General features: G+C 47.9%; 3 protein-coding genes across 18 annotated transcripts; 1 reads left to right on the top strand and 2 right to left on the bottom strand.

The window, feature by feature from the left end:
* Window positions 1-83,506: 83,506 nt before the first annotated feature.
* Window positions 83,507-104,853, bottom strand: ATP12A (ATPase H+/K+ transporting non-gastric alpha2 subunit). The gene is made up of 23 exons (XM_039722126.1): window positions 104,618-104,853; window positions 102,831-102,977; window positions 101,426-101,485; window positions 100,129-100,332; window positions 99,414-99,527; window positions 98,758-98,892; window positions 98,117-98,234; window positions 97,318-97,586; window positions 96,443-96,641; window positions 95,915-96,024; window positions 95,089-95,223; window positions 94,642-94,834; window positions 94,265-94,440; window positions 93,073-93,209; window positions 92,288-92,438; window positions 90,185-90,353; window positions 89,390-89,544; window positions 88,472-88,595; window positions 87,848-87,993; window positions 87,157-87,290; window positions 84,822-84,923; window positions 84,195-84,286; window positions 83,507-83,988 (listed from the first exon to the last, which is right to left on the bottom strand). Exons 1-23 carry the CDS (start codon window positions 104,624-104,626, stop codon window positions 83,960-83,962), a joined length of 3,108 nt encoding a protein of 1,035 aa, XP_039578060.1. The 5' UTR covers window positions 104,627-104,853; the 3' UTR covers window positions 83,507-83,959.
* Window positions 104,854-130,637: 25,784 nt separating this feature from the next.
* SCN3B (sodium voltage-gated channel beta subunit 3) lies at window positions 130,638-140,214 on the top strand. 3 transcript variants are annotated; one of them, XM_039721788.1, is made up of 6 exons: window positions 130,638-130,737; window positions 132,967-133,130; window positions 134,793-135,018; window positions 136,554-136,692; window positions 137,445-137,541; window positions 137,967-140,214. In XM_039721788.1, exons 1-5 carry the CDS (start codon window positions 130,671-130,673, stop codon window positions 137,506-137,508), a joined length of 660 nt encoding a protein of 219 aa, XP_039577722.1. In that variant the 5' UTR covers window positions 130,638-130,670; the 3' UTR covers window positions 137,509-137,541; window positions 137,967-140,214. The 3 variants fall into 3 exon arrangements, with proteins under 3 accessions (XP_039577722.1, XP_039577723.1, XP_039577724.1); XM_039721789.1 differs by lacking the exon at window positions 137,967-140,214 and adding an exon at window positions 137,787-137,941; XM_039721790.1 differs by lacking the exon at window positions 130,638-130,737 and adding an exon at window positions 131,226-131,599.
* Window positions 140,215-140,216: 2 nt separating this feature from the next.
* On the bottom strand, window positions 140,217-243,737 carry GRAMD1B (GRAM domain containing 1B). Of its 14 annotated transcripts, none has more exons than XM_039721773.1 (21): window positions 243,012-243,736; window positions 229,941-230,018; window positions 181,473-181,683; window positions 173,534-173,554; window positions 165,122-165,206; window positions 162,554-162,657; window positions 161,444-161,539; window positions 161,040-161,120; window positions 157,892-158,007; window positions 156,793-156,949; window positions 156,041-156,230; window positions 155,421-155,564; window positions 154,722-154,840; window positions 153,564-153,706; window positions 152,422-152,525; window positions 151,370-151,573; window positions 151,152-151,242; window positions 148,956-148,967; window positions 148,568-148,675; window positions 147,347-147,464; window positions 140,217-146,376 (listed from the first exon to the last, which is right to left on the bottom strand). In XM_039721773.1, exons 1-21 carry the CDS (start codon window positions 243,371-243,373, stop codon window positions 146,287-146,289), a joined length of 2,634 nt encoding a protein of 877 aa, XP_039577707.1. In that variant the 5' UTR covers window positions 243,374-243,736; the 3' UTR covers window positions 140,217-146,286. The 14 variants fall into 14 exon arrangements, with proteins under 14 accessions (XP_039577707.1, XP_039577708.1, XP_039577715.1 ...); XM_039721774.1 differs by having other exon boundaries at window positions 229,941-230,015; XM_039721781.1 differs by lacking the exon at window positions 243,012-243,736 and adding an exon at window positions 233,089-233,108 and having other exon boundaries at window positions 229,941-230,015.
* Between the last annotated feature and the right edge of the window lie 41,712 nt (window positions 243,738-285,449).

Below are 285,449 nucleotides of genomic sequence, written 5' to 3'. Positions count from 1 at the left end.
GAGTGCCTCTGTCTGTCCATGATTACTCTGTCTGTCTGTTTGTGGTGCCTCTGTCTGTCTGTGCCTTTTCTGCCACACTGCATTTCAGTGCTGGGAGGGTTGGGTGGCACAGCAAATTTTATTTGTTGTGTTTTCCACCACTCTCTGTCAAAGCTGAGTTTAATGTAAATACATCTGACCAGTGTTGTGTCAAGTCTTAGCCCTGTGGAAATCCAGGAATGTTTCGCTGTTGGGTTCTCTGGATCCACAGTTCCCCCCTTGTTTTGTTTGTTTTTTTGCCTCCCCTCCAGCTTTCCATGCTGTGCTGCTAGCTTTCCATGCTGTGCTGCTGGAGATGTCTGGGAAAGCTCTGCTTCATCTTCATCTAAATTCTCCTGAAGCTCAGATTTTCTGCGTTACACCATTCAATTTTTCCTCCACATCCTTTATTGCCTTTGTAAATTCAGTATTTAACTGTGCAAGCTTAGTAAGGATGGAGTTTAACATGAATAATAAAATTGTGCTGTGATTTTACACTGCTGCACTTTATTCCAGAAGGAGAAAAACTTCCAGTTACATCTTGGGTGTGTGTTGGCATCCTGCTCATGCCACCCTCAGGTCAAGGGTTTGGGACCAAATGATCTCTCAGGTCTTTTCCAACCAAAACCATCCCTGATTTAAATTTTTTTTCATGTTAAATTTGCTAATTTTTGTGCTCTTTTCCCAACTTACCCTGGACTGTCCAACAGGAAAATGGCCTCTGTGTCACTATAGCACCTCCCAGTAAATCTGGAGGGTTTTGTATTGGTAAGTAGTATTATTTTGTGATATTTGCTCATATTTTTTTCTCTCCAGGTCATTGGTATGAACATATGGGAAGCACTGGACCTGCCCAAAATCCCACAGTGAATTATCAATGTATTTTATAGGTGTCATTAGCTTGCAGAGTTATTTTTTTTATGAGGGGGTGTGTATTTATACAAATGCCTGCAGGAAAAAGGTAGGCCTGACTTTGCTGCCTTAAGGGGAATTTCAATGTATTAATCCACAGAATTCTGTCTGTGTGATAAAAAGAATGAAAAAAGGAGGAAAAGGGAGAAGGAAACACAGGAGAGGAGGCTCCACCCTCACCCATCACATCAATTCCTCTAATTTTATCAAACAAAGGGGTGGCTTGCAGTTGAAATTCCTTCCTGCTGTCTGGATTCCAAATCACAGATTTTTCCTTTTGTTTTGAAACCCCTGTGAGCAGTTGGTGCTACTGAAATTTCTATGTATACAAATAAATAACAAATAATTCCCAACATGATTTTTTCCAGCTCCTGCTTTTCCCCCAGCCTTGAGCTCTGTCCTTTCCCCACTTCCCCTTTTCACCTCCTCACTCGCTCTGGGTGAAATGAGATGTGCAATTTGGGGCATTTGCATATTTTTCATTTAGGAAAGGGATATTTTATCAGGTTTGATGGCTAAGGAAAATTGCCTGTGTGGAAATGGAAACCAATTTCAGGATGAGTGATTGGAGCTCCCTGTGAGGTTCCAGGTCATTCCTGTCCCTTCCAGTGTGTTCACACCCAAAATTCTTGCTCTGAGGAGCTCCTGCCCTTGTAGTGCTGCTGATTCCACACCTGGGAGGTGCCACTGAGCTGAGCAGAATGAGTTTTTGAGGGTCAAATTGAGAAAAAATGGTGAAGGACTCCAAATATTTCAGGGCTGAGTGGTTTCTTTAGGATTGACCAAAGAGTTCAGAAGTCAGAGCTTTCCAGACACGGCCAGGGCAGCAGGAGCAGTACCAGAGGAGAGATGAGTGTGTCAGTGCTGGAAGCTGAGCTATTTGTATCCCAGAGGGATGAATCTGCTGCATCTTGGTCATCCTCCAACACCTGCATGGAGAGGAAGACATTCCTATTTATTTTCCTTGCTGGAGCCACACTGCCATCACTGATTGATTTAAAATTCAATCCGTGTCCATTTTTTGCTGACAGAAGAGGATGAAACCAGAGCAGCTTTTCTTCATAGGCAGGAAGAGAGAGCTCAGTGTGGAGTGGAGGGGTTTGGGGATGTTTGGGATGAGTGATGCTGCTGCTGCTGCTGTGTGGAAGCAAATCCCAAAATCCTGGAGTGAGTCCTAGGTCGCTGCTGCCTCACAGGGCTTGGAGCTTGTGCTTGAGGAGAAGCAATCAGGGCAGGTTTTCCCTGCTGCTGACTGCAGTGGAAGTGGGAAGGTTCCAAATGGGTGTGGATGAAGCAGATCAGGACCTGCTTTGAGAGGTTTTGTGCTGGGAGTTGGGAATTCTCAGGGGTGCTATCCCAGCTAAGGAGTGACATCCAGTAAGTCAGAGCTCCAGTGGCTGATCAGAGGGAGGACAAATCAGCATTTCATCCCTCAAATGAGACCACAATTAAACAGCTGACCCTTCCCCATGCTCCAGTACGTGCACAGGAGGGAATTTGACGTGTGAATTATCTCTGCATAGATCTGAGAATTCTGCAGTGCAACAGGAGGGAATTTGACCCCTGAGCTATCTCTGCATAAATCTGAGTATTCTGTAGTTAATTGGGGAACTGGAAACCAGACAAAATGAATCAAAGCCTTCCTCTTATCTCTTCTGCCTCCTATTGCATCTTCCATCTCTTCTGAACTTTCTGAAGTACAAGGGACAAGCAGGTCGAAAATGAGAAGAAAATTAGAAGCACTTGGCCTGGTGCCTGCCTTTACACCGTGTTGATTAGGTTTTAATTGGCAATTTTTGCCTGTAATATAGGATAATTGCAGAGATTTTCAGGAATAGTTGTACAATGGGAAGAAAAGACACATCTGAGTTCTACTGGAGGAGTTTAACTGAGGACTTTTGGAAGTGCAAAAGCGCTTTGCTGGGTGGGAAGAGAGGTGTGAGGCCCCTCTGTGGACATGATGTGATGGTCAGAGCTTCTCCTCCCTCCTGCCTGGAAATGTTCTCCATCACCTGCATGAGGGGACTTGGACAATCAAGAATAACGCACAATTCATGTTTTGGTCCAAATCCTAAAGGTCTTTGTTCAGGAAGTGAAGTCAGGCAGCCCTGGAGTGAAATTCCTTCTGTGAGTGTGGCAGGCTGCCCTTCCCAGATGTTTGCTGTCACTGAAGTTGTCTTCAGCTCCCTTCTAGACGTCACAGATGAGGGGAAATAGCTTCAGACAGGAAGGGAGAAGGTTGAGATGGGATATTGGGAAGAAATTCCTCCCTATGAGTGTGGTGAGGGGCTGGGATGGAATTCCCAGAGACGCTGTGGATCCCTGGCAATGTCCAAGGCCAGGCTGGATGGGGCTTGGAGTAGCCTGGGACAGTGGGAGGTGTTCCTGCCCATGGCAGGGGGTGGAACTGATCTTTAATTTCTCTTCCAACCCAAACCATCCTGGTATTCCATGAAACTTGAAGAGCTTCTTCCTCTCCAGTGCCCAGCATCATCGAGGAGTTACCCTGGAAAGGGAAAAACGAGTGGATAGTGAACACTCCAAGGGGGAATCCTGCTTTGATAGGAGCTCATCCAGGCCTTCAGCTTCCAGCAAGAACCTCAAACTGCAGAACAAACAGTTGGAAAACAGGGAATGCTTCACCTGGGATATTTCACCTGCAATGTTTCACCTAGAATGCTTCACCTGGGTGTTGAAGGAAAAGAAGACATTTGTGACCCTGCAGGGCCCTTTCCTTGGGGTGATTTTGGGCAGCCACACAGGTCTGTGAGATGGTGACAAGTGCGCTTGCAATCTTCCTTGTGATGCTCCAAGGGTGTTTGTTATCTCCCATTTAAAGGAGTTTCCTATTTAAAGGAGTTTTCTCACATTTCAGCCTCAGCAGGGCTGCTGGGAGCTCCCCTGGGATGAACTCTTTGTCCAGCTCCTCTTTCTGCAGCTCCATTTCACTCGGGCTGGGCTGGAAAGTGATTGCCTGGAAGGGCTTGGGTTACCCTGAGCCTCAACAAAGGCAGCACCAGGTGCTCAGAAACATTTTCATCAGGAGCTCTGAGCTTTTCTTCGTGTTGGGAACTCACAAGCTCCCATGGCTCAGGCTTTGCGTTGGCTGGTTTTGTTCTGCAGCCTGAGGACCTTCCTCAGAGGTGAGTGGGTGACTTGTACAAGCAAACTTCATTTTGTATTTGTTTTTCTTTTCTTTTTTCTTTTTTTTTTAGGTTTTTGGGTTTGGTGGTTTTTTTTGTTTTTTGGTTTTTTTGTTTGTTTGTTTTTTGAGGTTTTTTGTTTGTTTTTGTGTGTGTGAGTGTGATTTTTTTTGTTGGTTTTTTTAGTATTTTTGGTTTTCTTTTGTCTTTGTTTTTAATTGTTGCTGATGCTGTTTCCTTCTCAAAGCTAGACAGCATTAAAGATGGCAGTTTTTAGCTTGTTTTGGTCATAAAGTGTGGCTGCACAATCTTTTTAGGAATTCATTCAGGAGAGAAGACAAATCAGCTTTCACCAAGGAGCTTCAATTTTCTAAATAGAGAAAAAACCCATGAAAATGTCAGCATGCTGACAAGAATCCCAAGGTTCTTTTTGCAGTATGAAACAAAGGGGGAAAATTTCTGGAACTTTCCTCTCCACTCTGCACACTCAAGTTTGGTTCCTTGTGAGGAACTTCCTCTGAAATCCTCAAGGTGAAACTCACGTTTAAAATCCAAAGTTCATTTGGACAGAGGCATGAGAAAATCTAAATCTGACCATAAGAAATGCAAAAAGGGAGGTATTCAAATGAGTTAGTTATTATTTAAATAATAATATTATGATAATTTTAAAATATTATTCAAATAATAATATTAGTTAGTTAGATATTCAAATTAGATAGTTCAAATTTTTAAATTCAGCTTTCAGACGTCTTCCTCTTTGTGAAGAATTTATCACCTTCCTCTCACAGAACGTGATGTCAGGAGATTTCTTGAAGAGAAATAGGTAAATTTGCCTTTACTGTGTGGACTGAACAGCTGAAATAGAGAAGAAAAGGCAGTATTTGGTTGAAGTGATGAAACTCTGAAATGACAAAACACACAGCACCTCCTTTATCCCTTTGCTCTTTCCATCTGAAAACTGAGGGTTTCAACTTCCTGGCAAACAAAACAAAACCTTTCCTAAAGCTGAGGAAGGCATGGAAAAAGCTTCCCTACTGCCTTTTGCAGAGGTGAATGGTTTAGTTTGATAAACCATCTGAAATTGGGCTTTCCTCCAGGATTTTATGCTTAGAAAATTTACTTAGAAATCTTAAAAGAGCAGATTTGAAACTTTTATTAATTTTAGCCATCAACACTTCAGGCTGAGTGTGATAACATCAGTGATATTGCATCATGGTGTCATAATAAGTGACTGATTAGCTTGGAATCTTGAATATTTGTCCATTGCACCGTAAATTTTTCTGATTTTATTTTTCTTTCAGGGGTTTCTTCCCTCTCAGCTGACTGCAGCCTGGACTGCCACAGCCACTGCCTCATAGACTGCAGGCAGGGCCATTATTACACTGCTGGCAACTGCCTGGAGTGCCCAGCAGGGTTCTAGTAAGTCCCCTCAAAAAAGAGAATTAAACACTCAGGGCATCTGACATTCTGAATATTCTGAGGGTGCGAATGCAGGGTTGGAGGTGAGGCACAAAAACCCCCCACATAATGTCATTTTTTTCATATGTGAATAATCAGCTAAGCAGGAAAACCACTGGTTTTGGGTTAAAATTCATGGTTCTGTAGCCAAAAAACACTTCTTTTTGAGCAATGGGCAAAGGGTAATGTTCCTATATTTACACAAAGGCTGCTTGGGGATGGAATTCCAAAGGAATTAAATAATTCAATTTTATAACTTCATTCTTTTTGATCCAGCTGCCCTGGAGGCCGAGCAGCTCCAAGGAAATGCCCACTGGGAACTGCCAATGAACTGACTGCTCAGGGAAACCTCTCAGCCTGCCAGGTGAGCTGAAGAGAGCAAACAAGTAAAGCTCTTTTTGCCTCTACATCCATGCATATTGAACCATCCAATCTCAGGCTTCTCCTCAGATTTTTGCAGCCTGCTTTGAAGTTTTGTCAGGAAATCCCTGCACTTTTGGGCTCGGAGAAAGCAGGTTGTCCCTGCAGGTAGCCAGCAAGGTGCAGATGGAAAAAGCTCCTGTGGGGCACTCGGGAGTGCACAGAGGCTGAGAGTGATCCAAGATCCTTTCTGGCACCAGGGATCTCTGCAGCTGCTGGTTTGCATTGTTTGTGTGTCTTAGTTTGAAAAGCCAGGTGTCTGCTGAGGACGGCAGGTGCCTCCATTGAAATAGAGAATGCAAACCCTCTCCCTCTGAGTTATTATAATTTTGAAATTAAGGGGCTCTCAGGCAAAGATATAGAAGAAGGAATAACAATTCTTTAGTAGGAAAAAAAAATTAAAAATAAATATAAAAATTAAAATTACAAGAGTCAGAACAGGCCCTGTCCCCCTGTGGGTCAGGGTGGTGGCACAGTCCCATCCCATGGGGGCTCAGCCCTCCTGCAGTGCCAGCTGTGCTTCTGCTGGAGCAGGGATCCTGCACAAGGGGGGAGTTTTCCTCTGCAGCTCCAGGGCTGCTGGAGATGGGCCTGCTCTTCCTCTGGCAATGCAGGGCAGGAGAAAGCTGCTCCTCTGGGAATGCAGTGGGCAAAGGCTGCTGTGCTGTTCCAGGCTCAGATTGTATCCAGGTAGGAATGCTTGGCTCCTGCCCTGGGTGGAGCATCTCCCCATGGGATGCTGGAATTTGATCAGCCATGCAGGGACACTCACTGGCCCATGAACGGAAGATAATTAATAATTAATGGCACATGAACAGCAGAGATCTCCTGGAGGGAGGATTGGCTGTGGGAGAGATAAAGAAACCTGCCCCATGAACAGCAGAGAACTGCCCCAGCTCTGACAGATGGGGATAGAACACACACCCCCTGACACATCTTGTAACCTAAGACATTGTGTATAAAAAATTAGCGTTTCTGTGGCTGTGCTGTGTCCCTGCAGGTTTGTCCCCAGGGCCACCTCAGCCTGGAGAGCCGGGCCGGCTGCCGGCCCTGTCCCCAGGGCTTCTCCTGCGACCCGGGCACAGGCAGCCAGAGGAGCTGTGGGCCCGGCCAGCACTCGCCAGAGGGACAGCTGGGCTGCAGGGACTGCCCCGAGGGCCTCGTCTGCCCCGACGGACGGAGCACACAGGTACAGCAGGACAGACTCCTGCTCCTGGCAGCCGCCCTGGCCCTGCGTGCACAGCAAGGCCTTGTCAGCTTCCCTGGTTTGATGGTAGGATGTGGGTCTTGATTCTCAAAGCAGAGCACTTGGTGCTGGAGATCAGAGAGTCACAGAATATCCTGGGCTGGAATAGATCCTTCAGGATTATCAGTCCAGTTCCTGGCTGTCACAGACACCCAAATCCCTGGGAGCAGGGTCCAGATGCTCCTGGAGCTCTAGGACCCATCAGTTCAACCCTTGGCCCTGCACAGACACCCCAAATCCCACCCCATGCATCCCTGGATGGTGTCCAAAGGGTCCTGGAGCTCTGGGACCCACAGGGATCATCAGTTCAACCCTTGGCCCTGCACAGACACCCCAAATCACAGCCTGAGCATCCCTGGAGCAGTGTTCAAGGGCTCCTGGAGCTCTGGGACCCATCAGGATCATCAAATCCAGCTCCTGGCCCTCATAGACACTCCAATATCCCACCCTGAGCATCCCTGGGAGCACAGTCCAAAGGCTCCTCAAGCTCTGGGACCCACAGGATCATCAGTTCAACCCTTGGCCCTGCACAGACACCACAAATCCCACCCTGTGCATCCCTGAAGTGGTGTTCAACCCCTCCTGCAGCTCTGGGACCCACAGGGATCATCAGTCCAACTCCTAGCACTGTACAGGACACCCCAAATCCCACCCTGGGCATCCCTGGAGCAGTATCGAACCACTCCTGCAGCTCTGGCAGCCTCGGGGGCATGCCCAGCACCCTCTGGAAGAAACTCTTCCTGACAAAAATATCCCTCTATTAAAAGAAATAAGTATTTTCATCTAAACTCTGGCAGTGTTAGAGCTCAGCTTTTCTGCCACCATGAAAACCCTCAGGTGAGCACTCAGACTTGGAGGTTGAGGTACCATTTTTGCATCTAGAAATTGTCATCAGAGAGTAGAGTTGAAGCAGTACAGGGCAGAGAAGAAAGAATGCAGTAATGGGGTTTTTCCTGGCCCAGGCCTCTCTGGGACACTGCTTTTGGGCCCAAATTAGACCTTTTTCTGCTGTGAATTTGTGTTTTTCCCCTCAGCACTGCTCGGCAGGTCAGCAGCCCAACCCCACTCGCACCCTCTGTGTCCCCTGCACTCCTGCTTCCCTCCCAGCTGAGGACACCAGGCCCTGCCAGCCCTGCCCAGCAGGTAAATACATCTCACAGGGTTCTTCTGTGCTCGTTAAAACACAGAATTTAAGGAGGCGGGGTGGCATTTTGCTCTGGTAACACTTCTCTGACTTGGTGGAACAGAGAGAGGCTCCTGGTGTTATGGTAAAATTGGAGGTGAAAATTAATAATAATTTTTAAATATACCATAATAAACATTAATGCTAATTAAAATTATAAAATAATTTTATTAAACTAAATATATTAAATAATAAAATAATAATTCCTGAGATAAAGCAGCTGCTTCTGCAAAGAGCTCATGAAGGCCAGAAATGAAAGTGAGAGGGCACCAAGGGTCACAGCTGGGTTTGGGAGTTTATGGTACAGATGCAGCTGAGGCAGCCCTGGGATGGAAACCAGAGTGTGCAAACGTTGCTGAGCAACGAGGGAAGCCTTTGGGTTCTCTTCTCACACAGAAAGCAGAGCTCCACTCTCTGATTCTTACCTGATCATCTGTAAAATTGATTTACATACAGTCAGAGCTCGCTCCACTCCAGGCCTTGATTCACTGGCTATCACAAGTGCCATTTACTGTGAGAGCTGTAGGCATTAGGAACCAAAGAGGGGAACACTGATTTTCTTACCTAATTTCTCCTTCTGCTTGACACTCTGAAAGAAACCCAAACAAGCCGTGTTTAGGAAATTGCTGTGCATTGTTGAGGGTGTCACTGAGATGCACAATGAGGCAGCAGGGGAATAGGCTGAGACCATTTTATTGCAAAACCATTGCCTTTTGAAATACCGACTCTTCAGTGAGAGGGAGGGAGAAACCTTCCAGCACTGAATGGCCATGGTGTGGTATTCACATTTTCTGAACAGACAGAGACACAATTCTCTCTCCCAGGACTTTTCCTGGGGAATGCAGTGAGAAAGCTCAGAGAAGGGAATAAAAACAACACTTATCTCTATTCACTGCTCCTGTTCTTTGGCACATGTGGAATGTGTTATGGAGATTGTTTACCAAGAGTGATTTGTTAATTGGACACCAGTGATGGTTGTTTGGATTGACTGACTAATTGAGTCAAAACTGTGTCATGACTGTCTGGTAAGGGTCAAGGGTTTTTCTTTAGTATAGTTTAGTATAGAATATAGTATAGTGTAATATAATATAGCTTAATAAAGCTATTGTTCAGCCTTCTGAATCTTGGCGTAATTACACATTATTCCCTGGCTGGGGGTCATCCTGTATCGATACCACACTTTCCCCATAAAAAGAGAATTAAATTCCTGGCATGTCCCAGACAATGAGCATAAGCCCAGAGAGGATTTGCTAGTCCAAGATGAGCTTGTTCTTTGTGCTTGTTTCATGTGAATTATCCCTCCAAGCCCTCCACATAACCCCTGTCCTATCCTTCAATGCAGCCCCTGGCAAGGGCAGCTGGAGCTGAAGGGAGCAGCAGCATCACCAGCCATTCCCTCCACACACCCTCAGCTTCAATCCCCATTTCCCAGCCCACCTGAGCCCTCGGGGACAAGGCCTGGAGGGCAGTGGGGTGCAGCTGTCAGCTTGTGAAAGGCTCAGCAGTTGGCAATCCAAGGCCCTTCTGTGGTTGCCTCTCTCCTCCAAGCCCTGGCTTGACTCCATCAGCAGCTCCAGGTGCCTCCTGCAGAGAAACCAAGCTCAGTAACTCAATTCTGATGTCTGTAATTAGAACCCTCCTATTAAATAATGAATTCCTGTCCTCTGGGTACCTCCCCTGCTGTCCAGGAGAAGGGTGAATGGGAGAGCTAAAGAGATCAGGATCTCAGTAGTTCAGCTATAAAACACAAGGGAGGGAATAGAATCAGGATTTCTATTATTTCCAGTGCCTGGGGTTCAGTACAAGCACAGACTATCCCATGCTGGAATTCAGTGTTCCTAAATCCAAGCCCCCCAGAGCCATCCCAAAGCCCTGAGGTGATAAGGAGTTGGGATTCCATCAGCAGCCTGAGGTTCCCATGTTCTTTTCTGTGCTTTGACTGATTTTAATGACACATAATCTGCGTATTTAGTGTTGCCTGCGTGAGAGAAGTGCACAGCAATGGATTTCAGCATAGCAGTGGCTCAGTTAATCCTGCTTTTTTCTTCTTTCTGCTCTTCAAATCTGCAGTTTAGGAAACCATTTGATGATCGGGTTCTGCAAAGCCTTAATTGGGAAGAGCAGTTAATTCTAGGGGGATGTCAGCTTTTTGTCTCAGTGTACAACTGGCAGCAGGATTTTAAGTGAAGGATCATGTATGGAACTGGGGAGAGGAATGTGGTGCTTGGGAAAATATTAGAAACACCTCAACTGATCTTTAATCTCCATGATCTTGGAGGCAGCAGAAGAATTGGAGTAGAAAGAGAGAACAATTAACTCTAACCATGCTAATAAAACTAATCTAGCCAGAAATGTCATTGTATGTTTTGAATTTAAAAATACCATTTTGTATTAAATGTTTGAATTTCAGCTCAGGAAGAAACATTTTTAGGCAGGTGGAGGCAGAGCAGCCCAGAATGTTGGGATTTTTTTTTTAATTCTCTCCAGGTCACTTCTGTCCTGATGGCCTCGAGGTCCCTCCATGCCCAGCTGGGAGCTTCAAGCCCGAGGAGGGAGTTCCCAGAGCCAGCAGCAGCTCCTTGTGCTTGCCAGGTCTGTGTCCTCAAATTTTAATTTTGGGCCTGCTAAGCTCACCCAGCAGGTCAGTTGTGATGAAAAACTCAGAAACTTTTTGTTTTTAACTTATTCAACAGCAGCTTTGCATAGAAGCATTTTTTAACACTCTTAGAGGACTTTTCCAGCGCAGCCTCCTCACTCAAACTCCTTTCTAAGCTCTCTCCTGAGTGGGAACAGAGGAGGAACACAGTGAAAGCTGAGCATCCCCCTTTCCTTTGGGAAAGGTTTTTAAATTTCTCTTTGAATACTCACAACAGTCCTCATCCCTTTCTTGCATCCAGGTTACAGATCAGGGAAAAAAATATTGTAACAGCCAAAAAAGCAGAGGAATTTCTGCCTTCAGAAGCTGCTGAGGCCCTGCCCTTAAATTTAAAATTGCCAAGCAGATGAAGGAGTCAGAAGTGTTTGTAATGTTCTAAGTGCTGCAAGGCAGCAGCACAAGGCTTCCCCAGATTTCCAGCTGTGCTGCTTCCTTTTAAATATTTTTGTTTGGCTTTGGTTTTGTAAGCCAGTAGAACTTTGTTTTGTACACACAGCACTGAGTCACCCTAATGACTGGGAAATGTGGGGAAAGCAATGAGATTTTAGTATAGTTATGGTGAAATGAGGTTTAAAAGGCAGAATAATAGAGGTTTGTTGGTCTTTTCTGGTATCAAAACTTTGCCTAGGCATGGAAAGGGACCCCTGGCTTTATCACCACATGTGGCTGAGGCTCTCTCTGCCCAGGTTTGAGCATTTCAGAGCATCTCAGTGTCTCTCACAAAGGTATAAATATCCCTTTCTGTCCTCAAAATGCTGTACAAATACAAAAATAGAGGGAGACTCAGGGAATGAGCTCAATCCACCAAAGTAAACCTCGACCCAAGCCTGGAATGTTTTATCCATGGTCACTAATCCCAGCCAGGAGCACAAACCTGGAGTTCAGGTGCTCAGTCTCCCTTTGCATCTCTTGAGTTCTTCCCCTCAAATCCTAAGAAAATGATCTCCCTCAGATCAAGGCATATCTTTGTCTATCTAATAATTTCTTTTCCAGAAAATGACTCAGCTGCTAAAGTGTCTTGACTGTTGAATGATTTTTCTTTGCTCAAAAGGCAAGTCCAGGAAATTGCTGCCTTCCACCCACTCCTGGAATTAAAACCAGGAGTGCATTTCCGTGGTGCAGCAAGGAGCAAACCTCACATCTCATCAGGACAGCCAAATTCAACAGACAGGGCCGGTGGCATCTGAAAGCAAAATCATCATTGTAGGAGCTGCAGAGTAAACCAGAATTTAAAAACTCTTTGGGTTTAATAATGTAAGCTGTTGTGCTGTGCTTTATATAATGATGTTGTCATCTCTCCTATGGAACACTTGGAAACATAGGATAATTCCTGATACCACAGGATGCAGGGATAAACTCTGAGAAGCCTCAGGATATTCCAAATACACTGCCCTGATGGTCTTGCTGTGCTCACCCCCTGCACTGCTGTGTGTCAGCTGTGACAAATTGTTTTCAACTTTAAATGTTTCATTTAAATTTGATGTCACGTTTATTGCACGGCAACAGGTCCAGCCTGGTCCTGCAGAAGAGATAACAGCTGAGATTGTCACAGATAACAGCTTAGGTTGTCAGAGATGACAGCTTAGATTGGCCAGAGGAGCTGTGGCTGCCCTGGGAGTGTCCAGGGTCAGGTTGGAGCAGCCTGGGGTGATGACAGCTTAGATTGGCCAGAGGAGCTGTGGCTGCCCTGGGAGTGTCCAGGGTCAGGCTGGAGCAGCCCGGGGTGGTGGAAGTGTCCCTGCCCATGGCAGGGGTGGGATGGGCTGGGCTTTAGGGTCACAGAATCATAGAATGACCAGGTTGGAAGAGATCCTAAAGATCGAGTCCAACCCAGCCCCAACACCTCAACTGAACCCTGGCACCCAGTGCCACATCCAGGCTTTGTTAAACACCCCCAGGGATGGTGACTGCACCACCTGCCCAGGCAGCCATTCCAGAACTTTATCACCCTTTCTGTAAAACACCTTTTCCTAATATCCAGCCAGTATTTCCCTTGGTGCAGCTTGCTCCTTTCCAGCCCAAAGCTTGCTGGGATTCTCTGCTGTAAATCTGCCCCCTCACTGATCTCATATGAAATGCCCAGGCAGCCACACTGTTCAGTCTTTTCTGAACTCCATCATCTCCAGAAAGTCAGGCGAGAATTGGGAATTTTCTGTCCCTATTCCCACATGGTTCTGTAAAATCCCTGTCCTGCTGGATTTGCTGGGGATGCAGATCCACATCAGGAAGCTTTCATCACTTTAAAGCTGAGTTTTGAGTGGGTCCCACAGCTCCGTGGGTTTGCAGCCCCCTCAGGTGTGTTGGTTCAGGTGTGCTCAGTGCTGGGGAATTTTATAGTCTGGAGAAATTATGATTTCATCCTGATAAGGCTTTCCCACCTGTATGGTGTAAATGTAAGGAGGAAATAATGAGATTTCTCTGAGGGGTGATAGGGTGGAAGGCAGAGGGGGGAGATGACCCCAAAATTCACTTTGCACCCTGAGGAATCCCAGCCTGGCCCTGTGCCTTCAATCTGTGGAGGAGGAACCCTGGATTTTAATGAATCCTGGTATTTTGGGGGGCTGTAAGGCTCTGTTGCAGCCTGCAGAGGCATACACACAGACCAGAGCATGACTGACCCTTGACAAACTCAGGTTTGGAGCAGAGTCCAACCTGACAGTTCTCCATCCTCAGGCAGCATTTTCCCTTCCCTGGAATTGCTGTTTGCTTTAGAAAGGTCTGGCTCAGGAGGAGAGCAGCCACTCCTGGGCTGAATTTGTGTTTCCTTTATTTGGGAAGGTTTTGTAATGAAATGCACTGTCTTAACACGCTAACAGCAGCCAGGGATCATTGTTTTATTATGTATTGATCTTGCTTTAGGTTGCAACACGGGCATCTTTTGTTTAACACGTGGGATTTTAGGGATGATCACAGCTCAGGCTGCTTGCCATCCGAGCAGCTTTGCACTGAGTTTCTCTCCAGCCTGCAAAACCCCTTCATCTCCCTGAACTCAGACTGGAATCTGCCCGGTTTTCCTGGAAACCCCAGGCTCTCTCCCAGCTGAGCCCCAGGCACGGTGATTATTATCTGTACTTGCACCAGAGGCTGTGTTCAGGCTGATGTGTTTTAACACCTTTATTCTTAGCAGAGCAGCACAGAGCACAGGGGTTTAGTGCTTCCAGGACTAAATTCAGCTAATCCAACACCACCACCTCCTGGCTTTGCAAGAACTTTATTCCATGTGTGGATGAACCTCCATCAAATTTCCCTGCTGAGGGTGGAAGCAGAGGTGAAATATTTTGACCTCAGCAGGTCATAATCCCTTTCTGACCTCAAATGTATCTCTCTTTAGGAGCTGGCTTGTGTTTGAAGTGCCCTGCTGGCTTTTTCTGCCCTGCTGGAGCCAGTTTCCCCGTGCCCTGCCAGCCAGGGACACACAACCCTCTGCCAGGACAGGATGAAGCTGCTGACTGCAGAGCCTGCCCCGCAGGGAGGGCTTGCACCCAGGCTGGCCTGGCCCAGCCTGACACCGAGTGCTCACCAGGGTAAGCCTGGATTATCTTCTGCCCACTTCATGTCTGTGCAGGCATTTCACCTCCACAGGAGTTTCTCATACACTTTTCATGTAAATAATGATTGTTTTGCATTCCTTTTTGGAGGGAGAATTGATGGACTGTTGGTTTGACCAGTGTGGTTGGAGAGGTGGCAATTTCATCCTCCAATCCACTGTCACTTTTAGAATTCTATAAATATCGAAGTCCAGAAATAAACATACCTTTTTTGTCTTAGACTGTGGTATTTTCTGGGGTCAATGGGAGGAAATGATGAATTATTTTATGTTACTATATTATATTAAAGAATGCTACACTAAAACTATTCTAATGAATAGAGAAAGGATACAGACAGAAGGCTTAACAAGATACTAATGAAAAACTTGTGACTCTCTCCAGAGCCTCAACACAGCTGGCTGTGATTGGTCATTAAGTTAAAACAATTCATGTGTTGGATAAACAATCTCCAACCACATCCAAATTCCAAAGCAGCAAAACACAGGAGAAGCAAATGAGATGACATTGTTTTCCTTTTCCCCTGAGGATTCTCAGCTTCCCTGGAGAAGAATCCTGGGTAAAGGGATTTTCCCAGAAAATACAACAGTGACGTTAGACATCTCAGTGTGTGAGTGTCATTCTTTTTGTGTCATATCCCAACACCAGGTGCTGTGTTTCAGGTACGTGTGCCCCACAGGCTCTGCCAGCCCCCATGCCCCCAGCAATGCCTGTCCTCCAGGAACTGTTGGCAACCACGTGGACCTCTTTGACAAGTCCCAGTGTCAGCCCTGCCCTGCAGGGTTTGTCTGTGCCAGAGGTATGTGGCTGTGAGAAAAACAATGCTTATTTCCAAGAATTTAAAGGGTTAATTAACCCTTTATTTAAAGGTCTATTCTGAAATTATTATTATTATTACTATTATTGTTATTATTATTATTTTATCTAAAATAGATAAAAGGCTCAAAATGAGGGGGAAATTTAACTCAAGGCTGCTCACAACGAGCTGAAAACTCTGAGAATCGGCTGCTGTGAAGCCACCATGCCGCCCTTTACTGCTCTTCAATTTCCCTTGGTGTTTCCACAGGAACTGGGGGGCAGCAGAAGCCTCCCAGCCCGTGCCCTGTTGGGCACTACTGCCCAGCTGGCACCAGGCACCCGGCCCAGCTCAGGTGTGCCCCGGGCACCTGGAGCAACAGGAGCAGCCTGGCCTCGGCCCAGGAGTGTTCCCCGTGCCCTGAGGGCTGGTTCTGCCTGGGAGGAGCCCCTGGCCCCACCGGGAGATGCAGCTCAGGCCACTACTGCCCCCAAGGTAGGCACCTTCTCCTGGCAATCAGGGAGAGTTCGTTCATTTTTGGGAGATTTCATTCATTTTTGTGAGATTTAGTTTAATTTTTTGCTTTATGAATTTTGATAAAGCCCCATGTTTGATTTACCCACGTATTTTTTGCACCACGGATAGCAGACTGTCCCTTGTGTGTAGTCACTATTTTATATTTTTTGAACAGAGCATGTTTGTCCCATTATTTCCCTCCCCCATTTATTTGCAAATAACTAAAATGCCCAATCAAGCACCTGGTGCAAGCAACCATTCTAAATTTGAATCTTCATGCAAAGATTCTGAAGTTGCTGCTAAATGCTGAATTTTTTTGTTATCAGACAAATTAAACAGACAATCAGAAATGCAGATTTTTTTGTTGTTGTTATCACTTTGAGCAGTGATTTTTTAATATTAATTTACAAGTAAACAATTAATAACCACAAAAAACCCCTTCCTGCCTTCCGTGTACTAAAATTTGGGCTGGTTCTGTGCTCTCTTTCTCCTGGACAGGCAGCTGGAGCAGCACGCAGTTCCCCTGCCCTGCAGGAACCTTCAGCACCAGGCTGGGCAGGGCCAGGCTGGAGGATTGCTCTGCCTGCCCTGCCGGAGCCTTCTGCCCCCCTGGCACCTCCAAACCAGTGCTGTGCCCCCTGTAAGTGCTCTGGGCATGGGAGCTGCAAGGGGAAATGTTTATTTCTGGCATTTCATGGCTCTTCTGGGTTTAATTATTATTTTGATGCTCTTGGAGTGTTAGAGGTGCCTTTTGCCTCGCGTGTTACCGAGGTCCAGGCAAGTTTTGTCAGAATTGGGTGGGGTTTGCTGCAGAAAGAGGACATTTCCTCTAATCAGAACACCAGGAATTCAGGATAGAGGTGCACTGCTGATGCCTTAGCATTTTAGCTTTTCTATTTTTCATGTATTTGTAATCCTGCAGTTCTTTAGTGCAGAACTCTCAACTCCACACACAGTGGGAGCTGCTGCTTCCCCATTTGGGGCAGACACAACAATTCCTCTCCAGGCCTGGCAGTCAAGGACACCTCACTGCCTCAGGCCTCAGAGATGGAAACAAAAGGGAGTTGGGGGAGCAAACTTGGGGTCAATGACTTCATTGGCTGAAGCTGGAATTGGCAGATTCACCCCCAAAATGCAAATGGACCAAACTTATAAAAGTATGAAAACTCGTGACCCATTGTCCATTTTTGGGGGTTTGTCTGCCCAAAACGTACCTGAAAGCCCTTCAATAAATAGAACTGCTTTTTATTCCCTTAATTTTGCCTAGCCTCTGATTTTTAGGTAGCCCGAAAAGGCATCACTGTGTGTCCTTTTATGCCTGGCTGCTGTCTGGAGTGTCTCTGTGTCGTTTTCTCCCCAGAGGATCCTTTCGCTCGGCCCTTGGAGCAGAGCTGGCTGCAGACTGCACCCCCTGTCCTGGGGGGCACCACTGCCCCGAGCCGGGCACAGCCACCCCTCGAGCTTGTGGGGCTGGCACCTTCTCAGTGCGTAGAAATCCTTCTGTCCTGCCCTCCCTTCACACAAGGCTGGATTTTGGCACAAGGGGCGCTCCCAGGGGAGGCTGAGGCTGGGCGTGCCCCCAGGGAGGCGCTGGGATGAGCTCACCTCTTCCCATGATGAGTTTGGGAATTTGGTGTAAGGCTTTGAATACCACTGGCCACCTGTGCTGGCTCTACAGGGGGTTAAACTGCTATTCCAGAGACTGGGAATGTTCCTACAGCAGGTTTGGGGCTGCTCCAGACAGGAAAAGCATCTCCCAGGAGTGCAATCCTGCTCCTGCTGCTGTGCCCACACCAGAGGCCATCCCAGTTCACCTGTCCTGTGTCTGCTGGGTGCAGACCTCAGAGACATTGGCATTGCCATTTTTGTGGCACGTTTGGCCCTGGCAGGGAGCAGACAGCTCCATTTCCTTCCTGCTCAAAAGGAGGTGTTCGATGGCACTGGGATTAAACCCTCAGCTGGTTTGGGGAGGGAAAGCAGCAGGGTGAAGTCACAAAAGGGGACAGTGATGGCACAACTACTCCCACAAACGGGTTTGATTCATATTTATCTGCCCCAAATCTCTAATTAATTGTTGTACTGATAATTGCCACTGTTGGTGACAAACTCCTGTTGAAGGACAAAATGAGTGAAATGAATACGTATGAACCTATTGTGAAATTCCATGCATATGGATTTGAAAGGGAGATAAAAAAGGATCCGGAGTTCCCAGAGGCACCCATGTCATTTTAAGGGGAGCGATCCCCACATGCATCCAGCGCAGTAATAAACACACTGGCTTTACAACTTATAAACACACAGGATGTAGAATTTATAAACACATCGGCTTTAGAACAGTCAAAAAAGTTGTGGAGTTTCTTGCTTCAGCAGATCATGTGTTCCAGGAGCCGGGCTCAGCCTCCTGCTCGCCCTGCAGAGTCGGGCACTTCTGTGCCGGGGAGAACACCAGCCTGGAGGCGATGCTGGCCATGGAGTGCCCAGCAGGGCTCCTGTGCCCGCCAGGACAGGCACGTGCCCCCGATGCCACTGCCAACGCCTGCCCGCAGGGACACTTCTGTCCCCAGGGAGCTGCTGTGAGTGACTTGGCTCTGGGGACTCTGTTCTCTCAGACTGGGATCACTGCTGTGGGAAAACCTTGTCTGATAATATTTTGTTACTGATTTTTGCCCTCTTTGTGTGTTCACAGGCCTTTATATTTGCCCTATATAAAACTGTCAATAATATAATCATATTAGTTAATATAATAATATATAATAAAGCTGAATATAATATAGTGTAATGTAATATAATGCAATAATATAATAATATAACAATTTGTAATAATATAAAATAAAATATGTTAATCATATAATAATATCAATTATTACCATATAATAATATATAGTAATATAATAGATAATATAATAAAACATGTTAATGAAATATTGATTAATTTAATATACTAATATATAATGATATAGAATGTAATTATATATAATAACAATACTTATATAATAATATAATAACTGTCAATAATATAAGAGTAAATAATAATTAATAATAATATCACAGGGATAATACTCTCTGAGAAGTTGTACACAATTATTCTGAGCTGTTTTCACAGCTTTAACTGTTGTGCCTTGGCCTTGTGGGCTGCAGGACTCACTTCAGGGTGTCCAAACCCCTTTTTTTCTGTTTCACTTCCAGGCTCAGCCTTGCCCCAATGGCACCTACAGTGAGCAGAGGGGGCTGAGCAGTGCTGCTGGATGCTCCCCCTGCCCTGCAGGGAAGTTCTGCTACACTGATGGCACAGAGAATTCCTCAGGAATTCCTCACCCTGTAAGTACAGCCCAGCTTCTCCCAATTTTCACCCCAAAACTCTTACCCCAGGCTGCATCTCTTAATGCAGCCAACTTTGTACTTTGTTTTTTGTCTTTGTTTTCTTTCTTTGTCTTTGTGCATGTTTTCTGTCTTTATTTTGCCTTCTGCCTGTCAGTGCAGGCTGGGAAAGAGGGTTCAAAGGTGAGGAATTGCTGCTGCTCCTCATCTGATGAGTTTTGGGATTTTTCATTGCATTGTTGTGTCTCAGAGAAGAATGAACTTGTTAAATATTAATAGCTGTTAAAAAAAAATGTAATAAAAAAATGCAGATGGATTCTCTTCCACACGGATGAATCCATGGGTTTATTGAAGAGTAAGGTGATAAGCTGTAACTGGGACAGAATTTTCTCCAAGTGTGGAAGAGCATCTTCCTCACATCTCTACAAGCAGAACTTGCAGGGCTTGCCTCAATGCCAGGATTTTACCCTAAACCGACCTTCCCTACAGTAATTATCCCACATGGTCAGACTTTTACTGGTAATTTCCCTTTCTTCCCCTCTTCCCTACCCCATCTGCTTGCAGTGAGGAAACACCAGGTTGTTCAAATTGCAGGTGGAGCTGAAGTGTCTCCTCTCCTCTGGACAGAACCAGCCAAGCCTGAGCGTGTGTTTTGTTCCCAGACAGGGGATTGCCCAGCTGGCTACCTGTGCCCTCCAGGGACTGGATTCCCCTTCTCCTTCCCCTGCATGCCAGGCAGCTTCTGGGACAACTCAAGCACGGAGGGACAGGGGGTTTGCAAGCCAAGCCCAGCCGGGCACTTCTGTGACTCCCCTGCCCTGACACAGCCCAAGCTCTGCCCAGCAGTGAGTGTTTTCCTTGCTTTTGAGAGGAATGACAGATTTCTTTTTACAAACAAGCTGGTAGATAAAACTAGCACTGAGAAATTTAAAAAAAATGGGAGAGATTCCACTGATTGATGAATGGAAAAAGATATTTGCTTTTACAAATAAAATGGAGGTTTGCTAATAAATGAAATTGGATATTGAAAGATGAAAGAAACAATGGAGGCAACCCCCTAAATTTCATAAGAATTAAAAATTAAAATACAGGGCTATATGTTAGAGGGGAGTCTTTGGTATCAGGCATTCTGGGAAGTCTGAACCTCTCAAGTGCCTCAGCCAATGGGGAAAGAGAGAGGGAAATGTGGCTGGGAAATTGAGATAAAAAGGAGGCCAAAAATTGGAGAGACCCCAAGGGAATTCCCCATGGCCTCTCCCTTTATTGGAATAAAGTTCCAGGACTCCTCTGTCTCCTTTTTGGCCATCAATCTCTGATGTTTGTGGATTCATTTTCCTGACGCTTTCGTGGAAGAAGCTGCTCTGGGGGATTAATTCATAGAAGAGCCTTGATTGTAGAAATCTGGCTTTGTTTTGTAGGGTTTTTACTGTGCTGAAGGCAGCTCCAAGCCTGAGCCCTGCCCGGAGGGGACATTTGGTGACAGACCGGGGCTGTCGGGACCCTCGGGGTGCAGCCCCTGTGCTCGGGGTTCCTACTGTGCTGCCCCAGGACAGACTGGCCCAAGTGGGCCCTGTGGGGCTGGGTTTTACTGCCAGGGAAGGGCTCTGACTCCAGTAAGTGACACTGATGAGTTTTGCTCCTCTTCTTCTTCCTTTTTGTGTTATTTTCCCCACTGTGGTGCCTTTTTTGAACCCAGTGATTTGGACAGTCACAATTTTGTGCTGCTCACACTCAAGTTCATGGCACAAGGATCCTCAAAGGGAGTGTGGCCTTGTCATATTTTTCCCTTCTCTACAAAGACACCCTCTTAACTAAAAGGTCACCAGATAAAAAGTCCAGTGGGTGTGAATCAGTGTAAAGTTTCATCCCTATTTATTCTCTTTGAATTTCCTTCAGTCAGTGTTTTCTGTTCTCTGCGCAAGAGCATGTATTTTTTTTCTTTATTGTCAACCTCAGCTTATTTTCTCCCCTTTTTAATGATCTTTTTCCCATTTTCAGTGGCCCACAGACGGTGTGACAGGAGCTGTGTGTCCTGCTGGCTCCTACTGCCCACCTGGCTCTGCCTTCCCCATCCCCTGCCCTCCAGGGACTTTCAGCAACACCAGTGGGCTGAGGAGCCTCCAGGAGTGCTTGGATTGCCCGCCTGGGTGAGTGTCCTGCAGCTCTGGAAGCAATCAGGAATCAGGTCTCTAAAATTCCAGGGACTTTTTTTGTATTGGGATTGTGCTATCTAGTGGGGAAAGAAAAAAAATTAGGCATTAAAACCCAAGTTTGTTTTTTTTTTTCCCCAATTTAGCTTGTATTGTGCTGGGACAAACAACCAAGCCCCCTCAGGACCTTGTGAACCTGGTTACTTCTGCACAGGAGGGGCCAAAAGTCCTCTCCAGCATGTGGTGGTGGAGGGACATTATTCCTTAGCAGGAGCTTTCAAACCAGAGCCGTGTCCCCTCAGCACCTTCCAGCCTGTGAGTATTCAGGGTTCCAGCCTGGAGGGTCAGCAGAGCCCTTGGAAACTCTGAAAATGTGTGAGTAGAAATTCCTGAGATGTTTGGAAGCGGCCAGCTTGAAAAAAAAAAGGGGTTTTGGGGGATTTCTGCTAATTTGGGTAATCACCACCTGCTCTGCTTTTACCCTGCAACAGACGAAGAACCAAAAGCCTTTGGGTGAAGACAGCAGATCCATCAGCCCAGGGCTGTTGCCTGCACCTCGTTTGGCACTTTTTGTTAAGTTTTCTTGCACAGTACAAGTTGGGAAGGGCTGCTGAGTCTTTGGCCTGGCAGGGCTGAATTAATTTGTGCATTTCCTTCACTTCTGTGACAATCAGGGCTGTGCCTGCCAATGCTTTAGTGCTGCAGGTACCCCAGATTTGCTGCTTTTGGGCTGCAGGTCATTCCCTCCAGTGTTCATTTTGCAGCAGGGACTCCCTGGCAGTTGGTAGAACATGCAAAGTTTATTTTTTCTCGTGGTAACAGCAATACCCCACCCTGCCAGGCTCTGTGCTCTCTTTCAGGGCCGTGCTCAGTCTCTCTGTAGGGGCTGCCCTGAGGGGACTTTCTGCGGTGAGCCAGGCCTGGCTGCCCCCCAGGATTGTCCCAAAGGCCATTTCTGTCCAGCTGGCAGCTCCGTGCCTCTCCCGTGTCCCATGGTAAGAGTCAAACACGGATTTGTTTCCCAAGCAGTGATTTTCAGGAGGGTTCCATCCCCGGGCAGGGCGTGCAGTGGCTGTCTCTGTGCAGGGAAGTTACTCGGATGTGGAGAGGGCAGGTTCCTGCAAGCCCTGCCCTGCAGGGATGTTCTGCAGCAGGGCTGGGCTGTCTGAGCCAGAGGGGCACTGCCAGCCTGGGTATTACTGCACTCAAGGCTCCAGCACCTCCTCACCCGTGAGTGATGAACATTCCACATTTCTTGGCACCTTCTAGCTCTACCCAAGCTCTCACAAACCATAATAAATTTAATTTCAATTCCCTTCAGGTGGGGCTGCCATTTGGAGATCTTTGCCCACGAGGACATTATTGCCCAGCTGGCACCGGGTACCCCAAAGAGATGCCATGTCCTGCTGGCACCTGGAATGGCCAGAGAGGAGCCCAGGATGTCACTTGGTGCCTGCCCTGTGCCCCTGGGTTTTTCTGCAACGTGTCTGGCCAAGATGCTCCTGGGGGACTTTGTGCACGAGGTGAGACAAAGACAGAATTTACAGAATCAAAGATATCATTCACAGAATGACCAGGTTAGAAGAGACCCTAAAGATCATCGAGTCCAGCCCAGCCCCAATATCTCAACTCTACCCTGGCCCCCAGTGCCACATCCAGGCTTTGTTAAACACACCCAGGGATGGTGACTGCACCACCTCCCCAGGCAGCCATTCCAGAACTTTATCACCTTTCTGGGAAAAACTTCTTCCTAATGTCCAACCTAAATTTCCCTTGGTGCAGCTTGAGACTGAGAACTTGTGCAGCTTCTTAGAAATGGGTTTTGACTTGGGGGATGAGCTCCAGTGTTTTCTGGTTTTAGGCTATTACTGCACGGGGAGGACCAAGACTGCAAAGCCAGAGGATGGTGTCACTGGAGATCTCTGTCCTCGAGGACATTTCTGCCCTGCAGGCTCAGCAGCACCTTCCCCCTGCCCCAGTGGGGAATACAGCAATGCCACAGGTCAGGAACTACATGAATTCAACAGGTCAGGAGCTGCAGCTTTGCAACAGGAGCTGCAGCAGTGCCACGGGTCAGGAGTTGCAGAAATGCCCCAGGTCAGGAGCTGCAGCTTTGCAGCTCCAGCGATGCAAAGAGGAGATAGAAACACTGCTCATAGTTTTTGTCTCTATCCAAGAAGGTCCTGAAAGCTGCTGGCCACTGGGAATATTCAGAATTTCAAGGAGTGGGGTGGAGAAGTGGTTGAGCAGGGATGTTTTGTTATTTTTCCCCTGATGTCACATGAGGAATGTGCTTCCCCCTGAAGCAGCCCATGTTTCAGGTTTGTGGCAGTGGCACTCAGAGCACAAGGGCTGCCAGCAGTTTCCAGCTTTCCCTCTGTCCCTCCTGCCACCTAATGGGGACACGAGGAGGTGACTCGGGCTGCTAGAGTGGAGTTTGCTGAACTAAATGCTCCTAGGAAAAATCCATATTTGAGGTTACTTACTGCAGGAGAACTTAAAAAATAGCTTTATTTAGATTTTTGCTTCTTTAAGTGCACAACCAGGCAGAGGGAAGCTGTGCACGTGGTGGTTTCCTTCCATTTCATCCCATGCTTCCTTTTAATTCCTATTTTTCCCTCACAGGTCAAGACAAATGCCTTCCTTGTCCTGCTGGGTTTCACTGTTCAAAGGGGCTCCGGCGCCGCTGCCCTCCCGGGTTCTACTGCCCTCAGAAAACTGGGATCAGTTTTTATCCCTGTCCTCCTGGGACTTACAACCCCTCCTACGGCCTGAGCCATGCTGAGAGGTGCCAGCAGTGCCCTGCAGGTGAGGGAAGGCTCTCTTGGGACCTGTCTGAGAGGGTGGTGATCCCTCTGCAGCTCTCTCTTCCCCATCCTCTGAGGGGTTTTGGCCTCCAGGAAATGCAAACATAAAAATCCACAGTCAAAGGAGGATCCTGCTCCCACTGGTGGTTTCCCCACAGGTTTTTGGAGGCTCTGCAGAAGGGTTTGGTTCACACTCAGCTTCCCAGAAGAGCATGAGCTAAATTAGGATGGGGTTCTGTCCCAGTTGTGCTGATGCTGGGGGATTTGAGTTCTCAGAGTCTTCCCTTTGCCTTCCAAAAGTCCATGCAGCACAGCAGCTCTCCTGGTTGTTTTGGGGGTTTTTTTGTTTTTATTCTCCCAGTTTGCTCATTCTCTTTTCCTTCTGTGTTCTTCCAGGAATGTTCTGTGGAGAATGGGGATTATCCTCTCCCAGTGGTCCCTGCTGGCCAGGATTCTTCTGCACAGCAGGTACAGAATTTAGAATTCAGAGAGGAGAAAGAGTGAAAAGGTGGGGAGCTGTGGCCCTTATGGCCCTTGCTGTTATTTATTCCATTCCATTATAGATTTCTGGCTTTATTGTCATGAGCTGCCACCAGCTCCTCTCTTCTTTCACCTATGGAAATGATTCTCTGGCCCTTAAGCTCCTTGCTGTTGTTTATTCCATTCCACCTTGGATTTCTGGCTTTATTGTCATGAGTTGCCACCAGCTCCTCTCTTCTTTCACCTCTGGAAATGGCTCTTTAGCCATGGGGAGCAAATTACCTATGAGAAACAACCAAAATAACTCAGGATACTTTTGCTTTATCTTCCTCGTGCAGGAGCAAGTGTCCCAAACCCCAGTGGAGCCACAAACACGAGCAGTGGTGGCCCCTGCCCACCTGGACACTTCTGCCCAGCTGGCACCAGTATCCCCCAGCCATGCCCTGTGGGCACTTACTCAGACAGGTGAAGCTCTGTGGATCTGCTGATGCTAATTTTTATTTTATTTTCATTTTTGTCTATCCATCACTCCTCTAAGCAATGAAGGGCAGCTCAGTGAGGCTCATTAGACACACCCTTGCATTGACCAGGAAAGTTTTGTGGTGGCTTTCCCTTCCCCTGTGCTGAGTTTACCACTCACCAGCTGAAACCCTGCTTCTGTCCCTCTCAGGCTCCACAACGGGCAGGATTCCAGCTGCACAGAGTGCCCACCTGGCCAGTTCTGTGGCTCCCCTGGCCTCACAGCCCCCTCAGGACCCTGCTCACCTGGGTACTTCTGCCAGCCTGGCGCTTCCTCACCGTCACCACCCAGTGAGTGGCGCTGGGTGATCTGGGGTTCTGGCAACAGGCAGCTTTAAAAATGCCACCTTTTCTCTCACTGTTCCACCTCTCCTCCCAGTGTTCCACCTTTTCTGCCAATATTCCTGGCCCTGCTTCCTGTCAGTCTCCAGATCTCTGTGTGAAATGTCTTTGAGAAGTTTGTGCCAAAACTCAGACTCAGGTCTGAGTTTTTCTATTTTTCAGGTTCTGTGCTGCTTTAGTGTGTGGGTCTGGGTTCATATCAGGGGATGGTGAGCTCTCTGCAGAGGAGGGACACAAAACAATTCCTGCTCCTGCTGGGCACCAAGGACAAATGATCCCAATCTCAGCCCCAAGAGCACAAACCCCGTGGGCTGGAGAGAGAAAAACAAGCAGGATGGGACTGCAGGGGCTGCAGCTGGAATTGGACACTGAACTGCAATGTGCACATGGAGCAGAGCTGAGCCCAGGGAGAGACCCCGGCAGCGCTCGTGCATTTTGGGATCATTTGGGTTCATCTTGGGTTCCTTTTGTGACCATTTGGGTTCATCTTGGTTTCATTTTGGGACCCTTTGGGTTCATCTTGGGTGCAGCCCTGGCTGGGCTCTTGTGCTGCCCAAGGTGCATCCATGGAGGAGATCCTTTGAATAAATCCCTGCTTTATTCTGTAGCTCTGTCCAGCCTCTGTTCTAGGCCAGCCTTCCAAGGCATCACCCATATGCCACTGTTACCAAAGGAAATGCCTGCACTGAGCACTGGGGCAGTCATGGGGGTCTGCCTGTAATCAGATTGCCATTTGATTGGCTCAATTAATCATTTCCAGAGGAGATTCCAACCCCTGCTTCTCCTGTGTGTGTCCCAGGTGTGTGGCAGAGAGGAGGTCCTTGCCCTGTGAGCCACTTCTGCCCAGAAGGGACCAGCTCTCCCCTGCCCTGCCGTGCAGGGACCTACAACAACCTCTCCAGACAAGCTGCCTGCTTCCCCTGTGCTGCAGGCTACTTCTGCCCAGAAAACACCACCAGCTACAGCACAAACCCCTGCCCAGCTGGATTTTACTGCCCCAAAGGTGAGATGGGCCCAGGGAACGCAGCAGTCCTTTGGCCAGGCTGAAATGTCCTCCTTAAAGACAAGAAATTATCTTTGTGAATGAAGTATTTAAGTGTCAGCCTGGTTCTTCACAGAAAAATACACCCAAAAATATTTTTTTATATATTTGAGCATCCTGTTTTGCTTAAGTGTATTTTTTTTACATGTTTAAGTGGTTGTTCACAGAAAAACAAAACAAAAACTATTAAAAACCAAAACAATATTTTAAGCTTTAGATGTGGCTGTTGCTTAACAGGTTCACAAATTAAACAGCGCCCAAACACAGTTTTGGTCGTGAAGGGCTGTGGGGATCAGCAGTGGGACAAAGTGGCCAAGAGGACATGAAATGATGCAGCAGAATTCAGCCAAAATGTGTTCATATTCCATGAAAGACTCCTGCTCTCTTTATCCCACAGGCACCAGGTTTGCCACAGAGTTTCCCTGTCCCAGGGGCTACTACAACCCTGACCCCAGGAGCCAGAGCTTGGACAGCTGCCTGCCCTGCCCACCTGGGCACTACTGCGGGCAGGAGGGGCTGACAGCAGCCTCAGGCAGGTGTGACCCAGGTGAGCGTGGGGCTGCTGGGGGACACTGGGGACAGGCTGCTTGGGAGGGTGATGTGGCATCCACATTCTCTGAAAAAATCCCTTCGCCCAGGATTTTTCTCCTGGCAAGCTGAGAAGCCTCAGAGAAAAGGAAAACAATTCTTATCTCACTTGCTTCTCCTGTGTTGTGTTCATGTGTGGAATGTGGTTGGAGATTGTTTCATTGGGTTCTGCTGTGAGTTGTTTTGACTCTTTGGCCAATCAGTGCCAAGCTGTGTTGAGACTCTGGAAAGAGTCACAAATTTTCATTATTATCTTTTTAGTATTGTGTAAGTATCATTTCTGTATTCTTCAGTGTAGTTTAGTATAGTATTCTTTAATATAATATAATAAAATAATAAATTAGCCTTCTGAGAGCATGGAGTCAGATTCATCATTCCTCCCTGCCACGAGGGACCCTGCAAATGCAATAGGGTGATGCTTTCCTTTCACTCTGGAGCCTTTAAGCCCTTCCAGTCTGCTTGCTGCAGTCTCTGAAGGTCTCCAGGATTGAACACATCTCTGCTGGGCCCCAGGCTGTTCCTGGTTAGCCAGGAGCAGTCTCTGCCCTCTGAGCCTGCTCAGGCAGCTGAGACGAGCCCTGTGACCATGCAGCAGAAGTACTGAACTTGATGTTGCAAGATCTCTTTGTTAATGTGGTGTTTATGGTATTAAATTGGATGTGCTGCTGCATGGGAGATTCTGGCCTGGTGGAGTTAAACTTTGGTGGGATGAACCTGTGCATGTGCCCACATCACACCCAAATCCACCCCAGCTGGTTCATTTGTGCTGTTGTTTGGGGCTCTGTCACTGGCAGAGCTCCTCAGCCCTGTTTCCTGTTCCCAGGTTGGTTTTGCATCTCGGCAGCCTGGACCTCGCAGCCCTTTGACCTGGACAACTACACCAGTGCCAATTGCCTGTGCCCAGCCACTGCCACGGGGGGCAAGTGCACAGCTGGCTTCTACTGCCCCCAGGGGAGCCCCGAGCCCCTTCCCTGTCCCCCAGGGCTCTTCTGCAATGCCTCAGGTCGGTGTCTGTGGGGAGGAGGAGTTCTGGGGGGATGTTCCTTGCATTTCCATGGGATGTAGCAGTGCTTGCCAAAAGCCTGCGGTGTCTCCCAGAAGGAGGATGTGAGGAGTTGTTTTCCCTGCTTCTTCCCTTTGTCTCAGTGCTCTGAGTGCCACCATCCTCTCTGTCTTGCAGGGCTGCCTGTCCCCAGTGGGGAATGTGCTGCTGGCTTTTACTGTGCAGGGGGAGCTGCTGGCCCCAAACCCACGGATGGTGTCACCGGGAACGTCTGCCCCGCGGGCTCCTACTGCAGTGGGTATCCAGCACTGAGGATTCCATGGCACAGAACTCCTGAAACACTCACAGCCAACTGGCTGGGCTCTGACCATGCTGCCAAAGCCCCAGATTCTTCCCCTAATTCTTCCCCTTCCTTTCAAAGTGGGACGTGACATCTTTGTCTCAATATCTGTACTTTACTTGGCTTCACCTGGGGGTAAAATGAAGCCAATGCTTTCTGTCCCACCCCACGCAGCACTGTTGGATCTCTGAGTGGCAAAGAAGACATTCCTGCTGCTGTTTTGTGTTCATCCAACCCCTGAGTGCAGCCATCTCACCCATTCTTTCATTTTCCATTTCTCTCTTGCTCCTCTTGCAGCTGCAGCATCAGCAGCGCCCCAGCCCTGCCCAGCGGGCACCTTCTCCAGCCTGCCAGGGAGGAGAGCACTGTCTGAGTGCCAGCCCTGCCCCTCTGGCTTCTACTGTGGGGAACCTGGCCTCAGTGCCCCCTCTGGGGAGTGCTGGGAAGGTGAGTGGGGAATAGATGTCCTGCCAGCTGTCACAGACCCTGGGGAAGTGCCCAAAGGACTGTGGGTGACAAATCCAAAATAAACGTCTTGCTGTGAGTCACTGGAGTGGAAAAGTCATTTCCCTGCTGGGAGATTTGACAGAGGTGCTGCACATCCAGAGAAAAAGGAGTTTGTTTAACAGGATCCAGTTGTTGTTCTGTGCGTCCCTCAGACAAGAGATGACAGCTTGTTGTTGTCTTTTGAGCCTTCCCATGATCAGAGATCTGCTGCCCACGTGGTTTCTTCTCTGTACTGGAGGAGAGCATTTTCTGTCTCTCTGAAAAGCCCATTAGAGGTTAAAGCAGCTCAGATGTAAAAGCAGAAGTAGCAACATCTGCGTATTCTGAGCAATTTGAACACTGACAGGGAAAATTCTGATGTTCAGAGGGAAAACTTTACTTGAAGTAAAGACAGCGGAGAAACAGAGAGATCAATGTTGGATCATTAAATGTTTTCCTGTGTCAGCTGTGAGTCTTGTCCTGGCTTTGGGGACCACTGGGTGTTAATTTTCCTATTAAGAAAATGAAATTTTCCTATTAAGAAAATGAAATTTCCTGTGAAGGGTGCTGTGTTTGTGCAGCAGCAGTGGCTCACATCAATAACTATTTAAGGCCAGCAGCAGGTTTATGCTGGGAGCAGCCAGGAGATGTTTGTGTGCCTGGAGGAGCTGCTCCTCCCTAATGAGCTAAATTCAGCTCTTCCCTCTGTCCCTGCAGGGTTTTACTGTGACAGCCAGCAAGGGCCACTCATCGATGTCACCCTGTACCCCTGCCCACGGGGCTTTTACTGCCCAGCAGGGAGCAGCAGGAGCTCCCAGCACAGCTGCCCTGCAGGCACCTTCGGAGCCAGGCACAAACTGAAATCTCTGCAGGAATGTCAGAGATGCCCAGCAGGAAAATACTGTGAATTGCCTGGCCTGGCTGCCCCAACAGGTACAAAACTGCTCCCTGAGCACCTCCTTCCTCAGAGATCATCAGTGCAGGCTGATAATTAGTGCAGGGGTGGAGCTGGGCTCCAGGGCTCTCACCTCAGCTGAGGTAAAATATTCCATTTTACCTGTCTTGCACTTCTTAAGGAAGGAAAAACTAATCATTTTTCTAAGCAAGGAGTGAGAGAAGAACTGTGAAAACCAGAATTCTATGTGTGATACTTTAAAAAAATTCAGTGTGAATTTTTTCTGTGTAAGAATTAGTTTGGGTCTTTTGCCTGGTTCCCAATGAACTAATCCTTCCATGGAATTGATGTGCACACGATTAGGTTTAGCAGAGAAACAGAGGGCAAAACACCCAGCAATGACATATCTCCATTTTTTTTCAATATTTTTTCCCACATCTGATGATTTTTTATTGATCCTTATCCTGAAAGGCCCTATTTCAGCAAAACACTGACAGAATTCTTAATATTTCAGTCTTCCCTTAAGGATGTGTGGAATATGATTCTGAAGGGGAATGTGTGCTGGAATATTTATTGGAGTGTGGGGTATTTATTGGAGTGTGGGGTATTTATTGGAATGTCGAATATTTATTGGAATATGGAATATTTATTGGAATGTGGAGGCAGTGCCATTATTGAAGGGCTTCTCTGTCTCTGTCACTTGTCACCAGTCCTGCCCTCCTGGCAGGTGCAGCAGCTCCTCTGCTGACCATTCCATCAGGGATTCCCAGGTGGCAAATGCTGGATGTGAAATCTGTATTTATGCAGTTTTATTTCCCCGTTATTCTGTTTTTCCAGGAGATTGTGCTGAGGGGTTTTGGTGCAGAAGTGGTGCCCGAGTGAGGAACCCCCAGGATGGAGAGTCAGGGCTGCCCTGTCCTGCTGGTCACTACTGCCCTCAAGGTAGGGGAGCTTTGGAGTAGCACTTTCCTTCATTCCTAAAATCCTGGAAGGCATTTCCTCACCCTGCTGTGACCTCCCCAGGTGCCCCAGTGCCACTGCAGTGCCCTCCTGGCACGTGGTCCAGCCAGGAGGGCAGGAGGAGTGTGCAGGAGTGCCAGCCCTGTCCTGGGGGACATTTCTGCAGCAGCTCGGGGCAGAGGGCACCCTCGGGGCAGTGCAGCCCTGGGTGAGTAGAGAACAACCCTGAAAAGGTTGGATGTGGCACTGGGTGCCAGGGTTTGCGTGAGGTGTTGGGGCTGGGCTGGACTCGATGATTTTGGAGGTCTCTTCCAACCTGGTCATTCTGTGATTCTGTGAGTTGTGTGATTGTGTGAGTTCTGTGAGTTCCATGCCCTGCCAGGAGCAGGGATGGTCTCCTGGTTTTTTTTTGTTTTTTTTTCCCTGTCTGAAGCCCAGAGGTGTGTCCTGGCTGCAGGTTCTACTGTGCCAGCGGTGCCCAGACCCCGACCCCCAGCGATGGCCTCTCGGGAGCTCCGTGTCCCCTGGGTCACTTCTGTCCCCAGGGCTCCAGCAGCCCAGTCCCGTGCCCCCCTGGCTCCCACGTGCCCCATTCCCAGGCAGAGCAGTGCCAGGCTTGCCCAGAGGGTCAGTACTGTGCCTCTGGTGAGCAGCCACAGCCGTGTCCCCAGGGTGAGTTAAAGTCACACAGAAATGCCTGGTTTGATGTTGACTCTCCAAACTCTGCTGATTCTGACCTGCTGTGTCTTTTGCAGGGTATTTCTGTCCCCAGGGCATAGCTCTTCCCATTGCCTGTCCAGCAGGATCCTACAACCCTTCACTGAGCCAGAGCAGCTGCCTGCCCTGTCCTGAAGGGTGAGACACAGGGAGCTTAGAAATGCTGGAAATGATTGTTTATCCAGGCATCCTGGAGCAGTGTGAGTGGGGAAAATGAGACATTTTACCACTGGAAAGCACTTGAGGAAGTGCTGTGAGGCAGCAGAGCAGCTGCTGAGCTGTTTCACACCACCACAAAGTGATTTTGGGACCAGGAGAAGCCCCAACCCCACACACAGCCCCACTGGAAGGGAATTGAGGCTGTTCAGAGCACAGAAACCATCGGCACCATCAACTTATTCCATGTCTGGACTAAAAGCTGGTTCCCTTGGCAACAGGCTGGCACCAGCCTGCTGAAGTGGAAGAGGATCCTGAAAATCACCTGATGCTGAGCCTGGCTTTTCCTTGGGGGATTTAGCTCCAATTACTGCCTGGGTTTGGACTTGATTAACTTTTACAAGTTGATGAATCACAGCTTGGATGTGTTGTGATTCAAGTTAAGAAAATTACGTCTCTGTGGCTTTTGCAATTATGCCATCAATTTGGCATTTGAGGAATCAACTCAGAGCGCAGTGAAATGCACTTTTCGGTCTCTTTTCTGCACAACCCAGCCCAGGAACCAAAATCCTCTTTTTTTTTTTTTTTTTTTTTTTTTTTTTTTTTTAATCCTCTCTTTTCCCTAGGTTCTTCTGCCCCAAGAATTCCTCTTCCATTTTGGAGAACGAATGTCCCCCTGGCCACTACTGCCCTGTGGGCACAGCCTCTGCAGCTCAGTTCCCATGTCCCAGAGGGACTTACAACTCCCAGCCTGGCAGCAGCCTGAGGTCCCACTGCAGCCCCTGTGAGCCAGGTGAGGCACAGGAGCCTCTCTCAGCAAGGACAGAGTGTCCTTGATGTTCACAGGGTGTTCTGCCCCCTGAAATGCCTCCTGTGGTGCAAAGCAGGTTGAGGGGAACACTGACGGGAGCTGCTTTTCAGGAGAGTTCTGTGTGTCCCTGATTTCCCAATCCCAGCCCCCTTTTCCCCCATTCCAGCCCCATTTTCCCAAATTTTCTCCCATTCTAACCTGTTTTCCCCACATTTTCCCCCTCCCAGCCCTTTTCTCTCCCATTTGCCCCAATCCCATCCCATTTGCCCCCATTCCAGCCTTGTGTTTCCTCATTTGTCCCAGTTTTTCACCCCTCCCAGACCCTTTTTATCCTATTTTCTTGATCCCATCCCATTCCCTCCCCAGGCCAGCCTCATTTTCCCAAATTTTCCCCCATTCTGACCCATCGTTCCCACATTTTTCCCTCAGTCCCCTTCTCTCCCATTTTTCCCAATCCCCATCCCATAGTCCCCCATTCCAGCCCTGCTTTTCCTCGTTTTTACACAATTTTCACCCATTCCATCCCCTTTTTATCCCATTTTCCTGATCCCAGCCCCATTTTTCCCCATTCCAACTCCATTGTTCCCATTCCAGCCCTGTTTTTCCCCATTTTTCCCAGTTTTCCACCCCTTTTTATCCCATATTCCCCCATTCCAGCCCTGTTTTCCCCATTCCAGCCCTGTTTCTCCCCATTTTCCCCAGTTTTTCACCCCTTTTTATCCCATTTTCCCCCATTCCAGCCCTGTTTTTCCCCATTCCAGCCCTGTTTCCCCCCATTCCAGCCCTGTTTTCCCCCATTCCAGCCCTGTTTCCCCCATTCCAGCCCTTTTCCTGCCTGTGCTGATGGCATTGTTTGCTCTCCCAGGGCATTTCTGTGCTCTCCCTGGGCAGTCCCAGGTGACAGGACCCTGCCTGGCCGGGTTTTACTGCTCTGGAGGAGCTGCCAGCCCAATGCCCAGGGATGCTGTGGTGGGAAACCTGTGTCCCCAGGGCTCCTACTGCCCTCTGGGCTCTGCCTCCCCCCTGCCCTGCCCTGCTGGCCAGTACAGCAGCTCAGCTGGGAACACTGGGATCCAGGACTGCCTCCCGTGTGATGCAGGTAAAACACTGAAAAATGCTGATTAATGAGATTTCAGCCATTTCTGGAGCTCCTGGGGCTCTGGAGCAGGAAATCCTGAGCAGCTGCTTTCCTGCAGAGAGGTGTTGGGTAGAGCTTTCCTGAACAGAGGGGTTGGACAGAGGACAGAGACTAAATCTGTCATTTTCCACCTCAGAGGATGCTCACAATAAAGTGTAGGTGGAGAGGTTCCCTTTCCTTTCCACCCTTTGTCTGGATGTTGTCACATTCAGAGGTGACACAAGTGTATTGTATTTGTGGGGTTCCCAGACAAAGGAAGGAATGCTGAATCTGATTCCATGTTCTCAGAAGGATAATTTATTATCGTATTATCTATATTGTATTAAAGAATACTATACTAAGTTATACTAAAGAATACAGAAAGGATACTTACAAAAGGCTAAAAAAATAAGAATGAAAACTCGTGACTCTTTCCAGAGCCTTGACACAGCTTGGCACTGGTTGGCCAATAAGTCAAAACAATTCCCATGAAACCAATGAAACAATCTCCAAACACATTCCACAGGAGCAAAACACAGGAGAAGCAAATGAGATAAGAATTGTTTTCCTTTTTCTCTGAGGCTTCTCAGCTTCCCAGGAGAAGAATCCTGGGCAAAGGGATTTTTCCAGAAAGTATGACTGCCACACAAGTGCTCTTTGTTCTCTGCAGCTGTAGCTGAATCAAACAGGATGAATATTTCCCCATCCCAAATTTGCTGTTGTCTGTCTGGAGCGACCAACATCATTCTCTTCTTTTAATTTCAGGGTATTTCTGCAATGGGACTGGACTTGTGTCCCCCACTGGACTGTGTGAGGCTGGCTTCTACTGCACTGCAGGAAGCCTTTCCCCCAGACCTCCCAGGGTAAGCTGAGGTGTGCTGGCAATAGTGTAAAATAGATAAAATATCTGTTTTATCTATGTTTTATTGTGGAGCTTAGAGCCACAAGGTCACCTGAGTTCTCCTGCCCTGGATTAAACTCTCCCTTTCAACATTTTCTCTTCTGTCAGGTGCATCTGGCTGATTGATAGTGAAAGGGAAACAGAGATAACAAAACACATCTGGCTTTGCTTGAGCTTTACATTTAAAATCTGAGCAAAAGTAGCTCTGTCTTTGCATGTTGATGCTGCGAAGCAGCCTGGAATGCCACATCTCATTAAAATTCCAGAGGTTAATAGTTCATGAGTTAGATTAGAATGCTGCATCTGCCAGCCCTCCTCTGAGGCGGAATTCAGCAGGAATTTTTAAAGATGATGACAAGACTCAGCCCTGGCTTTGTGCAGCCTTCAGGAGCGAGAGTGAGGGCAGGATTTCACAGTGAATGTCTGCTTCTCTTCAGCTTCACCATGTGACTCAGATCTTTTTGCACACGAGGAGTTTTTATCTGGTAATCACATATCCTCTGGACAGAGAGAGACATGGCTGTCCCAGGCAGATCCTGAGAAGCTGTGGGAAACTTAGGGAAAAGAATTAAAACAATTATCATCTCTCTTTCTGTAACCATTGTTTATAGATCTGATTCTCCATAGTGTGCTATTCATAGTTCACCAGTAGGTGAGAGAAAATTCCTAAAGGCCAATCAAGTCTTATATTGTATTTTGTGTTGAGGACCCTCGTGGCAGGGAGGAATGATGAATCTGACTCCATGCTCTCAGAAGGCAAATTTATTACTTTATAATACCATATTATGTTAAAGAATACTATACTAAAGAATACAGAAAAGATACTTACACAATGCTAAAAAGATAATGTTGAAAACTTGTGACTCTCTCCAGAGTCTTGACACAGCTTGGCCCCAATTGGCCAGAGCCAAAACAACTCACAGCAGAACCCAATGAAACCATCACCTGTGGGTAAACAATCTACAAGCACATTCCAGATGAGCACAACAGAGGAGAAGCAAATCAGATAAGAATTTTTTTCCTTTTCTCTGAGGCTTCTCAGCTTCCCATCCCAAAATCCTGGGCAAAGGGATTTTTTTCAGGGAATGTGAATGCCACAGTCTTAAGCCCACCATTGCTTCCATAAGAACTATACATTTCTAAATAAAGTGCCTTTTCCTGCCTTCTGATGATGGAATCTCTGTATCACCTTTGTCTGTCCCTGATACCCATTCAGTGATATTTTTAGGCTGTAATTGTGGTGTTTTCCTTCCAAGCCAACTGCCAGTGGAGGTCCCTGTCCCCCTGGGCACTTCTGTGAGGAGGGGAGCAGCAGAGCCCAGCCCTGCCCTGCTGGGACCTACAGCCCATCCTGGAGTGGGACCCGGTGCCTGCAGTGCCCAGAGGGCTTTTACTGCACCTCTGCCTCCAGCAACTACACAGACTGTCCTCAAGGTGGGTCTGGCTGCACCCACCCAGGGCACTGGACACACCTGGGGGGATGTACCTGTCAGAGCAGTGACAAATGGCAGGATGGGCCCACACTCATGCCTTGGGATCAGTCCTTCTGATGCTTTAGGATTTCAGCTTTTCTATTTTCGATTTATTTGTGATCCTGCAGTTCTTTAGTGCAGAACTCCAAACTCCACACACAGTGGGAGCTGCTGCTTCCCCATTTGGGGCAGACACAACAATTCCTCTCCAGGCCTGGCAGTGAAGGACACCTCTCTGCCTCAGGCCTGAGAGATGGAAACAAAAGGGAGTTGGGGGAGCAAACTTGGGGTCAATGACTTCATTGGCTGAAGCTGGAATTGGAAGATTAACCCCCAAAATGCAAATGGACCAAACTTATAAAAGTGTGAAACCTGTGACCCATTGTCCATTTTGGGGTGGGTTTTGTCTGCCCTAAATGTACCCTTCAATAAACAGAACTGCTTTTTATTCTCTTAATTTTGCCTGGCCCCTGTTTTTGGATAGCCCAAAAAAGCATCACTTCCCTCAAAGAGATGAAGGGAATGCCTCGTGTGCAGGCTGGGAATCCTTCCTAGGCTGTTCCCAGCCTGTCCCATCCATTATGAAACCTTTTCTCTCTAGGTCATTACTGCCCCAGGAGCACAGAATTTGCCACGCAGCATCCTTGTCCCCCTGGAACCTACAGTGAAGCCCTGAATGTCTGGGATGTGTCCAAGTGCCAGCTGTGTCCTCCTGGCAGGGTCTGTTCCAGGCCAGGCCTGGCGAGGCCAGATGGACTCTGCTCGCCTGGCTGGTTTTGTCCACCTGGATGCACATCAAGCAAACCAATGTTTCCTGGAAATGTCTCTGGTAGGGAGGGGAACAGCAAAGAGTGGTTATTGAGGGGGGTATGGGGTCACCTCAAGGATATTAGGGTCACCAGCCAGGTTCAGGATGGCTTTCTTCCCCTTTTTTCCTCTTTAATTCAGTGCTCTAGCTCTCTTCTCCCTGAGCTATTCAATAAAATGTGTGTTCGTTTGCAATTCTCATATTTCACCTCACTCTCTTTCCCATTCACAGGAAAGGCAGCTCCAGCTCCAGGGTCTGTTGGGTTGTGCCCAGCAGGAACCTTTTGTCCTGCTGGGTCATCCCTTCCCCTTCCCTGCCCTCCAGGTAGGAGCTGAGTCTTTCTTCCAGCACACTTTTTTGTGTTTGATTTTTGTTCCCTCATCCCCTTTCCCCTCCTGCCAAGACCCAGAGGTGATCCCAGCCTCGTGCTGGGGCTGCTCCTGCTGTCTCCAAGAGCTGCTCCTGGTTCTGCCCCGTGCTCCAGGTTGGTTCTGTGCCAGCCCAGAGCTGGCAGCTCCGTCTGGGCCCTGCGAGGCTGGGTTCTACTGCACAGGAGGCTCCACAGCCCCAAACCCCAGGGGTGCAGCAGTGGGAGACATCTGTCCCCAAGGCCACTTCTGTCCTGCAGGGAGCTTCTCCCCATCTCCGTGTCCCCCAGGTAGGTTTGGTGGCAGCTGGTCCCTGCTGGCATTTCCCTTCCCAGAGCCCAGTGAGGCTCTGCAGCCCCTCCTCAGCCTGTGCTGAAGCTTTCCTTTGTTCCCCAGGGAAAACACAGCATGGGAATTGGTTGGAAATGAATTTATAGAAAGTTCTTAGGGCGTGACAGAAGACCCACACAGTATACATCCATATGCAGACTTTGAGATAAGGAATGTTGATTTAGAAATGCCATGGAATAGGACAGATATTGTTGAGAGAGAAATGGAGATAGAAAAAAGTTTTAAAAGGTGGCCTTGCAAATAAGACTGGATACTTTAGAGAAATAGAATTATGAAAGATGCATTCTTTCATATGAGGGATAGTTTTAGATGATTTGCTTTAAGATATCTATAGTATGGTGTGGCAAAAAGATGATAGGCCCAGAAACACTTGCAGTGTATTGTAATTAGGAAATAGCTGGTTTCTGATTGTGATGGCATGAATTATAACATCTGTATTGTTTTACATTTTTCATGAGACTGAAAATGGCATAAAAGTTTTTAAAACCCATCTCTGGGTCAGGAAAAGGGCATTTTCCAACAGGAATTCAGCCACTAAGCCAGTGCTGCTGCTGGAACATCAGCCCTAAATCAGACAGGAGTGGCTGAACTGCCCCTGGAGCTGCTGGTGGGGAGGGAAGGTCCTGCTGGATCCTCCTGAAGATCCTGCTGATCCCTCCTGAAGCACAGGTCACCCAGCTTCTGCACAGGGAGACATTATTAACAGCATCATTAATGAGGCAAAGGGTTAATTAAATGCGAGGCTGTGGAACATTAAATCTATGGTTGTATTAGCAAGGGATTGCTAAGACTGCTCTGTCCAGAAATAAATAGGAATTCACCTCAGCAGTCAGGAGCAGCCAGAACCCTCTGATAGGAAGTTCACATCCCAGGGAGTGCTGGGATTTTGGGAATTCCTTCCTAAATCCACATCCTTCTGCATCTTCTGGGCCAAGTGCTCCTTTGAGACCCAGATAATTCCCCCACAGCCACTACCAGTAGGGTGTGTGAGGAAGCAATATTGTGATTTTGGTGTTTTTTTCCTTATCAGGCTCCTTCTTGCCTCATCCTGGTGGCCTCTCAGCACAGGACTGCCAGCCCTGCTCCCCGGGCTGGTTCTGCTCCCAGCAGGGCCAGAGCTCCCCGCAGGGTTTGTGCAGGGAGGGATGGTTCTGCCCTGCAGGCTCTGTGACAGACCAGCCCTCAGGTAGGAATTCTTTGGGGTCATTCTTCACCTACAGGAGCTTCAGCAGCATGATCAGTTCAAAATCTGACTGTAGTTATGGTTTAGAAATTACTGTTGAGGTGGAAAGCATTTTCCAGAAATTATTCCAAGTAACACAGGGGAAGGCTCTGGAACATTAAATCCGTAGTTGTATTAGCAAGGGATTGCACTGCTCAGTGCAGAAATAAATAGGAATTCACCCCAGCAGTCAGGACCCTCTGATAGGAAGCTCTTATCCCAGGGAGTGCTGGGATTTTGGGAATTAAGTAGTAGTAAGAAGTATGAAAAGTAGGGGATCTTATCAAGCAAAAAAAAAAAAAAAATTCACTACAGGGGTATTTCTTGTTTTGCTCCCAGATTATCTGTGTCCTGTGGGTCACTACTGCCCCCCTGGCAGCCCAGAGCCCGTGCCCTGTCCCCCTGGAGAATACCAGGAGCAGGCTGGGCAAGGCCGGTGTGAAACATGCCCAGCAGGAATGTGAGTGGCATGGATCTGCTCCTTCCTCTTGATGCTTTCTTAGGAATTCTCAGGAGTGTTTCCCTCTGCCTCAGGCTGCTCTGTTTGATGTACAAGATGCACTTTGATATACAAGAATGGTTCTGCTGTTTCTGTTTTCACATCACTTTTCCCTTCACTGTGTCATTTTCTGTACCACAAAATAATCCCAGGGAATCCCTCCTGGCAGTTCTGCCTGCTGGGATGGCCAGGGTGATCCTGGCAGGTCACACCTGAGCTCTCTGATGGTTTTTCCAAGGAATTTCCTTCCTTTTCCTTGTGTAGTCACTGCTGTGCACCAGGTTTTTCCCTCTGGCAGAACAGAGGGAGAGCACAAACGCTGGTGTTTTTTGGCAGGTTCTGTGCCCCACAAGACCAGCCAGGTGATGTCCAGCAGAACTCCCACGGCGTGGCCAAAGCCCTGGAGTGCCCAGCAGGACATTACTGCCCGCCAGGAACGAGGGCTGCCAACCAGTACCCGTGTCCAGAGGGCACCTACAGCCAGCAGCCCGGCCTGGCAAACCCCAGGGACTGCAGGCCTTGTCCTGGGGGCACCTTCTGTGCCAGGGCAGGTGGGAATTGTGTCTGGGTTCAACCAAATCCTCCTCTGTTTGGGTCTGGGGGTGAGGGAAGTGTTCTGTGCAGTTCATCCAAACGTTATGGAGCATTTGCAGGGATTTCTGGGACCCCTTGAGCAGATCTTAAAGGGTTTTTTGCAAACCATCTTTTGAAACTTTAATTAAAGGCAGATCAAAGTGGATTTGTTCTAGCAGAGATTATGATACCAGAAATCAAGCAGTTGGGGGCTAGGATTCATTTGGGTTTCTCCCAGTAGAAAGTAGAAGACTTTCTCTCAGTAGAAAGACTTCTGATGATCAGCCTCCTCTAAAATTGTGATTTAGGAAACAATTTGGGCTTTTATCCCTCTGCTCTTCAGTTGTGTGAGTAGATATTGACAGTACAGATGGAGTTTTTAAACTATCAGAACTCCTGACTGGATGGGAGGCTGTGGGATCCTCGTGGTGACCAGGCTTGTCTGCTTGGTTTAGGATGATTTAGGAATCATTCTAGGATGATTTCTAGGGTGCCTCTGGGTTCATCTGGGTTTAGTCCCCAAATTCTAGGATGATTTTTAGGGTGCCCCTGGGTTCATCTGGGTTTAGTCCCAAAATTCTAGGATGACTTCTAGGGTGCCTCTGGCTCGTCTGACTTGATGCTCGTTGCCTTTAGGACTCTCAGCCCCGAGTGGTCCCTGCTGGCCTGGGCATTTCTGCACTGCCCAGGCTCGTGTGCCCGCCCCTGTGGGTGATGGCACAGGGGGGCTGTGCCCAGCTGGGCATTTCTGCCCTGCAGGGAGCCCCGAGCCCCAGCCCTGCCCCAGGGGCACCTTCCTGCCCCAGTCTGGGATGGCTTCCCGTGACTCCTGCCTGCCCTGTCCTGCTGGGAAGTTCTGCCAAGGAGAAGGTCTGGCTGCAGTTTCTGGTGTGTATTGCACACATCCAATATCCTTTTTCTCTCCCAGTCTGGATATCTTTTATGTTTTCTGGTTTCAAACCTAACCCTGAAGCTTTTCTCTCTTGCAGGACCATGTTATGCTGGGTATTTCTGTGACCCTGGCTCCACACAGCCGGACCACAGGCACTGCCCTGCTGGCTTCTACTGCCCTGAAGGCTCTGAATTCCCAGTTCCCTGCAGCCCTGGGAGCTTCAGCCCTGCCAGTGGGAAAGGGCAGGCAGCAGACTGTCAGCTGTGCCCAGCTGGGCACTCCTGCAGTGGTGAGGATGTGCAGGGCTTACAGAGGGAGGAAAGAAAGTCACCCACCACAGCTTCACTTCTGACAGCTTTGGGTACAGCAGGAACAAATTGAATGCCCCATGTCATTTTCAGTCAGTGACGGTTTCTAGCACCAAACAGATGCCCCAAATTATTTTAATTCCAAATTATTTTAATTCCAAAACTCCTGTTGGGTTCTGGGGAGCAGCCCCGGGTCACAGAGAGCTCCTTGTTTGCTGTGAACTGTCCTCTGCAGCTCCTGTGCATGGCTGCCATGGCTCTGGCCTCGCAGGGACACAAATACTCCTGCCAGGGAGCTCTTGGTCTGGCCATGAGCCAGAGCTGCTCCTGCTCACAGCTTCTCACCATCTGCCTGCCCCAGATTTATCTGCTCCCCCAGCACCGAGAGCTTTGTGGTCACTGTGACAGTAAAACTCACCCATCACCTTCCTGGGGACAAAGAGGCTTTTCCTTTCTCAGGTGAGCAGCTGAAGCAACAGGGAAGGAATTACTTGATTGATCTAATGCGAGTTTTAGCAGAGCTGGAACCACAAGTGAGAGCCTCAAAACCCCAGCTGAGGTTTTTAATGGGAAGCCTTTGTTTTCCCCAGGCATTTAATTCAGGGCTGACTCACCTGTGTGGTAAAATGCTCTTTCCCTGAGGCTGAACTTCAGAGAATTGGCACTTTCTGATGCTCGGTAGAGGGGTATGAGGAAGGAGATCATTATTTTGGGTTTCCATTGTCTCTGATCTGGGCCAGAGCAGTTCTGAAGAACCATGTTCTGTCTCATCACCTGCCAGGTCCCACTGCAGGATCCTCCTGCCCCAGGGGATCTGCTTTCCCTGTGCCCTGTGCCTGGCTGGACAGGGCAGGGAGGCTGGTGCTGCTGCTGGAGAATGTCATTGCCTGTCCCCATCCCTCCTGAGCAAGGCTCTTCCCTCGTGTCCCAGGTCCTGGAGCACAAACTCCTGAGCTGTGCCCTGCTGGCCACTTCTGTCTGCCAGGGACCACCTTCAGCACGGAGCACCCGTGTCCCAAGGGCACCTTTGGGCCCAGGCCCGGTGCCACCAGCGAGTCTGACTGCGAGCCCTGCCCGGCAGGTGAGGAGGGACTGGCACAGGAAATGTGCAAAAAATGGTTTCTCTTTTCACTGGCTGAAAAGAGATCATGTGCTGTTCTGTGCAGCCTCTCCCCCTGCCTGTTCTCTGTTCCAGGGATGTATTGCTCAGCTCCAGGGCTATCCCAGCCCTCTGGATTTTGTTACCCAGGCTATCACTGTGCCAAGGGAGCCCTGAGCCCAGCCCCCTTCAAGCACAGGGTGAGTGCCAGGCAGAGCAGCACAGTGATCTGGGCACCAGGACTGGCCTGTGACATCTCCTGGCTGCTGGTGGCACCAGGGCTGCCCTGTCACATCTCCTGGCTGCTGGTGGGATGTTTTCCATGCATTTCTGCTCCCTCAGCTGCAGGGACATGCTGCTCCTGATGCCTGCTGGAGTACCTGGCTGCCCATGGATAAATCCTGGCCAGGCTTTCATTTCTGCATTGCACTGGAGCATGGGCTCTGCCGTCTCCTCCAAGATGTGCAGCTGGGGCCTCTGTTTTGAAGTAAAAACATTTTCATATTTTTGGGGACAGGAAAACCCCCCTTCAGGAGCCAAGACCCTTTTTAACCAGTGGTCTTTGTTTAATTTTCAAACCTGCAGGACTCCGCCCCCGTGTGCCCTGCCCAGCCCCTCTCTCTGTGCCCACTGTGCCAAATCTCCTCCTGATAACCCTTCCCTGTGTATTTCCCTCCCCCAGGTGGAATCCTCCAGCCCTGCCCTGCCTGGCAATGACATCTGCCCCGTGGGCCACTTCTGTCCCCGTGGCACCGGGCACCCCGTGCCGTGTCCCCCCGGCTCCCTGTCCAGCGCCCTGGGGCTGGGGGCAGAGGAGCAGTGCCAGCCCTGCCCAGCTGGGAGGGTCTGCAGCGGCCCAGGGCTGGCTGAGCTGGCCCAGACGTCGCTGTGTGACCCAGGGTGAGTGGCACTGCCACTGGGCAGTGACCAAACGCAGCGTTGTTGTGTGTTGTAATCAAGGGATGTCCAAATTTCCAGCTCCTGGGCTCGTTCTCGGCCCTTTGCTTGGGATGTGGTGTGGTATTTTCTGGGTCCCCAGGACGAAGGAAGAATTAAGAACTTGATTCTTAGAAGTTCTTAGAAGGCTAACTTATTATTTTATGTTATTATATTAAAGAATACTATACCAAACTTATACTAAAGAACAGAGAAAGGATATTTACAGAAAGTTTAGCAAGATCCTAATGAAAAACCCGTGACTCTCTCTTCCAGAGTCTTGACACAGCCTGACCATGATTGGTTATTAAGTGAAACCAATTCATATGTTGGATAAACAATCTCCAAACCACATTCTAAAGCAACAAAACACAGGAGAAGAAAATGAGAGAATTATTGTTTTCATTTTTCTCTGAGGCTTCTCAGCTTCCCAGGAGAAGAAATCCTGGGCAAAGAATTTCAGACAGTGACAATGTGGCCTCTCCCTGTAGATGTTTCAGAGACATTTCTGTTCTCTTCACGTTTGCCTGATGTTCTTATCCATCTTTTTTCTCTGTTTTCAGTGAAAAAAAAAAACATTATTATTATAAATAAATTTCTGCTGAAAATCCCTTATTTAGTCCCATAACCACACTTGCTGGGAATTTAACTTCTTTTCTTCTTTCTTTCTGAGTCCTCTTCTCCCACAAGGTGGTGCAAGAAGCAGGGACAAGGGACCATCCCAGGCTGTGCACAGTGCCCTGAGCAGTGTCTGTCCATCTCATGGGCCTCAGAGCAAGAAGCTACGGAAATTTGATTTATTTTATAAGTGTAAGAGAGTCTTAGAAGTGATTTCAGGGCAGTGTAATGAGATTTCTGACAGCAGCTGGCTCTTGAATGGAGCAGAGAAAATCAGAATGAAATTTGTTTAGAAGTTGAAGCTAAGCTGGGAATGCAATGAGAGCTACATTGAGAAGGACTGAAAATAGTTATTCTTAGGAATATAAGGGATTTGACCTGTATAGTTGAACTTTTCCAAAATTTCCTTTAACCCTAAAAGTTATTACAGCCTAGCTGTAACAGTAATAATCAATCAAGATTTTCTGAGCTGGATGGTAAGGAGATGTAAATTATAAATCATAAATGACCCTTGACTTCCAAAATCCATGTTCCTCAACAGGGAGCAGTTTGATGCTTTTCAGCATCCATCACTCCTCAGAACCTGCTGCTCAGCTGGAATTGGTCTTTGTTCCAGGCAAAAAAAAAAAAAAAGAGAAAAAGCTGCTTTTCTGGTTTTCATCCAGTGCTGTTCCTTTCACACTCAGTTGTTTGCCTTCAGGAGTGGGATTTTTTTTCTTCTCCAGAAACTCCATTGCTTGAATCCTTGTGTGTGATGAAATCTTAGATCTTAGAACCATCATGGTTTCTGAATTTCTGCATCTCTGCTCGTTGTGAGGGGCTGGAGTGGTGGAGGGAAGAGAGCACTGGGGATAAAAAGAGGCTCAGCAAAGGCACCAGGGACTGAACCTGCGCCCTGTATTTTGAAGTAAAAATATTTTCAAAGGCTTTTTTTTTTTTTTTTCCCCAGAATGAGAACACTTTCTGGGCAGGCTGGTGTAAAAAACATTTTTCCAGGGTTTTCAGGGTGTGGAGTGGGGGAAAGCTGCTGGCACAGCAGAACCAAGCTGGAAAACCATGCATTTTCCAGGGCTGGCTCTTTTTGTGCCTCCCTCAGCATCCCCCGTGTGCAGGACCCTTGTTCCAGCTGGATTTTCTCTCTCTCTCCCTCCAGCTACGTTTGCCTGGAGGGAAACTCAGCTCCCTGCCCTTCGGATGGCATCCATGGGTACAGATGTCCCAGCGGCTCCTACTGCCCGGCGGGCTCGGCGCAGGAGCTGCCCTGTGAGCCTGGCACCTTCAGCCCCGTGCCCGGGGCCAGCTCCTGCCTGCCCTGCCCGCCTGGCACGGCCTGTGGCAGCGCTGGCACCGTGCAGCCCCTCGCCTGCCCCAGAGGTGAGCATGGCTGTGCCAGGGGTCTGGGGGATTCCTCTCTCTGCTCAGGGAATGGGGGTTTGCAGCTGCTTGGAGCAGCCCAGCATTTCTTCTCCTCCTTGATGCTGTAAGGATGGACAAGATAATTATTTCTTCATGCACAATAGCCCCCTTTTATTCTTCACAGCTCATATTCATATGGTTTTCTAAAGGCATCGTGTTTAATTCGTTAGGAACTTAGGGCAGCTCAGTTCATTGGTTAGTAGTTGCTAGAGTACAGTCTGTCAAAAGCTTTCCTCTCTGACCACGTTTACATTCTTGTCTCCTGAACAGATGTTTCACACAGGTAAAAATCTTTCTTGACACAGGTGCAGATTCTTTTCTTGCAGGAACTTATCAGGCTAGTTGTTAGCTGTACTTAGCTGAAAGAGCAGGCCTAAGCCATGATTTAATTGTTGGATGGATAGGCAGAGTCCAGTAAGATGGAGTTTAATTAACCCAAGTGCCCAGTCCTGCACTTGGCCACAGTAACCCCTGCAATGCCAGAGGCTGGGGACGGTGTGGCTGGACAGTGCCCAGGCACAAAGGGACCCGAGGGACAGCAGCTGGCCAGGAGCCAGCAGTGTGCCCTGGGGCCAGGAAGGCCAGTGGCTCCTGGCCTGGCTCAGGAGTGGTGTGGCAGCAGCAGCAGGGAGGTCACTCTGCCCTGCCCTGGCACTGCTGGGGTCACACCTGGAGTGCTGTGCCCAGCTCTGGCCCCTCAGCTTGGGAAGGAGCTGGGGACACTGAGCACAGCCAGAGGGGACAGCGAGGCTGGAGAGGGGCTGGGAACACAAACCCTGAGGGGAACCCCTGAGGGAGCTGGGGGTGCTCACCTGGAGAAAAGGAGACTCAGGGGTGCCCTCCTCACTCTGCACAGCTCCTGAAAGGTGCCTGTGCTCAGCTGGGGCTGGGCTCTGTCTGCAGGCACTGACAGAACCAGAAAAACTGCATTGGGGGAAATATAGACTGGATATTAGGAAGAAGTTTTTCCCAGAAAGGTGATAAAGTTCTGGAATGGCTGCCCGGGGAGATGGTGCAGTCACCATCCCTGGGGGTGTTTAACAAAGCCTGGATGTGGCACTGGGGGCCAGGGTTCAGCTGAGGTGTTGGGGCTGGGCTGGACTCGATGGTCTTTAGGGTCTCTTCCAACCTGGTGATTGTGATTTTACAAGGGAAGCAAGGCTGTTATTGTATAAGGCTGGGCCTAAATGTGACATCTCCTGGCCCTCTCCATCACAGGGTACTTCTGTCCAGGCCGCACTGCTGTCCCTGTGCCCTGTCCCGAGGGGACACTCAGCCCCTTGGAGGGGGCACTGGCACCCACGGCCTGCAGGCAGTGCCCCGTGGGCAGGTACTGCAGGGGAGAGGCCAACTGGGAGCCTGATGGTGAGTTTGGGTGCGACCAGACCTGCCCCAGCCCAGGGGGGAGGCTGGGGCTGGAGGATGTGGGGAAATGGGAAACATCTCCCTGAACAGGGTAAAGGCTATTGCAGGACAGCCTGTGGCTGTGCTTATCAGCCTCCTCTTTTTCTCTCTTTCATTCTTCTCACTGAGCATTTTGTTTGGTTTTACTATTAGTTTATTTGGTTTTATTGCTATTATTTATTGTTAATTAATTATAATATTTACATTTATATTATTTATTATTATATAATTATAGTTAATGTTTATTATTATTATTTGTTATTACTTATTATTTTATTTTTGGTTTTTTACTATTATTAAATTATATATTATAATAATTATTATATATTTATAATTATTATATTATATGTTTACATAATACTTAATTATATGTTTGCATAATGCATAATAGTTATGGTGATATATTTTATTAATTCCTCTTATATGTTTTAGAATTATTACATTATTATTATCATCATTGTTATTATTATTATTATTATTATTATTATTATTATTATTATTGCATTTGTTATTATTTTTATTTAACAGTTATTTCTGTTACTGCATTACTTTCCCTTCTCTCCCTTCGTTTTTTTCTGCTTTCACGTCCTTTCCTTTAACATTTTATCTCTGCTCTTTCTGTCCTCCAGAATCCTTCCCCTCCCACTTGTGCACAGAGTAGTTGTCCCTGGGCCAGAACTCCAGGCTGGCCACCTGGAAAGAGGAGAGGCAGAATTCTCCCCCCAGGAAACAAGAGCAGGGAAGCAGTTAGAGAGGAGATAAGCGAGCAACCAGCAGGTGAGGTCAGTGCTGGGAAAGCCAGGGCAGGAGGCCAGGCCTTGATGGGAGAAGGAAAGGCAAGGAAAGGTGACCAGTCCAGGCTATCGGCAGAGATAACCCCAGACAAGGATGGCTCTGGCCGCTCTTGGTGAGGTGTGAGGAGCTGCCATGGGTGGTGCTGCCTCCCCTGTGCCCTCAGGGCTGTGCTCGGCCGGGTACTTCTGTCACGGAGGAGCCACCGACGCCACCCCGCGAGGGACAGCCGGCTTCCCTCTCAGCGGGCCCTGCCCTCCGGGGCACTACTGCCCGCAGGGAACTCCTTCTCCTGTTCCTTGCCCGGCTGGGACCCTCAACAACGCCACTGGTGAGTGTGACCTCCCCCACGGCCTTGTCCTGTGGGGGCTTCAGTGGTGACCATGCTGATGAGTGTGGCCTCCCATGTGGGTCTGTCCTGTGGGGGCTTCAGTGGTGACCATACTGGTAAATGTGACCTCCCCCATGGGTTTGCCATGTGAGGACTTCAGTGGTGACCATGCTGATGAGTGTGGCCTCCCCTATGGCTTTGTCCTGTGGGAACTTCAATGGTGACCACAGTGGTGAGTGTGACCTCCCCCACGGCTTTGTCCTGTGGGGGCTTCAGTGGTGACCATGCTGGTGAATGTGGCCTCCCCCATGGGTTTGTCCACTTCAGAGGTGACCACACTGGTGAGTGTGACCTCCCCCATGGATTTGTCCACTTCAGAGGTGACCACACTGGTGAGTGTGACCTCCCCCATGGGTTTGTCCACTTCAGAGGTGACCAGGTACCCCTGAGGTCAGTGGCCACGTTACCAGTGATGGTGGCCACGTTACCAGTTCAAACAAGCGCTGCTGATGCTGGCAGTGCACGGGGTGCTGCCCCAGCTGCCGTGTTTGTGTCCCCTCAGGAGGTGGCTCCCAGGACAGCTGTGTGCCCTGCTCCCCCGGGGCTTTCTGTGCCAGCGTGGGGCTGAGCTCTCCCACAGGACCTTGCTCCGAGGGATTTTACTGCCCAGCAAACTTCAGCTCCATCAGCCCCACGGCGTTCCTGTGCCCCAAGGTACTGCTCAGGGCTGGCATGGGGACTCCTCAGCTCTGGGCAGGGCTCTCCATGTTCCACAGTGGAAAGGATCACCCACAGCTGGCTGCAACATTGCTCACATGCACACAGAGGTTTGGGTGGTTTTATACAGCCCCTAACTTTGGCAGATGTTTACTGTTGTTAGATATTTGGTGCTGTTAGATACAACTATTAGTAGATATCTCAAGTAGAAACTTGACAAGGTAGAGGCCCTGTCAGGGGGAATGATGCCTTAGGATTTTTTAGCTTTTCTATTTTTCACATATTTGTAACCTGCAGTTCTTTAGTGCAGAACTCCAAACTCCACACACAGTGGGAGCTGCTGCTTCCCCATTTGGGGCAGACACAACAATTCCTCTCCAGGCCTGGCAATCAAGGACACCTCACTGCCTCAGGCCTGAGAGATGGAAACAAAAGGGAGTTGGGGGAGCAAACTTGGGGTCAATGACTTCATTAGCTGAAGCTGAAATTGAATGATTGACCCCCAAAATGCAAATAGACCAAACTTATAAAAGTGTGAAACCCGTGACCTGTTGTCCATTTTTGGGTGTAGCCCCTGGGGGACTTTGTCTGCCCTAAATGTACCTGAAGGCCCTTCAATAAACAGAACTGCTTTTCATTCTCTTAATTTTGCCTGGCCTCTGTTTTTAGGTAACCCGAAAATGCATCACCCTCTCCATGAAATGCTCTCCCTTCTCTGTCCTGGCCAGGGTCACTTCTGTGGGTCAGGGACAGCCCTGCCGAGGCCGTGCCCTGCTGGGCAGTACCAGCCAGCCACAGGCTCTGCCTCCTGCATCCCGTGCCAGAGAGGATTCTACTGCCAGGAGCTGGTGGCAGGGGACCCCCGGCGCTGCCCACCTCATTCCTACTGTCCCCCAGGTACTCTGGCACTTGCCAAGGGCTCAGGTGCCCTGTGCCTGCCTGTGACCCCAAAAACGTGCAATCCTGAGTGACTCCCCCAGGCCAGGTGGTGAGGAGGGGGCAATGAGCCAGTGTGGCACAGTGGCCACCTGAGAGTCACTTGTTACAGCTCGGGAGCCTTGTCACACCTCAACACTCTCACTGAGGCTTGTTTTTGTCTCTGTGCTCTCCCTTTTAGGGACACGAGTTCCTCTCGCCTGTCCTGAGGGCACCTTCACTCCTGAAAATGTGACTGGCCTCTGGAATGAGAAGGAATGCCTGCCTTGCCTCCCTGGCCACTACTGCAGGTTAGGATTCAGTTCACCCTGCCATTTTTTCCCTTCCTCTGGAGCAGTTTGACATCCTTGTTTCAGGCTGGGAAAGTTCTTCCTGGCTCCTCTCCTGCATTTCTCTCACTCAAAGGAAAGAAATACAAGCTTAGCCACAGAGCTGAGTACAGAAGCATTGGATCTGGGAATCCTGGGGGGCAAAAGCAGTCTGGCATCATTGTTGTGGTACAAAGAAGCACCTGAAAGAGGTGTGAGTGGCATTTATTCTCTCAATTTTGTCTGTTTTCAAATTTATGAAATCATGGGAGTAATGCAGAGAGTCCAGCCTGTGGAAAGTCGTCCACAGTTCCCTCTGCAGCAGTGTGCCATGTTCATGGAATTTGAACTGGCTCACTTTAGTCATCTGTTGGAACCCTAGTTATTGAGAATACTGAGAGTTTTGTGCTAACAACCACTAACCCTCAAGGGGTTCAATTTAACATGAAGACATAGAAACAGCTTCCAAAATTTAATAATAGAACTCAATGATGAGTGTATCATTTGAATAGAAGTGTGTAATATCACATAATAGAAAAATTAGAATTTAAAGTTTTAGAATCTAGTAAAACATATAAAGCAAAATAGAAGTTTTAAAGCAGAAGCTAGTCCATCTACATGGTTCTATTTTAAGTGGAAAAATGTGTCTGTATTCTCTCTCATATCAGAAGTTATTTTTCACTGCAAACCTCGCAGAGTTCCCAGTCAATACTCAGCTTTTGCACCAAACCAGCACCAGCAGCAGGTCAGAATACACAAATTATTGTTTTCCTCTCTGCTCCAGGCATGGCAAGCTGGAAGGGAAATGTGCTGCAGGATATTTCTGCCTGGCTGGGAGCTCTCAGGCTGCTCCCCAAGGCCTCCCCTTCTCCTGGCGCTTCCTGGCCGGGTGCCGCTGGGGCCAGGTGTGTGCAGGGCTGTGTCCTGCAGGTAGGTGGGGGTCCTGCTTTGCACAGCCAGGTGTCTGCTAAGGAAGGCAGGAGCCTCCCCTGAAATGGAAAATGCAAACTCTCTCCCTCTGAATTATTGTAATTTTGAAATTAAGGGGCTCTCAGGCCAAGATGTGGGAGCAGAAATAACAGTTCTTTACTAGAAGAATTAAAAATACAAAGGGAATAGTACAAAACACCACTGCCAGAGTCAGAACTGTCCCCCTGTGGGTCAGGGTGGTGGCACAGTCCCATCCCATGGGGGCCCAGCCCTCCTACAGTGCCAGCTGTGCTTCTGCTGGAGCAGGGCTCCTGCACAAGGGGGGAGTTTTCCTCTGCAGCTCCAGGGCTGCTGGCTCTCCCTCTGGGGATCCAGTGGAGGAGAAAGCCAAAAGGCCACCTGGAATTTGCTGCCAGTCCAGAAGAGTTTGAAGGCTCCTGGCTTCCCAACAGCTGGGAAAATTCATTCAACAGCAACAGCAGACTGTCTCGCAGTTCTTTACTAGGAAAATTAAAAATACAAATGCAATAGTACTTGACAGAGTCAGAGCAGGAGCTGACCCCCTGTGGGTCAGGGTGGTGGCACAGTCCCATCCCATGGGGGCCCAGCCCTCCTGCAGTGCCAGCTGTGCTTCTGCTGGAGCAGGGCTCCTGCACAAGGGGGGAGTTTTCCTCTGCAGCTCCAGGGCTGCTGGCTCTCCCTCTGGGGATCCAGTGGAGGAGAAAGCCAAAAGACCACCTGGAATTTGCTGCCAATCCAGAAGAGTTTGAAGGCTCCTGGCTTCCCAACAGCTGGGAAAATTCATTCCACAGCAACAGCAGACTCTGTCTCAGTTGTTTTGGCCACTGCATGTTTTACTTTTCTCTCTTTTCCACACCTTTTTGCAGGTCACTACTGTCTGGAGGGCTCTGAGGTGCCCACCCCGTGTCCTGCCAACACTCTGAGGGCTCTCCCCGGGGCTGGCAGGAGGGAGGATTGCCTGCCCTGCCCTCCAGGCCAATGGTGCAAAGCAGGTTTGGTGATGGCAGCTGCTTTTTGGGACACTTTTGTGCATCCCTGATTTCCCAGTCCCATTTTCCTCCATTCTGGTACTGCCCAAGGTGCATCCATGGAGGCCTTTTGGTTAATACCTGCTTTATTCTTCAACTCTCTCTAGCCACTGTTCTAGGTCAGCCTTCACAAGTCATCAATTCCTGCCTCTTTTTTCCTCATTTTTTCCAGTTTTCACACATCCCATCCCCTTTTTCTCCCATTTTTTCCAATCCCATCCCATCTTCCACCCATTTTCCCCCAATCCCAGAGCATGGCTTCGATGTCAGATGTAGAATTGTGAGTTGTGCTGAGAAAAGAGGCAGTGACCTATTGATCCAGTGACATCCCTGGGTGCCACCTAGCAGAGGAAGGGCTGGGAGGACACAGAGCAGCATTCCAGTGGCACTGGGGACACTCCTTAAATCCCCTTTTTCTGTGTTTTAGGGGATTCTGAGGCCCATCCCTGCCCTTTGGGCCACTACTGCTTCGGGAGCAATGGCAGTGCCCACAGCAGTGTCCTGGCCCCTCAGGAGTGCCCTGCACACACCTTCCGTGGGCACCCGGGAGCACGGAGCCTGGCAGAGTGCCAGCCCTGCCCACCGGGGTACCACTGTCCCCTGCCAGGTCAGTGTCCCCAGGGTATCACTGTCCCTGCCAGGTCAGTGTCCCCAGGGCACCATTGTCCCCTGCCAGGTCAGTATCTGGCTAGTGTCACTGTGCCCTGCCAGGTAAGTATGGGCAAAGCCAGCCCTTTTCTGGCCTCTGAGTGACAAAATTCCATCCTTTTCCCACCTCTGGGTGAAAAAATTCCTTCCTTTTCCCTCCTCTGGGTGACAAAATTCCTTCCCTTTCCCTCCTCTGGGTGACAAAATTCCTCCCTTTTTCCATCTTGGGGTGGCAAAATTCCCTCCCTTTCCTGCCTCTGGGTCACAAAATTCCTTCCCTTTCCCACCTCTGGGTTACAAAATCCCTCCCTTTCCCTCCTCGTGGGTGACAAAATCCCTCCTTTCCCTCCTCTGGGTGACAAAATTCCCCCTGATGAGCTAGGGAAAGGGAGGGAGAATTCCTGCTCACAGCCACCTGAGTGCTTTTCTCCAAATTTCCCCCTGGCCACCCAGCCTCCTTTCCTTTCCTCTCCTCACTCCTTTCTCTCCCCCACAGGCCTGAGCAGCTTTGAGGATTACCCCTGTCCCCCTGGGTACTGGTGCCCTGGCAAAGGGGACACTTTCCTGTGCCCAGCTGGCACTTCCAGGACCCAGCCTGGTGCCAAATCCTTGGAAGAGTGCGATCCCTGCTCTCCTGGATATCACTGCCCGGACCCAGCCCAGACAGGGCTCCCCAACACCCAGGGAATACCTTGCAAACCTGGCTTTGAGTGCCCAGCAGGTGACACGGCCTTTGTTTTCCTTATTTCCAGCCATTTCTGAGCCTAGAGGGATGGATCAGCAGGGAATTAGAGTGACTCTTATCCCATTCTCCTGGGCCATGATCCCTCCCAGCCCTCCCCACTTTGTTTAGCTGAGGCTGCCAAGGAAGTGGTCTGGGTTTGGAAAAGGAGGAGATATTTTCATGCAGGGCTGGGTGTGCCAAGCTAAATAATAAACTGCTTCCCAATAGTTCTGTGCCCTTTTGGGAGCTGTAGGAAAAACAGAAAGTTTATGGAAAATCCTCCTTGCCTCCCAAACACAGCTTCTCCTCTTCTGGGAATGTCACACCAATGCTGTCCCCTGTTTCTCCCCCAGGGTCAATAGATCCCAAGCCCTGCAGGCCTGGCTCTTACTGTGCTGCTGTGACAGGAGAGCCTCCCCTGTGTCCTGCTGGCTACCACTGTCCTGAGGGGTCCTGGACCTACACCAGCCCCGAGCAGCTGTGAGTACCTGGGGATTGGGACAGCCAGCTTCAGCTCCTGGGAACCCCCATTTTGGGAATTCTGCCTGGGATCCAACCTAAACCATGGCATTTGTGCATGCTGCAGAAGCAAAGGGGGCTCTGAGGCTGCAGTCATGGATTTGGTGACTGGGACTGGGATTTTGGTGACTGGGAGAGGGGGGTTTATAGTTTCTGCTCAGCTTGGAATCAGATAAGAACCACTTTTAGTTTTGCCCTGTGTTTTCACTGATCATTCATCCTGGATTCATTTTCAGAGCTTTTCTTCCCTTTCCCTGCCCTGTTGTGACTCCCAGGTGTGTGTTCCCATACTACTGCCCACCGGGCAGTGCCCACCCAGTGCCCTGTGGAGGAGGGCACATGGCCCTCAGCCTGCCTGGCCTGAGGGGCTCAGCTGAGAGATTCTGCAGAGTTTGTGCTGCAGGGACCTTCCGCAGCGACCCCCTGATCTCAGAGCCCTGCCAGCCCTGCCCAGCTGGCTTCACCTGCCCACCAGGTAAATTCAGCTGCCACGGGCGAGTGGGGCAAGAATTAGCAGCTGAAATTGGGAGCAGGGAGTTTTGAGTGCTGTGTGGGCAAAGCTCTCCATCCTCTGCAGTTATAAAAGCCTGGTGTGGGCTGTCACGTGGGTTTGCCACTGGATTTAGGCAGTGGAAGAGCTGGGGGAAGGAAAAACTGAGATTTATATTTAAATATGAATTAGACTGAAAAAAGCTGCTCTGCACACGTGTGTATTTCTATAGACTCGTGTCTAAATATAGAGAGACGCATGTAGATGGATCACTGGGACAAGCAAGTGCTCTCTGCCTCTCTCCCAGCACCTGCTGGGGTCCCTAATGCCACCCCTTTCTCCAGGCAGTGACAGCTACCACCAGCAGCCTTGTCCCCGTGGCCACTACTGCCCTGCCCTGTCCCCTGCCCCGCTGCCCTGTCCCCCGGGCACCCACGGGAGCAGCCGCTTTGCCAAGCACCCAGGGGACTGCCAGGCCTGTCCTGCTGGCACCTTCAATCACCTCCCTGCCCAGGCTGCCTGCTTCCCCTGTGGCAGCTCCTCTTCCTCTCAGCCAGGTGAGTTTTTTTGTGGAATTCTCCCCTCTGGTGTTTCCTGATGTTCACAAGCCCTGGCATCCTCCTGGAGCTGGGGGTGCTGCCCATGCCCAGCTGCTCTTCCCCTGTCCTACCCAGGAGCAGGATTCCAATTCCAAAGCTGTCTTTTTCTCACTCTTACACCCTTACCCAATGGGTTTTGATCTCCTTAAAGGAAAGGAGGGCTGAGCAGCTCTAATTCTTGCTCTGCCATTGCTTTGAAAACAGTGGAGTTTCACCAAGATCACTTTAGCCAGGATTTGGGGGAGTTGTGTTAAATCTAGGGGTGCTTTTGAACCAAAATTGGGCATTGAGGGCATGATAAAGTGGGATAAGGCTGGATGGAAACTGGAGCAGTAAGGAGTGCTTATTCCTCACCTCGTGTATGTGCAGCACTGCCCCAGTGTTTCAAATCAGGTGGGTTTGAGGCTGTTGGGGCACGAGAGAGGGGCTTGGCAGCCCTGCCTGGCTGGGTCCTTACCCCATCCAGGGCCTTCACCTACAAATCAGTGGAGGGCTTGTCAAAACCCAGCTGCCAACGAGCAGCTGGGCTTTCTGCACCTCTGGTTGAAGGGTTGCTGCAGGAGATGCTCTCGTGCCCTGTTGGTGCAGGCTGGCCCCAGCTGGCTGTCCTGTGGCTCAGCTCTGCCCTGGAAGAGGGGCACAGGCTCCAGCAGTGCCACTGAAATGAGCAGTGGGATTTGATAGAGCTCTGAGCACAGGAGCTGCTCCTTTTCAACCAGCACGGTTGTTCCAGGCTGTTTTCCCTCTCTAAATCCAACCTCTTCTCCCAGGTGCCACCAGCTGTACCTGCCATGGGCTGAACAGGGCTTTCCAGCAGTCAGATGCCTCCTGCATCTGCCAGGCAGGTTATGTTTATTATGATGAGAGAGGCAAGAAAGACTCTGACAGCAACAGCGACCAGGATTGCCGACCTCAGGTAAAATTGGGCTCCAAAAACCAAAATTGTTGTGTGATGTGCAGGAGAGGGGGAGTGTTCAGGCCTTGAGCTAAGCCAAACAAATATTTTAAATGTTTTATTGGCCCTTTGTTGTAGGAGGTTTTCTTTACCAGGATTTTGTGAGGTTAAATTTAAACTCACAAGGGATGGAAGGAAAGGATTCTTCCATGCCAGGGCAGTGTCTCACATGGATGACAGATGCAGGAATTTAAACCTCCTTTAATATGAAGTTCTTCTTTAGAGCTGCCATGGGCAGAGAGACACTAAACCCAATTCTTGTTTGTATCTTGCATAATGCCACTTTTTTCCTCTTTTTGAATGAACTTCTGTAGTCCAAACCCTGCTCCTGGCATGGGTTCCACAGCAATCTAGAGTGTCAAAATCATATCCTGGTTCTTTCAAATATTTTTTCACAGCTGAAGAAAACTGGAACCTCATGAGGGGTTGGGAGATTAAATTGTTGGAATCTAAAATGCAGGGAATTCCCAGAACTCTGGGCCTGTAAGCCAAAGCTTAGAATTAAACCCAGGATTTGATCTGAGACCTTGGAAAAGGCTTCCAAACTTAGGTGCTAGAAGCAAGAATGTGTATTTATAGTTTAAAGCAGAGGCACATGAAGTTAAGAAAAAGAAAGTTTAAAGTTTTGGAGTTCAGGATATAGAAAAAATAAAAGTAATTACAAAGGTAAACAATGAGTTGAGAATGCAGCACTGTAGGTTTGTGTGTCATAACATGATTGGCTAAGAAAGCTCACACTGTAACATGGGTCCATTAGACAAAATATTTAAGGATTGGGTCAAAAACATAAATATCCTTGTTAGCAGTGTTTTATTGCTCAATAAATCCTTAAAAGGCCTTGTAACTAAGGGTCTTGTGACCTTTTGAACCATGCAGTGAAGTTGTGAGCCAAACTCACCCTTCCTGCCTATGCAGATGATAACAAAATAAACCACATCATCTAAAAACTCAGAGATCCCAGCTCTAACTCATTCAAAACTCCTTCAAAAATCCCCATAGTGTGCTTTCTGAATGCTTTCCTGGTTGGATTGCCTTTCTGTGGAATGTTGGATTGCCTTCACAAGGAATGTTGGTTTCCTTTACATGGAATTTGGGTTGCCTTTTTGTGGAATGTTGGGCTGCCTTTGTGTGGAATGCTGGGTTGCCTTTGTGTGGAGTGTTGGGTTGCCTTTGTGTGGAATGTTGGGTTGCCTTTGTGTGGAATGTTGGGTTGCCTTCACATGGAATGCTGGATTGCCTTCACATGGAATGTTGGGTTGCCTTTGTGTAGAATGCTGGATTGCCTTTGTGTGGAGTGTTGGGTTGCCTTTACCTGGAATGTTGGGTTGCCTTTACATGGAATGTCTGAAGCGAAGCAGTGGGGACAAAATAAAACTTCAGGGATGTTGCAGCTCAGCTGGAGCCTGGAGCTGCAGCTCTGGAGCTGTCTGGGGGGTTTCCCTGCAGGTGGACGAGCTGTGTGCCCCCGGTGAGGTGCGGCTGGCGTCCACGCGCCGCTGCGCCGTCCCCGAGCGCCACGACTGCGCTCCCGCCTGTGGGCCAGAGGGAGGGGAGCTCCACGCACAGCTGGGCATGTGAGTCACACAGCCACCACAAACCACCAGGCTGGAAGGGACCCTCACGGTCATCGAGTCCAACCCAGCACTGGGTCTTGGTTTAGGGCAAATTTGGGAGGAAACTTCTAATGGGTGTTTTTTTCTAGAAAGCAAATAGAAGAAAAAGAAAAACCACAGACTAGGAAATTTCTCTGCTTCAGCTAGCTAAAACTAACTAAAAGCAAAGGAGAGCTCTGTCCTGCTGTCTGTCCATCTGCAGACAGCACAGTCCAGGAGCAGAAATGTGGAGGAGTGAGTGCAGTTTCTGAAAACGAATTGTACGCTTCTTCTCTCCCCCGCTCTTCTCTCTCAGAACCAGTCTTAGAAGTGCAAAACTTATTTCTGGACTAAGCAGATGAATGGGGATACAATTCAGCATCATAAAGTCATCTTAGGACATCCCAACACCTCAACCCAACCCTGGCACCCAGTGCCACATCCAGGCTTTGTTAAACACCCCCAGGGATGGTGACTGCACCACCTCCCCGGGCAGCCATTCCAGAACTTTATCACCTTTCTGGGAAAAACTTCTTCCTGATATCCAGCCTGTGTTTCCCTTGGTGCAGCTGGAGGCTGTGTGCTCTGGTTGTGTCAGTGCCTGCAGACAGAGCCCAGCCCCAGCTGAGCACAGGCACCTTTCAGGAGCTGTGCAGGGGGAGGAGGGCACCCCTGAGTCTCCTTTTCTCCAGGCTCAATCTGGTGTGTAAAAATCACACACTGATTCTTTCAAGCATTTTCCTGGAGCTGAGCTTTGGGGAGGGCTGTAGTGCTCTGTCTCAGGACTGAAGGTGGTCTCTGCTAGACACCAAGCACTGCTGGTGGGGTGTCACATTTGGGCCCTGAAGGGCAGGCACAGTGCTGATGAGATGGACAGGAGTTCGCTCCATCCTTTTTCCCATAGATTCAGAGTAGGATCATCCTCCTGTGGGCTGTGAGAGACTGGGGCCCTGTGGTGGCTCTTTGCTGAGGGATCAGGACTGACCAAGGATTTGTCCCTTTTTCAGATGTCACTGCAAGCAGTACATCTCTGCTGAGGAGCTCTGTGACCAGCTGTGCCTGCTGAGGGCCCCACGGATCTCCCTGGGCTTTGGCACCCACAGAGAGCTGCTGCTGAGGGTGGGCGAGGGCCAAGTGAGGGTAGGTGTGGAGGGAGGGATTGCTCTAAATGTGCGGGTCTGGGAGAGCCCAGAAATCACAGTGGGGTGAAGGAGCTCCTCCAGGGGAGGTTAAGGGTTGCTGCATTACAAAGAAGCAACAATTCCTGAATTATAGAGGAAAAACTCCTAGAGCAGCCTTTTACAGCTGCTCTGAAGGTTGACCACAAACCAGGGTTGATTAAATCAGAGTTCCCTCTGCTTCCCACAGGAGGTTTCAAACGTTCTGGGCCCTGATGAGCACGTGCAGAGCAGCCAGAGGGTGCATTTGGTTCTGTTCAGTCCCCAGGGAGTGCTGGGCTTCATTGTCTCCAGCACAGAAGTTCTGGATGTGTTTCTCATGGGTAAGGCTTGAGAAGGAACCCAAATTCCAACCACACCAAGCCATCCATTTCCTCCCATGTTGGCACAGCCACTGGACAGTGGCACAGCCATTTCCTCCCATGTTGGCACAGAGGAAATTCAGTATTAGATGCTCCAAACTATTTAGAAAACAGGGAAAGTCTTGGTCTGTCTGGGAGTAAACAGTGGGGAATTCACTGGCTGCATGGGTAACTCCCTGAGAAGGGGTCAGATAGAGATTGCAGGATTTTGGATTTCCAAGGAACTAGAAGGAAATTCCTTTTGGATGCAAATCTGTTGGCAGGTGCATGGATTTGGCTCTGTGAGCTGAAACTGCCCACAGATACAAAATAAATAATTCTTGCTTGCCAAGGGTCAGGTATTGTCACGTGCTGCTCACTTTGCAGGGTTCATTTTGGTTTTTTCTCTTGCCCATGGCAGGAGATTTCTCCTCGGATCAGCTGCTGCAGAAAGGGCGCAGAGCCCAGAGGAGTTCCCCCAGAGACAGCCAGGCCTTGCCCTTCATCCCTAACCCAGTGGTGTGTCTGGAAGCAGGGGACACGATCCTTTTCCAGCTCAGCATCAATTCCCAGGGTGAGTGTGGCTGGGCTGAGCACATTTGTGTGCCCAGATCCATTCAGAACAGTGGCTCCATGCTGGGCATCCTGCATGGATCCATCCCTTCTCCTCCTGGCTCCCAGAACTGCAGTCTGGGCTCTGCCAGGGGTTTACCTGCAGGTTTTCACTTTTTGACTGGATTTCTGTAGAGTGAGATAAGATTGGTCCTGTGTTAGACTGCACAAATCTTTGTGGAGCAGTGATTAAACTCAGTTAAATGAGCTGACACTGCATGGCCCTATCAAAGCAGTTCCACAGTTGTTTGCCAGCCCAGTGCCAGCTTTCCCAGCTGAGGTGGCTCAGAGCTGCTGACCCTGTGCTGCCCCATCCCAGAGCGTGCCTCCAGCCACTACCCCGTGTACCAGAAGCAGCATCTCTACAACAACAACCCAGGCTGGGATTTCGGACCCTTCCGAAGGCTGCACCACCTGATCCAGGAGACCCAGCTCAACATCTCCTGGTAATGCCTGCTGTGGGCAACAGTGCTGTGGGCAGGACCCGGGAGTGAGTTTGTGACAGAATCAGCAGGTCCTTGGGGGTGAAAACACCAAATTTTGCTGTGTCCAAGTCGCTGTGTTCAACCATCCCCACAGATGGAGCCTGAAGGAAGCTTGGATCAGCTGGCACCTTCCTTGTGGCAGCAGCTGTCTGCTCAGAGAGAGAGAAGCTAGATAAGTTTTCCCAGAATCGACCTGGGAAACTTTAGGGAGCTGGAGAGAAAGAGTTCTAAACAATCTGCACCTGCTGTTTTGTAATAAGCTGTTTTGCCCATAAGGTTGTTTACCAAAGGGTGGGTAATTAGCCAATGGTGATGGTGTTTTAACTAAAGGGCCAATCAGGTCCACCTGTAGCAAAGCAGAGTATAAAAAGCAGTGGGTTGCTTAATAAAGGAGAATTAGCCTTATGTGAATATCTTGAGAGGCTGTGTCACTTATTACCCAGGCCTGACCCGTTGTGGAACACTTCCTCACTTCTCTCTTCCAGGTTTGCCCATGTTTTCCTGGAGCCTGGGACATTTGTTTTCAGGGACAGCTCCGTGCAGGAACGCTTCCTGATCGTGACAGTGAAGGAAGCCAGTGTGAGCTGTGACCCCAGGGACGGGTCCTTCCAGCCCTCCTCCCTGTTCCAGCTGGCCAGACACGGCATTTTGAAGCAGCAGGATCTGAACTTGGCTCCCAACTGGGCTGCTATCACAGGTCTGGCCAAAGCTCTGAGATACCCACCTTCAACCTCCATCCTTGCCCCTGACCTTTCTTGTCCTCTTTAAGTGTGTTTAAGGAAGAATTTTCTTTGGGAATGCCACCAAAGCACTGCTCTGTCAGCTTTAATTCCTTGCTGCTGTGGAGCTTCCCAAATCCCACTGCTGTCTGGCCAAGGAGCTGCCTGTGCAGGAGCTGAGGTGGGGAGAGGGAAGGAGCAGCCATGCTTCTCCCCACGCCCTGTTTGAAGAGTTCAGGTAATCCAGGGCTTTGTTTTCCTTGGCTGGAAAGCAGAAAATGACAGTGCATTTCCATGATAAACCCAGCTGAAATTAAATCCATCATTCCCAAGCTGACTAAAAGCTAAACACGGGGTCAGGTAAGGTCTGTGCTCCAAGGCAGGTGTGGGTGTGAGAGCTGTGCACACACCAGTCCTTCAGTGGGAGGCCAGGAAACAACAGAAATGAAAGTGTGGTGTGCAAGCATGATCCTGACTCTATAAAATATATATAATGTATTTATAGTTGTATTTATATTTATAGTTATATTTGCATGTGTAACATATTTGTATATAATGTATACTCAAATTATACATTATCTATTATATGTATCATATATATTGCATTATATATGATATAATATTATATGTTATCTATATTTTATATCTATTTTATCTATTTTTATATATTTTATCTCTATAATATATATAGTAATATTATATAATAATATATATTTTATCTATAAAATTTATAAACTGGATCACTCAGTCCTCAAAACACTTTGCTCCTCATCCACCTGCCCCAGCTTCTCCCAGAAGAAGCACAAGTTGAATGAGTAGGAAAGGTGCTGAGTGGTTTCTGTGTTTTTCACTTCTTGTCCTCCCTCCTGTCTTCCCCAGCAATCCTCTTCATCCTGGGCTTCCTCGTGCTGGTGCTGACCACCCTGGCCATCGTGTTCCAGCCTGCTGGCCCCAAAATCAGCCCCATGAAAAGCTGGAAGCCACGCTGGAGGAGCCTGGGGGAGCCACATATCCCACCAGAGTACATCCTCCTCAGGGACAGGTAAAGACCAGCCTCTGCACGCTCCTACCAAAAAACCTACCCAAGAAACCCATCCTCTGCTTGAGCTGGGGTCTGATCTTCCTGAGAAAAATGAGATGCTCTTCACGCTCTTTGGCATTCTCCCCAGCCTCGAGTTCTACCAGATGCTTGGTCCTCGTGGATCTGGAGAAGATGCTGGCTCTGGAGAGAAAGGAGCAGTGCCCAGTGCAGGTGAAGTGCTGGGCCAGCCCCAGGTGTTCTCCCATTGGTTTTTTTCCCACTTCCTCCCCATTTTCTTCTCCCAGGTGCAATGTTTTACACCTGCTCACCCAGAATTTCCTGCGCTCTCAGGAGGCCACACTTTGCTGTGTCTGTCCACAGACACACACACTTCCACCTGGATTTATTCCAGGGAATTTAACCCCTGTCATGGGGATGGGCTGGAGATTTTTCCCTGAGGAGTTGAGAGAGTGAATTCCCAGCCTTGGCAAGCCCTTTAAAACAGCAGCGAGCTCAGGTGACAGGTGAAGAAAATAAAGATTTACAAGTGTTTTCCTTGGCTTCGTCTACTGATTGTTCTGTTCCCTGGAGGCACGGGACTCCTCGTTTGCTTTCTGGGAATGAGCTGGGCTCGGGAATTTCGGGATGCTGGCAGGGAACAGAGCCCGAGCCCAGCAGATGGCAGCAGGTGGTGATGGGAACAGCTCAGGATCAGCTCTGCGAGCATCCCGGCAGATTTCTGGACAATTTAGGAGCTGATAGTAACGCTCTGTCATCCTCCCCCTCGCTAGGGAACGAGACCTTCTCTCACATCTCCTGCCTCATCCGTTTTCCTCCCTCACAGAACACAAAATTCCTCTGGCCAGGCAACATCTTATGTTCAGGGAAATAAACTGAAATAACCTTGTGTCCAGTGTTTGAGTGTGAGCCTTCCCCTGGTGTTTCAGAAAACAGCTTCACCCCCATGCTCCTGGAGGATTTCAGTGTCAGGACCCTCTACGACAAGCTGGAGGATCAGAATTTGCACTTGGCCTCTCAGCTGGCAAAGCACAGGATGGACGTGCTGGTGTTCCACAAGGGGATCAGCCAGAGGATCCAGAGCCTCATGGTCAGTGGGGAGAGGCATTCAAGGGAAGAGAGCCTTGGAACCATGACTTAAGATAAATTAGTCTTTATCTTAGCCTTAAGATAAATTTTATCTTAGTATTAAGATAAATTGTTGCCCTGAAGTCAAAGTTCATCAAAGGATAGGTATTATTCCTTTCTGTAGTTTATTTTGGCATAAAATAAATTTTTACATGGTTATATTGATGCCTCGAGCTTTAACTTTTCTATTTTTCAGATTCTGTGCTGCTTTAGTGTGTGGGTTGGAGTTTCATATCAGAGGATGGTGAGCTCTGCACAGAGCAGGGAGCCTCTGTTCTAGGCCAGCCTGCACAAGGTATTGTTATGAGGGGCTGAATGTGGATTTTGGGGTTTGCAGAATATAACACTGCTGCTTTCTGTGAACAGGACTTGGTGCAAGCTGTGGACTGGGAAGCCCTGAAAACCTCCAGGCACAGGATTTGTGGGCAGGAAGCTGCAGAGCAGAGCTGGGCAGCAGTGGGTGCTGAGCTGAAGGATGGACAGAGGAACAACAACTTCCAGCCAGGTGAGAGGAGCAGGGTGCAGAGCCAGGGACAGGTGCAGTGTGAGGGCAGCAGCAGCACGGAAAAGGCTAAAAAAAGACCTGACTCATCCACATGAGAGAGCCCAAAAATTGTTCTGTAAGGACTGACAGCCTGTCTGCACCTGAGCTCAGTGAGAGGAGAGGTCTGGCAGCTCAGGAATGGGTGTGATGCCTCAGGTTTGAGCTTTTCTATTTCTCAGATTCTGTGCTGCTCTAGTGTGTGGGTTGGAGTTTCATATCAGGGGATGGTGAGCTCTGCACAGAGCAGGGACACAAAACAATTCCTGCTCCAGCTGGGCACCAAGGACAAATGATCCAAATCTCAACCCAAGAGCACAAACCCCGTGGGCTGGAGAGAGAAAAACAAGAAGGATGGGACTTGATAACCTAAAGCTGTAATTGGACAATTAACTCCAACGTGCAAATGGAGCAGAACTTCCAAAAGTTAGAGGCCCCGTGAGTGCTTGTGCATTTTGGGACCATTTGGGTTCATCTTGGGTGCAGCCCTGGCTGGGCTCTTGTGCTGCCCAAGGTGGATCTATGGAATCCTTTGAATAAATCCCTGCTTTATTCTGTAACTCTGTCCAGCCTCTGTTCCAGGCCAGCCTGCACAAGGCATCAGGTGAGCACAGACTTGTTTGGAAATGTTGAACAAAATGAAGCATCCTAAGAAATTTCCAAAGAAAGGCTCCTGCTCTTGGTGCTGTTCTGGATTTAATTGTGTTTTTCAGGATGGTTCTGGGGAATCTCATTGAAATTTTGTCTCGGGTTCCTCAGGTGCCCTGTGGCAAGAGGTGACAGAGTTAATGAGGGCTCTGGAAGCGCTGCTTGAGAACCCTCCTGAGAGGAGCAGAGCTGCAAATCCAGAGGAGGAGCTCCAGATCCAAGCACAGGCTGCAGTGCCCCCCCTGCACAGCCTGGCCAGTGAGGAGAAACCAGAAGGGCAGGTAAGCTGCAAATGTCTGGGTTTGTGCCATCTCTCATCTTTCTGGGAGTTTTCCCATTTCTTTAACTTCTAAGCCCATTTTATCCCACAGGATCCTGAGCTGCCTCAGCTTTGGGAGCTGTTCAACAGGAAAGATGCTTTTTCCAGCCTGCCTGGGCACGGAGAGCATGGTAAGGGCAGTGCCCCAGCTGTGAGGTGTTTTCAGGAGGCTGATTCTGCTAAGAGGTTAAAAGGCGGTGTCTGTGTTTGCTAACACAGCAAATGCAGAATTACTTTTCCCCATTTATTCTATTTTTTACTTTCACATAATTTATTTTTGCTGAGGTGCCAGCTCAGGGCAGCCACTTCTGCCTCCTCTATAGCTCTGTAGAGAGAGGTCAAGGAGTTTCCATCCCTTTACATCCTTCTCTGCAGGAGAGAAGTCAAAGAAATTCCATCCCTACAGACCCTTCACACCTTTATATTAAGTGACCACCTGTAGGGAAAAGTCTGCATGTCATTATAATAATTAAATCCTAATTTGGGGAGGTCAGGCAGATTCTTGCATCTGGGAGATATCCTGAAGCATGCGGAATTTCAGCAGGCAGCCGGCCACTCCGGGCCACCGGGCCCTGGACACGAACGATGGCCTTTCCCCTGAGAAACAAAACTCACCAGGCCAGGTTCCTGATGTCAGTTTGCAGGAGGCACTTGGCACTGTCAAACCAGACACAGTTGCCAAGTGCCACAATCACCATCATTCTGTGATCCTCACAGCATTCTCTCTACCCAGGACAACATTTCCTTCTTGCAGCCATGAGGAGCCTCTTCCTTTATCCTTAAAAATGCCCCAATTTGTTGCAGGTTTAGATCTCCCGTTAGAGGTGGAGGGTCTGGTGGCATCTTCCCCCCTTGCCAAGACCCTGTGTGAGATGAAGGAAGCTTTGGTGAATCTGCAGCAACCCTCAGCCCTTGGCAATTCAGGTAATCCAGCTGGTTTTCTTCATGTGAGCTGGTTTAGAGCTGTAAAGAAAGCAGGAGTTAAAATAAGCAGGATTTCTTCTGAGCTGAACATTTTCCTCCAGCAGCTGCTGAATTTTTCAGGTCGTGACACCCAGAGTTTGAAATTAATAACAGTGTGGGGTTGGTGTAATTATGGGAGGATCATTTGCATTATTTTGAAATTCAGATGCAGTGGGTTTGCAAAGGCAAAATCCTGAATCCTGCAAGTCCTGCCCTGGGTTATTCCCCTTGGATTTGGCTGGACTGGTGGCTCTGGCTGTCCACTGAATCTCAATCTGCTTTTATTCTGAATTTCTCAATCAGACAGCAAACATCAAGGCAGCCTGGGGAGCTCAGGCCTCTTCTGACTGCTGGATTCCTGGGATGAAGCCCTGCAGCTGGAACAGAGGAGCTGCACTCTCAGAGCATTGAAGGGACAGGAGAAGGAGGATTTCACGTTCTGCACAGTAAAACAGCCACCAGCTCCTTTCCTGGAGGAGCTGAGCTTATCCTGGGCAATGGATGAGGTTGGACTGGGATGGGAGGGGGTGTGTGGGACACCCAGCAGCTTTACCTGAAGTATCAGAACAGACACAAATTTAATTAAGCATGTATTTGGGCAAATATGTGACGAGGAACCCATATTATTTTTGTTTAACCTTGAAATATTTTCACATTTGCCGTGGATTATCAGTAATTAGGCTGGAGAAGGAGGCTGAAGTCCTTGGTGTTGCTGATTTTGTGGTTTTTGTTAAGCCAATAAAGCAATAAACAGAAGAGCACATGTGGCACCAGAACTTCATTTTCCCAATGTGTTCTGTGCAGCCTTTCTGATCTCTGATGTGAAGGATATTTGTGAGTTTTCCAAGCATTTTAGAGCCATCCTTTTAAGCCTTGCCCAGCAGCCCTACATGGCCTGTGCATGTTTTAAACACACTCAGTAAGTTCTGCTGGCAGAGACCTCAAAGGTCTCTACAAATGTGATTTTTCTGAGCGAAGATACACTGAAACAATTCCTGCAGGGACAGCTGCTGGTGTCCAGTGCTCTGTGAGCCTGATTTTAATGTTTTAATATCCCTCCTGTCATTCTGCTTCTCTTCCTTGTGGAAACCCAGGGCACTGGGGATATTTCTCTGTCTGCTCTGGGGCGCCCTGACCCCCAGGGCAGCACTGACTCTGACCCTCATTCATGGAGAAAGTTTCCTAGACTTCAAAATAAACTGGAATCCACAAAAGTATGAAATAGATTATAGAGAGCAGTGTGGGTGTGTCACTTGGTGAGAAATTGAGGCTTTGGGATTTTGAGTATGTTGTGGATGGAAGCAGGATGGAGAGCACAGGGTGCTGTCCTGGGTTTCTTCTTCATGCTGCTTCTTCCTTCTTCTCCATGGGTTTGGGTGGCATTTTGTAATTGGGCAGAAAATTCTGCTTTGGGGCTCTGTGCGATCAGTTATTGGGTTAAAAGGGAAAATAATCCAGGTGTCAGTTCTTAATTTGATAGTTTAGTCTTAAAAGACCTTGGAACAAGAGATTGTTGGCCATTTTGTGCCTTGCTGCCTAACTCATGGTGGTGAGACAGCTTCACTGATAAGAAATAATAAACACCTGAGTTTGAACATGAACTACTGTCTCAAGTGCCTTCAATCCAGACCCAAAGAAACCAACTGGAACCCCCACACTTCCCTGTCTGTGTGAGAGCAGGGCTGTGAGGAGGGAATTGTCCCTTTGGCCCAGGAGCAGAATCCCTGCTCCTCCCTGATCCTTGATCTCCAGGTGAAGGGCAGCAACACAAGGTTTGAGCCAGCCCAGTCCCTTGGCAGTCCCCAGCCAGCAGCAAAGCCAGTTCTCCTCTCAGAGCAGTATTTACTGGTTTGTTTATGTGTAAAGGGCTGGGTGAGCCCACTCCTGCTGGAATTTCAGGCTCTTTCTTGCTCCAAGGTCAGGGTGAATGAAACTCAGGAGCTGCTGCCCTTGAAGTCTCACTCTGAAGTTTATCCCCATCCATTACAAACTCACGAGATGTGAGCTCTCTCTAACAAGTCGTGAAAGTGCCCTAAAGTGGTGTCTGTTCAAGGCTATTTGGGTCCCAATTACCCAATAAACAGTTGACATGTATATAATTAATGTTTCTAACCCAATTATCATCACCCAAAACCCGCAATGAGGACATCTTTAATCCAATTAGAGAAAACCCCCCAGATCTGTGAAGAAGGAAGAAGAAGGTGCAAAAAAGACATCTAACCCACAGCCAAAATTCTCCATCTTGGCTCCCATGTATCACCGCATACTAAAACCCCAAATCTAGATTTTTTCACCCTGTGATATCACACAGTACTATCCAAACTACACACACACAGTTTCTGTGCTATCACTCAAATTTTGAAGCCTTTTCCAAGACCCCAGGTCAAACGAGGCTGAGGTTTTCTCCAGGGTTGGCACCCTTAAATTCAGAAAGGTTTCAGCCATCAGAGTTCCAGCACACTCCTTGTTGGTTCCTAGGCACAAAGCTGTGTTTGCTCCTTGCATAACCCCACAAGGTGCTCACAGAGTGAAATTTGGATGTCCAGGAGCCAGGAGAGAAGCTCTCAACTTTGCTTCCACTGCTGGATCCAGCAGAACTCCAGGATTTTGCCACTCCTGTTGGTGGTTCCATGTTTTCCAAGCTTGTTCCCAAAAGGTTTGTTCAATTTCCTTTGGAGTTTCATCCTGGGAGATTTTTGGGGCTTCCTGGCAGCTCAAAGGGATTTTTTGGGAATGGGAACAGGCAGGCAAGCACTGCAAAACCCCTGCAGGTCACTGTGGTTGCCTGTTGGGGAATGTGGCAGTGAAAAAAGCCCATCCTTGCTCTGGTTTTTTAGGTTTTCAGCAGATATGTTCATATAGTCCTCCATGGAGGTAAGAATCTCTCTGGTACCCAAGGGAAACCCGGTCCCCAAGAGGTGACAAAGTTATCTCTGTGCCTTGTGGCTCCAGATCCTATTTGTAAAAGGCAGGGTGGAAGGCAGCTGTAAATAAAATAAATCAATTTTTTATTGCAGCAATATTTCATTGAGTAAATTGGTTTGGTTTAAACCAAACCAAAGATACCCGTGGGGAATTTTGCTCTAAGTTTGTTTTCCCCACTCTTGTTTCCTTAACTTCAATCGTAAGAAAAAAAATCAGAATTTCAAAATATTTTGGGTCTTTTTTTTCCCCCTACAAACCCGAAGGATATCAATGCAAAGACCAGAGTTTCTCTTAACAGTTCCTTGGGAGGATCTAATAAAAAGAGGAGTGGTGCAACCACGGGGTTTATTGCACTTGTGAAGTATTTGCTGCTGACTGCTCATTTCCCAGGGTGCTGTGGAAGCTCTGAAAGCCCAGCAGAGTCTGGAGTAGCAGTGAAGTGCCAGGAGAGCTCCCTGGAGCTGCTGATAAGGGAGATGGAGTGCAGGGTCAATTAATTTGGCATTTGGAGAGGGGTCATGGGTTTCCCTTGGGTTTCTTTGAGTTGTACCTCTATTGATAGAGAATGAAAAGGCTCTTTTCAATATCCTCTGCAAAGTTCAGCCTTTCCTGGAGAGCATCAGGTGCTGCTGTGAGGTTCTGGGCTCCCTGGGGAGGGAGCTCTGGGGTGTGAAATGAGCTGCTGCTGATTTTATCCTTCAGTCTGGAGCTGTTGTCCCACCTGCCAGAGTGTCACCTCTGCCACAGGGTGCTCCTCATGGCCCTTTGACTGCCCTGGGTATTCCAGATAAAGAGTTTTAAATGCTGTGAGTAGAAAAAGCTTGGAACTGACCTTGGGGCCTGGTGGGTTCATTCTGTGGTGACACCCTGAATTTATTGGGCAGAGCCCTGAAACAGCCAATGCCTCATTCCTGAGATCATGGTTGTTGGGAAAGATGACACAGGAATGCCTTATAAATATGACTCCCTGGCAAAAGATTTCGAGAAGATGGAAACTATAAGCAAGATTGAAATGAAAGCAAGCTTTGAGATTCCTTAGTTACTGAACAACTGGAAAACAATGGCACAGCCAGCTGAAGGTAATCCCCTTTTAATAAAACGATACCCTCTGCTTGCACACAGCCCAAGGGTCAGAGCAGACCCCACTAGCTTGGCAGAAGGGGCCCAAAGAGTAGTTTTTAGGGTTTAAAATGTAACACAGTGTGGTGATGTAAAGATCCTTATAGGCTGTATGTGTCACTGTAAGACATGAAAAAACACGATACAAACACACTGCTGTTCTCGAGGTAAAAAGGGCAGTTTAATTTCTGACTCCAACATTTATAGATTTCCAAAAGTGACAGTGGATTGGAAGGTGACAGTGCCACGTCTCCAATGACACTGGACAAACCAACAGTCCATCACATTTCTCCTCTTCCATAAAAGAAAGCAAAACAATAAGTTATTTACATAAAGTGTGTGAGAAACTTCGTTACAAGAATGTAAACATCAGAAGGCTTAGAAATTCTTTAAAAAATCAGGGCAACACTGTATGTAAATGCTATAGGATTTGTATCTTGCATTAGATTGGTTAGTGAAAATTAGAATATTCAGCACAGAAGAAGATTTATGGTATTGTAATGGGAACTTCGTCCTCTCTCTCTTTCGTCCTCTTTTTTCCTCTTTATTCTTTGCTCTCTCTCTCCCTCTCTCTTTTGGGCTCCTCTTTGGGGCTCTTCTCTGGTGCCTGCCCCAAGCTGTGGCTGGTGCTCCCAATAAACCTTTGCAATAAACCACAAGTTCCAGACCTGGCTCCAGAGATCTCCATCCATCCTGGCTGTCCTACCCACCATCACTCCTACAATGGTCTCACTGACCCAGAGCAGCAGGAAACCAGTCTGGAGGCAGGAATGTCCCTGATAAATTCCCTGTGATGCTCACAGACACAGGGCCTGCCTGCTGAATCACACCGTGGCACAAGGACGAGCTGCAGCCCCGAGCTGACTCATCTTTCACACAGTAACTCTATTTCTGGCACTGTTGAAGTGTTCAATTAACAGGTTCATAGTGCTTTTATCTTTTACTCCACCTGCTTCTCTAATTCACTTTATAACACCTGAGATAGCTCCTATCTTCACATGATGGACCCTGGCCCAGCACTCACAGAGCTGTTGATTCATCAGCCCTGCTGATTTGCTGTGCTGAGCACTCGGATATCTACCATGATTAGAAACGTGTGTAAAACTGTAAAACATAGATAAACCTTTCTTCCTCAAGGCTTCTCCTGAAAAAATAAAAACAGGCTATAAAACCTAATTATCAAGGGCAGAGATTTTCTCTCTACACCACCCAGGGGTTCATTGATCTCAGAAATACTCACAAGCAATTTTAAAGTTGCAGCACTTGGTTTTATGCAGCTCTTTTGTCGCTGTAAATATTTTGAATTGAACAAAAACATATCCAAAATGTATTTTTTCACTGTAGTACCCAAAGGACTGTTAGGATTTCCCAGTAAGATTCACATGCTGGTGGCCATGGAGTGAGAATTCCCTGTGTTTATATGAAAATTAAGTGACAATCTGGGAAGTTATAGCTGTTCATGTCCTGGGAAAGTGGTATCCATATTTTGTACAAGGAGAAGAAATTAAGCAGGACAAAATCTTGTCTTAAAATAAATCAGGTTTCCAGTCCAGTCATTAGAAGGACTGGAAGACACACAAGCTAAGGAAGGAGAAACTTGGTTTTCCTTGTTGCCTTGTGCTGTTTGGGAGGATTAGACCCTGAAAAAGAGCGACCTGGAAATTCCACTTTTATCCACCACAAGCAACAGGCCTCAACTCCCAATCTCCCCCTCACCCATCTGTCAGCAAGTGCAATTTCTGACAAATCAAAGCCCAAAAATACCTCCAAATCTGCCCTGCTCCCTGGGAGGAATCTGCTGCAGCCCTCACTCCTGCAGAGGCACAGAGCAAACATCCCTTCCTGCCATCCTTCCCAGCCCACACCCGCGGGAGCCAGACGGGCACAAAAGCTGCCAATAAACCCATTTCTTGGCAAGGCAAACACGGATAAGGCGAAAGGAAGGTTCTCCTTGTGCCCAGCTCTTCCTGAAATCCCCTGCAGAGCCCGGAGTGTTGGGCTGACCTTGGGCAGCGGCGCCAGGGAGGTGCGAGCTGATAACGGCGCTGTGGTCAACAAGGAAGTCAGCGTGGGCTCTGTGGGTCAAAGGCCTCCAGGAACCCTGCTCAGCCCCTTTGGTTCCCAAATCCTGGAGCACCCAGCTGTCCAGGATGGGTTTCTTGGGCAGGTTTTTTGGTAGGAGCCCACATAGGCTGGTTTTTACCTGTCCCTGAGGAGGATGTGCTCTGGTGGGATGTGCGGCTCCCCCAGGCTCCTCCAGCTCTTCAGGGGGCTGATTTTGGGGCCAGCAGGCTGGAACACGATGGCCAGGGTGGTCAGCACCAGCACGAGGAAGCCCAGGATGAAGAGGATTGCTGGGGAAGACAGGAGGAAGGGCAAGAAGTGAGAAACACAAAAAAACCATTCAGCACCTTTCCTACTCATTTCACTTGTGCTTCTTCTGGGAGAAGCTGGGGCAGGTGGATGAGGAGCAAAGTGTTTTGAGGACTGAGTGATCCAGTTTATAAATTTTATAGATAAATATACACATTACTATATATTATTGTTATCTATTTTATAGATAAAAGATATAAATATATATATATAAATACATATTAAAAGTATGTCGAGGATGCAGGTGTGAGGAGAAGGGCAGGAAGGATGAGTGGCCACAGCCCTCCACAGCCTGGGCTGACAGAGGGGAATGTGCTCAGCAAAGATGTCAGGGAAGGAGCACAGGGAAAAAGGGCAGAAGTTGGGAATTCAAGGTAAAAATAGACTTGGTTCACTCTTAGGGTTAGGGTTAGATTTAGGGTTAGATGTCTGGGGAGGGGTCACAGTAAAATGGACAGAAGTTGGAAATTTGTGTTGGAAATTTTTTCCCCATGGCTCTCTCTTTTTAAGTACTGCTGGGAAGTTGGGTTTGCACCACCTGTGTGAAATTTTGATTTATTTTTCTATAAATAAGGTCCTGACTTGTGGGGCTATTTTGGGTCTTGCCAGAGGAGGCAGAGTTTATTTTTTGTCCTGTACACAAAGGAGGGTTGCGTGCTCATTAAACAGTCCTTGACCTCATTCCTGGGCTAATAATTTTAAATTTAAGATGTAAATGTTACTGGATCCAGATTTAGTCCATCAGCAAATGTCTCCCATCAATGATTTACCACCCTAAAGGAGCTTTCCTGCAGTGTATTTACCTGTGTTTTGTAGGTCAGCAGTAAGTAAGAATGAGGAAAACTTTGTAGTGCCATAAATCCTTTGCTTACTTTGGCTTCTTCACCTGCTCTTAATAAACTACAGCTTCAAACCCCTCAGAAATAAAGTGTTTGGGAAGGGAATCACCTCTCTTGGGTTTTATTCTTTTGTGGAAGAAAAAAGACAACATTCTTAATTTTTTGTTTCCTGACACATTCACCCTCTGAACTGGGAGGAAATTTAAGGCTGGCTTGGGTAGATCCTGCACTCAAGGAGAAATTCACCTTGTGGAGGGCTTTAATCTCAGAACAAGCTGGACCCAGCAGCTCCTTCCTCTCTGAGTTATTCTTCAACCTCCCTGGGTGGTGCTGGGGGGAGGAAAGAACACTGACAGAAACCCCAGCAGCAGCTGGGCACTGGGGGGGTGTTCTTGGGAACATTCTGTGTGCTCAGGAGGGAATGAACTTTCCTCCAAAGCAGCTCAGACCTGACAGGAACACGGGGTAATTCAAACCTAACCTGGAAGAGCTGGTTTGGAGCCTTGGGAATTTAGTGCAAAATTCCTTTCAGCCACCATGAGGAGACTGGTTTTGGCCAGGGCTGTGCTGCTCCCAGCTTGGCAAAGATTTAAAACACGGAGAGCTCCCCAGCTTTCCCAGAATGAGTGATCTGGACACCCAAAATACAAGAATAATTTAACATCATGGCACTTCTGACCTCACCCCCGGCACCTGAGCAGAGGGAAGCTGCTCCAAGCTGCTGCTGTCCCTGGTTCTGTCCATGTTTGTGCTAGGGGAACATCTGGAACTGGTGATGCTTTTTTATGCTGCCCAAAAACAGAGGCCAGGCAAAATAAAGAGAATAAAAAGCAGATTTATTTATTGAAGGTCCTTCAGGTACATTTAGGGCAGAGAAAACCCACCCCAAAATGGACAATGGGTCACAGGTTTTTACACTTTTATAAGTTTGGTCCATTTGCATTTTGGGGGTCAATCTGCCAATTCCAGCTTCAGCCAATGAAGTCATTGACCCCAAGTTTGCTCCCCCAACTCCCTTTTGTTCCCATCTCTCAGCCTGAGGCAGTGAGGTGTCCTTGACTGCCAGGCCTGGAGAGGAATTGTTGTGTCTGCCCCAAATGGGGAAGCAGCAGCTCCCACTGTGTGTGGATTGGAGTTCTGCACTAAAGAACTGCAGGATTGCAAATAGATCAAAAATATAAAAGCTGAAATCCAAAGGCATCAGCCTGGCTGCAGGAGCTGCACCTGGGAGCAGGGAAGCTGCTCCTGGTTGCTGCTTTCCCTGGTTCTGCTGCTAAAGCTGTCCATGTTTGTGCTTTGGAAACATCTGGAACTGGTGGGAAATTGGAGCTGAGGTTGTTTGGGCTGTTGGCACAGGTTCACCCCTGGTTTTTAGGTGAATGGAGCCAGGTTTACAGCATGACATCACTGTGCCTCCAAGCCTGGCAGGGATTCAGTGCTGGAGCAGCTCAGATGAAAGGCTCCATGCAGGAGGATGTCTCAGTCACCAGTGTCCCTGCCAGCACACCCAGTGACCTCTGTCTTTGTGTGATAGCACTGTAACTCATTAAAAAAAAGCTGGTTTAGCTCTTTCAGGCCACAGGCACCTCCTTTTTCTACCAGGCAGACACAGAACAATTTTCCTGCTATAAAATCCCTGTCTGGAGTTCAGTTATCACCTGTCACAGTCCCATAGGAAATGACATTTAAAGTGTACTCTGACCTTAAGTCACTCATTCACGATGGTTTTATTTGTGGGGGGGAAATAAAACACAGCATGAGGGGAAAGATGGTTTTACTGGACAGATTTGGGTTGCTAGGGACAGTGAAATGGTGGAAATTATCAAATTGGATCTAAGGGAAGCTCCCAAATGGCTGAGATTTAGGAATTGGCAGCTTTAGACTGGAATAATCTGGAAGGATGCCACTGCACTGTCATTTTTGTGTTTAGTGTTTTTTGGTTAAAGCAGTGACCTGGCTCTCATGCTTGTGACCAGGGCAGGCTGCAAGAGCTTTTGCTGTCTCCAATTTGCTCTCTGCAAGGTTTTGATGTGGTCTCTGTGTTCTGGTACCCTGCTCCTGGCCCTGGTCAGTATTGTGCTCACATTTCTCATCTCACTCACTGAAACTCTGACTGAGCAGCCTCTTCTGTAAAAAAAAAGAAAAAAGAGAAGGCTGCAGGGATCCAGTGCTTCAGGCATCTTCAAAAATAGCACTGTGTGTGCTTTTCTTCCTCGTTGTGCCACAGAAGCAGTGCTGCTGCCAGCCCTCCCTGCAGGCAGAGCAGAGCCCAGCTCAGACTCGGCTGCAAAGCTCTGCTGGAGTTTAACTCAGCTTTAACTCTCCCCTTCTGGCTTTTCACCCCAGGAGAAGGAAGGGCAGCTCCTGGAGGTTACTGGGTTTCTGCTTTGGGGGAATTCCCTGCTGTGGATCTGAGTTACTCCCTTAAAACATTCTGGTTTTTATTTGTGCAGCACTTCTGCTGAGCTGTTCCACAAGCATCTGCTCCCACCCCTCTGGAATCCTCCCCCTGCCCCTTTCTCTCCCATCCCTACATCTGCCAGGACCCTGCTAAATGCATTTTAGATTTTATTTAGGGCTCACACTTCAGCACTGTTGCTGTGTAAGAGCTCACTCTGATTTGCAAACCGCTCAGAAAATCATTTTTGATTTTGAATTTACACCTGGATAAGTTTCACTGCTCCCCAGCAATCCTGCTCTGGGAGAGGGGAGCAGCCTCACAGGGCTTCAGGCCTGGCCAGGGCAGGAATTTCTCCTTTAGAAGCAAGACTTGCACAGAACAATGTGGCTTTTCCTGTCCTTTCTCAGTTGCACAGCCCCAAAAGTTGTCTTTTTTTTTTTTTTTCCCCAGTTTTACGAGAGCAGTGGCTGGAGAAGCATGGAGAATATGCAGGGTTGGAATGGCTGAAGAAATCAGAGCTTGGAAAAATAAATAATGCAATCACTTCCAATATTTTTATTGTCAAGATAAGGAGATTGGGATGTTTTTTGCCTGCTGGCAGCAGGTAACTGATAAAATACTTTTTATTTTATTCCCCTGAGCCTGGAATGAGATTGGCTTATTCATCTAACAGTGAGGTTTCAATAATGTATAAAAGGGCAGTTACAGGGTTTTTTGGGGTGCAATCTGTAGGGAAAGCTCAGCAATAAGCTGGAGGAGCTGAAGCCCTGCTATTTCTGTCAGAGCTATTGTCAAATCTGTTTTTCTTGGTGCTATAAAAGGCCAGTTCAGCTAGAGTGACCCCAGGTGTGGTGCCAGCACCTGGGTTTGGTGCCTGGCAGGGCAGAGATGCCACAGCTGCCCAAGCCACTTCCTTTGGCAGAGAAATCTGTTAAAAAAATTATAATTTTTTAACTTTTCTGTCTATTTTGCACCTCACTACACTTTCCTTGTCCTGAAGAATATTTATTCCATTAATATTTATTCCATTAGTATTTATTCCATTGCCCTTGGCATAAGAAAAAGCTTCTCCTTTAGGTCTGGTGAGTTTTTCTGGTGCAAGAATTCTGATTTTGGCCCTGCAGGCAGCTCCAAGGGGTCACGTTCTTGCAGGGAGTTCAACAGAATTAGAGTGAATTTGCTCATTGTCCATCTCTTTGCTGGTTTTTGGGAATGGCTCTGGTGCCCTGCCCCCTCCTCTTGGGGAGGCTTTTATATATTTTATAAAATTCCCAGTTGTGGAGTGTTTAGGAGGATAAATACTGAAATATATCTGTTCCAAAGGGTATTTATTCAGGGAAAAAAGGCACAGGAGCCTGTCAGAGTGAGGGGGTGGGAGACACAGGCACGTCCTGCCTGGGAAGAGCAGGACAGGGAGGGCAGGACAGGCCACCCAAACTGGGCACAGCCTCCTAAACCTTCAGCAGTTGTGCTCCTAAACTCCCTCTCATGGATACCTGGGTATTTTTCAAGATCCTACTGTTTTTTCAGAAAAAAAAAAATTATTTTTACTGTTCATTTTAGATTTTTGCTTGGCGTTTTCATGAAACAGAAGAAATCTGTCTTCTGATTTCTTTGATCAATCTTCTGATTGTTCTAATCAATCTTTGCCAAAAAAAAAAAAAAGTAATCACCTGCTGCAATTAATTGTCCAATGTAAAGGGTGTTAGTTAAAAACCACAGTGGTGTTTTAGAGTAGGTTGTTAAATAAAAGACACAGTCCTAGACTGGTTTTTTCTATGGATCTTCTAGAAAAAATCATGTTTGTTCTTAAGTGCAATATATTGTATTTCTGTCCTGGGCATTCTCCTTGAAATTCCTAGGAAAACATCCCAAGGGTTTTTAGCAGCACCAAACCAGCTGAAGTTGATTCCAGCTGAGCTCAAGTTCCTAAAGAGCATTTGAGAAATGTGAGCATTTAACTGAGCTTTGAAGATAGCATCTCTCAGCCCACAGGAGGAAACTCTGCTGCTCTGGGGAGTGGGGTTCATACAGGGAATGTGCTGGGCGTCAATACCTGGAATTTCTGTGTTCTTTTGGGTTTCATTCATATTTTCCACCTTCAGATTGAAATTAATTTTCCAGCTGAAAGAAGAGTTCTGTGTTGTGGAGTTGAAGGAGTTGAGTGTTCTTGCAAATGCAAACTTGCTGCTGCCTGGAATTCGATGGCTTGGGTGATTAGGGGGTGTGCAGAGCTGCCAGAAAATACCTGTTCCTGAGGAGCTCCTTCCTGCTGCTGGGTCTGGGCCAGTTTTTCACTCATTGCAAAAGAATATTTTGGGAAAAGTTCATGAACAGACCTCGAGCAGGTGGAAAGACTTCTTAATTATGAACAAAGACAGCAACAGAATTTTTAGACTTTCATTTTAGACTTTCAGACTTTTAGTCCTTCCAGCTGTTGTTTCAGAAAAGTGTAACAAAAACCGAGTAATTTTAACTCTTACATTCAATATTCCTATGAATATTTGGTTGAATATTCAACCAAAACCACCAATCTTAGCCAGGCCTAAAACTCCAGCTACTGTTTCATGTCCTTGCTTGCTGTTCTACTGTAACTTTTTCTACCTTCAGACTTTCCAGCTGATTCTGATTTCTCTGCTTTTTCTGTTTCTAAGGCCTGCTTTCCCACCTTTCTGAAAATCTTCTTGCCTTTACTATTTCCTACAAGACTGGCCATGACTGAGGAGGAGGGGTTTTCCCTCGGAGATGGTTTTGGAATCAGGAGAAATTAATGGAATCAGTTTTGGGGGCGAAGCTGTCAGAGGATGGGGCTGGAACAGCTCAGTGGGGTCTCTGTAGAGCAGCATGTAATGCTAAAGAAATTCCTGACAAGGTGTGAAGGCCCAAGAGTGGCACAATAATCCTGTTTTTTCCATGGAATATCATCTCTCTCCTCACAGTTTGGTGTGAGCTGACTTTGCTGCACCACAGCCCCTAGAGAAGGGGCTGCCCTCAGGAGTGGCCACCCCAGTGACCCCTTGAATTGAAGGAATAAATCCAGGCTGTGAGCTGGGTGTGACTTTTCAGAGTCCCCGTGAGCAGTTCTATTTCCAGTGGCTGTTGGCACCATAGTGAGAAACAGCTGTCTGCAAATGTTTGCATGAGAATGTGAATTTCTGGCTTTTCCTTCCTCTCCTGGCAGAGAAAACACGGGCCAGGAGTGCTCTGGTGTCTGCCAAAGAGATTTCTTGCACTGGAGGTGATGCATCAGAAAAAAAAAAAAAAAAGAAGTTTCCAATCTATAATTTTGGCTGCAGTTTTTATTTGGAAAGGTGAACTCCTCCCCACAAGCTCATGACTTGAAGACACTCTCACTTTACAGAGCAGAACCCCTCACTGTGCTCCTGCAGCCTTTGCTGAAGTCTCAACATCACAAATTCTCCCAGTTCTCCATCTCTTGAATCCTATCCCAGGGAATTCCTGGTTTCCAGGCATTTTCAGTGTCCCAAGGAGGATCATTCCCAGGGCCACTGGAAAGTCTCCACAACATCCTGAGGTACCTCACGTGGCCCTGCTGCTGCTGCCAGACTCAGACTGGGGTTTGATCTCAGGGGCACACGCAGGAATTCAGCCTCACACAGCCCTGTTACACAGCAGGAATTATTCTGTTGGAGCTTGCCTCACTCAGGATGAACAGCTCTGCCTCCTTCAGAATCTCTGTGTTAGGCAGGAGGACCTAAAATCTCACTAACTCCAGCATGAAGTCTTGTTATAAATAGATTTTTGAGGGTCAAGAGACAAAGCAGCCAGCACAATTCACCACCCTACACAGACTTTTACAGCTGCATTGCACAAAGTTTGGCCTCGAATTCTCCCTTTCCCTGTTGTAGCTGAGATGGTCGTGGTTGAGATGGAGACAACACAAAGCAACACTCCATTTTCAAAAGGCTTCAAACCCTTTTTATTCTAGCATGCATGCTTTTTATACATTCTTACAAAACTTATAAGTTGAAACTTTACTCATTGGTCACAAGGGACAAAGTGCTCATTGGAACAGGCAATTGCAGGTTTTTCTTATTTATCCTTCTTTTTTTCTTGGTTTCTGTGTCAGTGACCTTGGTAGGAAATTCTTTAAGGGGTAGAAGTGGATCTTCTTATCAAACTCCTCTCTAGCTCAGAGAAATTGCTGTAAAGCTCTTCCACATTTCCCCTCTTATCTGAGCCAGCTCTCCCTTCTCTCCCGGCTGCAGGAATTGCCAGCGACACCGAGGTGAAAGGGGAAAGTGCTGGGGTTTTTTTGGAGCTGGGAGGGGGAGAGGGGGAGAGCTGGTTCAGACTGGAGGCAACTGTGCCAGGAAAATGTTGTTCAGCAGAAGGAGGTGAAGGGAAGCTGTGGAGCTCAGGGCAATCAGCAGGGACATCAGACCTGCCCAGTCTGGCTGAGGCTGGAGCAAGAGAGGGTTTTGTGCTCAGCAGAGATTTCTCAGTTTATGAGGTAGGGAGTTAACTCTTGCTCTGCTTGGAGTGCAATTGTGGCAGGAAAAAAACCTCCACCCTGCTTGGAGGGTTCAAAATCTGCTGCACTCCATTGCACATGTTAAAAATAAATTACTGCTTTTACCTGGCTGAGAGCAATGCCTGCTCCTGCTGAGGCTGCAGAGCTGACCTGAGGGATTTACGAGTAAGAGATGAGTGGAGGAATTGCATTTTCTGTTTGTTATCTAGCACAGAAGTATTTCTCATGACTCATTTGTTCATATATGTTTTCCCACCCTTCAAATTATGATAATAATAGTAATAATAATAATAATAAAATGTACCTAGTAGTAAAAAACTCATCTAAGGGTGAATGTTCTGTGTGAGACTGAATGAAAAAGCCAAACATAAACCTGACCTGGAAAACAAATTCTCTCCCTTCCCAGCTATCACATAAGGAGCTTGCCAGCTCAGTTATTCAGATTTTGGATTATAAAGTGTTTATTCTGCTCAGATTTGGAATTTAACTAAACCTCTCTAAGATTCCTGATCTGGGAGCCACCAGGGTGTGAAGATGCCACAGTGAGCATCTTTAGCCTGCTCACAAACAGGAGGCAAAGCAGATTAAAGGGAATAAATGATGCAGCACCAAGTGTGAGAATTGATTTGTGATGCTGCTACTTAAAAACTCATCCTGAGACTGGGGAGAAGGTGCTTTTCTACCTTCCCTTATTTGTAGTTGAGTTTGCAGCTGGATTTTATAATTTTCTTTGCACTTCTCCTCATGTTTAACCTGAACATTGCAGTGCTCCCTGAGTTTATGGGGTTAAAATTGGCTTCTTGCATCAGGTCCCACAACCTCCTGCCCTAATCAGGTGTCAACACAGGGCAGGGAGGTCCTGCTGCTGTTCCCTGTTTGTGCTGTCAGGCAGTGACCTGTCCTGTCCTGGGCAGCAATTCCCAGCCCTGCTGGTTCCAGCAACCCATGGCCAAGTGCAGGGTTCATTCTTCCCCTGCCTCTGGTCTGCTTTCCCTCTGTAACTCTGAAATGTTCCTTTTTGTCCATTTTCCTTCTGCAACTCTGGAAAGTTCCTTTTTGTCCATTTTCCTTCTGTAACTCTGGAATGTTCCTTTTTGTCCATTTTCTTTCTGTAACTCTGGAATGTTCCTTTTTGTCCACTTTCCTTTAGTAACTCTGGAATGTTCCTTTTTGTCCACTTTCCTTTAGTAACTCTGGAAAGTTCCTTTTTGTCCACTTTCCTTTAGTAACTCTGGAAATTTCCTTTTTGTCCATTTTCCTTTTGTAACTCTGGAAAGTTCCTTTTTGTCCATTTTCCTTTTGTAAGGGAAGTTCCTTTCTGTCCAGCCTCCTTTTGTAACTCTGGAAAGTCTCTGAGATTTAGAAACACCCAATCTGTCTTTAGGCGTTCACGGGCTCTGCCCTTGATGGAAATGATGTAAATATTCTGATTTCTTTGCAAACCTCTGATCTGAGCTGTCTGCTCAGGTGTGGATAGGGTAAAACAGATGGCAAAGAACATTTTGTCATCTCGGGGAGATATTGGTGTGATTGAGTCACAGGCAGCAGAGCTCTGCAGCTCTCAGGGAGTGTTCAGAGCCCTTGGGGTGCACACGGAGCTCTCAGGGAGCATTCAGAGCTCTCAGGGTGAATAAAGATCTCTTTTGGCCTTTGAAGAGAGCTGTGACAAAGAAATGTTTGAAACACAAAGGATCTTCTGTTGTCAATCCTTGTTAAAAACAAAACTGACCCTACAGGTACAAACTTTTTCAGATGGGTTGGAGGTGTTTGCAGAAGATAATCAGCTGCCTTTTATTACTATTTTTTAATTTTTTTTCCCCCTGGAATGGTTACAGAGATGGGAAACGTGAGTTCCTCCCCATCACCCTTGCACAGAGGGGACACGAGACACTCATTTGGCAGCTCCCAGTTGCCATCATTTATTCCCTTTTGCCCCCCATTTGTGAGCAGGTTCAAGATGCTCCCCGTGGCATCTTCACATCCTGGTGGCTCCCAGGTCAGGAATCTTAGAGAGGTTTAGTTAAATTCCAAATCTGAGCAGAATAAACACTTTATAATCCAAAATCTGAATAACTGAGCTGGCAAGCTCCTTATATGATAGCTAGGGAGAGAATTTGTTTTTCCAGGACAAGAGACAGAATTCCTTTGCTCTCCTCCCAGGAACATGTGTTGGTGTTTAAATGGATGGATCCCATCTGGCTTTTAAGTTTCCTCTCAAAATTGCCCTTTTTCCCCCCCCTTCTTCTGCTGCTGAGTTTTTTCCAGCTTGCATTGCTTTGTTTCTTCATTTGATTGTTCTTCAAGCAGAGCAGCCAAAGTTCCCTGATGTTGCATTTCCCAGGGACTGAATGTTTGTGGTATTTAAAAGAATTTTCCTGGAAATACAACCACGAAGCCAGATTATTTCTAGAGTTGCAGCTGCAACTCTGTCCCTTGGCCCTGAAATCCTGGGAAATCCCTTTCCTGTGCCTCTGTCCTGCTGTGCTGGGAGATCCTGAGGCCAGAACCTCCTGAATATGTTGGGGTTTTTTCATAGTTTTGGCAGCAAAATCTGTTGGTGCAGCCAGCAGTGCTGGGGTTTCATCCAGGTGACAACGGCAGGAAGGAAACCAGGAGCCAAAAGCCTCCTGTCCTTGCCCAGGGATGTGTTTATGGGGTGATGACTGCCAGGAGACAGCACAGCACCAGAAAGTCCTTTTTGTAAAAATTCTGTGTAGATTTGGTCTTCAGCCAGCAAGGAAAACTAGATTTTTACTCTAAAAATGATTTTGCAGAGCAGCCACTGTGCTTTTAATCTTGGACAGTCCACACAAAATCTCCAGGGGTATTCCCAGAACCTTTCCAAGGGTATTCCACAAAACCTCTCCGGGCATCTTTCCTGTGGGTTGTTTGAGGAAAAGATGGTTTGGGGTTTTTTTGTTATAGAAATAAATAATAGAAAGAAATAATATATAAATACTAGAAATAAATACTATATAATAATATATAATATAAATAAATAACAAATAAATAATATACAAGATATGGCACTATATTACACATTATAACATATAATATACATTATTTGTTATACATTATAATGTATAACATATAATATAATATATAACATATAATATATAATATACATTATATATTATACATTATACATTATATATTATATATTGTTTATAATATATAATATATTCTATATTATATATTAATGTTTGGGTTTTTTTTGTTTTTTAAACAAACCAGAAGCAGCTGCATTCTCTCCATCTCTGTCCAGCAAATTCTCCCCTCACACCGAATTTCCTCCTCTCCTTTCCTCTTCCTGCCTCTGTGAGCAGGAATTTTGGCCGAGCCAGGGGTGCTGTTAATCAGGTCGTGTCGCAGCCTCTCCCCTATCTCTGCTATCGCCCGAACCAGATAAAATCAATCGGCGCTGGCTGCTGGCGGTGCCAAGGTGTGAAGTGCGTCAGGCTGGCACCTGTGCCCCGCTGCTGCTCCGGGATTGCATCACCGCGATAAAGGCACATCCATCAGGAATCTGGGCCCGCCCGCTGTTTACAGCTTCGCTTTCTGCCGCTCTTCCTCCTCCCTTGGCAATTCCTCTTCCTCGTGTTTCTCTGGGAAACGCGCTGATACCCGGGATAATTAATACTCGGGGTAATTAATGCCCGGCCAGGCATGAATGTGAGGGAAAGAAGGTCACAAGTGTCTCCTAGCAGGGACAGGAGCAGCTTTAGATTGGAAATTTAACTTTAAAATTTCGATTTTATCTAAATTTAAACTTGTTAAATTTTAGATTTTATTTAAATCCCATCAATTTAAATTGAGGTTAATGGGAACAGCTTTAGATAGGAAAACATTCCTCATTTTCCCCTCCCTCAGTTCTTCCCTTGGTTTTTCTCTCTCTTTGCCACAACAGTTCTCCTTCTGCCCCGTTTCTTTTGTAAAACTTGTCTAAACTTGTATTTAAAAGTGAAAAAGCAACATAATTTTTGTTTTGTTTTGCTTTAAAATTGGAAAATCATTTGTCTGAACAAGAATTGGGACCTACTGGTTCTTGCTGAAGTGACCTTTTGAAAAGAACTTTACCTGTACCTAACTAATTCTGAATTCTAATATCTCTTTTGCCTGGGAGATTGTCACCTTTGGGAAGTGAGAACTGAATTTGGGGTCTGATTTTCAAGACACCTTTATCAGAATGGGTCAAGTGTTTGGTCTGTTAATGGGGGTAGCAGAAGCAGGGCTGCACTTCTTTCCTCTGTGATCCCATTCCACACAGATTCTCTTTATAAAAAACAAAACACAGAGAACATTTTTCTGGAAAAAAAATATGTTTTATTATCAAATTACTCCTATACAGCACAATTACCCGTGGCAGGGTAAAACAGATCTAGGTGTGCACTCACTTGGAATTCAGTTCTACCAGCACAAAAATCAACAAACAACTCCTTCAGTGCAAATTAATGCCTTGGATTGTGTGGAGCTCCTGTCTTTGGATTGTTTTCCTCTCAGAGTTCTCTCCAACTCCATCTTTGAAGAAGGGAAAATTGTAGTAGTTACAAAAATAGGTAGTATTTCAATTTCTAGGCTTTACAGTACGGTGGGAGGTAATTTCTCAGCCTCTAAAGTCCTTATTTCTTCATTGAATTCATGAAATCTCTTCACCCCAGCATGGGGTGGATCCATGCTTGATATTGCACAGACAGGACTTGAAAGCAGCAGAGGCTGGGCCAGGTGGGGAAGGAGCTCTCCTGTGTCACGCTCTTCAGTAATACATGTTCTTGTCCCACCAACCTGCAGGAGAAGGGAGGGAATAATAATTAAAAATAATTTTAAAAAAAACTGGTTATTTTTCCTCAAAAAGGAAAAGTGATCATTGGAGAAAAATGGCTCATTTTTCAGCAAGTTGCAGCTGAGGGTGGGGGTGGGAGTGAAAGGGTAGGAAAAGACACATTAAATGAAAATATTCAGTTAAAATTCAGTTAGAACAGTGCACTCACTTCCTGGGTGTCTCCTGATGATCAGCTTCCGGATTTCATCGTAGACCCAAATCAGGATGGCAAAAGGTACAGCCACAAACCAGTACTGGAACCTGGCAGTGGGGGCAAAAGTCTCATTCAGAAACACCTGAAAACAGCTCAGCTCCAGTTCTGGGGTCTCTGTGCTGTTCAATGTCACCAAAACAAATCTGCCCCCTTGGGCCTCTTTCCTTTCTCCTAATTAATCTCTCAAATTTATGATGTGCATGTAAAGCCTCCCAGTCTTAAGTGGCTCCTGGATTCATTAATTCCAGGTCCTGTTCAGAAGGAAATTTTGCCTGGTGTTATCACAGCAATAAATCACCTGACTGATCTATTTAAAATAAAAGTTAAATGCTGGCTGTGCTCATCAAAACCTTGGAGGTGCTGGAGGAAATATTTAAATGTTTCTTTTGCACTAGTGGCTTTGTGGATCCTCAGTAGGAAATCCCATAGGAGAATGTGGAAATTATGGCAATAATGGCCTTTTTGGCCAAGAAATAGTGATGAATATAATGAATTTTTAAAAATATTTGTCCTGTACAGGCTCCTGCTCCTGTTTTGTGCTCCTGAGGAGGGCAGGGGAAGCTCAGTGGCACCAGATCTCACCTGAGTGGAGTGAAGTTCAGGGCTGTAACGTGTCCAAGGCCGTAGGTGAGAATCAAAGCAATTCCTATCTGGGAAAATATCCCCACCCAGATGACTTTGTTCCTGCAGGAAAAGCAGAGAGGAAGAGTTAAACCCTTGTGAGAGAGTTGAGTTAACCCCAGAGTTAAACCTCTGTGAGAGGGTTAAAATAAACCCCAGAGTTAAACTCCTGTGAGAGTTAAATTAACCCCAGAGTTAAAATCCTCTGAGAGAGTTAAATTAGCCCCAGAGTTAAACCCCTGTGAGGGGGTTAAATTAAGCCCAGAGTTAAAATCCTCTGAGAGAGTTAAATTAGCCCCAGAGTTAAACCCCTGTGAGGGGGTTAAATTAAGCCCAGAGTTAACATCCTCTGAGAGAGTTAAATTAGCCCCAGAGTTAAACCCCTGTGAGGGGTTAAAATTAAGCCAGAGTTAAAATCCTCTGAGAGAGTTAAATTAGCCCCAGAGTTAAACCCCTGTGAGGGGGTTAAATTAAGCCCAGAGTTAAAATCCTCTGAGAGAGTTAAATTAGCCCCAGAGTTAAACCCCTGTGAGGGGGTTAAATTAAGCCCAGAGTTAAAATCCTCTGAGAGAGTTAAATTAGCCCCAGAGTTAAACCCCTGTGAGGGGGTTAAATTAAGCCCAGAGTTAACCCCTTGTAAGAGTTAAATTAACCCCAGAGTTAAACTGCTGTGAGAGGGTTAAACTAACTCCAAAATTAAACTCCTGTGAGAGAGTTGAGTTAACCCCAGAGTTAAACCTCTGTGAGAGGGTTAAATAAACCCCAGAGTTAAACCCCTGGGAGAGTTAAATTAACCCCAGAGTTCAAATCCTCTGAGCTAAATTAGCCCCAGAGTTAAACCCCTGTGAGAAGGGTAAATAAACCCCAGAGTTAAACCCCTGTGAGAGTTAAATTAACCCCAGAGTTCAAATCCTCTGAGTTAAATTAGCCCCAGAGTTAAACCCCTGTGAGAGGGTTAAATAAACCCCAGAGTTAAACCCCTGTGACACAGCCCCTGTGACAGAGTTGAGTTAAACCCCTTTGAGAGAGTTAAACCCCAGAGTTAAACCCCTGTGAGAGGGTTAAACTAACCCCAGAGTTAAACTCCTGTGAGAGTTAAATTAACCCCAGAGTTAAAATCCTCTGAGAGAGTTAAATTAGCCCCAGAGTTAAACCTCTGTGAGGGGGTTAAATTAACCCCAGAGTTAACCCCCTGTGAAAGGATTAAATAAGCCCCAGAGTTAAACTAACCCCAGAGTTAACCCCCTATGAGAGAGTTAAGTTAACCCCAAAGTCAAACCCCTGTGAGGGTCAAATTAACCCCAGTTTTAACCCCAGGAGCCTGCAGGAACCTTCGAGCCCTGCAATCCCCGCTGCAGGTGAGCTCTGCAGGCACAGGGGTGGGCTGGGCAGCTCTGTGCTGTACCCCAAGTGCTCCTGGCAGCACCCCCAGCCCCAATCCAGCTGTGGCAGACACCCAGCAGCAGCTCCTCAAGGCTGCTGCTGCTCTGGGAACCTGCTCAGGGTGACTCAGGTGTTAATGCAAGGAGGAAGCACACATAGGTGTAGGCCCTGTAGCTGCAGATAAAGGATGGAAAATAAATTGCTCTGCTATCAGGAAGCCGGGAGGAAATGCCAGCTCTGCTGCTGGCCTCTGGCCCAGCTGATATTTGGAATTCTCCTGGGGCTGGAGGTTTGCAGAGGGCGGCCAGCACTGTCTGGGGGAGTTTGGCCAGCTGGTATCTCCCTTGCCAGAGCCTCAAGTTATCTCAGGGAAGTCCAGACTTGCTATCTGTTGATAAGGAGTTCAGAAAGTAATCTGGAAGAGAAACTCCCATTTTTTCTCCTAGTAAACATTTTAATGAATGGAGAGCTGGTTTTAAGCTGGTGCATTTTCAGAATAACCAGCACAATGTCTTTAAAGAAAATCCCTACCCTGAAGTAGAAAAGGGGCTGAGGGGAGGTGTAATAAAATATTTGCCTGAGATTTGTGATTGTTTAAGGCCAGGCTTAATCTTTGTGCAAAGACTGAAAGTGAGAGGGCCAAATCACTGAGCTCACCTGCTTCTGAAGGGAGCAGGAGGCTCACTTGAACTGCAGGTTTAGATTAGATAGGAAAAATCCTTTCCTCTGAGGGAAATTCTTCCCAGGTGAGGCCCTGGCACAGGTGCCCAGAGCAGCTGTGGCTGCCCCTGGATCCCTGGCAGTGCCCAAGGCCAGGCTGGAGCAGCCTGGGATGGTGGAAGGTGGGATGAGATGAGCTTTAAGGTCTCTTCCAACCCAAACCATCCTGGGATTGTGCACCCGCAAAACTCACCTGAAGAGGCCCTGGCGGAAAATGGAATTCCTGCGAGTTTTCCTGATGATCAGATCAGCCACCTGCTGGATGGTGATGCTGACAAAGAAGGCGGTGTAGCCAGTCCACTGCAGGTACATGCGCTGGTAGTGGGTCTGCAGAGCCAAGGAAACACCAAAACCTTTTAAATCACACCCTGCTGCCAACCCCCAGGGGAGGCTGCATTTCAGTGTGAGTGCAGGGCTCCTCCAGATTTAGGCACAGAATGCTCAGGTTTGGGCCCAGCTTTATTCTGGGACTGAGTCACGAGGCTGCAGCACGAGCTGGGGGTGAGGGGAGTTTCTGTGGATTTATCCGTGCCTCCTGTGCCTTGTGATTCTGCAGGGGGAGGCTGCAGAGGGCCTGGCAGAGGTGCTGCTGGGAGAGGATGCTGAGGATGGATTTTAAGGGGTTCAACCATCCAGACCAGAGAGGAAGGTGCACCTGCAGGGGCTGTGAGTGAGAAGGTGGCAAATTTTCAAAGAATGAATGAAAGAGCAGAGGTTGAATGAAAGAACTACACGGCAGGAAGCCCTAAAGAGTCTCCCCTGCGGGAACATGAGATGAAAACTAATTCTGTTCGCATTTAAGCCTCATTTGCATTCCCCATCCCTTTATTTTGGGGGAATTTTGAGGCGGGCAGGTGGGCAGGGGATTTTCAGGGCTGCTTTACCCATTGCTGTCCGTAGGAATCCTCGAAGTCGTTGATGGCATTGCTCTCCCAGTTCACTCTCACTCCCAGCAGCGTGGAGGGGAGGAAGCCTTGCTCAGCATAGACGGTGAAATAGGTGACAAAGGCCCCCACCGACTGCATGATTCCTGCAGAAACAAAGGGGCAGGAGTGAGGAAAAACCCAAATTAAGGAGCACTGCGGGGTGGGCTGCATGCATGAAACATGCTAAAGGTAGTTGGAGAGTTTTGGTGCTGTGAATTTCTTGCCCTCTATAGATAATATCACATTTTATTGCTGAATAATGAGCAAGGGGGGGGGGGGGGGGGCTGGGAGGTTTGCACAACGAACGGCGGGGCTGCCCCGGCCCGGCCGCGGGACGGGGGGGGGGGGGGGGGGGGGGGCGGGGCTGGTAGGTTTGCAGAGGAAGGGGTTGTTTCAGCTCCTAAATTAAGGGTTTTTAAATTTTGTTTTCATTTTATTGCTGAATAATGAGCAACAGGAGGGGGTTGGTGGGTTCGCAGAGGAAGGGGTTGAGTTTCAGCTCCTAAATTTAGGGTTTTTTAAAAATGAATCAGCTTGAGTCTTGTTTTTTGACACAAGAGAGAGTTTGGGAGGCCAACCCACCGATCTGCAGGTAGGAGTACACAGCCAGCTGCTGGTTCACCAGCCGGTCTTTCCTCTTGTTCCGGGGCCTCCTGTTCATGATGTCACTCTCAGCTTTCTCGTAAGCCAGAGCCACCGAGGGGATCTGCAAGAGAAACAATCCCTCAGGGGCTGGGGGCAGCCTTTGCCTGATTTGCAGGGGTTTAGCAGCAATTTGTGGTTGTCAAGTTGTTCTGTTGGATGTTGGCAGAACGGAGGAGAGGAGGATCTGTGTGGATTCCTAATAATCAATTAATTCCTATTAATTAATTCCTATTAATTGTAAAGGATTTGGGGGAAATCTGAAATTTGCATGGATCTGGTGATCAATACAAAAGGCTAGAGGAAGTTAACAACAATTTAGCATTAATTTAAAATTAAAGGGTCCTCCACGTCCCTTGGGCTGGATGGAATGTCAGGTGGAGCTGCAGAAATCCCTCTGATCTCTTGATTAAAGCACAAGATTTATATTATATTATATCATATCATATCATATCATATCATATCATATCATATCATATATCCTGAGAGGATATTATATAAAATATAATATCCTGAGAGGATATTATAAATACTATAAATTATATATAAAATATAATACATCAAATATAAAATCCTGCTTGCCTGATTTATTTTTATTTTATTATTATTATACATAATTGTTCACTGATGAGTTTAGCCTGGATCAGATGTCTTTGCTTTCTGCTCCCCCCCTGCAGGTTGTTGTTGTTTTCTACTCTTCTTTCTCTCTACCTGGCTGCTTTTAATCCCTTTTTTCACTGCCTTTCTCATCTGTAGGACAAAGCCACAAAATCCCCTGCTCAGGATGTGCCTCCACCCCCAGCCCCTCTCCTGGGCAGGACATTCCAGCAGGAAGTGACTTTGGAGCTCCCAACTCACAATGTCGGTGCCCAGGTCGATGAAGAGGATGGTGATGGTGCCAATGGGCATTGGGATGCTGGCGATGATGTAGATGAGGAAGGGGCAGAGCTCAGCAATGTTCTTGGTCAGGGTGTAGGCAATGGTTTTCTTCAGGTTGTCAAAGATCAGGCGGCCTGGGGGAAGAGAAAATTCTTCTGTCAAAGGGAATTTTTATCAGGAAAAAAAGTTCAATTTTGCTAAATGAGGTGGAAACATTTACTGCTTGTTTCTGCTTCCCTCATGTGTTTCATCATGCATTTTGTGATTTGGTTTTGTTGGGTTTTTTAAGCTCCCCTCCCTTCGAGGCTTCTGAAAACTCAAGTGTAATGAAACATTTCTTTTGATGAGGCAGTTTGAGGGGAAAAGCCTCGTTCCCCAAAATGGTGTGGTTGTGATGGAAACCACAAACTCTTTACAAGGAAAGAAGAGTGGGATGAGTGCTCCTGTCTTAGGTGGAGCACAGTGAAGGTGATGTGTGAGAAAATATAGGGAGAAAAGGTGGAGAAAATAATTTATATCTTTGTGAGGCTTCAGGCTGCATTGGAACAAGTCAGGAAGTGCTTTATCTGAAGCTTGATCAGAGACAGCAAATCTTTATTGTGTGTGAGAGAGGGAGATGATTTCCTTATTCTCTGATTGCCATGTGTAGACATGGAATTAATTCCCAGCTTTCCCAAATATCAAATCCACAATTCCAGATAGAGAAGAGAGGAAGATCAGGAGGCCCTGCCAGCAGCTTCCAGCTCAAAAAGTGGGAAACAACATTATCTTTACCTTCTTCCACTCCTGTGACAATGGAAGCAAAGTTATCATCCAGCAGGACCATATCAGCTGCATTTTTGGCTGCATCTGAGCCAGCAATCCCCATAGCAATCCCAATATCTGCCTTTTTTAGGGCAGGGGAGTCGTTGACTCCATCTCCAGTCACGGCAACCACAGCTCCCTGGAACACACAAAAGCATCCAGATGTGGGTTTGGGAGGAGAGGGTGGATCCTGCCATCATCAATCCTTATATTTCTAACAGAAAAATGCTGATAGGAAGTTCTGAATCCTCCCTGAACCCACATCAAACACAGCCAGGGGTCAGGAGGGTGGTGGGCAGGGTTAGGAGAGAAACCTCAGAGTTTTGTGTACAGTAGAGACCTGGAAAATTCAGGGATGTGATTCACTGGATCCTAAAGAGTGGACATCTCAATTAGATGCATTTCAAATGCAATTATTCTGATAGTTGGGTATAAAGAGGATTTAAGATTTGTCTGCTCTGTGTGCATGGTCCATCCCTGTCTGAGCAGAGCCAGGTTCACCTCTGACATCTGGGGGAGGTTTGATTAACACAAAATGTCCTGGTTTTTGTTAATGAAGAGCTACAGAAAGAGCCAGGCTTCATCTGATTCAGAAATTATGTAACTGTTGAGTTAGAGCCCGTCCTCATCCTATCCCAGCAGCTTCTGGCCATCCTCAGTCTGTGCTGGAATTTCTCCACTAATCCAGAAGATGGAAAACTCTGGTTATCCAACTCAGCTTCTTTGTTATCTTCCTGAACATCTCCTGCAGCTCCAGGCTGCATGCAGAAGTTTCTGGCTTGGTTCAAGGCGGGGTGTACAGAGTGGGGACAGAGCCTGGCAAACTGATTAATAAAATGCTGAATTTCCTGTCCCTGGGGGGATTGAGCACAGTGTCACTACCTATAAATAATGCCATGTACAGAAAGGCTTATAAGCTCTAAGTACTAAACATAGCTGGAGACTGGCTGGGGGAGGGTGTTGCGTTTCATCCCTGAAGAGCCAAATCTGCCACGAGTGTGGGAGTCTGAGCAGTGCAGAACACGTTTACCCACCGTGTGCCTAACAGCGACCATTCAAAAAATAAAAACCACATCAAACTGAAAAGTTTTATCTTGGTTTTTTTTTTTTGTTTTTTTTTTTTGTTTGTTTGTTTGTTTGTTTGTTTTTTTTTTAACTCCCTGGAGAGCCCTCCAGGCTTAAACCCAAAGAGCTGATAATGCTGATTGGGAAGCTCAGTGCTGGCATGACTACAAAAATAAAATAATATCTTGTGCCACATCTTCCTCTGTACAAAGTCCAGGCACAGCACTAGTGTGGCTTTAATTCACAAAATCTACTTGGAAGATGTCATTTTTGAGTGGAAAGTCTTTTGATGGCAATTTTCATCTTTTTCAGAGCTCTGAAAATGTCTTTTTTTTTCTTTTTTTTTTTTTTTTCCTCCTGTGCTGGCTGCACTCCAGGTTGCTTTACATAATATTGCCCGTGGATGGGACAAACTCTCTTTAAATCCTGCTGCCTGATTTACAGCCCTGGGAAGTAACACAGATAAGACTTGGTGGTACATAAATCACGCTCTGGCATTCTGTGGGGTTCATACTTCAGAATCACAAATAATCTAGGCTGGAAAAGAGCTGTGAGTTCACGTGCTCACCCAGCACTGCCACTAACCAGTTCCACTCCCAAGCATTCCTGTGGGCAGGAGGACGCGGCTCTGAGTGGCCACAAGAGATAAGAGGAGAGGATGTGGCAGCAGCATTGCTTTTTTCTGGGTTTAAAGAATTCCGCAGGGAATTCTCCTTCCCAAACAGGGCACAGGAGGCTTTTTGTGCTTCTCAGAGTGACAGGGACAATCCACGCTCTGGCCACAGCTCCAAACCCAGGAAAAGCTCATTTTGTCACCAGGAGCTGTGTCTGCAGCAGGAATTTGAGCGGCTTGGACCGAGTCCAGGCAACGTTTGTGGCAATCTGTTAGATAAGGTTCTGGCACGGGGAAAAGAGTATAAACAGGACTTAGGGAGCACTGGGAATTGGCTCCCGGCCTCTCAGCCCTGGGCTGGCGTGTGTGTGTGGCCTTTGCCACGCCTGCCTCACCTGCCTCTGGCAGCCCTCCACGATGATCAGCTTCTGCTGGGGCGACGTGCGCGCGAAGACGATCTCGGCGTGCTCGCGCAGGATGGCGTCCAGCTGCTCCGAGCTCATGTCCTTCAGCTCCATCCCGTTCACCACGGCTGCCGTGGCTTCCCTGCAAGAGCCACAGGCAAGGCAGGGTGAATTTTCACAGCAGAAGGGTGGAAATTGTGAGCTCGTGGGAAGGGCGCGCAGCTGGATGGCAGGAAAGCGGCAAATCGAGTTAATTGCAGAGGTGCTTGTTGTTAATTAGCAGGAGTTGAAAGAAAGGCAGAAGTCCAGAGTGGATCACAGTCACCTCTGGATACAGAGGGGTCTCATTGAAGCTTCAGAAAATGCATTTTAAAGACAGCTCTCACTGGGAGGAGCAGGGGAAGGCATCACTTCTGCAAAGAGCTTTTATCCTTCCCTTGTGATGTTATTTTTTCCCCGTTTAAGGGGTGAAGGAGGAATTTGGGCTGATGGTCCAAACTGGGTCGTGTGATGCTGAATTTTGCTCTGTGTGTGTGTGTTTAGTCAAACAGGCAGTGACAGTGACTTCCACATGATCTGCAAAGAATAATTCACCAAATTTTCTTCGCGGGTAGCAGAGATGAAAACCACCGAGTGGACACATTTAGCTGGAGATGACTCAAGAGTGGGAATGTGTCATAAAAAAAGAAGACAGCAGCGGGGATGTAGAATAAAAGCACTGTGGAGGGAGCAGGGAAATGAAGCCCTGAGTGCTGCCGGGCTCTGCTGGCTCTCACCTCCTGTTGACCCTCTCCACAGGGATGTTGAGGCGCTTGGCAATGTCCTCCACGGTCTCGCTGGTGGCTGAAATGATGCCCACGCTCTTGGCGATGGCCTTGGCTGTGATGGGATGGTCGCCAGTGACCATAATGACCTGAGCAAGGGACAAGTGAGTGCCAAATGGCCGAAGTGGAGGGAGATAAGGGGGGATGTCCGGTTTTGAGGGGCAGGAAGCACTTTGGGATCAGAGCAGCGCTGTGTAAGCAGCAGAGGGAGATTAGGGGCGGTAATTGCCCGGCTCTGTATCAACATCTGGGCTCTGCCTCTCTTCCTGAGGCTGCTTTATCAGGGCTCTGGAGGAAGAACTCGTCACAGGCAGCCAGATTAGAGTAATGCAGAATAAAGGAGCCCTTATATAAGAATCTATATTAGGTATGTTCAGTGGGGAGGGTTCGTTAGAATATTGCATCTTAAAATGGATCCTTGTGACTGAGGTGTCCTGACAGATAAGGCACAGCCTTTGCTTGCTTTTCTCAAAGAAAAGTTGCCAGATCTGTCTTCAGCCTATGAAAAATTTCATCAGGGTTGGAGTTTGGGATTCATCTTATCTGAGATCTGTAATTCCAGATATGATTTTCCTAGATTTAGATAGATCACCTCTGCTTAGTTTACTTGTGGGTCCCCAGGGAGGCAAATTAGGGGAATTACTGCTTCAGGTTCCACTTGAATAATGTTGAGATTAGTGATTCTTTTGGATAAATGTTCAAAGCAGTGTCCTGATGCCTTCTCCAGAATTGTTTCTTACTTTCCAAGTAAGAAATAATTTCTTACTTGTTTCCAAGAAGTTTCTTACTCTGTTTCCAAGCAAGTAATTCCAGCTGGTGTGGGTTCTCTATTCTAGAAATGGATCTGATGAGAGAGTATCTGAGTTTTTGCAAATTTGGATTTCCAGGTTTGAGGGTTTTGTGCAGTTTCCTATAGTCTGATTCTCACTTAAATGCAAATGTTTTGTCTCTGGGGACTTTCTAAATTGAAATTATAGGATGGTCTTACCTAGGATTAAGATTTTTGGTAGTTGTTGCTAGAATGATAATTAGTGGCAATGTGGTGGAAGATCTTAAATTTTAAATACTTTAAATAATACCTAAAATAATCATAATGACTCTTTCTGTAGTGAACCCATTGTGTTTTTCTCTGTAAATTCCTCACCTTGATGCCAGCACTGCGGCACTTGGAGACAGCGTCAGGCACCGTGGAACGAGGTGGGTCAATCATGGACAGGAGCCCCACAAAGCACAGGTTGGAGGTTGGGAAGTTCATGGAATCTGTGTCAAACTGGAAGGTCTCTGGAAACTCATTCTCAGGCAGGTACAAGTGGCAGAAACCTGAAAAGATATTTGGGTTGGTACAATGAGCAGGAAAATGTAGGAGAAAGAGGAGAGGCTTTGCTGTTGCACATGGAACTCCAGCATTTAACCATTTTCCAGGCATGGTGGATGTGCCAAGACTTTAAACCTCACTTCACACATTTTACAGCTGGATTTTACCCCATTTTCATGTTTTATCCCGTTTTCCCAGGCACTCACCCAGCACTCTCTCCCCCATGCCCCCCAGCTCCATGTAGGCTGTCTGGAAAGCTTCTGCCTTCTCACTGTCCAGAGGCTCTTCCTTGCCGTTGATCATGATGGTGCTGCACCTCTCCAAAATCCTCTCTGGGGCGCCTTTCATCACCAGCAGGAAGCGTTTGTCATGGGCGTCTTCGGTCTCGTGGATGGAGAGCTGTGCCACAAACAGGAGATGGGTTGGAAGAGCTCAAATTGCCCTCATTTGCTTCTAGTTTTCCATGGGATTAATGTTCTTTTCCATGAAGAAGTCATGATTTCCATCAAGTGGAATGAACTGTATCTATTGTAACTTGAATTTCCTCTGTTGTTGAATTACCCCGTTAAGGCTTCCAGGTCACCCATTGCTGCATCAGGCCCAGTGATAGAAACAATCTGGCATGATTTCCAAAAAAAAAAAATGAAACACACCTGGAATTTGTTGGTAGAGTTGAAAGGGATCTCAGCCACTTTCCTGTTCTGTGCTCTAATGCTCATCACGTCCCCCAGGATGACCTCAGAGAATTTCAGCAGAGCTGTCTCGGAGGCATCTCCAACCACGACCCTCTGTGGGCACAAAGGAATAAATCATTTTACTTTTGTGCTTCCACAATTCTATGGCATGCTGCACACTTCAGCAACAAGGAATCTCCATTTTTTTGTTCATGTTATCCTGGAAAAAATATTAAAATAGAATTTGGGGGTATCTGCTTTGCTCTTGAAGTTAGAACTGAGCCACAGCAAACTGTAAAGCAGATCTGGGGTCACACTCAGGGCACTACAGGTAAGCTGAGGCACAAACCCAAATGAACTTGAGGATGGCATTGATGAGTAAACAGCAGGTTTGTCCTGGTAGTCCAGTCAGTAGAATTTACTACCTTCAAGCAGTAGTGTGGAAAGACATCAATTAAGGCATGTTTACCCTTGCTATAATAAATTAACAGTGCAGTAATTACTGTTCCTGTTAGTTGTCTTGCCTTTTTCCTGGCAGGCACAGTTGGATTTGGACAGTGCACAGGAGTTCTTGGGGCTGTCCTGTGCAGGGCCAGGAGTTGGGATTGTGGATCTCCTCCAATTCAGGATCATCTGCATTTCCATGCTCTTGGCTGTGCAGGTTTTTTACCCTGTGTTAATTTTTTTGTGTGAGTGTACAGCAGTAAAACCAGGAACTTGCTGGTAAAATGGAGATTGTTAAAGCCAAGCAGAGAAAATTGCTTTTTCAGAGGAAAGAAATAAGCTGGTGTGAAGTCAGCAGTACCTTCATGATGGGGAGATTTTCCTGTCCTGGCCGGAATTCTGCCCGGTTGCAGAGAGTGACAATTTTTGATAACGCTGTCCATGTGGGGGAACTTTGATCAAAGGGCTGGGCTGAGAGAAGCAAAACACACATTGCATCTTTTAGCATGGTGGATGACACAAGTAAAATCTTAACAGTAAAAAAACAGAACTGACTTATTTGCTGAAAAAATCATATTCTTTTGATGGCTTTTTTTATGGAAAAAAATTATATAAATTTTCCCTCTGCAAAGGGGTTTGGATGATGTTTGTTTGCTTAATTCCCTACTAAATGTACTCTTGGCAAAAGGTTCTGGAGTAGAACCTCCTTCAGATTTACTTCCTGTGAGTGGAATTCAAATATTAATTTTTATTTTTTCACGTCTCCACATAGCTAAGGAGGGATTTCCATGTGTAGAAGGAAGACATGTCTGATTTAGCCACCAAAAGTGAACATCCTAGGATGGATCCAGGTATCTGCCCCTTCCCACACCCCCATTTTCCCACTTACTTGTTTGATCTTCACTGGTGTCGGCTGAGTAGATCTGGTTGTCAAACCAGAGGTGGGCAACAGTCATCCTGTTCTGGGTGAGGGTTCCTGTCTTGTCAGAGCAGATGATGGAGGTGGAGCCGAGGGTTTCCACGGCCTCCAGGTTCTTCACCAAGCAGTTCTTCTTGGCCATGCGCTTGGCCGTGAGGGACAGGCTCACCTGGCAGGGGGGAAGGGGTCCAGCTGTCACCAGGGTGTGGCTACACCCAGGTGTAACGAGATTGCATCCCCCTGGTAGATCTTTGGTGGGGTTTGTAAGAGGATATTTTAAATTTTTCATTTTTGTTGGCTGCTGTGCATTTTTTTTATCCCTTTTATAGATTAGAATCTGAGGTTTGTCTGTAACTAGCACAGGTAGATTTCCTGCTGCCTGCTGATAGAAATAAAGACGTCTTATCAATAAAAAGGCTGTTTGAGATGGAAGAACCTGCAAAGGGCAGGGAGCTGCTGGTCACCATCTCCATGAATCCTGCAATGATTCCCTTCATTGTTTGCTGCTGGGGTGCTTTGGAGCCAGCAGTTCTTAGCAGGTGTGCTGCTCCTCAGGCAGGATTTTAGTGCTGGACAACTGGTAATAAGTGGAGTTTTCATGTGACTTTCAGGGTACAACGTCCCCACTTCCAAGTGGGAGTGGGTGGTGGGGAAATGAGTCACGTCATTGTACTCGGCAGCCACCGAGGCAGAGCAGCACTTGAACTTAAACCCCAGCTGGGTTTGAGATGAATGACTCAGTTACACCAGAATTCCCAAATGAAGGGTTTATCCTTGGAATAAGAACCCCACCCCTCCTCAAGCCCAACCCAGCCCAGAGCTGGAGATCCCCAGTGCAGACTCACCGTCACCGTGGCCAGCAGCCCCTCGGGCACGTTCGCCACGATGATGCCGATGAGGAAGATGATGGAGTCCAGGATCTTGTAGCGCATGGAAACGGAGATGATGAAGAAGAGGACCCCGATGGAGATGGCCACTCCTGCCACCAGGTACACGAAGTGCTCGATCTCGATGGCGATGGGCGTCTTCTCGTTGCCCACGCCCGAGGCGAGGGAGGCGATGCGGCCGATGATGGTGCGGTCCCCGGTGTTGATGACAATGCCCGTGGCAGTGCCTGCAGGGACAAAAACTGTCACCTCCAGGGCACACAAACGCTCAGAGGAAGTTGCAGCCTGACATTCCAACAGGTGTGGATGGAAAAACTGCAAGGAAACTTGCAGTCAGTTCAAATCCAAATCAATCCATTGATTGGGGCAGCCGTAACCACACAACGTGTTGGAACAAGTGCTAAGTGTGACCACCCCCAAGGTCACATGTTAATCTGCTCAGGTCAAAATTCATGTGGGCAATTAAACCTCTCTGAAGTTCCTCAAAGCAGAATTGCTCAAATGCGTTAGCAGGACCAAGCAGCACCTGTGCAGATGCATTTTTCAGGGCCGTTCTCTCTGTACCCCGATAAATAATAAAAATTAGAAACGTTCAGTTCCCCTGAAGATGCTGAATAGAGGTCAAAGCCTAACTAGAAAAAAAGATAAAAGTATGTAAAGGTGTGCACACAGGATGATAAACGTGGCTGGAGCCAGTGGGGAAACAGATAAAGAGGATAAAATGGGATTTGCATGCCCATTTTCGGGATCACCTCACCTTCCACACAGGTGGTGGAGTAGAAGGCAATGTTCCTGGTCTCCAGGGGGTTCTCGTGGGTGAAGTCACAGGAGCGGGACTGAGGCTCTGACTCCCCTGTGAGTGAAGAATTGTCCACCTTTAATGAAACGGAGACATACCCAGATTAAAGTCAGCAGTACACAGTGGTGTCCAGCCTGGGAGGTGAGGTGGCAGCTTCATTCATAATCAGTGACACCAACATCTCTCAGTGCCTCTTTTCTGAGCTGCTGCTGTCCCTGACAGAACCTATTTCTGTGGGAATTCAGGTCAGCCAATGCTGTGTGTCTGTCAGTGGGATTTTCAGCAGCAGCCTGAGAAAACCCCACAATTTTGAGGATCTTCCTCCAGTAGAAACTCTCAGTCGTGTATTGGTGCATCTGACCTGTCCTGCCAAAAAGCAGAGCCAGAGCATGGCATGGACTTTTTGGATGTTCAGGGAGGGAGGTGTCAGTCCTAGAGGAGCTCAGCATCACATTCAGCCTTCTGCTCTCTGACTTCATTAATTATGTCCAGTCACAGCTCTAATAACCCATATTGGCTGTGTAGAAATTCTTCCTATGCAATAAATTGCTCCAAACTCTGTTTTCCCTCTTTCCTTTGCTCTTCCAAGCCCTGTTTACCTTGCAACCCTGAGTGAAGATCAGGCGAATGTCTGCAGGGATCCTGTCCCCACCCTTGATCTCCACGATGTCCCCAACCACCAGCTGGTCTGCTGGCAGCTCCTTCTTCTCGGCATCCCTGAGGACAAGAGCTTGCTGGAACAGAGAAATGGGACAAAAATTAGCTCTGTGCCACCCTCTACACTGAGATCCTCCTCTCTGTTCAGGGAAAGAGCCAGAGCAGGGTGATGGAGAGGAAATGTGAGCATATCTGACATCCAGCTGGACTGCTCAGCCTGGAATTTGGGGGATTTGAGATGGGAAGTGGCCTTGGAGATGGGGAAATGCCTTCCAGGGATGTGCTCACATGACATCAGCTCTGTGGGTAAAAGCAGTGGGCTGCAAAATGGGAAAGCCAGCACATTTCACCCTTTTACAGGTTTGAACTGGGCACTGAGATCTCGAACCCAGTGCTGGATGGAGAACAAGGATGTGCTTCCTACAATTCCCAGATCCATGAAAGCAACCACCGTGTGCTTTTTAGCAAAGGTTTGTGATTCAGGATGTTTATCTGGCTCATTTGCCATGAGATAAATTCAAGTTGGGCTTGCTGGGCTTCCCTCATGCTTTATTGGGATGAATTTTGGCCTCAGTTGAAAGGCACTGGTGGTTCTCACCTGTGGGATCATCTTGCTGAAGCTGGCCATGATGTTTGTGCTTTTGGCTTCTTGATAATAAGCAAAGATGCCAGTGAGGATGACAACCAGAGCCAGGACTACTCCGAGGTAGAGCTGATCAATAAAAGATATAATTTGGTTAATTTAAGACAAGTTTTCAGCAATTCCTCTGTTAGAATGAATCAGTTCTGTGTTGTTTTAAAATGTGGTGTTGGCCAGGTTAAAAGACAGGTTAAGAAAAGAACTTTCAGGTGTTGGCCTGCAAGCGATCAATTAAAGCTTTTTTTTATGTATGTATAAAAAAAAGTTTTAATAGTTTTAATAATCAACAATCCTTCTCTAAACTGACACAATCCCGAACAAATTACAGCATAACAAAATTAAAAAAAAAAAACAAAAAAACCAAAACCAGAGTGTAACTCAAAGGGGAATTAGTCAGACACTCTTTAATCTCTGACTGAAGTCAGAGTCTAAAGTCTTTAGACATTTTTCCTGCTCTCAGAATTCTCAAGAATTGCGATTATGCCCAGTGGCTATCAAACCTTTGCCCAGGCACTCTTTAAGCGAGTGGTGTGCGCGGTGTTTGAGCTTTTATCAGAAGTGTTTGGCAGCAGCAGAGTCTGGTGAGAACAAGAGGCCTCCTTGGAGTTACTGAGTAACTGTGGAGTATTTAAACCACCCCAGCCATGGCGAGACCCAGCGCTCATCCACTCACGTTGTCAAAGGCTGAATCCACCCCCTGCGCCAGCTGGATGCCAAAGGAGATCCAGGAGAAGGCAGCCCCGATCCACAGGAGGATGGAGAAGCCCCCGATCATCTGCTTGAGGAACTTCACGATTTCGGGGGTGGCTTTGGGAGGAGTGAGCGCGTTGGGGCCGTCCCGAGCCAAAATCTCTGCTGCTCTTGCACTCGAGAGACCCTGCAGAAGGAGGTGACGTGTTTACAGTGAAATCACAAACTGATTTTTACCCCAGCTCAGAGCAAAATGCACGTGCTGCTGTTTTTTCACACGTTTACAATGAAATCACACACAGATTTTTGCCCCAGCCCAGAACAAAATGCACATGCTGCTGTTTTTTCACACATTTACAATGAAATTGCAAACAGATTTTTACCCCAGCTCAGAGCAAAATGCACGTGCTGCTGGTTTTTCACAGGTTTACAGTGAAATCACAGATTTTTACCCCAGCTCAGAGCAAAATGCACGTGCTGCTGGTTTTTCACACATTTACAGTGAAACCACAGATTTTACTCCAGCTCAGAACAAAATACTCGTGCTGATGTTTCTTTCCAGGTTGTTTGTGTCACAAACCAGCTGCAGCTCTGATTTCCAAACCTCCTCATTTCAGAGTGGCTGCTATTAATTATCTGCTCTGGAGAAAGAGCTATTTCTTATTTCTTCTGGAGCACTGAATTTGGGGTCACATCCATCAGGAGTTTCCATTCCATTGGTTATCAATCAAATATACCTGGACTAAGTGTTTGGAAAGTCAGGGGAAAACTGACATTCTTTTGCTGCTGCTTCTGCATTTCCACAAGGTGTTTGTAGCCCAGGAGGTTCTTGAAATTCTTGTCTGGGTTCTGGCCACGTTCAGTGCTTTGATATTCAAATGTCAGGTGTCAAAGGGACTCAGGTTCAGTTTTTCAAATCTAGATTTTCCTTCAAAATCAGCTCAATCCATGCAGTCTTTGGCTATAAACTGTCACAGCAAAAAGTGAATTGTGGTGAAATCAAAGGATCAGATAACAGCTTTAGAAAAAATGAGGTCCTGGTGCAAAACCCTGAGTCCCATTTTTGATTTCAAAGCAGAAGCTCAGCTTTCTTCAGCCTCGAGAGAAACTCCGCTTTAAATCCAGAGCAGTGCTCGCTGGCTTGCTGGTTGAGGCTTTACTGGGAGCATCAATGCAGGCACCCACACACATCTAACAATGAAATTCCTGCTCCTGGGAGCTCTGGGGAGGCCAGAGGCACCTGACTGAGGCCGTTCCTTAAGGAAGCCCTGGGCACTTACTTTGTCGATGCTGGTACCGTACTTCATCTCCAGCTCCGAGGTGCTGAGCCTGTGGTCATCCTGCATGCCAAGAGAGACAGGAAATTACAGTGAGCAAAGCATCAGACTGATGGAAATTTTTATTTCCAAACTGCCTGGATCTGGGAACATGGATGAAGCTGCTTGTAAGACACCCCACTTTCATTAACTAGACAAATCTGCATATTGATGAGCAAAATATCTTCCACTGGAAGATGAGATTTTTTCCTTTTGATTTGCAGAGTGCTTTTGTAAATAGCTCCCTCCTCCAGCAAATCTGTCACAAGAACAGGGTGGTGTGTTCATGTTTCTGTTGCTTGCCACGAGGGGCTGTGCTTCTTTTGGATAAATCATTTCAGTCTGCATGCTGCAGGGCTCAGAGTGTGTGACAACAACCTCTGCCCTTGATTGCCAGGGTAGGGAATGTGAATTATCCTCCTCAGTCTGGTGGAAAGAGGCAACAGGTTCTAAGCACAGGTAAAAAGGGTGTGGGAGAGGGAAATCTCAAAGCTCTTGTCCTTGGCCTGCAGTGACACCTCTTTAGTATCATTGGCCTAATTATATCTTGTGCTGAACTGGGATTTAGAAGCCAAGAATTTGAGAGATCTCCCAATTGTTTTCTCAGAGTGATTCATGGGTACTTGGGTGAGTCAATTCTCTGTCTGTGCTTTGGTTTCTCTTTAGAAACACGGGAGTGGAGTTACATGCCCCGGTGGCAAAGGCAACACAGACAGAAATATTTACCTGCTGCTGGGCAGATCTTGGAAACGTGCTGGGTGAATGGGTGAGAAAATCATGGAATCAATATCTTATTTTGGTGTTCTTTGAGCTTTGCAATGCCATCCAGCCCGTAAATAGCCTCTCCTCTGAGCTGCTCTCACAGCAATCCCAAAAAGAGGTCAGCATAATTACCCTCATGTTCCAGATTGGGAAACTGGAATGTGTGGAGAGGAAGCAACATTTCCAAGAGCAGGTCAGTGGAGAGCCAGGAGGAAAACACAGATTTCTTGAAGGCCAGAGCAGCTGGTTTGGGTAAAACCCCCTGTGTTTAAAGCTGAGACCTGCTCAGCTCTGGAATCTCTGGAGCACAATGCCGTGGTTCTGCCTCTCCCTCTGACTCCTGGCTGGCTGTGCAAGCTGTCAGGAAATACTGATGGCAGTGATTCCATCTGGGGAATGGCTCCTTTTTGGGCAGCTAATGTTCTGTACCATTGGTGGCTTAATTATACCAGATTCATCCTCTCATTTTAGGTATTAATCTTGCACAGGGTTTTTCTGGCACACTCCAGGAGGGTGAGGAAGCAAATCCTTCCCTGTGCCAGGATTTTCAGTGCAGGACACTCCCTGGATTTCACGGAATGTGTAATGGAAGCTCAGCAACACTCACCAGGTCCAGTTCTTTCTTAAGATCTTCTGCCTTCTTTTTCTTCTTGTTGCCTTTTTGGTCTTTGTCCTTCTCCTCTTCATCTTCAGTCTCTGTTTTATGCAGATCTTTTGTCCCATAGATCTCAACTGAGTAAACATCGGACTTTTTCTGTAAAAGACCAAAAAAAGTCAAAATTTTGCAGATCTACATTTTAGACAACTTACAAATTTGTACTGTCGCTTTCTCCTGGCTACTGAAGGTGTTTTTTTCCTGTCTTATCCAGACATTCATCCAGTTTGTGTTACTGTGGCTGTGGTCAGGACTTCATCAGGTGCAAATTACAGGGATTGCTTTAGGGATGTGCAACACTTCCAGCAGTTTATTACCTGAAACAAGTGTAGCAAAGTACTGCCCAGGACCTCAGCAGTGAAGATTACTAATTTATTTATCAGCTCAAAGAAGAGATCAGTGGAAAAACAAAATATTCGTATGGAAAGGAGAGGAGGAAATGATCCATTGAGAACTTGCTTGTTCCTGGAGCTTTTCAGATCCATAAATTCAAGATCCAAATTTTAATTACAATTAACACCAGACTGATTGCCAAGGAGGAGCTGCTCTGTTTTTGCCCACACAGAGCACAGACCTGGCAGGGATTTAGCCAACAAAACACTTCTTTTTGGCAGGGGAATATTGGGCACAGGGAGCTGTTGACCCAGGGAGGCTGCTGCACCTCAGGGAATGTTTTGCTTTCAGTGATAACTCGGGAGTTGTGCTGTTTCCAAACCCTGGGTTAACTCTGCAGTGTGCAGGGCAAACTTCCCTCCCGTGCTGCTGATTAATGATAACATTCCAGCTTCCAAATTATCCTGGAAACGACATGCCAGGCCTTGGGAGAGCCACTGGGTGACCCCATTCCAGAGGTTTCCTTATGGATTAAACCCCAGAAGTTCAGGAGAGCCCCCCTGGAGGTCCCCTGGTGGGACAAAGCACAAAGGGGCTCTGCCACTGCTTGGCTTCCTGAGAGATCTCACAGAATGAAGAGCTCTCCATAACATAAAGAAAGCTCAAATAATGGAAACAGCAAGGAAAAAAACCCAATAATAATTGGGGTATCTTTTTATTTAACACTGTTCTGAACTCAAAACTAGCATCTTATCCTCAGCTGTCCTGTAACCAAAGGAGCATTTAAATCTTGACATTGTCTCTGGATGAAGGGGAAAGCAAAGAGCTGCTGAACAGTTTGAAGACTTTAAAGACAAATACTATTCCTAAACACTTGATTTTGCTTGGCGATGCACATCCCAGAGACAGGGCATGCCAGTTATAAGCTATGAATTTTTTTCTGCCATGCTGAAGATTCACGATCTGTTTTATCTATTGGGATTTTTCCTCTTCACCTTCCTCCTCCTCCTCCTCCTCTCTTTAACTCTCCAGCCCAAAAAATCTGTTCAGCTTTTCAAATCCCTATAGAGCACAGAAACCAGGAAAGGCAACAGCTCTCTGCTGGGAAAACTTAGCAGGTGGTAGAGAAAGATAATGAAAATTTATGAAGTTAGTAAAATCTATTGCTCACTTGTAAGCATGACCTATGTTAACCTTTAACCTCCAGAGTTTCATAAAATCTCAAATTTTGGCTCAGATTTTTGGCTCAGCCAATCCAAGAATTCTTCCCAAGAATGCAAACTGTTCATGCTCAATATTGTATGGTATTAATTCAATTTTTCACTTAGCCTGTACTTATAGTATAGATCCACAAAACAAAACTTAAGAGGAAACACAAGGGGCAGCTCCTTGGGCGTTGTACCCACCTTGACCATCTTGGTGAGTTTATTCCTTTCCTGATGGAGGGAAGCAGCCAAGCCAAAGCCTCTGGATCAAAAAGCCAAAAATCTCTGGATGAAAAGCGCAAGCCCAGCTGGGGACTGTGGTGGCTCAGAGCAGTGCTGGAGTGCAGAAGCTGTCCGAGGTGGTGGGTCCCTCTCCTGTGGCCAGCAGGTGTTAGCTGGAATGCTGCTCCCACCTCGGCATCCTTCAGGCAGGACCAGCTCCCTGTCCCAAGGCTGTGGAGAAAGAGCTCTGCTTGCTGCTGCTTTATAAATCAGCATCTTGGGCTGCCACTCCACCCCTCCCCTTCCAGGTCCAGCCCATCTTCTGTTTCACCTGGAGTAGGTGGAAAAATACCACAGTAATGGGCATGTGGGTTTCAGGTCAGATAGGTTCTAATTATTCCTTTGTAGTGTTTGCTCACAAGTAGGGAACAGGTGTATTATTCATCTTGCTGGAAGCAAGGAGTTTCCTCCAGAGGCTTTCCAGCTCTGGCTCCCCTCGGGATCCTGGGCTAAGGGAGGGCTCTGCACATTCTGTCTCACCTGCCCAGTGATGTTCTCTTTGCCTGAGGCTCCTCCAAATTGAATTCCTGTTTCTTTTGAGCTCTGGCAGGGATTTAGTGGAGTGGTGCTCTCGAAGCTTCATAGCTTGGACTTCACTCTGAATCCTTGCCTTGTATTTCGTGTGTTTTCCACCTTCATGCTGAGCTGGGAGAAGTGAACTTCCTGGTGCTTGTCCAGCAGGGCATTTACCTGAACAGTTCTTGGTTTGTCTTACACCAATTACCAGCTTGCAGGTAGGAGTGATAATGAGATTTGTGACACTTCTGGTACCTGGCTGGTGTCATCACTTGGGAGTAAAGCTGCTGCTTCACCTCTGAGGCTGAGCTGATGAAAAGCTGAGGGAAACACAGGGAATGTCTTCTGTAATTTAACATTCTTTGGGGGAAACTTTTCTGTCATCCATCAAAATGTGCTGATCAACAATATTTGGTCTTTAATATTATAACCTTTACTCTTTGCTGTTATAGTCTTGAATTCTATGTAATCCATAAACTTAAAATCCATTGGAGATAGTGTGTGGTGCCACCAGCAAATGACTCAAGTTGTGGTCAGAGATATGACGTGTTGATGGAGATAATCAATGTCAACTTTATCAAATCACAGACAGAAGCTGTTAGCAGAGGGGAAAATCCAAAGGACATCATCAATTACCTCAACAAGAGCAGGTATAATTTATATTCATATCAAGTTTGCAGGAATTTGAGTTCACAGACCTCCTCAAGCTGCTCCCACTTCACAGTTTATGTGTGTTGGTCTTTTTCCATGGCATTCTTTAACCCTGGAATGTTGTGCAAGGCACAGAAGTGGGTCTGGAAAGGTTTCGTGTTCAGTTTCTGCTGCTTGATGTACTCAGAGCTGGGTTTTGTCCTGGAATATCAACTTTTCCCTACGTCTGAGGGTGCTGGAGGTTTCCCAGTGTGAGTAGGAGCAGGGATGAATTGGCTGTGTGCAGGGAACCTGTGTTGTGTGATACCCAGCACTGAGATCCTCCTCTCTGTTCTGGGACAGAGCCAGAGCAGGTGATGGAGAGGAAATGTGAGCATGTCTGACATCCAGCTGGACTGCTCAGCCTGGAATTTGGGGGATTTGAGATGGGAAGTGGCCTTGGAGATGGGGAAATGCCTTCCAGGGATGTGCTCACATGACATCAGCTCTGTGGGTAAAAGCAGTGGGCTGCAAAATGGGAAAGCCAGCACATTTCACCCTTTTACAGGTTTGAACTGGGCACTGAGATCTCGAACCCAGTGCTGGATGGAGAACAAGGATGTGCTTCCTACAATTCCCAGATCCATGAAAGCAACCACCGTGTGCTTTTTAGCAAAGGTTTGTGATTCAGGACGTTTATCTGGCTCATTTGGGCAGTTTCACATTTGCCTTCTATAAACCATGAAGGCTTTTGCCCGGGGAGGAACGTTAGAAATGCAAATGAGAGAAGTGTTTGGCAACAAAGCACGGGCTAACCCTGCTCCTCTCAGGGTATTTATCCTGACACATCTGCCTGCTGAAGGATGTGCTCTGAGGCCAAGGAGCTGGGCTGGGAAAGTCTCTGTGGACACTTCTGTGGCTCAGGATTTACAGAGAATTTGCTGCTGGCAAACCACCTGTGTGGAGCTGCCAAGTTCAAAGGGCAAATTCGATGTTAAAATTCTGTGGCCAAAATTCCATTAAGTCTGTCAGCTGAAGGGCTTTTTTTTTTTTTTTGGCCAGTTACAAAGCCAGGATGAGGAGCACTGTGAAAAAGACAAATATTTTGTTTTTCATGAGCCAGCAGAAGGTGGTTGGACAGCTGGAATCCTCCTTGTTAGCTGGGGTCACTTGTCACGACAGAATTTGTGTTTTGTCACTTGGCTGTGCTGAAAAGGTCCCAGGAACAGACCCCAGATGTGAACCCAGGCTGAATTTCTGGGCAAGGGCTGCTCCAAAACCAAATCCTGCTCTGTGCCCTGCAAGACGTGGCACGTCCTGAGAGGAACATACCTGAGGGCTGGGATTGTCACGTGTGCTCCTGGTGTGTCACAACAGTCACAGCTGGGCCCTGCTGAGGGGGGGAGAATGAGTGAGGATTGTGCTGCTTCCTAAAGATCAGCCTAGAAAAACAATGTGGCCCTTCTGGATTATTATGTCTCACATTTGTTCACCGGAATTAAGACCAATTTGGATCGTATGTGAGGAAAGACAGCCAGGAGAATGTTTGGATGTTATTTAGCACAGGGAGACCACATTTCTTAACTCATAGGAGCTGATCCCAGTGCCCAGATTGCCAAATTCCTTCAGGTTTCGACGTAAAAGTGTGAATGTTTGTAAAGCATTTTGGGGAAAGGAGAATGCACTGCCTCTGCCTGATGAGCCTTGCTGAGTTCTTTACATGTCTTGGATGAAGCAGGACGAACATGAGCGGCGGAAGGACCTGAATCCGCAGAGAGGGAGGTAAATCTATGCCAAATTTTGCTGAAACTTGCTTAAATTTTCTCAAGTTTGTTTAAAATTCCTTTAATTTTCTTTAATTTGCTTTTCTCGGAGCGGTGCGCGCTGGCTGCAGTTCCCGAGCAGGCCGGGAGAGGGCGCAGGACGCTCTGCGCTCAGCGGTTCCTTCGCTAATTCCTGAAAAATTCCCCAAATTTCCCAGAAATGAGCCCGAATCTGCCTCGGTGTCCCGGCACATCCCTGTCACCTCCCCCGCAGTGCCGCCCCAGAGCGGGAGCTGTGGCAGCGAGGCCAGAGGAGGCTGCAGGATGATGAGAAATGAAGATTATTCAGCCTTTTTCCGCAGAAGAGACCAGGGGTGACCTCACTGTGACCTTCCCGTGCATGAAGTGAGGCAGCAGGAGAATTTCTGCGATGGTCCGCAGTGACAGGACAAGGGGGAGTGGCTTCAAGCTGATAGAGAGAAGGTTTAGAAGGAATATTGGGAAGAAATTCTTCCTGTGAGGGTGACACAGAGAAGCTGTGGCTGCCCCTGGATCCCTGGAAGTGCCCAAGGACAGGTTGGATGGGTTTTGGAACACCTTGGGAAGGTGTCCCTGCCCTTGGTAGGGGTGAGATTGGATGGAATTTAAAGTTCTTTCCAACCCAAACCATCCTGGGCTTCTGTGACTCTACAGAGAAAAGATTTGTTTGGTTTTTTCTAGGCTTTGTTTGTTATTTGCCCTCCCTCAAGACCAAGGGTAAAACCGACCCTGAACTCTCCAGAGTCAAACAAGTGGAAGGGGCTGAGAGTTTATTCTGGGTCCATCCACTACCCAGGAGGAAAGTTCTGCTCTTTCCTTGTTTTTCTGCTCGGTGGAGAGCAGAAATCCCCCTTCCCTCTAAGTGCCCAGTGCTGAACCTTCCCTGTTTTTCTCCTTAATTTAACCCAAAGATGTTCAACCGTAATTCAGCAGCCACAAGCAATGAGCCAAGCACCTGTAAAAACCTCCCAGGAGCCAAACTAAGCCCAAGCTTAGGTGGTATTTGGACAGTGGTAATTTGGGCATTGGCTGTAAACCACTCCTTGTCTGAGCATTCACCTCCTGACAGGGGGAATTTTACGTGGTGCTCATGAAAACCTCAATTTCTCTGCTTTTTCCCCTCCTAATTTCTCCATTCCCGTTAATCAAAGCTGAGTAGGAAATGCTGGGGAGCAGAGGGTTGCATTCCCAGCTTTCAGGCTGGCATTTGAAATGCTGAACCGTGCTCTAACCTCGTTAGAAATGCCCTGATGACTCGGTGTCCCTGCAGACCTGGCCACCACAGCTTGAGGCCATTTCAGGGCAAGGTTTGGGTTTTCCAGAAGGATTTGGCTTTTCCCTCAGCCTCTTGAAGCTGAGCTGGGTTCTGAGCACCACAAAGGGATGGCACAGGTGGAATTCAGCATTTCATCTCTATATATTTCCACATTGCCTTTATTTCTTCCCATCCTCTGACAAAGAGCTGCTGAATCCTGGGGGCACTGACTGGTTTTTCACCTCCAGCCCTTGTTTGCTGAGGGGTTTTGAGTTTCTACAGCTCATATTTTCCATTATTTTTTCCAAATATTTCCACTTTTTGATGTTGAAAGCTGCTCATTCCAAACATTTTCACGTAGGCCATCAAAAAGCTATGGCTGTCTTTAATTCATAGACCAGGGCGTGCTGAGCTCGGTGCTGCCTGCCCAAAGGGAGTTCAAAAATCAGAGTTTGCACATTTCTTCTTACAGGGGATATCACTGAGAATCAATTTTCTGTCGATGTTTTCTGTCTGTGAGGAAGAAAAACAAATCACAAGCGAGTCACAGCATCCAGGACTATTTTACTTTTCTTAATATTTTATCTTCCTGCTTCCTCATGCTCCTAAATACGAACCATTACTGGATTCATATTGCTTTAAAAAACAGCAAAGAAAATTGATTTTCCTCCTTGTAACTTCCTGGAGCTGTCAGGAGCAGCCAGGACTGCAAATTAGTGTAAAACCACAGAACTTCTTCCTTTAAATATGGTGATATTCCCAACATTTCATGATTTATAGGAATTTGTAAATTCCAGTCCTTCAAACAGCTGCTGTCTTGTTGTTTTGATCATTCTCAGGTTAAAAAAAAACTATATATATATATATATATAAATATTATGTACTTTATATATAAATATATATAAAAATATAAAATACATATAATATAGAATATGTATAATATAATATAATATAATATAATATAATATAATATAATATATGTATTATGTATTATGTATTATATAATATATTATATATAATATTTAACATCTCATATATAACATATAGCATATAACATATAATATATATAATATATAATACATTATATATTTTATTTTATATTTTATATATTGTATATTGTATATTATATATTATATTTTTTATATAATGATTTTTTTTCCTTTTAAAATATTATCTGATGGGCAGGGTAAGGAACTCACTGTGGTTTGCAGTCAGAATCTGCTGCTCCAGAACACACCCTGCCTCATTCCTGAGTGGCAGAGGCAGGAATTCTTTGGGATGCCAGCAGGAAAATGGGATGGTTAAAACAAGGATGTGAGCTTGGCCTTCTGTGCAGCTGAAGCTGGACACACAGGAAGAGAAAATTGGGATTTTTCAGGGGTATGTTGACCCCAAAGCACCTCTGCAAACCCAGGGAGGAAGTGGCCAGGCTTGTAAAAGCCCTGGAATGTGTGGTGTGTGCTGAGCCATCCCAGCACCACGGGATCCTGGAATCCTTGGGGTCAAAGGGACCTTAAATCTCGTCCCATCCCCCCTGCCATGAGCACGGACACCTCCCCTGGCCCAGGCTGCTCCCAGCCCCTGGTGCTGTCTGGAAACAAATTGTCCATCTCCAGACTGGAAGAGCCTCATTCATTTCTCACCAAAGAATCACTTTGAGTGGGCAAGAATTACTTCCTGATTTCATGGGGACCCAAACTGAGCATTGTTTGGCAAAGATTTGTTAGAAAATCTCATTTTTGTGGCTTTCTGAGGGCGTTTTTGGGATGGAAAGCAAATCAGTGCAGCAATGTGACTGCACAACTGACAAAACAATCGAACCAAACCAAGCATTATTTGGCAAAGATTTGCAATAAAATCTCGGTTCTGTGGTTTTTTGGGGGTGTTTTTGTATGAAAAGCAAATCAGTGCAGCAATGTGACTGCACAACTGACAAAACAATCGAACCAAACCAAGCATTATTTGGCAGAGATTTGCTTAGGAAATCTCCATTCTGTGGTTTTTTGGGGGTGCTCTTGGGATGGGAATAAAACCAGTGCAGCAATGTGGCTGCAGAAACAATTTCCAAAGCCAAATGAACCAAACCAAGCATTATTTGGCAAAGATTTGCTGGGGAAGTCTCAGTTCTGTGGCTTTTTCAGGGTGCTTTTGGAATGGAAAGCAAACCAGTGCAGCAGTGTGGCTGCACAAAAGATTGCTAAAACAATTGAACCAAACCAAGCATTATTTGGCAGAGATTTGCTATAAAATCTCAGGTCTGTGGCTTTTTGGGGGTACTCTTAGGATGGAAATAAAACCAGTGCAGCAGTGTGACTGCAAAATTGACAAAACAATCAGACCAAACCAAGCATTGTTTGCAAAGATTTGCTATGAAATCTCATTTCTGTGGTTTTTGGGGGTGTTTTGGGGATGGAAAGCAGGTCAGTGTACCAATGTCACTGCACAAACAATTGCCAGCTGCTTCAGCAGGACGAGCCTGGCAGGATGATTCCCCCTGCAAGGTGGCTGAGGTGCCACAGCCAGATGTTTACCAGCTGCATGACCTGGAAAGGGATTAACCCTGACTCAGTTGGATGTGGGTCACCCCAGCCCCGTCCCCTTCCATGTCCTGCCGTGTCACCCCGCTGAACTTGTCGCTTTGTCAGGCCACGGGTGCCCGGGGTTTCAGCTGGGAATGCCAAAATCCTGGCTCACAGCTTGCAACAGCTGCTGGCAGAGCCAGGCAGGGCTTTAGTCACGGCTCACAGAGGCTGGGACTGGCCCTGGGGTGGCTGGTGGCTCCCAGGAGCTGGCACAGCCCCACCTCTGCCACCCCCAGCCCTGGCACTGCCAGGATTGCAGGAGGAAGCAACGTGAGAATGCCAGGAGCTGAGAAGGGTGTCGGGAAGTGTGGCTTTCAGGGGCTCGGTGGGACAAGGAAGTGAGCCACGTTGAGGTTTAAACTATTTTTAAACTGGTTAAAAGCTGTTTTTGTGGTTTTGCATGCCCAGGAATGTGTGTGGATTCTGTGGAGCTGCTCCCAGAGCAGGCAGCTTGGAAGGCATCTGTGGAAGCATTTCAAGACAAGGCTGTTTCCTCCTTTTCTTTCATTTTCCTGTGTTTTATTTTATTTTTCTCATTCCCATGCATTATCATCACAGTGGAATTCTGTTGGCTGCTTCCAAGGAAAGAAAACATTCTCTCACTGTCCTCCTACCTTCTGAGAAGGTATTTCAGACAATCTGTATTTTATTTTTCATTTGCATTTCCTCCTGAAATCCCACCCTCTAGAAATTCTATCCTCTAGAAATTACATTGTCACTGCAATGGTCACGTTTGTGCTCTTGAGCAAAATTCAGAGAAGGCTCCTGGGGTCAGAGAAAATGGCCTTGAAACAGTTCAAGGTGTTGCACAACTGGGCTGTGATGCGAGCTTGCAAACAGCATTTTCCCTGTGGAATTTGAGGATCACATGGCTTTGTTGCACAGCCCGGTGTGAAATCCTGCTTGCACTTGCACTTGGCCTGCTGCAGAGAATACTTGGGGTCAAGAAAAACTTGTTTGATGTTTGTCAAAGCTGTGGAGGGACTGGGGACTGCCAGAGCATCCTTCCACCCAGTGCCCCGCTCAGGTGCCACACTCTGGGGTGGGACATCAGCAGCTGAAGGTAAAATGAGGATGAGGAGAAAGGGCTGGTGCCACGAGAGTGAGCAATTCACAGGGAAAATTCTTCTTCCTCTGGAAGGCCAAATATTTTCCCCATGGAGCAGCTCCCTGGAGGTTCTGGGGGCTGTGGGTCCCTCCAGGCAGAGCTGAAGGGATCCATGCTGCCATTCCCTTGGAGTGCCAGCTCCCTCCCAGTGCCAGCTCCCTGCCCGTGCCCTGGGAGGTGGCAGAGGTGCCCAGCCAGGTGTTTGCCATGGCTGTGAAGAGAGGAAGAGCCTCCAGCTGTGCCCAGCTGTGCCAACCTGAACTGGCCCCATCCACGGGCAGTTTTCACCTCCCATTTTCAACCTTGAGGCCCCTGGTGCTGCAGGAAAATCCAAGCTCACCTTTCCCCTCCTTTCCCTCTGGGAAAATGGCCTGGACTGTGATTTCCACCAGGCATGGTTTGAGTGCTGCTGAGAACCTGTCCAACCACCTGCTCCATGCACTCTGGAATAAAGTCAGTTCAGTAAGAAATCCATAAAGCTGCAGGCTGGGGCTTGGCTCGCAATGAATTCCCTGATTTTCAGCCTGCCTGCCTTTGGAAGTGGCTCAGGATAGCGTGGATGATGTTTTGTAAAGCTCCTCTAGCCACAAAGAGTGCAAATTTTTTAGCTGCAGTATGTGCCTTGGTGTTTCCTAGCCTTGTTTTAGTGAAGCGTTTTGTGTTGAGCAGCCCTGAAATGTTAAATAGAAATGTTAGCTGGGTTTAGATTTTCTCCCTGCAGCTCTTTGTTTTGTACTTCTCATCTCTGGGATCTGTTTTTGCTGTGCTCAGCTGGGGAAGGTCACAGGTTTTTATTATAATGGTTAAAAAAAAAAAAATTTAAAATGTCCTTAGTGAGTGAGAAGTAACATCTCTGTTAGGATTGGGGTTCTTTTCATCAGAGAAACTGGCAGAGGAGGCTGGGAGCATCAGCTCCACTCTGCAGACAAAGTCTGGAGTGGCAGTGACAGGAAATCAGGCTGGGAATTGTGTCCTCTCCTGTGTGTCCCTCAGCCAAGGGTCCCGGTGAAAGGATGAGCCCTGACTCCTCCTTGCCTCATTTCTGTGTCCTTTGTTGGCTTAATTTGCTGAAGATCTGCAGAGCAGGGGTGCAGAGCTGCCTGGGATGGGGTGCAGCTCATCTCATTAACTCTGCACTCATCACTCAGGTTGCCTTTGTCGCCAAGAGGAGGAAAGCAGCACCTCCAGGCAGCAGTTCCTGAGCGTGGCAGGAGAGAGGAGCCGGGAATTTCCCCTGGAGATCCTGGCCTGTGCCTGGAGAGGGGGAGAGCAGAGGAGAGAGCTGCTCTCAGGGCAGGCAGGCAGCTCCTGTCTGGTACCAATGCACAGGGATGAGTCCAGATGACACCATTTCAATGTTAAAATGAGTTTTGGTTTGGTTTTCATGTTCAGACGTGTCTGAGCCAGCCCCAGACAGGAGCATGCGTGCTCCTTGGCCTTCCTGGGAACACATTTATCTGGGAATTCAGCTTGTGCTGGTCACACTGCTCTGCTGCAGGAATACTTGCAGTTAATGCTGACTTTGACTGGAAGAGGATCTGGCAAATCCTATCAAGTTTTGCTCCAAGAGTCAAATATTTTGAGTGCATCTGGGGTGAGATGATTTGTGGAAGAGCTCAGGATGAATGAAAGGCTCCCTGTGTGTCACCAAATCCGTCTCGTGTGTGAAGTTTTGTGATGAGTAAGTGACTCTGTTGGGAGCTGTCAGCCAAAATAGAATCCCAGGCTGGTTTGGGATGGAAGGGACCTTAAAAATAATCTCATCCCACTCCCTTCCACTATCCCAGACTGCTCCAACCTGGCCTTGGACACTTCCAGGAATAGGGCAGCCACAGCTTCTCCGGCCTCACCACCCTCACAGGGAGGAATTTCTGCTGAATATCCAATCTAAATCTGCTCTCTTTTGACAAGAGGGAAAACAAAGAGAGTCCTTTTGGTGCTGGATCTGACCTGAGTGGTTCCCAATGTGCAGGAGGCTGTTCCTCCCCTGGGACAAACTGCTCCATGGCTTTGGATGTGGAAAAAAAGAGTCAAAAGAGAACCAAATCACAGGAGATGCTCTGAGCTTCATAAGGTGAAGGACTGTGATGTACAAAAGATATTTATGTTCTTGATAACCCTGGGAAAACATGGAAGAATCAGGGGGTAACTGAGCTATCCTGTCAAATGAGCTTTGTTGTGTTTCTGCCTGCCCTGCTGAGCTCCAGCAGCATCGGGTGGTGCAAAGCGTCCAACCTGGCTGAATTTTGGGTGCCAGTTTGGATGATTATTGAGAGGCTCTGCCTGCAGACCCTTCCCAGGGCAGTGTGAGGGTGCTGGGGGGTCCCAGGGCAGGGCTGGAGCTGCAGCAGCCGTGCTGGGGTTAATCAGCCCCGCTGCCTCCCGGCGCTAATTGCTGTTTGCACAGCACTCTGCAAATATGAAAGCTGTGCTGAAATGCAAATGACAAATCGCTGCCTGCCTCTGGAGCTTGTCCTCTCTGCTAACAGGCAGGCAGGCATTTGGGGTGAGTGGGAAATACGGGATTGGATCAAAGGTGTGACGGCAGGGTCTGAGCACGGGCTCATCCCCTAAAAGCAGCTGAGCTCAGAAACCCCTGAGGGGAGGAATGTGCAGAATTCTGGGATCCTGATTCCACAGAGTGCCCGAAAACCCATGGGAACAGCCGTGCCTGTGGTTAATTCCTCTGAGCCCTTGTGCCATCAGGGTTGCAGTGTTTGAGTTTTCACCCTTGGTGCTGACACCCATTTAATTTTGGGGACGTGCACAGCTCAGTTAGTGACCCAGGGATTTACTGGACATGAACCATGCGCCTCTCAGCAATAATAAACTCCATCCTTAGCTCCTTGGGATTGTTTGAAATTGCAGAGCAGCACAGAGAGTGCGGTGGGATGACTAAAACAGATCCAAAATGTGTATTATTATTATTATTATTATTATTCCTCTAGAACACTGTAATCACAGCAAATTAAAATACATGAGGAAGTGTTCTCTTCCTCGGAGAGGAAGTCAGGTATTTTGATATTTCATGTGCACACAATAATACTTTCAATTTAGCTGTGGCAGAACCCTGAAAATTTACACTGCTTGGCACTGGCTCCCCAACATGTAGGAGTTTAGGCTGCTGCATCATTTGGAAGCAGATTACTCTTTAACATAAAGTATTTTAAGATTAATAATTTGAGAAGTTTCTGGGCATCCATTCAAGAGAACAGCTCCTTGGAACAATGTCTGGTTTTATTAGGTTATTGCACAAAATCAGCACTGAATTCAGATATTGCTGTCTCGCAGTGTCACCCTGAAGGATTTTATTCAGCTACTGGAGTGATACTACAAAATGAGCATCATTTTTCCACCACGTGAAACCAAGCAGCAGAAAGGAGGAATTATTTGCAATGCTAGCAGGAAACAGAGGCTGGAACACGGCGGTGAAACAGTTCTGCAAAGTTCAGGAAAGGAAAATTGCATCATAAAGAAAATCGGGCTTAATAAATTACCAGTCCTGTGGGAATTGTCTTGTACTCTGAGAAGTAATTCTGGGTATTTCTTCTCATCAGGATGATGAATGGGCTGGTTCTGCCTGAGGGAGCATGTTTAAGAACAAGGTAAGCACTAAAAATGAAAGCTCCGTGTTTCTGCAGCTGCCCTGTGTGAAATTGGCTTCTCTGAGGAAGAAGCAGAAATTCGGGGGGTTCCAAAGGAAGCTGGGCCAGTGAAATACAGCAGTTTCATTTTGTTCCATCAGAGAGAGATTATCCCTGGACAAGTCCCTGCCTTATGCCAAATCATCTCAGCTACCTCAGGCTCTTGGTTGAGGGCTCAAATTAGGAGCCAGGAGCTTTCCATCTCTCCAGAACGTGGCAGCAGCAGCCTTTGGGCTCACACAAACCCCCCAGCCAGGGAGAAGGAGTGCACATCAGTTCCTGGACAACCTTTTTGATTTTTTGATTTTTTTTAAATTTATTTTTGATTGATGAGTCCCTTTCCTGCAGCAGCAGGTGTCAGGTCCAGGGCTCTGGATCAGCAGGTGATTTACACCGGCCTGGCTTCCTCTGGGAGTGAGTCAGAGGCTGGAGAGTTTCAGTCCAGTTTCTATTTTAAGTTGCTACACCTTGTTGGCTCCTCCTCAGAGGGGCTGGATCTCGTAGCTGATATCTCTGACATCTCCAGTGATAATCTCTGGGGTGCAGGGTGTCAGCAGGGTAAAAATCCCAAACTGCAGCAAATGGATAAAGGCTGAGCAGGGCGCAGTTCCTGGGGGACAATGACTCCATTTCCCCAATTCCCACCTTTTTTGGGGGCGCTCTAATGCTGCACTCCTGACATAATGTCTCTTTCTTAATTTTAAAGAGTTAAATTTTTTCAATTTTAACTAGACTGTTAACACTTTTCAGCTGGAAGAGAAATCCCACGCAGGTGCTGTGACCCTACAAATGCTGCTGGGAATTCAGAGATGCATTTGCAGCCACAGCAAGCCTGAATATGGATTTAATTTTGTGCATTTTCCCTGGATTTTTGCTCCAGCAGAAGCCTGGCTGTGGCACTGGGTGTGCTGTGCAGGAGAGGGAGCTTTCACTTTTGGACGTCACGTCCCTGGTTGTGATGGATTCCTTTGGTTTTGTGAGTGTGTGGGGTTTGTTGCATTACAGAGCTTGTTTGGAGAGATAATCCACTTATCAGGCCAAGAACACCTTCTCTCCCTACCAGACAACAAATTAGCTCTTCCCTTTCTGAGGGAGATAAAAAGGGATATCCTAACCCAGAGGAGCAGGGCCATGGCATGGGGCTGACAGGCTCAGAAACAAAAGGAGAGGAAGGAAAAAGAAAAACACATTTGTTGAAGAATGGCTGCAAAATCTGAGCGATTTACTGCAGCAACTCATTCATCAGGGGAATTTGGCCTTGCCTCACTCTAATCTAAATTGAATCTAATTTAGATTCCAAGCAAGGGATGGGAATCCTTTCCTGAACCAAAACAAGCCTTGCCACCTCCTACCTATTCATTACTCATTCCTTAATTTGTTTGGGTTTGTTATGTAGGACACTCAGGAAGAATAGCTTAAAGCTGTGAGTGCTGGGCTGGATCTGCTGTTTTAATCTCGGCTTTGCTGCACATGGGGTTGATTTTTGGTGCAGTTTTGATGCAGGGCTGGTTCCATGCCTCTCTCTGCCTGGGGCCCCCAGGAAGTGGGGTGTGAACATCTTCCTTTTTTTCCCTGAGTGCTGATCTGCCTGGGAGAGAGCACTGCAGCCTGGGGCTCAAACAGTTTCTGGTTTTTCATTAAAAAACAGCTCTGCTCGTGCAGAACCATCCATCAGAGCCATCAGGCAGAGCCCTCCTGGAAGGAGGGACTGGAGGATGGTTCTCTCCACCTTTGGGGTGTCCTGACCCACTTTCAGTTCTTGCTTTATAAGTCAATAAACAGCAAAACTTGGCCTCCCAGTCTGCGCCTGTCTGGGAATGGCATCATCCCCTCCCAGGGCTGCCAGCACCTGCACTGGGGCTCAGGGCAGTGAACAACCCTCATTCAGGACTCTCCTGCTGCTTAAAACGTGTGCCACAGTTTGTTCTGAGCCAGTTTCCTGGGGAGAGGTGAGATTTGGGCATTTTTTTGGCATTTATTCCAGCAGTTTCTGTAACCTGGAGCAGTCAGAGCACCGCACAGACCACGATGCTGCCTCCTAATTTTTGAATTCCATGCCTGATTCTTTGCTTCTCTGTGTCTCCCCTCCCTCCTTCCTGGAAATTCATCTCAGTTCTGAGGTGTTTGGCTCCCTGGGAATCCTCTGCTGCCTGCAGGGATCTCCAGTGACCCTGTGGGGATGTGCTCCATGGTCTGGTCACTGTCTCAGTGCCATAAATCCTGTCACACCCACAGACATCATTCCCATTAGACTAATTTGTCTCCTGCTGACTCCGAGCAGAACCTTGGGCTGTGCAGGTTGTTAAACCCCAAGGATAAAGGTGTGGATTGCAAATTCAAGACTTGGGGAAAACCCTGCCTGCAAGCAGTGAGGGAGAAACGGGAATGGGAAAAACGAGCAGCTCAGCAGGGCTGTGAGAGTGCCTTGGATTTGGGGGTATCCGGAGAATCTGCTGGAAGAAAAAGCAAATTATCAATTTCCCTGCAGAAAGTGATAGAAAAGGTTGGACACCCCCATGGGAGCAGAGCATGCAGGTGCTGTGTGTGCAGCCCTGGGGTTTGTGCCATCCCTGCCTTGCTGCTCCTCTTCACGTCTCTCTCTCCTGTTTTTCCCTTCTGAAGTTCCCTCCCAGCAGCTGCTCAGCTCTTGGATGCAGTTTGGCACATCCAATCTGGCAGCACTGTCGTTTGGAGCTGAAAGGAATTTGCATTTTGGTGGTCAGGGAGATTTTTCAGGCATGTAGAGCCACCACATGAAATATGAGTTGGTGGAATCAAAAGTGAATTATGTTTTTCAAATTCTTAATAATGACATTGAAGGGATCAGCATAAATTATTATTATTTTAAGAAAGTGGTTTTAAATTAGCTTTAAAACAGCTGGAGATAAGGAATTGTGAACTAGCAATGTTATCCTGCATTTCCATGGTTCAGTCTGGGATCTGCTGGGCCAGGCAGGGCTGGGGTTTGGGTTGGACCCTTCCAAGTGAGCTGAGCTCTGGTTTTGTTTTTGGTTTTGTTTTTTTTTTTTTCTGGGACAGAGTTTCCATGCAATCAGGAAATGCTGCCACTGCCAGACTGAGCAGATCCCTTTGGTGGCAATGTCAATACTTGGAACAAAACCAGCACAGGACAAGGAGGCAGCTCCTCCTCACAGCTTTGTCCTGTATGAACCTCCTGAGGCAGCATTTTGCCTTTGAGCCTAAAATAACCCACAGGAGGATCTATATTCTGCTGGAAATACTCCTGGCTGCAGCAGGTCTTCCTGAAAAACCTCAGTCTGTGCTTGGAATCGTTCCATGGATTCCCAGATCTCCCTGAGAATCCTCAGCCTGTGCTTGGAATCGTGCCATGGATTCCCAGATTTGGGGTCAGCCTTGCTCCATTCCGAGCCGAGTCTGAGTCATGGGAGGTCTCTCAAGCTGCCTGATGAGCATTTTTTTGCTGGAAAACACTAAATTAGCAGGTCATGCAGTCAGCTTATAGAGAATTGGGACTATTTGCATATTTAATAGCTTGCAAATCATGAAATGCTGGTGATTTGATGCCTCAAGAAGGAAAAATGCACGGGAAGAGGACAAAAAACACAATGAAACATCCTGCCAAAGGAAAGCTGATTTCAGTGCTGGAACCCAGTTGGTGAAGGACTCTCTGAAGTTAAAAAGACAAAGTTTTCAGTACTCTAAGGCACAGAAGTGCTCCCTGCTGTGTGCTGGCTCCTGTCTGCCCCAGGAGGGTGTTCCGAGGTGGGAAGAGCCCATAAAGCTCTGCCTAGAAAGGGAAATGAGGTGAGGAGGTTTTGCTGAGCAAGAAGAAAGAGGGAAGGGGAAAGACTGGCATTGCTAAAGCAGCCCTGGCGTGGTCATGGGGCAGCAATGAAGGAATGGGGGTCACTGTGGGGGTGGAGGTGCCATAAACTGGTCATTACAGCAGGAAACGGGAAGTGCAGGGCCCTCACCCCAAGGTTTAATGTGTGGCCTTGAGCAAATCACCTCACCTCGGTTTACCCCTGCTCCCACTCTTCCTCCTGGGAGGGAGGGTTTGACACTCTGTGGGTTCAGCAGATCAAGGGTTTTATTATTTTATGGATGGATGTGCACCCAGTGCCCACAGGAGCCAGAAGGAGGTGCAGCATTGTCCCTCCTTGTGTGTGTTGCCTCTGTAGCTCAAATTCAATATTTATAGACCCAAGAGTAGCTGGGAAAGGAAAATCATCCTTAATACCCTTAATACTTAATACCTTTATCCCAGCTGAGGAGTTATCTGGCATTTTAGAGGAAGCACATTCCTCTGTAAATTGAGATGATCTTCCAGCTTTTCTGGAGGATGTGTGAAGTTTTATTGCTGCTGCCTCAGGAATGCCTTCATGCTTGTGCCTTCAGACGTGCACTAATGTGCTTTATTGCCTGAGCTCTCACACAAACAGCCAGTGTTGATATTTATTTGTGAGCTGTCGCCCTGAGGTGCTGGGAAAGGGTGGTGGTGCCTGTGGTGCGGAAGAAAAAGGCTTTTTTTAGATCACCGTTTCTTGGAAAGTGATGCGTCCATTCCTTGTCTGATTTGCATCAGGATGGGAGGGGGGAGGAGGAAGGATTTTTGTGCAGGGGCAGGGAGGAGCACCTGGACAAGGGTTCCATGCCAAGATGAGAACCTGACCCTTGCCAGACAAACAGATCACACTCAGAGCAGGGCTGAGCACGTCTGGGAGGGCTCTCCTTATGGTTCACTGCTTGCCTCTTTTTGGAATGAAATTTCTGGCATAAAGTTGATGTATTTTATACAAAAATGTTGGTTTTTTTCCTCTCCCTTCCAAGGGCTTTGCTCAAACATATTTGTGACAAAAAGTGACACCCACCATGGTTTTCTCACCACCCCTGAGGGTTCTGAGCTCTGCCTCCCTCAGCCTCCCTGTGCAGAAATGCCTGATAACATAAAATATTATATTATTTAGGGTTTTCCAATGAAAACTGTTCTTCCAGACATCAAGGATTGTTTGCACAGTGAAGAAAGGTGAATGGGGTGCTGTGGATGGGCTGTGAGCATCCTGAGTGCAGGAATGGCCAGAATTCAATAACTCCTCTCCTGCTGTGTGGAAGTTCTACAGCAACTTCTGTGAGCCAGAGAGGAGTTTGATAAGAGGATCCATGTTTACCCCTGAAAGAATTTCCTGGCAAGGCCCTTGACATAGAAACCAAGAAAGAAAGAAGGATAAATAAGAGAAACCTGCAATTGCCTGTTCCAATGAACACTTTGTTTGTCTCTCCTGACCAATGAGTAAACTGAAAAGTTTTGTAAGATTGTATAAAAAGCATCCATGCTGAAATAAAAACAGTTTTGAAACCTTCTGAAAATGGAGTGTTGCTTTGTGTTGTCACCGTCTCAACAATGACACTGCTGGGCTGTGTGTGTAGTGCCACTGGAATGGGAATGGCTGTGCTTAGTGGGTCACACCAGTGACCTTTCACCTCCTCCTTCCTGAGCCTTTGTGGCCCAGGATGCTCCCAGGTTTGATATAAAAGCTATCCACTTTGATAGAAAAGCTATCCACTTTGCTATAAAAGCCTTTATCAGTGTGAAGAGGTTTCATTGTGCTCTGCCATATCAGTGTGGCTCCCTGTCCCAGCTCAGCTGTTGTCACTGGCTGATTGTCCCTGCACAAGGATCCATTGGTGCTGAATAACAAAAATAAGGAAACAGGGAAATCATTTGAATAAAACAAATAAGGAAGAAAAAGAGATTAAAGCCCAAATGGTTTCCATTTTGATAATTCACAGGTTGGAAGAGACTTTTAAGATTCAAATGTATGCATTAGAATAAAGAAAATGTTAGGAGAGTAGCTGATAAAATTTCACTGTTCTCTCAGGAGAGCAAAAACAAACCCTTTTTTTTCCCCATTAGTAGAAAATTTTGCTCATAATAAAATCCTTCTGAGAGCACAGTGCTGATATTCTGCATTCCTCTGTGTGTGAGGGTGATCAGGTGTGACCCTCACAGTGTCCCTCTGTCCTGGAGCACCTCCTGCACCAGAAAAAAAACCCTGTTTTTCCAAAGTCCCACACAAAAAGGCGCATTTGGTGTTGTTAATTTTGGGGCAGGGCAGGCAATCACGGCACCATTAGGGCCAGGAAGCTCCTGGATCCCTTGATTCATCCCCCACACATCACTGGCAGCCAGCACCAATTTTTAGTCCTGGCCTAAAGAGCGGCTGGAGCTGCTGCCCTGGTTCCAACAGCAGCTTTGGTGACCTGCAGAGAGTTCCATGGCTCCTGTGAGCTGCCTCTGCTCTGGGGATGCTCTGCTGGAGGATTTATTCCCCAGAAAACCATTCCTGCGGGAGGCAGAGGAGGAGCAAGGAGCAAGGCAAGCACGTGGAGCGGGGCAGGGCTGGTACTGGATGCCAGGGTTCAGCTGGAGAGGAATTTCTGCATCCCTCCTGCTGTTATTGTGCCCTGGAAATCTAATCCTGAAGGTTGCTCGGAGATGATGATGATGATGATGCATCACTCAAGTCCTTTACGGGCAGATGCTTTCAGGATGTGTCAGAGCTGCTCTGTCTCAGACATTTCTTGGCTTTGCTAAACCAAGAACTCAGATCTTTGGCTTGAAAGGGGAAAATTGTCACAGACATATTTCATGAAAATGGAGAAGCTTCAGCTTCCCCACGTTTTGCTGCTTTGGGATGTGATTTGTGGAATTGTTTACCCAGCGTGTGAAATTGTTTTTAGTTGATGCCCAATGACAGCCACCTGTGCCAAGCAGTCACAAGATTTTATTCCCTTTCCTTTCCTTTCCTTTCCTTTCCTTTCCTTTCCTTTCCTTTCCTGCCTTCTGATGGATCCTTTATTCTTTTTAGTATAGTTTTAGTATAGCATTTTAATACAATATAATATCATAATATAATAAATCAACCTTCTGAAACATGGAGTCAGGATTCTCATCTCTTCCCTCAAACCCTCAAACACAATCATATAAAATTTGCATTTGCTCACCACATATTAATTACTGCAGCTGATTAGTTGCCATGTGAGATTTTAACGTAGATTTGCACCCCAAACAATGTAGTTTGGTTCTTTTTTTGAGAGAATTGATGTATTTCTGTAGCATTTCACAGCAGCTGGGGGAAAGGTGTGATGCAGGCACCTCAGCTGCTTGTAGATAAATTAAAAGAGTTTTCCCAGAGAAGTGATTTCCAGCTGGGCATCTCGGTCACTCAGTCCTGGCATTCAGAGAGGCTGCGGTGCGCATTTACTCGGGGTTTATAAAGGTTTTGCGGAGGAGGACGAGGGCGGGGGAGGCAGGGACAGCCCGGCCGGGCCCGGGGGCACAGCGCTATCTGCCGGGAACGCCTGGGCATCGCTCGCTGCCGGGTTAGATCCTTTTCTGACCTCACACGGGGCAACTGAGAGGCGTTTTTTAAAAAAATTTTATTCCATTTTCAGTCTCGTGTGAAGGGTGAGACACTACAGATGTTCACGCCATCACAATCAGAAGCCAACTATTTCCTAATTATAATATATTATAATGTTATAATATAATATTATAATATTTTATACTATTATAATACATATAATGTTTTTCTTATATAATGTTTTATAATATATATAATGCTTTATAATATATATAATATGTTTCTTGGCCTCTCAGCTTTTGTTACACCACGCTGTAAATGCCTTAAAGATGCCCAATTATCTAACACTACCCCTTGTGATTCCTGTCACAACGCATCTTTCACAGTTTTATTTCTCTAAAGTATCCAGTGTTATTTGCAAGGCCACCCTTTGAAATTTTTTTCTATCTCCATTGCTCTCTCAACAATATTGTGGAAACCCAGGGCACTGGGGATATTTCTCTGTCTGCTCTGGGGTGCCCTGACCCCCAGGGCAGCACTGACTCTGACCCTCATTCATGGAGAAAGTTTCCTAGACTTCAAAATAAACTGGAATCCACAAAAGTGTGAAATAGATTATAGAGAGCAGTGTGGGTGTGTCACTTGGTGAGAAATTGAGGCTTTGGGATTTTGAGTATGTTGTGGATGGAAGCAGGATGGAGAGCACAGGGTGCTGTCCTGGGTTTCTTCTTCATGCTGCTTCTTCCTTCTTCTCCATGAGGAAGGTTTGGGTGCATTTTGTAATGGGGCAGAAAAGTCTGCTTTGGGGCTCTGTGGGATCCGTTATTGGGTTAAAAGGGAAAATAATCCAGGTGTCAGTTCTTAATTGGATAGTTTAATCTTAAAAGACCTTGGAACAAGAGATTGTTGGCCATTTTGTGCCTTGGTAATGAAACTCATGGTGGTGAGACTGTTTCACTGATAAGAAATAATAAACACTTGAGTCTGAACATGAACTCAAGTGCCTTCAATCCAGACCCAAAGAATCCAATACAATGTCTGTCCTATTCCATGGCATTCCTAAATTAGCACTTCTTGTCTCAAAGTTTACACACAAATACATGCTATGTGAGCATGTATTTGCATGCTAAATTAGCACTTCTTGTCTCAAAGTTTACACACAAATACATGCTATGTGAGCCTTCTGTCAAACTTTAAGAATTCTCCACAAATTCATTCCCACAGCCTTGCCCTGCCTGGAACACCAGCTTGGATGTGCAAACACACACACGTGTGCTCCTTCCCTTCCCCGAGCCCCCACACAGGCATTCTCCATCAAATCTCCCCTAAGAGAAGGGATGAAAACCTACCAGGTCTAAATTCCTTTTTTTTCCCCTCTTTCTTTGTTTAAAGTTAATAAAACCACCACTAAAAGAAACAAATTCTGGCAGAACACCCAGCCAGGAGGAGGTGCCTGTTTAGACACCGAAGTGCCAGCAAGGAATCCCCTTTGGAAAATTGGTGTTTTGGGGAAGGAAAATGAGATTTTACAGATTCAAAGCTGTGGGTATCTTCTGTTGTTTTACACAGCAGCTTTAAGTATGACCAGGGAGATGTTCTTTACTGACAGAAAACAAAAGACCTTTCAATTCTGTCATATTTAAGCTGGGAAACTGTTTCCTCCTTCCTCCTCTTTCATCCTCCTGCTCCTTCCTCCTTCTCTTCTGTGGTGTCTAATTTATTACAAATGTGTTTGCCATTTTAGGTGAAAGAGGCTGACTGTGCTACGAGGAGGACAAAGCTGGGAACCCCAGATGGAGGGTGCAAAACACAGCCAAAATCCCAAAAAAGTTTCTGTTTCACAATGGGGAACTTGGTTGTGCAAAGCAATAAGGGACATCAGACCAAAAATCTCCATTGCAAAGTCTTCTGGTGTTTTAAGGGATGTGGGGATGATTTATGTCTGTGTTTACTGACAGCTGGGAGCAGATTCAGCTTTATTTCCTGTATTCATGTTTAAGGAAAAGCAGCAGCCAAGGTAAGACAGCAACATTTGCTGAAGAAGCTTTCCTCCACAAAAACACAATCCTCGCACCGAGCTGGAATAATTGATGCACTTGTGTGTTTTACAAGCAGTGAGAATCCCGAAATTAAATGAGCAGATGTCAATGAATATGTGTGGCAAGCTGACACACTAATGGGTTCCATCCAGGGCTGAGGTGAACGAGCTGAGGAGAGGCCTAAAAGCAAATCTGAAAGTGCCACCTCATTAGGCTGGGGTGGCTAAAGCAGCACACAAAGGATTCCCTCTGTCTGTGCCTGATTTTCTTGGCATCCAGTCCCAGAAAACAATGCCCAAAAGCACCTGGAGCCACACCAGGACTTAGAATTTCCAGGATGTATACAATAATATGGCCTGGGGTAAAGGTCTGGGGGTGTAAACAAAAAAAAAAAAATTAAAAATTGTTGATTGAATTGCTGACCACAACGTGCTAGCAACGTGCAGGAATGTGCTCCGTGCTCGTGCACACAGAGGGGAATTCTCAGCCCAGCCTTCAGAGCGTGGCTGCTGCTCCAAGGAATCCCTGGCCCTGCCAGGCAGCTCTCAGACGAGGCTGCTCCTCATCTGAGAAAGCGATTCCCTGGCTCTGGGAACGCTCTGGGAACGCTCTGGGAATGCTCTGGGAACACTCTGGGAATGCTCTGGGAGTGCTCGCAGCCAGGGCAGCCACTGCTGGCTGGCAGAGGGGAGGGCTCACTGAAATCCTGCCCCTGTGGAAAAGCAGCCCTCGGAGCCAAGGATGAAGAGAGGAGGCTGAGCACGCCGGGGCTGTGTCTGGGAGGGGAGGATGGCAAAGAACTGTGACTTGTGGGGCCTGGGGGGAAGCAGGGAGAGCAGCAAATCAAGGACAAGCTCATTCTGTATCTAGCACAGAGAGGTCCTGCAGGGTGTGTGTGACAGAAATCACAGACTTGCTCAGGATGCAGCAGAGTTTTTGGGAATCATGGGGGTATTCACGCTCTGTTACACTCCATGGGGAGGTAGATTGGCAAAAATAAAGGTGCAATGCTGGTTTTTGGCTTCTTTTCTTGCCTCTGTCAAGGTTGGGATCGAAGTACTCGAAATGGTATTTCGTGTTCACAATGAAATATTTCTTATTTCTTATCTATATCACTGTCTTACAAGTCCTGAGTTCTACAGCATTCTACTAACAAGCTACAAAATGGCTCACTATCTTTCTCTACAAGGCCTTTTAAGGCCACACTATCCAATTAAGAAATGACACCAAAATTATTTTCCCTTTTAACCCAAAGCTCTCAGCATCCAGGGCTCCAGCACAAATGCAGGTGTGATTTCCGTGTGGAGAGAGCAGGCTGGGCACCAGGGGCACTCTGGGGACCTGCATCACAAGGCACTCATGAGGATCTGCCCCTGGAATGTTGGCTGGGAAGGGGCTGGAAACTGCAGATCAAGCCCTCAACATCAGATGTGTGCATCAGCTGGGAATGAAGGCTCAGAGGGGTGTGAAGAGCAAAGCTGGAGCTGAGGACAATCAGAGCATCCAGGTGTAGGCAGGTACACGGGGAACACATTTCAAACCTCGAGTGTGAAAGGAGAAAACTGAATGAGCCTTTCTAACCCCCCAGGCACCCTGTGAAAGCAACCAGAGAGAGCGAGCAGCCCTCCCCTGCCTGGGATCTGTGCAGCACGGATGCTGGAGTGCGTGGGAAGGGTGCCTGCATCCTTTAAACCCAACATCTCTGAAGTGGCGTTCATCATCCTGTAGGGCTCCCCTGCTCAGCCCCGCTCCCTCCATCCCGGCTGGAGCTGCTCGGGGGTGCAGGGTGGGGAGCACCAAGAGGCTCTGTGCATTTGGAGCCTCGGGGCTCGCAGGGCTGGCCGTGGGAGCAGCCGGGAGCAGCTGATGCTCTGCTGTGTCCCCCGGCAGCCAGGAGGGGCCGGCCTGATGTGATGGGTTTGGCAGAGGAGCCCAGACACGCAGGGCTCCGCTCCCACCGCCCCGTCCCAGCCTCAGGGACCGTGACAGTGAGGGATTAGTGGGGGCAGGGTGCTGAAATTATTTTTATCTCCTCGTCTTGTTGTGCCTGTGCACAAGTGCCAGCCTTTTCAGCCTTTTTTTCTCTCTTTTTTTTTCCTCCTGTGAAGCATTAACTGGGTGGGTTGCCATAGCAACCCCCGCATGATAAGTTGGGCTGCTTCTTGCAGAGATTTCTCCCTCTACAGTCAAGATTTCTGTTCTCTGTCAGCATTGCATCCCCTTCCCCACGTCCCCTGGAGTGGCAGTGCCCTCTGTGGTGCCCTAAAGGCCACCCCTGTCCCCCAGCCAGCTCACTGGAGGCACCGGGGCTGGGCAGGGCAGGGAGGAGCAGCTTGTGCATCATCCTGGCGTGGGATGGGGTTGGGAGGATCTCTGCTCTCCATCCCTTGTGCAGGGCTCAGAATTGAAACAGCTTGGAGTGTGACATCCTGATTATTTGCATGTTTTCCTGAAGAGGGCAGGGAGGTGTTTGCTGCCTGTCCTAAGCAGGCACAGGGTGACACTGGAGTGGTTCCAGATTGTAGCAAGAGTGAAATGATCTTATCCTTTCATTCAGTCGCTCTGAGAGAGCCCAGGGAGGTTGGCTTTGAAAAGAAAGCCAACACAGCTTGTGGCAGGTTAAGAATCAGAGTGGACTACAGGTGTTTATTGCAAATCACCCTGGATCTTGTCTGTGGCAGGCTCAAGGTGAAGAATAAACTTCTCCAGAGCTGGGGAAGAGGGTGTGACCTCCCTGACATGTAACTTTTCATCTCAAAATCCACCCAAATCCAAGGCCAGTTTCACCAGAGGTTTTCTTCACCTCAGGGCCCCATTTCCCTTCTTTAAATAGCAGCTACAACGCTGGTCTGGAATGAAGCACTTGAGGTTGCAACATGAGTGATTCTGAGGGAAAACTCATTACTTTTTCAGGATGTTTGTTTGCCAGTATAATTTGAATTGTTTGGCAGGCAGGCTCCGGGGTGCCTGGGGTTAAAGGAGAAAAGGCTTCAGTTTCTACCTGAGAGGATCAGCAGGGGCTGGGGGTCAGTCAGTGACTCTGACTGAGTCAGTGTGGTCGAGCTGCTGCTTCCTCTTAATCCTCTTGGCCCCTGAGTCTCATCCCTGGCAGGATCGTCTGTAATAGATGTAATTAGAGCGGCAGCAGCACAAACAGTGCAGCCCTGCTGATCCCTGCTCTGCGCTCTGCCAGGGCACCTGGCTGCCTGGGAATAGCTCTGCTTTCCATGCTGCTTTGTGGAACAGGTGGTTGTCAAAGGAGAGAGCCAGGGACATTTTCCAGCAGCTCCCGGGGCTATTAAAAACCCACCCCCAGCACTCATCTGCTGTGCATGGAATGGATTGTTCCAGAAGGGGTAGGAGCAAATCCTTGTGGCTTAACCTGCCCTCCCTTTGTTCTGTTGTGATGATAACGAGGGGAAATGGGATAAAAGAAAAGGCTCAGTGTCCTTCATGCAGCTCTGGGTATCACATTTGCTGTCCTGTCTTCCCAGGGAGGAAATCAGATTTTAAGCTTTCTATATCCATGATGGATGACTCCTGAGGGGGGGGGTGGAACGCTGGCATCAGCAACCTGCAAGCTGCTGGTCTCCCTGGCCACACCTGGTACATTAAATAGGTTTATTTTCTTCTGCTGCACTGCTGGAAGAGTGCACAGGAACCCAAAAAAGCCTGGGAGCAGAGGGTACCGTGAGGACAACCTGACAGCCAGCGTGTGGCTTTGGCCAGTCCCTGCTGGAATACTTCAGGCTGCAAAGATTTTGGGAATCCCAGCCAGCTGTGGGCACAGCAACCTGTGCAGTCAGCACAGCGAGGCAGAAGGAGCACCAGGAGGGTGTCCTTGGCTGGGAATTGCTTGGAGCAGACACTGGAGCCTGTGCAGGGTGACGTGCAGGCAGCTGCTGTGTGTGGCCGCTGGCAGATGATGAATGCAGCCTGCTGACACAAACACAATTAGGTGATGTCTAGGAAAAGTGTTGGCTTTGTTCTGTGCCTGCTTCGCTCCAGCAGTGCAGGGACCTGATCTCACGTGTGTGCCCCTGATCTCCTGTGTGCCCCTGATCTCCTGTGTGCCCCTGATCTCCTGTGTGTGCCCCTGATCTCCTGTGTGTGCCCCTGATCTCCTGTGTGTGCCCCTGATCTCACGTGTGTGCCCCTGATCTCCTGTGTGTGCCCCTGATCTCCTGTGTGTGCCCCTGATCTCACGTGTGTGCCCCTGATCTCCTGTGTGTGCCCCTGATCTCCTGTGTGTGCCCCTGATCTCATGTGTGTGCCCCTGATCTCATATGTGTGCCCCTGATCTCCTGTGTGTACCCCTGATCTCCTGTGTGTGCCCCTGATCTCACATGTGTGCCCCTGATCTCACGTGTGTGCCCCTGATCTCCTGTGTGTGCCCCTGATCTCCTGTGTGCCCCTGATCTCCTGTGTGCCCCCTCCACCCTGGGGAGGCCACAGAGCTGTGGCAGTGCCCACCACCAGCAGCGTGTGCCCAGCTGAGAGCCTGAGTACAACTAGAGCTGATTTTTTCTGCAAACACCTCTGGGTGGGTCTGGCCACCTGCACGCTGAGTTTTGGCACTGCCAGTCACTCCTGTGCCATCCTCTGGTGGGGCTGGCCGGGTTTAGCTCAGATTGTGCTGTGAGTGGAGCTGCAGGTGCTTTAAAAGGAGCACATGTAACAAATGCTTCATTTCCCCCTCTCTGTGCACTGTGACCTTCAAAGCTGGAGGAGCCCTCCAGGGCACGGTGGCCCCCGTCCAAGGAGAGAAAGCCCAGCCTGCTGCTGGCATTAAATTCCCTGGAATCAGGCAGGAACATGAGGCAAGAGGATTTCCCAGTATTTCCAACTGTGACCTTCAGAGCCGTGCAAATGTTAGTATTAAACTTATTAGCAGCAGAGGCCTTTCTGTGACCCCACAGGGATAACTCCCCCCATTTCCCCCCCGCCCCTTGGCTTTTTTTGGAGGCAGGACAGTGATGCTGATCTGTAGGGACAGGACGGGCACGAGGGGTACAAATGGAAAGAGGGGAAATTCGGCTTTCGGGAAGAAATGCTTTGCTGTGAGGGCGGTGACAGGGCATCCAGGGAGGTCGTGGCTGCCCGGGACGTGCTCGAAGGTTGGCTGTGGCTTGGTGGGAGTTGTCCCCACACAAGGCAGGGGGTGGGACTGCCTGAGCTTTAGCGTCCATTCCGACGCCTTAACACTCCGTGGCGGTGTGATATGCTCTGTGTGATGTCCCCAGCCAAGCTGGGCGCTGCCCGCGGGACCACCGGAGCCCCGCGCTGCCTGCGCTGAGCCGGGAGGAGCCGGGCGCGCCCGGGGCCGGGGGACGCGGCCGCGCATGTGCCGGCCGTGCCCCCCGCCCGGGCTCCTCCAGCATCCTCGGCATCCTCTTCGGCATCCTCCTCGGCATCCTCCCAGGCATCCTCCCAGGCATCCTCCCCGCCGGGCGCTGCGCCCCGCAGCCCGCGCAACAAAAGCGCCGCGGCCGCGCCCCGCGGAGCCGCTCCCGGCGCGGGGCACCTGCTGCTGCTGCTGCTGCTGCTGATGATGATGATGATGATGATGATGATGATGATGATCCAACGCTGCTACTGCTGATCCAGCGCTGCTGCTGCTGATCCAGCGCTGCTCCCGCTCCGCTCCGCCCGCGCCCTGCGCAGCGCCGGCCGCGCCCGCGGAGCCGCGGAGCTGTCCGGGCTCGGGCTCCGGGCTCTGTGCGGGCTCTGTGCTCGGTGCAGGCTCCGGGCTCGGGCTCTGTCCGTGGTGCTGCCGCCCCCGCGGCCGAGCGCAGCCCCCGGACCGCGCCCGCCCGGCCGCTCCCCGCCCGGCATCCTGTTGCGCCGGGAGCGCGGCGGCGAGCGGGGGAAGAGCATCCAGGAGCGCCGTGCGAGGAGCCCGAGCGCCGTGCCGGCTCGGAACAATGGCTGCGCTGCCGCGGATGCTCTGCGCGGCCGCGCTCGCCCTGCTGCTCTGGGGTAGGTGCTGCCGTCCCTCTCCACCCAGCCCCGCCGCTGGAAAGAAAGAAGGGGGATGTTCCATTCGTACCTGCCCTCCTAGTGGGGTTTTTGTTGTCGGGAGAAGGGAATTGCGCTCGTGGGTGTGAGGGAGTGGAAGCGCCTCAGTGCCGAGCACAAAGCATGTGCTGGTCCCTTGCTGTTTGCTCTTGGTCGGGGGTTTGCAGCGTAATTTGACATCGCGTTGCCTCGGGGAGGGTGTGCAGCCCATTAAGAGGTGTTTTAGTGCCGGTCTGTGTAAACTGGAGTTAATCAATCGATTGCAGCTGCAGTTTGATTCCTGCCATGGGAAGAGGCTGGGCGGTTTTGCCACATTCGATGTGCGTGTGCCTTCAGCCCTGTGTGTGGGTGCCTGTCTGTGTGTGCAGATTCTCAGAGAAAAGCAGGATCCTGGAGCTTTTCCTTATTTCTCCCTGGAAGCTGCTGCTGGTAGTATTGGGAGAATTGGAACCAGGCTGCTTCCAGGAATAGTCCCGGGATAATATGTTGCTTGAGAGAGTGGGTTAATGGTGCCTCAGAGGCTGGGGAGGAGGGAGCAGCCAGCAAAGTCAGCGTCTGGGCTCTGGAGACAGCCTTGGACACACAGAGCCCGGGATTGTTTAGCCCGGGGGACAAATGTCAGCAGGGATTTGGTCGGAGATGTGGTGCTGAAACAATCCCTTTCTGCTCGAGCGTGTGGCTTCACATGCAATGATTTCTGTCCTCTTTGCAAGAGCAGTATTCGAGAGTTGCCAGCCTTAGCACAGCTCTGATTGGAAGCGTTTTGAGCAGGAATGCCTGGGAAATCAATAACTCCTCCTGCTGCCAAATTCACTCCCGTCCAAGCCCCTTGGTTCCCAGTAGTGCCCATGGAGCCCAGGGACAGCAAAGGTGCTGGACTCTCCCAGTTTTGCTGAATTAAAGCATCCAGACCTTCCAATTTAGCACAAAGAGCGAGCTGTTCCTCCACGCTGGAATTCTGGGCTGCCCCTCATCCCAGACTGTAATTGCTGCTCTAACAGGAGCATGCCCAGCACGCATGGGAGGCAATGAACAATGCCTTTAAAGTGGCATTAATTACCAGGGAAAGATGAAAGTTGTGGCAAGGCAGACGCTGGAGAGGTGAATCTGTGTGAAGTGATCACCCTCTGTTAATTATTATGAATTATTAATATCTCAGGAGAAAGAAGCTTGGTAAAATTTGACATTTGAGACTTAATCTGTTATCAGACAGTGCTAGTAATAAATCAAGCCATTTTCCATTAGGAACATTTATGCCAAGATGTGAATAACTGATATTTCTCTAATCCTGTCCTAACACCTCTTTCTCTGCTGCTCCTTTCCTCCAGCTGGATTTTGTTCCTCCGTGTGTGTGGAAGTCCCATCTGAGACAGAGGCTGTCCAAGGGAAAGACATGAAGCTGCTCTGCATCTCCTGCATGAAGAGGGAAGAGGTGACAGCCAGCACGGTGGTGGAATGGTTCTACAGGCCCAACGGGGGGAAGGATGAGCCTGTATGTACCACTGGGATCTGAGCCCTTTCTGTTCCTTTCCTTGCTTATCCCATTCCCACACCTGGGCACAGCACAAACTCCTGGTAGGAAAAGCTGCAATCAGTTGCTGAGGTCAAACATTTGGGGTGTAGATTAATCAATGCCAATCTCCAGAGCCAGTCCCTCAATACTTCAAGCCCAGGATCTGAGGATGTCAAATATGACTGACCCTTGGTACCCTTGTCTGAATCGGTTCTGAATCCCAAAGCTGTTCTTTTGGAGGTGAAATTAATAAAAATAAATCTGTAGGGCAGGATTTACTTCTCTTTGCCTCAGAGAAAGCTGTGTTATCCCAGCTGTGGGAGGATCTCCAGGAGCTGCTTTGGATCCCTGTCAGGAAAAGGTAAAATTGATTTTCAGAGTGAATCAAAATGGAAATTGGACAGATGAGGAACAGCTGGAATTCAAGAGAGAATGGTGAAATGGAGAACTAGATAAAGGCTGAGTGCACATTTCTTTCTAGCTATTTTATCTGAGTCTGAAGCATTAAATCAGTGGCTGTGATTGAGCAGGGCCACGCAGGATGACAAATATTCTCCTTCCGTCTGAGAACAAAAGGGACCAGGCTAAGGAATGAGATGGGAATTCACTTCCAGTGCCCCAGGGGATCCACTTGCCAGTGGCAACCCAAAGAACACCAACCAAAGTGAGCTGGGGCGAGCAGGGTCATGGTGGGACTGTGGCCAGCCAGAATGTCACACTGTCATATTTGCCCTGCAGCACTTCCATCTCAGCTGAATACCCCAGGGCTTCCCAAAAAGAGCTGGGTCTTCACTGTGGGTGCTCTGAGGTTCTTTCCTAGGTGGTCTCACATGCACTGACTAACAGGCACATTGCTAGGCACGAAGAATCCCAGTTTTCTGTTCCATTGCTGATTTTTTGTGTCCACGTGCATCTGTGTTTTGCTGTGCCTTAGTTTTTCTCCCTCTCTCGTGGAGATATTGGATTCCTGATCACTCCTTTTCCTGTCTTTTGTAAAGTCACCTGATACTTTGAGGCAAAGCATGATGGAATATGAATAGCTGCTGTTACCAAGGGAGCTCAGAACATCCCTGAGTGTAGCTGGAGGGGGATGCTGCCCCTGGCTCCTGCTGTGGTGCTGTCCAAGGCAGAGATTAACTGTGGTATTTTCGGGGCTCCCCAGATGGAGGAGGAAGGAATGAATCTGACTCCATGTTCTTAGAAGGCTAATTTATTCTTTTATGTTACTATATAATATAAAAGAATGCTATACTAAAACTGCACTGAACTATACTAAAGAATACAGACAGAAGACTAAAAGATAATAATGAAAAACTCCTGACTCTCTCCTCAGAAAGTCAGACAGAGCTGGCTGTAATAAATAAAAACAATTCACATGAAACCAATGAGCCAATCACCTACCACATCCCCAAGCAGCAAAACACAGGAGAAGCAAATGAGATAATATTGTTTTCCTTTTTCTCTGAGTCTTCTCAGCTTTCCGGGAGAGAAATCCTGGGCAAGGGATTTTTCCAGAAAATATGACTGTGACAATTAACCATCACGTCCCTTTCTATTTCCTCACAGATCTATCTATATTTACATATATATATATATATTCCTCACAGATCTATATATCCATTTACATTTATTTCCTCACAGATCTACGAGTACAGGAAAACAAACCACGAGTTCCCAAGCCGCTTCAGCGGGCGGATCCAGTGGAATGGCAGCAAAGACATGCAGGACGTGTCCATCACCGTGCTGAACGTGACCCTGAACGACTCGGGCGTCTACACCTGCAACATCACCCGCGAGTTCGAGTTCGAGATCCACCGGCCCCTCTTCCAGAGCTCCAGGGTGATCCACCTCACCGTGGTGGAGGAGGGTAGGGATTGGTTTTTATCAATATGTGTCTTGATTTGTCCAGCCCTGCTGCTGAGTAAATAGTGGCAATTGTGGTGCTCCACCCCAGAGACACTTTGGCTAGCTGTGGGTCGCAGCTGGGCACGTGGGGACAAGCACAGGCATGTCCGAGTTCCAGATGGAACTTGCTGTGGAAGAGGGTCACTCCTCAAGCTTCCTTGTGCTGGAGAAGCTTTTAAGGCGATGGTGAAGGAAGGAGTCGGCCCCGATGGAGGGTTTTAATCCAGAGGTTTTATTCTGGGCCACATGGCCCCTGAATCTAGCAGCAGCTTCACCAGAACTCTGAGCACGTGGTGTGCTTGCCCTTTTAACCCGGGGAGAGGAGGAGGAAGGGAACCAAGGACCAACAACCAGGTATGGGGTGGGCAGGTCTCAGGTGAAAGGGACCCCAGGGAGGGAGAGCATCTTTTGACTCTGCCCAGTCACTCGATGCTCCCCTGGAATTTCTGTGTTGATATACAGTAGGAGTCAGGCTGGGGGAAAGGAGAGGTGATTGACACCTGGGGAAGGACCGGGGGAACTGAGGCAAGCCATGACATTACACCGCAACAGGCAGGAGGTGTTTTGTGCTGTCAGAGGCCAGGGTGACCCAGCTCGCCATGCTGGAGGAGGGCAGGAGGGTGTTTTGTGCTGTCAGTGGCCGTGGGTGTTGTCACCAGGGATAGAGTTTGTCACTGCACCACAGGAGAGGGCTCTGAGTTTGGCATTGACAAACGTGGCTCAGGAGGAAAAACCTGTGGCTTGTTTGGTGGCTGGAGGCTGGTTCTGGGCACAGGCTGGTTGTGTGTGGGTGTGGGAAGGCACAGTGAGGCGGGCACAGCTGGGCACAGCTGGGCAGGAGCGAGCAGAGGTTTCCAGCTCCTCCGGCGGCGGCTCTGGATGTTACAGCGATGCCATTCCCAGGGAGCCGCAGCGATTCTTTGCTGCCGCCCCCTCCCTCCTGCAACAACAACTCGTTCTCCATTTTGATACCAGTCTCCTGCTTCTCCTCCTTCCTTCTGTGGTGCTCCTGAGTCGTTCTGTTCCTCTGGGTGTTGCTGGGTTCGGTGCTGCAATCGCGGCATGTTGCAGACAGTGCAGGGGATGCTGCTGCTCTCTTCAGACAGGGCCTGGAGCTCTCAGCCCTTTTGTCTGCCCTTTCCCCTCCCTCTTCCCCACAACCACCTCAGTGTTTTGATCCTTTACAAATCACTGGCGGCACAACAGAGCCGAGTAACACCAGCGAGTGGGGCACGGGGAGGAAACAGAGCGTGAAGATGAGCTAGGTGAGCAATCCGTGAGGATGTGGGGGTGGCAGGGATGCGAGGCACACACAGGGCTGTGCGTGTCGGATCCCTCTGGGACCCCTGCCTGTTGCACATCCCTCTCTTTTGCCCCCTCACAGCCTAAAGGCACCTGGAGACTCTGTCAAGGTGGATTAGGAAGGATAACACAAGGGTGGAAAATGTCCATGGATCTGCATGGAAATAATCAGGGGTTGTTTCATTTTATTCACAGCTGGAGAAGACTTCACCTCTGTCATCTCAGAAATTATGATGTATATTCTGCTGGTCTTCCTCACGCTCTGGCTGCTGATTGAGATGATCTATTGCTACAGGAAGGTCTCCAAGGCAGAGGAGGCTGCCCAGGAAAATGCGTAAGTCTGGAACCCCTGGAGGTGAGGTCTGTTCTGCAAGAGCTCTTCACATGTCCCAGAGCTCTCAAATTGTATAGACCCCTGCTAGTACAGGATAATCAGGTCTAAAATTGATGACTTTTTCTTTCTGATGATTGAATAAATCGTGTAATATTAATTCCTTCTGCCTCACCTCATCTACTGTAAAACCCAAGGAACTGTTCTGTACCAGCAGGAACCTGTGCCTGTAGGGTGTCTGCAATATGGGACAGACCCTGTGTAGTTTGCCAGAAATCCTCAATAAGGTTGACAAAGTGAGTAGTGATTAAAACATGCTGGAAGACTGCAGGAAGACTGAACTTTGCCGTGGCATGGGCTGGTTGGTGTTTGCTCTGTCCAAAGTCCTTGCAGTATTTAGGAGCACCAAGACTGTGCCCCCTTGCACCACACACCAGGCAGGGAGTGAGCAGTATTCCAGGTTTGGACCATGTGGAGATGCTCTCCTGAAGGTCTGGTTTCATCCTGGCCCATTCCCATCTTTCCACACACCTGGCTTGGTTTAGAGCACTCTTTGTACATAGGAAGGCTGGCTGTGTAGGATTTTGGAGCAGGGAAGAGTCGGTGTTTGCCCTGCCTGTGCCAAGGAGTTTCCCTCTGTGAGCATCTACAGGTGACATTTGTTACCTCAGAGATGCTTCCAGGCTCTCAGCAAAGGTGAGTTTACCCAAGCTGAGCTTTACACTGTGTGCTCTCCTCCTTCCCTCCAACTACAGGACAGACTACCTTGCAATTCCATCGGAAAACAAGGAGAACTGTGCTGTGCCTGTGGAGGAGTAGCAGAGGGGAGGCAGCGCAGTGAACGGCGCCAAGGTGGGTCATGAAGAAGTGGTCACTCCTTGTGTCTGTCCACCCCTCAGCTTCCTTGTGGTGGGGCTGGAGACTCCTGGAGCATGGCTGTGCTCCTCTGCAGCTCCCCCAACAACCTTAGAAGCCATACAGGTGTCTTTAGGGGTGTACTTGTATTTCTTGAACCCCCAAAGCAGCACATGCCACGGTGTATTTATGCCTCCTTTACCTATTGCTGTGGAGTTGGGAATCTTCACTTTCCCCTGCAGCTGTGCCCATGAGGACTGGAAGGGCTCTGCCTCCAAAGGAAACACGTTCTAGGAAGGAATTTGTGTGCTACAGATTAAAATCTGGATCTTTTACTCTCTCGTTCACCTCCGGTCAGTTCCTGTGCTAACTGTTGCCACCCTCACCCCTGTGAGCTCCAAGAGGAATTGTCTCCCTTGCAGGGGCTCTGAAGACAGAAGGACCATGCCACACCAGCCAGCTTTGAGGGGGAGCTCTGCGCCGTGGGGAGGAACACGGGGAAGTGTAAATTCTCTTCCATTTGCCTGGGACTCTGTACAGCCTTGACTCTGGTCCTGTGACCCCACCTGAGCTGCCAGCCCGGTGCTGAAGGACTCCTCTGCGGAAGCACGCAGAGCAAACAGCACAGGCTGTGGGCAGCACGGCTCCTTCCCGACTTTCCGTTCCATCATCACCTCAATGGCTTTGTAAATGTCACCTGTCACTTCTTAGCTGCTCTCACCACCACCTTTATTTGCTAAATGTGCTACTTCTCCACTGCAGAGGGTAAGGGTATGTATGGCACATTGCTCTGAGCTGCAGGACTGTGAACAAGGATCTCTTAGGGGGTTAGTCCACCACATACTGTGGCCCAAGCGGTTTTCTTGGTGTTAGAACAGGAAGAATTTAATTAATTAATGAAGCCACTCTGAATTTTAGGCTGTCCATGCACAAGCAGAGTAGGGTGAGGACTGTAATGCACTAAAATTGGAAGTGTATAGTAGGAAAGACAGGTCCCTGTGTCATGTTCACACTTTCTTCTGGAGGGAATTGAGGATACAGACCATGACATACTCCTGCTTTGGGAAGCAGGATGATCTAAGTACAAGAATCCCGTGTCCCTCTCATTTATCAAGTGTCAAACCCCCCGTCCCCTTCCACCTGCCTGGCACAGCAGGTTTGCTCCTGGAGTACACAGTGGGAGGAGGAACCTGTAACAGCTGGCAAGGCAGCAGGACAAGGTAGGGCATCCACCTTTTCCTGGGGAACCCCAAAAAGGAAGGCAGCCTCATGCTGGTAGGCAGGAGAAACAAATAGGATACAAAGCCCTCACAGCTTAGTAAAATGGTTGTAGTTTTGTAACTGTGGTGGTTCTCTGGTGCTGTAGCAGCACCATCTAGAGGGATAGACACAAAACACCCACTTTTCCCAGTTAATCCTAATTCTCTCTTGAGGCAATTAATCACCAGTATAAATAGTCTGGATGAATCCTAAATGATCTCCTGGTGCCTAGGAATCACCCTGGAAATTCCATCTTTCCTATGCAAAATTACCTTTTCTGAGGGTTAAATGGAATAAAAATTGCTTTCTGCCCTTCAGTGCAGATCAGTTGAGCTCAACAGCTGGGATTGGAAAGGGAAAAAGGCAGAACCATTGGCCAGGGTGGAATCGTGCTGTAAAACCAGGTGGGGAAGGTTTGGGCCTGTTGCATGGCAGAGTTGTAACATCCCTGCTGCAATGGAGCCTGTGCTGCTTTGCCAGAGTTGACAAATTCTGCTCCACTTGTAAGTAGCTCCAACGTGCTCGTGACTCCAGGCATGCTCCCCACCCACGGAATCCCCTCTGCTTTGTTCTGCTGCTTTTTATGTGCTCGCTAAAATCATGGAAATTACCCCGTTTGTAAGGCAGGCTCAGGCCAGATTTCCAACTGGCACTTGTTCAAAACCTTTTTTTTAGAGTGGGTGTCAACTTTAGTCAACTACTCCAGTGCAGTCTTGGTAGTAGGATTGCTCCCAAACCCAGAGCCAAGCCTGGCAAGGGGAGCACATTTTCCAGATAAAGCACACTCACAGTCTGGGCACCAGTTCCCAAAATCCTGATGTCCAAAAGAATATCCAAGAATATTCAGCTGGATGCCATCTTCTTCCCTATCCCAGTTTGCCTGGCAGGATCCTGAGCTCCACAGAGGGACTGGGTTGTAACTGGGGTTTCCAGCACTGCCCACGGCACTGAGCCCAAGGTGAATTTTAGGACACCTCTCTCCCACTCCAGCTCTGCTTCTCAGTCCCTGAGAGCCACAGAAAACCCTCTGGTGTCATACTGTTAAATCAAAACAGGAGTGAACCCAAGAACTTCTTGAGAGCTACCTCAGGTGGTAAAGAAGGGCCGTCCCCTTGTCCAGCACCTCCCTGAGTCCCACAGGCATCTTCTGGATGCTCTTTTTTTTGGACAAATCTTTCACTTTTCCAGTTCCTGCAGACAGAGGTGACCATTGCCTCGCGGTGTTCCAAGCAGGAGGAAACGGGGTGCAAAGTTCTGCTCAAGAATCTTGCAGGGAAAAAGGAATAATAATTTAAAAATTGGTGATTCTTCAAGACCTGGAAGAGAAAGTCCTGGCAAAGACTCTGTGTGTGTTTGGAATGAGAGAGGAGACTGTGGAATGGCAGGATAATAAAAAGAACCAAGAGCCACGCTGGTTGTTGGATAGATTTTTTAATTGATACCGTACTTCCATGGTACTAACTACTTACACGGAGTTTGGCTGCAGAGCCTGTACAATTCCTACATTCCAGCACGTACGTTCCAGTATCGCTTTGAACCGCGGCTTGGTTTTTGTTTTCTTTTGTTTTTGTGGTTTTGTTTGTTTTTTTTTTTTTTTTGCGCACAGCGCAAAGTTTCTGACAGTCGGGACAACTCCTAAAACAAACCCACAATCCTTCCCCCACCCACCCCAGAGTCACCTCAGCCATGAGCCCCGGGTCTGGAGGGGATTCCAGCAGGGAAGCAGGTGCCTGTGGTGGTTGTAGGAGGAGAGCAGACCCTCGTTCATCATCCCTTGTGCACAGGAGCTGCAGGACCCGCGTGGGGACAACACGCCCCAGGGTTTCATAGCAGCATTCTCCAGCCCTGGGAGATGAAATCCCACTGGAATGGTGATGTCCCAGGCTGCTCGTGGGAGGTTGTGACGTTGCTACTGCTCTGCTGCTCTTCCCTCCCTCCACATCCAGCCCAGAGCCAGGTCGGTGCTTCCATCCCTGCTCTCCAAGGGCCATTTCCCAGCGGGTGGAGATGGGGATGATGTGCGTGGCACAGGCTCCAGCTCCCTGCTGGATGGAGCTGTGACAGCTGCTCTCCCAAGTCCTGATTCCACTGGGCAGCTCCAGAACCCGAGCTGCACATGGGGGTTCATTCCCTACCTACTCTCGGGGTTTGGGGCAGGGAAGGTGGCCTTTAACGTTAGCAATGGAATTGGCCTAAATGAGTGAGGTAACAGAAACGGCCAGAGGAGGAACCTCCCCGAGCCATGTGCAAATATAATTCCTTCAGCAGAAGGAAGTCCTTTTCCCTACTGAAAAAAATAAAATAAAATAAAACAAAACACATTCACTTGAAGAGCATACAGACTGCAGGAGGGGAAGGCAGGCAGGGACAGCACCAGGTCAGACCATCTATGACACAGGTAATGATTGTCCAGCAGCAGAGGTGGGAGGGGACAGGGAAAAGCCATAGCAAGCACTGCAAAACGTGTGGGAGAGGAGGAGGGCATGGCATGCCATGATCCATGCTAAGAGAAGCCCATGCTGTCTGCCTAGATCAGGGAATGGCCTTGATCAGTCACCCAGGACACGAGAGTATTTGGCCAGTGTGCACATCTGGAAAAAGAGAGGTTTTATGGCACAGAGAGACTCGTGCTGGAGAGACTGCAAACACAGAGATCAGAGCGTGTCTGGTGGGGAACAGGATGGAAAATCAGCACAGGAACCACCCTGGCACAGGTGTTCTGTGAGCCACAGAGCTCAGAGAGCACAGGAACCTCCCTGACCCAGGTGTTCTGTGAGCCACAAGAGATCTGAGCGCACAGGAACCACCCTGGCCCAGGTGTTCTGTGAGCCACAAGAGCTCAGAGAGCACAGGAACCACCCTGGCAGAGGTGTTCTGTGAGCCTCAGTGATCAGAGCATGTCCAGTGGGGAACAGGCTGGAAAATCAGCACAGGAACCACCCTGGCCCAGGTGTTCTGTGTGTCACTTTCCTCAGGGACTTTGGTTCCAGTGTCTGTTCTGAGCTGTTTTAAGCAAGCCCCTGTCAGTATTTTAAGTGGTGTTGAGGCTGAAAACACGAAGTCAGAGCCCAGGGGGCTGTGCCATGGGCTGTGTTGGTGGCAGCCTGGCAGAGATCCGTGGGCAGAACCCCTTGGAGCTGAGCAGGCAGTGCAGAAAGCACTGATCTGTCAGAGCTGGGGGTGGCAGCAGCTGCCTGGGCAGACAGGACAGAGCTGCCTCCCCTGAGCCAGGCACTGCTGCTTTAAAGTGATTTCAAGACTGATTTTCAGTGGAACATGGAACCAGACAGTTCCAGCTGTAAATCAGGAGTTTGTTCCTGTGCTCCCGGGGAGAACAGCTGCTGCAGCACACCAGAGCAAATCCAAAAGGTCTCAAGTGCCCAGACCAAAGGTGTCTCCAGCCACTCTCTGGGAAAGAAATTTCTACCTTCTTGCATAAAGGTAAGAATAAACTCTTATGTGACTACCAGGACAGTGCTGAGGAGCCAAGGAGGCTGAAGTGTCTGTCCTTATCCACAGGCAGGTGAGCTGCTGAAGCTGTCTGATAAGGACAAGGATTAGCATTCCAGGATTAACATTCCTAGAGGGAATCTCCCAGTACATGCCCTGTTATCTCAGAGGCAGCTTTGTGCCTTCAGGGCTCCAAATCCAGCAAAGCCTTGTGCTTTGAACCTTTCCTCTTCTAACCCAGGGTCACACTGTACTAGAGATGTTTCCTGTGCCCAAGGTTTCTGGTTTTAAGATGAGAAGCATCCAAGCAGGGTCAGGTGTCACCTGCAGACAGGGACAGCAGCCAGAGGTGGAAATGCAGCCTCTGTGTCACACAGGCAGCTCAGGGGACATCAAAGGCATGTGCCTCCCTTCTCCTGTCCCAAAGGGAGGCAGGAAGGGTTCAGACACAAGTTAGTATCAGTTAGTATGAGTTCATAGCACAGTTTTGTCACTGAAGAGTGCCTGGAGTGCAGAGCACCCAAAAAAGCTCATTATCCTGTTAACAGCCAACTCCTTCCCACTGCAAGGGCCTCTCTGCCTTTTATTTTCCCATATTTACTCTCTGGAATGTGCAGGCCCAGCAGTGCCCCTGCCTTGGGATAATCTGGTTTTTGGTTGGAATAACCTGGTTTTTGGTCCTTCAGAGGCTTCACGGGCAGGTGCTGCTGTAGAAACCTCTGGTATCTACTCTGGGAATGCCTGGTTGCACAGCACTTACCCAGGACTCAACTCCCAGCTGCCAGAACTCTAAGATAAGCTAAGGTGTGCATTTATCAGGGCTGAGGTTGTGCCACTGTAAGATCAGTGAGGATGTCACAAACTGGTGGATCAGAGCCTCCCCCTTCTCCCTCCTCCCAACAGGAAGCATCTTCCTTGGCAGGATTTAGGCTACAAGCTGTTGGCATTGCTTTTGCATGCTTGGCTGGAGAAATGCCTTTTAAAAAATAAATATAATTCAAAAAAATCCCTGTTTTGGTGGTTGTTCAGATGGTGCAAATCAAACCCCAGCAGATGTGCAGGTGGAAGGGTCAGACTGGGAGGGGAAATGCACCTGGAAAGAATCCAGGGGGATTTCTGATGAGTGAGCAAGGGGAGAAGCAAAACCCTGGCTTGGCTGTGAGTGCTGGGGGAAGCACCACCCTCTGTAACATTATTCAGGCCTCTCACTCCTAGAAAGTGTTACTGATCCCGCCAGGAAATGTAATCCAAAATTGTCTCTGGCTCCAGAAGGAATTAACCTGTCAGCTGGGACTGCTCAGGGGCAGCTGATTCCTATCCCAGCTCTGCAGAGGGACTGAAAACACTCCAAGATTTTCTTTAAACCCTCACCCTTAGTGCCTTAAGACCCTGATTTTCCCCTCTTTATTACTACTGTGAGAGATCAAGAGGCAAAACAAGATTGTGAATCCCATCCAACTCCAAGGCAGACTGGCTGCCAAGTGGGAAAAAGAAAGAACTAGAAAAAGCCAAAGCCCTGAACCTCAAAGAGAAACCTCCCTCAGTGTGGAGGACACTGCAGCACCAGGTTCTGCCTGGTGCCCACTGCTCCCACTGCAGGAATTCACATTGCTGAGTGGCAGGATGGGTGTCAAACAATTTAAAAATCCACTTTAATGTGCAGGTGGGACAAATATCAGTGTTGAGATGCTACAGCTGCCTGGCCTGACACTGATTTAACAGAGCTTGTGCAGTTCTGTCCCTGGGGCTCAGCCTGAGGGAACATCCCGAGCCTGCAGCTGGAAATCTGCACAGGAGAAAGGATTCAGGGGGAGAAAAAGGGTTCCTTGCCTCCCTGACAGGGAGAATGTGAGCAGCAAACACTGATCAGCAGCATTTATCTGTGACCCTCTCTGATTTCTCAGCCTGCAGCTGGAGGAGACCCCACACTGCAGGCTCTTCTTGCAGTGTGCTCTTTCCTGGCAGGCTGGATCCCAGGGACTCCTCTGTGCGTCCTGCTTGCTGCTGGAAATTAAATTCTAGAAGAGGGAAATCGCAGCAGCAGGGGAATTCTGTGTGCTTAGTAATTGTGGGAATGAGTAAGAGGGGGAAGGGGGACTCTGGGACAGTCTGGCAAGTCACAGTGGGGAAAAGGAGCCCCAGAAAGCCCTTCCCAGGCCCTAGCACCTCAATTTCTTGGTACAGCAGCCATTTCAGCAGCCTCCCTGGGAAAAAGTCAGGGAGCAGTACAGTAGTCAGCAGCATTAAATTAAATAAATAGTCATAAATAGCCATTACTCTCTGGTTTTCCCCAGCTGGAGCTTGCTTTCACAGTCTGAAATGTCCTTTTGATAGCCTGGCTCCATCCATGCTCCTGCACATGGGAGTCTTGTGTGGGGCACATGTTTAGCACTTTGTTCTGGGGAGAAATCAGCAGGTTACTCCTGCATCCACTGGGAAGTGGGAGCTCAGAGGGCTTTCCTCAGGCTGCACTGAGGATATTCTGTGCCACAGAATGGTGTGAGACCTGGAGGAGCTGCAACTGCACTGTTCCAAACTGGGGATGTGCAGCTGCCAGCCAGAAGGTGGAAAAATCCCAGTGCTGGACAAAGTGGGACTCACATTCTCATGTTGGACAAAGTGGGACTCATATTCTCATCACCTACCCCGCTGGGGGAGAGGCAAAACCATTTATTAAACACTCCAAGAAGCAGCCTGCATCTCCAGTCCCTGTGGAGTTTGTGCACTGCACAGCAGAGCCAAGCTGCCCCTCTTCCCCGTCTGGCTGCTAATGGAGTCTGGAATTATGCCCCAGCAGAAGTGCAAATGCACACTGGCTGTTCTCTAGTGCAGCTCTAGCACCTGGCTGCCCCCAGGGCTGCACTGCCCCTCAGGTGCCTCACAGCCAGCTCTGTCCTGCCACCCTCTGATGGGCCCTTTTTCCTCTCCTCCTGTGGTCCCTGCGACCCTTCCTGACCTCTCCTGGATTTTTGGAAGCCTTGTTGCTCCAAGGATGCAGTCACATAAATATCCACAGTGATGGCTGGTGCTGCATAGATACAATTATGTCATTTATCCCAGGCAAGGAAAGGAAGCTGTTGTCTTTCCCCCTGTTTTCCCACAGATTTTACAATACAAGGGCTGGGTGAACAAACAGGAGAGAGATTTGCTGAGCTGGGTGGTGGGAGTGCTTGCAAATCAACCCTAATTTTGGTTCTGTGTTTAAATTTGGGTGCTCCCACCGTGGTGATTCCAGCAGCGATGCAGACCTGCAGCACAGGGATGGCTCAGTGGCAGGGCCCAAGCACAGGGAAAGCAGAGAATAGGAAAAGGGGACACTGTCACAGGTGTGCACACACCTGGGAGGCAGACCCTCCCCTGGCTCTCACTGCAGCATCACACAGGAGGAGCACAGGGGGGTTGTGGGAGGGATTGCAGCTCTGAGCTCTGCTCTCTGAGCCAGCCTGGCTGCCCTGACAGCAAATTCCTGCCCCAGCAGGGGCCTCCACGGAGCCACAGCAGCTCCCCCTGCTCTCCAAGCAGCTCTGCAGGGATTGACTGCGACTGCCAATGTGTGCCTGCAGGCAGCAGGGTGAGGGAGGTGACAGTGTCCCCTGTGGGAGATGGCAGAGCCAAGCAGGGACCTCCATGCGCAGGGAGGGGATGGGGACGGGCAGGGGGGCACTCACACTGATGCTTCCCTTTGAGACAACAGGAACAGACAGACAGACAGACAGGAATATCACAGAGGAGCAGTGCACGGGCCCAGGGAGCAGGGCTGGGCACGGCCCTAAGCACACCTCAGTGCTGGGAGAGCACAGCCCTCCCACACACACCCCCACACTCCCAGAGACCCTCCAGTTCAGCCAGTGTTGGAGGTCACTCCTTCCCCTCTTTAGGCTTTTTTTCTTTTTTTTTTTCTTTTTTTTCTCTTAAAATCTGTATATAATATATATATTTATATCTGTATATATATATATATTTATATATATATTTATATATCCTATTTACACATATTGCACACCGTCCTCTGGCCTCCTGCATTCCTGCCTGTTAATGGAAACGTTTCCTTTTCTCCTCTGGATCTGACCCGAAGTCCCGGGACCCGATGCCATTCTGGAGATTTATTAGAGAATCCTTCATCTGCAAGACAAGAGATTTCTCCACTGTGGTGCTACCCTGGAGGAGAGAACTTGGGGGTTTCCTTTTTCCTTTTTCCCTATGTATCAAGCATTGATGCTGTAATTGTGGTTTTGGAAGTGGGGAGTCAGGGGGATGCACAAATGGGGACTGGGAATGTGGGGCACCATTCTCCAGGAGAAGGGATGAGCAGAGTCCAGGGTAAGAAGAAACTCCTCTGTGATACCAGGACAGTGCTGAGGAGCCAAGGAGGCTGAATCTGTCCTTATCTACACCCAGGCGAGCTGCTGAAGCTGTCTGATAGGGACATGGATTGGCATTCCCTAAGTTCTCTCTCCTTAGGGGAAAGCAGCTCACATTTAGGGACTTATGAGGAAGCAGCTCTCATTTCTGAACTGTGCTCCCAGCAGACCTGTGTGCTTTTTAGGGAGCACACCCTGAAATTCCTGCACTTATGAGGAAGCAGCTCTCACTTGGGGCCTGTGTTTTCAGCATTTTAGGGAGCACACCCTGAAATTCCTGGATTTATGAGGAAGCAGCTCTCATTTCTGAACTGTGCTCTCAGCAGCCCTGTGTGCCTTTTAGGGAGCACATCCTGAAATTCCTGCACTTATGCTACAAGAGTTTGTCCCCTTCCTCCCTGAAAGCTGCATGTAAATCCAGGCCTCAGCTCAAACCAGTTTGCTCCCCAAACTGGGATGACAGATGAGACACCAAATGTGCCCATATGAGGTTTTTGGCCCTGCTTAGGGTTCTCTCCTTGATGTGCATGGACCCCTCTGATGGGAGAGAGCAGCCACGGCCCCCTGTGACAGCCCTTGTGGTACCCAGCAGCAGCAGGAGATGGATCTACAGGAGCTGGCACACCTGAGGGGCTGTGGTGGAAGCAGGAGGTGCTGAAGGATGGGAAGCAGGACTGGGAGGACACGGTGACACCCTGGTCACAGCCCTGCCCGCAGCAGTGCAGTCTCACCTGGTCCAGGAGCATCACGGAGGATTTGATGATCTCGCGCCATTTCTGCAGCTCTGAGTCGTGGTACTTCTGCTGGGACTCCAGCAACTGGGCCCACTCTGTCTGAGACTGGGGTAACCTGCACAAAAACACAGGCAAGGGTCATAAAATCCCGCAGTTTGTACAGAGATTTCTCTTTCACAGAATCACAGAATGACCAGGCTGGAAGAGACCTCCAAGACCACAGAGTCCAGCCCAGCCCCAACACCTCAGTTGCCAGGAGCCACTGGCCTTCCTGGCCCCAGGGCACACTGCTGGCTCCTGGCCAGCTGCTGTCCCTCGGGTCCCTTTGTGCCTTTATTGTGAGGAATAGCTGCTCTGGCTCTTTTTTCCAATTCTTTCCCTTCAGGACAGATGGAAGGATTCCAGGTGCTTGGATGGATTCAGGTGCTCCCACAGCAATCGTGGCTGCAACACAACAATCACCCATGTGGAGCCACCCACGTAATTCCAGCACTTGCACATCTCACTGTGCAAACAGGATCTAAGTTCTGTACTTAAATACTATTGTAGTAGTCTAAAAATCACCAAGAGCACCAGAGAAAGATAAAAAAAAAAGATAAAATCAGAAGTATCTATAATCACCTAAAGTATCTTTTTGTGGGGAAGTAGCAGCGTTGGTATGAGGAAGATAGTAATTCCCTTTGCTAAGGAGGAGAAATGACACAAATAGGGCAAAAAATTCCAACACAGAGGTAGCACATGGCTATGAATGGTTGAAGTGTAGCAAGAGAGCAACTGGAACTCCAAAAAAGGGACACAAGGGGACAAAAATCCTCAGAAAAGTGGATGCAGGATGTTCTCAGCCTCTAAAACTAGACCAGAGACCACTCAGGCAGGACATCTGGATCCACACCTTCCAACACACAAACCTGACAGAGCCTGTGTCCCAGGCCCAAATTCTCCTCTGATGCAGAGGGATCATTCTAAGATGCTGCAGATACAGAGGGAATTTTGGCCACCAAAGGAGGGGAAGTGACCCCCTCAGCCCAAAATTGCTGAACATTTATTCACAGAGCATCCTCTGTGGCCTTAACTCTGCTCCTCAGCTGCAGGGGAAATGCACACAGCCCTTCAGCTTCACCTGTTTTGCACAAAAATGGGAGCCCAGAGCTCTGGTGTGACAGGAAAGCCTCTGACACCCAGAAAAGCCAATGTGAGCCCCAGCAGGCGTGGCTGTACCTCTCCTGCAGCCTCAGGCCCTGCCACGCTGTCAGCGTCTGCGTGGTGTACTCCAACATCCAGAGTTTGTAGAACAGCATCATGTTGAGAATGACCAGCAGCACCAGACTGCAAAGGAAGCAAGAAAACAGCCACTTCAGGAGCATTTCACACTCACTGCCTGCCAGGAGCACCTGGGACTACAGCCAGGCCTTCAGGAAGGTGTCTGAGCCCCAGTCCATGCTGTGAGCGGGGATTTAATCTGAGTGAGCAAAACTTCACCTCGTGGAAGAAATGTGTGAGCCAGGAGGACAGACAGACAGACAGGGCTGGGTGAGTGGATGTGCCGAATGCAGAGAAAGGGAGGGAAATGGGAGAGTAAAGAGGTAAAAAAAGAGAGAGACAGTACCTGAAACAGATCCTAATGGGAGCAGGGAAGAGAAAAGACGGAGCAGCTGCAGGTTAGAAACGGACTGACACAAACTGGGTGGGAGGGGAGGCTCAGACAGCGCAGGAGGTACAGGGGAAGGGAGCAGAGGCAGAAGGACAGACAGGATCCGTGAGCCTGCACTGCTGGTGAAGTTCCCTCAGCACTGCTGGGCTCCTGGGGACAGCAGGCACTGACATACACACAGTGCTCACATGCAGCCTTTCCCAATCCCACTGAGGCACTGACATACACACACTGCTCACATGCAGCCTTTCCCAATCCCACTGAGGCACTGACACACAAACACACACACAGGGCTCACATCCAGCCTTTCCCAATCCTAGTGCAGGCACTGACACACAAACACACACACAGTGCTCACATGCAGCCTTTCCCAATCCCACTGAGGCACTGACACACACACACTGCTCACATCCAGCCTTCCCCAATCGTAGTGCAAGCACTCACACTGACACACAGACACTGTTCACATTCAGCCTTCCCCATTCCCAGTGCAAGCACTGACACACACACACAGACAGTGCTCACATCCAGCCTTTTCCAATCCTAGTGCAAGCACTGTCTCACACACACACACACTGTTCACATCCTCCCTTCCCCATTCCCAAAGCAGGCACTGACACACACACACACAGTGTTCACACTCAGCCTTTCCCAATCCTGGTGCAGGCACTGACACACACACACACAATGCTCACATCCAGCCTGTCCCAATCCTAGTGAGGCACTTACACACACACAGTGCTCACATCCCCCCTTCCCAGTGAGGCACTGACACATCCACACACCGTTCACATCCTCCCTTCCATGCCCACCCCAGCCCTGGGAACACGCCCCAGCCATGCCCTGCCCAGCTCCTCTCACCCCCACCACACAGGGGGGCATTTCTGCTCCTCCCCAGGAAGGGATTCCAGGCTGCCAGGCTGGTGCCTGGCTCGGAACAGTGCAGTTATTTTGCTGGAAGAATGGCCCACTATGACCAGCTCAGTCAGGCGGATGGCAACGGGCCAGAGGAATATTCTGGAAACACCACAGAGGGCTCTGTGACCCAAGTGAAGCTGTCAGGAGACGTTGGCACAGAGCTTGGGTACCTCTGTGCTGTGTTCTCATCATGACAACACCTTCCAGCACCTCATTTATCAGTGGCTGGGTGCTGCTGCAAGGCTCTGCATCTGTGCCTCCTCTGGGACCAGGGAACACAGAAAAGAGCTCAACATGAGCTGTCATTTCAGCCCTGAAATCCCAGCTTCCCCCCACCTCTCTGAAAGCCAGGTGGAGCTTAAGGAAAAGCTGAGCTCAAGTCAGAAAAGCCTGGATCACTGCTGTGGACTGTTCTGCTCCACAGCAGCTGCCCAGTGAGCACTGCAGCACTGAATGAAGCCTGCTGTCAGCCCGAGGGCAGAGAACAATAAAAACAGTGAGTTTGGGTACTGAACTGAGCCACAGGGACGTGAGGAGCCCACTCCCAGCTCACTTGGAGGGCACATCCCAGTCCAAGACCACCAGTCCTGAAAGGTGTGGCAGGAAAGAGCCAAACCACACAGCTCCTGCTGCTGAGCTGATAAATCACTCAAATCCCTCACACTTCAGCTGTTTATTCACTTATTGTGCAGAAATCATCTCTCAAAGGTCCAGCTGCTTTCTGGCTGTACCTCTCATCAAAATCACTGCCCAGCACCAGACATGAACAGGTTTTGCCTGACCAGATGTGACAGAATCCTCACAGCCACTGAGCCCAGTGACTCCCAGAGAGCTCTGCACAGTCATTGTCCCTCACAGCAGCTGGTGTGTCAGCCATTAAACCACTTGTTTTAAATTACCCACACACACAGTTTCTATGTGTCATTAGAAATCTGCAAACTGCATCCCTGATGTAAAAATATAAAAAATAAAACACTTGTTGGATTTCTTCTCTTGTAGGTATTGACTCCTCTCTTCTTGCACAGCTGCCTCTGTCCTGACTGTCACTGTCCCAGACAGGTCCCAGACCTGCCTTTAGGACTCCCAGCTCAGAGCTGCAAAGCCCATGTTTGGCTAAAACAAGGGCAAAACCCAGGGGAAAGGAGAGAAGGGAGCACAGCACTCCAGGAGCACAGACAAACCAAAGGTGTTTAATGCTGGCTGGGGAGGAGAGCAGAAAAAACCATCACTTACACAAAGCTGATGACAAGGAGCAGCTTGGAGACACTCTGCAGGTGGAAGCCACTGGGGCTCTCCTCAGGGATGTGCCGTGTCTGAGTGGAACCTGAGGAGATGGGATGAATTCAGGACGGGAAACAGGGAAAAGCAACCCCTGATCCACCTGACCCAAACAACCCCAACACTCCCCCTCTGTGACAAAGCCCTGCTTGAACCCATCCCCAGCTGCTCACCTGCCACGTGCTTGATTCGATGGGCAACCTCCTCATCCGTGGGGGTGGTGACGGGGCTGAGCACCTCCTCCAGGTGTGGCACCCTCAGGTGGGCGTGGGCGCGTTTCCGCCGCCGCACCGTGGATTGCTTGCTCACCTTCTCTTTGGGGGATTGTCTGTGCACCTCCGCCAGGTACGTGCTCTCTGTTTTGGTCAGCTCGCTCTCTGCAGCACCAAGGGGGAGCATGTTGGAGAGAGAGAAAGGTTTAACCCCTCTGCTGCGATGCTTTAGGATTTTATCTTTTCTATTTTCCACCTGTTTGCCATCCTGCAGTTCTTTAGTGCAGAACTCCAAACTCCACACACAGTGGGAGCTGCTGCTTCCCCATTTGGGGCAGATACAGCAATTCCTGTCCAGGATTTCAGCTTTTCTATTTTCCATCTATTTGTAATCCTGCAGTTCTTTGGTGCAGAACTCCAAACTCCACACACAGTGGGAGCTGCTGCTTCCCCATTTGGGGCAGACACAACAATTCCTCTCCAGGCCTGGCAATCAAGGACACCTCACTGCCTCAGGCTGAGAGATGGAAACAAAAGGGAGTTGGGGGAGCAAACTTGGGGTCAATGACTTCATTGGCTGAAGCTGGAATTGGAAGATTGACCCCCAAAATGCAAATGGACCAAACTTATAAAAGTGTGAAAACCCCTGACCCATTGTCCATTTTTGGGTGGGGTTTGTCTGCCCTAAATGTACCTGAAGGCCCTTCAATAAATAGAACTGCTTTTTATTCTCTTAATTTTGCCTGGCCACTGTTTTTAAGTAGCCCAAAAAAAGCACCAGCTGGGCCAAAGAAGCTGGCAGGGTCTGAGAGATTCGTGCTCCACATTCTTTGCACCTTTCACCAAAATTTGACCCCCAAACTGTCTGACAGGGAGCAGGATTTGCTGCCCTGATTAATTCCAGCAGGTCATTTATTCCAGCTGTGGTAGCCCCTTTTGTAAGCCCCCTCAAGGCTGCATCATGCTGCCCACTCCCAGGGAAACATGAGTGCCACTGGCACTGCCACTCTTACCCAAGTGACGGAAATAATCCTCCAGGCCACTCCAAAAATTCTTCTCAATGAAGGATTTCACCAGCCCCCAAGGCTGTTTCCTGTAGCGTAATTCTGTGGAAACCCTGTGAGGAGGAGAAGGTCAGTCATTCCCCTGCTTTTGCTTCCTGGGGGTGATGTCAACTCACAATCTTTGTCAGTGTAAATCCAGGAAATAATCATGTACACTGTTATTTCTGGAATGCTCTGAGCCTTTCACGTTTCCAGAGGAGAAGCACTGCTGGAAAAATCCTTCCAAAGGCAGGAAGAGCCTCTCCCAAGAGCACTCCAGGGCCATTTGGCAGACACTTGGATTATCATTACTGAAGTCACATGGACATGGCTTTGCCAGTACTCAATTCCTCTGTTTAGTCCCAGGATGTTCATCCTGTGCTTATCACAGTCAGGCTCTGCAAACCTCTGCATCCAAGAGAGAGGCAAGAAAAATCTGTAAATCCTCTCCCTGATGCAGCTGTAACTGCTCTGCACTGATGGCAACCCAGCAGGTGAAAATCCTGCCCCTACTCTTGGTGACAGGAACGTCCCAGCAACAGGACAAAGGAGAAGATGTGACAGAATCCTCACAGCCACTGAGCCCAGTGACTCCCAGAGAGCTCTGCACAGTCATTGTCCCTCATAGTAGCTGGTGTGTCAGCAATTAAACCACTTGCTTTAAATTACCCACACACACAGTTTCTATGTGTCATTAAAAATCTGCAAACTGCATTCCTGATGTAAAAATATAAAAAATAAAACACTTGTTGGATTTCTTCTCTTGTAGGTATTGACTCCTCTCTTCTTGCACAGCTGCCTCTGTCCTGTCACTGTCCCTGACAGGTCCCAGACCTGCCTTTAGGACTCCCAGCTCAGAGCTGCAAAGCCCATGTTTGGCTAAAACAAGGGCAAAACCCAGGGGAAAGGAGAGAAGGGAGCACAGCACTCCAGGAGCACAGACAAACCAAAGGTGTTTAATGCTGGCTGGGGAGGAGAGCATTAAAAAATAAATAAATTTTAAAAGAAACAAACAAAGAAATAACCCCCTCAACCCCTCCTAACACACCCAAAGAGCAAAACCCCCTCCCAAAGGTGCTTTTTGCTCATCATTCCCTCCCCAGGAGAGGTACCTGAGTCGGCTTTTGTTTCTGGCAACACGAGTCAACGTGTAGCGGTTAATGGTGTAGAAATAGTCGTGGTAGGGGACGTCGTGAGTTAGCACCTCTGCATCTATGACATAGCACTCGCTCTCCTGGCTGGCTTTGTACATTGTCTGCAGGAAAAACAGCGTGCAAGGCAACTCTGAGTGTGGTCAGGGTGCTGCTCTGAGAGACTGGCACCTCCAGCAGCACTCTGCACACAGGAGGCACCCCCACGGCCCAGCCCAGCTCTGCTGGGAGCAGCTCGCCCCGAAGGGAAGGCAGAGGAAAACCAGGGATTCACCCAGATGCTTCTTGTGAGTACATTTTTAAAAGGGCATTCAGCTCGTGCCTCTAGGATTTTGTAACAGAGGTGTTAGATGCAGTGCCAGGTGGGGACTGGCTCGCTGGGACCTCTCTGAGTGGGACCTTTCCAAGTGGAACCTCTCTTCTGCCTTGTCAGGGACCCACCTGAGGTTCTAGCATAAATTCTAGCTAATGAATTCTCTGTCATAAATCATTCTGTGATTCTAAACACCGTAAGGACACACCACTTCCTTCTTTTAAGCACTTCTGATGTGCTTTGCCTTTGCTCCAGAGCAAACCTCGCCCAGAGGACAGACAGACAGACACAGTTAAGCACAGATCCCTGGACAAAGCATGGCTTCTCCTGCAGATTATTCCCACCCAGCTCTGCAGTGAGGACACACAGGGGGTGCTTTGGTGGTTGAGCCAAACTCAGAATTAAATAAGCCATGGTTTGTTTATCTGAGGGTGTGCACCTCCCTTTGCTCTCCCTTTTCCCTTCTGCTCCCTGCACCTCTCCTCACACCCTCACCAGTCCCACCTTGCTGCTGGCATCCCCCTCTCTGAAATGTGGTGCTCAGACCCCTTTTCCTGGCTCCCTTTTAGCAATCCCTAAAGCTCAGTCTCAGTATTTACACATTTCTGGACATGGAAAGAGGCTTTTCCTCCCTGCTAGAAACAGCCATCCTGGCTCCTCCCAGTGCATTTTTCCCCTTTTGTACCTTTTTAAAGAGATCATCTCTTTAAAAATGGACAGGGACAATGAAAACATGCTCAGGACAAGAAAATAACTCTCAGAGAAGTTTGTACCAAGCACCCCAGGCCTGCTCCAGTGTCACTTACCTGAGTCTCAGTGACTGTGGCAGTTTTGGGGGCCAGAGGGTTGGTGAGGGTGATGGTGTACAGGATCACTCTGGTCTGATTGCCATTTTCCTCCTTCTTCCAGGGGTGAAAGATAATATCTGAGAGGATAAAACAACATTCCAGTGAAGTGACTGGGGAGGGACCTCAGGTCAGTCCCCTGGGGAAAAGCAGAGCCATAAAACCAAGCTGGGGATGGGATTTCCTTCCCCTGGGGGAGCCTGGCTGCTCTAGAGCTCAGCTGAGTGTGAAACAAAGGCCTCCTGTGCTAAATGTATTTTCCCCTCTTTCAAGTGCAGGGAGAGGGGAAAGGCTGGGGATTTATCTCCTTCAGCAAACCTACAGTTACAGGGAAAGGAGGAGCATGACACACCAAGGGATTCTCTCTGCACCTCTGTCTGTGTCAGGTGTGGAGCTAGAAGAGCTTTTCCCTCACACTGTTAAGCCTTGAACAGAAGACCAGGCTTTAGGTGATGATAAAAGGTAAGAAAATCAGCTTTTTCCATAAAAAAGCTGTTCCAGCTGTTAGAAAATAAAACCAGATGGGCACACAGGTCCTGCACACACCACTCTGAACAGGCCACTCTGTCCCAAAATCTGATCCGAATGTCACCCAAGCAGACAAAATTGTAGCTCCCTTCCCCGTGCAGCCCCTGGGCAGCTGCAGCAGCAGCAGCTCACCAGAGAAGCGGCGCTGCTCCATGAAGTCCCTCTGGAACTGGGAGTCAGTGAAGAGCAGGTCGTAGAGCTTGTCCACGCTGAAGTTGAACACCTCGTTCACGTACTGGCGCCCGTTCAGGTCCTCGTAAAAGGCCTGGACTTCTCCTGGGGGCAAAGAGAGCCTCAAGGTCCAGCCATGACCCTCCAGGGTGATGAAAAATGTGCTTCTACAACACCAGGACCTCAATATTTCAAGAAGAATCTAAAGGAGGAGTCTAAAGAACTTTGAGGAGATCCTTTGAATAAATCCCTGCTTTATTCTGTAACTGTCCAGCCTCTGTTCCGGGCCAGCTTTCACAAGGCAACACAACTCTTTTGCACTGATCCCAGAGCAAGAAGATGGGACATCAGAAGGGATAATTAATTACATAGGGAAGGGACAATGAATTATTTTAGGCACATTCTAAAATTTTTAACCACATCCTAAAATGTAAACACATTGACTTTCTGCAGCCCACAGTGGGAATTCTTTGCATCTTCAGGGTCCAGGAAAGGATTTCAGTAGTCACCACTCCATTCCCTCACAGGAGGGATGGGATAAGCTGGAAGGAGCCCTGATGGAGTGGCCTTTCCCCACCTACCTTCATCGTGGGTGTCTGAGGAGTCACTGAGCTCCGTGGGAATGTCCTCGTTGTCATTGAAGTCCAGGGAGGGGGAGTTCACAGGGCCAATGATGTCGATCTTCTCTCCCATGATGTTGGCAATGCCAAGGTCCTTCTCCACAGGACTCTCTGCCACTGCCTCCTCCTCTTCTGGGAGCACTCCATCGAACTGCAGCAAGGACAGGGCACAACAAGGGCAGCATCAGCACCTGCAAATGGGCTTTACTGCAAAACACCTCACATCTCTGAGCCAATCTCTGAATATTTGGCCTTAACATATGTGGAAATTAAACAGCGAGAGAAGGACAACTGCTATACAGTGTTTGTAAAACCTCCTCTCAAAAAATCAGTGTGCAAGCTTTGAACACCACCAGGATTTTTGTTCAGACAAGAACAATATTGTCCAATACTGGTTTTGCTCCTGAACAAGCTAAAAGAACCTGAGGTAATATCTAACCAAGGTCTCTTCTGCCATAATACACACTCTTTTCCACGGAATAAGCGAAGGCAGGGAAGAAATTATAATCCTTTTATGTCCAAAACTTTTCATCCAGAAGTACAGAAAGGAAAATGCTCTTGCTGCTGAGAGTCCCAGTGACAAAATCACTGAGCAAGGACTGAAATCAGCAGCAGTGGAAGAGGAGCTGGAGGTGAACAAACCTCATACAACCCACGGGGTGCTGGATTTCAGGGAAAACAAATTCCTGCTGCCAGGGGAGGAGAAAACTCACCGAGGCTGGGGCTTCACTGCTGCCCGTGGAGGTCAGGGTGCTGGCAGTGACAGATTTCTTTGGCAGCTGAGGGCTGGCTTCTGGCTTGGCCTCCATGCTGCTCTTGGAGGAGCTGTCGTTGACTTCATTCTCCTCCACGGGGATTTCTTCGCAGTAGCTGGGACGCCACAGAGAACACAGGTTTTTATGGTTACCCCTCTCACAACAGCTACAGCTGCACACACAGAGCAAGTGAGAATGTTTCTATGAAGTTTCCAGGCTGTCCAGAAGCAGGAATGGCTCAGTGCAGGGGAGAGCAAGCCCCAGTTTTTTGGGTGTTTACGCAGGGATTGACAAGCATCAGCATTTTCTGGCCATGCAACACTGCCCGGCCTTGTGACCAGGGTGCTTTGGCTTTTCTAGAATTGCTCAGCTGGCTCAGCAGGCATTTCAGTCCCTCCCAGTGATGCCTTCAGTTTTAGCTTTCCTAGTTTTCAGATTCTGTGCTGCTTTAGTGTGTAGTTCTGAGCTACATATTAGGGGATGGTGAGCTCTGTGCACAGAGCAGGGAGACAAAAGAATTCCTGCTCTAGGAATTGAGAAGGAACTGTTGACAATTGACCAATTGTCCTTGGTCCCCCTTGTCCTTGGGGACCAAGGACAAATGATCCAAATCTCAGGCCCAAGAGCACAAACAAAGTGGGCTGGAAAAACAAGAAGGATGGACCTTCAAGGGCTAAAGCTGGGATTGGACACTGAACTGCAATGTGCACATGGAGCAGAGCTGAGCCCAGGGAGAGACCCAGGGAGCATTTTGGGACCATTTGGGTTCATCTTGGGGCAGCCCTGGCTGGGCTCTTGTGCTGCCCAAGGTGCATCCATGGAGGAGATCCTTTTAAATCCCTGCTTTATCTTTAGCTCTCTCCAGCCTCCCTCTCGGCCAGACTACCCAAGGCATCACCAGCTTCCATGAGGAACCCTCCACTTCCACCTTTTAGGCATCACACATCCCAGAGCCAGCACAGATCCAGGTCCCAGACGTGTCAGCACAGGCAGCATTTGGGGCATGCAGCACCCCCTGCTCCCCTGGGGCCACCTCTGCTCAGCCCTCCCCACTCACCCCATGGTGTTGAAGTCATCATCAGGAGGCACGTAGTCTTCGTCGTCGCTGGTCAGCCCCAGCTCGTTGCCATAACACTGGTGGACAAAGTGCCAGAGCTCCTTGGGGCACAGGGGCTGCAACAGGGACACAGAACGTCACACGTGTGCAGCCAGGAGTGTAAAACACACTGAGAGTCTGGAACTGTCACTGCCAGGACATTCCAGAGCTCCCTGGGACACAGGGGCTGCAACAGGGACACAGAATGTCACACGTGTGCAGCCAGGAGTGTACAACACACTGAGAGTCTGGAACTGTCACTGCCAGGACATTCCAGAGCTCCCTGGGACACAGGGGCTGCAACAGGGACACAGAATGTCACACGTGTGCAGCCAGGAGTGTACAACACACTGAGAGTCTGGAACTGTCACTGCCAGGACATTCCTTGCCATGAAAGAAGTGAGAGATGCTGATACTTGAGGTGAGAGCCTTTCTGTGGGCTCAGCTCTGTGAAATTTCATTTTGTGGAGTTTTTATTATTTAATTTTTATATATATTATATATACATAATATATAAATGTATATAAATATATATAAATTATAATTTATATCTATACAATATATTAAAATTATATTAATATTTCTATTTTCTATATATATTTATTTATATAATTATATTTATATTTAGATATATTTATATATGTATATAACTATATGAATATATAAAATATAAATATACTAACAATGGTATTCATATATTTATAAATATATAATTTTCATATATTATAGTAATAATTTTAAATATTATTTATTTATTTCTATTTAAATGTTACTTTTTACATAACATATAGTTAATATGCTCTATAAATATATGTAATTAAGATCTTGTTATAAATATAATAAACCACAATAAATATCATAGAATATAGAGCTTTATATAATACTATATATATTTTACATATTATATGTAATATATAAAATACTAAATGTATATTATATTTTATATACAATATCTATAATATATAAACTTATATATGATACTAAATAATAATATAATATATATATGTATATGCATGTAATATCTATGCAATATATGTACAATGCAATGTTTTATTATATTTTTTTTATTATTATATTTTACCATTAATTTAATCTCAGGCCTAGAGATTCCCCCATGGAGCACAAACAGCCCTGTCACCAATAATCCTCCACCAGCAGCCCAGGTTCTGCCCCAGATGTGACACTGTGATTTTTCCATGCCACAGTCTCCTGTTCCTTTGAAATATCAGCAAGTACACCCAGAGCAGCTCAGGGATGGCATTTCCCACCGAGCAGGGCTGGAATGTCCCAAAGGAAGCTCTAAACCTCCACTGATCTTTTCCCACCTCTTCTGTGCCCCCAGTCAGTGTCTGCTGCTCCATCAAACCCCAAGACTTTACGAGTTGGTTTTTTTCCCCCTTTCAACTTTTTTTTTTTAATTAAAGCTGCCTGAAGAATCCCAGCTTCAGGGAAAATTATCTAAAACAATCTAGAAAAAAATATTAAAAATTAAAATATTAACATTAAAAAAAATTAATTAAAATTATCTAAAGCAATGAAGAAAAACATTTTCTGCTACGGTTTGGAATCAAAAGGAGTTTGTGTCACCAGACACCCCTGTGAAAAAAAGAAAAAAATAATTATCCAGCCCATTGAAAAAAGCCCATTTTAGGAATGCAGGTCAGTGATCACCACATGACTGTGACATGAGGCTCTGCAAAATGGGGCAGGAAAACTTGTGATTTAAAGATGTGCTACAGGCATGAAAGGGGATTTTTACCCCTAAGAAACTTATAACCAACAACAAAGATTTCTTGGTAATGAGGGGAAACAAACCCAATGAATTTTTCTGAGTTGCTGGCTGGAATTTCTTCCCATAGTACTTGGATGGGATAAGGCAGGAATTTTTAAATCTAGCTCCCCACAGCAGCAAACAAAAGCATGGAGGAAAAAAGAGCCTCTAATGAGGAACTCCATCCAGAGAAATCTGACTGCTCCTCCTTCCCACACACATTAACTCACACCCTTGTCTTATCAGGAAAACTGGACTCAGCTTTTTCTCCCCTTTTCCTGCCAGCTACAGATCCCACATTTGGAAAAAAAGAGCTCTGGAAGTGCTTCCTGTGTTTATCACCCCCTGTCTCAGCTCCCTTGTGCCTTGACCTTGAGAGCAAGGACGCTGAATTTCCTTGGGAGCTCCAAAATCTGCTCAGGTTACAACCACAGGCAAGGTGATCCTTTCTGCTCCTAAATCCTACCCCACTTTTTTTGGGACAGGGTATTCCTGGTGCCTCATTCCTCCAGCGGGGTCTGAATTCCAGCCAGGACACCCCGAAATGCTGGGAGCAGTGTGACATCAGGTTTACTGCTGCCAGAAATCCCCTCCCCACTGTGGAACAGCTACTCAAACCAAACCCAGGATTTACAGGGTCTCTGGCACAGCAGGAGCAGATTTATTTTAAAATCCAACCCACTGAGCCCCCACCCAGTGCACCCTGCACCCACAAACGCTCTCACTCGGATTTGGGATGCCCTGAACATTCATTTTCTGTCCTGCCTGGAGATCCACACTCCTGGAGCACAGATTTACTGAGAGCTCTGCCTGCACTGTGAGTTATTCCTGCTGCTTTCTTGAGGCATGCTCCACTGTGGAATTACAGACTTCCAAAAAAAAAAAAATTTATTCCCTCCTCAGACCCTGATTCCTCAGCAGAGTGGCACCTACTGTGCGTGATTTACCCCAGAAAATGGGTGATTTCCCCCAAAAAATGGGTGATTAACCGCAGAAAAAAGGTGACTTGCCCTAGAAAATGGGTGATTTCCCCCAGAAAATGGGTGATTTCCCCCAGAAAATGGGTGATTTCCCCCAGAAAATGGGTGATTTCCCCCAGAAAATGGGTGATTAACACCAGCAAAAAAATTCCCTGCAAAAAAGAGGGAATTGCCTCTGCAGTCATGAGCCTGCTCTGCCTGAACACTGGTGTTTTATGTCCCTACTGCCCAAAACCACTTGTGTTTCATGTCCCTTCTGCCCAAACACTTGTTTTTGCTGTCCCTGGGTGTTTTTTCAGCCAGAAGTGATGCTCCTGCCCACATCCATCCCCCCCAGCTCTGAGGTTTCCCTCTGTACCTTGTCAAGCAGAGCATTCTGCCAGAGTCTGAACATCATCATGTACGTCCTGTCCCGAGCCCCAAAGGAAGTAAAAAAGTGCTGGATGGGGAGAGAGGGAGAGAAAAAGCAGCTGAGAAAAAGCTAAAAAACAGGAGAAGAACACAACAAGGCTGTTTGGGGTCACTTCCCAGCTGGGGTGAGCCCTCCACAGAGCACAGAGTGAAGCTCATGGACAGGCTCTCAGCAGGGAATGAGCCCTGAAACAGCTCTGTTGGAGATGTGCTGGATATTTCACCTGGCCCCACACCTGAGCTCCAGCCAGAGCCCTGCTCCCAGCCCTTTTCCCAGCTTGGAAAAACCCCCCACACACTCTAAGTGCCCTGCCAGCCACGCAGGGGTGGCCTCAGCTGGGTGGGATGTACCTTTTCAGTGTCAGTGCAAACTTGGATGGCATTGGGAATGAGCCGTGCTGTCTTCTCCTTGGTCATGGAGCAGATGTCCTTCAAGCGAACTGTCAGCTGTGCCAGGCAGGGAAAAACACCAGGAGAGGGAGAAATTGGTGAGAAAGACAGCAGAAAAACCCTTCCAAAGCCAATGAGGGCACTGCCCTGGGGTTGGCAGGAGTGGACGAGCCTCACCAGGGTCTCTCAGGCAGGGAAAAACACCAAAAAAGTGAGGAATTGATGAGAAAGGCAGCAGAAGAGCCCTTCCAAAGTCAATCTGAGCACAGTCCCAGGGTTAGCAGCAATGGGAGAGCCTCACCAGGGTCTCCCAGGCAGGGAAAACACCAGGAAAGGGAGGAATTTGTGAGAAAGACAGCAGAAGAGCTTTTCCAAAGCCAATGAGGGCACTGCCCTGGGGTTGGCAGGAGTGGGCGAGCCTCACCAGGGTCTCCCAGGCAGGGAAAACACCAGGAAAGGGAGGAATTTGTGAGAAAGACAGCAGAAGAGCTTTTCCAAAGCCAATGAGGGCACTGCCCTGGGGTTGGCAGCAGTGGCAGAGCCTCACCAGGGTCTCCCAGGCAGGGAAAAACACCAAAAAAAGGGAGAAATTGATGAGAAAGGCAGCAGAAGAGCCCTTCCAAAGCCAATGAGGGCACTGCCCTGGGGTTGGCAGCACTGGCAGAGCCTCACCAGGGGCTCCCAGGCAGGGAAAACACCAGGCAAGGGAGGAATTTGTGAGAAAGACAGCAGAAGAGCTTTTCCAAAGCCAAGGAGGGCACTGCCCTGGGGTTGGCAGGAGGGGCCGAGCCTCACCAGGGTCTCCCAGGCACAGAAAAACACCCAAAAAAGTGAGGAATTGCTGAGAAAGGCAGCAGGAACAGCCCTTCCAAAGCCAATCTGAACACAGCCCCACAAAGCCAATGTGGGCACTGCCCTGGGGTCGGCAGCAGTGGGAGAGCCTCACCAGGGTCTCCCAGGCACAGAAAAACACCCAAAAAAGTGAGGAATTGCTGAGAAAGGCAGCAGAAGAGCCTTTCCAAAGCCAATCTGAACACAGCCCCGGGTCCAGCAGCAGTGGCAGAGCCTCACCAGGGTCTCCCAGCGGAAGATGTTGCTGTAGAAGCAGATCCAGTTCTCAGAGAGGTAGAGGCGGCCCTGCAGGAGAATGTCCCTCTGGAGAGCACACGAGTAATCTGTGGGGGACAGCACGCGGTCAGTGAGGGGCAGAACGCCACAAGGTGCCACTGATGCCTTAATCTTTTACCTTTGTGGTTTTTAAATCCTGAGCTGCACCAGTGCAGGACTCTAAACTCCATATAAAGTGTAGTTAACTCTTCAATTTTTGGTCAGAAAAAATAATTCCTCTGGGCCTGAAACTCAAGGACATCTGACAGCCCTAGGCCCCAAAAAGTAAAAACAAAAGAGAAAACTGGGGGAACATGACTTCATTACCTGAAACAGTAATTGGACAATTAACCCCTGATGTGCAAATAGATCAAACTTGTATCTGTCTGAAAAAATTGTGACCATTTTGGGTGTAGCCCCTTGGAGAGGCTCTGACTGCCCTTAATATAGCTGAAGGCCCTTCATTAAATATATGAACTTCATATTTAATATCTTTATGGATATAAACATATATTAACATATATAAATATAATATATATATATTAAAAATTGATGTATTTATAGTCTTTTATATATGTGCATATATATAAACATGGATTTATTTATATTATTTATATATATATATGTATATATAGAAACATGGCTATATTTATATTATTTATTTTTATATGTTTATATTTTAAATATATGCATATGTGTATATATATAAATATGGATATATTTAATCCATATACACATGGATATATTTAATATATTATCATATGCTTTAAACTTTGTCTGGCCTCTGTTTCTAGGCAAGCCCAAAAAAAGGCACCAGGAGAGCCTAAAGGTGAGGATGAGCAGCAGCACCAAGAGAAGGCACTCCAAGGTAGAGGCAGCCTGAGCCCCAGCGGGGCTGACTCCTCCAGGGGCCTGCCACAGCCAGTCCCTGTCCCTCACTGATGCTCTGCCCAGCAGCTCTCGGGGCTGACTCCTCCAGGGGCCTGCCACAGACAGTCCCTGTCCCTCACTGATGCTCTGCCCTCCCAGCTCTCGGGGCTGACTCCTCCAGGGGCCTGTCACACACAGTCCCTGTCCCTCACTGATGCTCTGCCCTCCCAGCTCTCGGGGCTGACTCCTCCAGGGGCCTGTCACACACAGTCCCTGCCCCTCACTGATGCTCTGCCCAGCAGCTCTCGCCCTGCAGCACCCCAGGTGCTATCTCCACATTCCATCTGTCTCTCCCTTCTGCCTCCTGGTGTCATTGTGAGTTTCCCCCCGGTTTGGGGGCACAGGAGGGGATCCCCAGCTCTGCAGGGCACAGGAGCAGCTGTGGCTGGGAGGTGAGGTTTGGGAGGGGCAGTCCTGTGTGAGCAGGGGTGTTGGTGTTAGAAAAATTCATCCACAAACACCAGGGCTTGATGGCCAAAAAGGAGACAGAGGAGTCCTTTGACTTTATTCCAATCAAGGGAAAGGCCATGGGGCATTCCCCTGGGGTCTCTCCAATTTTTGGAGGATGCAGCCTCCTTTTTATCCCAATTTCCCAGCCACATTTCCCTCTCTCTTTCCCCACTGGCTGAGGTACTTGAGAGGTTCAGACTTCCCAGAACACCTGATACCAGAGATTCCCCTCTAATATATAACCCTGCCTTTTAATTTTTGAATTCTTAAGGAATTTAGGGGTTTTTCTTCCCCATTGTTTCTTTCATCTTTCAATGTCCAATTTCATTTATCAGCAAACCTAAAGTTTATTTGTAAAAGCAAATATTTTACCATTCATCATTCAGTGCAATCCTTCCCGTTGTTTGTTTTCTCTCTCAGTGCTGGCTTTATCTACCACCGCTTGTTTGTAAAGAGAAATCTGCTATTCCTCTCATTGGAAAAGAGGGAGGAAAAAGGGAGGAAAAAAATCACATCATCCCCCACCAAATGAAGAAAACCCAACAGAAAGTGCAAAGCCCTTTGAAAATGGGGCTCTGCCTGTGCTCCAGGTTTGCTGTCAGTGGCAATGTCTGGAGGTGAAAGGAATGAGGGATTTCTCTTTACAAACTAATGGCTAGATAAAAGTAGCACTGAGAGATAAAAGAAACAAAGGGAAGGATCCCACTGACTGACGAATGGAAAGAGAGGGATTTGTCTTTCACAGTGGGTCTGCTGATAAATAAAACTGGATACTGAGAGATGAGAGAAACAATGGGAAGAACCAGAAATTCCATAGGAATTCCAATGATTGACACAAGGAAAAGAAAAAAATAAAGGGGGGGGTACACATTAGAAAAGGGTTTGTAGTAGGGAAGTCTGAACCTCTCAAGTACCTCAGTCAGTGGGGATAGAGAGAGGGAAATTGGGATAAAAAGGAGGCTGCATCCTCTAAAAATTTGACAGATCCCATGGGAAATGCCCCATGGCCTCTCCCTTGATTGGAATAAAGCTCCAGGACTTCTCTGTCTCCATTTTGGCCATCAAGCCCTGGTGTTGAGGATGAATTTAGGAATGAAAACCTGGCTGGGTGTGTGTTCTCTCCTCCCCAGAGCCCCCTGGGGCTGCCCTTACCCACGATGAGGCGCTCGGTGTCCGGGAGCTGCTTGAAGAGTTTCCTGAAGTCCTCGTTGCGCTGCTTGTACGTGGGGCTCAACACCTGCAGAGAAAAAGGGGCTGCTGAGGACAGGGACAGCCAGGACACGGAGTGGGGACAGCAGGGACACCTCGGGGACAGCAGGAGAGGGGAGGCAGAGGCACTGAGGAGCTCCCATCGCAGCTATGGGAGGGTTTGGGCTTTGTGCAGGGAGGGAGAGGAAGAGGAGAGCCCGGCTTGGGAGAGCAATCCAGGCTGGGAAGGCTGGAGAGAGGAATTCTCTGTGCCTGCACGCTGTCCAAGGTGGGACCTGGGCTCTGCTTGCAGCAGTCACCTGCCAAATCACCAGCAATGGGGCAGCTACCCCAGGGAATGGGGGAGTCACACCAGAGAATGGGGATCCAGCACAGAAAATGGGGATCCAGCACAGAAAATGGGGGATCCAGCACAGAAAATGGGGATTTGGCATAGAAAAGGGGTGATTTATCAATAAAAATGGGCGATTCAGCACAGAAAAATGGAGATTCAGCAAAGAAAATGGATATCCGGCATAGAAAACGGGGATCCAGCACAGAAAATGGGGATCCAGCACAAAAAAAGGGGCGATTTACCACCAGAAATGGAGGGTTCAGGACAGAAATATTTACCCCAGAAAACAGGTGATTCGCCCCGGAAAATGGGGGATCCAGCACAGAAAATGGGGAATTGAGCCTAGAAAATGGGGATTTACCCAAGAAAACGGTGATTCAGCACAGAAAATGGGGGATTCAGCAGAGAAAAGGGGTGATTTACCACCAAAAATGGGTGATTCAGTGTAAGAATCCGTGTCTTAGTGCAATACAACAATTCAGCAGAGAAAATAGGTGATTTACCCCAGAAAACAGGTGATTCACCCCAGAAAATAGAGGATTCACCCCAGAAAATGGGGGATTCAGCACAGAAAAAGGGTGATTTACCATCCAAAAATGGGTCATTCAGTGCAGAAAATAGGTGATTTACCCCAGAAAATAGGTGATTTACCCCAGAAAATAGGGGATTCAGCCCAGAAAATGGGGGGTTTGCCCCAGAAAATGCGTTATTCGGGCCTGCCAGAGGAGCATGAGCAACCAGTCACCAAAAGCTCAGGATTCCCCAGCCCACCCCTGTCCCACCTACATCTCCCAGAGAATCTGCACTGTTCTTTCTCCCACAAACACAGAGAAGAAGCCACCTGGGGTACAACATTTTCCCTCTTTATCCAACAATCCAGAGGCACTGATCTCCTAGGGAAGAAATGTGGGAGTGTTCCAGCAAGGGCCCCAAAATTCTGAGACTAGAGAAGGCAGTTTCTGCTTAAGAATGGTGGTGGAGCCACAGGGGTGGGAGGAATACAGAATTTATTTAGAATTAGCCTCACAGCACTGCCAAAAGCTGTCAGATCACAGCAGATTTGATGCTGGTTGTCAAATCACAGACAACCCCTCGCCCCCAAAAGCATTCCCTGCTCCTCACAGCAGCTCAGTGGAACAGAAACAGAATATTGCAACACTTGCTCCGGCCCCGTGGGCCCAGAGGAAGGGATCTCACTCTGAGTAAAACCTGCCAACCAGCTGATGACAGAAATATGAATTGTACTCACCAAACTCCCAGCCTGAACATCTGGAAAAGATCTTGGTCTGAGATGGGCTCCAGCAGGAGCCCGAGCCCAAGATTTCCAGGAACAAGCAGACAGGATGGGGACAGAGTGGGGAAAAGGGATTATAATCCCTGCAGGGCTGGGCTTTGGGCTCAAACTAAAACCTGTCCTAGCAGAGGCTCTGACAGCCCCAGCAGCTCTGCCAGGGTGCAACCAGCTCCAGTTTAGAGACACTCACAGCTGGGATTTCATCAGGTCCAGGGCTGGCATTTCCTCCAGAGAAGTCCACAAGTCCCTCCGGGTCCCACCACGGCAGCTCTTGGTCCAGGCAAAGATCCCAGAGGGAGCCACACTCCAGCAGGGAATCCATCTCCTTCCCCAGCCCTGCTCAGCTCCCCAGCTCCGCTCCAGCTCTGCTCCTCCTGCTCCCACTGCTCCCTGTTTATGTCCAGAGCCGACAGAGGTGCAGCCTGGCAGGAGTTCAGCTGGGTTTAGGTGCCTTCCCCTGCTCTCCTGCCCACACCCAGCACGTCCCAGTTGGCCCCTGAGGATCTCAGCGAGGATTTCCCCTCCAGAGGACTTTTCCCAAAGAGGCTCATCGGGGTGACTGTGCTGCTGGGCTCCCTCCGTGCTCTCCTGCTGCAGCCTCAGCAGCTTCTGGCTGTGGGCATCCCCTGCAGGAGCCCTGGGGGTGTCAGCAGGGCAGCACAAGCCCCAAAAGTCCAGGGCCCCAATGTCCAGGAGTGCTGGCCCCAATCCCACACAGCGACTCACGCGGCTCCCGGGACCCGACAGGAGGCAAACAGCTCCAGCTCAGCTTTCCCCCTCCTTGCAAGCAGAAAAGCAGTGATTCTGCCTCCTCAGTGCCTCAGGCTCTGCCCTGCAGTCCCTGCTCTCAAAGGCAGCCTCAGTCTCTCTGCTTCTCATGGAAGGGGCGGGCGGGGAAGATCCCAAAATGACTCCACATGCCTGGAGTCACTGGAGCTGGGGAGCTCTGGCGGCCAATGCCCGGCAGTAACCCAGCCCTGCCTCCAGCAGATGTTTCCTGTCATGGAAAGTTGCTGGACAGAGTGTGCTGGGGAGGCTGAGGGGAGCCTGGGACGTGGGCTCCTGTCCCACTCCCTGCACACGGGCCCCTGTCCCACTCCCGGCACTGCTCAGGCTGGCTGTGCTCCCCCAAACACAGGTGGGCTCCTGTTATCTGCCCACACCGACTGGGACAGCAAATATTCCTGATATTTAGCAACACCTGAAAAAGACAATTGGCTGGTGAGGGGTTTGGAACACAAACCCTGTGAGGAACCCCTGAGGGAGCTGGGGGTGCTCACCTGGAGAAAAGGAGACTCAGGGGTGCCCTCCTCACTCTGCACAGCTCCTGAAAGGTGCCTGTGCTCAGCTGGGGCTGGGCTCTGTCTGCAGCACTGACACAACCAGAGCACACAGCCTCCAGCTGCACCAAGGGAAACACAGGCTGGATATCAGGAAGAAGTTTTTCCCAGAAAGGTGATAAAGTTCTGGAATGGCTGCCCGGGGAGGTGGTGCAGTCACCATCCCTGGGGGTGTTTAACAAAGCCTGGATGTGGCACTGGGGGCCAGGGTTGAGTTGAGCTGTTGGGGCTGGGCTGGACTCGATGATCTTGAAGGTCTCTTCCAACCTGGTCATTCTGTGATTCTGTGTCTTTTCACTGCTCAGGTCAGTTAAAGGAAGAAGAAAAATACTCAGGCAGGTGATAGATAAAAATAAAGGATGTGGCTGGGAGGAACCAGCCATGGGAGGCCCACACAGGCAGAATGTGAGGGGCTGCACCACTCCTGGCTGCATCTCTGAGCCCACTGTTCTCCCCCAAAAATGGGACTTTCTAGGATTCATTCATTAGTCAGGTCACTTTGGAAATGAAGGGCTGAATGAAGTCCCTGCAGGTCCAGGAGGCTGCCTGGGCTGCTGGCACTCCCTGTGCCCCTGCCCTGAGTCCCAGCCCCTCCAGCTCCCTGCTCAGGTGCAGGCAGTGCCAGGTCAATGCCCACAGCAGGGCACCAGACCTGCTCAGCTGTGAGCAAACACTGAAATAAACCCCTCATTCTTCCAGAGCTGGGCACACAGACCTCAAAAAGCACCAAGAAGCCAACCCAGCCCCTGCAGAGCTCTGCTCCAGGCCAGGGGGGCAGCTTGCTCACTGACAAGCTCAGTCTGCTCAGCTGCACACCAAATTCATTGGGGCACAGAGGAGTTTCCATTCAGCACTGCAGCAGTGCTCCCATCTGCACCCCAAGATGAGGGAATGATTTAAAACAAAGCATTCTGCAGCCTGTGAAGGACAAATTGGCATTACAGCCACCTGCACTGCTTTACTGAATGGCCCCTTGGCTGGAAACTCCAGCAGGGACTGAACAAAAATAAAAACCACCCCCAGCCACCTGTGTTTGCAGAGATGGTGCCAGCAGGGATGGGAAGAGCTGACCTGGAGCTGGAGGCAGCAAACATTAACTGCACTGCAAACACAGAGATGGGACAGGGTGGCACTGCCGAGGTGAGGGAGCTGCTCCCTGGGGGAGATGGGGACACGAGGGTCACTCCCTGGGGTGGCATCTCCCTGGGGTGACATCCCTGTTCCACACAAACAAATCCTCCACGGGAAACTCCCAGCAAACAGAGCTGGGGAAAGGGACAACACAGAGAACACAAACCCTGAGGAATGCTGAGTCTTGGGCAGCACAGAAAACAGGGAGCAGAGATGGCACGAGGCACGGAGGAGAGGGGGAAGGAAAAGCCCATCCAGTTTTCATGACTGATGGACTTCTGTGATTTACATTGCTTCTGGAATAAACAGGACATGTTTCCTGCTTGTGTGGGAGGGTTCAGACCCCACTGACAGCAGGGGTGTGAAAAACCAGCAAAGAAAGTGGCCACCTGTCCAACAGCATCTCCTCTAAAGCCACTCTGGTTGCTCAGATTTTCCATATTTTTCCTTTTTCTCCCTTTAAAAGTGAATTAAAAGCAAAGGAAGATGCTTCAAATTAATCACTGGGATCTGGGCTGGAAAATGGATCTGAGTTCATCATCACAGGAGCTTGCACCAAAAATTTATTGCTAATTTAGTGCCTCTACAACCCAGCAACTGGTAATCCACACATGGAAAGTCGTGGAAAACCTGACAGGATGAAAAGCCCCTGAAAGGCAGGGAGTTAACATTGCTCCAGAAATAATCTGATGAAATGGTTACTGGGAGTAAACCATTATGAAATGTTACTGGGAGTTAAAAGATGATTGTGCTGATTTACAGAGAAAAGGGCTCTTCAACACCCTGCTCACTCATCAGGCCTGGATTTTTGCATTAAACTCCAGTGCTGCTGGTGAGGGAGGCTCACCTGCCACCCCTGGAAAGGTGTTCCTGATTTTCTCCCCAAAATGAGGCAAAATTCCCCTTTGCCTTTACAGGGAACATTTTACTTTTCCAGCAGCTGAGTTTCCCTTCCTCTGTGGCATCCACGAGGCCTCCAAGAACAGACACAGCACTCTGATTTCTTATCAGCCTTGTGATGTCTGGGTGTTCTTCAGGAGCTCAAGAGCTGCTCAGATTTCCTCACAAAAGCCTCACAACCCACGACAGATCCTCAGCCAGCTGCCCTCACATGCTTTCCCTGCATTTCCCCAAAGGAAAACTCTGGCCTCTCCCCTTTACCTGCCTCCACACTGGCATTTTGGGGCTATTTTTGAGACTCTGATCTCCTGCCAGGCCGAGGGCTGCCCTGTGTACACAAATTTGTTGGCAGAGCTGCAGGAGCAGGGCTCCTGTCCCTCTCCCTGCAATCCTCAGTGCAGACTTTGCTCTCCCAAACACACGAGGGAAGGGATGGGCTCCTATTGACCTGCCCACACTGACTGGGACAGCAAATATTTCAGATATTCTAATAGTTAGGAACAGCTGAAAGAGATAACTGGTGTCAGTTAAAGGAAGACAAAAAATATTCCGATATTTTTATCAATAGATAAAAATAAAGGAATTCAGAGCAAGGCAGACCTTGGGATGTAAATGCCAAAGTGAAAACCTCATGGATTTAAATCTCACCTCTTCCCTGGTGTCAAGTGAGTTTTCTCTAACTTTTCAAGATCATCTTGTTCATTCTCTTTTCCAGAGCATCCTCTGGACTCTCCTGGTGCTGAATTTAAGAAGCAAGCCTTGCTGCAGAGCAGCAGAATGCTGCAGGATATTGAGACACACATCCTAATTTGGGAACAGGGAAGCAGAAGGGTTCACAGCTCAAGTGAGGCAGAATGAGGCAGGAAAACCACGACAGATTTGCCAGGCTCAGAATGTCAGGCTCAGTGACACAGAAATGGGGCCCTCTGCCCAAAACCCAGAGAAAATAAGGAGAGAAGGAGAGACATTTTATCCCTGGCAGCAAAGCATCTCCAGTTTGTCTCTCATTTGAAAGGCATCTGCTGGGTGACAAGTGTCATCTGCCAAGTGTGGAGTTACTGACACCCCCACGGGCAGAGCAGCTCCTCCTTGGTGTCCTCAGGGAAGCAAAACATAAATTTCCACCTCTCAGAGCACCTCAGGGGTTCAGGGTAAGGCACATCTCTGTTTCAGCAAACAAAACTACAAAGGAGGTTTAGTTTTAAGGCCTGAGTCTGTTTTTAGGAATTATTTTTAAAATAATAAATGAATTAACAATAATTCACCATGCAGACACACAACCCAAAGATGACACTACTGATGGTTAAACCACAAGTGACCAACAGATTTTTCCCCCTAAAAACCACAATATTTCCAAACCAAAGTCTCCAAGTACACAATTCCTCACTAAAGGCATGAGAAGCACCTCAGGGAGTTTTCCTCTTTCCCTTTCCACTGACCTCCTGCTCTTCCACCACAAGGACAAGAACACAAAAAAATTCTGAGTGCATTTATCCCCCAACTGGGCTTCTCTTCTCCATCTCACAGAGCACCTGCACCAGTTTGCATTTGTCCTCTGCAAAGCCAAGCAGAGAAAGCACAACCAGCGAGAGGGGCAGCTCTGCCAAACCAACCACGAGCTCACTTCACCCCTTTCCTCCCACTCCTCCACGGGGCAGGGATGGCAATCCCAAAAAAGCTCAGGGGAACACACAAGGCAGGAGAAGTTGGTGGCATCTCAAGGAAAAAAAATAGAGAAAAAGGAATCCAGGAGAGGAGAAAGGGAAGGTTCCAGCTGGCAAAGAGGAATGCAGTGTTCCAGAGACAAAAAGACCAGTTAAAAGCAGCAAAAAAAATGGAGCAAACTGGTGATGCCCTGCAGATCTTTGAGGCCCATTTGCTGTTTTAGGGATTGTTTTTTGGGTGGGTTTACACAGTGCCTGGCACACAGAAGAGTGTGGAGTTTGCACTGGCACAGTGGGGTTTGTGTAAAATGAGAGTGGGGGAATGTGGGCAAGGGAACTGGTGAGGTTTCGTGGTTCATTTCTAGAGCTGCCCTCAGAGAGGAGAGGAATGGAGGAACCAGAATGATCCAAATGGCAGAAAAATCCTGCCTGGAAGGAGCTGGCAAAGACGGGAAACTCTATCAAGGAGATGCATTAGCAAATTTTTAATGAAAATAACACTGCCAAGTAGGACTGACTGACTTCCTGGAGCCTGTGCCTCATCCATATTTTCACACTGCTGCTTTTATCTGGCCAGAATGTCTCTGCTAACTAGAAAATGGGTTTGTTTTGTTTTGTTTACAAAGGAAAATAATGGGGTGGGGTGGGGAAAACCACAAAAAAAACGCAGCCAGTGCTTACTCTCCGGATGTACTGTCTCTCATGCTGAAAATATATGGAGGAAAAACAAGAGAACAGAAAGATAAGATAGAGAGGACATGAAAACACAAGAGACCCACAGAAGCAGAGCACAGCAAAGCATCATGCAGCAGGGAATGGAGCTCAGCAGCTACAGGCAGAAGCAGTGAGAGCCAAAGTCACCTCTAGCCTGGTGACAGAGTCAGGGCTTGGCAGCAGCCAGGTCAGACTGAGGCATCTGCTCACAGTCCTTATCTGCCACTTCTCCACCAGTCTGGCCCACCTTGGTTTGCATTTTATTCTTAAAACAAAACATTCTTATTCTTTTATTCACTGCCTCTGTCCCTCTGTGCCTCTGGGGTCTCCTCCTGCGATGCTGTTCACACCCAGCAAGGTCCTAACTCTGCCTCTCCTCTCTGCAAACCCCACCTCGCTGTTTCACCCCAAATCCCACATTCTGCTGGCCCCACCCTGCTCTGGATGGCTGCAGGAGGGCAGCAACTGTGGCTGGCCGTGGATGGCTGCTGCATTTGCCTATGGCTACTTCAGAGCCTCCAGGGTGGGGGCCCGACCGTGCAAAGGGGACACGGACTTTGTGCCCAGAGCAGGGCAGAACAAAGGAAAAACACCAAGGCAGAAGCAAAGGGAGGTTGGTGTTTCTCTGGGGTTGGTAGAAAATAATTCCCCTATGGCCCCCGGGCCGCCCTGAGAGATGCAAAGGGTTTGCAGGGTGGCAGCTCTGTTTGTCACCTCTGCCACCACATTCCACGCTGACACACCAGAGGTGCAGGATGTGGGGAGCACCACCAGAGTGACCAAAAGGACAAAGCTTCTGCTCTCTGCCTCTGGCATCCCTTTGCTCAGGATGCCAGCCCTCCTTTGCCAGTGCTGAGCCATTTCCAGCTCCTCCTCCTGGAAATGGTCAGAGTGCCCCAGTGCCACTGCAAAGCCCCTTGGCACCTTCCCCCCGCCCAGCCCAGAGCACCCAGGGACAAGAGAAACAGCAGTACTTACATTATACCAACTCTGGCTTTTCTGTAAGGACAAAATAAAAGAGAAGCATTAGTTAGCACAGAGATCTTAGGATCAACAAGAAAGAGGGACAGAGAAAGCAGGTCCAGTCTGGTTTGGATCATTAGTGAAGTGGAAGTGGGATTAAACAGAAGATTTCAATGGGTTTCACAGCGTGGTCTGACACAGTCATCCCCAGTTACAGGAGCAAGGGACAAATCCAGCAGCAGGAGTCTGGAACAGGAAACAGTTCAGGCCAAGGTGTGCATGTCCACATGCACACACACATAGACATGCTGCCACCTTGTCTGCAGACCAGCAGTGCCAGCCAGCAACAGAGGAGCTCACCATCACCATCATCATCATCACCACCACTGCCAGCCACCTCTTCAGGGCCTTCATTCTTCCACTGGCCCAGTGGTAAAACTCACATTGCCCTGAACAGCCCTCGAAGCACTGCTAAGGGCAGGGACACAGCTTTGCCCACAAAAGGCAAATGTTCCAAGGGTATTTGGAATTTTAAAAGGGAGACACACACACACAGAGCCAGGAAAAGTGCTGTAGAAAATCGCTAGAGAAGCTAGGCAAGGAAAAAAAAAAGGCTGGGATTTTTTTTTCAGCATTTCAGCGCACAGTGTTTTGCATCATCTGCACATGTGATTTTTTTTTTTCCTCCCATCCTTATCATGGCATTTCAGATGGTTGGAGAGGACAGGCCACACATCACATTGGAGCACACAAAAGAGCTGGCTCAGCTTGGAAAGTCACACTTGGCAATTTTCAGCTGGAGGTGAGATTTATCTGCACAGGGAGAGGAGGAAATGAGCTTCCCACTGCAGCCAGGCTGGCTTTCCAACAGCAGGACTCTGAGCTCCTTCAGGACACAGGAATCCCCCTTTTTTGGGGGGATTTCCCTCATGGCAGTGAAGCCTGGGGGCACCAGAGCCTTTCCCACGAGGCTGTCCCCTCTCCCAAACCCTTCAGCGGGAGCTGAGGATAACACACAAGGACAGAAGCAACATCTCACTGCCTTTCCTCCCTCTGAAGCCATCTTGCTTCTGACCTTGGAGAATTTTCCAGGCTTTGCAGGCAGCTTGGAATAGGAAGGGAAACATTCTGTGCTGTGCCTCGCCACAGAGGCTGCAGGAATTTCACTGGGAATTCCCTGGAATATTCACAGGGACACAGCCACTGCCTGCCCACAAGGACACACAGCCTGTTCTGCCATGGGAAAGGAGGGGAAGTGTTAATGAGGTCAGATTGGAACAGATTTCTGTGAAGAGGCAGGGGCTGCTCTGATCCCACCCCTGGATCTCCCTGCTCCACGTTCCCTGTGTCCACTCCAGCCACAAAACCTCACTGGATCCATTTCTGAAGGATCCATTGCAGAGCTCCCAGTCTCTCGTGAAAAGCCCCACAGTAATACAGTACACAGGCTAAAATACAAAAAATTAAAAAGAGGAACACCCCTTTTTTCCCCAGATCCTGGGGAAAGGAGATGAGCTGAGGGACTGAACACAGAGCATGGCTGATATCCCACACTCATTCCTGCAGGCAGAGGAATTTCCTCCTCCTTCCCACTCTCTTCCATACTTGGCCATACCTGATCCATTCATAAAGGATGGGGTTGAAGTCATCCCATCCCTCTCTGCAAGTAGGACGTGGAAAAAAGCCTTATGCAACCCAGTCTGGACTAAAAAAAGAACCAGGGTAATTAATCTGAGCCATGCACACAGCACCTTGTCCTCAGGAGCACAGGCCCTGAGATGGAGTGATTTTCCTGCAGATTTGTTTTGCCATCTGTCTGCCTTAATGAGCAAAAGGCGTAACTCAGAAATTCCTGGGGAAAAAAAACCCAACAAACCCTCATAATCAAACTATAATTGGCACACACACAGCAGAGGCACTGCTGTCACTGTGCCTTCTAAATCAGGGTGCCCATGCTGAGGTGTCAGCACAGCCCAGCAGGATTTCAGTCCCCTCTGCTGCATTCATTGCAGGAACTATTTTTTTTTTCTTTTCCCTCCTAACATTTGAATTTCCCTGAATCAAGGGTCCTCTATAAAGGAGCTCTGCAGGTTCATCTTTAAGCTCTTCCACAGAAATAATTATACTGAGATCCATAATTATACTGATGTCCATAATTTTACCAACATCCTTAATTATACCAACACTCCAACCTCAGCTTTTGCCTCCACTAAGTTCAACACACTTGTTCCAAATCCAGACAACCTCAGCCCTTAAATCTCTTTTCTAATTTATCTTTTTTTTTTAAACTCATGGAGAGGGAGATGCAAACTGTGAAAATCAAGAGACAGTAAAATGGAGAGGGGGAGGAAAAAAGAAAGAAAAAGGAAAAACATATTCTTACTTTGAGCAGGTTAAGTCTGTCATACTGGAAAAAGAAACCATAAGCATTAGAACTGAAAAGAGAAAATAAATAAGTAGCAGAAGGAGGGGGGTGCACACAGACAGGGAGAAGATGGGACAGGTTTGCAGAGATGATGCTACAGGAGCACAGAGCAGAGCTCGTGGTTCCAAGGGGGCTGCAACCAGGAAGACCTTTGGAGGAACGTGAAAAATATTTTTCATATTTTTCTCTAAGAATATTTTCTCTAAGCCTTTGAAATATCACGGTTTAGTGACCTGACATCTGCAAGCACTGCCAGGGGAGGTGACACAGGTCACACACCAAACGTGAACTGGGGACTCCAAACAGAGCCTCTGCCTCCCAGCATGGCTGCAGCAGCACCACAGCTCACTCCTTGCTGCTCCCAGGGAACTCAGACCTTTTCACCAAGGGAGTGGCATGCCACAGAGCTCTAGGAGCATCCCTAAATCCCCAAAGTCTCACCTGGGGAAGCAGAGGCACAGGACCAGAGCTCAGAATTCCAGAGCCCTCTCTCCTGTGCTACACTACCCAACCAGCTTCTAAATGGCCGTAAGTCCAGGAAATGGATGGAATTTATTCCCCAAACCCTCACCCCAGCCCCAAATAATCAGAATTTCATTGCCTGCTACCTAAAGGGGCTCTGTCCCACCCAGGGGGAGGGTGGGTGAGAAGACACAGCCAAACTCTTCCCATCGTGGCACACTGGAGGGACAAGGTGCAACAGCCATTAGCTGCAGGAGGGGGAATTCTGCCTGGAGAGGAGGAAAAAGCTGCTCACAAGTGTGGTTAAGCACTGGAGCAGGGGCCTGGCCAGGCTGGGGCATCTCCAGCCTTGGAGGGCTGCAAAATGTGGCTGGACAAGGGTTTGGACCAAGCTGATTTAACCCTGCCTTGAGCAGGGCTTGGGTGAGAGACCCCCTGAGATCCTTCCTGACCTGAACGGTTCTACAGCCCCCAGCACCAAAATTCATATTTTCCCCTAACTTAATATTAATTCTCAGCATTCACCATTAGCTACAGTACAGACATTGGGAAGAATCTGAAGGAAACCACTTTTATCCTTGGGCAAGAGCAAAATAGTTAAAAAATACATATTTTATCCTTGGCTACTAGCAAAAAGATGGGTTTTTCCTCAGTTTGGAAAGCTGTCCCAGAAAAGCCTAAAGCTGAGTCAGACCATGGCACAGTGGTGGGGTCAGGGGGGCAAAGAGAGCTCTAGGAAGGATTCCCTCAGGATGCAATTCCAGGGCTTCAAGACATTTGGTGGAGCACTCCAGTGCTTAAAAACTTCTGGTGGAGCACTGCCTCTGCCAGTTCCAGTGCTTAAAATCTCCTGTAGAGCACTCCCTGGGACAATTCCAGTGCTTAAAGACTCCTGCTGGAGCACTCCCTGGGACAATTCCAGTGTTTTAAACTCCTGCTGGAGCACTCCCTGGGATAATTCCAGTGCTTAAAACTCCTGCTGGAGCACTCCAGTGTTTAAAATTCCTGTTGGAGCATTCCCTGTGACAATTCCATTGCTTTTAAATGCCTGGTGAAGCACTCCCTGTGACAATTCCAGTGCTTGAAAACTCCTGCTGGAGCACTCCAGTGTTTAAAACTCTTGCTGGAGCACTCCCTGGGACAATTCCAGTGTTTTAAACTCCTGCTGGAGCACTCCAGCGTTTAAAATTCCTGGTGGAGCATCCCTGGGACATTTCCAATACTTAAAACTCCTGCTGGAGCACTCCCTGTGACAATCCCAGTGTTTTAAACTCCTGCTCGAGCACTCCCTGGGACAATCCCAGTGTTTTTAACTCCTGCTGGAGCACTCCCTGGGACAATCCCAGTGTTTTTAACTCCTGGTGGAGCACTCCCTGGGACAATCCCAGTGTTTTTAACTCCTGCTGGAGCACTCCCTGGGACAATCCCAGTGTAGCAAACTCCTGCTGGAGCACTCCCTGGGACAATCCCAGTGTTTTTAACTCCTGGTGGAGCACTCCCTGGGACAATCCCAGTGTTTTTAACTCCTGGTGGAGCACTCCCTCTGACGGCAGCGCTGCAGCACGACAGAACAGCACAGACAAAAGAGGGCAGGGAGCTCAAGCAGATCTGGCAGCAATTGCACCAACACAGCAGCAAACTCATGGGCTCAAGCTGTTCCACCTCATTAGCCAGACAGGTTGGGAAAGCAAACCATTCTTCCTGCAGGAGATGGGTGGGGAGAGGAGAAGAGGCTGAGAAAGGAGAGTTTGGAATCTTTGCCCTCCAGTTTTTTTGTTGCTGACCTCTCCCTGTGTGAGCAGACAACAGAATTGTCTGTGTGGGGGGAAGCAAGGGGTTTAATGCCTGGAAATTCTTCATTTGTACCAGAGGAAGCACAGAGCAGAGCTCCAGGCTGTTGATCCTCATGGATCCAGCTCAGAATATTCCGTGTGAGCAGGGCAGGAGGCTCTGACAGGCTGCTGGGGTCCTGCCTGGGATCCCTCCCCTCTGAACTCATCTGGGCTCCACTTCCCTCACTTTCTCCAGCTGCCTCACCGTGGTTGGGTTTTTCTCTCTCAGAGAAGCAGGGGCTGGCTGCAGGCACCTCCCAGCAGCACTGCACACACATTTTACAAACATCCCTCTGTTCCAGGCTTCTTCTGTCCTCAAAGCCTCTGCACCTCCAGCCTGTCCTGGCCCACACACCTCGGCTCACCAGCAATCCTGACAGGACTCTGCTACTCCAGACCCTGCACAGCACTTCTGTCACTCCTCACCTTGAGACTTGAGCCCCACAGTGCTCCTCTGCACAGTTATCCCAGCCACAGCTACCAAGCACAGGACAATCTGTCCAAAAAAACCACGTCAGGGAGCTCCCAGCAGACACCAGCAAACCATGCAAGGTCAGGCTGGTCACAAGGACCACGACCAAGGGAGGACAGTGAGCCAGCACTGCTCTCTGAGAACCTGCCTAGAAGGAAACCTGAGGCATCCACTGGGGAAAGGCCAAGACAAGGATTCTGTGGATTGCTGTGAAGCCATCCAAGCCATTCTGCTGTCATAAAGTGGAAATGCCAACAGCCTGGCACTTTCTCCAACAACATCCCACCTGTGTTTCTGATTTTTCCACTCTTCTGAGGGCAGCACAGAGCTGTGAGATCAAATCCCAAACGATCTTATCTCCAATTCAAGCACCCACAGAGGGATCTTCCACTTATCACCTCTCAGAGCGAGCCCATGAATTCTCACAATTCATTTGGGACAGGTCTGTTCTACCAGGTTCAAGCTGGGTTCACTTGAAATCACTGATCTTTAATATTTGCATCACACAGCAGAGCGTGCAAGGGCAGTAAGCTGAGATCACTGGCCACAAAAAATGCTATTTATCATGAAAAGCAGGGAAGAAGTCATGGAAAACAACTCTTGTTTCTGAAATCATGGGGGAAGAAGGAAAGAGAAGGGATCGTGGCTCTGTTCAACTCCAGAGGATTTCTCCCTGGCAAAGACAGCAGCTCACTCCAAGGAGAGGGGAAAGAAGAACTTAAAGGCTGAAATGATTTGGCAGCAGCTGCAGGGTGTGATGAACAGGCCAGTTCTCAGTCTGTGTGAGCAAATACCAGCGAGATGCCAGTGATGCAAGTGAACCCAGCTTCCAGCTACAGGCACGGGGCTGAGCTCTTGCTGACATTCTCACAGCCACAGCAGGAGAATGCCTGACTGGGGTCAGCACTCAGCACCACAGGGAGGGTTCCTGAGTGATGAGACAGCTCTACAGTGGGGGACAGGAGAGAAAAAAGAAGGCTTACTTTGGAGAGGCGCTTGTGTGACTTAATCGGAGAGAAAGCATGCAGGAATGAAAAGAGAGAAATTAGGGAAAGAAGAAAAATTACCTCGCAGATCAAGAGAAGGAAAACCCACACACCCAACAGAGAGCACTGTACCCCCTCTTCCTTGTGGAAAGGAATTAAAGTTCAGCTTTAGCAGTCACTGTGTTGGTAAAAATCTCACTCCCATGACCTTAATTTTGAGGGTCAGAGCGATGCAAATCCTCTCTGTGGTTCCCCTTCCCAAGGAGCCCCTTTCCCTGGGAGCACCCCCAGGGTGGCTCCCAGCACAGCGTGCCCTGCATCCTCCTGCCTCCCACCCCATGGCTTCCTTTTGGGAACACAGTGCTGGCAGGCCCGTGCTGGGGGTGTCAGCAGCACTGGGACGGGGTTTGTAGGTCACTGCGTGCACAGGAAGCCAGGCTGACCTCAAGGGCAACCTCAGAACGCCAATGATTCAGCTTGAAAAACCCTTTTCCCCCCTCTCTTGACTCACAGACACCCCCCCAGAGTGGTGAGAGATCAGAATGTGGGCCACTGAGTCCTGTTCCCTCTGCTGAGTGGCCACAAAGGGGAGGGGATGAAGATTTCTGGTCTGTGACACAATCCAGCAATAAATCAAACAATTCATTTTGTACAAGGCATCAGAGTTCTGCCCGTGAAATTATTCAGGCTGAAACATCCCACTTCAAAAATCTGGGCAAGCACAAGTGCTCCTGACTGCTGACACATCACTGATCCCAGGGTTACAATCAAAGGTTTGTTTGGTACCCCAGGCTCTCATGTGTGTTATCCCAGGCCCCACTGCTCACACAAAAACCTAGAGCCAAACCTGAAACCCTCTTCCCCTGCACAGCAAAGACAAGGCTGTTTCTAACATGGTCCAAAGACACAAAACCTTCCTGGGGAAAATATCAGCTACCCTGGGCAAGGCAGCCATAACATTGCAGCCATGGAAGGAATGGGCAGAGGGCTGGAGAAGTGATTCTGTGCAATCTGATCTCAGAGGGCCTGGATAGGACTGGGGAAATGCACAGGCCCATCACAGGGGAAACCTTATTCATCTCATGATCCAGGTGATAAAAAGCAATTGCAACAGCTGATTTTCAAGGCCTGTTGAAAACCCCTAGTGAAGGAGTGTAGTCATGGTATTTTATGAAAAAATCCTTTGCTAGGATTTTTCTCCTATTCTAGCTGAGAAGCCTCAGAAAAGAAATGTAAACAAATAACTACCTGATGGCTATGGAATGTGGTCTGGACATTGTTTACCAACAGGTGCATCTTAGATTGGTCCACGTGAGTTGTTTCCACTTAACCAATCAAAGATGTAGCTGTGTCAGACTCTGAGAGTCATGAGCTTTTGTTATTCATTCCATTCCTTGCTTTTCCTTTCTAGCCTTCTCATGAACCCTTTCTCTCTGTTCTTTTTTGTATAGTTTTAGATAATATAATATCATAATATAATAAATCAGCCTTCTGAAACATGGAGTCAAGATTCTCATCTCCTCACTCGTCCTGGCACCCTTGAACACAGAAATAGAGGAGTTTTCCCACAGAGGAAACAGGACCTCGAGAAAGGTCCTAGGAAGGACCTAGAGAAAGCCATAACCTCAGAGCTGTGCTGACCTCTGACCAGGTGAAGGACCCCAAGCTAGGAGAACCTTGTGGAAGAGGGAGGGAAACCACCAGAGCAGAAGAAGAAGAAGAAGAAGGCAGAGGACAAAGCCCAGCTCCGCGCACGCGGCCGCTGCCCGCCCCTCACCTTGGAGTTCTTGGCCCCGCTGCGGCCTGACTGGGAGGAGCAGCTCCGCTGGACACCCTGCTCCGGCGTGGACGGGGACTTGTCCGAGGAGTGGTCGGAGCCCTTCTCCACCATGGCGTCGCCCGGGGCGTCCTGCGGCGTGGGCGAGCGCGAGCGTTTGCGCAGGATCGGGGAGCAGGCGGGCGTGCTGCGGTTGGAGTTACTGGCGGTACTGCGGGGCAGAGGGAGGGCAAAGAGAGCAGGGTTAGAGCTGAAAGGGCTGAGCCCCGAGCTGCGCAGCGCCCACAGCACCGAGCTGCTTCCTGAACCATCGCCCCCCGTGGATTTAGGCACTTCTCTTTCAGCAGAGACAGAGGAACTGCTGGCAGTGCCTTTCTCCAACCACCCTCCAGGCCCTCAGACCACAGAGCAATGCCCACAAGAAGGAACTCGTTGGCTCCTTGGGGCTCCAGGAGTTTCAAATGGTGATCTGAGCTCAGAAAAATCAAGTGTGTGCTCAAGAATGAGAGAGGTGTCAGCGTGTTCTCAACACAACCTCGCTCTGCCCCTCCTTTATTAGTGCAGCTCTTCTCAACAGGATGCACAAAAACGGGGTCACACCTTTCAGAAAACACCCCATCAAAGAGCATCAGAAACCCCAGGGCTCTGGGAGGGGAGGCATGATGACATTCAATGCAGCATTTCCTGTACAGAACCATCCTTTCCCACACCAGTTAGAGCTGGGCATGAAAATGGTTTGCTGTGACCCAAAAGCCTTTGTGATTAAAAAAACCCATTAAAAGTTAAGTTCCCTTTTCACACTGGAAAAATCAAGGCCTTTCAGAGTTTTACAGAAATTATGAGAGGAATGGAACTTCTCATTCTCTTTCCTCAGCAAACACCCCGGCACCTAAATCAGCAAGGCAGTAAAGTACAAACTAATACAGAACAGGAAAACTCAGATTTCCTCACTGCTCCTTCTCTTTTGATGCCTCTCCTTCCTGCCAGACTCTTCAAAATACCACACACTACACCCATTTTTCCCTCCGTCACTCATTTCCTTCAGGAGTCAAGTCTATTTCTGGCCAGCCCAGACATCCTCGAGGCTTTTCCAGCTGTGCTGCTCAAGTCAGCAGGTCACAGAGGAGCCTGGTGCCAGGACTGGATCTGTGCTAACTTCTTCAGGAGCCTGTTACGAGCAACACCAAACAGGCCAGCAGGGAAAGGATGGAGGAATTACAACTGCAAGGGACTGAATTAAAGAAGTTGTTGCAATCAGCCTCTTAAGATTTAAGCCAAATTGCACACAGCAATCAGAATGATGCACAGTACTCCAAATGGATCATTTCCTCCCTGAAAATCTAGAGGAGCTGAACACGTGCCTGAGGTTTCATTAATTCCCAGATAAAAACCATATCCATCTCTTCTTACCTCTGAAGATGCCAGAACCATTTTACAAGCATTAGTAAGACACGAGCAGCCAGTGTAACACATTCCCCCGGCAGTTCCCAGGTTTGGCTTGGTTTGGTTTTGGATCAACTGGTCTCGTAAATTCTCCTTTATTTGCTCACTGCTTGTGTCAACGCGCAAGCGACGAAACTTTCCCTGAGCAGCCTGCAGGAAGCACACAGCCAAGCTGCTTATGCAAACAGGGCCAGAATCAGATTTCCTAGGAGCTGGCACGGGGCAGGAACAGCAGCGTGGAGCTTCCCAGGAGCCCCTGAGAAGATGTTTTCACCCCTAGAAAAGTGTGGAATTTCATTTCAGGCTTGGGAAAAATGGGTGTGCAAAATGTTCTGTAGGTAGGAAGGTGGATCGAGTTAAACTCTGCTCTGTTAAATATTTCTGCCCAGTAGGATGAGAAATATAGATATAGAGCAATAAAATTCTGCAAATATCACCCAAACCCCAAGGCAGCTCCAGTGCAGAGCAACCCCCCTTGGCCTGGGGCTCTTCACCAGGAGCAATGGCACATCCCCAAGGGAAAGATTGTCACATCATCTTGTCCTGTGCCCTCCCTTCTCCTGGACAAGGCACAGGAATATTGAATGCTAAAAAAGTGTAGCAAGAACTGCAGCAATATTCAAGATTTAATCCCCCCAAATAATAACTAAAGCAAAAGACAAATTAAAAAATGGTCTGGATCATTCTCCCAGCAGCTCTCGGAGTTTACCCACAGTTTAGGTATAACATGAAGTAAAATTATCAGGGATTTCTTCATTTACTGAAGTATTAAAAAGCATCAGGTTCCTTCACAGATTTTCTGCTGACCCAGTCAAAATGGGTGTTTCACCTGGTCTGTGCTCCTGCTAAACTCAATTTTAGCAGCCCAGCAGAGCTACATTGGTGACTCCAAGTTCAGCAGCAGCAGCCCCAGAGACAGAAAAGGCTCTGAATTGCCACTTTTACAGACTGTAGAAAAGGCAGACTTCTAGTTAAAACCTCCAAATTCTGAGGCTGTGCTGGTCCTGCTTGTTATTGAGGCAACACAAGCTGGTTTGTGTGAGAAGTCCTTCTCAAAAGGAATTTGAAGGAAAACACAAGGCAGGAATTTGAAGCCACTGTCCCTGACCAGCACATCACTGGCTAAACCTGTCTGAACACATGTACTAATCTTTCCTCTACAGCTCTACAAAACCCGAGTTTACCACACACAACCTCATCCCATTTTCAGTTTGTGTGAGATCAGTTTCACTTTGAGCTTGAGTTTAGAGCAGCTCTGCAAAGACCAAGCCAGATTCAGTCCAGCCTCTGTTTGCTTTCAGTTTGCAGCCATGAGATTTTGCTGCTGCTCAGTTAAAGCTCAGAATGAGCAGCTCAAAACCAGGGTACAGCTGCCATAGCATGCAGGTGAAACTCAAGATGAAAAATGCTGGAAAGTTTGGTGCTATTTTAGTCTTTTTATGGTCTCACAGAGCTCCTCAAGGTGGGTTTTCAGTCACAGCCCAGCATGCCCTAGCACTGCAGCTGCACAGGAGCAGCACCAGCTTGGATGTTTTAGATCATTTAGATGCATTCAGATCATTGCTTAGAGCTGGCAATTTTATTTTTGCCCAGCTCACACACTGCCGTAGCCACAATTTTTGGTGCCAGCTCTGCCAAGCACAACCTTGGGCAGATTCTGTCTTTCGAGCTTGTTTTTTGGTTTAAAAAAAATTAAATCCATCCACAAATATCACGTGTTAGATGTGTGTGGATTCTCACCTTTGCGGAAATAAGGGGGAAAAACAACATCAAGGGCTCCTTCTTTGGTCAGTGGCACAAATATCAAACCCAGGAGGGCTGAATTCCCCCCCTAGTCTCTGCTGACTGGGAAAAGCTGAATATTTCTGACATGAAGGACCCCACAGAGAGAGAAAATGACGCGTGTGTGAGCTGGTGACAATGAGGATGGGCACGGAGAGCACAGGGCTGCCCCTGCCCCGAGCCCCTCGGAGCTCTCCCTGCTCCTGCCCATTCCCTGGAGTTTGAATCCAGCCCAAGGCACAGCCATGACGAACGCTTTCTGCAGTTGCCATGGCGACCAAGGCCTGCAATTGAACCAGGAATCAACGCCTGAAATGCCAAAACGGCTTGACCCACTTTGAAAATAAAATAATTGTAATAAATAACGCTTTAGAGTCCTAATTGCCCCGAGTGCATTCAGGGCCTCACGTCCCCCTGCGGAGTAGCCTTCAGTAGATGAGACAGATTAAGTGAGGGACAGAACACAAACAAGCCCACCTAAGCAGCAGCCCCTTTGCTCTGAGGTGAAAACCTCTGCACGGAGCATTTGAAAGCACAGAAGGCTGGGTTTGTCTCCTTGGTCTATGTCCTTGCTGTCCCTATAAAGGAAAAAGCTCATCAAAATACCATCAGCAAGCGTGGTGTGGGTGGGAAGGGGCCAAACTCTGCTCAGACGTGGAGGAAAAGCATCAATATCTGCAGCAGTGCAGCAGAGAATCTGTAGCCTGCCAGTATCCTGGAGCTGGAGAGGGATTTTTTAGCAGAAATTGCAGTAATAGGACAAGGAGTAATAGATTCAGACTGAAAGATGGGAAATTTAGGTTGGATAAATGGAAGAAATTGTTTCCTGTGAGGGTGGGGAGGCCCTGGCACAGTGTACCCAGAGAAGCTGTGGCTGCTCCATCCCTGGAATTGCAAGGATGGGGCTTGGAACAACCTGGGATAGTGGAAGGTGCCCCTGCCCATGGGACAGATGATGTTTAAGGGCCTTTCCAACCCAAACCATTCTGGGATTCTAGAAGCTTTCCTGCAGCTGATGACAAAGAACATTTGGCAATGCACGGACCAGCCCCTGAGACAGCAGGCAAGAGAGAGAAAGGCCAAATTTCTCCTCCAGCAGAGTATTCCTGTAAGGGTCTGAAGCAGGTGATGAACAGAGCTTCACCAAGCAGTCACTTCTGGAAAGGTACTCCACAAGTTAAACCTGGTGTTCTTAAAACCATAAAGGAACTCTTTACAGTGCTTTCACGGAGAACTCCACAAGAAACCTGCCTTTGCTGCAGTCTGGTAAATGAACTCTGCAGGAATGACACCCAAGCATCCTGAAGTGACACCAAAGTCTGTCCATCCCACCAGCTCTGAAATGACAACCATCCCTGGGACTGACACCAGCAGTTCTCTCCCAAATCACAGTGCCCAAGAGCCAGCAGCCACCCCCACAGGGCACTGTCACAGCACCTGTGACACAGCTCAGCACAGCAAATCCCTTCGGCTCTGCCACTTGCAGGATGTGAATTAGAATTCAGCCACAAGTAGGAAAAGGACCAAGGAATTTTGCAACTAGAGCAGCTCAGCTGAACAAGCAGCAGCCTCAGGTACTCAGCTGTGACCACCACCAGCTTCTCGGGGGGCAGAAAAACACCACCCACACCATTCCCTGCAGAGCATTACTCAACCCCTTGGATTTTCTCGAGCAAGTCCTGATCTGGAAAGCTTAAAGGCCTCCAAGTCTTCTCTCGTTTCTCAAAAGAATTTGCTTTCCAAGAGTCATCCTGCAATTAGTCACTTCTCCCTGCAGCACCGACCTGGTAACGAGCTCTTCCAGGCCCAGAGTTGGGGTTTGTGCTGCAATTTGAGCTGAGTTCTGCAAGTGCTGAGCAATATGTCCCCAACCAGCAGAGATGCACACACTGGAGCACACATGGAACTCTCCCTGTCTGAAATCCATGGGCTGTGCAAAGCCAAGCCTGTGCCTGCACTTTCCTGAACGAGACCAGAGGAGATCCTTGAGCACAACACAGAACTGTGCTGGCAGTCTGGAAAAGAGCAGAAAGGTCAAGAAGGCACCTCAGGCCAGGCTGCAGCACTGAAAAGAGTTAATTCTCCTCAGAAGCAGCTATTAGAGGGGTTAATTAGACGCCTACAAAGATACTTTTCTGCCATCCAGTCTGACATCAGTGGAAAACGAGGAGATTCAGAAGCTCATTATGCAGTCTCCCAAACAGCAAGCAGATGGTAACAACTTTTGATCACCAACCTACACTCCCTTCAAATTGATAATCCAAGAATGAAAACCTGCACAGATCCCGCAGCAATTCCCTGGGCTCACCAGTGCTCTACAAGCAATAACAAAATGTTATATTTCTATTACATCTCCCAGCAAGAGAGACAAAAGAGAAAGCAATAAGTCAAAAAAGCAATGACACCTGCAGGGCTGTGCAGAAACCAAGGAGTTTTTCATGACAAGTGCTTTGAAAAGAATGATAAAAATAGTCTGCCTTCTGCATGTTTTTTAGCAGGAAAGTCCAGCCTTGTTTGAGATTTACTCTGTCTATTTTGACATTTTACAGAATGCTGTCCTCCCATGACATCCAATCACATGTTTACATATTCATGAAATAAAATTAATGCAATTATTATGCCTCAGAGGATTAGCAAATCACTGCAAGCATTAGGAAGGAATTTGCCTTCTGCCCACAGCCAGCCAGTGCGAGGATGGGCAGATGCATTATTAACCATGGCATTGTCCCCGTGGATCACCCGATCCTGGTTACCACTGGAGACAGACCCATGGACAAACGGCCTCATCTCTCACACAAACTCCCCCTGGGCCAGCTGGGAAGAAACCTCTCCCTTCCTGCCTTGGAGTGACTGCAAAAATCCTGAGGAAAAGCTGGAAAATGCTTCTGAAATGCAACAAGAGAGATCTTAACAATAAATCAAATAATGCACCAGTCACAACTTGGAAAGGGTCATTTAAATGCAGGGAACCCCCATGGGTTATAAACCACACCCTAAACCCCTCCCTCAGTCACAAATTATTATAATTCCACTTGTTCCAAAGGAAGGCGAGCCACATAAAGTATGATGGAGAACACAAAGAAATCTGGGGAAACAGCACAAAGTAAGAATGTCACATCCCTCTGGAGGTGACAGACACAGCCCCACCACAGTCACCTGCAGGTCACCACTCCACAGCTGTACTTCCCAAGGAGGAACAGATCCAGGCTTTGTTTTCCTCCCCACCACAAAGTCAACAGATCTTGTAATTAACAGCAAGAACTGCAATGTCTGATGCTTCCATCAACATCTCCAAGCCTGGAACTTGGGACACAACAGAGCTCGCAAGCCTTGTTTAAAAAATAAACAAAACAACAACAGACACTGTTCAACCATCTTTGATGTGAGGGAAGTTTTGAAAACCTGACAGCTCAAAGGATAAAAATAAAAATTAAAATAAATCCAAGCTGGTTATTTTAATCCTTGTCGTTTCCAAGCTAACATCAGAATCTTTCAGTGCTTTGGGGATGCAATGCTGCTGTCATCTGTGCTTTATTTCAAGAGAGAGTGAGATACAGCAAAAGAGCTGGTGATGAACAGCCAGGCCCACTTTTGGGTGGGGATGCAGGTGTGATACAACTCCCTGATTCCCTCCAGTTACAGGCTTTTCCCTGCTGTAACTCCAGCAAGGCTCCATGGACTTCATCCCCCTGAGCACACCCCAGCCTTGTGGCAGGGCTGCCAAAGCCCTGGTGGAAGTGAGCCTGAGGAAGGCTCCGAGGAAGGCTGGGAGCAGCCGTGGGGGTGGACAGGGACATTGTGCAGCAGGAGACAAAGCTGGAGCTCTGCAGCATCCCACTCACTCCCACGGCTCGTCAGCACAGCCGTCACAAGTTAATGGAAGATGTTGTGATCTTCAAAGCTGGGATCAAAGCCGTTTCCCTTTGTTCAGCCCTTGATGTTTCCTCCCGTTACCTTTCTGAAAATAACAACGCCACAATTTCTGATCGATCCCCTCCGTGCATCATCCCCCCTGCCCAGCTCCAGCCATGCAGCAACTCCAAGAAAAACCAGAGAGGGTGAGAGCTCCCCAGTGCAAGAGCCACAAAGTGCCCTTTGTGCTGAGGACCTGGATCAACCTTGTCCCCCTGTCCTTAAAAAGATTCTCTCCTGCTTCACCCAGCTTTTTATCAGATGGGGGTTCCATCCAGCTGTTTATCAGATGGGGGTTCCATCCAGCTGTTTACCAGATGGGGGTTTCACCCAGCTCTTCATCAACTGGGGGCTTCTCCAAGAGAATGTTGGGGGTTCTGAGTTATTGCACTGCTGTAAAATACATCCCGAAGATCTGACCTGAAGTTTCCATCCTAGTGAGTCAAAATCACAAGCTGCATCCTAAATCTACCAGCTTGTCCTGCAGATGCATGTGATTTAACGGAGCAGGGGAACAGGAATATATTCTCTTTTCTGAAGCAGCATTTCCATGATGCACAGGACAATGCCAGCCACCAGTAATCTAAGAAAAAGCAATTTTTTAGGGCATTCAGCAGATTCTCCCTGTCTATGAACACACACAGTGCAATGAATCTTCACTTCCTACTGCTCTCCCTTGCCAAAAAATATTTAAAAAAACAAAAAGCCACCTGTACAGACTCTGGAGCAGAGCCTGAAAAAGCAGCACAAACCAAATCCTGCCTCTCCCCATCAGTGCAAACACACAAACACCGGGAGAGGAAGGCAGAGCGGAACCACGAGCCCTTGTAGAGGCAGGAGAGCACATGGGCAAACAAATCCAACCCTATTCCTGCAGCAGCTCCGTGACACGTCCAGCCCCGACCCCCTCCTGCCTCCCTCCTTCCCTGGACCCAGATGTGATGGCAGGAATAAGTGTCCCCGTGGGAATGGGGGATGGGGGACAGCGGGAATGGGGGATGGGGGGCACAGCAGGGCGTGGAGGGGAAATGAGGAGGGGTGAGGGGAATGAAAGCTGGGGGGAAAAAAAATTAAATAAAAAAAGAACCCAAACAATCAGATTTGCCCATTGTTTCGAACAATCGAAAAGGCTGTTTTAGCAATTCCGCCCTGCAGGAGAGGCAGGGCACGTGCGTGGGGGGGAGACAACAAGGAGAGAGGGGGGGGAAAAAATAAAACAAAAAGAAACTGAAAAAGGGATCAGCCGGCGGAAAGGAAGAGAAACGAAGCATCTCTGCACCATGATGTCATGCCGCCTGCCTTCCAGCCCCCCGAACGCAGAGGAGCAGCAGCAGCAGCAACCAACATGGACTCCAGCTTTAATCTGCCCGGAGAGCGCCTGTGTGCGGTGCAGCCCTGCGTGTGGCACATGTGTGACAGCGACAGCACTAACCTGGCAGCCATTCGGGAGCGTGGAGCGGGCAGCAGCAGCAGCAGCAGCTAGGCGGAATCCACCCGGGATCGCTCGGCACTCATGGGGCTCATTCATTCATGCACTCGTGCGGCCGGCCGGGAGGGTACTCACCTCCTGCAGCATGGCACGGCCCTGGCCGGGGCTCTCAGGGGCACGGCGGCGCTGCCGGACACGCTGCCCCGGCCGTGCCCATGCCCGTCCCCCCGGTGATGCTGCCCGGTGCGGCCGCACACGCTCCGCGCACACGCCTGCGCAGCGCTTTACATAATGCGCCCACCCCTGCCCGCCCCGCTCGCGTCTGCCCGGCAAAGGGACCCCCAAAGGCTCTACGAGGGCTTGAAAAAACGGTACGAGTTAAAATCCGGCAGGTTGGAAATGTTGTGTTTGTTCTTCCTGTTTTACAGAATGCGCCCACCCCTGCCCGCCCCGCTCGCATCTCCCCGGCAAAGGGACCCCCCAAAGGCTCTACGAGGGCTTGAAGAAACGCTACGAGGTTGGAAATGTTGTGTTTGTCCTCCTCATTTCACATAATGCACCCACCCCTGCCTGCCCGCTCGCATCTCCCCGGCAAAGAGACCCCCAAACACTTTTCGAGGATTTAAATAACACTATGAGTTAAAAATCCAGCAGGTTGGAAATGTTGTGTTTGTCCTCCCTGTTTTACAGAATGCGCCCACCCCTGCCCGCCCCGCTCGCGTCTCCCCGGCAAAGGGACTCCCCAAAGGCTCTACGAGGGCTTGAAGAAACGCTACGAGGTTGGAAATGTTGTGTTTGTCCTCCCTGTTTTACAGAATGTGCCCGCCCCGTTTGCATCACCACGGCAAAGGGACCCCCAAAGGCTTTACAATGGTTTGAACAAACTACAGGAGTTAAAAATCCGACAGGTTGGAGATGTTGTGTTTGTCCTCCCCGCTTTACACAATGCGCCCACTCCTGCTTGCCCCGTTTGCATCACCCCGGCAAAGGGACCCCCAAATGCTTTTTGAGGATTTAAACACTACAAGTTAAAATCCGGCAGGTTGGAAATGTTGTGTTTGTCCTCGTTTCACATAATGCACCCACCCCTGCTCGCCCCATTTGCATCTCCTAGGCAAAGGGACCCCCAAAGACTTCACAAGGGCTTGAAAAAATGCTAGGAGTTAAAGTCCAGCACGTTGGAAATGTTGCGTTTGTCCTCCCTGCTTTACACAATGCGCCCATCCCTACCTGCCCGCTCCCATCTCCCCAGCAAAGAGACCTGCAAATGCTTTTCGAGGATTTAAACACTACAAGTTAAAATCCAACAGGTTGGAAATGTTGTGTTTGTCCTCCTCGTTTCACAGAATGCGCCCACCCCTACCCACCCTGCTCACGTCTCCCACTCCAAAGAGACCCCTAAAGGCTTTACAAGGGCTTGAAAAAACACTACAAGTTAAAAATCCAACAGGCTGGAAATGTGTTTGTTCTCTCCACCTCCTTCCCTGCACACCCCGCTCCCATCTCCCCTACAGAACCCCCAAAAAAGCAACCCTAAATGCTTTCCAAGGACATCAACAAACCCTAGGAGTCCAAACCCCACAGGTTGGAAACATTGTGTTTTGTCCTCCCTGCCGCACACGCGCTGCTGGGAGAAAGTTTCAAAGCATGTAAGCAAGAACAGGCAGGAAAATTAAACCCTAATTAAGCGGCCACGTGGATTATCTGAGCTGAATTAAACAACGCTCATTCAGAGTTAAGGTGACCTCAACTCAATTTAGCCGGCTCCGTCTAGGAACCTAATTTGGTTTCTTTTTTTTTATTTGTTTCTTTTGCCGTGCTTATCCGTGTGTAAACAGGCCTGGGATTTTTAAAGAAACATAATCAAGCAAAGTTTACAGCTTTTTCAGCATTAGTAGGTGGTGTTTCTTTTGAGCACACTGTATCCCTCCAAACCTGATTGGGGACATCTTTATTCCAGGATAAGGAGATGGACTTCAGTCCCTCTCAATACAATAAATAAGGGACAATAAGTCCCTCTTAGTACAATAAAAATTAAGATGAAGCATTGTGAGAGCAAAACAATCACCCAGCTTGCACTTTGCCTCCCAGTCTGTGAAATCAGGCCTTGTGTGTGCAAGGAAATAGAGTAGAACTGAGCTGGAGCTGCACTGACACCCCTGATTTTAGCACAAGTGTCCACGTGTGGAATTACACTGAATTACTGGACTCGGGATGCTGTGAATGACCCCACTGACAGCACAAGGAGCTGTTCCTTGAATGCTGTAAGTACTGAGCACTCTGCCCTTTGCTGCTCTTGTTGCTTTTTCCATTCCACACCCAGGGTTGAGCATTTTCTCTTCTCTCGACAATCAGTCCCAGCTTTGGGGGCTAATTCCCAGAAGAGCATCTTCCCAAAAGGCTGATTATCCATCATCCCACTGTAATCAGCATCAGTGGGAGCAGGAGGTGCTCCAGCAGGCTCAGACCAGAGCGATTCAAAGGCTGCACAGGATTTTAAACTGAAAACAGCACCACCATACACACCTTTGTCTGGATACCACAACACTACATTCACCTTCATATTACTCACAGATTACACCTAGGTGCACATGAATTCACTGTTCTAATAATTTTGTTGTATCCATCAGCCCGAGGTCAGTTTTGTTATTCCAAATGCTTCCCAAAGTTTGCCAGCTGGAGAATTAGAAATTTATTTCAAGGAAATGACGTTTTAAATTCATTTTTTCCCACTCTCTGTGCCCAAGGATGGTGTGACTCCCACTGAAACACCGTGTGTAGGATTGTACCCATGTTTATGAGTGGATAATATGGAAAAACCCAGAGAAGAGCAACCAGCACTAAAGGCAGTGGCACTGAATCCTTCCAGCACAGCCAAGGAATGGCAGGATTGAACTGCTCACCTGGAATCCAGCTTTGATCCCACTGGGTATCAGCTGAAAGCTGGAGCTGGATGAATCCTGACCAGACAAGAGAAACCTATTTTGGGAGGCAAACAAAACTAACCACTGTAACTAATTCGAGGCTCAATTACCCATCTGTGGCAAGCATTATTATGCAAGGGTTTGTGTTCTCCCAAACGCTGTTCTGTACCTCCAACCAGCATCAATTCAAACCTCACACTTTGCATTCAACAGCACTTGGAATGAGATATATGAATGGTCCCATTTTGCATGGATCTTTCAGTGTTTTTTTCTCTTCCAGAAAGTGAGAAAATAGTTAAAAATCAAAATTCTTAGCCTCCACAAATTTTGATACTTCAGTCTGAATGAATTTTAAGGTTTGAACGGATGCTATTTTTCAATAGTCACATGAGTTACACTGACCCAAATGCTGAGATAAATTCAATATAATGGCTACTTCAGATCTGGAACACACAAAGGCTCAAAGCAGCTCATGGAGTGGCAGGATAGGCATGAGGTTAAGCCTAACCCACCCTTCAGACTGTCAGGAGTGAAGATGAATCAAACAAAAGTCCTCCTTCCAACAGCCCCGTGTGAGAAGCAGTAAAAATGCAATATTTACAAGGTTTACTCAGAGGAAAGCTTCTTAGGCTTATCTGGCATGGTGTGCAAGGGGCAAAGTCATGGGAATTTGGAAAACCACACAGCACCTCAAAAGCTTTATAAACTTGGTCAGATCTGCAAAGTTTCACCCCAAACTCTTGGAAGGCCAAAGAGTTTTTACATTTGTGCAGCACCACCAAAGACAGCTCACTTCATGGTGATAAAAGTTGGATAAAACTGCACTGAGAGAGGATCTTTAGGAGCCTTTAAGGAAGCTCTTCTGGACATAAAGCTGCAAGTTCCTGTCTCGTTCAAGAGCTGCAAGAATGCATTTTATTTGCTTGCTGCTCAAGACTCAAGACAAGGACTTTATTTCATGTGTGAAGGACAATGTGAGCATCTGCCTGCTGAGCATGGCACTGTCACACCCCTCAGCCTGGACAGCACAGCTCTGCAGGAGCACCAGAGCCACATCTGGGCATCCCTCCCTCCGAGGATGCTCCAATTTCCTGGGTCAGGATCGTCAGTGCCCAGGCAGGCAGCACCTTCTCCTTGCCCAAACTGCCGTTGCAGTGCCTGCAGGGCTGTTGTGCTGCTGTAACACAAGCACTCTCATGCATATTGCATCTCCCAGTCCGAGGAAATGAGGCACTGGCCGGGTAATTAAAGCCCGGGGCTGGTGACAGATCCGTGGGACACAGCAGGGCCTGGATGTCCAGGCCTGCAGAGCATCAGGTGGGGCTGGGATCAGCTCTCCAGAGCAATCCTACCCTCCCTGTAAGCCACACCAGCGGTGCAGAACAAAAAGAAGCCTTTAAAATCTGTCTGCAGAACGTCAGGCAACAATGAGCACCTGGGCGGGCAAACACGGAGGGTTTCTCATTTCCACCCATAATTCTTTGGCCACCTTTAATACGATCTGGTTTGAAAACTTAAAGCCACTGGGAGAGCTCTTCCCCAACATCTCTGCCTGTCAGCTGAGCTCAGAACAGAACCAGGGGGACACACTTGCATTGTATTTCCAGCCTTGCCTTTGAAAAAGACACAACAGAAATGTCAAGAAACATTGAAGGAAAACATGTTCTGAGAGAAAACTCAGTGCAACACCTCAAGATGTTGGATTCACACTGGTGGGAAACTGGGTGGTAATTAGCATTTTGCACATGTTTAATTTGCTTTTTTGCCATTCACCCTCTTCAGGAAAGAATGGGCGGACTCCTGACTGCACAGCTCGGGACAGGGGGATCCTCTGGCTGGGGTATTGGTCCTGTTTGACAACTCCTGCTCAGCCCACGGGTGCTGCTCCTCAAACCCCACAGGATTCCCACCCTGTCAAGCCACAAGAAGCACTCTCCCTTTCTCCTTGTGGAAAACGGGCTCCCAGACAGGTGCCAGACCAAGCAAAGCTCTTTCTGAGCTGGCAGTGGCATTTTCACAGAGTCCATGGATTCCTGCAGCAGTGGGGGCTGGAGGAGGCAGGGAATCATGTGCTCACAGGCATGGGGAGGAAGAGGGGGAGGAGGAGAACAAGGGGAGAGAGAGAACAAAGTGTCAACATCTTAACTGGGACACACAAAGAGCCAGTTCTTAGTAAGAACTTAATCCAGGATTAACAAGAGGTCAGCTACTTCTGCAAGGAGACTGCACTAAGAGGAGCTAATTAGCTCTCCTTAATTGCACAAAAGGAACCACACGGAATTAAAAGACATTCACCGACATTCACCGGCAGCAGGTCCCACCTCACCCAGGAAACACAGCCCTACCTGTTGTCCCTAACACCACACTCAGAGAGTCAGGAGCAGGGAGGGATGGGAGGGATGGATGGGAGGGAAAAGGCTTTAGGGATGGATGGGAGGGAAAAGGCTGTGGGGAGGCTCAGCATCAAGTGCTGGAGTGAGAGCTGGAGCCTCCACCACCCAGGACAAGCACTTATAGCATGGCCAGAATCTGTCTAGGCAGGTTCCTCATCAGCCATGAGCTGCCCCAAATCCTTGAAGAGTCGCAGTGATGCCCATGAGGGTGCTTAAAGCAGTTCTGGCCTTCTTTAAATCAGTGATCTCTGAAAATGAAGTGGAAGAGTAGCACAAGGCAAGCCAGTTTTCCCTGTCATTTGAGGCCAAGAGAATCCCATCCCCCATGGAGAGGCACTGCAGGATAGATGCGAGGAGAAATGGAGAGCACACAGCACCAGGGACAGGCTGCAGATCCCACCTGGAGGCTGGAATGATGCAGTGGGAAAGGCTGGCTGAGCTGCCCACCCACATTCCCCTCTCTGGGATTTCTAACCATGCACCATTTACACACCTGGAGTTCCCTGTCAGCCCCTGCTTGGCACTAAATCCATTTTTTTTTCCTGGGCAGCCATTGCATGTCCTGTCCCCCTGCACTGGTGCATCTCTCACCCCAGAAGCCCTTGCTCTGCTCTGACAGATAATGGACCCAGCAGCCAGTGCGCCTGGAAATGAAGATTAACAGGCACATCAATAACGCCAGCAGATGTCTCTGAGATGGAGCACTAACAAAAGGAACTGCTGCCTTTATTTGGGTTATAGCACCGTGCTGAGGGCTGGGGAGATCAGGCAGGCACGGGCCTGAGTGCATCTCAGCAGGAGCAGCTCCCTTTTCAGGCAGGATGAAGGGAAAAGCAGAACAGGTGTGCCAGGGAAGGCTGCCCTGCACACAGGGAAAAATAACACCAACAGGAGCTCAGCCTAATTACAGATCCCTGTGAAATCATCACAGTAATGCCTCCATTATTTATCTTTTCTTCCCTCAGGACAGAGTTTTAGATGTTTTGCCACTGTACTTCCAGTGTCACTGCAGGGGCAGCCAGAAGGGACTGAAATTTCACCTCAAACCCAAAACAAACAAATGAGTTTTTGGGATGCCACTGGGAAGAATATGAGACAGCCACCCCCTCTGTGCTGCCAGGAACTGAGCAGCACCCCCCAGTCGTGCTGCTCCTGTGCAGGCTCAGCACAAAGGGAGAGCTGCCTGACATCTGGCTAAAGCTTCAATAGCTGCCATTGGGGAGAGCAGAATGAACATCCACGGAGCTGTGCCAGGGGCTGGCCTGCAGCAGCCTCCTGGTACAGACCGGCCCCACACAGCACCCAGCACCCCTCTGCTCCCTCTGCCCTGCTGCACTGAGCTGGAATCGCTCGCAGCTCATTCATAAAGAGAAGGGAAATTGTCCTAATTGTCCTAAAATGGTTCCATGGGCCAGTCTCTTCCTCCAGCACTGGCTGGTGCAGTGAGTGCTTCTGCACTGTGTCGTTCTGTTATGGATATTCCAGCTTCTGCATTCCTCCCAGCTGTTCCAGTCTGGTTATCCAAACAGATACCAGCCTCTGCAGCCTCCTACCCAGCCCTGCCCAGCCTCTGCCTTCAGACCTGCCCTGTGCCACCTCTGATTTCCACCCCAATCCAACTGGATTCACCCCTGCTCCCACTGACTTCCTGAACTTCGCTTGGCCCTTCCTTCCAGATTCCTGGAATCTGCTGGGCTCACCCCAAAACTGACCAAAACCCCTGCAGAGCTGCTCAGTGCAGCCCCTGCCCCCATCACCACAGAATAAAGTGGAGAATAAAGCTGCCCTACCCACAAAGAAGAAGACCAGAATCAGGAGCTCGCCCTAATTACAGATCCTGTGAAATCATCACAGCCTTCATTACTGATCCTTCTTTTCTTCCCTCAGCACAGAGTTAAATGTTTTGCCACTGTACTTCCAGTGTCACTGCAGGGGCAGCCAGAAGGGACCGAAATTTCACCTCAAACCCAACATCAACACATTTTGGGATGCCACTGGGAATATTCTCCACCTTAAGTCTTCCCCAGCATTTTTCCCCCGCATCCCTTCCACCCCGACTGACATTCCCCCATCAGCCGCATCCTTTTTCCCGAGGAACTCTGACCTCCCAGCACACACACGCACACAAAGGAAGGACTCCCCGCCTGCCTGGGAGATAAAACCCAGGATTTAAAGGATTCCACGGGCACCTGTTAGCGCACGGCCCTTGCCGGGAGCTGCCTGCGGCTCTTCCCCGCTGCCCTGCGAGCTCCCCGCAGCCCGCGGCGACCCCGCCGGGGGGGACCGCCCGGAACCGCCCGGGAACCTCAAAGCTGCTGCTGCTGCTCCGAGGCATCTCCCGGCCGCCAAAGGAGCTGACAAAAAGATTCCCCGCTCTGACAGCGGCCCGGCATGGCTGGAACAAAGCCGCCTTTGCAATGCGCTGCCCGGCTCTGGCACCCGAGCCGGCTGCTGCCCACTGCGGAGAAAAGCTCCCGCTGTCGCTTTAAGGATGTCCCACATCACCAGTTAACCCTGGCCGCTCCTCACTGCCCTCAACGAGGAGGAATTGCAGGATTTCTGCTCTCCTGCCTTTTGAGGATGTCCCACATCAGCCGGTTAACCCTGGCTGCTCCTTGCCGAGAAGGAATTGCAGGATTTCTGCTCTTCTGCCCTTTGAGGATGTCCCACATCACCCGGTTAACGCTGGCCCTCAGCGAGGAGGAATTGCAGGATTTCTGCTCTCCTGTCCTTTAAGGATGTCCCACATCACCCGGTTAACCCTGGCTGCTCCTCACCGAGGAGGAATTGCAGGATTTCTGCTCTTCTCCTGTCCTTTAAGGATGTCCCACATCACCCGGTTAACCCTGGCCCTCACTCAGGAGGAACTGCAGGGTTTCTGCTTTTCTCCTGCCCTTTGAGGATGTCCCACCTCACCCCGTTAACCCTGGCCCTCTCCAAGGAGGAATGGCAGGGTTTCTGCTCTCCTGCCCTTACCCATGGGTTCAGCCGCCCTGGCACAGCTCCTCTGCGCTGCCCCGCAGCCCTGGCACCCCGAGCAGAGCTGCATTCAAAACCCCGTGCTGCTGCACAGCCCTGGCACCCCGAGCAGAGCTTTATTAAATATCCCCGTCCTCCCCGCCGTGCAAACCACCAGGGAGCACTTCTGTGACGACAAAGGAGCAGAGCAGTCAGCGTGGACATAAACATCCCAACCACCTCGAAATTCCACTTCCCCGCTCCCACAAAGCTCTGGCTTTTCACCCTGAGGGGCTGCACACCCTCCTAAACCTCCAAACCATCGATTTCCCTGCTAGAACAGCAGGAAATATTTAGAATAAATAGAAATATTTGCCTTCAGCACATGGGCATTTCCAAATACAAGCTCCGGGAAAGGCCATGTTCGGCACGGAGGTTCTACAATGCAGAAGGTAACAATGTGACTCATCTTGAAAGTGTATATAAACACACTTAAAAAACCTGTCTGGGGAAAAATAAACAGAGGCTGTGCCTGATTCCCGCCTGGGAAAAGCAGGAACGCAGCCCTGCTGCTGTCCTTGGCTTTTTAACTACTCCAGGCAGGTGCAAGAGAGGAAAGGAAGCCACAGCCAGCAATTTAAAGAATTTAGAAAGCAAGAAAGGAGCACAGATGGACAGGGGAAGAGCAGAAAGCAAAGGAAAAATGTCCCTGCAACATGATAGAGGAGCAGGGGGGACTGATGGGACTGGGAGCTGATCAAGCACCCTCATGGAATGATGAAATATTTGCTCTGTATGATCAGTCAATCCCAACCAGGAACACGTCTAGAAGGGTGGCAAAGAACCAGGCAGATTTTCTTACTGAGCAAAGAGTTCAAAGGAAAGCAACAAAAACATCCCGCACTCACGAGGCTGGTTTGTGAAAACAAACTTGAAGGGTAAACAAAGTGGAGTGGTCAACAAATATTTGAGGAATGTAAATATTGAAGAGAAAGAGAAGCTTTATAAGCTTTATTAAAAGGTTTGGGGTAGGGTTGTTTTTTTTTAATGAGCAATGGGCTGATATGAAATTGTGGGAAAGAAACAAGGCTGAAGTCAAATCCTCACAGCCAGGAGCAGGAGAGAAGTGCAATAAACTCATTCACTTGTCATGTCCATAAACAGCAATAGGAAACTGTTAATAAACACAAAACAGACCTGCAGAGCCACAGAATATCCTGAGCTGGAAGGAACCCACAAGGATTATTGAAGTCCAGCTCCTGGCCCTGTACAGGACACCCCATTGCAGGAGCATGGATCAATACCTCAATAATATCACACTTCTTTCAGTCTCTAGCTCTGCTTTCCATTATTTCCATTTTTTTTAAAGAGGCAGCAGCCCAGTTTGCAGCAATGAAGGACTCTAAAGGCTTGCAATGATTGCAAACCTAATCAATTGCAATGATTGCAAACCTATGACTGCAAAATTAGGGCTGGTTCAGTGTTACAATTTCAAGGATTATTTTGACTTGCTGCATTTTTGTCCCCAGAACTTCCAAGACACACACAGACATCCATGGGATTTGGAGTTTGTGGGAAATCTTGCAAAGTGACATGCAAATCATCCCAAATTCCTAATCTGGGCTGTGATCCTTGAAAGAACAGATATCCTCAGGATAACTGTGGTATCTCCAAATACAAGCAAGGCACAGGTTTGTTTGGGACAATTGCAAGGATCCAGGTTGTTTTGGGACAATTATAAGGATTCAATCTGTGGCTTTGGGCAAGTCCCCTGTGAGAAGTGCAGGGGATAGGGATGGATGTTTGCATTTCTCATCCTGTTCTTACTTCAGCAGAGTTTGCTCTCTTCAGGGAATTGTTTAAGCTATAATAATTTTTTGCTCTCCTAAACTAAGCTTCCAGGAGGGAATTAATACACAGCTATTAATAAACACATTAAAAGGAAAAACACCTTTAATCTCCATGTGCCTCATCTCCAAATCAGGACTAATTCCACTTCCTTTCTTCTACCCTTTGTCCATCTTGCCTATTTAGGATGGAATCTCTTCCTCCAAACTGCAGGTGGGGCACGAAAATCTCCCAGCACAGCAAATCTCTGTTTTCAAGAGCCTCTTTTGCTGTAAAACAACACAATTTTAGAAACAGTTCCATTTCCCACACCAGTTGTGCTATCAGCTGCCTTTAAAACAGAAAAGAATCCACGGGGAACTTGTTCTTCCTGCTGGAAAAATAATACAGCAGGTATTTGAAGCAATGCTGCAGCTTTAGTGCCCTGCAGCAGGCTCTGAATATTGCTCAGGTTCTGTGAGCCCTGGCCTCCAGACACATCCTTCTTTCATGGCCTGCAGCAAAGCTCGGCTTTTCCTCCCAAACCTCATTCCCAAAATGTGCATCAGGTTGTGCATCACATTTCTCTAACAGCTGACAGCTCTGAAAGAAACCCGAATTCCAGCTCTGAGGGCTGCACAGCAAAGGGCACTCCTTCCACATGCCCACAGCTGCTTTATTTCTGGTCCTGTGGGGTCAGAAATACACCAAAATTACAGCTCTGCCTCTCCAGCAGCCCTCTGAAACTCCTCAGTGTCCGTGCAAACCTTTTAACTCACAGCATCTCGTGTGTCCCCACTGCAGCAGGGCTGGGACCTTGCAAATGATCTCTGCAGTGCTCAGGCCTGGCCACCTCCTCCTGTCCTTTACACACAGCCTGATTTGCTCAGCGTCTCATTAAGGGAATGACTCTAATGAGAGGGAGCTGTTCTTGAACTAAACAAGTTGTGTGTTCCCCCTCCAGCTAATTTGTTCTAATTTTATGTGCATAGCTGGACATTTCTTCTGTTACCAAATCTTTGCTGCTCCTCAAAATACACCTCATTTCCCCCCCAAAGTCCTTTTCATTCACTCATTTTCTCCTCCATTTTTCTCCTTCCAATTCCAAGGCCTGAAATTAACTGTGGTCCAAAACCACATTCTACCAAACCTGGTATTCTGAGTGGTTTGAAAATTATTCAAAATATATACCCCAAATATATGAATCTCAAAAAAAAAAATCCCCAAATTCCTCTTTCTCTGCTCCTCTGCCACATGCATGGAGTGGCTGTGACATTGTCAAAGGAGAGTGGCAGCATTTTGCATCTTTTTTTAGTTGGGAAAAAAGCAGAGCATCTGCCCTCAGATCACTTGGCTGTGACCACAGAGATCATTCTGTCCTGGAAAAATGGTTACAGGGGAATAAACCGCTGGAAAATGTAAAATATAATCAACAGCACAGGCCTAAATCTGGCCAAAAGGAAAACTTTAGGAAAGGAGAAGCTCAGAGAACATTCCAGCATCTTGCATTCAGCACGTGGCTCTGCAAGGGCACCCAGAAGGAAAAGGAATTCTGTGCAGCATTTTGGGTTTGGTGTCTCCATTTCCTGAGCCTGGATATTCCATCCTTGGATATATTATCACAACTTCTACAGTTTCCTTCAAACAGGCTCAAAATCCTGAAATTAGTAATTACCAGTCATAATAAGCATCAATTAAATTAATAATGCATTAAGATTCACTTTCTAACCAGGGCCTGAACTCAGAGGAGTTCTGGGGAAGGTTCAAGCAAAAACACAGCAGCTGCTCAATCAACCAAAGTTTAAACTGTTTAAAATAGAGAGAAATCTGGAATTTCAGCTGGAAAAACAGAAGAGGCCTTGACCAGGACACAGTAATTCTGTCAGGGAGCACCACAAGGGTTTTGATGGCAATTTTTGCCTCTTCCAGGCCTTGCCCCTGCCCACTTGCTGAGCAGAAATGGAGCAGAAATTCCAGCTATGTGAGTGCTCCTCTTCAGTCCAACACAACTGTCAACACACACAGGGTGAATCAGACACTTAAAAACGTGGGACACTGTCCAGCAGCTCCTTCCAGCACTTGTCCCACAAAAATCTCTGCTCCAGGCAAAGAGAAAAGGAAAGGGAGAGTGATTCCTGCCCAGCACCTCCTTCCCAAAATGTGGGAATGAAAATCTGTACTCCTGGAAGGGGGAGAAGGAAGAGGAGACTGATTTCTGTCCAACACCTTCTTCCAGCACTTGTCCCATGAAAATCTCTGTTCCAGGAAAAGAGAAAAGGAAAGGGAGAGTGATTTCTGTCCAACAGCTCCTTCCCAAAATGTGGGAATGAAAATCTCTGCTCCAGACAAAGGGAAAAGGAAGAAGAGACTGATTTCTGTCCAACACTTCCTTCCACCACTTGTCTCTTGAAAATCTCTGCTCCAGGAAGGAGAAAAAGGAAAAGGAGACTGATTTTCTGTCTTACAGCTCCTTCCTAAAACGTGGGGATTAAAATCTCTGCTGCTGGAAGGGGGAGAAGGGAGGGGAGCCTGGTTTGCCTCATTTTGCAGGCAGGGAAGGTGGGGCAGAGGCAGCATGAGGATGAAAATGGTCAATGACAGATCCAGGCACAACTGGGGCCTCTCATGACCCCACAGGCAGCACCTTCCTTCCCCTAGGAAGGGACTCAAACAGCACCCAGCAGCCTCAGCTCCACATTTTATCTCTTCCTGACCAATTTTCCAGGTTTTCAGGCTTTTTAGTGAGGAAAAGAATCACTGGAACAACCCCACTGCTGCTTCATTCTCCTCAGGTCCAGGCCCCGAGAGAGCGACACGGCTGCAGGATTGCAGAGCCACTCCAGTTTGCCCTTCACTTGACATTTCTGAGGACTGGAGACACACAGCAAGGTGATCTTGCCATCTGATAAGAGGGGAAGGCAATTTCCCAGCAAAACAAACGACTGGGATTCAATTAGCCAAAATAATCTGCAGCCCAAGGAGATCTGGAGGAGAGATTCTGGGTGCTGCAAAGCGCAGCTCCTTCACGGCCTCAGTCAAAGAACTGCTCTGTCTGGCTGTCCTCAGAGAGGTTTCAATCTGCACATACATATTAGAGGACAAAATTACAGATGTTTTTCCAAATTTAAATCAAAACTTGATGCCAAAAACCCAACCGCATAAGAAACAAAAATATTAAAGGGATGCTTTTGCCAGTCCGTCATCACACAGCAAACCCAGTCTCAGATCAAGGGTTTGGAAATGCCTTGGTTTTATTTCAAATGGTCTCCTTCCACTGTAATTTCAGACTTTTGCTAAAATAAAAGTTGTGCTTCACAGCCTGTTGCCACTGCAGGTATAAATCCAGTCTGGCACTGGACAAAAACTGGTGCTGGGCTGATCCTGCTTCTATTTCTGCCTCTGTTGGTGCCCATGAGAACAGCCTGGCCAAGGGAATTGTGTGCAACGCTTTTCCTTGGCTTTAGTGGACTTGGATTAGGCTCCTCACTGCTTCCTAGGGCTTCCCACTATGGAAAAAGGCAGAAAAAACACCCCGGGGCAGAGAAATTAGCACAAAACCTGCTAATTACCCCTCAGTGACTGTGCCACAGAACCATCTCAGAATAAACCTGCCAAGGCTGCTCCAAGCTGTCCTTCCAGACACCTGGCACCACATCATCTTGCTGGAAAAGGATAAAAACCATAATTTATGGACAGCCAGAAGGTTCAGGACGTATGGCCAGGTCAGAATGTTCTGGATGCAGGGGAAAATGAGCGACCTGTTAATGAGGTTTGCTCTTCCTGCTGCAGCGCCAGCGAACGGGAACATCCTGACTCCTCAGATCCATTTGCAGAATTCATAAAGAGCTAAGGCCTCTCCTTCCCCAAAAAACATATTTATATGTATGTGGGTCAGCTCTGGTGGTTTTTAGCCGAGGATTATCAGCACCTATTTCTTCCCCCTGAATAAAAGGCACAAAGGATGATGTAGGAGCAGAAGAATCAATGAAGACAGAAAAGACTGAAAATGCAACATTTGAACCTCTAATGTGAAGGTCAAACAGCACAATGGGCACAGCAGCACAATTATGTAACTTTCACAGAACTATTTTGCGAAGCTTCTCCAGAAATTGAGGAAGAATTGATTTGGAAATCCAATTTCATTTGGGATCATTTGCAGTGCCACAGGACGAAGTTCATTGCATGCAGCAGTTCTTTAAGGCTCTGCAGCTTCAACACCAAATTGGAAGTGATTTAAGCAGCTTCATCATTTCCTGGGTAATCAAGGAGACACGAATCCCACACACCCACGTCTGTCACCCCTGTGTGTCACAGAGATGCCTGGAAGTGAGGACAGAACCTTCCCTCCCGTCCCTGCCTCACCAACCTGTTATTTTGCATCTCAAAGAAGCGGCAAGGCTGGGAGAGCAGAGCTGAGTGTGACAGCTCAGGAACCCCTCTGTCCCCTCTCCCACACCCTGAGACACGGATTTCCAGAGGCAGGGAAGGGCAGGGGTCAGCCTGGTGCAGGTACCAAGGGCCCCTGCAGCCGCAGCCTGCGGAAGGCAGAACTGAAACTGCCTGAAGTCAATCTTCACTGCTCCCTGACATCAAACAACTGCTAATTTTAGCTCTGCTGTTCTCTAACCCTACCTAGTTCCCATCCCACCCCCACAACTACATAATAGATCCTTCCCTCAGATAAGCAGGGTGTTGGAACATTGAGAGTTTTGTTGGGTTTTTTTTTTCTCACCCACAGGCACTAGCAGAAAAATGAATTACAGCTTTATTTTTAGTGGAGCCTTTGGCCCTTCTTTTCTCTGTAGGTTCCAGATCGCAGGTTCTGCAGCTCAGAACTATTCCAAGCAACACAGCAGCACAAGCAATGCAGAAGGAACCACAAAAGAAGGAAAATCAGACGAGCAGAGTTTTACTCAGTATCCCGTTTATGGGACATCAATTCAGCCACCAGCTTGTTTTTGTCCCTGCAACGCTCTTCTTCGCATTGGATTTCCATTTTTCATCAAAGATCTAAATTAGTTTCCATCTCTGCTGGATCATGAGCTCCCCAAAACTCCTAAGAAGGAAGAGCAGGGCAAGCAGCAGAGCCTGAGATGGAAGGGGAGGGAAAGGCTGCTGTGGTTTTTGGCTTTCTGAGATGTACAGCCTGGCTGATTACAGTCCCCGAGGAGCTGTGAGATAACAGTGATGTCAGCCTGGAGGCAAAAGCTCTCTCTCACAATACCAGGTCACAATGTAAAGACGGAAACAGCACTAAAACACAAAAATGACCAATGAAACCAAGACACCAGACTGTGACGAGGCAAACCGCTGCTGTCATCCGTCCTACCAGCATCCTCGGGGGCTGCAGCATCACTGCTGCCACCAGGACGCTGTGCTGGAGCCGTGTGACGCCACTGGCACACTGTGATGTCACCCGGCCCCCCGGCTGTCCCCAGCTGAGCTGCAGAGCCCCGGCCAGATGGGGATGAGATCATTTTGGGCAGGGTGAGCTGCAAGAAATGCAGGGCATGCTGTGAGGCAGCAGCACGGGCCCAGAGGTTCCCCGATGTCACACACAGTGGGATTTGGTGTGATCCCACGGCACAGGATGGATGTGGGGCCTGAAAACTGGGAAAGGCAAGTCCTGCTCCGAAGGGTCGGAGCAGGCTGCTGCTGCTGACAGCTCTCTGTCCCTCCCTGGTACAGACTGAAATCATGTGTCTCTCTGAGCATGGCTCCGGGAGGAAATCTGGGTTAACCCCAGCAGTGCTGCTCCTGCACCAAGGAGCAGAGCATTTGTTTGCAGCCCAAGCACTGGATGTTTTTTTCTTTATATAAATACCAACCCTCTAAGCCCATTTCGTATCAAGGCTGATTAAATACCTCAAGCAGGTTCAGAGAGCCCTGCATTCACTCTGTCCTTAAATCTGTGCTCCTCCAGTCAATCCAGCAGGACAAACACACAGGACCTGAAACAACATCCCTAACTCACCCGATACTGCAGCACAACCAAAAAAACAAAATATCCTGGGGGGAACAGAGTGGCAGCTGCAGGGATCCAGAACGCTGTATAATTAAATAAGGCAAGCAATCAGAATATTTGATTTTGGGGCTGGGATGAAGGGGGATGTTGAAGGGGCAGGGCTTGGGTAGCACCTGCCAAGTGATTCCAGGAGAGCTGGGGGAACTGCTCGGGATCTTTATGGAGAACAAAGGGGCCCAGGAACGGAGAGGGAAGAGCGTCACCTACTGCAGCCCGGGCAGCACCTCCTCCAGCTGTAATCTGCCCTCATCCCCAGCAGCCTCCACAGCAGCAGGATGCTCCAGCAGGAGCTGCCAGGAGCGCTGGGATGGACTGGGAGCGTCAGAAGGGACCTCCCTGCCGGGTCTGTGGGCAGGCAGCGGGGCCATGTCGCTGCAGAGCCACTCCATCCCAGCGTTCCCAGCACCTCCAGCACATGCTTTGCTCTCCCGGTACTCCGCTGAGCTATTATGCAACTCCTCAGCCCAACTGCACAGCACAGGAGGCAGCGGATCACTGCGAGAGAGGGGCTTTTTTCACTCAAAAAAAAATAAATAAATCGTGTAATATCTTCAAATGCTAATATCTGTATCATTTGTAGAACCTGTGTGACACAGAGCCATGTACACACAGAGAAAATTCAAAGGCTCTCAGTGTAATTAAATAAAAGACAGAATTAGAGAAATTAGGAAAAGAGATGACCTATTGAGTCATCCCTGGCTCGGGTCTGTCCCCTGGGGCCCAGTACAAGATGCTTCCTAGTGCTATACTGTAGTGCTTTTATTTTTTACACAGAAAAAAAAAAGATATAAAATTAAAATAGCAGCAATAAGTAAAATAACAAATGCAAAATAACTTTGCTGTTTTCTCACACTTTACAGGCGAGGATCTCAAAGCACCACATTCATCCTGATGCAAACTAGTGCACTTGAGAAGGAGGCTGTTATTTCTATGATTGCTTCCTTTTTCATTACAGAAAAAAAAAGGATTAAGGAAAAGAAACAGGCCTTCCCATTGCCCTTGTCATCCAATTCAACCCAAATTATGAAGTCACATTCCACTGTTCACTGTGGAACCATTCCCATCTGATAAAGTTCTGGTTAAATCAATTTCATCATCATAATTCAAAGCCTATTTATTCCAACTAAGTGATTTTGACATATTGGAAATTTAAAATGGTTTTGATATACTCGGGATTCTACGTAAGCCTTTGGTGGTCAAGTTTATATTATATTTTATATAGAGATATATAATTGTATCCTCTATTACATATATATATAGATATATTTACCTACCCCTGTAAAATACAAACTTGACCAACAAAATATCTGCGTGGGAACATTTCAGACACACACACACACCGAGCTTTGTCAATTGCCTTTCACCCACACAATGTTTTCTTTCACTGCCCACTTAGCCAAACCTGGTGAGTTTTCCCCAAAACGCGCAGGAACCATGAAAGAATTACCGAGCCCTGGGGTACCTTGCCGGCAGCTCTGGGCTCCCTGGAACTCTGCTATCGATGTCCTTACAGCACCACGCCAGCGACGAGCATCCCCAAAATCCGCTGCTTAAAGGACAAGCCGAGCAGGAGCCATGCCACGCACGCAGCATCCAAAACACTTTTTTATCCCCTCGCCTTTCTTCGGCACACAGTGCCCGTGTTTATTCTCCCGGGTGATGCGGCCGGGCAGAGCCGGCAGCGGAGCAGGGCAGGGGATGCAGCCGGAGCGCCCCGCGGATGCGGAGCTGCCCGGAGAGCAGCGGCCCAGCGCCGCATCCAGCGCCGGAGCCTCTCCCGGTGCCTCCCTCCCCGCACCCAGATCCCCCCGGCGATGCCGCAGCGGCCAGCCCGGCGGAGCTCACCCCTTTTCCCCGCATTTCGGGGAGCGAGGGGGACCACAGCATCCCCCCAAGCCCTCCTCCGCTTACCAGGCGAGCTTGAACCCTTTCATTAGTACAGCCACGATAATCCGCTGCCCGTGTCCTTGTCTGCCCGCTGACAGCTCCAGAGGTCCCAGCACATATTGGAGCAGCCCCGGCCGGTCCCGCGGGGAGCGCCGAGCCCCATGCGCCGAGCCGGGGCACGGCCGGCATGCCATGGCACCCGCGCCGCCAGCGCCGGCAGCGCCCGGGCCGCTCCGCCGGGCCCCGGAGCGCAGAGCCCGCAACGCCGGCCCCTCGGGGCTGTGCCCGCTCCGGGGCTGTGCCCGATCCGGGGCTGTGCCCGATCTGGGGCTGTGCCCGCTCCGGGGCTGTGCCCGCTCCGGGGCTGTGCCCGATCTGGGGCTGTGCCCGCTCCGGGGCTGTGCCCGATCTGGGGCTGTGCCCGCTCCAGGGCTGTGCCCCTTTCTGGGGCTGCTCTCCTCTCTGGAGCTGTGCCCACTCCGGGGCTGTGCCCGCTCCGGGGCTGCTCCTCGATTTGGGGCTGTTCCCCAACTCTGGGGCTGTGCCCCTTTCTGGGGCTGCTCTCCTCTCTGGGGCTGTGCCTGCTCCGGGGCTGATCCGGGGCTGTGCCCGATCTGGGGCTGTGCCCTGCTCTGGGGCTGTTTTTGATGTGGAGCTGTGCCCGATCCGGGGCTGCTCCCCGCTCTGGGGCTGCCCCCAATTTAGGACTCTCCCAGCTCTGGGGCTGTGCCCGATCTGGGGCTGTTCCTGATTTGGGGCTGTGCCCCTCTCTGGGGCTGTGCCCGTTCCGGGGCTGTACCCCCGCTCTGGGGCTGCCCCCCGACTTAGGGCTGACCTTGCTCTGGGGCTGTGCCCGCTCTGGAGCTGACCCCCGCTCCAGGGCTGTGCCCGCTCCGGGGCTGCTCCTCGATTTGGGGCTGTTCCCCAACTCTGGGGCTGTGCCCGCTCTAGGGCTGCCCGCGATCTGGGGCTGCTCCCTGCTCCGGGGCTCTGCCCGATGTGAGGCTTCTCCCTGTTCTGGGGCTGCCCCCCGACTTAGGGCTGACCTTGCTCTGGGGCTGTGCCCGCGATCTGGGGCTGACCCCGATCTAGGGCTGTGCCCCACTCTCAGGCTGCTCTCCTCTCTGGGGCTGCTCCCCACTCTGGGGCTGACCCCCGACTTGGGGCTGTGCCCCTCTCTGGGGCTGCTCTCCTCTCTGGGGCTGTACCCACTCTAGGGCTGCTGCGGGGTGTGGAATGCACAGCGAGGGTTGGCTGATGCCAGCCCCCAGCCATGGCAGGGACAGCGCCTGCCACAGCGTTTTGGCCAGCCTTGCACACTTGCAGGGATGGGGCATCCACAACTTCTCTGTTCTGGGGTCTCACACCCCTCACAGTAAAGAGTATTTCCAATTATCCAACCTACCCCTCCTCTCCATCAGTGTGAAACCACACTGCACTCCATGCTCCTCACAGTAAAGAATATTTCCTATTACCCAGTCTAACCCTACTCTGTGTCACTGTGAAGCCACCACCCCCTTGTCCTATCACTCCATGCCCCTGACAGTAATGAATATTTTGTATTATCCAATCTAACCCTACTCTGTGTCACTGTGAAGCCACCACCCCCTTGTCCTATCACTCCATGCCCCTGACAGTAATGAATATTTTGTATTATCCAATCTAAGCCTACTCTGTGTCACTGTGAAGCCATCACCCCCTTGCCTTGTCACAGTAAATATTTCCGAATCACTCCATGCCCCTGACAGTAATGAATATTTTGTATTATCCAATCTAACCCTACTCTGTGTCACTGTGAAGCCATCACCCCCTCGCCCTCTCACTCCATGCCCATCACAATAAAGAATATTTCTGATTATCCAACCTAACCCTCCTCTCTGTCAGTGTGAAGCCATCCCCCCTGCCCCATCACTCTCATAAAAGCCCCTCTCCATCTCCCCTGCAGCCTCCCCTCACTCCTGCCATGCTTCCCCACCTGTGAAATCAGTCTCTGGGCCCAGCAAGAGCAGAAGGGAGTTCTGAAGGCCCCTCACACACGTGGGCTCTGTTCCCTTGGCCTTTTCCTGCAGCAAGAGGTGGATTTGCTTTTCTCTTGCAGCACCAGGTGCTCTCCACGCAGGGCAGCTGGAGGAACAGGCAGAGCCCAGGGCTCTCCCCCCTCTGCCAGGGCTCCAGTATTTGGTGGTTGATGCTTCTGGGGGGATCACTCCAATTCCGTGACTACCCCAGAGCAGGGATGAGCTGATTGCTCATCAGAAAAAGAGAATTCCATCCCTGCTGATGCTCCAGAAGCTGGGACATGTCACCCGAATTTCAATTTGCACCCATTTCTCCTTGTCCTATCACCACAGCTCCTGACAAAGATCCCCTCTGCAGCTTCCTGAAGGGAAGAGAGTCAGCCCCCCTGAGGCTCACCTGAGGGCTGTGGGAACTAACGGAAAACTGAATTTCCTAATGGAAAACTGGATTTCCAAAAGGGAATTTTCTAATAGAAAACCAAAATTCCTAATGGAGAACTGAATTTCCTAATGGAAAACTTAATTTTCTTATGGAAAACCAAATTTCCTAATGGAAGACTGAATTTCCTAACAGGAAACCAAATTTCCTAATGGAAAACTGAATTTCTTAATGGAAAACCAAATTTCCCAATGGAAAACCAAACTTCCTAACGGAAATCTGAACTTCCTGATGGAAAACTGAATTTCCTGATGGAAAATGTTTTGAGGCAGGGGCCAAGCACCTGCCCTGGAGCTGAGGAGGGGGATCCTATCTGGCAGCTCTGGCACTCTGGAACAGCAGAGCCATTCTTGCACCATCTCTTGTCAGGGCAGAAGCAGAGCCCCTGCACCCCCCACCCCCAGGGCAAGGCCTGGCCTGAAGGGAAAAATACCAAATATTGCATTACCACCCCCATTTCCTGCAATTTTCCCTGGAATTCTTATTTATCTCATGGGATCTGAGCACACTGCACGCAGCAGGAGGTGGGGAGTGGGGCAGTATATCTCAAATAATTTATAATTTCATTATTTATCCGTAAAGTTCTTCAAAAAGCGAAGCCTGGGAGTGCCCAGGGATGGACAGCCACACTCTTATTCCACACAGCTCTGAAGGGTTTGCTCCTGGGATAGGAAGAGTCTGGATTATAAATCCTGCAGGAATCCAGCAGTTTTAGGAGTGGCAGGGGAAAGAGAGCAGGCAGCTGTGTGTGAATAAAGATTCTACTTTCTTGGGGTGCTTGGGGCAGTTCCAGAGCTCTGTCCTGGTCTGAAAAGCTCTCAGTGACATTTGTCTGAGGGACACGGGGATTCTGGTGCCCACATCCCCTTTGGAAAGTGACAAATGTGGTTCTTTGCTCTCCTACTGTGCCTAATAACAACAAAAAGATTTTTTTTTTCTGGTTCTCCCAAACCCTGAAGAGATGAAGAACAGCAAAGTTGCAGTTCTGAATTCAGCAGAATGTAATTTTTGGAGGGCTTGGATCATTCCAGGGTGGGTGAAATGAAACAGCATCTTGGGCTGAAGTTAGAGAAATTGGGGGAGTAACACTGAAATGGGGAGTTCTGCAGGAGATCCCAAATCCCTGCTCTGGGAATTTGCTCCAACAACAACTTTGCAGCGCATTTTTTGTTTATTTCTAGACAAAAAGCACCCATTTAACCACAAAGGCACAGGTCTTTCCCCATGACAAACAACATGGAAAAAACACCTTTAAATCTCACCCCTCATAATCCCAGACTCAGCCTTTCTTAGGTCCCACCTACAGCAGCTTGGGCTGGGCTTTGGGCTGGGCTTTGGGCTGGGCTTTTCTCCAGGGGCAGCTTTGCAGCCGTGGCCTGCAGGTTGTCAAGGAGGGAGGCAAATCACAAATGCTGTAAAATGGGTCAGGAGACCTGCAAGCTTGGCAAATCTAGGACAGCCTGATGCTGCAGAGTCACATGTTTGGAAATCAAAGCTCAGGCAAGAAAGGTATTAAGAGATAAGCAGTCAGGCACTCTTTCTTTTTTATTTATCCAAATAATGCGAGGTGTGGGGAAATTGTCAGAGGATAATTGGGCTGGGAAGGTGTTTGTTTAATTGGCTGGCTGGCCACCTCTGCAATGTGCTGGCCAAAAAATCCTCCCAGCAGGAGCCTGTGGGTCACCCCCACTCAGGTATTCCCAGCCCCAAATTCTGGCTGATCCAGCTGTGCCAGAATGGACAAACCCTTCACTTTCCCCCCATCCTCTGCACTTATTCCAGTGGGGGAAAAGAAAAAAAAAAGTGTTAAAATTGAAATTAGGCAAGGCAAAGGCAGCTGTAGGTATCAGGAGGGATGGGCTGTGCACAAACACCTCCTCAGAGCTAAGAATACCTATCAGTCACATGCAAGATGAATTCCACATTAATTATCTACCTACTCCATCCCACTAAAGGGGAAAATGGGAACAAAAACCAGCCAGAGCTGTGGCTGGAGGGGTCCAAAGCCATTCCTGGCCCCTGTTTTGGAAAGGGAAGCTCTGTAAATCCCTGCTTCTCACTGCTCTCTGCAACTGCAACTTATAATTCTGAAAATGGTTGTAAAATGCATCATTGGTATATTGTTCTCGTCTGTAGAAATGTCAATTTAAGTGGCAAATATCTTTCATGATCATGTTTTGCATTCAAAAGAGCTTTCCCAAGGCATTGGTATTTGGGTAAAAATTCTTTTTCCATATGAAAAATTAAAAATAGGCATAAAAGGGTAAACACTGGGTTTCCTTAGAGTTTGTTTTGATGTTTTCTGAAAATAAACATAATAGCTGAGCTGAACAGCAGCTCTGAAGGATGTGCAGGTGCCCTCACAGAGACATAAATACATATTTTCACCATTTTCATCCTTCATTCAGGATGTCAGACCAAAGGTTCATTTTCCCCTCCAGCCACAAGGGCTGTAAATCCAATGATTTTATCAGAATGCCACTTGGATTATTTGGGGGTGAGAATCTCATTTTTTAATGAGATGCATCATTTGCTCAGCACAAACAATAAATAATAATGAAACCAGTTCATGTGGTTGTGTTGTCCTGTCTCATCCCTGTCCTTTCTCCCAGGAAAAAATTCTCATAAACTTCAAAAAGAATTAAGATAATTTGGATCCTGGCCTCGTGCCAGTAACATTTTGAGTATTCCTGGTCCAGATGAAGAATTCCATTAATAAAACCTCCCCTGGGGCTCCTGGCTGCTTCCAGCACCAGCCAGGAGGAGGAAGTCAAACAGCAGCACACACACACAAACACTAAAAACAGCAACAAAGCCAAAACCAGGCAGAACTTTCTCAAAACTGAAGGAAAACTTGGGAGATCAGGAGCAGCAGAAGAAAAAAAAAAGGGGGTTGGATAAAAACACCGGATGTTTTCCTGACCTGTAAGTACAAACTGTCATGGATTTTAAAAGTTAGGTCTGGAATACACAAAACCAGAGTTGTTTTTCTTTCCTGACCCCCTACTTGGATGAAAGAAATACTGATGGTGCTGTCCAGATAAAATCAGGCTGGACACAGCCTCTGCAGAGGCAGGAACGTCTGCACCCAGGGACAGGCAGGAATTGGGGCTTGGTGGTGGAATAAAAAAAAGGCAATTTTTGCACAGGATGTTGCCACCGCCCCAGGCAGGGCCTGGAAGCACAGAGGCAGCCACAGAAAGTGAAAGTTGAATATTTAGCACTGTTTTATTCACACACAGCTGTTTTGTCCTTCTCCCCTCGCAGACACTTCTGCAGGCAATCCCAGCCAAGTGCTGCTGCTGCTGCAGACCAAGGAAATCAGCTCTAAAAACCTCTGGGATGCTGTAAAAGGCACCTTGGCTGCCTTCACTCAGCACCCCCTTCCAGCTCAGGAGAGGACACATTCCCCCAGGATGGGACAAGCAAATCAGCTGCACTATCTCTCCCAACACCCCAAAATCCAGAGGATTCCCACGTGTGTGTTTGCAGGGCACACAGGCAGAGCCCTGCAGTGCCAGGGGTGAAAGAGCTCACTGATTTTCCAGTCTCCTTTTCACCTGGGATGTGATCCCTGCTTTCTCAACAAGCTCCACACTGACCTGATTTCCCCTCCCCTTCTCCAAGAGTTTAATTTGCTTTTCCCTGGCACTCAGCAAGGAGCAGGGATGGAAGAATGCAGGGGTTTCACTTTTGGCAGGCCAAGAACAGCTGGAGGTGGCACAGCCCCGTGTCCCTGTCCCACAACAGCTCCCCCAAGGCCACCAACAGCTCTGAAAAACCCTAAAATGAGGATGAATGATGGATTAAAATTGCATTTCTCCTTTTTTTTGGGCAGGGGACACACCATTCTCCAGCATGGAAAGAAATGCCAGTTCTTGAGCCAGCCTGGGTGGTGCCTCAGCAGAAAAAGCAAGGGTGACACAGTGGACAGAAACTGTGACAGAACATTCTGACATCCCATGGCCACTGCTGGAGCATTCCAGCATGAGGAAACAAATCTCTTCAGCCTCCCCAGAAATTCCTCCAGACTGAGCTCAGCAGAAATTAAGCAAAATTAACAACATCCCTTTAATGCTCCAAACTCCTCCCAGGGGTAACTGGCTTAAAGTCAGCAAAGAAAACAGAAGTTTGGTGTTTTAAAGAAAGAACTGGGGACTAAATATCAGCACTTGCCAAGGTTAAGTTCAAATAAACCTGTGCACATTCCAGGAAGGTCTACATAACTGATTCCCAATTGTATCTGTTTTAGAAGGTTCAAACTCCACTCAGTTTTCCATTTCTCCAAAAAGATAATTAGTTTGTTTTTTTTTTCCAGTACATTCCCATTAAGATGTTAAAGCACTGCAGGTCACATTTCCCTTTGATTAAAACCAAAAGCTACAAAAAACAGGTACAGAGAAAAACAATTTTCAAGTGACTCTGTTGTTCCTGTCATGGAAAATGTCTGTTTTTCAAGCCAGAGATAAAACTGAGTTCCCCAAAATGCCACCTCAACTCTAACTGAAATGCCACAGACCCTTCAGCACCCTCAATGATATTTTTTTTCCAAGCCCTCCAGCTTGAAGAGGGTTTTCAGCAGTTGAGGTTTCAGCAAATATGAGAATGAGGATGAGTTCACCTTTATAAAGCAACATTGATCCAGAAGCACATCATACAATTTACTGATAAACACTCAAAAAACTCAAAAGCTGCATGAAGGAGCAACCCAGTCCTGGGGCAAAACCTTCCCCAGCATCATCCAGGCTTCTGGGAAGTGGAATTGGAAAGGATGGAGTGTCAGGGCTGGGATCAATGTGACAGGGAAAGCTCAGCTCAGATTGTAGCTGAGACATGAGCCCTGCAATGTGTGACCAGCACCCGTCTGCCCATGACATCAGTGAGGGGTTTAACCTGGGAATTCTACACCCAGGAAGGAGTTTCTCCCTGGAATACAGCCATGCTGGAGGACCCAGCCAGAGCAGCCTCAAAAGCACAGATTTTAAGTATTTTTAATTATTATAATGCCCTTCCTCACTCCCTGCAAGCCACGGCTCCCTCCAGCCACGCTGAACTTCATTCCTTTGGGAGATAAAGCCCCAAACACCTTTTGCAGACACATCCCCTGCGCTTTAACCCTGCTCTGACCCCAAGGAGAGTTCTTTTGGTGGCCAGGAAAGCAAACCTTGGCTCGAAGGGCACCGTGCCAGGGTGTGCAGTCACCCCCTGGTGCCAGCCTGGTGCTCCCCAGGCCTCCCAGCCTTTCCCAGCTCCCAAACCCACCTGGATCCACCCAGTTCCACCCCCAGACTCCCAGCCCACAGGAAAGCAGAACCCGCAGCCCTGTGAAAGCAAGGCACAGGCAACAGAGAAGCCTCACAGAAAAGGGTGGATGCATCCATAAGCTCGAATTACTTTCTCGCTTTTGACACTCCCCCGACATCACCCCCACCTCTGCCTCCAGCACTAACACCACAGCATTTCCTCCAACCTCACAAATATAACATCCTCCCGGGGCTCAAACCCCATCCTCAGCCCGGCAGCAGGGCCCAGAGTGATCAGTGGCTCTGCCAGCAGCAGGGAGGGTGGGCAAGGGGCAGGAGGAAGGTGGAGAGACAGAGTAAGAAGGTGCCAAGCGAAACCACTTACGCACAGTGAGGCCGGCAGCATTTCCATCCTACCTTTGCTGTCGCCATATCAGACGTCTCCATGCTTTCTGCTTGGCCTAGCAGTGAACAAGAGCATGGGGGAGAAGGGAGGGAGGGAGGGAGGGGAGAGAAAGGGAGAGTCAAAAGAGGATGAAGAACAACAAGCGAACAACCTGACAGGAGGATGAGAACAATGGAAGTCGCTATGGGGTTAGTGCCAAGATTCTGCCCCCCAGAGAAGGGCAGGAAAAGCATCTCAAGGGGATGGCCCCAGGTTTGGAGCCTGGCACAAGGCCTGAGTCACTGCCATGCCCTCAACTGCTCCCCGCTGCCACCACCCAAGGGATGCAGGCATGGCATCCACGGGAAGCAGGATGCTGAGGGACAGAGAGGACCCTGCTCCTCCTCTTGCTGCTCCCAGCTTCCTTTCCAGGCTGAGCTCCTGCAGGGAGCTGGGGAATAACCCAGCCTGCAGTGAGAAAGGGAACAACCCGGACTGCAGGGAGCAGGGAAGAACCCTCCTTTCCAAAAAAAAAAAAAAAAAAAAAAAACATTAAAGAGGCTGCCAGAAGGAATTTCTCCTCACACAACCGTCCCTGGGAGTGGAAAGCTGCCCCTAAAGCACCATCTAGTGTCACTCCCTCATCCAGCAGCATCCCTGCTCCCACCTCAGGTGCCACGGAGGGACCACAAAAGGGAACAACCCGGACTGCAGGGAGCAGGGAAGAACCCAGCACTGAGCAGGGAACAACCCAGCCTGCAGGGAGAAGAGGAAGAACGCAGCTTCCAGTGAGCCAGGGAACAACCCAGCCTGCAGTGAGCAGGGGAAGAACCCAGCTTCCAACCAGCTGGGGAACATACCCAGCCTGCACAAAGCAGGGAAAAATCCAGCCTGAACTGCGCAGGGAACAGCCCAGCCTGCACTGAGCAGGGAACAACCCAGGCTGCAGGGAGCAGAGACCAACCCAGCACTGAGCAGGGAACAACCCAGCACTGAGCAGGGAACAGCCCAGCTCCAGGCAGCTGCTCATCCTCCCTCTCTGCAAGAAGGGAGAGTCACACAGCCCACGCCACCCCACCCTCCCTGAGTGGGCATTTCAGGATCAGGAGGACAGGAAGGAGAGCAGGTGGGCTCTGGGCAGTGCACAGGTACAGGAGGAGTGCTCAGACACGAGGGGGATGGATGTGGGGAGGGAAGAAAAGAGTGAGGGGGGGACAGGCAGGCAGGTGAAGCAGCGATGGTGCAGAGCAGCCATACCAGAGCCCACGGGCACGCTGCGAGGCGCGGAGCAGAACGCGGGGCGCAGGCTGCTCACTGCATCCCCCGAGCACACTCACCTCACAGAACACTCTCAAACCATTGGGCCTGACCTAGTAACCCTTTGCTGCACGCTGAGCTGGGGCTGGAGGCACCAAAGCCCCGGGCAAGGTGCGCTGGGTGCCAGCATCCAGAGGCATCCGTAGCTGCGTGGCCCTGCCCGGATTGGCGGAGCACGCCGACTTCACGCCGCCCCGTTCATCCCCCAGCTTCTCCCTGCCGGTCCTCCTGGCCTGCTTGGCTCCAGCAAATCAGCCTGGAAGCTGTGAGCAGCCCAGGCAGCCCCAGGAGCTCGCAGCTGCCCTGGCAGCGGGCAGGCAGAGCAGAGCAGGCTGCGAGGGAGGCAGGGAGAACACTGCAGAGCTCTGGCACATTAAAGCTCTGAGGGCGAGAACATCACTGCTGGAAAGTGCTTATTCATCCCCGGAGCTCAGGCACGCAGCAGGAGCACGCAGGGACCTGAACGTGGATTTATGGCAGGGTTTGAACACACTGAGGGGTTTGAACACACCAAAGGGGAGCTCAGCCTCTGCAAAACCAGAGCACTGCAGCTGCCCTGGGCACGGGCACTGCCACACACCCACCCCAGGGAGCAGACCCACGGGGGCTTGGGACATTCAATATTTAACCTACAGCCCTGGCAGACCCACGGGGGTTTGGTGCATTCACTTTTACAGCCCTGGCAGACCCACGGGGGTTTGGTGCATTCACTTTTACAGCCCTGGCAGACCCACGGGGGTTTGGTGCATTCACTTTTACAGCCCTGGCAGACCCACGGGGGCTTGGGACATTCAGTATTTAACCTACAGCCCTGGCAGACCCACAGGGGTTTGGTACATTCAATATTTAACCTACAGCCCTGGCAGACCCACGGGGGTTTGGTACATTCACTTTTACAGCCCTAGCAGACCCACAGGGGTCTGGTATATTTAATATTTTACAGCTGTGGCAGACCCAGGGGGGTTTGCTACATTCAATATTTAACTTACAGCCCTGGCAGACCCACAGGGGGTTGGTATATTCACTATTTAACTTACAGCCCTGGCAGACCCACAGGGGGTTGGTATATTCACTATTTAACTGACAGCCCTGGCAGACCCACAGGGGGTTGGTATATTCAATATTTTACAGCTGTGGCAGACCCACAAGGGTTTATTATATTCAGTATTTTACAGCCTTGGTAGACCCCTGGGAGTTTAGTATATTCAATATTTGACAGCCATGGTAGCCCCATGGGGGTTTAATATAGTCAATATTTTACAGCTGTGGCAGATGCACAGGGTTTCAGTATATTCAATATTTTACAGCCATGGCAGACCCACAAGGGTTTATTATATTCAGTATTTTACAGCCTTGGTAGACCCCTGGGGATTTAGTATATTCTATATTTTACAGCCATGGCAGATCTACAGGGATTTGGTGTATTCAATATTTAACTTACAGACCTAGGGGGATTGGTATATTCGATATTTAACATCAGCCTGTGCTGCAGGGCAGTGGCACAGCTGTCACCCTCCTGCAGAGGGTGCAGCAGGCTGGGCACAGGCAGGAACCTTGAGCACCAAGGCACCCCAGGAAGGGCCATCAGCACAGAGCTCTGCCCTGGCACACAGCAGTGTGGATTTTGCCCTGTTTGTGCTGCCATGCATTCATGCACAAACCCACGCTGGCACACTGCTCCTCTGTGCTCAGAACACACAAACCCTCTGAAAGAAAGGTTTGGAGGGGGTACTGGGAAGGAATCCTTGCCTGGCTGTGGCTGCCCTGGATCCCTGGCAGTGCCCAAGGCTGGGCTGGACGGGGCTTGGAGCAGTCTGGGATAGTGGAAGGTGGCCCTGGACACCCTGGATGGGTGTAAGGTCCCTTCCATCCCAAACCATTCCATGATTCCGTTAAATACAGCCTTATCAGGGACATAAAGCCCCTCTTCTGAACACTTATTTCAACCTCCTAATGCATCCAGTGCAGACACAGAGATCCACAAACAGCAAGTCCACACCCTCTGCTCCCCAAGCCCTCTTTCGTAAAGCCACTGATGTCCCTCAAGGACATTTCTACTTCTCTGATTTTCTGCAAGTTCACAACAGCGTGGGAAGGAGAAAAAAAAAGCACAACAGCTTCATGAAGGACTTTCAGCAAATCATGAGCTAAAGAGTCATAATTTTGCAATTCAGAAAAAGCTGAATTTCCACGTTTCAGCCTCTTTACAGCAGAGGCTCCCTGTGGCTGCAGCAGCTCCTGAACTTAAAAGCAAACAGGAAACATCTCCTGAGGAAGTCCAGTGTTCGGAAGGGAACAGCCCACTGTGAAATGCCTGAGCTCCGGGTAGGAATTCCAGGCTCTATAAATAGCCACAGCCATGGTCCTGTTAGCCCGAGCTCCTAACTGCCTCGAAAGGATTCCTCAACAATTAGGGAACGTCGCTTTTTGTAAGTATTACCCTTCCAAGAGCCACAGCTCACAGCCAGCAGGGCATCCTCTCTATGGCTCCACACTCCCCAGAGCAGCCTCACCTCTCAGAGACTCCCAGGGACTAAAAAATTCCCTTCTTCAAGTGCCCACGCAGTGCAAACAAAGGGCTGAGGAGGCTCAGACAGATTAATTTGCCCCGAGAGGTGGATGACCTGCAGGCAGAGAATTCAGTGTGCTGCCTGTGAGGCACCACTTCAGCCACACCGTGATTCTCCCATATGGCAAAAAAAGAAAAGGCTGCAGGAGTTAGGGAGGCACCAAAAAAAGCCCTGTTTGGGTCTGTGAAATGCATGCAAAACAAAACCTGTTAGCGACAGAAGCAGTGGGAGGGGAAATTAGAAACAAATCAGGAAATGTTACGGGGAGAGAGGAAGAACTGCCAGAGAGAATGTCAGAATGTAAGGAGGAGAGAGTTGAATTGGTATGCACCTTGGTTACAGGTGTACAGATCCCAGCAAAGTGTGGCAGGCGGGCACAGTCCCGAGTCCTTCCCGAAGTCAGCAGCGATCTGCCGCGCTGCAGATGCCATCACACATCTGCCAGCCAGGGCACACCTCCATTTCCCTGGGAAAAAAAACTCTGCAGGGACTCCCTCTGTGCTGCAGCAGCTGGGAAGTCACATGAGGCTTCATTTCCAGCAAAAAAAAATATGCATTTCTGTGTCTCTGGGCATGATGGGAGCTGTAGTTCCATGGCCAGGGCAGAGAGGGCTGAGAGCCATTTCTGAGCTGTGGCTGCAGCTCTGCCCTGGAGGTCCTGGGGGGGAGAGAACAGTGGAGCAGCAGCACAGCACCTTCACCTACTTGGAATCACAGAGTGGAGAAAAACAGCCCTCCATCAAAAGGAGAAAAACAATTCCCCAGAGAGACTTGGGGACGGGAAGAATATTTGTGTCAGGAGAATGAGGGGCAGCACCAGGCAGGTAGAGAAGCTGGGATGATTCAGGTTGTAACTGCTCCTTTATTGAGCAATTCTAGAATTTAAAAATCCTGCTTTCGCACTGTCTTTTGGCTCTTTGCCTCCCCTCATTGTCCTGCCTGTTTGAACTCAACCTTCCTTTTGCCTGAGGTGGTGCAAGAACCTCTCCCAGCTGGGAAAGGCTCAGTCACTCTGCAAAGCTGGGTAACAGAGAACTCTGTGACTCATGGCATGCCTCAGAGAGAAATCCCCCTTCTCCTTTTCTGGTCAATTCAAAGGAAAGCCATTTCCTAATTTTTGCCTTCACTGCCAAGAACTGGCAGCCACTGTGAGCAGGCAGCAAGAGGGAACTGCCTTGGGCAGAAATCTTGGGGCCAGGTTGGTTTTGCTCTTAGAGACAAGGAGATCCTGAATTATCTCAGGGCCTGAAATAATTCCCATCACACCACAGCCCAACACCTGAGAAGATTTTCACTCAGCATCATGCTGAACATGCAGACTCCCCAAATCAGAGTGCTTTTAAATATCTAAAGCCTTTAGATCTGTTGGAACTGAAGTCTTTCCAGTCCATCAAGCTAAATCTTTATGTGCAGTCCAACAGCCTGGAGTCCCTGGGCTGGCCCTGCCTGAGGGATCATCCATGGGGACACTGGAGAAACCAAACCTTCTGTTCACATCTGGATCTGTGGGGTAGCTCATGCAATATCCTATAAAAAATAACCTCCAGTTTCACATAAAGCGGGGAAGAACGCACACTACGATATTTTTAAGAATAAAAGCCATCAGAGGGATGACTGCAGAGGAGGAGAAAGATCCTGAACCCTTCATTTCTGAAACCTGAGACAGAAGAAAGCAGCTCAGGAACACAACTTGAGGCTGCAGAGAGGCATTTCAGAGCAGCACTGAAAGCCTCCCCCAGCCCCTTCAGGGCTCTCCCAGTGACAGTGGCAACAACAACAGGGCACAACAAAGGCTGGCAACAGGAGCAGAGGGCAGAGGATGCCCCTAACCCACAGAGCCACACTCCCCTGGGGAGCCCAGCATCAATCCTGGTTCTCAGGGCCCTGCTGGGTGGCAGGGGCTGCACAAAGCCTGAACTCACATAGAGAAGTCTAAGCCTGGAGCAAAGATCCTTTTCCAGAGAAAAGAAATCATGAAGTCTTACAGAGCTGGAAGCTTTTGCAGACCCCCAAACAGGCCCATATTCCCATGGGAATGGCATTGAAACAGCAGGAAGGGGTTCAGCAGAGCCAGCACTCAGCAGCCAAAGGTTTGGGGCAGGGCTCGTGGAGGGAAAGGAAAGCAGGGAGAGCTTAAGGAAAAGTATTGGGTTAAAGTTGAGGAGAAGAGGGAAAAAAAGCAGAGGGGCTCAAGGACAGAGCTGGGCTGGTGCCATCCCAGTGCCTGACCTTGTTCCACACACACCAGCACCTTCTCAGCAAGATGCACAACAAACACTCTGCAAGGCCAGGGGAGTGGAGGGGGAGAAGCAGAAGAAGAAAGGCAGAGGTCAGCGAGCACTCACACGGTTACAGTCATCGGCAGCAAGGGGGGATCTGTCCCAGGCCAGCTCCCAGCAACCTGAGGGAGCCTCCCTGCAGCAGCAGGGGAGGAAACACCGCTGGAGCCAAAGAGGATAAAATCCCAGCTGGGTTACACACGCACAGTGGGGCAGGGGGAAAAGCAGCACAGAGCCGTGACCTCGGAGTCCAGCGTGGAGGGATGCAGGGCTGCCGTGGGGGCAGCCCTGGGGTGGCTCTGGGGCTCGCTGTGCTCACTGCAGCCTGGCCCCAGAGGCAGCAGCAGTGACGAGGCTGATGAGAGGGCAGAGCTGAGCAGAGAGCTCCACGGAGCCGGAGCTGCGCAGGAGGCACCGGCTCTGCTCTGCTCTGCTCTCAGATTTCTCCCTTCACAGGCAATTCCATTTTAAAGGAGCAGCTGCCTTGGAGCCTTTTGCCAGATGCAATGCTGCTGTGGGGTAAGGTGCAGAAAGCTGAGAGGATGAAACAAAGAGAGCTGGATGGTAATGGTTACTGGAATGGAATTCTCAAGGGCAGAACTGACCGAGCAGACTGCCCACCACCACGATCCCAGCTTTTCCCAAATCTCCTGAAACAGGAGAAAACACCCGGTGAAAAGTGTGGATGCTCAGCTCAGAAGGAAGCCAGGGGATGCCTTGCAGAGATAAAATCCATAAAAGGATGTTCCACACTCCCCTTGAGTGGTTGCTACCTCTCCTTTTGACTGCTGACTGTGAAATGTGAAGATGCTCGATTTCCCAAGGTAACCATTGCAAATCTTTTCACATTCCAAAGATTTACAGCACTGAAAGCACAGAACAGGCCGTGATGATGTGTGTGTGTGCAGGAGGATCCTTCAGAGCAGAGCAGGAGGATCCTTCACCAAACCAGTGCAAAACACCTCAAATTCCCAGTTCAGACCAGTGGAATTTTTCTGTTCCTACAGAGAATGAAGAAGCAATGCCCTGCAGTGAGCAGCTGCATTCAGAAAGAGCTGATGGCTGTAAGATGCAAAGGTCTCTGCAAGGACAGCAGCACAGGCATTCCAGCTGAAGGAAGCATTCCCAGATCCCCTCCCAGCACTCACAACCTGCCCAGCCCCGGGGCAAGCTGAGGCAGCACCACTGTGCCTCAAGAGCAATTTCTGCTCCAGCTGCTGAGGCAGAAGGATCAGCAAGCCCTGTGCCTTCAGCTTCCCTCAGCCAGGGCTAACCAGCCAAAATCCAGTTTATTGAGGGCCCAGATCCTCCCAAGGGGAGAACAAAAGGAAATATGCTGTAAGAAATAAACATTTTTCTGCCCTCCAGTCCTGCCTGCCAATGTATTGGCTCCTCAAGTGGGTTTTGTCTCACTTATCCCTGCACTGTTTCTGCTCACCTGTGCATTTATCCTTTCCCTGCCCACTGCACATCAAAGAAGTCACTACAAATTCAGAGATTTTGCCCCATCTCATCCCCAAGATTAAGAGAAGCTTGAAATCTCTGAGATTTTATTAAAAATAGAAGCAGATTAAAGCTGTAGCAACCCAGGGGGCTCCTACCTTGAGACACCCTTTCCACTCCACTGCTTTGAGGTAAAAAATCTCTGTAAAAAGGGAAAAGATGGCAGTGACTCCTCACAGACACCAGCAGCAGCAGCTCCATCTGCTAACTCAACCCTTCAGCAAAAGAAGGGACACTCTGGGGTCCAGCTGGGCTGTCTGACATCACATTTTAGAGTTTTATTAAGTGGACACAGATTTCCACCTCCCAGGAAGTCTTCTGAAATGGGAAATTCCCCTTTTAAACCAGATTTTGGCTGCAGAGCAGCTAAGGGATGTGTTCTATTAGGATCATTCTCACATATTATTTGTCTTCTCTGTTGGTTAGACCCACAGACAGAGTTCTGTGTGTCTAAGATCACTTTTCACTTCCCCCTAACCAGCACACCAGGTCCCAGAACATCCCCTAGGAAATTCTACACCCAAATAATATTAACCAAATACTTTCGTCACGACAGCAAACCGGATTTGCAATGATTCACAAGGAAAAGATTATTAAAAGAAAAAAGAAGGGTTCCTGAAGAGCTGCACCCCATTTTATCTGAGCACCACCTCTGTGGCACTGCACTGCCCTGCCACCCCACACAGGGTGGAAGCAAGGGGCAAATTCACTCCCAGAAGTTTTTTTTTGTGCAGCAGGAGCACCAGGCGCACTCATGGCATGAGTCACATCTTGCTTTCTGATGCCAGCCCTGCTGAAATGCTCCCAGCACGAAGGAAGGTGGGTTTCTGTGGCAGGCACACAAAGAGGTGTTGTTGCCCACACTCTGCTTTTTCTCAGGGAACCCTGCACTCATTTCCAGCATCCATTATTCTGTTATCATGACTAGTACAGCCAAATTCCCAAATCCTTTGGGTTTGGGCCCATGCAGTAAGAGTGGAAGGACACTTCTATGCCCCTAAAGGCATCCCACAGAGCCCAGCTTAACAAGGCATCCCTGTGAGATGAGCTGGGCAGCTCTGACCTCGAGATTTACAGCCAGGTCTGCGGTGCAAACCCCAAAGCAGCCCCTCCCTGCAGAAACCTGGTCACACAAACAGAACTAACATCAGAATGCCCTGTAAACCCCCCCAAAACCCTCCCTCTGTGCCCAGCAAACCCTCCCAAAACCCTCCCTTCTGTGCCAAACAAACCCTCCCAAAACTCTCCCTGTTGTGCCCAACAAACCCTCTCAAAACCCTCCCTCCTGTGCATCTCTGACAGCCCCAGCTCTGGCTGGGAGCAGTTAAGGTCTCTCAGACTCTGTGACAGTGAATTTTAGAGCAGGACTGAAGTTCCAGTGCTGCAACAGGAGCCCACAATGGCTCTGTCTCTCTTTCCTGGTCTTGCCCTTGATTAGGCAAACAACTGGACCGTTTTCAGATCATCTCAGGGAGCCCCAAACAGGCTGAGTGCCCACACATCCCCTCTCAGGACGGCTCCTTCTCTGCACTTGGTACCTGCCTCACTGCAGGGCATGGTGAGGGCAAAGCCTGGGCACTGCCAAGCAGGGGAGCCACACCTGCAGGCTCAGGGAGCACAGGGAAACACCTTTGGGTCACTCATGCCCATGAAAATTGGGTGTGAGTAATTGAAAATAACAGAAATATGCAAGTTACAGGCCCCAGAAAACATCCCAGCCTCTTCTCCACCATAATATTCCAAGAATTCCAGCGTTCCCAGGGCACAGAGCTGATGGGGTGCCCATTACCCACAGCCTGGAAGGGAAGTGTGGCTCCACAACAAACCTCTGCTCTTGGGAACAGGAAGGGAGGGTAAGGAGCCTGCCCAGTGTCTCAGAGGAGGGAAAAGAGGGGCATTAAACCACCTCTGCACCTCCTCCTCGTGCTCCTGAGCATCACTGTGAGTGCCTGTCAGGCCTCCCCTGCACAGGGACAGGCACAGCACAGAGGGCTGATCTCAGCTAAACCAGTCCACAAGAGTCAGAACCAGTCAGGAAAAGTCCAGAACTTTCAATAAAAACCCCAAAAGAACAGTGGTGGCATCTGAGGAACAGAGGGCACGTGGTGTTTTCGTTCACTGACTCTGCCAGGCTCACAACACAGGGGGAACAGAGGTGAGCTTAAGCTGCTCTTGTCAGCCAGAGGTGAGAGGGGCAAAAAAGGGACACCATCTAAATATTAACCATCTTTCTTAAAATAAAAAAACCCTTCCAGCAGTCTGGTTAAACTCTGTATTTAATATTAAGTCAAGCTGGCTCAGAGTTTGGAGCTAGATTCAAATCCCAACTCAATTCCAAGCGATTGCAAAAGCACCAGGGCTCTGATCAGGGAGCCTGAGAGAGCTCAGCAGCCTCCAAGTCCTGGCAGAAGAGTTTTGAAAACCTCCCTGAAGATGATCCATCTGTGAGGGGTGAAAGCTGCTCAGTGGATCAGCTCCTGCCACGGATCTGGGCTGGATCTCTGCAGGAAAAGGGGCTCAGAGTGCTGTGCCAAAGGGAAAAGGACAGAGGGAGAAAGATGCAGAATAAACAAGCCCTAAGAACATCAGTAATATGGAATTTACTCATTTTCAAACTTTGACCTCTTTTCTGCTCTCCTCACAGCTTCCTGGGAAAATTCAAGCAGCCAACAGAATTTCTTCAACTTGTCTCTGCTGCAAACTTTCCCCTAATTCCCTTGAAAGCTGTCTGGTGAATTTTGATCTATTCCTTGAGAAATCTTTATGAGATTGCTCAGAGCAGCCCTGGAACTGCAGAATTAGGAGCTGCACAGATTAGGGAACTAAAATGAGATGCAGGATATATCAAAGACAGAGATCTTAAAGTTAACTGTGCTTCCCCATTTCCTCCATCAGATATGATCTCTGTGTAAATCATTTGGATTTACAGCAGTGTAAATGTAAATCATTTTGATTTATTTGGGTTTTTGTGTAAATAGTTTTTTTATTATCTCTTGTAAACCACCTCTCATTTCCCTCTCCTCCATTTCCAACCTTGCTTTCCATGCTCTCCTCTCTCCAACAGTTTCTCTCCTCCTTAGGAGGAGAGAAACCCTAGGCTGAGTCTAAGGACTAATTTTTCCTCTGGTTCAGTAGCTTAATTTTTAATTAAAACACACTTTGCATCCTTAAACCTGATGGGTGCCTCAGACAAAGAACAAGTCCTTGGATCAAGCAGGGACAGGCTCATGAATTTGGGGTTAATTTGGTGGAAATTCAAGGTAATTCATGCATAACTTTGTCTCCTTTCAGTGATTATGGGGTCTCTTATGTGCACACATCTCACCCAAATCTGTGCCTCAATCCCAGCCTTACCCACCCCTGGAATTATTTTAACTCAAGCACAATTATTTGAACCCTCTGCCTGAATTTGTACCTATACAGAAGTGGTGTTTCAGCATCTGAGCAACTCAAACTTAATTCCCCACCTCTGTTTTCCTGTGAGGTAAAGGAGGAATTCTCCTGATTTCATAAACAGCCACACAAGTGACTCAGTCAGCAAGCCAAGATCCGAGCCCTAAATTCACACCCAACCTCCTGCCAGCACATCCCACTAAATTCTCCCAGCTAAAAACCCCCCTAAAGGACATTATTACCCCAAAATGAAGTGTGGCTCCCTCTCAGCACGACCCAGACACGGCAGAGACAGAACTTACATGGATTTGCAGAGGGAAAGTTTTTTCCTCAGGGAGGAGACACAGGGGTGGCACACACAGGATGCTGTGCCAGGGCAGGGCTTCTGGACCATGGCAGCACCTCCCAACCCTCCAGGCAGCAGCAGCACTCACACCTCCAGAGGGAGAGAGCCCCAGATGCATCCAGAGCAGGGCAGAGTGTTCATCCTTCCCCTAAAACCTCCAGGAGCTCCCTTGGGAATCCCTCGCTGAGAAGGGAGCTCCACCAGCAGTGCCTTTGGTGAAGATCCTGCCTGGGAGGACTCCAGCCATCCTCAGCTGTTTGTCCTTCCCTCTTCCACCTCAGAATCAGCTCAGCAGCCCTCTGCTTTTGGCTGGGGCAGCTTCTTTCAGCATTTCCCAGCTGTGCTGGTTCCCTGCTCTGAGCATCCCGGGCTCCTCCTGCTCCTGCTCTCCTCTGGGATGCCAGGGCAGCGTGCCAAGGCAAGGTGCACTCCCAGGGCACAGCACCTGGCTCCCTGCCCTCCCTTCTGCTCACATCCTCCAGCTCTGAGGAAATCCTGCCTGGCTCTGGGGTTTTTAGGGGGTTTTTTAAGCCCTGGTGTACAATTGTCAATGGACAAGTGACCAGAACTGCCTCGGAGTTCTGTTCTTCAAAACAGAAGCTCAGAGCTTCAAATCTGTGCTTGGAGGACCCTTTGTTACTGGTAGGAAAAAAAATACCACCTAAAAGCAGCAAAAATAAATGTTCCTCATTCAATTTCTGGGGGATCTAAAGGACTCAGATGCCTCAGAAACAACCTTCTTCTGTGTTATTTATAAGAGCAGACAGCAAGCTCTCAAAGGCTCTGTCAGCCTTGTCACTAATTCCTGCCCAGCTTACATTAAAAGGTGTGTTTGAGTTACTTTTTGGTGAAGTTTCATGAGAACAAACCACCAATGTCCAAAGGAAGACTGTACCAGTGGAGGCTGAGGGAATTACATCAGCAATGAGACCAAAAAAAACAGTAGAAAAGATAATTTACTATCCCTCACATGGATAATTTTAGGATCCATGCAAATAGAAGTTAATTGTAATTAAATTTAGGCAGCAGGAACATTGCTGGTCCTAAATACAAGAGGTCAGCAGGCTCAGCATTGCTCTGGCTTTGCATAAATAGTTTTGAGATCAGCCCCTTCCAGCCAGGAAAATATTCTTATCACCATCCTAAATGCTCCCTTTGAAATCCATCTGAAGCAGGCAGCACTTCCAAGTGATTCCCTGCTGCTACACCCAGAAATGTTTTAACAAATCCTCACCCTGTTTCACCTGTGGAATTCCAGCTGAAATGGAATTTCACCTCACCCAGAGGTGATGCCCTCAGAACCTCCCTGCTCTGCTGTCCCACTCTATTTCCTGCCTGCAAACAGTCACCTGTCAGTCAATTAGGGATGTTTTGTTAATTAGTCTGGGCTCCACAGCCATGGGGAGGTGGGTAATTGGAGGAGAAGGTGAGCTACAACTCCCAAGTGCTGATTCAGAGCCAAAACCCCTGGTGGGATATGGAATTTTAATATGAGATGTTAATTGGCTCCTTAGGGTCACTCTCAAGTGAGTCAATTCCTGCTGTTTGAGGGGCTGGATGCATTTTCCCACTTTCAGGCTGATGGAAAATGCATCCAACATTTCTAAAACCAACATAAATCACATTTCTTCTTAGATGGCTCTGAGAAGTGCAAGGACAATAAATCAGTGATAACTCAGGGCTCACAGCTCATGCCCAGCACAAGAAAACTCAGCAGATTCAGCCTCAAAAGTTGACCTACAAGATGCAGCAAAACTCCTCATCATGTGGCTCTGAGCAAAGCAAAATCCATAAATCATGCACCCAAATAAACACCAAAAATCAGTTTTCAACAGCTTTTGTGCCAATGCTGCAATTTGAAACTCACATTAATCAGCCCAAATTAAAGTTTCTTCTGGAACTTCACTGCAGTTCTCACCCAGGTGCTGCACACAAATTAACCCAGCTTAAATCTGGAGTTCAGGATTGCCACAACACATCAAAAGTGAACAAAACAACCAGGCTCAGAATGCCTTTGCTGAGGACAGGATCCACCCAGGAAATTCCACTTGTGGGTTTTTAAGGATCAGAGTGCTAGTTGCCAGCACACAGCACGTCTGATGAAGCTGCTGCAGCAGCTGGAGTTTGGGGAATGAGCCCCAAAAGAAAAAATTCTGGCTATTTCAGGGGCTGGATGCATTGTCCCATGTTCAAGGTGATGAAAAATTCAGGTTTTTAGATGGAAATTCTGGCTGGATTCATTGCCCCACGTTCAAAGTGATGAAAAATGCAGCTTTTTAGACATTGATAAAATCAATTTAAACCCCATTTTTTTGTTAACCAGCCATGAGAAATACCAGGAGGAGAAAGCAGCTCAGCAGGTGAGGTTCCACTGGTGCTGCAGGCACAGACTCACCTGTCCTCACGCATGGAGGGGCTCAGGAAGCGCGCAGAGTCATCGTCGTGGCTGCTCTGCTGGCTGCTCTGCTGGCTGCTGAAACACAGAACGGGCACACTCAGAGCTGGGCAGCCTCCTGGGGACACCCAGCTTCCACCCAGATTGAGGAAAACACAGACAGAGCTGGGTAACCTCCTGTAAAACCCTCAGCTTCAATCCAGATTGAGGAAAACAGATCTGTCTGACCTCCTTTGGAACACTCAGCTTCAGTCCAGATTGAGGAAAACATCTGTGTGACCTCTGGAATATTCAGTTTAAATCCAGATCATAGAAAACAGATCTGTCTGACCTCCTTTGGAACACTCAGCTTCAATCCAGATCACAAAAAACATCTTTGTGACCTTTGGAACACTCAGTTTAAATCCAGGTCATAGAAAACAGATCTGTCTGACCTCCTCTAAAACACTCGGCTTCAATTCAGATTGAGGAAAACATCTTTGTGACCTCTGGAACACTCAATTTTAAATCCAGATTAAGGAAAACACGGACAGAGCTGGGTAACCTCCTGTAAAACACTCAGCTTCAATCCAGATTGAGGAAAACAGATCTGTCTGACCTCCTCTGGAACACTCAGCTGTAAATCCAGATCACAAAAAACATCTTTGTGACCTCTGGAACAATCCGTTTAAATCCAGATCTCAAAAAACACCTTTGGGACCTCTGGAACACTCAGCTTAGATCCAGATCATAGAAAACAGATCTATCTGACCTCCTGTAAAACACTCAGCTTAAATCCAGATTGAGGAAAACAGATCTGTCTGACCTCCTTTGGAACATTTAGTTTAAATCCAGATGGAGGAAAACATCTTTGTGGCTTCTGGAACACTCAGCTTTAAATCTAGGTCAAGTAAAACACAGATAGAGGTGAGTAAGCTCCTGTAAAACACTCATCTTAAAGCCAGTTTAAAACAGCTTTGGGACCTTAAATCCAGATCAGAGAAAACAGATCTGTCTGACCTCCTCTGGAACACTCAATTTTAAATCCAGATCAAGGACAACACAGACAGAGCAAGGGAACCTCCTCTGGAACTGTAAATCCAGATCACAGAAAACATCTTTGTGACCTCTGGAACACTCAGCTGTAAATCCAGATCACAGAAAACCTCTTTGTGACCTCTGGAACACTCAAATTCAGATAGAGGAAAACACAAACAGAGCTGTTTGACCTCCTTTGGAACACTCAGCTGTAAATCCAGATCACTGAAAAGATCTTTGTGACATCTGGAACACTCAATTTTAAATTCAGATCAAGGAAAACACAGACAGAGCTGGGGAACTCCTCTGGAACCTCAGCTGTAAATCCAGACCACAGAAAACATCTTTGTGACCTCTGGAACACTCAAATTCAGATAGAGGAAAACACAAACAGAGCTATTTGACCTCCTTTGGAACACTCGGCTTTAAATCCAGATCATAGAAAACATCTTTGTGACATCTGGAACACTCAGCTGTAAATCCAAATGGAGGAAACAGATCTTTGTGACCTCTGGAACACTCAATTTTAAATCCAGATGACAGAAAACATCTTTATAACCTCTGGAACACTCAGCTGTAAATCCAGAGGGAGGAAAACACAAGGTTCTCGCTCCACATTTGGAGTTGAAAGGAGGAACCAAGAGCAGGCATTAAGTTTAAATCTGATTCACAACTAGCACGAGGGTTTGGAGTCTCTTAATCTCACTGTGTGACACTTCCCTGAGAACTTCCTGAAATATAAAAGTGACCTTGACATCAGCTGGGCAGCACCTCATCCCTTCTTACAGGCAGACACTCCAACACCAAGCTGCTGGGTGTTTATACCCTCCCCAGTCCTGGGCAGAAGCAGAAAAGAGCAGTAAAAACCAACTTTTGAAGTGGCCAGCGCTGAATTTCTGGCCAGACTTGCAAGCTGAGCCCACAAGATGTCACTGTCCCCTCTGAAATGGGCGTTTTGTGGGAGAAAACTGAATTTCCTGCACATTTATCCTGTGGAGCTCTCCTGGATCCCCCTGTGGCAGCTCCAGGGGCTCCTCAGGGCTCCTGCTCAGCTCGTTCTGCTCCAGGGAAGGCTCCTGGCCAGAGCCCACCTGCTCTGCTGCCTCTGAAATCACGGCAAAGCAGCAGCACAAACTTGTCTGCGAGCTCAGACTGGGATGAATTTCTCTCCTGGCACGATGGAAATGTTAAACCCAGCTAATTTAATTATGTATCAGTGCTCGCAGTCACAGCTCTGCTGCACTGCACGCAGAAATAGAAATCATCATATAAAACATACCAGAAATATAAATATGGGATAAAATAAACCTCCACCAAATTACATCTTTTCATTCTAAAGAGCAACTCTATCCAGTAACATCTATTTTGAGAGAAACTTTTGGGTACCAAAACTGCAAATAGCACATTTCCATGAAATGTACTTGATAATTAAAACAAATAAAGGGACAGGTTTTCTCTTCTCCCTCTGTTTTTGCCAAAGAATTTGCAGTTTCTGCAAGGAATAAAAGGCCAATTAATCTAAATTTAATTTAATTTTTTTCCCCAACCACCTTGATTTTGACCAGCTGCTTCTCTGAGGCCATCAAGTGCTCCACCTTATTGAAAATGACCTTTCTGAGAGCACAGCACCTGGCTTGGGGACACATTTGGCATTTGGGCGACATCACCTGGCACTGCCCACTCTTTGTGCCTCCCCAGAACACTGTTACAGTCATGAGAGAGAGGAGAGCAGGCTGAAGCTTTCAGAAAAGTGAAATTAGTGATCAATAGTTATAAAAATCCTTGAAAAACCAATATAGAAATCAGCCTCTGAGGCTGGGTTTGGGAAAGTACAAAACTCCTGCAATAAGGGAAGGAGAATTCTGTGTTGGCTCCCAGCTGTAAATCAACAGCTGGGTGAGAACAACACATTCCTAAAGCAAATAAACATTTTTCTTGCACTTCTGAGCTTCACTGTGGCCCAGTGGACTGGGAGGGGGAACCACATTTACCCTCCTCTGCCAAAGGAATTCCCCCTTTTGATCAGAAGCACTGCAGGGATTATTTCTCTCATTTCTTGTTTCTGCATAGAAAACCCTCTCACCCACCCTTCCCATTTCAGCTCAGATGGAGCAGATGGAACCAAACTTACCCAAGGAGAATTCCCAGGCTGTGCCAGGCCGGCAGTGCTGGGAACAGCACGTGCAAACTCCCTTTGGGACAGCTCGAATGGACCTTAGACCTCTTCCTGATCATCCACCCCATAAAGTTCACATTCCAAATGAAGGTTTAAAATTTAACAGGAGCCAGGTATTGCTGCTCATTGAAATTCAACACCTCAGCTCCAGACTGCGAGCAATTAAAAACTCAGGGAAAAAATCACTTTTCACCCACCTGTCCCTTCAGCACGAGCTGTGCTGTGCACAAAGCTTTGGGAGCTTTTCACACAACATAAAATTATTTCAGCCTTCTGCTTGTTAGGCAGTGAAGCTGTTAAATTCACTAAAATGCTCAGAGTGGTTGGAATGCAGAGCCTGTCGTTTTGTGATGTTTTTCAGTCCATTTGAGGATAACCTGCTATTAAGCGTTCCTTTGGAACTGTATAATGACAATTTAAAAGAAAAGGAGATAAAGGTGGGATTTGTTCTGAGGAGTAACAAGGAAAGAAGTATTCAGACAGCATTTTGTATCCACAGAGAAAGTCAAAATGCTGCATAAACTCTCAGGAAATGAGCAAAACAAGCTGCTCTCATTCCAAAGCTCAAGTGATAAACTTGAATTTGGAAAAGGTTTAAATCTTCAGGTGCACAAGCCCAGGCTGCCCCTTTTGTTCCTATAATTTCTAAGACAATAAAAATACTTTCAGCTTTGTGCCCTGTGGTTTTTCCTTAATTCTCATGCAAACTCTTTAGTTTTTAGTTTAGAAAACGAAGAAAATTCCTCAACACAGATTAACCAGACCTTTTAACAGTTAAATCTTCGGAGATGCTGCTTCCAGCACTCCTCCACCAAGCAATTTATCCAGGAAACCCAAGTACAAAAACCCCATTTTTCTACTGACTAAACCCAGGTGTTCTGATCCCACACACTTTGTTTGAAGCAAATTTGAATTTTGATGTTGTTGCCTTAAATATTTCAATATTTCTCTTGCACTTGGGAAGTCCTGAGCTATAAACTAGATTTTGTACTATTAATATTCATTTTTAAAAGGCAGAAAAGTCTCATTTTCTTCCGAGATTTCAGTGTCTGAAGGATAAGGCAGAGGCAGGATCTCTGATTTTATGCATGAACAGCCTTTCAGAGCTCAGCAGGTCTCCCAGCAGAAGATATTTATCACAATTTCACAAAGTTCAGGCACTCGGGGCAATGTTTGCACACCAAGAACCTTCTGGAACTCCTGTGTGTGGGTGAGAAACCCACTGTGCTTTTCTGCCTCCAGGTGGTTTTGGCGGAATTTTAATCCAAGGAATTTTATTTTTTTTTCAACACAGTGAAGGGTGAATGGGATAAGGGAAGAAATAGGACAGAAAGAGCTGGAAAATGGGATCAGTTAAAGAGTTTGGAGCATTATCCAAACAAATCCCAGCTGTTAGTGAGAATTCCAGGTCTGAACCCAGCCGAGTATTTTGTATTCACTTTGTTTAATTAACCCCTTTATTCGTTAGGCTTTGGGTTCAGTATCACCTGTTTCCCAAAAAATGGAATAATTGACAATTGCCAATCAGGGATACAAATTCTTCAATTGTTTTCAACAACTCTGGCAACAGATTTAAACTGAAATCCACCAAAATATTCACAATACATTAATGTTTTCACCAACAGATCTGGGAACTGAAAGATATGCAAACAAATTTTACACATATCATATGTTTATAATCAAACACATCAAGGTTTCAGTTAAAATTTACAGGGTTTTTTGGTTATTTGGACAACTAAAGGCTTCTTTTTATTCTCACAGCTGCAAGTACAAAGACTTGACTCTACCTGCCTAAAATCTGTAGTAAAATAATAAGAAACTCATAATAAAATAATAAAAATAAAATAAAATAATAAAAATAAAACAGTAGAATAATAAAAATAAAATAATAAAATAATAAAAGTAAAATAAAATAATAAAAATAAAACAATAGAATAATAAAAATAAAATAATAAAATAATAAAAGTAAAATAAAATAATAAAAATAAAACAATAGAATAATAAAAATAAAATAATAAAATAATTTGGGTGACTGAAAAACAGCCACCAGAAAGAGGATGGCAGTGCCAATACCTGGTGTGAGTTATGGCTACTTCCGAAATGGCAAAGAAATTCTCATCATGCCTTTTAAAGGGTTTTTACACTTTAAAATCCATATAATTTAAAGCCAAAGCTCAGTTTTAATTAAGTCTAGAAGATTTGTAATGAAAATTGAATATTTTAGAGGGTGATGTGCAAAGGGTTTTCATTTGAAAACTCTGCTGGTGAATCCTCCTCGAAATTTTCTTCTGGAAAATTCTTCTTCTCTCCCATCTTTCCTTGACAGCATAAACAGGGCAACAAACAGACAATTCCAAAAATGGAATATTTTAAAGGGTGATGTGCAAAGGGTCTTCATTTGAAAATTCTCCTGGTGAATCCTCCTGGAAATTTTCTTCTGGATAATTCTTCTTGTTGCCCATCTTTCCCTGACAGCATAAACAGGGCAATAAAAGGAGACTGAGCCCAGGCTTTGGGTGTGGCAGAAGCAAAGTCCCCGTGAGTGTTTTCCCACAGGAGGCTTTAGGAGCTCCTCAAAGACAATTTTATCTTTCAATTCCAATTCCCAATTTCAATTCCCCACTTTGCCTCTGCTGCTCCTTGCCAGAATGCAGCCCCCACCTTGGATTTCCCAGGACCAGCAGGAACGTCCCTCCCATCCCTGCTGCCTCATTTACAATTTAAAATTCATATAATTTTAAGCAAGAACTCAGTTTTGGCTACTTCCAAATTGGAAAACCCAGTCCCTGTACCCCAAACCCCCTGTGGGGCAGGGACTGAGCCATGACAAAGGTCAGGAGACTCCTGGAGGAGGAAAAGGAGGATGGAGGGACACCAAGGGGAAATGCCAGTTCCAGGGGTACCAGTCCAGGAGGGCTGGCCTTGGGCAGCCCTAAAGCTTTCAGCCTGAAAATTCAAAACCTAAAATTCAAAACCTAAAATTCAAAACCTTCAGAGCCAGATTGCCACGGGTGCTGCAAGCTCCCAGGCTTGGAGAGCACGAGGAAAGTCCCAGAATGGTTTGGGTTGGAAAGGACCTTAAAGCTCATCCCATTCCACCCCTGTCGTGGGCAGGGACACCTTCCACTGTCCCAGGGTGCTCCAAGCTTTGTCCAACCTGGCTTTGGACCCACCCAGGGATGGAACAGCCACAGCTGCTCTGGGCAGAATTTACTCCCAATATCCCATCTCTGAACCTGCCCTCCTTCCGTTCAAGGCTGTTCCCCTTTGTCCTGTCACAGAATTCACAGAATTCCCCCCATGTCCTTGTGAAATCTCCCTCTCCAGCCTTGTTGTAACCCCTTTAGGTACTGGAGAGGCTTTAAGGTCTCCAAGAGATTCCTGAGAGCCAAACAGGCACCTCCTGCTCCAAACCTCCCCATCTTAGCTCAGCTTCATGGATGGGGAGGGTGCAAAGCCGTGTTTGCAGTCTAAACCCGTTAGAAATGATCAAAAATAGATAAAAGGTGAAATGTCACCCAGAGCCGCACTCAGAGCTGGAGTGTGAACTGAGATCGTCACCTCTCCTTGCTGCAAAGGGTTAAAGGGGCAGCGTGGCCCTCTCCTCTCACCTCATTCATTTCACCAAGAAAAACACCAACACCAGCCTCCCCCCTCCAGACCAGCCCTTTCACCAACATCTCATTTACAGAGCAGCAGCCTGCTCTGTTTCCCTGAGCTGGACACAGAGCCCGTGGAAAGGCAGGGAGATAAGGAAAATGGGAATTAATTGTGAAATTCCATCGGCAGGCACAGGCAGGGCACGGATCTCAGATGGCCCGATGGCAAATATTTGCTGACCAGATAAGATCAACAGCATTTCAGTGCCGGGCTGTTTGTAAATCACTCCTGTTTAATGCTCTTGGGTGACTGGTCACCCTAAACCACACAAATACTGGAAGGCAAATATTTTAAAAGAAAACCACAAACTACTGCACAAAGGCAGTGAGGTTCAGCCAAAAAAAAAAAATAAAAATAAAAAAACAACAAAAAATACCAGGACTGGCAGAATTCACAGTCACTTGGCACAGACTACCAGAAACAAATGGCAAAAAATCTGCAATCCCAACAAACAGCACACCAGCACCCCCAGGAGACAGGCATGCAGCAGCTGAGAAAGAAAAAAAAATCACTTTTTTGGGAGCACTTTAGGTCTCACTTGAACCTGAAGGTTCAAAAAGGAAGAAGTTTCATTCATACTGAGTTGCTACCAAGCCATCATTTGTGTGTTTTCAAATTTCGGGTTAGAAGAGGCACAACATAGATATTCCTAAAGACCTGGATCAATTTCCATAATGGAAGATGATCTACAACCTTAATCTTTTGGTTTTTCACTTTTCACAATCAGTAGTTTCTTAAATAAAAAAAAATAATAATCCCATCACTCAGGTTTGTGCTCATGGGTTTTCCACAGGCACCACAAGCAGGGAAGAGCAGCTGCTTCCCTCGGAGACAAAATGTGACATTTGTCTTCCCTAAATCCTCAATTAAGCAGCTCCAGCTACAAGGAAAAATGGGGGGGGAAAAGAGCATTTGCCTCTTCCATGATGAAATCCCAGTGGAGCCATCAGTTCTTCACACAACAGAGATTTTTACAAGAATTTCAGCAGAAATGAGCGAGCGCAGGGCGCACCCACTTCCCAGTTCTTGCTCAGAGAAGAGCAGCCCCATTTCCTCCCCTCCGAGGCACAGCTGGGAGGTGGAAGTTCAGCAAAAACTGAGAACTGCAAAATTTGGAGCTTCTCATTCTGCAGCTTCTCGGAACAGAGTGACCAAAACTCCCCAGGGCTGCCCAGAGCTCCCCAACCACCCCAGCCCAGGGCTGGAGCAGCTCCCTCCTCACCAGGAAACTCTTCCAGGATATTCCCAAAGACCTGCGTCACTTTTCCATGATGGAAGAGGATCTACAACCTCTACAACCTCTAATTAATCTTGCAGCTTTTTGGTTTTTCACTTTTCACCATCAGCAGTTTCTTCGGGGGAAAATCACATCACTCAGGATTTTTCCTCTAGAAAATGACACAATATTTTCCACACGTGTTGAAGTTAGAAAAAGGGGAATGACCATTAATTTATTCCCAGAAATGCCTCAGAGTGAATTTCAATTTAATTAAGGAAGGCAAAAGCATGATGGGCTACTTGAAATTAAAGGCTCATTTACCTTTATAAGCCAATTCAAAATATCTAAGCCACCAATTTCTAAATAATTTTAGCTCAAGTTTCAACAAATATTTCACTGTTAACAAATTTATATCACTAGAGGGATCAAGAGAAAGTTTTTTTAAAGAAAAACGGATAATTTTTACCTCAGAACATGAAGGGAAGCAGCCTCAGAGCCCAGAGCTGAGCAGTGCTGGAGCCTCCCCTCATTTGTTCCACGCCTTGAGAATAGTTATCAGGATTTCATCTGAAAAACTTCCACATTTGCCTAGCTGGCAGCTCAAGAAACCTCCAGCTCCTCAGCACAGACACTCTTCTGAGCTGGGATGGAATTCTTCTCATAATACACTTCATTTTTAATGTGTTAGAGGCGTTTTAGGACTCAGACAAGTCTTTCCTTTTGGATGAATCCACAGTGAGTGTCAGAGTTTCCAGCAGAAAACCAGCCTGAGTAAATTCATCTACAGAAGTGTCAAGAACTGCTGCACAAGCTGCTCCAACAAAAGCCACAAGTTTTGCATCTTTAGCAGCACCAACATTTCATTCTTAAGCAGTCCTGATCCCAGGCCAAAGGGAGAGCTGTCCTTAAATTGAAGCCTGAATTATCTACTCAGCAATTCTTGCCCCAAAATCACGTGCAGGTCCTGAAATTACAAGCAAGGCTGGCTGGAAGAGGTAAATAATAAATTAAAGCTGATCAACTGCCTTATGCCCACATCAATAATGCATGCAGGTTGCATGCACAGCAAAATGCCACCAGATTGAAGAAACATCAGCACGTCTTAATAAAAAATTTAAAAATAAACTTGTGTGCCTGTGTGCAGAGTTCATCGTTTATAAAGGTAAATAACTTAATTACCTGGCTGGCAAATGATGGCTGAGGGGGAGAGGAGGAGCTGCCTGCATCCCTCATAAAAACCATCCTATTTATCATCTGTACAGCAGCCTTGAGGTCTGGGCCATCATTCTTTGAACAAGGACAGTTCCAGGGACAGTCCTACCCCCAAGGAATTGCCTTCCTGCTCTCTCACCTTGAACACCGAGTGCCAGGGGCAGGAAAGGCTCTCCCAGCCACCCCTGGGGTTTAATGCAAGGAAAAGAACATTGTCCCTCCTGCTCTGTCAGCTTCGAGAGAGCCAGCAGGTAAACACAGCTCACAATTAGCCAGGCTGTTAAAAACTAACCAGCACGTGGGGGTTTCCAGGTGGGAAAAGCAGACCTGGAGCTTTAGAGACCATGTTTATTTATTCACTTGGATGCTGCTGGTCACAGAGCTCTTGCTGGGGCTCAGAGAGCAGAGCTCAGCTGGGGCACAGCCTGCTCCCTGCCAGCCTTCCTGGGAAAACCCTGCCAGCCTTCCTGGGAAAACCCTGCCAGCCTTCCTGGGATAACCCTGCCACCACCCAGCTGCTGCCCACGGGACGGGGATAAAAGGTACCCCAAAAATGAGATTCCAGCAGCCTGATGGCAACTCAGCCAGAGGAATGGAGTGACTGGCAGCAAACTGTGTTTATTTCTGTTTGTTTCCACAGGCTGCAGGTTTCAGCAGGTGAATTTGGGGATTTGCACTCCCAGCACAGGGTGGCACACGCTGGGGATCCCTGGGACACTGTCACTGATCACTGCTGCCCTGTTTTTTTAAGCTCTTCTAAACCTTCTGATGTTTACATCCTTGTAATGAACTTTATCACACGCTTTTCTCTAATTAATTATTGTTTTGCATTCTTTTCTGGAGGAGGAGAAATGTGATGGACTGTTGGTTTGTCCAGTGGCAGTGGAGAGGTGGCACTGTCACCCTCCACTCCACTGTCACTTCTGGAAATCTATAAATGTTGGACTCAGAAACTGCCTTCTTTTTACCTTGGTGATTCCAATGTCCATGTTGGTTTATTTCCTGTCCTGAAGTGACAAGACCACCAAGTGAATGGAAGAAATGAAAGCTTGGGGAGTGATCTGCTGCACAAAACCCCTCAGCACAGCTGTCCCTGCTGCCCTCGAACATCACAGAGCACAGAGGTGACACTGGAGCATCTGTCACCAGCAGCACAGCCCAGCAGAGGACAGAGCAGGGGCTCTCTCTGACCCTGCTACAGCAGCAGCAGCAAACAGGCAACGGCTGGTTTAGAGCAAAACAGCTTCTTGCCCTGCAAAAGTTGCATTTCACTGGGGGAACAGCAAAGTTCACCCCACATCTCTGTCAAATGAATGCCAGAAACCCCTCAGGGTTTATCACCCTTTCCATGGCCAGCTCCCCACAGGTTCTGCTTGTGAAAAATGCATATTTCACGATTGGCTTTTCGCAAATATTCAAATTAATATTATATGTGTAATGTTAGAAAGTTATGCTGTATTAATTTTCTTAAGTAGTGAGTTAAATATAGTTCTAGGTTATAACACAATGTTAAAATAGAAGCTGTGCTATGTAAGATACTTTTAAAAGAGAGGAATAAGGTACTCGCACCAAGATAGCAGCCACAGGACACCTAAATTGTTCAGAGAAAAAGAATTTATTGCTCCAGTATCAGAAGAAACTAACTTCTTCCTGCCTTGCTCTGCCCTGAAGACTGTCAGGATTCAGAGGAAGAAGTGGACACTGACAGACAGAATCCTTTGTTTGAATGGACTTTATTCGTCATGTATGAGGTGTATGAATGTGCAACAGGCTGTTGCTTTTAAGGGTTAATCCTCTGTTAACCTGGGTCCTTTAATTTCTGCCCACAAAGAGGTACCTGGACTGTCCCTAACTCTTTGTTTTTATTGTCTCCTATTATCCTAATCCTAATTATCCAATTTTTTTATTACTCTTAATTTTATTACTATCTTTATAACCATTTTATTACTATGAAACTTTAAAAATCCTAGAACCAAATGATTGGTGTTTTTCACATTCTCCTGGGGGCTGTTTGCTCCTGCGGTGGGAGAGCCCAGGGGTGATCCTGGAAAATGCCATTGGAGAGCACCGTGTGTTTCCCGGGGCAGGAGGGGTGGATCTGGATCCTGCTGCACTGGAGAAAGGAGGTGCCAGGCTGGCTTTGGTATGCCAATGTCCACCACTTCACCTTCCTTCCAGTCACTGCTCCCAAACATCACCAAAAAATCCCTTGGGGATGACTGAGCAGGAAGTTGTCAGCGTGGCAACGTGTGTAAACAACAAATGTACAAGGAAACGTAGCTCTTTCTTCCACCTTGACACAAAAAGCAACGTGTCTTGGCCTGCCTGAAACTCATTCACCATCAATAAATCCAAATTAAATCCTCAGCTGAAGGATTTTGGATCCTTCATCCTCTGAACTTCAATATTCTGACACTTCAGCACGTGCCTCATGCATTACCTTTCCCATTTTGTGTGCTGTGCCTGAATCCCTGCTTGCACCACCACTGCTATGTGAAAATCAGAAATATTTCCTAAATCAGAAAGATTTCCTAAATCAGAAATGTTTCCTAAACCAAGAGTTGTTTTTCAATGTCAACTTGCTGAGAGGGGTTATCAGATCCTCAATGGCATGCATTCATTGATGAAAGTTCTTAAAAAATTAATAAGCTGACAGACTGACCTTGCTAAAGGGACCTGATGAAAGGAAAATTATCAGATAATCAGGGTGGATATTCAAAGCTCTGCCCTGTAAACACTCAAGCACCACAGCAGGCAGTGAGTCGGTGTGGTTTGGTGGGTGCAGAAATGTTCAAGGTTTCTCTTTTTCTGGAAGTGCAGCACATCCTTTAAACACAACCCCACAGATGGGCTGCACCGGAGCTGCAAACAGTGGAAGAAAACTTGGCCCACACTGAGCCAGCCTAAGGATTTATAAACTTATATCCATTTCTTGGAGAAATCCTTCAAGTGTCTTGTGTGTTTGGGGCCTTCAAGAAAGGTGGATTGTTAAAGGGAGAGTTAATTGCGCTGCATATAGATTGTAAAAAGGAGAGTTAGTTCTGCTGCATGTAGAGTGTTAAAGAGTTAATTGCACTGCATGTAGAGTGTTAAAGGAAGAGTTAATTGCACTGCATGTAGATTGTTGCAGGGAGAATTAATTCCCCTGCATGTGGGGTGCCCTGCAGAGGGTTACATAAGGTGCAGCTTTATCTCCCGTGGCCACACAATACAATGCCTGGGCATTAATTCCCTGTGCTGACAGGCTCTTGGAGGCCTTTGGGAATGATTTGTGCCCTTTCCAGCCAAAGGACTGTGTGACTTTCAGGTCTGGAAAGCTGCCAAGGACTGAGCCCAGCCACCTTGACACACAGACCCACTGGGCTGCTTGGTGTCTCTCTCTTGTCCCTGTACTAAGGATCTCAAGGGAAGTCTCAGTGGTGGGAATGAGCATCACATCACCCAAAAACACTGGCAGGGTCTGGCAGCATCACTCCCAGGCAGGCGATGCCAGCAGAGAGGTCACTCCTCTCCCTCAGGTATCCTCAGGACACCTCAGTGAGGTTAAACCTTCTCACCCACTGGCTCAGTGTCACCTGGAGGACCAGGAGCGAGGACAGAGCCTTGCCCTGCCACTCCCAAACAGCTCCCAGGCCTTTTCCTCTGGCACCAGCACATCCAGCCAACACCACGCCACATTCCAGCCAACGGGCGAGGACAAAATCCGGGAAGAGGCACATCCGGGGCAACACCAGACCCTTCCAGCCTATTTTCGGGAGCGGGGGAGGGGAGCGGCCAGAGGACCTACCTGCTCTCACTGCACTCCTTCTTCTCTCGGACGCGCAGCCACTTCCGAAGGAGGAAGCGCTTGCGGCGCGGGGAGGCACTGGGAGTGGAGCAGTTGGACCAGGGGGTGTCCTCGTCACTGGAGGGGGTGATCTCAATGGATGGGAGCTGCAGGAATTCCTTGCTGGAGGAAGGAGACTCCGGGTACCTGCCGGCCTCCAGGCTCTGCTCCTGCACGTTCTTCATCCGCCTCATCTTGAAGCGCTTCCTGCGCAGGGTCGGGGTGGACGAGCTGGACCAGGCGCAGCCGCCCTCCAGCACCTGCTGCTCGGGGACCCGCAGCGCCGGGAGCTGCAGGGTTTCTGTCATGTTGGCAGCTGGCATCAGACGCCCTTTCTCCTTCTGCTCCCACCCCCAGGCGCTCGTAGCTCTGATCCCGGCGTGAACCACACCGCAAAGCCACAAGTCGCCTTCCTCCTTCCTCCTCCCTCTCCGCCCGGCGCTGCCCTCCCTCTCAAGCAGGAAACCTCATGTTCTTCACGTGCTCTCATTGAACGAGCGGCGCGGTGGGAGGGGATGGCCGGGACACGCTCGTGTCACAAGGGACGCCAGTTTCAAGTTTCTTTTTCTCCTTCTCTCCTCTACAAAAAGTCCCTCCCCTGGCCGCTCTCTCTCAAAGCAGGTTTAGCACTGCCACCAGGCTTGGCCGGCTTTCAGCCGCCCTCCCCAGCCCCCCTTTGCCTTCTGCTGGCTCAGGAAAGGAAAAGTCTCCCGGGGCTGCTCTAGGCAAACTCGGCTGTGGTTCTTCTCGAGGGACGAGGCAAGCATGGAGAGGAGCGGCGTGGAGCTGTGGGGAGGGCAGAGAGAGAAACAGAGGGAGGGGAGGAACAAGGCTCGATAAAAATCAGGAGAAAGAGTAGCAGGAGCAGCTTGCGCTGATTCTGTAGCGGGTCAGAGACACGCGGGCAGCTGCCGCAAGTGTAACCGCGCTGCTAATCCCGACACGGGTTTGTGTTACCGGGTGTGCTGCTGCTACAAACCCGGCGGGGGAAAGGGCGAGCGAGAGGGGAGAGCCTCCCGGAGGAGCCAGCTGGGCTGGGTTGTGCCTTTTGTCCCTTTTGTCCCTTTTGTCCCTTTTGTCCCACCTTCCTGCTCAGCCAGCCCACCCCGGGAGGGAGGCAGCGAGCGAGCTTGGACCTCCAGCCTCCTTTCACAAGAATTCAGTCATTTCTCTTTTTGTTTTTATTTTTTTGTTGTTGTTGTTGTTCCCATTGACTGCTCGCAGAGAAGCCAAAGGAAAGAGGAGGGGGATGATTGAGGAGCAGCCAAAAAAAGCAGCAGCAGCAGCAGCAGCAGGTGGCAGCAGAACTGGTCCGGCCTTTTAGCTCAGTTTCACGCGAGTGAAAGCTGATTTAAAAGAGTCCTCTGGGGTGATGCTGCTTCCAAAATGCCGGTGGGGGATGGAGGGGCGCGGTGCAGGAACCCACGGACGCCACACAGGGACAGGCACACGTGCGGAACAGATTTCACAGCGGGACAAAGGGGAAATTCCCAGGCACCCACACCCCGAGGGAGCTGCAGCCACAGGACACGGCTTGCACAATTCTGGTGACGAAACCAAATCAGGAAAAATGTTGTGACAGATTCTCCATCAGTGCCCTCTGAATTTCGCTGACTGATCCTGCATGAGGCCCTGTTTTCATGTTTAAAAAATAGAATATAAAATTAAAATCCTCTAAGGCAGTGACTAAAACTCAGCTGCGTGAATTTCAAGCGTGCTCTCTCTCAAAAAAAAAAAAAAATCAACACAAAAACATCTCTAAATCAACCTGACACAGCTTCAGTTTTCATTGTTCAACAGCCTGAACCTTTAAAAATATTAGCTTCAGGTTAGAAAATATTTGTCAACCCAAATCAAAATAGTTATTCTTGCACGGACTGCCACGTTTTTGTTTGAAAATAAACTTCACAGCAACTCTGAACATCAGAAACTGCCATCTAGGACAGAGCCAATGTGTCAGGAAAAGAAGATTTATAGCGGCAGGAACAAGGGGAAGGAAACATTTCAATCAAATGACAGAGCAGTTTAAATGCTCAAGTGCTATATTTAATTTCTGCACTGTCCTTTTTGCTCTGCTCATTCTGTAAGTTAATAGCTTGACAGCTCTTCAGATGAATTTCTGGAGAATCTGTCACCTTGGTATCCATGCACCAGGTGCACACACACAAACAGAATGCCTTCCACAAGCACCCACTTAAAAAGGGAAACTCACATCACTGTGGTTTCTTGTTTTCTTTTTAAGTCCAAGAAACAAAAATCTACAGTTCAGACAAGATGCCAGTATTCCAAATATTGCCATTTTGTCTGAAGGGGTAGCTTTGCATCTTCTCTGATCCCTTTTCTCCCACATTGCCATGATTTCCACCTCGTCACCACACACTCTGAAGCATTCCTGGCTTCCTCAGAATGCCAAAAATTACATTTCACCTTTTCCCAGGGCTCTGGCAACCACACCCCCACAGCATCACTCCTGAATTTTACCCAAGAGAATGTGACCGTTCACAGACCCCTCTCCCTGCTCCGGGGAGGGCAGGAGCAGCCCTCTGGAGGTTGTCAGGAAGGTTTGTTCCCTGCATTAATGACTTTGATCTCCCGTGGAATCCTGAAAGAGCCTCATTTAATTGCAGCAACAAGTACAAATGAGGGTCACAGCTCGTGTGTGCTCCCTCAGCACCGTGGGCACTGCAAACCCTCACAGTGCCCCCAGCAATTGTCTAATTAATCCACAAGAGACTCCTCCACGCTGCTGTGGCCCCGAGCAGCTTTGGGAACCACTTTGTTACCCAAGGAAGGGCTGCTGCTGTCACCAGGCTGATTTTTCACCCCGATCCCCGCTCAGAACTCCAGCGGAGCTCCCTTGGAGAAAATTCCTTTTCCCACCTCCTTTACACATGGAATAATTCTCACCAGCACTGCCCCTTTAACTCCGAGCGCTCCAGGGATTAATGCCCAAGCCTCATTTGCATTCCCGGCACATTTTTATCCCAGAGAGGATGCCGGGCACCTGCCTGATGCTCTGGGAATAGAGAGGAGCTCTGCCATGGAGCCAGGGCCAACACCTGACCCAGAGTGAGAGATTCCAGCCTGAGCAAGGACTATTTCTGTCCCCGAGCCTCGGTTAGTGGCTATTCCTGCAGTTTAATGATCCGTCTAACCATGGGTTTATTCCAAAAACAAATGGTTGTCGATGCTCCAGGTTGATCAACAGCATTTCTCCTCCTCAGATATCCAGGGCCCTCAGAAGAGGGCTTGCAAATGAAGCAATTAGGAAAGAAAAATCCTGTAAAAAATATTAAAATCCCTTCCCTGAAGGAAGAACATGAGCCCAGGTTCTTTGGCAGACCTTTCCATAAGGGATAGCAGAATGGGAGATGAATACAGAGTAGGAGCTGGCACTGAGAGTACACAGTAAAAAACCAATTTTATTAATTAAAAGCAGTTATTTTCAAGCACAGGAAACACATTACAGCTTCTTCAGAAGTTGAACCAAGTCACTCAGACCACATCTGGCTGCAGAGGCTCTGCCAGGCCAGGCAGGGAGAGTGGAGCTCTCACAGCCTGGAAGAACTCAAGCAGAATTCCCTTTTTTCCCATAGTTCAACATCATTTTCAAATGATTTCCCTCCCTGTGCAACCAGCTGAGAGTGGCAGGTCCTGCATGAGGAACCTGCAACTCAGGCATGACCCTGCTCAGTCAAAATTCTGATTTTCCAAAGTTCAAAACCATGCAGGGAGTTTTTCGTTTGTGGGTTTGTTGTGTTTTTTTTTTTTATTTGTTTGGGGTTTCTTGTTTGTTGGTTTGGGTTTTGTGTTTTTTTCTCTGGTTTTTGGGGTTTTTTTGTTTGGGTTATTGTGGGTTTTTTCTGGTTTTTCTTTGTTTGTTTTTTGGGGTTTCTTGTTTGTTGGTTTGGGTTTTGTGGTTTTTTTCTGGTTTTTGGGTTTTTTTTGTTTGGGTTATTGTGGGGTTTTTCTGGTTTTTGTTTGTTTGTTTGGGGTTTTTGTTGGTGGTGGTGGTTGGGGAATGTTTTTGTGAAAATTCTGCAGTAATTTTGTGATTTTTAAATACATTTATCCACATTTACTTTCACATTCTAACCTCTTTCTGCAAGGACACGCGCTATATTTGGAGCTGGATCTCAGACAGGGACTTCAGCCACACTTTGCTCATTGCACATCAAATCAGATGAGTTCTATTACAATTTGAGAACTCGTGTTGAGCGAATTCTCATTTCAGTGCCCTGCTGCCAGCAGCTGCTGTCCCCTGAGCAGGCACAGCCCTTTGCTTTGGCCTGGGGGACACCTGATCCCTGCACGTGTTGTTTTCTGGAGCCCCAGCCCTGTTCCCGGGCAGGTGACACAAATTTCACAGGCAAGAAATACCAACAGCAGTCTGGGACAAGGAGGGGTTCACACATTCCTCTTCCCAATTCCTCAGTTCCAATTGAGCTCATGCTTGTTTCAATTTTTCCCTCCTCGGTGCAATATTTCAATTCAAACTCCAGCCAGTGGAAAAATCATCTTTTGGATCAATTCTTTCTGTTCTTTCTAGTATAGAACTTGAATTTCTCTGGGTTTTGGCCTCTGAATTAAAAGCAGGAGTGCACATCCTTGTAGTCCCAGTGCCCACAAGAGCCAAGTGCATCACAGGAGGGCACCCATCCCAAAAAATTGGGAGCAGCAGCTCTCAGCTCCTGCTGGGATCACAGCCTTGCCATCCCCAGCCTTGTGGGTAACAATTTGTGTCCAGTCTCTGCTGTCAGAGCCACAACTTGATGAATATTTATTCCACCACATATTGGTCCCTGCCCATTTTAACAGTACTTGAAAAGATGGAAAAAAGGCCTTTCTCAGGGGTTAAATCATATAGATATTCTGTATTTATAAGGCATTAATTAGAGATTAATATCTATTTGTGCCTCCCCTTTCACAAGAAACAATTCCCATGTCAGCCACAGCCACTCAAGGCTCCCAGCCAGGAATTGCTGCAAGCAGAGCACCACCTTCACCAGGACTTCAGCTCTGGGCTCACACAGCAGCAGTCCCCAGATGCTCCAGACACCCCCAGAATCCCAGGAGCTGTCAGATGTGATTCCAGCAGCTCAGCACACGGAGCATTTCCCCAGCAGCAGGGCAGAACTCGCACAGTTCATTTCTTCAGGCGCTGTTCCCTCCCCAGATTCGAGGGGACAGTGGAGCCAAAGATAGCAAACAATCCAAATTAAATCAATGTCATGGCTTGGCAGAGATAATCCATCAGCAGACAGCAGGGCACAGGTTTCAGAACCTGTTTGGCAGTCTGAGCTCTCTTTACCTTTTAGGAGTGAAGGGAATGATTTGGCACTGCCTGTTCACTGATCAAGGGATTCTGATGGAGCATTGGCAAGGGAAGCTCATTTCTCCTCCTAAATCTAATGAGGGGATCAGGGATTAATTAACCTCAGTCCATCACAGGACAGAGGGTGATCCATCAGAGTGAATTTCCGTTGGAGCCTGGGATTTGGCGTGTGAAGGAATTCCATGGAATTCCTCTCCCTGCACAGCACTGAGCTGATGGATCACAGTGCAGCACTGAGCACAGGACAAGCCTGGGAGTGCAAAGGGCTCTGAACATTGCATTTCCCCTCTCCAGGTAAATCCCTGCTCCTCCAGCCCAGCCCAGCTGGTCTGAGCCCAGGCAGGAGCAGCCAGCTCGGGGTGTTTGCTTCCATCCAGCACCTGACCAAACAAATGCTTCCCAAATTAAAGAAGGAAGGTTTTGTTACAGAGCATCTTCCAGTCATTTCTCATTCAAGGGTGATGCAGGGAATTATCTGTACAAAGAGCAGCCAGCCTGGAAAGGCTTGCCCTGATCAGCACAGCTGGGAGTGGAATTTCAATTCCTGCATCCCATAAACAGGAGTGATGTGGGTCTGCTCCCCATCCCAGCCCTTGTTTCAGCTCAGAACAAAACCCACCAGGCGCTTTAGCAGTGCTGGATTGTCCCTTTGGGATGGCCTGGCTCCAATTGACATCCGTGTCTGGCCAGAGCTGGGACTTGTTCCTGGCTGTGCCTTCCCTGGCTGGCCCAGGAAAAGCAGATCCAGGAAATGCAGATCCAGGAAACCCAGATCCAGGAAACCCAGATCCAGGAAATGCAGATCCAGGAACACAGGGCTCTACAGCTGAGCCTGAAGAGAATACATCACTGCTCCCTCTGGGTCATGGTTTTTTACCATCAGTGTAGTTAGAAGTGGAGTGTTCTGGAGTGTTTCTGCTTTCTGTCATATGTTTAAGACAAAAACAATCCTGAAACGAATGGCATCATCTTCTTTTGTGGAATTCAAAGAGGAAGAACATCTTTGTTCAAAAATATTTCTTGATTGAACAATTTCAAGAACACATCTTTGTCCTACAGAAACACCAGGGAAGGGAATGTCTGCCAGGAAAAGATTTAAATTTTATTCTGCACGAGGCCAAATGGAAACATCAAAACTATCTCTGAACTCCTCAGACAGAAAAGGTTCTTTCCTATGATGGGTAAATTCATTTTTTACTAAATATATATGAATTTATAAATACAATTCCTGTCCATCAGCTCAGCCCTCCACAACTGCAGCAAACCCTGCCTGTGCCTCCAGTCAGGCAAATTCCTGAGGACAACTGTCAGTGCTCCTCACCATCTCCCCAAGATCCACTAAAAAATCCCTTGTGGGCAGCTGAAAACCCTTCTCCTCCAGCTGCCTGTGCCATTCACACCCCTAATCCTGCACTCGTGGTGTGGAATGAAACCGTGCCAGGGCAGCTCCCACCCCCATCGGAGTGCACATCTCACAGAACACACACAGAGCTCCCTCTCAGTGTGTATTACATGCCCCAAAACGTGTTTGATGCATGAAACAGGCACAGAAAACTCATCCCCATGGTTCTGGTTTGTATAAAAAGATATATATTTTTATAGCATTATATGTTATAAAACATACAGCAGTATATGTAAGGCATTCCCTCAGCTGCAGCATCTATTTAGAGATAATTAACAATCCCCAGCCAGGCTGAGGTTACCCTAAATGAGTGTGGAAAAGCTCTGTCACAAAGTAAATCCCACATTTATTGTGTGCAGTCAGAATTCACTGAACTGAGTGCCCAGGACAGGAATTTTAACCTGAGCGTGCACCTGCAGGTGTGAAACACCAGATAAACACAGTGAATATCCTGAATATCTTAAAAACAACCACAGCTATTGCCCAAACAAACACCACCCTCCTGGCTGCATCTTCCCAGCTGAGATTTTCCTTTGTTTTCCTTTGCCAAGGATGCCCAGGGTGGGTTTCCCCTGGGTTGTAAATAATCTCAATAAACCCACACGGCTTCAGTGCCAGGGCCTCTCTGACCCAGATCCCAGCAGCTGCTGGGATGGTGTTTAATAGGTTTCAGTCTTTAATAGGTTGTGTCACCAGAAATCTGATTTTTTGTTCCCAAAAAATTATCATTTTTATGTGGCTCTTGGGGAAAACAAGGTCAAACTCTGCAGGGAATCTCGATCAAGGTCAGAGCTCACACTGAAGTGCCCAGCAGGACTCAATTCCAAGGATCCCCAGGGCTACAAACTCCACTAGTAACCATCAGCCAAAAGAATTTTGTGTTCCCCTTTAATAGAATTCAAGAATTCACAGAATCAGAGAATGACCAGGTTGGAAGAGAGCTTCAAGATCATCAAGTCCAGCCCAGCCCCAACAGCTCAACCCAACCCTGGCACCCAGTGCCACATCCAGACTTTTTTTTTAACATACAAGTAGCAACAGAAGCCAACACGTGATGCTTCTGCAGCTGTTTGAGGTTTTAAATCACATGAATCCATTGTAATTCCTGTTTTCATACACCAAGATTTGTGCCCAGAAATGATGTTTTGTTTGAGTAGCACTGAGAGGTTTCACCTGTCAAGGGAACACCACACATCACCTGAGCTCCCTGTAAATAATCTCAGCAATTCAGCTTTGCAACCAGTGCAGCTTCTGAGGAGAACTACCCCAAAATATCTTTATTTTTCCTTAAAGCCAGGCAGATGAGGCATGGTTATGCTCTTGCTGAGAGCCTGGATATCAGAGTCCCTGCATTTTGCTCCTTTGTCCTTCAGAGGAAGCCATTTCACGTTTTGTCTCAATTCCCTTCCAGATAACATTGAGATTAAGCACTGCCTGATGTACTGGAACTGTGCACGTTTAATTTAAGAAAGAACATAAGGCACGTGGTGATCTCCAAAGTCTCTCAGAACGTACAGTCCAGGAGATTTCCAGAGTTCTGGGAGCTGAACATTCCATGTCCTCTCACCAAGTTCAGTGCAAAGCCAGCATCCATTTCAAAGTGGAAAAGAGAAAATAAAAAATTCCTTATTGCTTCTCCTCCCTGATCAGAGCTAAGGCAGACACTGGGATCCAGCTGCTTGTGAGCCAGAAAATCTGTTTTGCTGGAAATGAATAATTCATGTGTCTGACAATCTCCCTGCCTTTTTTTCTTTATTAAATTTGGGTGGGGGTGCCACCAGTGTTTGCTGAGCTTTAATTCTCAGAATTCTCCAATTCTGTCATACACACCATGGCAATTTCTCTCCTACCCTGTCTGAACCATAACTCAATTTGCAGGCAACAGGAAAATATTCTCAAGTTCAACATCAATCTGGCTACTTCAATATTGCACCTCTGCTTTTTTTTTTGTTTACAGCTCCTACCAAATTTCATGGCACTGCTGTGTGCTTGCCATGATTTCCAGGCGTGGGGAAGTTCCCAAAAGACACAAAATTCTGTTCAAATTCCATCTTAAACCAAGGGCCATGACAAATGCAAGGTGATGCTATTTTATATGTGAAGAGAGGAAAAGCAGATAATCTCAGAAATAATCCAAATTAGAACTTGTCTTATTTAAGAGTTTATTGTGTTGGGGTTTTTATTTTTCTATACAAAGCTATTTTTAAGTTTGCACTAATAATTCACAAGCAGAACAGATTCCAGGCTCAAATTCCAGCTCCAGCCAGGAGAGGGGTGGGAGACAAAGCCAATTCCAAATGATGCCACTCCATTTGGAACAGAGTTGGGAGGCAGGCAGGGATGAAACCTTTGAACCACAAATTCACCTCCTGAAGTTCTGACTCCAAGTCACAAAATTATTCAGCCCAGCCTCAGCATCTGAGTCAATAACCTCTGCAGGGAGGAATGCTGAGCTCCTTGCAGGATCTTTTCATTAGTTATAAATATATCTGCCATTCATTTTTGCCTCCGTGCTCTTTCACTCCCACTTCTTCCCAGCCAGCCACTATTAGATCTGAGCAAACAATGACATTTACAGGATTATTTTCTAAAAAATCATCTTCCTGTGCCTCTGGTGGCTTTGCCTGGGGCTAAGCTGCACAATGACACCTTGGCAAGGGTGTAATAAAAAAGCAGATATGAAACAGAAAGAAAAGCCCCATAAGTGGGAGCTCAGTGAAGCATCAGATAAATGTCTTTTTTAATACATTGGAATCTGGCAATTACCTCGCACATCAGCGTGAATAACATGCAGTAATTAAATCCAAGGCACAGAGCTGATCTAAGTGGCTGATTTGGGTCTAAAATAACCAATGGGATTTATAATTAGGCATAGTTACAGTGCTGCTGAGAGCAGGGTGACTTCCAGCTGCTCAAGGCAGTTCTTCAAGGTAAAACTTTTGTATTTAAATATTAATTTGTGTGCCAAGAAAGCAGCAAATCTGTTCACTTTGGGGCATCTGTTGGTTTTCTTTCTCTTCCACTTCCAAGAGAATAATCCAAAATTTCATCCCTAAGAGAGTGAACCTGTTGCATCTTTGATCTTCACAAAAAGATGTGAAATTGTCTCTGCAATCACCTCTGAGTGTGTTTAGGATTATCCCTGGGTTTAACCATGCTGAAAGCAGCTCAGGAGCTTTCAGCATTTCCTTGGACCATGCAAAAAATTATTATCAGAATTCAAGGAGAGTTTGCAGATGGTGAATTAATTAATTAATACTTCCCCCTCCAGTACAGCACAAGTAATTAATAATTCATTAAATGGGAAAAGTAATTAATAATTTTACCAGATTTTACCTAAACTGGGGCATGGAGGGGAAAGAGATTTGTGTGTGCTCACAGACTTGGCTCCTGCACAGTCATAGCTCAGCTAATCCTTGAATTTTACACAACTTTCACCAAATCTCAGTGAAATTTCCGCTTCCACACCAAGTTTTTGGAATGTCCTGGTGTTAGGACAGAACTTGATTCCAGCTAGAACCAAGACAGGGATTAAACTAATTGTTAATTGCTCTTACAAGGTCCTTGTGCTCAGGGCAGGAGTCGTTATAGACTTTTTCCAAGCTCAGGAATGGGCAGATAAATTGAATATACAAATAGCTGTGTGCCTAAAACATGAAAATGCATCCCCAGGCAGCTCAGATCCCAACAATCTGCCCATTTATCCCAAATTCAGAGCACCTAATGAGGAGGCAGAAGCCCAGCCAGATGGAGGAGCAGGCTGAGTCTCTCCCCCTCAAGAAGTGAGGATTCAACAGCATCTGCTGCAGACACCCAGAAGGTTCCTGTCACACAAATAAAAACAATCATCATCTGCCAGCCCCCAATCTCTGCAGCAGGGATTCCCAGGGAGCTGAGACTGTCAGCTCCAGGAGATCCAGCTGCTCTCTGGGAAGTGAGAAACACCCAGCACTGCTGGGAGGGGAATCTGCAGCAACCAGGGAATCTCCAGCACGTTTGCACCACGTCAAACTCAAAGGCAGCTGCAGGGATTGGATATTTATTGCAGGAATTGGGTATTTATTGCAGGAATTGGTTATTTATAGCAGGGATTGGATATTTATTGTGGAGATTGGGTATTTATTGCAGGAATTGGGTATTTAATTGGGTATTTATTGCAGGAATTGGGTATTTATAGCAGAGATTGGGTATTTATTGCAGAGATTGGATATTTATTGTGGAGATTGGATATTTATTGCAGGAATTGGATATATATTGCAAGAATTGAGTATTTATTGTAGGGGTTGGATACTTATTGCAGGATTGGATATTTATTACAGGAATTAAATTTTTGCTGAGGGCAGATTGGCAGGAGCATAATTCCTCAGCAGGTGCTTCCACAAATCATTTTATTTAACGAATCTGCACCAAAACAATCAAGACCAGAAGAATAGAAAACCATGAATTACTTGTCTCAAAGCACCATTAAAAAAAAAAAATACCACTCTTAAGTAAGGGGATCAACAGAGAGGGGAAACAAATGGAGAGGTGAAATGAGAGCACAACCCTGCCGTGCTCCCTCTCCTGTGGCACAAAATGCCTGGAAGGGCACTGGAGCTGTTTTGGGATAACTGGGGCTCAGCCAACCCCTCCCAGCCCCCTCCCCAGCAGCAGAGCTGCCCCAGAGCTGCCAGAACAGCTGGAAGCAGCCCAGGCTCCGTTCCAGAGGGAGCTGTTCCCACCTGGGACAGCAGGGGATGTGGCACTGATCTGCCCCATTCCCTGGGACAGGCTGGATAAGTCAAATTCAGGATTGTTTTTCAGGTGGGCACAGTTTGGATCTCTCAAATTCAGGTTTTATTTCTGGGACCTGCTCACAGGGGCCAATAAGAACCCCCCAAAGCACAGGGTTTGTGCACAGCTCTGTCTCTGAGACATAAAAGCAGAAAAATCACATTTATCTCCCAGATCAATAACTGCAGAAATTCAGAATAAAACCAAACCTGAGCTAGCTATAAGAGCAAGGGACAAAGATTAAGTCCATTATTTCACTCTAATAGGTCACTAATGAGCTAAAAGATGTGAATATCAATTGAAGCAAGAGGCTTAGATGAGCTCACATTCAAGAGATCCCTTCACATTTTCCTGAACAATTCCATCTGTGACAAGAAGCACTCACTACTGAGCTTATTTCTGAGGATAAAAAAGCCTCTGCCACCCTTATAATTCAAATCATTCTACTGGAGACTGATATTTACAACCTGCACAGCCACATCCATCATTTCCTCTGCACACCCCTGTCCAAGAAGCATTGTTTTACAAAACTGACCTACATAACACAGCAATTCTTTTTCTGTTTAGCACTGGCACTCCAATTCCAGCAGCGAACTCCTCCACGTTTATTGCAGTTTCCTTCACAAACACTTCAGGGAAACTGCTGGTGTTTCATATAAAAAAAACCCCTCAAGTTACAATCAACAAGCGCAGCTGCACATCCTCTACTCACACTTTGCTCCTTTCTGGGTTTTTTGTTGTTGTTTTTGAACTAAAATTACCATATTTACACAATAAACACCCAGCAGAGCACACATCTCTAAGAGCCAGTGTGAAATGTGTGTGGTGGTGCAGCACTTATGGGGTTAAACACTCAGCAGAGACCTTGGGCAGTCACCTTGGGCCACGTCCATGGGGAAACCTCTGCCAAAAGCTCTGGGGTCATTTATCCCCCAAAAAGTGCTGGGGTCATTTATCCCCTAAAAAGTGCTGCAGTTATTTGTACCCCAAAAAGCACTGGGGTCATTTATCCCCCCAAAAAGCATTGGGGTAATTTATCCCCCCAAAAAGTGCTTGAGATTTATCCCCCAAAAAGCACTAGGGTCATTTATATCCCAAAAAGCACTGGGGTCATTCATCCCCCCAAAAAGCACTGGGGTCATTTGTCCCCCCAAAAAGCACTGGGGTCATTTATCCCCCCACAAAAAGCACCTGGGATTTGTCCCAGCCCCTTTGGGAGCTGCAAGGTGCTGGAGGGCAGGCACACCCAGGATGGACAGAAAAGAGGAAGGAGGAAATGGGAGGTCATGGGAAATGCTGCTGGATGAAGCAGGACAGACAATCAGGCAGGAGACTCCAGGATTCCCTTCCCAGCACCACCCCAGGAGTGCTGTCAGAGCCAGAGGCAGCAAGCAAAAACTTTCACATTTTGTGACTAAAAAAATTCACGTTTTAACAACCCTGGCCCTGATCTGTAGGAATTTAAGGGGTTTTCTCTGGAGTTTCAGCAAGCTCAGAAAGCAACTGCTGCACCAAGTGCTGCACCAAGTGCAGCACCAAGTGCAGCACCAACTGCTGCACCAACTGCTGCACCAACTGCAGCACCAACTGCAGCACCAACTGCTGCACCAGCTGCTCCTCCTGCAGCTGCAGGAGCACCAGGGCAGCCTGGCAGGAACACAGCTCCTCAACAGATGCTTCCACAAATCATTTTCTCTAATGAACCCACCCAATATTAAGACCAGAAGAATAAAAAACCATTAATTACTTGTGTTAAAGCACCTTTAAAAAAAATACCAAAACACTCTTGAGTAAGGATATCAACATAGAGGGGAAGCAAATGGAGAGGTGAAATAAGAACACAACCCTGCAGTGCTCCCACTCCCAGGCACAAAATGCCTGGAAAGGCCCTGGAGCTGTTGGTGGGATAACTGGGGCTCATGTGACACAGAGGACATTAAAGACAGGATTTTTTTGGGAGCAAACAGGAATTCCACCCGTCCTTTCTCACTGCAGGAGGGATCAGCCTGGCTAGGTGTGTAAAGCTTGGAGGGGTTTCCTCCCACCTGCCTGGAATTGTCAGTGGGGCTGCAGCAGGATTTTGGCTTCTGTATGAAAGGAATGAGAGGGATTTGTCTTTACAGACTGTGGGTCTGCTGGTAAATAAAATTGGATACTGAGAGATGGAAGAAACAATTGGAATAACCATGAATTCCATAGGAATGTCACAGATTGACACAAGGAAAAGAAAAAGGAGGGCACACTTTAGAGGGGGGTCTGTATTAGGTGATTTGGGAAATCTGAACCTTTCAAGTCCCTCAGCCAATGGGGAAGAGAGAGGGAAATGTGACTGGGAAATTGGGATGAAAAGGAGGCTGCATTCCCTAAAAATCGGAGAGACCCCAGGGGAATGCCCCATGGCCTCTCTCTTGATTGGAATAAAGTTCCAGGACTCCTCTGTCTCCTTTTTGGACATCAACCTTTGGTGTTTGTGGGTGAATTTTCCTGACATTCACAAGTTTCTTCACTTGCTGAAAGTGAAAATCCACACAAGGAGTGGATGAAGCAATCCCAGCAGCAGAGATGCACGTGGGGGCTGAGCCGATCCCTTCCAGGGCCACTCTCCTCATCAGTCACCTCCAGCTCCAGAAAAAGTGACAGGGACACAAAAGAGCTGCAGTTTTCCAGCAGGAGACTCAAGGCTCGCATTTTCCAAGGCTCACATCATTTCTTTAATGCAGCAGTTGATGATCCACCTCCAGACACTCCAATGAATTCAGCACTTCAGCCAAACTCACAAAACTTGACAGACTTTCCCGTCGATTGATGAGTCATTAGCAGAGCATTTCCATTTTCCTCTCGCTTAACTCCTCTGGAATACAATCCCAAATCGCTGGAGTGACACAGGCAGGACTAATTTCCTTGGGAGAGTTTCTGCCCCCTTTTCCTTCTCCAGAACTCTTCAAAGAAAGAAGAATTGCAAGATTGCAGTCACAGGATGTGATTCAGAAATCCCTTCAGCATCCAGAGCTCCCATCTCGATCAGAACAAGTGAAACATCCCTGGATTTGTGGAGGATGTGGGAACATGAACGTGGCTGTTCTTGGCTCTTTGGTGACACAAATCAGAGATCAGAAGTTTTTGTTAAATGCACAAATCCTCCCTCAATCAGTGCAAATTAAAGTTCAAGCAGTGGGTGTTGTAAGAGTGTGGCCAACCTCTGTTCCAGGGAGTTTCAGGCCTGCCCTCACGTTTCCTCCCAAAAATGTGTAATATCCTTTTATCATCAGCTCCAACACAGGTTTTCCACCAGATTTCCAGATTTCCCAGATCAGCCCCACCACGCTCAGAGGCTCAAATCAGAGTCTGCCCTTTCAGCTCCATCGTTTCCTGATCTCTGCTCTGCTTCCAACCCAAACCAGCTCCACTTCCTGCCTCTCCTGGAATTACACAGTTCTGTGTGGAATTCTTTGCAGAATTTACCGTGAATATTTTACTTTCCTCCTCCTCCCAAAAATATTGGAAGTTTTTCTTTTAAAATCTTTTTCTCTAGATATACAATCAGTTAAACTATTTTAAACAATTTATGTTAAATAGATTTCTTCCAAAGCTCTTTAAATATTAACACCCAAAGCTTATCTCAAGGAATCACTGTTCTCCTAGAATATTCACTGCCACTGAATGAATTTTATGCCACCATTCCTTTTCCATCTCAAACACCTTTATGGCAACACAAGTAGCACAGCTAAAATCTTGAATTTTTTAATTTTTTTCCCCTTTTTGAACTGTCACTTTCAGAGTTTGAGCTTTATTAAGCCAGGCAGTCCCTCAGGCTTTTTTTTTCCTTTTTTTTTTTTTTTTCCACAATATTAGAGAGGATCCAGAATTCCAGGCTAAGGAACAGGGCAGGGAACAGTGCCATCATGTGTGCCAGGGGCTCCCAGCCACACTGGGGGGTACCAGGGATCACTCCAGCCTTGCTGAAAACATCACAGCCCATCCCTCCCGAGATGTTGCCATAGAAACCTGGAATTATGTCTATAGGGGAACAGAATAAAAAAAAAAAAAAAAAGGTTTAAAAAAAAAAAAAAAAAAAAGGTTTCTTAAAGGTATGGATGAAGCAGCTCCATGGAAACCAGCCCTGCTGTCAGGGGAAATGAACGAGGGGGGTGGTGTGGGAAGATGATATCAGCTAAATCTGCAAAGTGCCAGCCCTGCCAGCAGGAGAGCTGGCACTGCCTGCCCCGGGCACAGGAGCTCCTGGGGATCAGGTCTGGCCAGTGACTGCAGTGCCCACAGGGCCAAAATACCCCACAAACCAAAATATCCCACAAACCAAAATGCCATGGCCAAAATACCCCTGAAACCAAAATGCCATGGCCAAAATACCCCCCAAACCAAAATACCATGGTCAAAATACCCCACAAATGCCTGTCCAAAATGGCTAAAATACCCCACAAATGAGCACTTGTCCAAAATAGCCCACAAACCAAAATACCATGGCCAAAACACCCCACAAGCACCTACCCATGTGGCTAAAGTACCCCATAAATCCCTGTCTTAAATGGCTAAAATACTCCACAAACCAAAATACCATGGCCAAAACACCCCACAAGCACCTACCCATGTGGCTAAAGTACCCCATAAATCCCTGTCTTAAATGGCTAAAATACTCCACAAACCAAAATACCATGGCCAAAACACCCCACAAGCACCTACCCATGTGGCTAAAGTACCCCATAAATCCCTGTCTTAAATGGCTAAAATACTCCACAAACCAAAATACCATGGCCAAAACACCCCACAAATTCCTGTTCACATGGCCAAAATACCCCACAAATTCCTGTTCACATGGCCAAAATACCCCACAAACTCCTGCCCACCTGGCTGAACCATCCCCCACACCTCCCCTAAAGCTGGGAGCAGCCTGGCACAAAGCAAAGGTGATCCAGCCTAAAAAGGGTTGGGGTTGGGACAAGTCTGTCAGTTCACACCACACCTGACAAATGCACCAGCCTGCTCTGAAGGGAAGTTGAAATATTCCTGGTAAGTTTTCATCCCATTTGTCTACAAAAATCACCAGATTAACACTATTATTATTATTATTATTATTATTATTATTATTATTATTATTATTATCATTATCATTACTTTACATATTCCATAATATATTATAATATAGTATATATTTGTACCTTATATATTATAATATATAATGTTATATTTCTATAATATTTATCTATTGTAATTTTAATATTTATTATTATAGTATTATATTTCTATACAATTTATTTATTTCTATTATTTATTGAACATCCTTTCTTTAAAGGGAATGACAAATGCACCAGCCTGCTCTGAAGGGAAGTTGAAATATTCCTGGTAAGTTTTCATCCCATTTGCCTACAAAAATCACCAGATCAACATTATTATTATTATTATTATTATTATTATTATTATTATTATTATTATTATTATTATAATATAATATAATATAATATAATATAAAGCATATATTTGTATGTTAATTATTATACTATATAATATATTTCTATACTATTTATCTATTATAATTTGAATATTTATTATTACAGTGTTATATTTTTATTCCATTTATTTATATCTATTCTTTCTTATTGAACATCCCTTCTTTAAAGGGACATTACAACTACAGGCTCTGGAACAGGAACCTTCTGGAAATTGCCATTTGCTGCACAAAGCAGAAGATGAAACCACAACCATGCATGTTTTTATTGCTGCATTGTGCCAAAGTCACTGAGGCGAGAGTCAGCCACCCTCAACATCTCAGTTTGCTGCTGTTCCCCTCAGTGGCACTCTGAGGTGAACATATGCTGCTCTCTCATGGTGAAATAAGCATTTAAATGGATCAGGAGCCTCCAGCAAATGAGTCAAATCTAATCCTTAATCAGCACTTGCTAGAGCACTAACCCCAGACAAATTATTTAATGCTGTTTATTGAAACTATCAGAGCAGCTGGTTATCTGCAGCTCCCCTCCCAGCGGGGCCCAGCCCCGCTCCTGGAGCTCTGAGGAGGGTCAGGAAAGCACAGAAAACACCCCAACAGATATGGGAGCGTCTGGAATCCTTCCAGAGACAAAAAAACAGAGATATTTTACAGCATTTGGCTCCTTTATCACTGTGAAGCATTTTCTGTGGTTATAAAAGGTACTGAGTTAGACATGTGCTGTAATTCCAGTTGTTCTCCACATTATTTTTCTATTTTCCACTCTTTTCTCCCCATTATTTTTCCCTTTTCCACTCATTTCTCCCCATTCTGTTCCCCTTTTTTACTCTTTTCTATTTCCCTGTAGAGCTCTATATCCAAACACTGATTTGGGGATTCACACCAGTCCTGCAGCTCCCCTCCCAGCTGGGCCCAGCCTCACTCTTGAAGTTTTGATGAGGGTCAGGAAAGCACAGAAAACACCCAAACATATGGGAGTGCCTGGAAATCCTTCCAGAGACAATAAAAATAGAGATATTTTACTGCATTTGGCTGTTTTATCACTATGGAGCATTTTGTGTGGTTATAAATGGTACTGAGTTCAACATGTGCTATAATTCCAGTTTTTCTCCCCATTCTTTTTCCCTTTTTCAGTATTTTCTCCCCATTCTTTTTCTATTTTCCACTCTTTTCTCCCCATTCTGTTCCCCTTTTCCACTCTTTTCTATTTTCCTGTAGAGTTCTGCATCCAAACACTGATTTGGGGATTCACAGGAGTCCTCCCCTCCCAGCGGGGCCCAGCCCGCTTCATTCATGAAGTTCTGAGGAGGGTCAGGAAAGCACAGAAAACACCCCAACAGATATGGGAGTGCCTGGAAATCCTTCCAGAAACAAGAAAATAGAGATATTTTATAGCATTTGGCTGCTTTATCAGCAAAGAATATTTTGTGTGGTTGTAAAAGGTATTGAGTTAGACATGTGCTATAATTCCAGTTTTTCTCCCCATTCTTTTTCTATTTCCACTCTTTTCTCCCCATTCTTTTTCCCTTTCCACTCTTTTATATTTCCCTGTAAAGAATTCTATAACCAAACACTGATTTGAGGATTCACACCAGTCCTGCAGCTCCCCTCCCAGCGGGGCCCAGCCTGCTTCATTCATGAAGTTCTGAGGAGGGTCAGGAAAGCACAGAAAACACCCCAACAGATATGGGAGTGCCTGGAAATCCATCCAGAAACAAGAAAATAGAGATATTTAACAGCATTTGGCTGTTTTATCAATATGGAGCATTTTGTGTCGTTATAAAAGGTACCGTGTTATAATTCCAATTTTTCTCCCCATTCTTTTTCCATTTTTCAGTATTTTCACCCCATTCTTTTTCTATTTCCACTCTTTTCTCCCCATTCTTTTTCCCTTTCCACTCTTTTCTCTCTTTTCTATTTCCCTGTCAAGAGCTCTGTATCCAGACACCGATTTGGGGATTCAAACGTGGTTGATTTGAAGGGTTTGGGTCCTTCCCCAGCCCTGAGCTCAGGGCATGCAGTGACCCCACAGACCCCGAGCTCACAGCAGCCAGGCTCCAGGGGAGCTGCTCTCATTTTCCATGGAGTTCATGTCAGGCAAAGCTCCTCTGTCCCAGGAGCAGAATCCCAGGGCACACAAACTTCCTGCCTGCCCCACCTCCAGCCCCTGCTATTCCATGGTTCTGCAATCTTACACCAGCAGCTCTCAAACCTCTTCCTGCCCAGCTCGGTGTCACATTCCCCCCACTGCGTGCCAAAACTTAACTCACAGAACATTTAATTTATAAAATTGCCCTCTCTCCAAGGCTCAGGATTAGCCTCACTCGTCTCATCAACAGATCCGGTGTTTGAGCCCATCTCTCGAGCCAGGTTTGCTATTTACAGCTGCAAAATTCTGCATTCTCCAAAAGTTAAACCCAACTTTTAAACCTATTTCAATCTATTTTAACATTTTAAACCTAGGTTTGCTATTTACACCTGGAAAATTCCGCATTCTCCAAAAGTTAAACCCAACTTTTAAACCTATTTCAATCTATTTTAACCTTTTAAACCTAGGTTTGCTATTTACACCTGGAAAATTCCGCATTCTCCAAAAGTTAAACCCAACTTTTAAACCTATTTTAACCTTTTAAACCTAGGTTTGCTATTTACACCTGGAAAATTCCGCATTCTCCAAAAGTTAAACCCAACTTTTAAACCTATTTTAACCTTTGAAACCTAGGTTTGCTATTTACACCTGGAAAATTCCACATTCTCCAAAAGTTAAACCCAACATTTAAACCTACTTAAACCTACTTTAAACTTTTAGCCAATTTAAACCTTTTAAATCTATTTTGTTATAGGTTTGCTATTTACAGCTGGAAAATTCTGTATTCTGCAGAAGTTAAACCAGACTTTTAAACCTTTTAACCAATTTAAAGCTTTAAAAACTATTTTAAACCTATTTTGTTAAAACACAATAGGTTTGCTACTTACAGCTGGAGAATTCTGCGTTCTCCAAAAGTGAAAACAAACTTTTAAATGTGTTTAAATCTTTTAAACCTGTTTTGTTATAGGTTTGCTATTCACTGCTAGAAAATCCTGTGTTCTTCAAAACTTAAACTTTTAAACCTATTTTAACCTAATAACCTATTTAAACCTTTGTTAAAACAATGGGTTTGCTATTTACAGCTGGAAAATTCTGAGTTCTCCAAAAGTTAAGACAAACCTATGGGGAAAAGGCATCACAAACCCAAAAGGCAAATTATCATTTCACTGGAACAGAGCCATCAAAACTCCAGGGTTTTTTTTTCCACTGGGCAGCTCAGAATTGGTTTTCACTGTGTGCTTGTGAAGGGAATCAAAGCTGAGCTTTAGATTAAGGATCAGCATTGGCACAGCAAGAGCTAGACTCAGGATTTTACATTTCCCAGGTGAGAGGAATAGTGGATTTGTCTTTCCAGACAAGCTGTGGGTCTGCTGGTAGATAAAACCAGCACTGAGAGAGAAAAGAAACAATGGGAAGGATTGCACTGAGTGATGAATGGAAAAATGATATTTGCTTCTACAAATAAACTTTAGGTTTGCTGATAAATGAAATTGGACATTGAAAGATTAAAGAAACAATGGGGGAAACCCCTAAATTCCATAAGAATTAAAAATTAAAAGGCAGGGTTATACATTAGAGGGGAATCTCTGGTATCAGGCGTTCTGGGAAGTCTGAACCTCTCAAGTCCCTCAGCCAATGGGAAAGAGAGAGGGAAATGTGGCTGGGAAATTGGGATAAAAAGGAGGCTGCATCCTCCAAAAATTGGAGAGACCCCAGGGGAATGCCCCATGGCCTCTCCCTTGATTGGAATGAAGTTCCAGGACTCCTCTGTCTCTTTTCTGCACATCAACCTCTGATATTTGTGGATGAATTTTCCTAACACAGACATGAATCCGGGCAGCGTTTGGTTTCATAGAGACAAACGATTTTAATCATCACCAGGAATAAATTCATCAGTCAGACAAATCCATGCCAAGCAGCAGCTCCCAGAGCCAGCCCTGCAGGAGGCACCCGAGCTCCTCTCCCATCCCCAGGGCACAAACGAGCCCTGCTTATCTTGGCCGCAGGGATTTTTGGATAAACAGCCGGGAGGGATTTCAGCGTCCTCCAGAGGAAGCTGGCAAACATTCCCAGCTCGTGGGCTATTGTGCTTCTCTCCTTGACACATTACAGGAGTTAAAGAAACATTTTCCCTGCTGGGATGTTTCGCATTCTCCAGATCCTGAACTTTGCTCACCAAATTCTTTTCACCTTTTCCTTGTAAAACTCAAAGCCACAGAGAAGAATTTAGGACAATTAAAGCACTGCTTACTGTGCCCCAGTCCTCAGCAGGACATTCCTTTCCCAAGTATTTATGCCCATCTACTCCTGAAAAGTTAAGATATTTTGTCAACATAAATGTAAATCTTCACAAAGGTGAAATTTGGTGTTTAGGACAAACCCCAGGGCTGAGCACTGGAGGTGCTGACACAAGGTGCTGCCATCACAAAACACCTTCCAATATTCCTTTGGAAAGAAATATGGATACAAAATCCATTTTTTCCTCCCACTCTCAAAAGCACAGATTTGTATTCCACAGCTTCATCTCCCAGCCAGTGCTTTGACAGCTCAGACACCCAATTCTAACGGGAAATCTCCAATTTTATTCCAAATGTATCCGTTTGTTGCCCGTGTTTCTTGGGCTAGCACAGCAATTCCAACTATTTGATAATTTAATTGCACAATTACCATTAAATGCCATTTTTCACCACGCAGGTGGCAGCAGGGGACATTGTCCCCAGGTTTGCAGTGACAATCAGAATTCCAGCCACCCCTCAGGGCTGCATCTCCAGCCCTGAATGACCCTGACAGACTGTGGAGTGTTTATTTGTTCTGCTCTGAATCCATCTTCTCCAGACTGCCACGTTGTGTTAGCTCCTCATTTCCCTCCCTCAATCACTTCATTATTTCCATTTCTCTCTGATGCTCATACATGAACTTTCATCTTCTGTGAAACCTGAGCTCTCCCCCTTTAATGAGAACCTTTGACTTTTTTTACTTTTTCTACTTTTTTTTTGAGCTCATTCCTTAATCCTTCATCCCTTTTTTTTTACTTTTCTTTTTTTTTTATTGCCTCATTCCTTAATCCAAAACACTCAGGGAGGTGTAGGATTTCCTGATTTCATTTCCTCCTCAGATCAGAGCTCCAGTAAAGCAGAACAATCAGCTGAATTAACCCCTCTAAAAATAAAAATAAATTTTAAAAATCATCTCAGGATCTCAGCCTGAGGGCCAAGGGTGCTGAAGAAAGGAACAACACACAATAACGATCAGCAAGCGCTGCAGAGCTCTCCCAGCAAACACACAGATGGCACACAGACAGTCAAATGCTGCACACACATTTCATGACATTTTGGAAGCAGCACATTTGGGTTTGAACACCCCAAGCTGTTACTCAGAGCAGCTTTTTTTCTTTTTGTTCTTATTTTTTGCCACCAACAAAACTCTGCCTCGTTTATTTTCATATTTCAATGCACCCACAGCACAGATCTTTGAGCATGCTTGTAGTAAAACTATTAACATGGATTTGGATGTTGCTGTGATCACCTTGCTTCTCCCTCTTGAGCTGGAGGGAGCCAGAAGCCAATAGAAAAAGAAAAGCAATGTGCAATCCCGTCAGGAGGAGACATAAAGGATCAGACCCCTTCAGAAGCTCTTCTTGTTCCTGGAAGTGCTCCTTGAAGTGCCTTTGAGGTGCCTCTGCCGAGTTGTTGAAGCTCTGTAGGAGCAGACCCAGCAGCCCTGTGCTTTCTCTGCCCACCACAGAGAGGTTTTTGCCATCCTCATTCCTCCCAGCCCATGCAGAAATGAAGATGTCCCAATTCCCCTTCTAAAATCAGATTCAAACCCTGCCTGGCAGCTCTGCAGCCAGCACAATCCCACTCCATGGCACCCATACATCAGATTTATGACTACTGGAATATGCTGATTAAATAAAAGCCATCTCTCAGGTTTTATAAGCAGTGGGGTTTTTACTGGGGAAGCAGAGCTGGCCATCCACCAGCTGCCACAGCAGCGAGGGAGAGGACAGAGAGATGTGAATTTCTGGGTTTTATCAAGCACTTTATTCCAAAAAGAACCCAGCAGCACCTGCTCCGAGCTCAGAGTTGTGCAAAATCATCCATTCAGTCACCAACACTCATTTTGTGATGGAATAACCCAGGAGATGCTGGCTCCCAAAAAGCTGCTGTAAAGCCCAGCTGCACCTGAGCCCTCCTGCAGGGTTTGTGCCAGAAATCAGAGACTTTGTGCTGCCACACCCAAACCCCACAGTTTTATATAAAGTTTTATCACCTCTCAAAAAAAAAAAGGCAAAGAAAACCCTCCCTCCTGGGCAGGGTTTGTGCCAGGAATCAGAGACTCAGTTACTGCCATAGCCCAAACAGTCCCTTCAGCCACAAGTCACATTTATTTAAAGTTTTATCACATCTCAGAAAAGCAGAAAAGAACACTCCCTCGTGGGCAGGGGTTACAGGTTTTGGCCTCCAGCAAATCCCACCCTTCAGGAATAAAATAGATCCAAACAGGCCGATATATAGGATAGAGGATTGGATATATTGGATAAATATATCCAATATATAGGATAACAGGTATATCCTATACCCAATATACAGGGTATAGGATATCCCTTATCTTAAATAGATCCAAACAGGCCAATATATAGGATAGAGGATTGGATATATTGGATAAATATATCCAATATATAGGATAACAGGTATATCCTATACCAAATATACAGGGTATAGGATATCCCTTATCTTAAATAGATCCAAACAGGCCAATATATAGGATAGAGGATTGGATATATTGGATAAATATATCCAATATATAGGATAACAGGTATATCCTATACCAAATATATAGGTAGAGGACATACCTATTATATAATATATATCTTAAATAGATCCAAATAGGCCAATATACAGAATATAGGATTGAATAAATATATCCAATATATAAGATAATAGGTATATTCTATACCAAATATATAGGGTATAGGATACAGGATATCCCTTATCTTAGATAAACCCAAATAGGCCAATATATAGGATAGGATATATTGGATAAATATATCCAATATATAGAATAATAGGTATATCCTGTACCAAATATATAGGGTATAGAATATAGGGTATAGGATATCCCTTATCTTAAATGGATCCAAATAGGCCAAGATATAGGATATAGGATTGGATATATATATCCAATATATAGGATAATAGGTATATCCTATACCCAATATATAGGGTATAGGATATCCCTTATCTTAAATAGATCCAAACAGGCCAATATATCGGACATAGGATTGGATATATTGGATAAATTTATCCAATATATAGGATAATAGGTATAACCTGTACCAAATATATAGGGTATAGGATATCCCTTATCTTAAATAGGTCCAAACAGGCCAATATGTAGGATATAGGGTAGTCCTTATCTGGCTCCCACGCCCATTTTGCTCTTCACAGCCCATAAAGCACTGCCAGGAATCCACCCGGCTGCTCGGTTCACTCTCGATTTCGGGAATTGCCAGCCAGAGGAGGCAATGAATGGATGCAGCCACATGAAAGCGCAGCCCGGCAGTGACGGAGGAGCCCCGCCGGGAGCGCATTAAAAACAAATCAGCGCAGGAGCAGCTCCATTGATTCCTGCAGAGCTGCCTCCGCCGCTCGGGAGCAGGGGGAGCTGGGCTTTGTGTCCCCCAGCTGCATTCCAGATAAGCTGTGCTCTGCTGCAAGTGTGCTCCCCTGGAAAAACACAACAGGCTGCCGTGTAAAGCGCTAACGAGATTAAAAACTCGGCTTTATCTCAGATGTGCTGCTCCCCGGGAAATTCCTCGTGTCCATCACCCCCGTGACAAATCCAGGGATGTCACCAGCACCGGGACAATGCCATGTGTGTGACAGGAGCTCCTGCCCAGGGCAGGGCCTGGCATTTCAAATGTTGGCTGCTCCTGAAAGCCTGGCCCTTCCTCAAAGACACGTTAGGAGATAAAAGGCTTATCTACACAAATAGTAAACATCCAGCTGGCCTGAGCTGCTTACCCAGCCCTGGGATCGGGAGGGCTTGGAGAGAGAGACAAAGTCACTCCTGAGATCTCTGAGGGCTTGGAGAGAGAGCACAAAGTCACTCCTGAGACCTCTGAGGGTTTGGGAAAGGAGAATAAAGTGCCCTGAGATGTCTGGGGGTTTGGAAAAGGAGCACAAAAACCCCTGAGCCCTCTGAGGGTTTGGAGAGGGAGCACAAAGTCACTCCTGAGATCTCTGAGAGTTTGGAAATGAGCACAAAGACCCCTGAGCTCTCAGAGGGTTTGGAAAGGAGAATAAAGTGCCCTGAGCCGTGTGAGGGCTCCTTGGCTCAGGGGCTGCACTTGGTGCAGAGCCTTTCCAGATCTGAGGTGCCACAGACAGCTCAAAACCAGACAAAAAGGGTGCTGGAAGGGGATTGACCAGGGCAGAGGCTGGAACATTCCCTGTCCAGAGCAGCACTGCCTCTCAAGTTTGGAGCTAAAAGCTTCAGGGACTCGGCCTTGTTCTGCTCTCACCCAGAGCTGATAAGTGGAGATCAGCTCCAGCTCCCTCTGCACCCAAGGTCTCATTAAAATAAAATCAGCAGCTTCTGTCAGACTCCAAGGCAGCCCAGAGCCTCTGTCCACACCAGGCATTTCTCAAACTTTCCCTTCCTTGTGGCACAGGGGAGAATACTTTCAGCACTTAGGCTGCTCTAAGACTAAATAATTACAATTTCTCCCTTCTCTATCCAGCCTAGATTCCCAAAGCTGGCAAAGGCAAGGAAGAGCAGATGTTCAGGTCAGATGAGATTTAAGGGAAATGTCTCATATTGGTTCCCCTAGCCTGTAAAAGAAAAGGTAGAGTCTAAAATGAAAGTCAAGGGAAAAGATCTCAGATTTGATAACTGGTTCTGCTGCTAAAAGTGACAAGAAATTGGCCAAAACGTGGCAGGACTAGGGAACTTGGCTTCAAAAATTACCTTGGCCTGAGGAGCTGGTTCCACTCTGTTGATTTTGCCTTGCCAGCCACTCATAAGGCCCAGAAACCAAAGTGTGAAATCCTAATTATTTATTGGGCACCCCAGAGGCAGGAAAAGTTAAATATTAGAAGGGAAAAGAATAATAGCAGAAGAAAGAAAGAAAGAAAAATCAGGAAGAGCCGAGGAGAAATTGATAAATTAGGTTAGAATAAGAAGTTTCTATGTGTACATCCGGGCTGGGTGACTCATGAGATAAAACATCACCCAGCCAATGGAGCTGTTTGAAGAGGTCTCCAGGGAGGAAAGCAAGGAAAAAGGGAATAAAAACGAACCAAGACAATGATGTGGATGTTTTTCAGTCACAACACAGCCCAAGTGGAGGGTGGGAAGGTGGGTGAGGTGTGTGGGTTGAGACACAAACAAGGATTAAAGGCATTTTGTTAAACCTGGATCCAGATAAAAGTTTGCAATTCCCAGCCTGGTGATCTGAAACAGATTATCTGTGACCATTTCCCAGCACAAAGGGTGGAACTGATTGTGGAAAGGAGCCGTTATTCCCTGATTTCCATTAGGGCTGCACCAGCCCTCCCACAACCATGGGAAACAGCAAACACTCACATGGGTGGGATGAACGAGCTGCTGATTTTCTCCATCCTGCTTTCCCAGCTTTTCCAGGTGTCTTGTTTCCTGCAGAGCTTTTTCTAGCCCAGGGTCCTGCAGCCCTAAGTGTGATCAAAGGCCTGCCATGGTCATGGAACCAGGTCCTGAAAGCTTCTCTCCAGCAGGGCTGGTGGCAAACCTGCCTGGTTTGGCTCAGGGGTTCGGAGCACGCTGCTGTCACCAAGCTTCTCATTTTTATCTCTGCTAATCCCACTAATCTCTTGCTCTTTAGTTAAATTAGGCCCTCAGTAGTTACCAGTATTTATGCTCTGAAGATTCAGAATGGGGTTACAGCAAATACAATTTCTGTTCCCTCCTGAGTGAAATTTCAGAACTCTCACTAAAGCAGGTAAGAAATACTAAATTAACTTTTTTTGTGAGCTTCTGAAGCACCCCACAAGGGAAATTTCAAGAGAAACCATAAAAAGAAGGGCACATACACCAAAAAGAACAGACTCTGGGCACCTTAACACAAAATTACACAAATTAAATGCTCTCTCCACCAATTTCCTCACCTGTAAAAGGGGGAAAGCATAGAAAAGCATCAGGACCATAAGTTCTAGGACAAAGCACCACCACTGAAAGGCAATTCTGATCCAGGCCTAACAGAGCTGTCATTTCCTTCCCCAGAATTTCAGGTTTCAGGACTAAAACTGGTAACAAAAAGTGGGTTTGCACCTGGCAGGCAAATGCAGAGGAAGCACGTTCCAAGGGTGAGGAAAGGTGTGAGGAAAGATGTGAGAAAAGTCTTCAGAGGAAGAACAGTGAGGGGACAGGGGCTAAAAGTGAGCAGAGGAAGGGAACAGGCAGCAGTCCAGGGAGTAAATATAGCTTGGGTGAGTTTCTCATTTTGTTTGCCATCAACACGTTAGTGGAGAAGAAATCACCTTGGATGAACGTGTTCCTTATTCTCTTAGAGCTGCATCCAACAAAAGGAGTTTTCAGAGCAGCCCACGGCTCCAGCCTGATTCATTTACTGGGCAGAGAGTTCCTATTTTTGGCTTCACGAGTGTCCTGAGCATCTCATTTCCGCCCTGAGAATCTGCCTGAGCTCTACCAAAACCACACTTTCAATTCTCCCAGTCTCTGCTCCAAGACCACAATCCCTGACACAAATTCTCACAAAGATTTTGTGTCACAAAATCCACCTGGATACAACTTTAACAGATTCCAGGCGTACAGAATGCTGCCCAAACTTGGGGTGCAAGTCCTTAATATCCTTAATTATATCAAGGAGGATTGTCCCCTTCAACATGGACATGAGAACATTTAGTTTTTCCATAGATATTTATACCCACAGGAAGATCACCCACTCCATGTACCTTGAAATTCAGCTCCTCTTTTAGAAGCAGCCACTTTTAGACCCATTGTGGCATTCACATTCTCTGGAAAAATCCCTTTGCCAGGATTTTTCTCCTGGGAAGCTGAGAAGCCTCAGAGAAAAGGAAAACAATTCTTATCTCATTTGCTTCTCCTGTGTTGTGCCCATGTCTGGAATGTGTTTGGAGATTGTTTACCCACAGGAGATTGTTTCATTGGATTCTGCTGTGAGTTGTTTTTACTCTTTGGCCAATCAGGGCCAAGCTGTGTTGAAGCTCTGGAAAGATTCAAGAGTTTTCATTTCTTTTTAGCACTAAGTGTCCTTTCTGTATTGTTTAGTACAGTTTAGTATTCTTTAATATAATATAGTATCATAAAGTGATTAATTCACCTTCTGAGAACATGGAGTCAGATGCATCATTCCTGCCTTTGTTGGGGCACTCCCTGCAAATACAATATATTTGTATAACCCGTCACTTAATTGAACTGGAGCTCTCCCTTGCAATAATTAATCGTGCCAGGGAAGTTTCTGGAAAGTGCAATCCAAACCCACAGCTGGTGCTTTGCATGTGGATAATCCCAGGTGGGGAAGTGCCATAAACATTCCTCAGGCATCTCCCTCCCTTCCTAGTGCTTGCAAATGCTCTGCCAGCAAATCCTGGGAGCTGAGAGATCATTAATCACTTGGGTACAAAAAGAATATTAACCCAGCAGTGCTCCCTCCTGGGACTGAGGCCTCAGGCGAGCTGGAAGTCATTAGCTGGACTCTGCAGCTCCACCTCACTCACAGCAGAGCACCAGAGCAGCTCCTTGATTAATCTTTTATTTCAACACAGATTATCTGTTAATGTTTGAGGCTATTTGGCCATTTTCCTTGCCAGGGAGTTAATTAAAAGTGTAACAAAGAGCAGCACACAGTTCCAGGAGTGAGTTTTTTCTGTGGTGTCATCAGAGAACCTAGGGTGTAGATGATGCCAAGTCCCTCCTTCCTGACCCCCCCAGATTCTCACAAGAGCTACTTCAAATTTTCTATTTGCAGTATTTTATTTTATTTTATTTTATTTTATTTTATTTTATTTTTTCTCTATTGTGAGAGTTGCTCTTTATCCAAGTCCCTCCTTCCCGACCCCCCAGATTCTCACAAGAGCTACTTGAAATTTCCTATTTGAAGTTATTTTATTTTATTTTATTTTATTTTATTTTATTTTATTTTATTTTATTTCTCATGAGAGCAGCTCTTTATTCTTGGGCAGAGAATTGGGATGGAGCAGACCTGTGGCTGTGTGCAGAGCCCTGCCAGGCATGGGTGCTGTACATGACCTAGTTAGGAATGGAAATGTGAGCGAGAGCTGCAGAAATCTCCCTCTCAGCCAGCACTTCAGCCCACCCTGAGCCTTGGCTTCCACCTCCCTGCCCCACCAAGAGCAGAGACCCACCCCAAATGGGGGGCGAAAAATGAGTATTTTATGATTGGCTTTTCACAACTATCAAAATGAATATCATGTGTGTTGTGTTAGAAAGTTATGTTGTATTAATTTTCTTAAGTAGTGTGTTAAATATAGTTTTAGGTTATAACACAATGTTAAAATAGAAACTGTGCTATGTAAGATACTTTTAAAAGAGAGGAATGAGATACTCGCACCAAGATAGCGGCCACAGGACACCTGAATCTTTCAGAGAAAGAGAATTTATTGCTCCACTGTCAGAAGAAATGAACTTCAGATGCCCCTCAGGATTCAGAGGAAGAAGTGGACACTGACCAGACAGAATCCTTTGTTTGAACAGAATTTATGCATCATCTATGAGGTGTATGAATGTGCAACAGGCTGTTGCTTTTAAGAGTTAATCCTCTGTTAACCTGGGTCCTTTTTCAGGCTTATTTTGCCCAGGAAGAGGTACCCAGACTGCCCCTAATTCTTTGTTCTTATTGTCTCCTATTGTCCTAATCCTAATAGTCCAAATTTCTATTACTCTAATTATATTAGTATTTTTATAACTGCTTTATTACTATGAAGCTTTTAAAATTCTAAAAACAAGTGATTGGTGGTATTTGCCCAGGAAGAAGTACCTGGACTGCCCCTAACTCTTTGTTCTTATTGTCTCCTATTGTCCTAAATCCTAATAGTCCAAATTTTTATTACTCTAATTATATTACTATTTTTATAACCGCTTTATTACTATTAAACTTCTAAAATTCTAAAACCGAGCGATCGGCGTTTTTCACAGCACCAGCACTTTTGGGTTCTGGCTTTGTGTTCAGCAGAGCTCAGGGGAGCATCCCTCCTCCTCCCCTGCCCTGCTGCCTTCCACATCCTGTGCAATTAGCGGGGAAGCGAGCCTGTCACAATTATTAGCTGGGACCCGAGCCTGTCACAATTATTAGCTGGGAACCAAGGCTGTCACATCGGCCCAGCCTTTCCCGGGTGGATGGGCTCCCCCTTTGCTGCAGGAGCAGGAGGGCAGCCAGGCTCTGCAGCCCCGGGCTCGCTGCCCTTTCCGCTGTGCCATGTGTCACAGCGAGGGACATCACAGGCACGGCAGCCTGCTCGCCCTCGTTAGCTTCTCCCGGCGGACAGAAGGGCTCAGGGTGGTCATCGTTATCTCCAAACAGAAATTCCAGCCCTTCTTCGTCCTCTGGAAAGCCGTGGTTGACTCTCACAATTAAATGGCAAATATTAAGGATATGTTTACAGAGGTTTTACGGGTTTATAGTTATGTTTTACCCCCTTAAAGGTTTATAGTTATGTTTTACCCCCTTGTGTTGTTATCAGGGGTAGTCAGGACATCAAAGACGCTGCACAGCAAAGGAGTCAATTACAAGGCTTTGAGAGAGGCTAAAGGGTTAAAAGGCAAAATATCCATTGTGTGGGTGAGCACATGATGGGAAAAATCCTTTGCTCCCGGCGCTGTAATATTTTCTCTATTCAGTCTGCTGTTGTATTTTTTTGATAAGGTTTTAATAAACCTTTTTTAATGTTTTGAAAGTGAGCAGTGTTTCTCACACTCCCAAAATAGCAGGCACAGGACACGAGCAGCAGCAGGTTTGCTTCACGAGGAGGAGGTGGTGGAAAAACTCAGGGCAAGAGTTCAGAAGTGGGGAGTGGGTCGTAGAAAAGCCTAAAACAGCAGAGCACAAAACTAAAACCCACCATGGGCACCCCCATCCAACCCTCCTGCCTCTTCTGGGGGCAGATCTGAGACTTCAGCTCCTCCAGCCCTGAGTTTCCAGGACATTTCCAGTCCCTTACAATTGTCACTCTGTTTTCACCTGGTTTACAAAGCCAGGTGTCACCAGCTTTTCTAAAAGCCCAATTCCTTTGTGCCCATCTTGCCCAGCAGCCAGGGGAGGAAGAGAGGCTGGGATGAGGATGAAGAGAGACCCAGAGGAGGAAGAGAGGTTGGGATGAGGATGAAGAGGCTCAGAGGAGGAAGAGAGGCTGGGATGAGGATGAAGAGAGGCCCAGGGGAGGAGGGAAGGCTGGGATGAGGATGAAGAGGCCCAGGGGAGGCTGGCAAGAGGATGAAGAGAGGCGTGGGCAGGTGTGAGAAGTGCTGGGAACAGCACAAAGCTGCTGACAGAAATGAAACTGTGCCTCCACAGGAGCTGGGTAAGCTGAAAAGCACGACACCTCTGCTGGGTTTGCAGACAGGAGACACCACGTGGGGCACTCCACCCCCGGGTTTGGGGCGAGAATTCCAGAGCTGGATCATCCAGCACCTCGGGAGAACCCTCAGACCCCACAGCAGGGAAATACCCACAAACCCAGGGCTGGTAAGAAACTGGGACAAAATAATTCTCTGAACAGGAGCATCAGCAGGCTCTGGCACAGGTTATAGGACCACTGGGGGGTTTCCCAGTGAAGTTTCAAGCCAAAATCCCACAGCCAGACATGAGGATGGCCCAGCAAGAGGTCTCAAATCACCCAAAGGTAAGGAAAAGGGTTTAGGATTTATTTCTTACAGGCTGTCACTGGTTTGGCTGCAAGGAGAATGTGCCTAAAAGAGGCAAATTTGGGAAGTCTGGAGAAGAGCAGGAGAAAGGAAAAGCTGTAGTGGCAGTCTGGCTCCCACTAGAACTGCAGAACATTTCTTGTGTTTATCATTCCAGCATCCTCCAGGACGGTGCTGGCAGCCACAGGCACAGCTCTGTTCACTCAGCACTGAGAGCCCCAAAGTCAGCCCCAAAATCACATCCATCAGGTGCCTGACCCTAAATAAAGCCCCAAAATCACAGCCATCAAGTGGCTGACCCTAAATAAAGCCCCAAAATCACAGCCATCAAGTGGCTGACCCTAAATAAAGCCCCAAAATCAACTCCAGCATAAACATCAATGCCTGACCCTAAATGAAGCCCCAAAATCACAGCCATCAAGTGCCTGACCTTAAATAAAGCCCCAAAATCAACTCCAGCATAAACATCAATGCCTGACCCTAAATGAAGCCCCAAAATCAGCCCCAGCCCAGCCATCAGGTGCCTGACCCTAAATGACCCATTTCCTGTCCCTACAGGAGCCTGGTGGAGCAGGGGCAGAGCTCCAGCCTCCTTTTTAGCCCTCTAATCATTCATTTTATCTTTAAATTAAAGTTAAAATACAGATTTCAGCCTCTAACAGGGTGGGTCCTGCTGTTCATGGAGGGACAAACCCCAGGCTTTTGGGGTCGAGGCCAGCATTCCAAACCAACTGTTCAATAAATCCAAATAAACTCTTGTTCATCTGTGGGTGTGAAAGAGAGAATTCCCCCGTGAGAGCACACCTGACCCACTTGAGTTTTGTAAGGAAATCATTTATTTCAGAGACTCCAGGACTAAACCCAAATATTTTTAACTTCACTCTGCACCTGCATGCCCAATGAAGATTTATCAGAGCATGGAAGCACAGGAGAGCTCCTGATTTGCATCTCATTAGCATGGATGTTTATTGCAGCTCCAGCTCTGATTCCAGGGCAGAATTGGGATAAACAAACTTGTGCCCCACAGCCCTTTGGGACAGGCAAGGTGCACAGGGCAGCTGAGCTCCAAAATGCAGGAGCAGGGGAAGATAAAAATGGAAAACTGGAAGAAAAATTGAATTAATAAATTGGGAAATATGGTGTGATGATCAGCAATTTTGCTTTTTGGCTCAGAAAATAAAACATGCCATAAAAGCACTGGAAATGTGACAATTCCTTATGGGATTGCTGTCCTTTCTCCCTCCTCTTTTCCCACTGTGTTTTTGACTTTTTGCTGCTTCATATTTCTGCTCATCTCCAAACCAACTGAAGATTTATTTTTTTTTAACCTAACCAAAAGCCCACAACTCCAGTAACCTCAGCCCTTATGGCATAAAGTAAATTTGGTCCAAGAGAAAAGCTTGAAAATCTGTTTGGAATAGAAAAAATCACAAAGAAAACACCCCAAAACCCCCATGAGTATGAATAGTTCTAGTTATGTTAAGATATATTTATAAGTTACTCATGTTAAAGAGCAACAGATGCTTTGAGTTCTCTGTAAAATAGATCAAACTCAACCTCATGGCTTAAATTCCCCTCTGACACGTGCACATCACTGCCTAAAATCCACATTATTCACGGGCAATTCAACTGCAAGTTGTTTGTTTTTTTGTAAATGGAAGCTTTGCAGAAAGTTTAGCAAAAGCACAACAGGATTATTCCCTCAGGTGTTGCCCTGTGTTTCCTTCTCCTCCTCAGGGTCTCCTTCAAGATTCAGAATTTTTTGAAGACATCAGGGAATCACTCCTGTGTTTGCTGCTTTCCAAAATTATTATATTATTAAATATTATTAAAAATTAAGTTAAATTTAGAATTACATATTGTTCAGTTATTCAGTTGTTATTTATCCTGGTCTTGATCAGGGGTCCAAAATTTAGAATTAAATATTATTCAGTTATTCACTTGTTATTTATCCTGGTCTTGATCAGGGATCCAAAGACACTCCTGCTTCTCCACAGAAGGATCAGAATCCTCTTTATTTTGTGAAATTAAAAGGAATGAAGACTCCAAGCCAGCAGCACAGGGTGGTGTTTGGAAGGTGAGCGATGCAAACCCCACATACTCCCAAGAAATTCAATTTTTTCCACCCCTTCAAGGCTCCTCACTGCTACAGCCACACATTTTTACATCATTTTCCTCCTCCAAGAATTCCCCCTGACTCCTTGGCACACCCAGAACCTCCAAGAGCTCCTTTTGTGCTCCCTCCTGATGTTCTTTGGTCTGGGAGCCCTTGATCTCTGCCTTCCCAGCCAGCAGCTGATGAATTGGCAGATTAATTTTAATATCCTCATTCTCAAAGGAAATTTGGTGCTCTGAGGTTTTGAGACAATGTTCTTTTCAGGATAGGTCAAAAATTGAATTATTCCACTCTGCTGCTTCCAGGGAGGAGGAAAGGCAACAGGAGCTTCAAGGCTCAAACTTTTGGTTTTCCAAGACCAAACTCCAGCCTTGTTGTTTATATTCACAAAATACAGGTTGTGAAAGGAAAAGCAATAACTATTCAGAGCTCATCTAGTCCAGATAAAGAAAGATGTAGATCAGGGTCATTCATAAATAAATGAAATTCTGTATAAAGCCCTTATTTATTTAACATTTACCCAATAGTTTCAGGCTTCTAGTATGGAAAAGGTCAAAAGCAGATGATGGTAACAGCACCTGATATCTCCATATTGACCTTAAATTTCTTTTTCCCTCTTTGCCTCAGCGTGTTCTCATGAAAAATGCACAGAAGCATCACGGATTAGATGTGAAATTAGACAGAATTTTGGTTTAAGATAAATAAAACACAGTCTGTGGTCACCAATCAATGCTCTTGCATGTAAATTCCATTCACATGCTTGCAATTGCTCTGAGCAACAGGACGTGAAGCTGTGGGAAAGATTAAAAAGGAAACAGAGGGAATGTTTCCGAGATTCAAGTGATGTTTTTCCCTTTCAGTGTGACATTTCCATCCAGTTCCCAGCAGTGTGGGAACTCTGCAGTTCCTGCATCCCCTCCATACATTGACAGCACACTGCTCATCTTTCAGAAAGGTTTTCTGTCAAGCATCCAGAGAATCCCAGCCCTCTAAAACCCCAAGATTAACGGTGTCATCTTTTATTCAGGGCCTAATGCCCGCTCCTGAGGAGAATCACTGTTAATGAGATTAGCTGGGTGTGCATTTGGAGCTGAGTGTGCTCACAGAATAATCAATGCCTGGCCAAAATCCTGGGCTAGGCTCAGCCCAAACTCCAGCCAAGGATTTTTGGCAACTGTTTGTTGCTCTAAGTAATGCCTCCTCTCAATATTTGTGTGAATTATATAATATATTTGGGTTCATCCTGAAAGCACACAAACAACTGGCTGGAAAAAGTGTGGTCCCACTGATACTAATTTGTGGCAAAAGCTGTTCTGAGAACTCAAATGAGAGATCTGCACCGACCTAAGCCTGCTAACTCCCATCTAGTTGCTATTTCCAGGGCAATCCCTTCCAGAAGGAAGCTAGGAATACTTGTTGACAGGCAGAAAAGCTGCTCAAAAAAAGAAAATCAGAGGAAAACCGCCACAGAATGAAGATACAAGAGAAGAGTGTTTGGTTTTAAAATTGAGTAGCTGCACAAGTGGTTTGAAATATCCAGAAAGTAAAAAAATATATACAAAAATTACTCTGTTATCAGAGCTGTCTGAACACCCCATCCTTCCTGTGCCAGCCCTTGGTTTTGGGGCTGGAGACACTGAAATCCTGTGGGATGAGCAAAGCCCAGAGTCCCCGAATTTCCAATGCCCTGCTCACCCCCGTCACAGCCTGTTCCTCAGTCCATGTTAATAGCTTTACCAGCAGCTCCGAGCCAGGGCAGGGCTCTGCCCGCACCCTCCCGAGGAGCCGCTCCCGGAGATTTCTGCTTTTTATTCCCTCATTTATCGCCTGCCTCCGCGCCAGCGCCGGTCCCGGCGACGATGGAGCAGGAACTCGGTCCTTACCTGGATCCCGGTGCTGTGGCAGTGCCTCAGGTGAGGATGGAGCAGGAACTCGGTCCTTACCTGGTGCTGTGGCAGTGTCCCCGGTGAGGATGGGAGCAGGAACAGGGATTTTTCCCGGGTCCCGGTGCTGTGGCAGTGTCCCCGGTGAGGATGGAGCAGGAACACGGCTCTCACCTGGTGCTGTGGCAGTGCCTCAGGTGAGGATGGCAGCAAGAACACGGTTCTCACCTGGCTCTCGGAGCTGTGGCAGTGTCCCCAGTGTGGATGGCAGCAAGAACACGGCTCTTACCCGGTTCCCGGAGCTGTGGCAGTGTCCCCGGTGAGGATGGAGCAGGAACACGGCTCTCACCTGGCTCCCGGAGCTGTGGCAGTGTCCCCGGTGAGGATGGAGCAGGAACACGGTTCTCACCTGGCTCCCGGTGCTGTGGCAGTGTCCCCAGTGTGGATGGCAGCAAGAACACGGTTCTCACCTGGCTCCCGGAGCTGTGGCAGTGTCCCCGGTGAGGATGGAGCAGCAGCTCGGCTCTCACCTGGCTCTCATCCACTCAGCAGCCGCGGCCGGCGGGGCATCCCACGGCGGGGAGGAGGATGCGCTCCGGGGTGCGGGGACGCTCCGGGGGGACGAGAGGCGGCCCAGCCGGCGCAGCCCCCCGTGCCGGAGCTCATCTCAGCGCCAAGGACACGCAGAGCGCCCGCTCGGCGGCTCGGAGCCTGCTGAAAGCCTGTTAACCCTTCCCCGGCTGCGGCGCTCCCGGATCCCCGGGGATGTTCCCTCCGTGCCGCCAATCCCGGCGCTCGCAGGTGGGATTTGGCAGGCTGGAGGTTGAAAGGGCGTCAAACCAGCGATCTCCTCTTTAAAAACCCCAAAAAATCCCTGATGGGGAAGGTACAAAACCCTCATTATCAGCAGAACGGGGGGTGCCGTGGAAAGGGGGTGCCTGGACCGACTGAACCCCAAACCCACAGGAGTGGAGGTGGAAAGGCGGCTTGGATCTTACAGAAGAGGGGTCTGAATGTTTGTATTTCCTCCTTCCACAGCAGTTTTGAGCATCTGTGCCCAACATCTGCAGGAAGAATGCGGTTCTTGGGGAGTTTACGGATTTCTTTGTTCCCAGAATCGGAGGGGTGAGGGCAGCACCTGAGAAGTACCTGGCAGAAATTGTCATGTCACAAACAGATCGGGTAATGGGCAGTCAGGTCCCTTGCAGCGTTAAAGCCCTTGCGCTGGAGCACACCAGCCCTGCTCTCATCGATTCTCTCTCCCTCGCCGTGATCACTTTCCCTTTGCACATTGCCTCAGTTCCATCTCTCGCTCAGCAATGTTTATCCTATCTCTAAATCAATAGTTCTTATCTCAAAGTTTGCATACAAATACAGATTATGTAAGCCGTCTGTCAAGTTTTTAAGATTCTCTACAAATTCATTTCCCACAAAGACCAAATATTCCTTCCCTAAAAACACCCCCTGGGGACTTGGATGCCGAGCTGTCATTAACTGTAACGAACCAAAATCCATTTTGGGGGCTCAGGTTCAGCTGTCTGCTCCTGCTTTTCACCACAGCTCAATTCAACCCCTGAGACTTCCAGCCCTGACAGGAATACCAGCTCCCATCCTGGTTGCCAGGTCTCAGGGGACAGCCTGGCTTGTGCAGTGTCAGAGAAAACAGACTGGTTTGGAGCAGGCTGGCACAGCTAATCAGAGAGAGAAAATAATAAAATTACAAAACACATTTCCTCAAAGGCTCCTGCTCAGGACCAAACTCACACCACCAATGCACCAGGGTCAGGGAAATAAAGCACTTGGGGAAGGCAGCAGATGGCAAAAAACCTTCCCAAAGCAAACCCCAAGCAGCACATCCTTCCCCTCCAGGACAGGCTAAGTCAGGGCTTCCTCTCTCCTGAAAACCCAACCAATGGTAATGAACTTTTCCACTTCAATTTTCACCTCCAGAACACAGAGGTGTCTTCCAGGCCAGGAAAATGCCTCTGTTCCTCCCTCTCCCACAGCCCTGCTCAAAGACAATTTTAAAAATTCTCATTTCATCTGCATCCTGCACTGCTCTGTCCCCTCCTTCCAGGAGCAGGTCCAGGACTGGGTGTTCATTCCTGGTGAAATGGGGGTGGCTTGTCTGGCAGGGACGTGGTGGATCCCATCCCTGGAGATGTTAAATTATGGATGTGGCACTTGGGGACACAGGTCAGAGGTGGCCTTTGCTCTCAAAGCAAACCTCAGCCCTCCTCCCAGAGTTTCAGACATTGGCAAACTCAGTGTTTGCTCTCTGGAGTGAGAGATGTCCTGGAAAAACAACTTTGGCCAGCACAGGGGAGCATCCCAGGCAGCAGCCAAAGCTTCAGGCAGGGGCTGAAGGTGCTCTCCGTGCTCTTCCAGCACAGACCTCCTTCTGTGAGCCCTCCTCGCCAGCTCAGGGGGAACAAAGAGCTACCAAAACACAGGAGGGACACCTTAAAGAGATAAATCCCCATGGCTCACCCAGAAGTGTCCACCCACATGTTTCATGCTTCATTAATTAACAATTCAGCTGCTAATGATGCTCACTCCATACATAACCACAGTTCTTGCCAGGGAGCTCCATCAGACAGACTCCTCACCCCACATCAACCCAGGGGTCAAAGTCAGAAAAAAAAATTGCAGAAAAAAAAAATCCCAGAAAAAAAAAATCCCAGAAAATGTGTCTGGGGTTAAGAGGCACAAATTCCGAATTATTGATTACACCCAGAGCTCTGAGCAGGCTGAAGCAGTCCAGAAACAATCTGCTCCATCAGAGCTGGTCCACCTGCTCTGCTGGCAGGTCCCAAGGTTCTCTCAGGCAGTGAGTGCCATCCACCAGGATCCTTCACCCTGCCCAGCCTGACCCCTTGGAGCTGCTGGGATCCTCATGGGCACAAAAGGAAAAGGAAAATCTGACATTCCCTGCGTCCTCCAAGTGGAAAAGAGTCTCCCCTAGTTCCCAGGATGGAAGTGCCTCTTCACAGAGGGTGGAATTTCCTCATTGCTCTGATTTAATGCTGCAAACCTGCCAAGATCCACCAGGGCTGTGCTTACCTCTGGGCTGTAGGGCACTGACAGGTAACACCCATCCCAAACACCTCACTCAGGCTCTTCTCTCTGGTGTTAATCCAGAAAATTTGCTTAATTAACTTTTTTCCTTTGAATTTGTCTTCTCAGGAGCACAACCAGCATGAAGCCCGTCACAACATCAAGTAATAAACACAGCACAGCTCCATCCCTTGGTGTCTCACTGAGGAAACTCCTGGCCTGGACTCCTTAAAAAGCACAGAACACACTGGGGGTGTAAAGCATTTCTCACTCTCTTCTGCAGGCAAAACAATCTGTCTGCAAGAAACCACCCTGAAAATCCCCATTTTAATCAGAGTCTGGGGTTAATCTACCCAGACTTGGATAACAAATGGTGCTGAGGAGCCAGGATTTATCAGGGCAATGCAGCCATTCTTCAAACACAGCCCTCACTCCTTTGCTCTGCTATCTCCATCCCTCTTGCTTTGAGTGCTCCTCTATAAAAAGCAAAGCTGACCCTTTGCAGGAGCCAACTCCTTCATGCATCACCTGCCAGCTCAGAAAAACATCCTTGAAGGGAGCTGTCAATGCAGAGCTTAAAATATTCTGAGGATGACAGAGTTACACGGGGATTTCCACGGGAGCAGACACGGCGACTTTTGGAGGGAGCAAATGCAGCAAAAATCACATTTCTTGTGCTCCCAGCCAGCAGGAAATTGGACATCAGGTTTCCACCTGCCTGTTTGCAGATCTAAATCTTTTCCCTTGGAAAAAAGAAAAAATCTGTGCCCCGTTTTGCCTCCCCCAGGCTCTGATCTCTCTTCTGCAAAGCAGGGAGACAACACAACGCCAACCCAGGGCTTCTGAGAAAGGAATTTGACCTCAAAGACTCATGTGGATGTTGATAAGCTGCAAAAGAAAAACAGTTCCACAAACAGGATAAAAAAGCCCGAACCTCAAACATTTAACTGAGCCCACCTAGACATGGGATTTAGTCTGTCTGCACAACAGGTTTGTATTTATTCCCCTCAAATATTGAGTTCTCTGCTAAGACTCAACTCAACAGTAACAAAAAACCAAATGTGTGGGTTTTAACAAGGGAAAAAAAACAGTAATGGTAAAAAACATCAGTCGAAAGCTGCTTTATCACTACCCAACCAGAGTATTCCTTGTTCTCTGGGCAGAATTAGCACCTAAATTGTCTCCAAATGCTGCAGTTGCAGCCCTTCAAGGCAGACGTGCAGCATCCATAAAGGCAGAGAGCAAATTGGCAGAGATGGGATCAGAATTTAGGAGCAATTCCTGCCCAGGCTGAAGAACTCCCAGTTTTCCCATTGCTTTGCTCTCCATACATCATTTTTTTTTAGGGCCACGCGTTGATTTCTGTCCTGGAGCAAGCAGGGAACGCAGCTGGGAGCTCAGCCCTGCAAGAACAACTCCTAAATTATAAATTATCCTAATTTCCAGCCAGCCAGGAACTGCTGGGATTCACTTCTGCTTTTCCAGCTGCCAATTAGAGGGAAAAGCCAAAAAAAAAAAAAAAAGAAGGGTCTCATCTCATTCTTCACTTGCAAGTTCTTCAGGGAGACCTGAGGGAAAGTGAAATTTGGCCCTCTCATTCCAGCTGGAAAGCGTTCTGGGGATTTTGGAAGGAGTTTTGAATGAATTAGAGATGAGATTTCCGAGTTTTTTAGGTGATGTGGTTTATTTTTCTTATTTTCTGTGTAGGTAAGAAGCGTGAGTTTGGTTTACACCTTTACTGTATGTTAAGAAGGTCACAAGGCTTCTAGTTATAAGATTTTTTAAGGATTTATTCATTAATAAAATATTGTTAACAAGGATATTTATTAACAAGTTTTTGACTTCATTTTAATATATTTCATTTTATGGACTTGCAGTGTAAGATTTTTAGTTAATCATGTTATGACGCACAAACTTATAGGATTGTATTTTAAACTTCTTGTTTATTTTTGTAACTACTTTTATTTTTTTATATCTTAAACTCTAAAACTCTAAATTCTCTAAACTTCTCTAATGTCTCCAAAACTCTTACTCTCTTCTATTTCTACTGTTTCCGCTTTAAATTATAAATTTACATTCTTGCGTTTAACACCAAAGTTTAGAAATCTTTTCTAAAGTCTCAAATCACATCTTGTGTTTAAGCTTTACCTTATAGACTCAAAATTCTGAGAGTTCCTTTTATTTCAGATTCCAACAGAGAGCAGTGGCATTTATCTCCCCTCTCACCACCTATAAATTGGTATTTGAGGACTGGAGCAGGGAGAAAGGAAATTCAAGGGGAAATTGAGCAGCTTCTGGTGTTGGGATGGGGACCCAAGAGATTTTTTATGATTTTAGAAGTCACTGGGCATCAACTCAATCCCCTTGGGCAGAAATGTCCCCACTGGGGATGGTGGAAAATGCAAATCCAGTGTCCAGGAGAGTCTGGCTGTGCCCTCTCACACAAAAATGGATTCACCTCCTCTCCTGGCAGTCCAGAGTGCACTCACCCCCTGCTCGTGGAAAATGTCACCCCCAAATCCTTATTGTTTGCCAGCCCCTATTGTACAAGTTAAACTGCTCAAACTGCTACACAGAAAAATAAAAAGCTGCTTCAGCTGCTCACAAGGTTGAATTCACAATCTGTCAGCTCATAATTGCTGCACAAACATAAAAGGAGTTCCTCAGAAATGGGATTTTTTTTCTGAGACTCAGTGCTTCTATTAAGGAAGCAAGGCCCAGGCTTTGTTCCCGTTTCTTTCTGTATTTTTTTGCCACATAACCAAATTTAGTTTCAAATAAATCAGAAGACAAAATTCATCTCAGTACCTGTGAGTGCTGAAGCAGAGAAATTAAAGCACATTTAGGCTGTGGAGAGCTTGAACACACAAATATTCATTTTCCCTTTGAACCATTTCCATGCAGCATTCTTGGTTTAGATTATTGGTTTAACATTTTCCACAGAAGCACTGAACATTCCTCAGGTTGTGGGGGTCAGGACAGATTTGAAGAAAACTTTTAACAGATTTCTATTTTCTCCACTTCAATACTCTTTGTAGAAACACAGAATTTCTCCAGTGAACCATTCCACTCTGCCCTGAACTCAAGTTTACTGCAGGCTACCCACTTAAAACAAGGAGAAAAAAGCCCAGATGAGCAACTGGAGATAAAAAACCCCCAAGAAAACCCTCATGCCCTGACAACAGCGCTGGGCAAAGCAGACTTGGCAGCAAAAGGCTGTGATAGCTTTGAGGTTTCTCTCCTCAGGAAATAAAGCCATTATCTAAGCCCTGCATGCTGTAAATGCCTCTATCTTCGCTTGGCAGACTGAACTCAGGGAAACTTCTGAGTATCAGCTCCCCTTGCAATCCTCAACACTTCCACAAGGAGAATAAACAAAG

Source organism: Passer montanus, unplaced genomic scaffold (genome assembly GCF_014805655.1).
Source record: "Passer montanus isolate IOZ18808 unplaced genomic scaffold, ASM1480565v1 scaffold47, whole genome shotgun sequence".
Taxonomy (NCBI): domain Eukaryota; kingdom Metazoa; phylum Chordata; class Aves; order Passeriformes; family Passeridae; genus Passer; species Passer montanus.
This window is presented reverse-complemented; position numbering and strand designations above follow the sequence as displayed.

Coding starts and splice junctions, on each gene's coding strand:
- ATP12A (XM_039722126.1), bottom strand. Junction 96,025..96,442: donor CACCAGTGAAGATCAAACAA/GTAAGTGGGAAA, acceptor TGCTTCTCTCAG/CCCAGCCCTTTGATCAAAGT. Junction 94,441..94,641: donor CATGGGGGAGAGAGTGCTGG/GTGAGTGCCTGG, acceptor ATATCTTTTCAG/GTTTCTGCCACTTGTACCTG.
- SCN3B (XM_039721788.1), top strand. CDS start 130,671: ATGCTTTGCTGTGAGGGCGGTGACAGGGCATCCAGGGAGGTCGTGGCT. Junction 130,738..132,966: donor TGCCCGGGACGTGCTCGAAG/GTTGGCTGTGGC, acceptor CCTTTCCTCCAG/CTGGATTTTGTTCCTCCGTG. Junction 136,693..137,444: donor GAGGCTGCCCAGGAAAATGC/GTAAGTCTGGAA, acceptor CTCCAACTACAG/GACAGACTACCTTGCAATTC.
- GRAMD1B (XM_039721773.1), bottom strand. CDS start 243,373: ATGCCAGCTGCCAACATGACAGAAACCCTGCAGCTCCCGGCGCTGCGG. Junction 156,950..157,891: donor GATGACTTCAACACCATGGG/GTGAGTGGGGAG, acceptor GTGGCGTCCCAG/CTACTGCGAAGAAATCCCCG. Junction 151,243..151,369: donor TCGAATCAAGCACGTGGCAG/GTGAGCAGCTGG, acceptor CCATCTCCTCAG/GTTCCACTCAGACACGGCAC.